General features: G+C 43.0%; 4 protein-coding genes and 1 pseudogene across 5 annotated transcripts in view; 3 read left to right on the forward strand and 2 right to left on the reverse strand.

Annotated features, from left to right (window-relative positions):
- The window catches only part of Nexmif (neurite extension and migration factor), a 135631-nt gene extending 99860 nt beyond the window's left edge, over positions 1-35771 (forward strand). Inside the window, 4 exon segments of the mRNA XM_090326384.1 lie at positions 28408-28533; positions 29161-33520; positions 34146-34182; positions 34184-35771. Coding sequence (XP_090182510.1) covers positions 28455-28533; positions 29161-33520; positions 34146-34182; positions 34184-34240 — 4533 coding nt within the window. The 5' untranslated portion in view covers positions 28408-28454 and the 3' untranslated portion in view covers positions 34241-35771.
- A 37320-nt stretch (positions 35772-73091) lies between these two features.
- On the forward strand, positions 73092-99333 carry Rlim (ring finger protein, LIM domain interacting). 2 transcript variants are annotated; one of them, XM_090326848.1, is made up of 5 exons: positions 73092-73272; positions 75101-75158; positions 87235-87427; positions 89758-89841; positions 91849-99333. In XM_090326848.1, the coding sequence occupies exons 3-5, from the start codon at positions 87259-87261 to the stop codon at positions 93426-93428; spliced, it is 1833 nt and encodes a 610-aa protein (XP_090182974.1). In that variant the 5' UTR covers positions 73092-73272; positions 75101-75158; positions 87235-87258; the 3' UTR covers positions 93429-99333. The 2 variants fall into 2 exon arrangements, with proteins under 2 accessions (XP_090182974.1, XP_090182975.1); XM_090326849.1 differs by having other exon boundaries at positions 75106-75158.
- Positions 99334-117499: 18166 nt separating this feature from the next.
- Slc16a2 (solute carrier family 16 member 2) lies at positions 117500-225068 on the reverse strand. Its single transcript, XM_090327063.1, has 6 exons — positions 224469-225068; positions 133288-133432; positions 128352-128802; positions 126517-126660; positions 121817-122045; positions 117500-120136 (listed from the first exon to the last, which is right to left on the reverse strand). The coding sequence occupies exons 1-6, from the start codon at positions 224902-224904 to the stop codon at positions 119916-119918; spliced, it is 1626 nt and encodes a 541-aa protein (XP_090183189.1). The 5' UTR covers positions 224905-225068; the 3' UTR covers positions 117500-119915.
- A 38659-nt stretch (positions 225069-263727) lies between these two features.
- LOC150041027 (uncharacterized) lies at positions 263728-271080 on the reverse strand. Its single transcript, XM_090327114.1, has 16 exons — positions 270808-271080; positions 270454-270651; positions 269823-270323; positions 269514-269714; positions 269175-269405; positions 268908-269066; positions 268251-268799; positions 267942-268142; positions 267603-267773; positions 267264-267461; positions 266955-267155; positions 266647-266847; positions 266296-266538; positions 265987-266187; positions 265399-265887; positions 263728-265257 (listed from the first exon to the last, which is right to left on the reverse strand). Exons 1-16 carry the CDS (start codon positions 271078-271080, stop codon positions 263956-263958), a joined length of 5319 nt encoding a protein of 1772 aa, XP_090183240.1. The 3' UTR covers positions 263728-263955.
- Positions 271081-275565: 4485 nt separating this feature from the next.
- Positions 275566-276159, forward strand: LOC150041028 (small ribosomal subunit protein uS2 pseudogene; annotated as a pseudogene).
- Positions 276160-288358: the final 12199 nt, after the last annotated feature.

Raw genomic sequence — 288358 nt, forward strand, 5'->3', positions numbered from 1 at the left:
CTCAAGTGGTAGAATTCTAACCTTGAGAAAGCCCAAGGGCAGTGCTCAAACACTTATTTCAAGCCCCTGGACTGGCAAAGTAGAAGAAAAAAATAGGGCCAGGAGTGTGGCCTAGTGGTAGAGTGCTTGCCTAGCATCCACAAAGCCCTGGGTCCATTCCTTTGTATCACATACACAGAAAAGGCGGGAAGTGGTGCTATGGCTCAAGTGGTAGAGCTCTAGCTTTGAGCACACACACTCAGGTGCAGTGCCCAGGCCCTGAGTTCAAGCCCCAAGATGGGCAAAAAAAAGCATCAGTACATAAAGTACATAAGCCTTTAATCTGAATTTATTCTGAGAGCATTTATTCAGTCACCATTTGGGTTAGCGTGTTCAGTTTTTTGCTTGCTGTCCAAGTCTTCACCTATCTATGTCATGTGATTTGTTCCCTATATTACAAAGATCTAGGAAATTTTCAGTTTTTGCCTAGCCTCAAGAGAAATAAGTTTGGAAAATAAAAACACTGGCTTCTATGAACATACCTGATCAGAGGGAAAATCAATAAAAATGTCACATCCCCAAATCTTGAGACCTCCTTCATGTTCTCTCTTCTTTTCCCTCACCACTCTGTTCCTCCTCTCTCCTCTGATCCCCTTTCTCAGACATAATTCTGGTTTGTTGTGGATAGCAACTTCATGTTGTCAATGGACAGCAAAGTACAAAATCCATTTTGATTCAGTTCCCCTAAGTAAGAGATTCTGGCAAACTCTCCTAATGTTCATTTCCAGCTGATAATCCCACATTCTTTCTCAGAAAGACAGTATAACTTTGCTAAAGTCTACTTTAGACCTATTCCAAAATCCTGTCTCTGAAAGCTAAAGGGAGAAGGTGGCAAGCTAGAACCTGTGTAGATCCTTGCAATAGAATTGAGGACATTGTATGGAATCATGGAAGGAGCATAAGTCTAAAAATGGCATTTTGGATTTAATTTTCCTTCTTTTTTTGCCAGTCCTGGGCTTGAGCTCAGGGCCTGAACCCTGTCCTTGGACTTTCTCAAGGCTAGAGCTCTACCACTTGAGCCTCAGCACCACTTCTGGCTTTTTTCTATGTATGTGGTACCGAGGAATTGAACCCGGATCTTCGTGCATGCTAGGCAAGCACTCTACCACTAGGCCAAACTCCCAGCCCTAACTTTTTTTTTCTTATGTCGGTCATGGGGCTTGAACTCTGGGCCTGGATGCTGTCCCTGAGTTCTTCAGCTCAAGGCTACTGCCCTACCCCTTGAACCAGTACCTCACTTCTGGTTTTCTAGTGGTTAATTTCATATATGAGTCTCAAGAACTTTAGTGCCCAGGCTGGCTTTGAACTGAGATCCTAAGATCTCAACCTCCTGAGTAGCTTGGATTACAAGCGTGAGCCACCACACCCAGCTCAGGATTTCATTTTCTTTACATTCATTTCTCATGCAGTTGTCATATCGTCTGTTAGTACCTAACACATAGTTGTTGTTCACTTGAGTCGCTGCTGTCTGACGCTTACCCTCCCTTCTCTGCCCAACTTATCCACAGTGGGGATCAACTCTTGTTTCTATTCATTCTAAGCTTTAAGGCTTTAAGAAGTTTCTGAACTTTTTTGCCAGTCATGGGACTGATCTCAGGGTGTGGGCACTGTCCTTGAGCTTTCTCAAGGCTAGAGCTCTACCACTTGAGCCACAGCCCCAATACCAGTTTTTTTCTGTGTATGTGGTACCGAGGAATCAAACCTAGGGCTTCGTGCATGCTAGGCAAGCACTCTACCACTAGGCCACATTTCTGCCCCAAAGTAATTTCTTTATGTTTCTGTGATACCAAGGAATTGAACCTAGGGCCTCATGCATGCTAAGGAAGCACTCTACCACTAAGCCACATTACTTGCCCTCCTAACTACTGTTTTCCCATAAGTCCTGAGGCTTAAACTCAGGGCCTGGGCACTGTCCTTGGGCTTTCTCAAGGCTAGAGCTCTACCACTTGAGCCACAGCACCATTTCTGGCTTTTTCCTATGTGTGTGGTACCGAAGAATCAAACCCGGGGTCTTCACGCATGGTAGGCAAGCACTCTACCATAAGCTGAAATCCTAGGCTCCCCCTCTTAGTTTCTTTTACTATGAGTTATTGTCACTTTCCATGAAGAAAAGAATGCCCAATTTATACTTTTTTGTGCCAATCAAATAAAATAACAGATATGAAGTGCTTTATAACCTATAAAGGGCTGTGAAAATGTAAGGTGATGTTAACAGATTTATTTTTTAAAGCACTAAATTTTATCATAGCAATAAATGATACTTCCAAGACAACCATATGGTATATTCTCTGGGCCTATTTATAGATCCAGGATTGTTTAGGTTCCATTTCTTTGGACAGTTGTTAGAATTAACATTAGTAAAGAAAAATATCAAGTCTTTTTCTGTGGCTGATATCAAGACCAATATCAATCATTTGAATGTAGTTAGATTTCATTTTCCTTTGTTATATTGATTAAACTCTCAAAAAATTTCAAAATGTCATTAAAGCAGACCATCTCTGATGGAGGAAGTATATTAAAGGCAATTTGTAAGAAATGTGAGTTTGATCTAGTGGTAGAGTGCTTGCCTAGCATGCACAAAGACCCGGGTTCAATTCCTTGATACCACATACACAGAAAAAACCAAAAGTGGTGCCGTGGCTTCAGTGGTAGAGTGCTAGCCTTGAAAAAGCCCAAGGACAATGCTCAGGCCCTGAGTTCAAGCCCCAGGACTGGCAAAAGACAAAGAAATATTAACGAAAACCGAATGTGTTTCCCTCCCAGTTATTTCCAAGTATAAACTATATAAATGTTGCTGGGTATTAGTGGCTCACGCTTGCAACCCTAGCTACTCAGGAAAGTGAGAACCAAGGATGATTGTTTGAAGCCAGCCCATGCATGAAAGTCTATGAGATTCATCTCCAATTAACTAACCAAAATTCAAAAGTGGAGCTGTGGCTCAAACGGTAGCTCACCAGCCTTGAGCAAACATGCTAAGGAACAGCACCCAGGCCCTGAGTTCAAGCCCCAGTTACCAGCACATTCCCTTCAAAACACACTATATAAATTTATGTTCAGTTTCTCCATAAGAAATATCTTTAGAGAGAATGTAGCAGAAAGGATGTAATGACCCCATCTTGCATGCCCAGCTCTGCACTTAGAGGAATGTTATGAAGATAGATGCAAAACCTTCAAAACCTGCATTCTAATAACTTATTATGAGCCACGGAACATAGGAAAAATAGTTTTTGTCTGAGAAATGAGCATCTCAAGATAACATAGCATGCGGTATTAAATGGCAGGGAGCAGAAGGCTGGCAGAATAGGTGGTGATCAGTGTAGGCGGGGCTAAATTTGCAGAGGCCAAAGGGAAAAAGGAAGATTTTGCCCATGTTTGGACAGTAAGAACAGAAGTCTCTCTTAAATGAAAGGAATGTGCCTTCCATTATGCTGTGCAAAGTACAAGGTAAGGCTTTTGAAGCATAATGCGGGCAGATTATGGAAATGCTAACGAATGAGACTAGATTCAATAGGGTAGGGAATAGTGACCAATCTTGAATTCTTTTTTGCCATTCCTGAGGCTTGAACTCAGAGCCTAGGCACTATTCTTGAGCTTTCTCAAGGCTAGTGCTCTATTACTTGAGCCACAGCACCACTTACGGTTTTTTTCTGTGTATGTGGTAATGAGGAATCAAACCTAGGGCTTCGTGCATGCTAGGCAAGCACTCTATAACTAGGCCACACCCTTGGCCCTTTATTTATTTATCTATTTATTTATTTATTTGTACCAGAGCTGTGGCTTGAACTCAGAGCCTAGGCGCTGGTCCTTGAGCTTTCCCAGGCTCTACCAATTAAGCCATAGCACCGTCTTTTCTGTGTCTATGGTACCGATGAATTGAACCCAGGGCTTCATGCATGCTAGGCAAGCACTCCACCACTGGGCCACACTCCTGGCTCCCTATTTTTTTTTTATTTTTCTGGAGTTTGAACTCAGGGCCTAGGCACTGTCCTTGAGCTTCTCTGTACTCAAAGCTAGCACTCTACCACTTGGGCCACAGCACCACTTCCAGTTTTTTCTGTTTATGTGGTACTGAGGAATCAAACCCAGGGCTGCATAAATGTTCAGCAAGCACTCTACCATGAAGGCACATACCCAGCCCAATTATGAATTCTTGAACTAGAACACCGAGGTGAAAAGATTATGTTGAAGCAACGTGCAGGTTGAAGTAAGCATAGAGACAATCACTAAAATAAACCCATGTGCTAGCTCTCAGTGCAGATTGTAGTAGAAAGCATGGAGAATGACTATAGTAAGCAAGATGTGACCAAAAAAGAGACAATACAATCATAAGCAATTTCAGTGGAAAAATATGGCTTTGTTGGGAACAAAGTTTAACATTGAACAAATTAGTTTATAAGCTGAAAATGTCATAGAGTCTCATAGTTAAATCAGTGAATGGCTTCTGCCCCTGACCTGTTTTCAACAACAAAGATGTGCAAGACTCTTTTTCTTTTCTGGTTCTGAGGCTTAAACTCAGGGCCTGAGGGCTGTCCCTGGTCCTCTTTGTGCTTGGGCTACAGTTCTACCACTTGAGCCACACCATCAGGTCTGACTTTTTTATGTAGTTTATTGGAGAAGAGAGTCTCACAGGAACTCTTCTCTTTTATTTTATTTTTATTGATTTTATTCATGTGGTACCAAGGAATCAAACCCAGAGCCTCATGCTCTCATGCTAGAAAAGCACTCTATCATTAAGCCACATCCCCAGACTCTTATGGTTACTTTGATACCCAGGTTGGCTTCAAACTAGGATCCTCAGATCTGAGTCTCCTGGGTAGCTAGAATTACAGGCATGAGCCATGGGCACCCAGCTGTCAAGACTCTAATGCAGGCTTTCCCTGAGCTGAAGGACTCTATATTTATCTTAATGCTGTGCTGTGTTCATGGGTTAAAATGAAGGCCTATGTTGTCTGAAGAAAAATTAAAGAAATACTAAAGACACAGTGAAGAAAAGACCGTCACAAAAAGACTGTAAGCAAAGGAGATATTTCATGGCAAATAAGAGAAATATTTTGATGCAGCAAATGGTTTCTAGTTGCACAGGAAAGTGCTATTTTCTCTTTCCCATTATCTCACTCTAACACACACACACACACACACACACACACACACACACACACACACACACACACACATCTCTTCCCTTCCTTAAAATATCTATATATGGCAGGACACTGGTGGCTCATGTCTGTAATCCTTGCAACTCAATAGGCTGAGATCTAAGGATTGTGATTCAAAGCCAGCTTGGGAAGGAAAGTCCATGAGATTCTTATCTCCAAGTGACCACAAGAAAACCAGATGTGGGCCTTGAGCAAAAAAAGGTCAGGGACAGAGCTCTGACTTCAAGCCCCATACTGACGAAAAAAATCTTTACAGAAACACATTGTCCTAGAATGATGACTTTGAAGCTCTCTTAGAAGCTTTAGTTTATTTTGTAAAACAGTAATGATAATGTCTACCTACATAAAATTGTGAGGGTTAAATGCAAATCAATGTAAAATGTCTGGAACACAATAGATATCTGGTAAATGTCAATATCCTTTCCACTAGACATCATGGGAGAGTGTACTGGTCAGGTTGGTGTTGGAACTGAATTAGATTTCATCAAGAGAGAGAACATATCTCCCTACCTTGCTGTTTAAGTAACCGTTGATATGTAGAATCAAACCTAGTTCATTCAGCACATGTTCAACAGCAAGCTGGGTTTCAGTTTAACAACCTACATTGGGCTTGAGATTATGTTGGAAAAACAGACGGTGGCAATAACTCCAAAGGCCTTGGTAAAGTATTTACATATATTTTATATTACTGTAGTTTGAATTCAGGGCCTTACATTTATAGGTGGGAAGTTATATAAGTTTATTAGTTGTAAAATAACTAATCATTTTAGTGATCTTTTGCCATTCGTTATTTTTTTCAGGCAGTGTCTTGTGGTTTTGTCCAAGCTTGTGTGAACCACAATCCCCCTACTTTCACTCACACTTGTGCCTCACAGACAGCTGGGATGGATGTCATTGTGCTCAGCTTATTTTGTTGTTGATATGTCTTGCTAACTTTTTGCCTGGACTGGCCTTGGACTGCAATTCTCTCTACCTCTGACTCCCAAATACCAGAGATTGCAGACATGAGCCACCATACTCAGCTGAAATCCTGTGTTTATTAGTTTAATATAAACTTATACCATTCTAGAGGACTAAGGCCACAATCTATGGGTGGTATAACTCCAATTTAACTGGCTCAGAATGTACACTTTCTCATAGTCCTTCAGTGTGACAGCAAGAGTTGTTTATTGCCACTCACCTGCAAATGCTCTGTGCAGCCTGTTCATGCATGCTCTCCACTTACTTGCAGTGGATAGAGGAATGATGACATACTCATATCTTTGGATGTGCTCAGACAGGTTTCCTTCTTTGTTCAAAAGGGAAGGATTTGATCTCCTTAAGGAAGTGCAAAGGCTACTCTTCTTCCAGTAAACTTCTGTGGACATATTGCCCCTTTTCCCTTGATCACTATTACGGTTACAGAAATAGGTAAATAAATTGCACTTACATTATGAATGAATGGTACAAAAGATACTGAATAAATCACTAGCTACAAATATGAAGATTTTCAAATATGAAGGTCCCTGACTCCAACATGTCATGATATTCTTCCCAATAATTTAGAAGATAATCAAAGGTTGAGTCTATCTTGGCCACTCCACTGAAATGGAATCAAATCATTCTATTGCCTTGCATTTCATAGCTTCTTGGTGACAAGTACCTGAGTGACTACAAAGATGTTAGTGTCAGCAGCTAAAGCTGTACCCTTAAGATAACAAGACTGAACCCTTATACACAGGCTTGGGGCACAAACAAGAAGCAGCAGCAAACTTTGTCATGTTAGCCTGCTTAAAAATGGTTTTAGTTCTCTATTGGGTGGAAAAACCCCAGTTCCTTAGTCTCTGTTTTTCCTAATCCTAAGCACTTAAAATGTCTTTCTGACAGAGCAAGCTCAATTGTGAGCAAGGCATTAACAAAATGACCAATTGATTCTGTGATGTGTTTGCAAATAATGAAGTGCCCTTTATTAGGTATTCTCAGTAGGTGTTCTGGATCTCTAATTACTGCATCATACTTAGGGTGTTGTCTTGATAATGCTAGCTTTCACCATTTGAAAATCAAGCATTCTGGTATATACACACACACACACACACACACACACACACACAGGGCAGAATGGAAATGGGAATGCTTGGTCTGAATGCGAAATTATTTCAGAACAGTTATACATATGTTAGAACATTTTGTGAACAGAAGAGGTAAATGATCTCACAGAACTAACTGTTTGAGACCAGAAAATTAGAAAATGGTTGGAGCAAAAAAGGAAAGGGACTGGTAAAAGATTGGGCAGGAGGAGAATAATAAAAATACTTGGGTTAAAATAAGAGTCTTGCTTCCCACACACACACACCCCTCCCCCTTACACACATCCGAAAACAGTCCTTTAACCAAGCTCTAGTTACTCAGGAGGCTGAGATCTAAGGAACCTAAGCTCCATACATACTAGACAAGCACACTACTACTACGCCACATTCCCAGTCCTGATTTTTTTTGCCAGACTTTCATGCCCAGGCTGTCTTTGAATTGCGATCCTCAGATCTCAGCCTCCTGAGAAGCTAGGATGGCAGGTGTGAGCCAATGGTGCCCTGGCTTCCTGTCAGACTCTTAGCCCCAATTAACAATTCAAATTCAGAAGTGGAACAGTGCCCAGGCTCTGAGTTCAAGCCCTACAACTGATTAAAAAAGAAACTTTTAGGAAAAAAAAACTTTCAATGAATGTCAAAATGATGACTTGTCTAGCATTCCTAGACTAGCTCTTATATAGTAGCGTCATTTTGATCTCAGTGTATGATAAGATTTTGAAGCTATGTTAGCTATGTTAGGCTACCTCTTGTACTGGGAAAAAGAATGTGTGTACACTCTTTTCATTCCTCATCTCATAAGAGAAAATGTTATGAGGCATTTTACTGCAGGTCTTACTCTCTCCTATAAGTCATAACCCCATATCCCTGCCGTCTTACTAATATTTTGGCGTTTAAATGACACAGCTTCCTATAGGCCCTAGTTATCCCTGGAGAGAAGAGAAAAGTGGTTTGAGGAATCAAGTCAGTGATCATATTCATATTCATCTAATTCTCAACTACAAAAATGCTGTGCTGTAGCAAAGCAGTTGTCTTATGCATTGAGAATGTGTCAGGTCGGTATAACAATATACTTAAGTATCCTAAGTGGCATTAGAATAGATAACCCACCAAATACCTATTTAAAAAGCACTTTAATAGTCAACAAAATTGTGTCTTTTTTCAAGGCAGCTGATGACTAATTTATGTGTCTCTTACATTCATTATATCTCTCATATGCTTTCCCCAATAGCCTTCATATTTTTCTGATTTGTGGGTGGTGGTACCTGTGGGCGATTGTGTGCTGGATTGACCTCAGGACCACACTCTCTTACTCAACTTTTTTACTCAAGGCTGGTGTCCTACCACTTGAGCAATACCTCCAGTTCAACTTTTACTGGTTAATTGGAGATAAGAGGGAGTGGAGAGATAAGACAGGCCAAGAGTTTGTCTTAGTGGTAGAGTGTTTGCCTATCATCTATGAAGACCTGGATTCAATTCCTTGGTACCACATACACGGAAAAGGCCAGAACTGGTTCTGTAGCTCAAGGGGTAGAGTGTTAGCCTTGGGAAAACCCAATGACAGTGCCCAGGTGCAGAGTTCAAGCTTAATACTGGCAAAAAAAAAAAAGAGCCGGGAGTTTAGCCTAGTGGTAGAGTGCTTACCTAGCATGCATGAAGACCGGGGTTCAATTCCTCAGTACCACATATATGGAAAAAACGGGAAATGGTGCTGTTGCTCAAGTGGTAGGGCTCTAGCCTTGAGAAAGGCCAAGGACAGTGCTCAGGACCTGAGATCAAGCCCCAGGACTGGCAAAATAAAAATAGAATCTATAGGATTTGTCTTCCCAGGCTGACTCTGAACTGAGATCCTCAGATTTCAGCTTCCTGAGTAGCTAGGGTTATAGGCGTGAGCTACGTCACTTGGCTATCTCCCACAGCTTCCGTAAGTAGAGAAGCAAGAATCTTCATCTTCATTTTACAAAATAACATACCAAGAAAATAATAATGCCCTGACTTTAACCCAGAATCCAAGCTCCTAATCAAGCATTTTTCCTGTTTACTATCATGCCCCTTGTAATTCATTGTAAGGTGACTAATCTTTCTAAAGTGCCACTTTGATCACTTTACTCCCCTACTATAAGAATATAATGAAGTGAATTACGCAGCCCCATCTCAACTTTTTATTCCTTTTCTGGTCCTTACTCTTTGCATTTGATGAATGAAGACGATAATCATCTGACTGGTTCATCGTGGTGAGTTTCAAGGGACAAGATGGCTGTGATTGTTTTCTTGAGTAATCCTGCTATCTTATTCACTTATTCATTCCCTAACTTTAGAAGGAGCATGGGAAAAATAATAGCTATCATTTTCTTGGCATAAAAAAGTGTGTTATTGGGTAAGGCATGATTGTGTTTCTTTTGGTAAATAAGACCTGGCAAAAAATATCTTAAGCCAAGAGCCTAGCCTAGTGGTAGAGTGCTTGCCTAGCATGCACAAAGCCCTGGGTTTGATTCCTTGGTACCATATACACAGTAAAAGACAAGTGGCGCTGTGGCTCAAGGGGTAGAGCGCTGGCCCTGAGAAAGCCAAAGGACAGTGCTCAGGCCCTGGACTGGCAAAAAATAAAAATATCTCTGAATATAATGCTAATTCTTTAGACGTTCTAGTTCAACTTCTTTTGTTATTACTTTCCTTTCAGTGACTGTTTATCTATAAAGAGTTCAGCCAGGCACTGGTGACTGACTCTGCTTTTAATCCTAGCTACTCAGGAGGCTGAGATCCAGAAGGATATGGTTTGAGGCCAGCCTAGACCGAACAGTCCACTAGACTCCATCTCCAAAATGACCAAGAAAAAGCAAAACTAGAGGCATGGCTCAAATGGTTGAGTGCCAGCCATGAGCACACAATACAAATAAGCATAAAGGACCCGAGTCCATATCCAGTACTACAAAAAGAAAATAATTCACCTGAATTAATTAGGGTAGTATGTTAATAAATTAACAATTGCCCTTTCAGTTTTAGGATTAGTCTACTTTTCTAGCCTCACCAATGGATGAGCCCAGACTCTTAGTCTAGGTACTTCAGAGGTCTATGGGGTGTGGAAGGACGATGAGCTTTCAAGCCACTTAGTGCTATATTGGATTCCCAGGTCACCTCATGCTAGCCAGGTGGACCTTGATGAGCTGCTAAACTTGCGAGATTTTCCCCTCCTATTACAGGAGAGAATAGTAACAATGTCATGGATTTACTGTTTGTTTGAATTGAAGTGATGATATATTTAAAGTGCTTATTAGAACACCACTCAATACCTCCTAATCCCCATCCCTTGCCATCCTAGGAATACAAAGTGTAACCAGGTGAGTTTGTGCAGGGATCAGTATAGACTCCCCCACCCCGTAGGTATGTTAGGCATGAGGAGGGGGGTAATCATCCTGTCTGAATACGAATGGCAACATGCAAGCAAATGCTTCATCTTTAACAGCTGTGTTTAGTTGCGTAACAGATTTAGAAAGTGCAGACTTTAATCTATGTTTTCTCCTGAGATTTCATCACCATCTGATTTATTTTTTTTTTCTGCCTAAAAAGAGTAATTGTGGCTTGATTTCCTCTCCTCCCACACACACTTCCAGCTATTCTCCCAAGAAAGAGCTACCTTTTAAAAAAAAATCTCTGGGCCGGGAGTTTGGCCTAGTGGTAGAGTGCTTGCCTAGCATGCACGAAGATCCAGGTTTGATTCCTTGGTACCACATACATAGAAAAAAAAGCCAAAGTGGTGCTGAGGCTCAAGTGGTAGAGCTCTAACCTTGAGAAAGTCCAAGGACAGTGCTCAGGCCCTGAGCTCAAGCCCAGGACAGGCAAAACAAAAAAAAAATCTCTGGGCCAGGCATTTGGCCTAGTGGTAGAGTGCTTGCCTAGCATGCAAGAAGTCACAGTTCGATTCCTTGGTACCACATACATAGAAAAGGCTGGAAGTGGTACTGAGGTTCAAGTGGTAGAGCTCTAGCCTTGAGAAAGTCCAAGGACAGTGCTCAAGCCCTGAGTTCAAGCCCCACAACTGGCAAAAAATATCTCAATAAAAAGTTGTATGAATTTTTGAAAGACATCAGGACAGAGTGGATACATGCCTGGGTAAAAAGATATGGGCTTCAGATTGAAAACTTTAATGACTAATGTCCCTATTCCAGGAAATCCTGTTTCCCTCATGTCAAGAAAAAGGTGACTCTAGAGATATTCTGCCAAGATATGATTTCTCCTTGTGATGTAGCTGAGTGAGATAATACCAAGTTGGAAAACTTCACAGGGATAAAAGAAGTTGGGGACCAAGACATGTGAAAGGGTATGAATGTATGTGAATTAATGCACCTTCTATCTGGCAAATATCATGTAACCCTTTTATTAATTACAATAAAAATATTTAAAAAAAAAACAATATGTACCTGCACACATACCCAAATTAACTCATAAGGAAAAATTAAAAAAAAAAAAAAAAAAAAACAGTTTAGAAATGCAGGACTCTTCCTTTCCTCAAGAGGGTGCTAGAGAGCAAGGCAGCAGCGGTTTGTCACCAGCTTTGGGAACTGCCAGAAACTACTGGTTCCTCTCCTTGCTCTTTCTTGTTTCACCTAAAGTCCAAATGGATTCAGGATTTTCCCTTGGACTTTGTAATTACAATGGGATAAAGATATCAAAGTATGAAAAAAATCAGATCTTGACTCCATGGTAGCCCTAGTGGGGCATATCTAAAGGATGGGGTAGAGAATACAAATAGGGTCATGCTAGGGCTGTGTAAAACCATCCAGGCTGTGGACATGGGGATCTCCTCTGCATGAAAGAGGGCAAGGTTTTTTTCAGTTTATCCTAGATTCTACTCCTCCGTGTTCCACAGCCCCAGCCACTGAGCAAATACTTTGCAGGTACCTACCAGGCTGCAGGAACTTTAACATTCTCCTTGCTTTGGGCACCACAAAAATGTATTCAAGCCTGGTGTGATGGCTCACACCTGTAATCCTAGCTACTTATGAGGCTGAGAACTGAGGATCAAGGTTCAAAGCCAGACCAGACACTAAAGACGGTGAGACTAAAAAAACAGAAGTAGGGCTGTGGCTCAAAGGTAAGGCTGTAGTCTTGAGCTGAAGGGTTCAGGGACAGTGCCCAGGCCCAGAGTCCAAGTTCCACGAAAGCCAACAAAAAATGTTTTCAACAGGAGGGCCGGGAGTGTGGCCCAGCAATAAGTGCTTGCCTAGCACGCATGGAGCCCTGGGTTTGATTCCTCCGTACCACACATATAGAAAAAGCTGCAAGTGGTGCTGTGGCTCAAGTAGTAGAATGCTAGCCTTGAGCAGAAAGTGTCCAAGGATGGTCTGCAGGCCCTGAGTTCAAGCCCCAGGACTGGCAAAAAAAAAAAAGAACTATATATTCAACAGGAAAGGTGAAGGAAGGACCTCTACCTTTAATTCTTCTCCACCATGCTTAGGGCTCTGAACCACTGTTTGCTGTGTACCACCCTCAGTGGGTTACCATTATCGTAGAGATTCTGTCTCCAAATTTCACTATCCTGTCAGGGATTTATTTTTGTTGGTCATGGGGCTTGAACTCTGGGCCTGTACACTGTCCCTGAGCTCTTCAGCTCAAGGCTAGTGCTCTACCACTTGAGCCACAGCGCCACTGTTGGGAATTTTTAAGTTATATTCTGGGAATGAGAAGGGAGAAAATAAGAGCTCCCTCTTTTGAGGGCCCATGATGGGCCAGATGCTGTACTGTGTATATATCAATCATTTGACCCTCATAAAAACCCCAGGAGATACTTTTTTACTTGACAAATGAAGGAATTGGAACTTAACAATTTTAAACTATTTCCCCAGCATCGCATATCTACTCAGTGACAACCCCCCACTCCCATCCTGACTTTATTCCACTAATGTTTTCTCCACTCCCACTTTTATGTATCTACAGAAGGAAACACTACTTTAGCATCTATCACTGTCATGATTGCTATTGTTATTATTGTACCAGCCTTTGGAACTGAAATCTTGAAGAGAAAGCAAGGACGTATTTACTGCGCTCTGTACTCCGCACTAAAGGAGATACATAATAGTAACCTGTGCTTACTGTTTGCAGTGCTGGAGATAGAACCCAGGGCCTTGTGCATACTAGATAAGTGTTCTGCAGCTGAGCCACACCCTGAACCCTAATAAAATGTAGTTACTCTTGGACTGTAACGGCACTTATATTGATTTGGGATCTTTAGGGCTAGGAAATCAAACCAGCTAATTCTAATAATATGTAGCACTACCACCTCCATGTTGAAGCTATCCCTTAGGCGAAAAAGTCCCTCTGCTCCTGTCAATGCAAGTTCAAGATCTGGAGATTCTGAAGGGTCAAGATTTCCTCCTTGGGGCCGGGACTTTGGCTTAGTGGTAAAGTGCTTGCCTAGCATGCACGAAGACCGGGGTTCGATTCCATGGTACCACAAACATAAAAAGCCGGAAGTGGTTTTGAGGTTCAAGTGGTAGAGCTCTAGCCTTGAGAAAGTCCAAGGACAGTGCTCAGGCCCTGAGCTCAAGCCCAGGACTGGGGAAAAAAAAGATTTCCTCCTTGGCTGAGTGTGTTTGTTATCTTGGAAACCTAAAGCAGCCATGTGCTACCAAATAAAATTTATGAAATCAGTGCTAAGGCAGCCTGATTATACATGTGCTAAAATAGCATAAACAATTTCATAAAGGTAAAGATGAAAAGTATGCAGATGTGGAGGTGATAAAATGTTATATTACAAGATTAGACTTGCATTGCTAAGGCTATAAGTAAGTTCTGTCTGTCTGTCTGCCTGTCTCTCTCTCTCTCTCTCTCTCTCTCTCTCTCTCTCTCTCTCTCTCTCTCTCTCTCTCACACACACACACACACACACACACACACACACACACACACACACTTTATTTCTTCAGATTCCTGAGGAAGCTTTGAGTTTCTTTTCATAGTATTGGCATTTCATTTTCATTTTCAGGTATGTTTGCATTTAATTGCCAGGTTCACTGCATGTTGTTTGCCTTCTGCAAACCTGGATTTTAATGGAGTCTGGGCTAGAAGGGAAATTAAAGAGTATAATAGGCAATAAAAATCCAGCCAAATGGAGTGTCATTTATCTAGATTTCAAACTCTACACAGCCCTGGAGAAATATGGCAGGCTATTCCTGGAGACAATACATTTTTAAGATGGAGAGAAGGTGGGGCAAAGTTGCCAAAGACAAGAATCTCCACATGCCTGTGCCAACTCAATTTTTTCTTACTGGCTTTGGGGGAAAAAAAAGCTGTCATGACTTTAGCTGAAGAAAACCTGTGGATAGGTTCTTTGGGATTTTTTTAACTCACAGAATTCCTCTAGTTCCCCCAAACTCCTTGTTTTTGTCAGTCTTTCTGCCTTTTATAAAAACATGCCCCAAATATGGCTGGAGCCCATGGGAAAGTCACGTTCCTTGTTGCCATGAGCCCATATCCAAGGTAGTATCCAGTGTCAGAGTGGGAAAGTTTTGTTATTCCCTTTCTCATACATGTGACTGAGTATTTAAATAGAACTCAATTTTATTTGCTTTGTTATATTTTCCTATGTGTGTTTTTAGAAACCATCAAATTTGTTTTCTTAAATTTTTTGCCAGTTGTGGGTCTTGAGCTCAGGGACCTGGGCACTGTCCCTGGAGCTTCTTTTACTCAAGGCTAGCACTCTACCACTTGAGCCACAGCACCACTTTCAGCTTTTTCTGTTTATGTGGTACTGAGGAATGGAACCTAGGCTCCATGCATACTAGACAAGCACTCTACCACCACACCACATTCCCAGCCCTGATTTTTTATTTTTTGCCAGTCTCCTGCAACTTGAATGTGGGGCCTGAGTACTGTCCCTGTGCTCAAGGTTAGCGCTATACCACTTCTGACCTGTTTTTTGTTTGTTTTGTATTTTAATAGAGATAAGAGTCTCATAGACTGTATCTTCCAGGCTGGCTGCCAATAGAAATCCTCAGATCTCAGCCTCCTCAATAGCTAGGAATAAGGTGTGAGCCATCACCACCCAGCTCCATCAAATTGGTTTTAGATTTCTACAATTGCTTCTCTTCCTGTCATACAAAGCCATCCAGCCCGGCTTCTCCATCCAATAAAGTCTGTCCCTTACTGGTACCCCCTTCTTCTTGGATACTCCCAGCAACAAAGGGTTTACTTTTTCCCACTGTATCTCCTTTTTTATCCATTTCATCTTAGACTATTTCTTTTTTTTTTTTAGAATTTTTATTTATTTATTTATTTTTGCCAGTCCTGGGCTTGAGCTCAGGGCCTGAGCACTGTCCTTGGACTTTCTCAAGGCTAGCACTCTACCACTTGAGCCTCAGCACCATTTCCAGCTTTTGTCTATGTATGTGGTACCAAGGAATCGAACCCGGGTCTTCGTGCATGCTAGGCAAGCACTTTAACCACTAGGCCAAACTCCCGGCCCGTCATCTTAGACTATCTCTGTTGTTCCATGCATTGAGCTGCAATCTTCCACCCTCAAGTTTCTTCCCATTGCCGTCTAAACCATGTTCTCTTTCAATCTTTCGTGAAAGATATCTTTGAAGACCAAAAACACATGTCTTGGAATTTTCTCCACCAAGATAAGCATCAATTTTCAGTCCTCTAGTTTGGCTACCCTGCATATCAAAATTCATTGAGACATGCATTTATTCCCTTTCTGCTACCTTAATGATATCATGTATCTCCTGCTCAGTTCCTTCTTTGTATCACTGTAGCTATTAATTTTTAATGTTAGATCATTAGCACTGACAGATGATTTTAATTAAAACACATACCCTCAGCCCCTCCTTCCCACCAACCCTTCTCTCCCCCAGGAGATGAACATTCTAATTTGCCATGACATTATCTGGCCTAACAGTGCCTGGCATATGAAGTGCCTAAAAGGTCATCTTCCGTTGTTTTAGCCTTCTGGAGTAGTTGAATTAAGTTCAAACTCAGAATGGTTTTGAAATCTTAAATCTCTCTAGGGATATTTTTCATAACATCTTCTAACTGGATAATGCTACAATAAATGAAATATGCTGCACAGGATTAAAAGGTTATTTCCCTGGTGTGTCAAACTAACAGAGAACATGAAACCTTCCATTGGGCCCCTGGACATCTCTGGCTGTCAGTGTAGCAACCCTGTCTCCATTAGGTTCCTAAACCCCCGCACCCCGCCCACTGCTCAGTAAAAATGTAGCCAGAAAACTACCTGCCATAATGAATCTTGACTGGCAGCAAGGCAAAGGAAAGCATGGCAGAAGAGTCCAAAGTAAGCAAAAGAGATAAATGACTTGGTGAGCTACTAACCTGATTCTTAGAAATCACAGCCAAAGAACAGTGGAAAATCATTGCTTGTTAAGAACAAGGAAGTTTACATTTCCACCAACCCAGTAGTAGCCATCAGTTCAGGCCACATCCCCTCCAGTTGTTATTATTAGATTTCTGGTGTTATTAGAGTTCTTGATTATGGCCAATCTAACTGGGGTGAAGTGAAATCTCAAAGTTGTTTTCATTTGCATTTCTTTTATGGCCAGAGATGTCGAGCATTTCTTCATGTGTTCATAGGCCATTCTTATTTCTTCTTTAGAGAAGACTCTCTTTAAGTCTTTAGCCTTTTAATGAGATGATAGTTTCTTTGTGGATTCGTTTTAGAGGGATTTAATTTCTTGAGCTGTAGGTATATTTTAGATATAAGACTCTTGTCTGTTGTATAGCCTGTAATCCTAGCTATTCAGGAGGCTGAGATCTGAGGCTCACAGTTCAAAGCCAGCCTGGGCATGAAAGTCTGTGAGACTATCTCCAGTTAACTACCAGAAAACCAGAAGTGACACTATGGTAGAGCACTAGCTTTGGAGCTGAGAAACAGAGCCCAAGCCCTGAGTTCAAGCCCCACAACTGACAAAAAAAGATCACATTACTCAAATATGATATACTTTGAAGACTTGTTATGAAGATATGAACTTCTTGGAAGAACTCTGCTAAGTGCTAGGCACTAGCATAATGAAAGTAAACAGGGATGTGGTAGGTGCAGAGCATATATGTACTGGATAAGAAAAACAAAGTACGGCCCAGAGCGTGGCCTAGTGGTAGATGCTCGCCTAGCATGCACAAAGCCCTGGATTTGATTCTTTAGTACCACAAACACAGAAAAAGCCAGAAGTAGTGCTGCAGCTCAAGTGGTGGAGCACTAGCCTTGAGAAAGCTCAAGGACAGTGCCCAGGCCCTGAGTTCAAACCCCAGGACTGGAAAAAAAAAGAGCAGAAAGTAGATACATGCATAGAAGCCTCAGTAAGTCTCAAATGCTTGGTAATAAAAAATATATATAATGATGAAATCTATGACATATCACTTGTGATTTATTAACTTCAATTATACCCAGTTATAAGAATGCATTTTAAATGAACATTATAGGAAGCTACACATTAACACATTAAAATGGTTACCTATGAGAGAGTGTGGGAATGAGCAACAAGAAATAAGAGAGAGAAGCTTTTCATAGGTCATTGATAAATGGAGGAATATGATTACATCTACCCCTTCATTAACATCAATAAAATTAATAACTAAACACTAGATAAACCTATATACATTGAATAGGTGACTACATGATTAGGGAGTAAAAACAGCATCGAGTAGAACTTTCTGTAATAATGAAAATGCTCTGTGTCTGCTACACTAGCCACGTGGAATTATGGAGTACTGAAAAGCTGACAAGTATGAATGAGAGAATGAAGTTTTAATTTAATAATCTGTATTTAAATTTAAATAGCTTCTACATGACTAGTAGCTACTTTCTTGGGAAATGCAATTTAGATGTTGCATGTGATCCTTAATACTGGCAGAGAAAAGATAGAGCTGGGCACCTGTTATCTTAGCTACTCAGGAGGCTGAGATCTGAGGATCACAATTCAAAGACAACCCAGGCAGAAAAATCCATGAGACTCATCACCAATAAACCACTCCGGAAAGGCTGGAAGTAGTGCTGTTGCTCAAGTGGTAGAGCACTAGCCGTGGGCACAAAAAGGCTCAGGGATAGCACCCAGGCCATGAGTTCAAGCCCCAAGACAGGACAAAAAAAGATACTGCAGTCATAAAACAGTCATTCTAATCCCTAGCCCTAATGATAGATGGAAAGACAGATTTCTCCACGACATACTCTGCTCATTAGTAAAAGAACTTCCAGAATTACAGTCCCTAGAATTTAGTTACTTCTGCAGAGTTGGCTGCTAAAATTGGGAAGAGTCCTGCTGAACTAGCTGTTGCTAGTCAACACATGTGAGCTTTGGAAATGTGTATGCAATGGATTTTTTCTGTACAGACATTAATGAGAATAGGGTCTCATAATGCCATCTGTGTGGCATCAGAGAGCTATTTCAGACTATGACATGCTGAGGACTTTTTTTTTTCAGAAGATCAGGATACGCAGATAATTGCCACACTATCATAGAGTTCTAACTGGAATGACAACTACTTATTCTTGGCCTCAACCTCTCTTCTGATGTCCTCTCTTTCTGATGCCCTTCATCTTATACTACTATCTTTCCCTTATTTCTGACCATTTCATCCCTAGTCCCATGTTTAAAAAAAAAATTTAACGCAAGCCAGGGGTTGGTGGCTCACACCTGTAATCCTAGCTAATTAGGAGGCTGAGATATGAGAATCAAGGTTCAAAGCCAGCTCAGGCACCAAAGTCCATGAGATTCTTATCTCCAATTAACCACCAAAAAACCAGAAGTGCTGCTGTGGCTCAAAGGGTAGGGTGGTAGCCTTGAGCTGAAGAGCTCAGGGACAACACCCAGGCCCAGAGTTCAAGTCCCACAACCACCAAAATAAAAAGCATATGGAAAACTTTCAATGGAAATGAGAAGAACATAACCTCATGAATACATAGAATTATTGTTCCTAAGTGTTTTTGAAATTGTTCCTTCATGTGTTGAGAAAAAGTCTATAGCTAGCTCAGAGCCCATGGCTCACACCTATAACCTCAGAAGGTTGAGATCTAAGGATCATGGTCAAAGCAAGCATGGGCAGGAAAGTCCATGAGATTCTTATTTCCAATTAACCACCAAAAAGCCACAAGTGGATCTGTGGTTTAAGTGACAGAGCACTACCCTTGAGTACAAAATGTGAGGGACAGTGCCCAGGCCCTAAGTTCAGCCCAGAAACTGGCACAAAAAAAAGTTTAGAAAGCCAGGTGTGGTGGCTGAGGACCGAGGTTCAAAGCCAGCCCAGGCACTGAAGTCCATGAGACTCTTATCTCCAATTAACCACTAGAAAACCAGAAGTGGCACTGTGGCTCAAGGAGCAGGGCGGTAGCCGTGAGCTGAAGAGCTCAGGGACAGCACACAAGCCCAGAGTTTAAACCTCACAGCTGACAAAAAAATATGTTTACAGCAATTGTAAGACAAAAAAATGTTTATAGCAGGGGCCGGGAGTTTGGCCTAGTGGTTAAAGTGCTTGCCTAGCATGCATGAAGACCCGGGTTCGATTCCTCGGTACCACATACATAGAAAAAAGCTGGAAGTGGTGCTGAGGCTCAAGTGGTAGAGCTCTAGCCTTGAGAAAGTCCAAGGACAGTGCTCAGGCCCTGAGCTCAAGCCCAGGACTGGCAAAAAAAAATGTATTGTGATTTTTGACAAACATGTGGGGTGTGTGTGTGTGTGTGTGTGTGTGTGTGTTGTGTGTGCAGTTGAGAAAGAACAGTCTGCTTTAAAGTGACAACACCAAGCACTAGAATCCAGGGGCTAGAAGAGCAGTGTGCCTCTTTCTCAGATGGATCTGAAATTTTCCATATATTGGGATAAGCAAGAACATCTTTCTTTTTTTTTTTTTTGCCAGTCCTGGGCTTGAGCTCAGGGCCTGAGCACTGTCCTTGGACTTTCTCAAGGCTAGAGCTCTACCACTTGAGCCTCAGCACCACTTCTGGCTTTTATCTATGTATGTGGTACCGAGGAATCGAACCCGGGTCTTCATGCATGCTAGGCAAGCACTTTAACCACTAGGCCAAACTCCCGGCCCCAAGAACATCTTTCTTATATGTAACAATATTCCTTCAATAACATCAAACTGTCAGTACTTCTGATTAGGAATTTTTTGTGTGCCTGTTGTGGATCTTGAACTCAGGGCCTAGTCACAGTTCCTGAGCTCTTTTGCTGACCTAGTCTTTATTTTTATTTCTAATTTCTATTCTATCTAGTAAGTTGGTGCCATTTGGGGATATTTCTAGACTAAAAGGTAACAGTTATACAAGGATGTATAAATGTCATCAATGTGCTTTGTGATAATGTTTCCTCTTTCTGAAACTTGGTTTCCATTCCAAACCTCCTGAGAGAGATTTTTTTTGTCAGTCATGGGGCTTGAACTCAGGGCCCTTAGGCTGTCCCTGAGCTCTTTTGCTCAGGGCTAGCACTCTATCACATTCAACCACATTACCATTTCCAGGAAGGTGGAAATGGAAATGAGTCTCACAGAGTTACGTTCCCTGGCTGACTTTGAACCATAATCCTCAGTTCTCAGCCTCCTGTGTAGCTAGGATTACAGGCATGAACCACCAGTGTGCAGCAAGAGATCATCTTTTAAGGTCCATCTCAAAACACTGCTGCCTCCACTGAAGCTCTTACTCTGCTCCTTCCTTTCTACAAATGAAACAATTTATTCCCTAAGGAGCCACAGAGACACTTTCTTCCTCTCATTCAATATGCAATGCCTATATCTGGCTGTGGTTTATTTTCCCGACTGGACTCTGAGTGCCTTAAGAACAGGTATCCAGTCTCATTCATCTGGTTTTTTTTTTTCCACTGATGATACTGTAACCACAGGAAGCACTTAGTAAATGTGTTTAATTGATTGACACTGGGATCCCAATGCATTCACTAGTGCATTGGCACTACTGAAACTCCAAATGTATGTTGCTTTTACATCCACCATTTCTGCTTTGCTTTCTTTTCCTGTTGGGAACAGCAATGAGCAGCCCCCCAACACAAAGGTTGATGTGAATCATCTAGACCTTGAGACCAAAACCTTCTTCTCAATGAGCCGTCCTCATATCCAGCTGAGGGGAAGGGCAGACAGGAAGGCTTGTTTTTCCAGTTTAATTGAGCATTTCCTTGTTTCAAAATGCCTGTCTCCATGCTAATGCTATTTTAATGACATTATGCTGAGTGATTTACTATGATGAGCAAAGTAATTTGTTGTACATTCTTCCAAAAATGTTAATCAATTTTACCTCAAAATAGATTTTTTAAAGCCCATTAGTGTTACTGTCCTAAATGTCTATTAGTAGAAAAAAATCTAAATCAAGTCCAGACCTGTTCGTATTGTACCTGTAAGAAAGTATAATCTTCATCCCAAAAAATCGTTTTTAAGAAACCAAGCAAAGTATAGGAAAATAGGCACCTTCAGTTGTTTCTTTTAGAACTGATTTGAGAAAGTCCTAAAGAAAATTAAAAGATGGTCTGATCATAGTTTAGTTTAGTTTTGTTCAGAGAAAAAAGTCCCAAATTATTGATAATCAATAAAGGAATGCTTATAGTAATCAGTTGGCCCTTTTAAAAACAAAATTAGGGCTGGAAACATGACTTAATGGTAGAGTGCTACCGTAGCATGCATGAAGCCCTGGGTTCAATTCCTCAGTACCACATAAACAAAAAAGGCCAGAAGTGGCGCTGTGGCTCGAGTGGAGTGCTAGCCTTGAGCAAAAAGAAGCTGGGACAGTGCCCAGGCCCTGCGTTCAAGCCCCCAGAATAGAAAAAAAGAAGAAGATAAAATTAGAAGACTAGTAAAATTAACTTTACGAGATGATTATATAGACCAAATGAGGTAATTTCTGTAATCACACCCAGCCTAGCACGTGCAACATTTATTGTCATCCATTCCCCTTCTCAACTCATCAAGCTTATATCTCTTTATCTCTTGACCCTATAAAGTTCCCATTATTTCCAAAGCATAATCCTGGATGCTACATCAGGCTTTTTCATGACAGGAAATTTAGCTTCAGCTGGTTCGTAGGGAAATAACATTTCAGAGTAAAGTTATGGTTACAATTAATACCATCAGCTCTGAATATAATGTTCTTGTCCTATCTAAAAAATGGATAGTAATTGATTCTTAAGTGTATTGTTCCCTTGCATAGTTCAGAGAATGCTAACTTTTACTAATATTTGTCTGAGGCAACTGAATATTTTATTACCTAAAAGGAGAGAGAGTACAAATCAGTAACAGAAAATATGTATTTCTAGAGCCCTGTTTGGGGAAGAGAGTGTAAGTGATAAAAAAAAATACAGAAAAAGAACTGGAAATATGGCTTAATGGTAGAGTGTTCGCCTAGCATGCATTAAGTCCTGGGTTCGATTCCTTAGTACCACATAAACAGAAAAAGTTGAAAGTGGCGCAGTGGCTCAAGTGGTAGAGTGCTAGCCTTCAGCAAAAGAAGCTCAGGGATAGTGCCCAGGCTCTGAGTTCAACCCCGAGAACTGGTCAAAAAATTACAGAGAAAGTATTTTGTGTTTTAAGACAAAAACTCCTGGTGGTTTAGTTAAGAGACTTGAGTTACTTTTATGAATCTGGCATTATACTGTTTTTACAACCATAGTACCTCTTTCTGTGCTTTGATCTCTCCAATGATTAAAAAAAAAGGACTTCTTTGTGATTAATCATAGACTAAAGGACAAGATGACACTTAAGTATTGAAATATACAAATGATTTGCCCAGGCTGAGAATGTGACCTAACGGTAGAGTGCTTGCCTAGCATGCATGAAGCTCTGGGTTTCATTCCTCAGTATCACATATACAGAAAAAGCCAGAAGTGGCACTGTGGCTCAAGTGGTAGAGGGCTAGCCTTGAGCAAAATAAGCTCCGGGACAGTGCCCCTGAGTTCAAGCCCCAGGACTGGCAAATAATAATGATAATAGTAATAATGTGCCTTTTATCAAGTCTCTACTGAAATAGAACTGGTAAAAAGGCTAAAGGCAGACCAAAATAGAATTAGTGAAAAGACTAATGATAGATAAATTATACCAATATGATGATAGTATGGTTCTTTCTGATCTTCTGAATCAGAGGCACCCATACAAACTGCTCCTTTGATTCAATTACAAGTGATTTCCTCTTTGCTGAAGATTTGGAAATTCAACATTGTTTTCCACTCCCATCCACATTTTAAAACTCTCCAAAAAGTGTAAGGCTCTGAGTTTAAACCAAAATATTAGCCGCTGTTCCTCTCTCGCACTGAAAAATGACTATCTCTGGCCCTTCTTTCTGTGTAAATATAACAAGTCTCTTTTTCTCTTATCCCTGGTATCTCTGGTTTATTGGCTCCTTATCAAGTCAGAACTCATGAAATAAGAAAGTTTGACAATTCTAATATATAAATGTTAGGGGAAATATAGAATCATCTAAAATTAAAAAAAAAAAAAACAGAGGGCCAGGAGTTTGGCCTAGTGATAGAGTGCTTGCCAAGCATGCACAAAGACCCGGATTTGATTCCACATACATAGAAAAAAATGCCAGAATTGGTGCTGTGGCTCAAGTGGTGGAGCTCTAGCCTTGAGAAAACCCAAGGACAAAGCCCTGAGCCCAAGCCCAGGGCTGGCAAAAAAAATTAAAAAAATAAAAACAGGCATATTGCCTAATACAGCCAGTATTATACTAAATGATGAAAGACTGGAACCATTTACCTTAAAATCAGGAACTAGACAGGGATGCCCACTCTCTCCACTTCTCTTCAATATAGTGCTGGAAGCCTTAGCCAGAGCAATAAGGCAAGAGAAAGACATCAAAGGGATCCACATAGGGAAAGAAGAAATTAAACTATCCTTATTCGCAGATGACATGATCATCTACTTGAGTGACCCAACAAACTCCACTCCCAAACTACTAGAATTAATAAACCACTTTAGCAAAGTGGCAGGATACAAAATTAACCTTCAAAAGTCAATAGCCTTCTTGTATACGAACAATACACAAACAGAAGGCCAAATCAAGAAAATGTTCCCATTTGCAATAGCCCCCAAAAGAATAAAATACTTAAGAATTAACTTAACCAAAGATGTAAAGGAATTATTTAATGAAAACTATAAAAGCCTAACAAAAGAAATTAAAGAGGGGCCGGGACTTTGGCCTAGTGGTTAAAGTGCTTGCCTAGCATGCATGAAGACCCGGGTTCGATTCCTCGGTACCACATATATGGAAAAAAGCCGGAAGTGGTGCTGAGGCTCAAGTGGTAGAGCTCTAGCCTTGAGAAAGTCCAAGGACAGTGCTCAGGCCCTGAGCTCAAGCCCAGGACTGGCAAGAAAAAATAATAATAAAAAAAAAAGAAAAAAGAAAAAAAAGAAATTAATGAGGACACCAGGAAATGGAAAGACATCCCATGCTCATGGGTAGGGAGAACCAATATAGTGAAAATGGCCATACTGCCAAAATTGATATACAAATTCAATGCAATCCCCATCAAAATCCTAAAGACATTCTTTATTGAAATAGAAGATACAATCCAAAGGTTCATATGGAACAATAAAATAACCAAAATAATTCTAGGCAAAAAGAGCAATGCAGGTGGTATTATAATACCAGACTTCAAACTCTACTATAGAGCCATAATAACAAAAACAGCATGGTATTGGCACAAAAATAGACGAGAAGATCAATGGAACAGAATAGAAGATCCCCATTAATCACTAGAAAACTGGAAGTGGGGCTGTGGCTCAGGAGTACAGCAGTAGCCTTGAGCTGAAGAGTTCAGGGACAGCACCCAGGCCCAGAGTTCAAACCCCATGACCCTCCCACACACAAAAAAAAAAACCAGATAGGTAAAGTAGATAGAATTATGTGAAACTGCAACTGCTTCTAATTTCCTGGGCAGGTGTATGTTTATGTATACATTTATAAGTATCTATACAAGCACAATGTATATATTCAAGTGTATGCATATGTATACAAGCACATGTATATTCTATTATGTGCTTATTCAGATGCTTCTCAAGTCAGGATAAGGTTAGGTCCTGATAAACCTTTACATCACAAGTTAAAAATATTAAATTAGAAGGGCACAGTGGCTTACGCCTGTAATTCTAGCTACTCAGAAGGCTGAGATCTGAAGATCAAGGTTCAAAGCCAGCCTGGGCACAAAAGGACCTGAGACTCTTATCTTCAAGTAACCTCTAGAAAACGGGAAGTGGGGCTTGTCTCAAGGGTAGGGTGGTGGACTTGAGCTTAAGAGCTCAGGGACAGTGCCCAGGCTGAGTTGAAGCCCCAAGACCACAAAAAAGAGAAAATATTAAATTGACAATACATTTAATATATCTACTCTACCAAACATCAGAGCTAAGCCTAGTCTACTTCAAATGTGTTTAGAATACAAATATTAATCTACCATTGAACAAAATCACCAAACATAATCTACTTTATAATACTGGGCAAAACCATGTAATACCATGTACTTTGAAATAAGGTGTTGAATGTTTATTGTAATTTATGAAACAAGTTTCACAAAACACTAGCAATATTCTTTCATTGTGTAAGTGTGGCATGATTTATCTGAACAATCCTTTATTAATGGAAATATGAAATACTTCTAGTCTTTTGGGGGATCCTTTTATTTTTAATGTTACTGTTATTATACAGGTAATATACAGAGAGAATAGAGTTACCTAAGTCATGTAATGAATACATTTCTTTTTTTTTTTGGTCAGTCACAGAACTTGAACTCTGGGCCTTGGAGCTGTCCCTGAGCTCTTCAGCTCAAGGCTAATACCCTACCCCTTAAGCCACAGCACGACTTCTGGTTTTCTGGTGGTTAATTGGAGATAAGAATCTCACAGACTTTTTTGTGCCCCGGCTGGCTTTGAACCTCAGTCCTCAGATCTCAGCCTCCTGAGTAGCTAGGACTACAGGTGTGAGTCACCAGCACCTGGCTATGAGTACATTTCTTTTAGACAATGCCACCCCTTCCCTTGGTCTCTCCAAGTTTTTCCTTCCCATCACCATCCAAAATCTAGTCTTTATTTTTAAAAATATAATGAAAATTTGAAGTAAACATCAACAGTACAAAATCACGCTGGCAACATAATACCAATTGTTTACCTTCATGATCGCATGGCTGACCGGGAGCTGCAACTTGTTGCCTCAGCCAAGCCATTGTGCCACCCAGGAAATGATCAGAATTCAACTTCCAGTTTCAACTGAGTGTGTAACATTTTCATCCCATCATAAAATCAAAAAAATCTTAAATTTAGGGGCTGGGATTTTGGGTAGAGTGCTTGCCTAGGATGCCCGAAGACCCGAGTTTGATTCCTCGGTACCACATACATAGGGAAAAAAGCTGTAAATGGTGCTGAGGCTCAAGTGGTAGAGCTCTAGCCTTGAGAAAGTCCAAGCACAGTGCTCAGGCCCTGACTTCAAGCCCAGGACTGGCAAAAAAAATCTTAAATTGAATCATCATAAGTCAGAGGTGGTATAAAATTATGCAAGTAGGAACTGGGAATGAGGCTTAATGATTGAGTGCTTGTCTAACATGCATGAAGCCCTGGGTTCGATTCCTCAGTACCAAATAAACAGAAAAAGATAAAAGTTGTGCTTTGTCTCCAGTGGTAGCGTCCTAGCATTGAGAAAAAGAAGCTCAGAGATAGTGCCCAGGGCTCTGAGTTCAAGCCCCAGAACTGGCAAAAAAAAAAAAAACATGCTATATAAGTATACAGTTGTAATTCATGTACTAACCACTTGGCTATCAGAAGTGTGTGTGTGTGTGTGTGTGTGTGTGTGTGTGTGTGTGTGTGTTCACATGTATCCATGTTTGGTGGTTTGAGATAAGGTCTCACTGTAGAACTGAGACTGATGGACTGTCCTCAAATTTAAGTTCTTCCTCTCTCAGCCTCCCAACTGCTGTGATTTCAAGTATGTACCACAATTGGCTGATATATGTGCTTTAAAACAATGTGTTATTGTTACAAAAGTGATGTACAGGAAGGTTACAGTTACATAAGTCAGGTAAGCAAGTACATTCTTTTGTAGGCAATGTCATCCCTTCCCTCAGCTCCTCTCAGTTTTTCCCTCTCTGTGTGTGTTTTTTAATCAAGGGAAGGATACTTGCCTGGAGAAAATATCTGGGGATTGGGTTTCACTAGAATGAATAGGGATCTATAGACGTTATAGTGGCATGTGCTAGTTACCTCTGCCTTATTTCCATTTGAACACACCTACCACTCAGGTAGGTAGGCAGGAGATGAATTGCTATCTACATGTGTACCAGGCCTGAGATATCTTTTCCAAATTCTAGACTCACATTTTAAAATCTTGCTACGGGCTTGGGGAAATACTAAACACTTTCAGTTAAGAATCAAAAACTCAAGAAACCAAATAATTATCTATCTCTGTCTATCTTAACTGTCAAATTTTAGGGCAAAGAAAAAAATCTGGAGATGAAGGTAGATTGTGATGTTATGATATGAATTAGCTTGTTTGCAAAGAAATTCTTATGGTCTGAAGTAGAAATGAAGCAAACAGAAATAAAACAAATCAATCTGGGAGTGTGGCCTACCAGTAGAGTGCTTTCCTAGCATGCATGAAGCCTTGGGTTCAATTCCTTGATACCATATACACAGAAAAGGCCAGGAGTGGTGCTGTGGCTCAGGTGGTAAAGTACTAGTCTAGAGAAAACTCACGGACAGAGCCCATGCCCTAAGTTCAAGTCCCAGGATTGGCAAAAAAATAAAATAAAATAAAATAAATCTCCACACCTGTGTCCCTAATTTCATGTTAGCTTGGACTCTTTGTTTTGGGTCCTTCCTAACTGAACGTCTATGATTACATTAAATGCATAACTGTGTGGAGTAAGGACTAAATTTGCGTACATTGCTGCATTTTGATTTTGAAAAGTATGATGACCTAGAGGGAACACAAGTACACTTGTATGAAATACATTAAAATGTGAGTTGAATTAATTGTGAGTTTCCTCGTTGGCTACTATGGTAAGTATAAACTATGAACCAAAAATAAGAGCTAGTAGCAAAGCTAGGCCAGAAGCAGACAAGTTCTAATGATTCTCTTATGAACTTTACAGCTGAAATAACGTGCAAAATTCAAAATCAAATGAATGAAATAACTATTATTATGTATTTGAAATGTGCAGGTTGGACGGCATTTGGACTTGGAATGAAACAATAAGAGGTTACATTCATGGATAACCAACAAGATAAAGCTATTGCTGCCTCAGCCAATGGAGAAAACACTCTGGTTAATGGGGTCAAGGAAAATGGTAAGGGAATTTAATTATGGCATGTAATATCTCTCTCGGTCTCTTATCATTAATATAGGTTTTCAGTTGGTACAGGTGCAGTCTGGGAGTCTCTAAGATTAATGTTAATCCTAAACTTTGTTTTTCTATATCTTTCACTAGCCTAGAATGGTCTTTGAGTGTGATCAAATGATCACTCCAATCTCTTTGATGAAATACAATCCCTTTGTCCTCCAAAATTGTTTCTATCAGATAAAGTTCCTCAAAATTCCTAGTGAATCCAAAATCTTCTACGATGTGACTCGTAAAATTTCTAGATTCACTACAAGTTTCTAGAACATAAGGCCAAAGGAGGGGCCTCTGCCCCATAGCTCAAAACCGTGAATGTTCCATCTGATCATTTTCTACCTGAAAGCCTTGACTTTCCAAATGATCAATCAGTCTCTGTCTTTCCTTGGTTTCTGAGGCATAAGCTAGGGCTGAAAATGATGGATTTTCACTCACGTGAATGTGATTTTTAAATCCAGGGAAATAGAAGTTCAGTTTATGTTATTTGATCAAGGGCAAGAGATTTAAAAAGTGTGGTTTAAGACCCTTAACTTTATTCTTTTTGTTTCTCTCCCCCCCCCCCTGCATACCTCTGTCTAGACTCAGAGGACCAGGATGTGGCAATGAAGTCATTTGCAGCTCTAGAAGCTGCCGCACCAATACAGCCAATACCAGCGGTACAAAAAGAGACTTTGATGTTTCCTAGGGGTCTCCTGCCTCTTTCCTCTAAGAAGCCCTGTATGCAGAACCCTCCCTCCCCTTTGGATCTGATTGAAGCACCTGAGCATGCCGCTAATAGTGCTTCTGTGAATGCCATCTCCCTCACATCTGGAGTTGCAAAAGGCCTGAATACCTGGTCACTGCCCAATGAATGTGAGAAAGCTCCATTTGCTATAATGGAGCCTGCAGGCATATCAGCTCTGAATGGTGATTGCCTCATGCAGCCAAGCCGGACTTGCTTGGGCTGCTTCATGGAATCTAAGGAGGCAGTAGATCCTGAGCCAGGGATCAGTCTGAAAGTCAGCGATCTGAATAGGGATTATGAAACGTGTGCAGTGTCTGATATAGGGATTCAGTGCATTAATGCTGGAGAAAACATGAAATATGGAGAGCAGCTTCTTTCAGATCAGCTCCTGGGCTTCCCCCTGCATAAATCAAGGGCAGGAGATAGACGAGAAGCTGAAAAACCTGACATTGACTTGGAAGATCCAACTCAGAAAAGTTATTACGAGGCACTGCTATTAGATAAGTGCAATACAGAAGAAGCTTTGCTAGCAAATTCCAATCAGGATTGGGGTTACTTTGAGACTTTCATTAGTGAGAGTAAGATTGAACTGCTCGACCTCTGTTCCAAGAATGAGCTATCTGTCAACCTATTCTCTGAAGAAGATGTGGATAACTACATGTTTGATGATGATGAGTCGACACTGGGCAGTGATGTCTGCTCTCTGAAAATTCGATATGAATCCTTTCAGGACAATGTTCGCGACAAGACCACGCTTCTGATGCAGGAAGATGCTCAATTCAACTTTTTCCCCAGTGTCTTCACTACCTGCCCCAAGCGGGAAACTAAGAGTGGGGTTCTGAAACAGAGTGGTGATCTTTCCCAATTCAAGGTCCCGGATGTGAGCATCATCTGGGGAGAGGAAGATAAAATCTTGGACAAGAAGAAAGACAAAGAAGAAGGACATGAAGACAAAGGAGTGGAGAAAAATGATGGAAAAGACAATGGAGAAAAACCTGCCTTAAATAAACCCTGCAGTGGGACTGAGGTAGAGCAATTCAAGAATCCAAAGGTGGACCATCTTACGAATTCCTTGGAGACCTCGGGGAATTTCAGCGATGACAGTTCCTTCCTTGAAGTCTCCTATGATGCCATGGGGGAGATCAAAGACTGTAGCCGCTATATGGCACGAGACACAAATTCTGGCAGCTCCTCTTCCCAGCAGAACTATGGCCTACGAGCCAAGAGAAAAGTCCGATACAGTGAAGATTATCTATATGATGTGGACTCACTAGAGGGTGAGAAAGTAAATGAGAGGAAGGAATGGCTGCCAGGTAGTTCCAAAGAGGAAGATGATGATGAATGGTGTCCCAAAAAGAGAAGAAAAGTAACTCGTAAGGAGCCCCCTGTTATTATCAAATACATCATTATCAATCGCTTTAAAGGTGAGAAGAATATGCTAGTGAAGTTAAGTAAGGTGGATGCCAGTGAGACAACAGTAAATCTGAGTGAGAATCAGCTCAACAAATATTCCAAGTTGGCACCTTTGAAGGGATTCTGGCAGAAGAAGAAAAAGCAGAGAAACAGCAACACCGACTCCATCAAGACACCCTTATGCCAAAAGCAAAGCTTCGAACCAGGTAGCTTTGAGGTGTCGTTCCTGCCACCTGCTCGTAAACGAAAATCAAAACTTGGCAACAGGCACAGGATTCAAAGGATCCAATCCATGGAAACTTCAACAAGTAGTAAGCAAGTTGCTTTCTGCAATGATCAAAGGCAAGCTAGTAGTCGCAAAGAGGAAGGGGGGCCAAAAGGTACAGCAAAGTCAGGTGCTGCGGCCTCTCCCGGCTGTGCAAATGGCATCTCAAGTCCTGACTTGGTGAAAGTCAAAGGCCAGGACACAGAGTTTAAGGGAGCCGAAAGGAAAGTCCTCAATAAGATCAAGTTTAAAAGTGAAGCTAGATTAAAATCCAAGAAAATCAAGGTTGCCCAAGAAAGCAAGCCAGTTGCTCAAATGAGCCCTCCATTGGAAGAGCACTCCTCCAAGGTTAACTTAAAAAATGAAGTCATCCCTGGAACCTCAAACACATCCCACCTGTCTGAATTTCACGAGGCAAAGGTTTCGAAGAATTCTGCTTTCCTACCAACCACCTGCTCTTCCGAAATGCCTCTATCATCTGCTAATGTTGCTACTAACATACCTGTTATCCCTGGTGGATATCTGCAGACGTTGTTAGATGCTTCTGACTTGTCAAATAATACCGGCATCTCCTACTTCGCTCACCATTCTCCAGAGCAAAATGAAGGCAGCAGCCTCACTCAAACAGAAAAAGCATTTGTACCTCTCCAGCCAACCCAGGACTGTGTGCTTGCCTCATCTTCTGACTCGGAGCTGCAGCCATCAGCTCCTAGCTTCAAAATGGAATCAAGCAACTACGGCAACGTGTGGCCCGCTAAGGTTACATCTGATTCCCAGGAATTCATGGCTGAAGTCTCCAGGGAGCTAGCGGCCAGCCAATCCAGTGAATTTGAAACCTCCCAAGTCGTCTCCATGGAAAATAACCTCACCGTTACGACATACAGTCCTATTTGCCTCACTAGTGAGGGCAGTAGTTGCAACAAGGTCTTCTATGCCTCTGTTCAGGACCCCCAACTCCCCTCGGATGACTCGTACCAATTGTGTCACTTTACTAATGGGGAGATCGGCTTTCCTTTCCAGCACAGTCCCGTCAGTGTGGATGATGCTCGGCTCTTCAGCTTTGACTCAATGGCCCCACTCACTGTCAGCTCTAGCAATTTTTGCTCCTTAAGCTTGAAGTCCTGTGAGAAGGACGGTGATGATGAGATCACTGATGACTTTCTGGCCCACTGCAGTCCCAAACTGGTGATCCAGCAGAGCATTGATGAGATCACTCCACTAAAGGAATCCACGGATCTCCTGGATATCTCCAACTTCACCCCGGACAAATTCCGCCACTCTTCTCTCTCCGAGATATCTCCACCTGACACGCCCAGTCTTTCCCCTCAGATCACCAGATGCGAGAGTATCAAGACACTGGGAACAATGAAAGGGTTCCAAGAGGGTGTCTCGGGACCGTTGGGCAGCATGGAGAAAGTCAAGTGGGACTGTGGTACCCTTTCACAACAAGTCGAAGCAGATGATGGATTTACTTTAAATAATCATCAGTTCCAGTTCCATATGTTCAATGACGAGGATTCTGTCAGTTTGCTCCCCAAAGCCCCTTGCTTGTCAACGTTTAATGATCCAGATGGCCAAACAAGTACCAACAACAAAGTGTCCAAGTCAAGAAAGAAAACGACACCCAGCAAGAGTGGGGCTGTGAACCAAAGCTCTTCTCAGAAAAACACCAGGAAAAAATCCCCCAAGGCCAGCAACAAAGCCACTGAAAAGTCACCTGGCAAAAGCTCCCGCCAGGTTCCCAAGTCAACAAAGAAAGGGAAATATGGTGCAGCCATCAATGGGGAGAAAATGCAAATTGGCATTGGCCGTTTGGGAAACCAGACCAACAGTATATCCTCCGTTGGAAAGACACTGAGTGATAGCTTCCAACATGGTGGCCCTGTTGTTCCTATGAAGATGCCAGGTCAGAAGGGACTTTGTGGAGATTGGGCTTTGAGGAAGGAGAGCAACTCTGGCTGGAACGACGTGAGCATGGGCACTCACACCAACAATCTCCTGGATGACGACCAACGGGAATTCCAGGAGCCTTCCTATATCTTGTCTAACATTGCCTCTGGTATGGCAGATGTGCAAAGATTCATGATGGCTTCCATAGAACCCCTGTGGGAACCCATGGAGAACCATGGAGATTCCAACACATTCTATTCCTCTGAGTCCAACAGTCTGAAATTAAAAACCCTCAAAATATTGGCTGGGACACCACAGGAGTCTAAGAAAAAAGTCAACAGTGGATCCGCAGGAGCCAGCAAGAACCATCGGTCAATCAAAAATGTGAGCAAAAGCAATGGGAAAGCAGTGATGGGTGATTCCACTCGTGCAGACCTGCCTGGTTATAGTGAGGACTCTCACTCTGCCTTCTTTGATAAAAAATATAACATGAGCACTTTAGGTAATAACGGACCGACACACAAAAAGTTATATCGTCACAAATCCAGCACCAAGGCCCTGAGAGATGAGAAATGTAAGGGAAAACGCACGGATCGAGAACAGGCCCATAAGGATGAGGCTGGAACCACTTCTTTGGAGAAACTGAGGTAATACTGTACCGAAATGGCTGACATGATGCAGTCCTGGCTTTCCTACTACCTGCTCAGCGGGCAGTCCCTCATACTTTTTCCCTCTTGAAAACAAAAATTTGCATGAGAGAAACTGTTCCACTCCCTTCGCTCCCCCTCCCTCTTTTTTCAAATTAAAAAGAAAAGAAAAGAAAAAAATGCATGAAAATCCCTATACCTTTAAGCCACCCAAAAGATTGGGGCAATTTTGTTCTGGCTTGGCTAGGGATAAGTTGTAACAAGACAACATTTTCTTCTGCTATCCAGCATCGATTTTTACTTCTAAAAGAAAGAACAACTAAAATATGCTCTTGAATGATTTGGGGAATGGAAGGGCTTTACAGTAAGACAAATTTTGAACAACAGAATTTGAAAGTCATGTAAACAAAAAAGCCAAGATCATGGAAATGAAAAGAGCATTAGCTGGAAAACAAAATCTCAACACATGGCAATTGGGAGTGCTTTCTGGTACCCCTTGCTCTCTCTCTCTTTCTGCATCATACAGCATTTGGTATGATGCTAACAGATTTACACTGTATGATCCCTTCATGGGACATACACTAAAACTAAGATGGCATAAATTCTTTGATTTTTTTTTCTGCAGGGATTCTGACTACAATCTCCTAAAAGCAGAAACAGCATTTTTGGGTTTTACCTGTGTTTGAAGAAGAGACTCGCATTTTCCAGAAAGACATTTGATGTTTGTGTTTTATTTCTTTCAAAATATGCCTTGTGGTATGTATGTTGACATGTAAGTGCTTAAAGAAACAAATTTTAAAATGTGGGACTAAGTCTTTGAAAGAAAACTTTAATCTAACATTCTATGTAAAAGATTTTAAAAGTCATACAGTTGCACTCGTAGTTTATGCACTATTTACCCACAAGGAAAATGGAATATGTTGTGCCAAACTACAAAGAAGTGACTGTACTGTATATATTTTTACTTCTGTATCAACATTTGGTTGTGAGTATCTGGGGGAGCTTGTCCCTGTTAATTTACTAGAAACATTCCAGTGATTCTTGCTATTAAGCACCCCCACTTTTGTGGATAGCACCTTTAGATCACAGTGGAAAAATAAGTTGTGTTACACAATTTACCAAAACTTAAAGGATACTGTTTGAATTGTGCCAAATTTCCTTACCTCATCCCATAGATTCACCCCACAGTTAAAAGTTCATTAATGAATTTTAAGTGTGTGTGTGTATATATATATACACGCACATTCAAAAAGATGTGTATATATGTATATAACATACATACAAACATGCATACATACATATGCATACATTCTTTTAATTTTTTAAACTCTATTATCCTATGTGGAAACACAAACAAGGCACAATATAGATTTGTTAGTTCCATCAACCTGAAGACTAAAATGTTGGAAAAGTTTGAAAGTCGCAACAGCTGAGTCCATCAGGGACCCAAGTATATGCATTTACAGAACCTTTTACAAAGAAACAAAACAGCTGCTTTGAAAGTTTTCTAAAAAAGCAAACTCTGTAGCTGAAAATTATTTAAAGTGCAAAGTTATATTGCTGATACTTTATATCTCAGTTTTATATATTTTATAATAGTCTGGGATAAATTATAAAAAATAGCTATAAAATTGACACTAATGATAAAGGAAGTACATAGATTCCTTTTATTTAAGTAGTTTCCTAAATGTTTATTCCAGTTTTGTCAAAAGTGCACTCATCTCATGGCTTTAGTGTTCTTTCAGTGTTAATCTTGCAATGCCAATGTCATTTTTTCAAATGTTAAGGCATTTCAGTTTGACCAGTTTTTCTTCCCATGAATTAATTAACTTACCTTATGATAGAAGCTGAACAATTTGGTGCTAGTTGATTTGGACAACTAGTATTGGATGCCACAGAATACACTTAAATCTCAGTTTCCTAGAAAATTCAAAGTCACCTTTTTAATTCAGTCCACCCCTCCACCACCTTTCTGTTAAAGTTTCACAACTCCAGCATCTCTCACTACTAGCCTTTTCTCCCCTTTTATTCACCACTTGACTTCGAACATTTGATCTCTTTTCCTTGCACAGTTGAAGGCCTTTGTGTCTGATGACTGATGCTTTGTGGCACAAATGAGATAATGGATGTGAAAGCGCTTTGTAGATCGTAAAGTGCTATACAGATATAGGGGATTAATATTATTATTATGTTGTTGGTTGTTGTTGTTGTTACTATTCTAATATTGTTACTAACCTATTAACTTGTGAATATATAGGCTGGGGTGGGAGGGTGGAGAATAAGTGGGTGGGGAACAATGGGGGGCTTCACAAAAAATGGAAGATGTTTCAATAAGAAAATTCTAAACAAAATAGGAACCTACCTAGTCATTGCCACCTAAATATATTCACAAACAGAGAAACAACATTTGAAAGTAGTCTGAAAGAAATGGAAGGAAGCCTATCACATATATAAATGTTAATATTTCCCAGTCTGTGATTCCTTTCACCAGCCTGCTCTATTACTTACAGCTAGATAGTGAACAAGCCTGTGTTCTTGATTGTGTGTGTTCTCAGCATCAGCCCTCGCCCCCCTCCTCCTTTTTTTGTCTGTGGGGATGAGTGGATGAGAAGCAGTATGTGAGGCTACTTTGGTCCCATTCCTAGGCTTTGATGCGCTGCATGCAGTGAGCCCTGGAAAATTACTTAGTGGAAAGGCACCAGATGAGACACGTTTCCTGCCCTATAGCTGCCATCCAAAAGGGAAAATAATCGAACTGGAACACTTTCTTCTATTTCTCTACTCTGATAGCTAGCTGTTTGTACTAAAGGCTATCTGGCTGTTTCCTAGGAACTGGCCTTGGTTTTGTTTGGGGTTTTGTTTTTTGTTTTTGTTAGTTCTCTTTTGCAGCTGAATTCTGGCTAGGAATCACCAGCTTAGCCTACATTAGGATGTCCAAGACTCCAGAACTCAAAGTCATCAACTGGCTTACAGGAATGGAGTGCTTTCTATATAATAAAACATGGCAATTAAAGAAAAAAATCAAGAAAATGTTCCACGGATACAATGTGTTGGTATCAAAAGACACATAAATATGATAGCAGTTGTCCCAGATTTTTTTTGAAGTATCAGTTCAGCTTTGGAGAATGGGGTAAGAATAGAAACACTTTCCTTTTCAGAACTTGCTGTCCTGTGTCCTTTGGAATGGATACTGTTACAGTTGGAGCCCATTAGGGCTAATTCTAGGAAGTGGTTCATACCTTTCTCCAAAGAGGATTGCCATTTTAAAATGCCTTTTAAAAAATTGGCCTGCAGTGCATTATGTTGTCAGCATATAGATTAGTGACTTAAAACCCTTTTCTACTGAAAGGTAACAAGAAGGGAGCAATAGGTGGAGGAAGAGAAGCTTGTTCTCTTGCATTTAGTATTTCTCTCCATTGTTCAGCATTTAGCATTCTCCTGGTCTGTCTCTACTCTCACTATTCTTATTTCTTCCTGTCACAACACTGTAGGCCAGACTTATTGGCGATCTCTTTTCAACCAGCTGCCTTAGTGGAATGAGGACTGATATATAAAATTATCTGTTTACTTTTTTACTGCTATCTCATGTCATAAATAATGCATTTTCCTTGCTATGAACTTTCTGCTTACTGATCTCTCCTAACTTCTCTCTAAGAAGACACTTCCTCTTAATGTCTCACCCATGAAGTCTTGTTGATTCCATTTCTTTTTTTTTTCTTTCATGGTCTTATATTCCACCTCTCCAAATTGTCAGATTCTACGGGAAAAAAAATTAACCGGAAGTTTTTCTTCTGGAAATGTAAAGGGAACACTTCTCATTCTCAATTGCCCTTCATTACCTTGGCCGTTTTCAAATTGAATTTGAAACCCTCTACACCCAAACCTCCATAATGCAATCGCATCCCTGAGGAAAATTGGAAACTCCTTTCCCTTGAAGATCTGTTCAGAATAGGTCTGATCTTCTGTCCTGGTTAGGTGCTGTATTATGTGAAACAGGGAGCTGTTACAGTGGCCCTGACCAAGGGGTCTTTGAGACGTTGGGGATTGTGTTTGGGCTATAAGAACTGGTTTGACCCAGTGGCTGTCCTCTCTGCCTCTCCAGTGTCTCAAATAAACCAGCTGCCTCACGTATGCTGCTTCTTCCTAGCTTGCCCTCTGACTTCTTGCTACTCTGTATAATTATGTGTTAAGGCCTTACCTTTTCCTACATGTTTTCAAACCTCCTGCACTACCTTGACCATCACTTCTTCAGCCATCTCCCTGAAGTCCTTGGTGCTAGGTGGGCTTTGTGACAACTTCACCTTCTCTGACCTTTTTCTTTTTCCTTGCTGGAAAGCATCTGTGTATGTGCGGGGAGGGGAGGGAGGGAGGGAAGGAGGGAGGGCGGGAGGGAGGGGGCATTGGAGAGATGTGTGTGCGTGTGTGCGCGTGTAAGAGAGAAGCATAAAGGATGCTTCAACAAAAACTGTAAACAACTCTAGCTAGCATCCTATGTTCTTTCACGTGAGGTCCTGCAGTTTTAGTGAATTTCTGTCTTATTTGGTTTGAATTAGCATTTACTGCCTAAAGGAGAAAAACCATATTGAGGGACCTCTTAGACAAGCTTCTTCTTACCAAACTGAACCAATGTGACACAGATCTACCACATCTTTAATTTACAGATGCTCTCAGAGCAGTTCCAAGAAATGAAGAGAGCTCAGTTTCTGCACTGAAGAGGCAAGTAGAATATGAGCTAGTCTTAGCTATTGCTCGAACTAGACATGTTGGTTTTTCTCCTGTATTTTTGAGAAATCATCCAATTTTAAGAAGTTTTCGTGTTCATTTAAGAATTTCATGATGGCCCATAACAACAGAAATCTGTCCTTTTTCTAAAAGAAAAACCTAATGTGAAGTTGATTTTTCTATTCATAAAATTCACTGAGCCAATAGTTATGTTTAGAAGGTTTAGGACCAAAAATGAACCATTTTAGCAACAAGTAGGGATCTTGTCCAATGCAATGTAGGCCAGAGATTTTTGTAAAAGTTCCTCAAAGGCCCAAGTTAAGAGAGGGAAAGAAAATTTTTTTTAGTTGGGATGTTTAACTTAGGAAACACTGTCATCAGCTTAAGGGCCCTTGCTCCCTCATGGCATTATTTTGATGACAGTTCTCAGGCTACCTTTTAAGGCACATTTTTCACTCAAAATTAAAACAGTAGCTACGGTTATGAAGCAAAGCTCCCATTGCAGCTACATGATACTTGAGATGTCCTCTTGGTTGGAGAATTGTAAACGAACAGGTAAACTATTGGAGAAGGATGCTATAAGAGAGGCTTAGTGTAAGTTGAAGGAATGAATGAGGCTTTGAAAAAAAAACAGTATCTGGGTAAAGAAATACTAAAGACACGCAAGAAACACTCATCTACATGAGATAGAAAGGATGTCTTGTCCATCCCACAGACTCGAGGGTTTTATTGAGTCTTAGAAGGACATCTGATTCCAAAAGAAGAAAGGAGATATTTCTATCCCTCTGCCTCTTGGAGAGATGCTCGGTTTTACAGCACAAAAGAAAAGGCTTGAATGAAAACTAGAAGAGGCCTTTGTTTTGTTTTGTTTTGTTTACTCCCAGCATAGGGGGGGTAGAAATCGTAAGATGGTACTGGGATACCTGTAGCACTGACTGGAGTTTGCTGCCTACAGTTTTGAATGTACTAGTCCTTATCCATAGAGCTGAATGCACCTCTTCAACAAGTTTAATGATTTATGGTGCTAAAGAAAAATGATCATCCCCATTTGTTTTTCTTCTTCCCCAAATCCCTTAAAGCATTTAAGGAAAAATAAAGTGAAAAGTATTCCAAGGCCCTTTTTATGAATGTAACCTAAGTTTCGGTTTGACATATGACACTGCATCTTTAAAAAACGTTAAGAAATTAGTTGCCTTTTTTTCTTTTAGAAATTAAGCTTTATAAATAATCTGTAGAGTCAATTGAAGTATAAAGCTTAAGGATCACTCTTAAGACGCCTACGAAATCTTGTATATTTTTAAGTGTGCCAATTTGTAACATATTTTGTAAGTGTATATTTTTCTTAGAAAAAGTGCTGTGAAGTGTCTGTATGTGAGAGTTTTCCTTTTTCTGCACCACTAGGTGCTAAGAAAAGGATATTTACTTCAAAGTTTCTGGTTTTAGAAACCACAATACAAAGAAAAATACACTTTTGTTGGGAATTTTGTAACACAAAACACGTTGTGAACGAGTGTAGTGATCTTGTGCAAAAGAAAATGAACATTTGTGAGCTTCTTGCTGTTTTATAGATTTTTCTTGTAAATTATTCTTGTAACACTTCTGGTTTCGTTGTTCTTGTTGCAAAAGTTTTAAATATTTGTGACTGAATGTATGGTGAAACTGTCATACTGTTACCTAGCTGAGTTTTGTTATTGTTTATGGAAGAAATAAAAAGAAAAGTTTAAAATACTGCTTAAGAATCATATGTAACTGGGGGCTGGGAGTTTGGCCTAGTGGTAGAGTGCTTGCCCAGCATGCACCACCAGGGTTCAATTCGTTGGTACCATATACATAGAAAATGCCAGAAGTCGTGCTGTGACTCAAGTGGTAGAGCTCTAGCCTTGAGAAAGCCCAAGGACAGTGTTCAGGCCCTGAGTTAAAGCCAGGACTGACAAAAACAAACAGAATCATATGTAACTGAAATCTAACCATTTCAAATTAAATTCATAACCCAAATAAATAGTTCATTGTCTAAGAGCACTGTTTCTCAAACTGTCTCTGGTTAGGGACCAATTTTTATTGTAATGAATCTCATACTAATACTATTGTAAAACACAATTTAAAAAATAAGGGGCTGAAAATGTGGCTCAGAGTGTTTGCCTAACATGCACCAAGCCCTGGGTTCAATTACTCAGCATCACATAAAGAGAAAAAGCCTGATGTGGGGCTGTGGCTGAAGTGGTAGAGTGTTAGCCATGAGCAAAAATAAGCTGAGGGACAGTCGTCAGGCCCTGAGTTCAAGCCCCAAGGCTGGCATCAAAAAAAATTTCCTAAAAAGTGAAATGGAACAAAGACATGCAAAATTAAAACACAACTGCATTTAGATTTGACATGTAAAATTGAATTTTGAAACAAACATAATATAGGGGAAAAAATAAAAGAATTTCCACATATTGGCACCCTGTTTAACCAAGTCCACTGATTAATGTCAATTTCAAGTTGCTTTAGAAAGTTTTAGCCACATTCTAAATAACACTTTGAATAGGCCAGCAGCATTACCATCATCAGGAAACTTGGTAGAAATGCCAACTTGATACCACTTCTGCTGAAGCAGAATATGAATTTTAACAAGATCCTTCAGTGAATGATAGGCATGTTAAAGTTTGAGAAGTACTGAGCTAGCAATTTGTGTAAGAAATCCTTTGGCCCCTCCAATTGGAGAACTAGTTTTGAGAATGTCCCATCTTCAGCAGGGTGTGGTGGCTCACACATGTAATCCTAGCTACTCAGGAGGCTGAGATCTAAGGATCAAGGTTCAAAGCCAGCCTGGGCACTAAAGAACGTGAGACTTATCTCCAATTAACCTCTAGAAAATGGAAAGTGGAGCTGAGGCTCAAGGGGTAAGGTGGTAGCCTTGAGCTGAAGAGCTCAGGGACAACACCCAGGCCCAGATTTCAAGTCCCACGAGCCACAAAAAAAAAAAATATATATATATATATATATATATATATATATATATATTCTGCTGAGATACAGCTCTCTCAAAATGTCCAGGCTGGCTTTGAACCGCGTTCCTCAGATCTCAGCCTCCTGACTAGCTAGGCTTACAGGCATGAGCCACTATGCTGCTGCATGCGCACTATTTTAACATTTGCTAAATGTTAATTTAAAAAAAATGAGGCTGGGAGTTTGGCCTAGTGGTAGAGTGCTTGCCTAGCATGCATGAAGACCCAGATTCCATTCCTGGATAGCACATGCATAGAAAAGCCAGAAGTAGTGTTATGGCTCTAGCCTTGAGGACAAAGCCCAAAGACAGTGATCAGGCCCTGAACAAGTCTTGCTCAAGCCCCAGGGCTGGCAAAAAAAAATTACTTTCAAGTACATAGGACATTTGAGCTGTCCATCAGAAGCTGGAACTCTGGTTAACTACAGCATGATAATGGTAGCACACACAAACCAAAAGCCATTTCCTCCACATAAGAACACCTCAACCCCTTCACCATTTCAACTGGCATGCCTCACACTTTCCACAAATGTCTCCGAAGTTCCTGGTCCATATTTGTAGTCAGGCTGGCTATCTTTAGTAAGACATTCTGCACCCTCCTCAGGTATATTTATTCAAGACATTATAATCCCTTTGCCTTCTGAAGATGCACAAAATCTTTGCCTTCCATCCTCACATCCAACCACTCAACACCCCTGCCTTTTTATCCCCATTGCCACTGCTTCAATTCAAGCTTTCATGGTATTTTTCCTGGGTTATTGCAAAAATATCTTAGTTTTGTGCTTCAAGACTTGGATCTCACACCCGAAAAGTTGTGTGTGTGTGTGTGTGTGTGTGTGTGTGTGTGTGTGTGTGTGTATGCGCAAATGTGTGTGAATGCCCGTGGGAAACTTGAACTCATGGCCTCACAATCTTTTCTCTTGCTCAAAGCTGGCATTCTATCATTAGAGTCACATCTCCACTTCTGGCCTTTTGGTGGTTTGTTGTAGATAAGATTCACACAAAGACTGGGAGTGTGGCCTAGTGGTAGAGTACTTACCTAGCATGCACTAACCCTTGGGTTTGATTCCTGTTTACCACATATACAGAAAAAGCCAGAAGTGGTGCTGTGGCCCAAGAAGTAGAGCACTAGACTTGAGAAAGCCCAAGGACAGTGCCCAGGCCCTGAGCTCAAACCCCAGCATAGGCAAAAAAAAAAAAGTCACACAAACTTTACTGCCCCTTCTACCTTTGAATTATGATCCTTAGAATTCAGCTTCCTGTGCAGCTAGTACAGGAATAAGCCACTGGCACCCACCAACACAGAGAAATTTTTAATTAAAAAAGACAAATGGAGGGGCCGGGAGTTTGGCCTAGTGGTTAAAGTGCTTGCGTAGCATGCATGAAGACCCGGGTTCAATTCCTCGGTACCACATACATAGAAAAAAAGCCAGAAGTGGTGCTGAGGCTCAAGTGGTAGAGCTCTAGCCTTGAGAAAGTCCAAGGACAGTGCTCAGGCGCTGAGCTCAAGCCCAGGACTGGAAAAAAAAAGACAAATGGAACCAGATGTGGTGGCTCGTGCTTGTAATCCTAGCTACTCAGGAGGCTGAGATCTGTGGATCAAGGTTCAAAGCCAGCCCTGGCACAAAAGGACCTGAGACTCTTATCTCCAATTAACCTCCAGAAAATGGGAAATGGGGCTTGGCTCAAGGGTAGACCTCAGGGACAACACCCAGGCCCAGGGGTAGGGAGGTAACCTTGAGCTGAAGAGCTCTGGGACAGTGCCCAGGCCAAGCTCAAGCCCCATGACCCACAAAAAAAAGAAAGAAAAGAAAGACAAATGTATAGGAAAGACTCTGTAAAGTCCCTAACATTTTATTCTACTAAGATTGTGCCCACAGCCAGATGCTGTGGCTCACGCCTGTAATCCTAGCTACTCAGGAGGCTGAGATCTGAGGGTCAAGGTTCAAAGTCAGCCCAGACTGAGAGACTCTTATCTCCAATTAATCACTAGAAAAGGGGAAGTGTGGCTGTGGCTCAAGGGGTAGAGTGGTAGCCTTGAGCTGAAGAGCTCCATTTTGGGGAGTGCTGCCATTGTTAGCGGAAGCCTGGTCTCTGCGTGGCCGGATGCATGAAGGGTGAATGACTGTGAAGCCGTGATTGGAGGGCCTGGGTGAGCTGGCATGAGTTGATTGGCACACTGCCTGTATATAGTGGCCTGGAGAGAGGAAGGGGGAGGAGAGGCCTCAGAGAGGGGAGGAGAAGAAGAATAAAGGATCCTGCTTAAGCTAGCATTGTGTCGCGTGTCTTCCTTGCGGGACAGGGATAGCGCGTGATAGTTTGTGAGACTTTATCTCCACTAAACTGCTCAGGAAAAGCTGGAAGCGTCACTGTGGTGCAAGCTGTAGAGTGGTATCCTTGAGCACAAAGGGCTCAGGGACAGTGCCCAGGCCCTGAGTTTAAGCTCCAGGACTGACAAAAAAGAGACATATTTTCCTTACATATGAAAAACTGGAGGAACAAACTCACAATGTTAGTAATGAGTGCTAGGCAAGCACTCTATCACTAAGCCACATTCCAAGCCCCTCTCCAAGTAATAGTTCTTATTTGAATTCTTAGCTATTGCTCCAGCTGTGACTGGCATAGTGGCACATGCCTGTAATCCCAACACTCTTGGAAGTGAGGCTGGAAGACTGAAAGTTTGACCTGGGCTATATAGCAACACTCTGTCTGGAAAAGGAGATGGAGAGAAGCATGGAGGAGAGGGAAGATGGACAAGAAAAAAAGGAAAAGAGAAGGAAAGAGGGACTGGAGGGGAAAGAGGAAGGAGAGGGGAGGAGGAGATAGGGAAGAGAGAAGGGAAAGGAGAGGAAAGGAAAGGAAAAGGAAAAGGAAAGGAAGGAAGAGGAAGGGAAAGGGAGAGAAGAAGGGAGAGGAGGGGAAGGGAAGGTGGAAAGATCACTCCTGTTGGTTATCCCAAATATTACTCTTTACTATTATTAATTTTTTGGTTGGTCATAAGGCTTGAACTCTGGGCTTGGGCGCTGTCCCTGGGGTCTTCAGCTCAAGGCTAGTGCTCTGCCACTTCAGCCACACTGCCACTTCTGCTTTTATGGTATTTATTTGCAGATAAGAGTCTCACAGACTTTCCTGCCCTGGATGGCTTTGAACTGTGATTCTCAGATCTCCGCCTGCTGAGTAGCTAAAAGTATAGACACAAGCCCAAATATTTCTCCTTTTCTTAGGTTTTCAACTATGAATTTGTTAACTCCTGGCTCAAAGAGCCTTTGATCTTCACTTGGAAAAAAATGCCATTTTAAACATTGAATGAGAAGTCATTCCATTTAGCATATAGTATTAGAGTTAATTTCATGTCGGTAACAGAGTGAGATAATCTTGCAAATTATTAATCAGAAATCAGGCAAAGTATCTGGATTTTACTTTGGATGTTGTCACTAAATTGGCTTAAAAATTACAACAAAGCCAGGCTCAGTGGCTCACGCCTGTAATCCTAGCTATGTAAGAGGCTAAAATCTGGGGATCAGGGTTCAAAGCCAGACCAGGCACTAAAGACCATGAGACATTTATCTCCAATTAACCGATAAAAACCAGCAAGTGGCGCTGTGGCTCCAGGGATATGGCCGTAGCCTTGAGCTGAAGAGCCCTGGGACAACGCCCAGGCCCAGAGTACAAGCCCCACGACCGAGAAATAAATAAATAAATAAAACGTCAACAAAGCCGGCGCTGGTGGCTCATGCCTGCAACCCTAGATACTCTAGAGGCTGAGATCTGAGGATTGTGGTTCAAAGCCAGCCCCGGCACTAAAAAGCTTATTAGACTTTTATCACCAATTAACCACCAGAAAACCAGAAGTGGCCCTGTGGCTCAAAGTGGTAGAGCTCTACCCTTGAGCTGAAGAGCTCAGGGACAGCACCCAGACCCAGAGTTCAAGCCACAAGACCAACAAAAACAACAAAAAAAAGCTTCAACAAATCATTTCCCTTGCATGTCTGTTTCTTTATCTGGAAGGTGAAGAAGTTGGGATAGATGACTTAGCACTACCAATGGAGAGTAGGGCCGGGAGTTTGGCCTAGTGGTAGAGTACCTGCCTAGCATGCATGAAGACCCGGGTTCAATTCCTCGGTACCACATACATAGAAAAAAGCCGGAAATGGTGCTAAGGCTCAAATGGTAGAGCTCTAGCCTTGTGAAAGTCCAAGGACAGTGCTCAGGCCCGGAGCTCAAGCCCAGGACTGGCAAAAAAAAAGATGTATGAAATTTCCGTGTTTAAAAGACAAAAAAGGTAACCAAATATTTAGCATGAAGGAGTATTAGAAATAACTTTGGACCAAGGTTCAAAAGAACACCTGGCTTTTTATACAATAAATTAAATTGTGAAAAGTTAGAGTCTAAAGCAAACATGGTATCAAAAACATTTGCAATAAAACTTTATGAACAATTCTAAATTTAAACAGCCAAGACCAAAAGGGTAGGTATCCCCAATGTGGCTTTGATTTTAGGATTTGCGGGGAGAGGGGGGGAGAGAGAGAGACAGAGACAGAGAGACAGAGAGAGGGGGAGGGTGGGAGAGGAGAGGAGAGGAGAGGAAGGGTAATATTTCTATAAGAATCACTAAGAATCTTGACCTTACAGTGACCTGGCACCCTATGGATGAGCAGGATTTCTTGAAGTAAAGAAGAAGGGCTAGGTGTGTGGCCTGGTTGTAAAGTGCTTGTCTAGCACACCCAAAGACCTAGATTTGATTCCTTGGTACCATATACAGAGAAAAGGCTGGAAGTGGTGCTATTCAGGAGGCTGAGATCTAAGGACCAAAGTTCAAAGCCAGTCTGGACAGGAAAGTCCCTATGAGACTTTTATCTCCAATTAACCATTCAAAAATGGGAAGCTAGCTGGGAATGTAGCTTAGTGGTAGAGTGCTTGCTTAGCAAGCATGAACCCTGGGTTTCATTGCCTAGTGCCACAAAAAGAATAAACTCCAGAAGTAGCACTGTGGCTCAAGTGGTAGAGTGCTATCCTTGAGAAAGCTCAAGGACAGTGCCCAGGCCCTGAATTCAAGCCCCAGTACTGGCAGAAAAAAAAAGGTGTAAAGCCAGTCGTGGTGGCTCAAGCCTGTAACCCTAGCTACTCAGGAGGCTGAGATCTGAGGATCAACGTTCAAAGCCAGCCCTGGCACTAAAGGACCTGAGACTCTTATCTCCAATTAACCTCTAGAAAACAGGAAGTTGGGCTTGGCTCAAGGGTAGGGTTGTAGCCTTGAGATGAAGAGCTCAGGGACAGCGCCCATGCCGAGTTCAAGCCCCATGACCCACAAAAAAGGTGTTAAAAAAGAAGAAATTGAGGGCCACGAGTTTGGCCTAGTGGTAGAGTGCTTGCCTAGCATGCACAAAAACCCGGGTTCAACTCCTTGATACCACATATATAGAAAAAGCCAGAACTGGTTCTATGGCTCAAGAGGCAGAGCGCTAGTCTAGCCTTGAGAAAGCCAGGACTGGCAAAAAAAAAAAATAAGAAGAAATTGAGGAAAATGAGTGAAGCACATCCCAGAGAGAATATATGCAAAGGCCCTGTGGCAGAAAAAAAGCATGTGATTCTCAAGGAATTGGAAGACAGATGGTGTGGTTAAGAAGTGCTAGAAAAGCAGAGATTTGCAATAGAGCAAAACCTAGATACGTAAGGCCATATAGTATGATGCTAAATGAAAGGACCTCTAGGATATAGAAACAAAAGCCATATAATGAGTGATTGTTTGTCTTAATGTGCTATGTTATCTCTCATCTCTTTTGCTGTCCCTTGGCTATCTCGTATTTTTACAGTATTTCTTTTTGTTATCTGATATATTGGATATATGCGTATTTGAAATTGGATAGGAAAGGGGGGAAATGGGGACCAAGACATGAGAAAGGGTATCAATGTATGTGAAGTAATACACCTTCTATCTGGCGAATGTAATGTAACCCTTCTATTAATTACAATAAAAACATATGAAACAAAAGTGCTAGAAAGATGAGATTAAAAAACACTTTACTCATTTCAACCTAGTCCCAGTTTATGAAAATTTTTCTATTATTCAATATGACATGGTATAATATTAAATATTGCAAATTTTCTATAGCTTTTGAAATATTTCAAGAAGATCATAATGAGCTTAAAAATAAGTAGACACAGAAAAGATATACTAGTATACAGTTGTCATATTTCATCTCATGATTACCTAGAAATGGTTAAAAATAAAATTCATGGGAATTGTCAGCACAAGCCAGTTTCAAGGACAACAATTATTAAAACTTATCAAACTTATCAGAGAATCCCCAGGCAAACAAAACCCAAGACTTTAGGGTGAGATGACCTGGGACCCCAGAACTAAACAATGGCCAAAGGCTAATGCTTAACTTTGCTTCTGAATCTTGCTTGCTTGCTTGTGCTGGTCAATTTTGAGTTAAAAGGATAAGTTCATTTGTATGGTCACAATGAACCCATTGGCTATCTAAAACTAGGAGGACAATGTGTTTGTTGCAAAATTATTGGCCAGCTGCATGTGGCCATATGTGACTTTGTGAATCTGCCTTTAAAAACCCCTAGCTTTTTAATTTGGGGGCTGCTCACTCCCAAGTTGAGTTAGCCCCCGCCAGTCACTGCAATAAACTCCAGACTTTAACCATCAGTTATTAACTGTAACTTTATTTGGTACGGTTATTCTATTTCACTCAAAATTGTACTAATTTTGAAATCTGCAAGCCATTCATGAATATCAGACAGATTCCACATGTCTTTGGTTTTAAATTAATCTCAGTGGACCATATTTTGAGTCTACCATCTCAAGAATTGTTTCTAACCATAAAATACATATACATTACTATACAATGCCTGATAGGAATTTAACTTACCATATCAAGAGAACAGATCTGTTATTTCCATGCACAATCCATCTTTCCTATTTTATTGCATATCTCAGAGTTTATTTTGAAAATTGTGTATATCTTATATAAAATCTGACAGTAGGACCGGGAGTGTGGCCTAGTGGTAGAGTGCTTGCCTAGCATACACAAAGACTCAGGTTCAATAACTTGGTACCACATACATAGAAAAAAGCTGGAAACGTTGCTGTGGCTCAAGTGGTAGAGTGCTATCCTTGAGAAAGCCCAAGGACAGTGTTCAGGCCCTGAGTTCAAGCCCCAAAACTGGCAAATAAATAAATAACAAAAAAAAAATCTGGGGACCAGGAGTCTGGCCTAATGGTAGAATGCTTGCCTAGCGTGCAGGAATACCCGGGTTCTATTCCTCAGTACCACACACATAGAAAAAAAAGAGCCAGAAATGGTGCTGTGGCTAGAGCTCTAGCCTTGAGAAAGTCCAAGGACAGTGCTCAGGCCCTGAACTCAAGCCCAGGACTGGCAAAAAAAAAAAAAAAAAAAAAAAAAATCTGATAGCAATAATCACTTGTGCACTTCTTTCCACTGCCACTAGGAGTCGCTGTTGTCTCTGAGTTTTTGTCCTTGCTGATGTTGGTTATGTATTTCATGACTTTCCTGGACTAATTCTATAGTGTCTGTCTCCCTCTAATGTACAACCACTGAAGTGTATAATCAGTTGTTTTTTTTAACTCTTTTTTAAAAAATTAAGCTCTCTTTTCCTCTTTTTCTCTTTCTCCTTCCCCTCTGTTTCCACGCATCTCCATCTTAGGTGGGCCTGCAGTTTGCTTTCCCCAAAATAACCTCTTTCCTGCTTGGAAAAAAAATTAAGTTTAGTTTCTGCTCTAATCTGAATGGTTGTAATTTGCACAATAACTTCCATGGTGATGGTTTCAAGAAATGGGGCTTTCATAGGCTGGGAATGTGGCTTAATGGTGAATGCTTGCCTAACATGCAGAAAGTCCTGGATTCGGTTGTTCAGTACCACCTACAGAGAAAAAGCCAGAAGTGGTGCTGTGGCTCAAGTGGTAGAGTGCTAGCCTTGAGCAGAAGAAGCTTAGGGACAGTGCTCAGGCCCTGAAGTCACACCCCAGGACAGGCAAAAAAAAAAATTGAAAGGCAAAATTATTGGTATTTACTTGGGAGTGGTGGTGCAAATGTGTATTTCCAGCACTCAGGGGACTGAGATAAGACAATGAAGAGTTTGTTCCCAAATTGGGGTCTGTGGCTCACACTAATAATCATAGCTACTAAGAAGGAACATGGTCTGAGGCCAACACAGACAAAAAGTTTATGAGACTCCCATGTCAGTCAACAGCTAGCTGAATGCCGTAGTGTGCTCTTGTCATCTCAGCTAGAGTGAGAGGTGTCAACAGAAGCATTGTGGTCAGGAATGGCTCCCCCAAAAAGTGAGAGCCTATCTAAAAATTTCAGAATCCAGCACTCATGCCACATGTCTATAATCCTGGCTACGTAGGAGGCTGAGATCAGAAAGGTTGTAGATTCAGTCTAGCCCCACAGAAACTCAATTACACTCCCATCTCAAACAGAAGACGCTGGGTGGAGTGGTACACACTTATCTTCCCAGCTAAGGTAAGAAGCAAAACAGGAAGATTGCAGTGCAGGTGCACACTCAGACAGGAAATGAGACCTTAACTAAAAAGTAATCAGTTCAAGCTGGGCACCAGAGACTCACTCCTGTAATCTTAGCTACTCTAGAAACTCAGATTTGAGTCTCAGATTTTTTCATTTAAAGCCAGGCCCTGAGTTCAAGCCTCATGACTGACCGCCCCTCCAAAAAAAAAAAAAGCAAAGAAAGTAACCAGTTCACAAAAAGGGCTGTGCCCTGAATTTAAACCTAGCATTGTAATAATTGGAACAGTAATATTGTTGGCATTATTAGCAGAGCAAAAAAAGAACTGGAGACATGACTCAAGCAGTAGAGTACTTTACTAGCATAAAATCCCAAGTCCAGTCTGACCTACTTAACAAGTTCCCTCTCCCAAAACCAAATCTATATATTTCACCTTAGTTTAATTCTGTGCTTCAGTGTAGATATGGTATACAACCAGGTTTCAGACCAATATTTATGTAACTGGCTATTCTTTCATATCAGTGTAGGATTTCAGACTAAATGTTCCAACAGTGTGGACTGTCTGTGGAACTTAAAAAATTAATCGTATTTTCAGACATAGAAGAAATGAATGTAAGGATTACATTTTTTATAAATTAATTGTGAATAGGTAATTAAAAGTTGATTTTCTAGTATAAACCTGCAGGCTGGGGGCCGGGAGTTTGGCCTAGTGGTAGAGTGCTTGCCTAGCATGCACGAAGACCCCGGGTTCAATTCCTCGGTACCATATACATAGAAAAAACAAGCTGGAAGCGGCGCTGCTGCTCAAGTGGTAGAGCTCTAGCCTTGAGAAAGTCCAAGGACAGCGCTCAGGCCCTGAGTTCAAGCCCAGGACTGGCAAAAAAAACTGCAGGCTAGGAAGGTGGCTTGGCAGCAGAGTTCTTGCCTAGCATCCATGAGGCCCTGGGTTCAATTCCTTGCTACCATATAAACAATAAATAAATAAAAACATAAACCGCAAAACTAAAAATCATTTCTCCCAAAAATATATCCATGTGTTGACTGCATACAGCTTTAGGTTTTGAAGAATCAGCACACAGTGAATTGACAACCTACTTAACATATACGTTACCTCATTTTGTGATGAGAACATATAATACATACTCAGCCTTTCTCAAATATAAAATATTCATATCTCTCTCCCGGTCCTGACAAGCAAAATCAGAATAAAATATTACTGTCTCCAGCCATGCCTTGAATTTTCCTAGTATTTCTCAAATGGACTGGTGCTGTACTGAAACAACCCTAAAAGGCTTTTTAATCTCTTGAAAACCACTATAGATTATTTTCTCCAGTGAGGAATGAATACATCTCACTGCATAAAGAATCACTAGAGGATTAGGAGGGGATGGGGAGAGGGAAATGGGGACAAAAACATGAGAAGGGGTATCAATGTGTGAGAAGTAATGCACCTACTACCTGGTGAATATAACTGAAACCTCTCTATACATTACCCCAACAATAAAAAAAAGAATCACACAGGTGTGAATGATGCTTCATCTTCATATTCCTCCAATGCCATACATCATACCTTTTTTGCCATTCGGGCTTGAACGCAGGGCCTGAGTACAGTCTCTTAGTCTCTCTGTGCTCAAGGCTAGTGTTCTACCACTTGAACCATACTACCACTTCCAGCTTTTTCTGTTTATGTGGTACTGAGGAATCGAAATCAGGAATTTACGCATGCTAGGCAAACACTCTACAACTAAGCCACATTCCCAGCCCTACACCATACCTTTGAAAGCAAGCACTTAGATCATTGTGATGCGCAGCCTGGACTATGACCCCGAGGCTCACAATGTTTATGTTTGGGTTCTGCTTTAGAGTGGTCATGTGACTGACTTTCCCTGCGCTCTCTAATCCTTAAGATGATTCAATGAGATAGGTAAGGAAGGAGCAGATCTTTATTTTGTATTCAAGGAAAACTTAGAAGACACAGATATACAAAGCTAGTGTTGGGGCTGGGAGTTTGGCCTAGTGGTAGAGTGCTTGCCTAGAATGCACAAGGACCCAGTTTCAATTCCTGGGTACCACATACATAGAAAAAAGCCGGAAGTGGTGCTGAGGCTCAAGTGGTAGAGCTCTAGCCTTGAGAAAGTCCAAGGACAGTGCTCAGGCCCTCAGCTCAAATCCAGGACTGGCAAAAAAAAAAAGGAAGCTAGTGTTGGAACCAAATCTTGAAATCAGGTTTTCTGCCTCTTTGACTCTCTGATTTACCCTCTCGTTCACGTATGATACAAATTCCATTATAAGAACAAGCTATCATAATTATAATAATAATTTTTTGTGGGTCATTGGGCTTGAACTCTGGGGCCTGGGTGTCATCCCTAAGCTCTTCAGCTCAAGGATACCACCCTATCCCTTGACCACAGCCCCACTTCCCCTTTTCTAGTGATTAATTGGAGATAAGAGTCTCACAGTTTTTAGTGTCCAGGCTGGCTTTGAACCACGATGCTTAGACCTCAACCTCCTGTGCAGGATTACAGGTGTGAGCCACCATGCCCAGCAATAATTTTATAAAATGTAAAAATGTTAGTCTTTCAGTTTTCTTGACTTTCACAAAGAAAACGTTCAAGCCCCAGAAAAAATAAATGTAAAATATATTCTTGTTGCTGGGTGCTAGTGGCTCACACCTGTAATCCTAGCTACTCAGGAGGCTGAGATCTGAGGATCGAGGTTCAAACCTAGCCTGGACACTAAAGAACCTGAGACACTTATCTCCAAAGAAACACCAGAAAACCGGAAGTGGCGCTGTGTCTCAAGTGGTAGAGCGCTACCCTTGAGCTGAAGAGCTCAGGGACAATACCCAGGCCTAGAGTTCAAGCCCCACAACCACTACCACCCTGCAAAAAAAGAGTATATATGAATATATATATACATATATATATATATATATATTCCTGTCCATGTGAAGTCTAGGTTCTGAGTGAAAATAAACTCCAAAATATAAGTCATGCAGCAAAACATAAGGGGTTTTTTGGCCAGTCCTGAGGCTTGAACTTAGGCCTAGACGCTGTCCCTGAGCTTCTTTTACTCAAAACTAGCACACTACCACTTGAACCACAGCACCACTTCTAGCTTTTTCTGTTTATGTAGGACTCGAACCCAGGGCTTCATGCATGCTAGGTCAAGCACTCTACCACTAAGCCACATTCCCAGCCCAAACATAAGCATTTTTAGTTCACATATTATCAAAGAACATTAGCAAGAGGACTCTGCTCATTGTGAGCATCAAAAGTTCTAGGCTTATGGACGATTTGTCTTAATCCTCTCTTTCCAAGGTCAATGTTGAACTCAGGGTCTTGCACTTGCTGGGCATAAGCGTCCCACCCAGAGGCACACTTGAGCCATGCTCTGCCTACTTTTAGGCTTTACATCCTTGCTGGAATCATAGACATGGCAGCTAGGCAGAAAAGTTCCTGTGAGACTCTTATCTCCAATTCACCAGTCAACAACTGGAAGTGACACTGTGGCTCAAGTAGGAGAGCACTACCCTTTAGCACAAAGAGGCTCAATGACAGCACCTGGCCCCTGAGTTCAAGCCCCACGACTGACAAATAACAAAATAAAATGGAAGTGGCCCCATTCTTGCAAAAGGAAAAAGGAAAGAATTTGCAAAGGCAAACCTCAGAATACACTTTAAAAAAAAAAACAACAAAAAGATTGTAGCAGTAATGCCTTGGCCTTGAGAATCTGGTTGGCAGAGCAACAGCTTAAAGACCTTGGCAGTAGGCAGGCAACCACACTGTGTTTTAAATGAACAGAGAACCACAGCGCAGGAGACCGTTTTAGCTTTAGAAATGTCAGAAGGCACACCAAAGGATTACCGGGAAATAAACACAGAGAACTTAAAACCTTAGAGGTCAACCTTAGAGTGAGTACATGAAAGGAAAAAGAAGGTTGTACCTCCAAAGGTATTTCTAAGCCTAAAATTAATACATGTAAAAAACATAGATTATTATGTCATATTATAACCACATTTTCTGCTTATTTATTCAAATATATTTAATATATTTAAGGCATACACATGACATTTTATAATATGCAACTAGGAAAGAGAACATATTTTCAGTTACGAGGTCCACAGAGGTAGCTCACACTCTGATTTTAATGGAAAAGATTTTACAGGGAGAATATGAGAAAAACTAGGATGACATCACACCCTTGTACGGAAACTTAAATCAAAAAAAAAAGAGTACTCTGAAAACTGCACAAAAGATGTCACTAATGTGAATAAATTCCAATCCTTCTCTTGTAACAAGACATTCAGAAAGAAAGAGGGCCGAAGAGGATGGTGACATAGCATAGGATACATCAGAGAATTTAGTGGGTTTCTAGTGACACAGCGATGGTCATTTGAAATGGAGGATTGCTTGGGCCAAAGGGGAAGATACACACAACATAAAGAGACTTGGAACTCTAAAGGAAGGGGAGAGATGAAGCTCACTAAAGCAGGCTGTTAGCATATGTGAGTCTGGTCTGGGTTTCATAATGGAATGATGCAGATTCCTCCCAGAAGAAATTCCCGTAGGAAGGAATGTGAAAGAAGTTTCTGTTGTAATATTTTTATTGTAGTTCTAGTACCAGGGTACAGACTCCATTTTCACTTGGCTTTCTTGCTCAGGGGTGGTGCTCTACCACTTGAACTATGGCCTCAGTATAGCATTTTGCAGACAATTGGAGGTGGAGTCTCAAGGATTTTTCTGCTCCGGTTGGCTTTGAATCTCCATATCTCTGATTTCAGCCTCCTGAATAGCTGAGTACAGACATTAGCCACCTATGAACAGCTAGTATAAAGATGTTTGGGGGGCTGGGAGTTTGGCCTAGTGGTAGAGTGCTTGCCTAGCATGCACAAAGACTCAGGTTTGATTCTTCAGTACCACATACATAGAAAAAAGCCAGAAGTGGTGCTGAGGCTCAAGTGGTAGAGCTCTAGCCTTGAGAAAGTCCAAGGACAGTGCTCAGGCCCTGAGCTCAAGCCCAGGACTGGCCAAAAAAATTATTATTAGTAGTAATAATAATAAAAGATGTTTTGCTAGGATAGCAGGCAATTTTTGCAGTCTTCAACCTGTTTTGTAACTATTACTATGAGGCCAAACCCAAAAGCTAAGAAAACAAACATAAAGGCCACAAAACAAAGAGAAAAGAACAAAGCACACCATGAGCTTGTAAATAATGATAATCCTACCCAGAAGAAGACAAAGGACCTTAACAAATAAATAATTGTAATAGGAAGTAAATAATAAAAATAATAGCAAATGAATAACAAAAAGTACATGAATAATGAATAGTAAATAATAGAAGATAAATAGGAAATAATTGTAAATTAATAAGTAGTAAATAAATAATAATCAACAGCAAATAATATGTAAATAATAACTAGGAGGAAAGCAGGAATGGAATATCTAGAAGTACATGCCACCACTGATTTGGTGAGGGAAAAATCGGTTTAAAAAAATATATGTGGGGGGGGCTGGGAGTTTGGCCTAGTGGTTAAAGTGCTTGCCTAGCATGCATAAAGACCCAGGTTCAATTCCTCGGTACCACATACATAGAAAAAAGCCAGAAGTGGTGCTGAGGCTCAAGTGGAAGAGCTCTAGCCTTGAGAAAGTCCAAGGACAGTGCTCAGGCCCTGAGCTCAAGCCCAGGACTGGCAAAAAAAAAATATATGTGTGGGGCCGGGAGTTTGGTCTAGAGGTTAAAGTGCTTGCCTAGCATACATCAAGACCCGGGTTCGATTCCTTGGTACCACATATATACAAAAAGCCGGAAGTGGTGCTGAGGCTCAAGTGGTAGAGCTCTAGCCTTGAGAAAGTCCAAGGACAGTGCTCAGGCCCTGAGCTCAAGCCCAGGACTGGCAAAAAAATAATAATAATAAATAGAAAAATAAAAAATTAATATATATATGTGTGTGTATACACATACACACACACACACACACACACACACGTTACATAGAACTAGAGAATTAGAAACTCCAGGGAATAAATGGTTCGGAAAGGAGGACATGAATGAGGATATATTGGGATTTACTATGTAACACAGCTGTTGCAAGCATCAACAATAGCTTCAGTTAAGGGATTTGTTGAGGGTACTTTATGTCCCCTAAGGAAGCTCCTGCAGGCAGAACCAACAGCTGTCTGTTACTGTGGCACAGAAGAAATCTGCTGGGGTGCTCCTTAGGCTATGAATTTCCCTTGGAGAGACACAAGTACCTCCCCACAAGAGGAAGTAGATCCAATGTGAGGCATGTAGGAGCTGAAAAAATGAAATGATGGGCTTAGGAATGTGGCTTAGTAGTACATCTTGCCTTTAAGAGTCTCAGGAACTTTCCTGCTCCAATTGGTTTTAAACCTTGATCCTCAGATTTCAGCCACCTGAGTGGCTAAGATTACAGGTGTCAGCTATCATGCCCAGTTCTCAAAGTCTTTTGAACTGTTCCAGCATTGCCAGAAAAAGTCCAAAGTTTTCTCTGAAACTCAAGGGAAATTTTACCATAAAGGCTGTAAAAATTAAGAAGGGATAGATAGATAGATAGATAGATAGATAGATAGATAGATAGATAGATCTAAGATACAATGGTGAGATAGGCTAGGTACAGGGTAAACAGCTCCACTCTGAAAAGGAGGAATAGGGGAATAGAAAGGAGAGCTTCAACAATACAAAACGAAAACTCAGAATATATATACGGAGTCATTACATACTGACTCTCTGCGTCTGAACTCTGAGGCACAAAGGAATGGGAGTGATGCAGGAAATTTGGTTCAGAGAACTCAGTGCCAACTCACAAATAAGAACAGGGGTCAGGCCTCAGTGACTCATGCCTATAATCCTAGCTACTCAAGAATCTAAGATCTGGATTAAGGTCAAAGTCAGAACCAGCAAGGAAGTCTACAAGTCACTTATCTCTAATTAATCACCAGAAAACTGGAAGTAGTGCTGTGACTCAAGTGACAGAGCATTAGCCTTGAGCACAGCTTTGGGACAGGGCCCTGAGTTCAAGCCTCAGACCCAGCACGCGCGCGTGCATGCAAGCACGCACACATACACACACACACACACACACACACACACACACACACACACACACACGAGAGCAGGGTTTTGATGAAAAAGAAGTAAAAGTTTATTCATTTTACTAGGCAAAACACTCTGGTTCCAGGGAGACAGAAGGCTTTTAATCAAAAGACCAGTACCCTGGGCTTCTGGCTATGCATGCTGAGCCATGACTGCAGGGTAGAAGGCAACCTTGGGTTCACTTATTTCCTGGTGTGAAATAGTACAGTCTCTGGAATTATATTTCTTGTTTTCCTGAACGTTCCTTCACTCTAGTGGTCAACAAGATAAGGAGAAGTATGAGGTAACCTTGCCTGGGGTGCTAAAAACATTCTTGAATTCCTCCATCTTAGGAAATGGGAGAAAAGATATATAATTTTTTTTAAAAAAAAAAAAAGGTCTTCTTGAAAACTTAACTTACAGCTGGGCTCTGGTGGCTCACACCTGTAATCCTAGCTATACAGGAGGCTGAGATCTAAAGACCAAAGTTCAAAGCCAGTCTGGACAGGAAAGTCCCTGTGAGACTTTTATCTCCAATTAACCATTCAAAAACTGGAAGCTAGCTGGGAATGTAGCTTAGTGGCAGAGTGCTTCCTAGCATGCATGAAGCCCTGGCTTTGATTCCCTAGTGCCACAAAAAGCACAAACTCCAGAAGTAGCACTGTGTCTCAAGTGTTGGCCTTAAGCAAAAGAAGCTCAGGGATAGTGTCTAGGTCCTGAGATCAAGCCCCAGGACTGGCAAAAAAAAAAGAAAGTGGAGATGTAATTTAACTAGTAGAGCACTAGCTTTAAACAAAAAAAATCTAAGCAAAGCCAGGTGCGGTGGCTCACACCTGTAATCCTAGCTACTTAGGAGGCTGAGATGTACGGATCAAGGTTCAAAGCCAGCCTGGGCACAAAAGAACCTGAGACTCTTATCTCCAAATAACCTAGAAAACAGGAAATGGGGCTTGGCTCGAGGGTAGGGCAGTAGACTTGAGCTGAAGAGCTCAGGGACAATGCCCAGGCCAAGTTCAAGCCCCATGACCCACAGAAAAATAAATCTAAGCAAGAGTGTGAGGCCTAGAGAGCAAGCCCCAGTAGGGGCATGTGTGTGTGAGTACTGCGGTTCAAAGCCAGCCTGGGCACTAAAAAACATGAGACTCTTATCTCCAATTAACCTCGAGAAAATTAGAAGTGGTGTTGTGGCTCAAGGGGTAGAGTGGTAGAGCTGAAGAGCTCAGGGACAGAGCTCAGGCCCAGAGTTCAAGCCCCATGACCGACAAAAATAAATAAAATAAAAAAATATGGCCAGGAGTTTGGCCTACTAGTAGAGTGCTTGCCCCAGGACTGGCAAACTTTTGTTTGACATCTACTTTGAATGAATATAAACATATTAATCTAGAGAGAGACAGAGAGAGACACTGTTTTCAAAGTCCATTTGCTTAGAACATCTTTTTCTTTTCTTTTCTTTTCTTCTTTTCTAGCCCTGGGGCTTGAACTCAGGGCCTGGGCACTATCCCTGGGCTTCTATTGCTCAAGGCTAGCACTCTACCACTTGAGCCACAGCACCACTTCCCACTTTTTCTATGTATGTGGTACTAAGAAATTGAACCCAGGGTTTCATGCATGCTAGGAAAGCACTCTACCACTAAGCCACATTCCCAGCCCTAAAACATCTTTTTCTAATCTTTCATATTAAGCCAAAATTGGGGGGGGTACTTTTTGTTGTTGTTGCTTGAATTTTCTTGTGTACAACACATGGTTGGGTTTTTTTTTCCAGTCCTGGGGCTTGCACTCAGGGCATGGGTGCTCAAGGCTAACGTTCTACCACTGTAGCCACAGCACTACTTCCAGCTTTTTCTGAATATATTGGAGATAAAGAGTCTCATGAACTTTTCTGCTGAGGCTGACTTCAAACTGCAATCAGCAGATCTCAGCCTCCTGAGTAGATAGGACTCCAGGCAGGAGTCACAGGCACCTGGTGGGTTTTGCTTTTGTGTGTGGGGGGGGGGGTCATGGGGCTTGAACTCTGGGCCTGGGTGCTGTCCCTGAGCTCTTCAGCTCAAGGCTACTGCCTTACCCCAGGGACTGAGCACTGTCCTTGGGCTTTTCTCAAGGCTAGAGCTCTACCATTTAAGCCACAGTACAACTTCCAGCTTTTTCTGTGTATGTGGTACCAGGAATCAAACCCAGGGTTTCACGCATGCTAGGCAAGCACTCTCCCGCTAGGCCAAACTCCCGGCCCTGACTTTGCATTTTTAATTGGTGTCCATTGGCTGACAGTTTGTCAGTCTCTCACTGTAGCCACATACCTGAAATATTATTTCTTAGAGACATGAGGAAGTTATCCTGTCCAACACCTTGCTGTGCTTTTTGTTTTCGATGTTTTTGTGCTGGTCTTGAGGCTTGAACTTAGGGCCTGCATTTCTTTTATGCTCAAGGCTAGTGATCTACCGCGTGAGCCATAGTATCACTTCCAGCCTTTTCTGAGTAATTTATGAGAAATGGGAGTCTCACAGACCTTCCTGCTCAGGCTGGCTTTAAACTGTGATCCTCAGCCTCCTCATTAGCCAGGATTACAGGTATGAGCCACCAGCACGTGGCTGTTACGTTTAAAACCAGTGAGTCTCACTGTATATCCCAGGCTAGATTTGAACTTTCTGTGAGTCCAAGACATTGTCAATCCCCCTGCCCCTCCCATTCAGGCACTCAAATTATAGGTATATACTACTACCACGCTTGGCTAATGAAAAGTTCTATTTCAGTCAATGTCTTGCTTAGAAATCTTAGAATTCCGTCTCTACCAGCCACCTTTCTTCCTCACAAGGGGAGCTCTGCAAACCTCACGCTTATGGTACAATCTGATGTGGTTGAGAGGCCTCACTGTGACTTTTGATTATTTACAAACACCACTTTTGGATAATTTGAAAATGGAGCAGAGGTCTTCAGGTGGTTCCTTGATGCCACATGAGTACTCTCTTCCCTTTAATCTTTACTGAGTATTGGGATCCTGTGGCTCAGTCTTTGGTGTGGGAGACTTACAAGGCTTCCTGACGGGCACAGGCCATGTTAAACCAAGGTCTGCTGGGTGGTGTTTTTGATTTTCATAGTGACATTTTATACCTTCAAAGGCTGATAAATATGTAAAAAGACAAGAGCATTAGTATGTCCCCAGACACGGCCTCCAATGGATTACCATAATGAGGCAGTATAAATTCACAGTTGGTTGTTCCATCTACTGAGATCTCTATACCCTCCGCTTTGAGGCTTTGCAGAAGTGAAAGAAGCTCTACCAGTTACCTACTGTGTGTCTCTGAGGGAAGGCCAAACTTGTGATTAGGCCCCAACCCATCTCTTCATCCCAGCAGCAGCAGCCATCATTAAGGATAAGCCAGAATCTGCCTTTAAAATGTCCTCCACTTTTTCCATGCTCTTCTCACACAACCATCACTATTTTAAAAAATCAAATCATCAAGGGCTCAAATTGGGTCTTTAGCTCGCTCTCCTATTTCTAATATCAAATGTAGAAATCCTTCAGCTCTGCTGTCTGATTTTGAAGAGCCTGTTAGAGGGCCTTTTAATAATTTAGTGGTTTGAGGAATTTGTGTTCATTCCCCTGAGGTACCTGCTGCTATCCTGAAGCACAAACTTTGTACTCTTATCTCCATTTTGATGCAGAACGTGGAATTCTGGAGACAGCAAATGAGACGTGACTAAAGACCTGCAAACCTGTCTTTCTTGCCAGTCTCTAAGAGGACAGAGTCCTTGTTACTTCAGCTGATTAAACACTAACTGCAACAAGAGCCCAGAGTAAGAGCATACAGCCCATTTGCCAGTTGCAGTGGTATGTAGCTTTTTATATAAACATGTTTCAGTAAAGTGTCCAAACAGGCTAATCAGAAGAACAGAAGAATTGGTCCCATTCTCACCCGAAGGTGTAACAAGAAAATAATTGTTTGGGTTGAAATGGACAAACTTGACTGATGTGACCTCAAATCTTTAATGGTCACTCTGTACCCTTAGTCCTGGCAAGCTAGCACAGAGCACTCTTCATTTCTCAACATTTGGCAAAAGGCCCAGAGCATTTTTCAAAAACCTGCCTTTTACTTTTTCCTCTTTACTGATGAGGAAAACATTGGCACATTTAAATATGCATGCCCACATAGGTACATAGGCTTATATGTATGCATCTGCACGAATGGAGTTAGACAACATCTATTGAATGCAGAACACTATGTAGCAGGAAATAGCAGAGGAAATTTTTTAAAAAAACACCTAATTTCTACCCACATGATCATTCTAGTCTAATGGACAACCTGTGATGCATACGGTGATGACTAAAACTGTTTACGGCAGAGATAGCAGCTTCTCCCTCTCTTTTGTAACAACTTTTTCTTCCTGAGTACAAAAGTAATGTGTGTTTCTTGCACAGAGAGAGAGAGAGAGAGAGAGAGAGAGAGAGAGAGAGAGAGAGAGAGAGAGAGAGAGAGAGAAAGTCAAAACATAATCACCTATAATGACAGTACTCAGTAACATATATTAACCTTTAAATATATATCCTTCAGGCTACTTTGTTCTATGTTCACAAAACATCTTTAAAGCAAAATTGACAGGCTAGAGTAGAGTAATAGCTCAAGTTGCTCAGCAAACCGATGAGTGCTCAAGGACTTGAATTCAAGCCAGAAAAAAAAAATTGAAACACAGAATGTGTTGGCACATGTCTGTAACCCCAGCAACTAGTGAGGCTGAGACAGGATGATCATGTGTTTGAGACTAGCCTAAGTTGCATAAAAGGTCAAAGCCAGCTTGATCTGACATAGTGAGATGGGTTCCAAGTAAACAAAATTGCAACCATACTATGCTTAGCAGCTCCTGAAAGGATTTTCCTTACGTAATAATATATTACAAACATTTTCCATATCATAATATAATTCACAGTGATGCAAATATACTAATGCTACTGAATTATACACTTAAGCTTGTGGCTGGTAGTTCACATCTATAATCCTAGCTACTCATTAAGCTGAAATCTGAGGATCTAGGCTAGAAGTCAGTTTAGGCAGGAAAGTCTGTAAACCTCTTATCTCCATTTAACCACCAAAGAGCTGGAAGTGGTGAGGGCTTTTGTTGTTGCTGTTGTTTGTCAGTCATGGGGACTGAACTCAGGTCCTGGACACTGTCCCAAAGCTCTTTTGCTGAAGGCAAGTGATCTACCTCTTTGAGTCACAGTTCCACTTCCTGGCCTTGGGCTGGGAGTGTGGCGTAGTGGTAAAGTGCTTGCCTAACATGCACAAAGACCTGGATTCGATTCCTTAGTACCATATACACAGAAAAAAAACCGGAAATGTGCTGTGGCTCAAGTAGTAGAATGCTAGCCTTGAGAATGCCCAAGGAGCGTGCTCAGGCCCTGAGTTCAAGCCCCTAGACTAGAAAAAAAAAGAAAAGTTTCTTGGCCTTTCCTGCCTGAGCTGGCTTTGAAGCATGAGCCTCAGGTCTTAGGCTTCTGAGTAGCGAGGATTACAGGCACAAGCTGCCAGTGTGCAGCTTGGATGTGTTTTGTGGCTGAAATGATAAAGTGACTTCCTTGAGCAAAAATTCTAGGAGATAGAACCTAGGTCCTGAGTTCAAGATCGTAGTACCTACACTAAAAAGAAAAGGAAAGTAAAAAAAAAACGAACTTCGGGGAAAAAAAAGGGCAAATGTATCCCAATTATTGGAAATTGTGTGTGTGTGTGTGTGTGTGTGTGTGTGTGTGTGTGTATTACTGGGAACTGACCCCAAGATCTTGTGCATATGAGGGCAGCATTCTACCATGAAGCTATGTCCTAAGTCTTAACATTTTGCTACTAAGTAGTCCTACAATGAACAGTCCTGGAGTGTTACTGCTTGCTTCTTTTGTTCTTTCCTGGAGATTAGACTCAGGGCTCACTCTGCCACTCTGCCACTTGGACCATTCCCACAAATTTCCTAAACAAGCCAGTTTCAAGCAGCATAACTAATTTCCCCCACTTTTAATGCCTACCAAAAAAGCCCTCTTGCATTGGTGGCTCACACGTATAATCCTAATTAATCAGGATACCGAGGTCTGAGGATCACAGTTCGAAGCCAGTGCAGGCAGGAAAGTCTGTAAGAATCTTATCTCCAATTAACCATCAAAAAGCCAGAAGTGGAAGTAATGATGTGGTTCATGTGGCAGAGTGCTAGCCTTGAGCAAAAAGAAGCTCAGGGAAGAGCCCAGGACCACCCCCTTCCCCTCCCCCGAAAAAGCCAGAAGTGAAGCAGGTGCCAGTGGCTCACATCTGTAATCCTAGCTACTCAGGAGGCTGAGGTCTGAGGATTGTGGTTTGAAGCCAGCCTGGGCAGGAAAGTCCGTGAGACTCTTTATTTCTAACCACCAGAAAACTGGAAGTGGAGCTGTGGCTGAAGTGGTATACAGAGTTCAAGCCTTGAGTAAAAAAGCTCAGAGACAGCACCCAGGCCCTCAGTTCAAGCCCTGTGGCTGACAAAAAATAAAAGTGAGAAGTGATAGTGTGGCTCAAATGGTAGAGTGATAAGCATTGAGCTAAGGGACAAAACCCAGGCCCCGAGTTCAAGCCACAGTACACACACACACACACACACACACACACACACACACACATCCTACCCTTTAATACAAAAAAAACATGATCAGTTCATTGGAACACTTATTGTATTTTATGGAATGAAATTACTACAGTCTTTAAACTAGATTTGCTGTAGTTTTGTCTTCTGACAACACTAATGGAAAATGCCCAGGCATTTTTGCTGCTGCCTAACTGATATCTTGTTTATAACTGAAGGCTACTGTATCAAGTTCTGAGCCAAAGGGGAGGTAAGAAATCTAGTTTCATTTCTTTGTACCAAGATATCTGTGTTACTGTATATAATTTTGTGGATGATTTTCTCCCAAAGAAATATCAGTAACCCACAATCAGAGAACTCCTTATTCATTTGAAGAAGGAGGCTCTATATTAATCAGTCCCTGGTACTGAGGAACAAAAAAGGGCAAGGACAGAAGGAAGGGAGGAGGGGAAGAAAGGGAGAAGAAAAAGGAAAAAGAAAAAAAGAATGAAATGCATTTCTATCAAGGAGGATTTGTAGGCCCTCAAAAAAAACGAGACCAGGGCAGGAGTTTTGCCTACTGGTAGAGCGCTTGTTTAGCATGCACGAAGACCAGGGTTCAATTCCTCGGTACCACATCCACAGAAAAAGCCAGAAGGGGTGCTGTGGCTCAAGTGCTAAAGCTCTATCCTTGAGAGAGCCAACGACAGTGCTCAGGCCCTGAGTTCAAGCCCCAGAACTGGCAAAAAAAAAAGAAAAGAAAAGAAAAAGAAAAAGACAAAAAAGAGACTAATTCAAGCAATAATAAGTGTGTGTCCACTGTACTTGATGGGAACAAAATAACAACTTCTGCCACTAGGCCTCACAGCCTTAGGCCTAAAAGTAAACACTTTCCTTTCATTTTATGGTGCTTAAACCCAGGAGGCCCTAACCTTAAACACTTTCTTTGCAGCAGTGGCGTGTGCTTGTAATCTTTGGACTCCAGTGGCCAGTAGCTGAAGTGGGAGGACCTAGAGTTTTAAGGTCATTCTGGGCAAGGACCAGACACTCAAGAAAACACACAGACAAGTGCTAAAGTACATTTTCAGCACACTAGCTTCTCAGTTCCTCCCAATACTGAGAGGAGAGAATAGTTTAAGACAGGGTCTGGCCTATAACCTAGGCTGTCCTTAATCTGAGATTCTCCTGCCTCAATCTGCCCAGTTCTAGGAACAATGTTTGTTTATTAATTAAATGACTATTTCATTTTTCAGTGCTGGTGTCAGAACCCAGGGACTACCAAATGCTAAGCAAGTGCTGAACTACTGAGTTACACTTTTTTTTGTCTGTCATGGGGCTTGAACTCTGGGCCTGGGCATTGTCCCTGAGCTCATCAGGTCAAGGCTATTGTCCTACCACTTGAGCCACAGCACCACTTCTAGTTTTCTAGTGCTTAATTGGACATAAGTGTCTCACCGATTTTAGTGACTTTAGTGTTGGGGCTGGCTTTGAACTACCATCCTCAGATCTCAGTCTCCTGAGTAGCTAGGATTACCACACTTGGCTCTGAGCTACATTTTTTTACAGTTCTGGGGCTTGAGCTCAGGGCAAAGGAACTGCCTCTGAGCTTCTTTTACTCAAGACTAGTACTCTACCATAGTGCCACTTCTGGCCTTTTCTGTTTATGTGGTACTTAGCAATCAAACCCAGAGCTTCATGCATGCTAGGCAAGCACTGTACTACTAAGCCACGTTTCCAGCCATAAGCTACATTTTTAAGATAAATATTTTTTAGCTGGAGGTATAGCTCAGTGACAGAACATATATTTAACATGTACAAGGCAATGTGTACAATCAGTAGACCAAAACTATTTTATGGAAATGTTTCTTGGACCTGGAGGTATGGCTCAAGAGAAAGAATATAAGCTATGAGTGGAAACGTTAAGCAAAATGTGAGGTCCTGAGTTCAAGTTTCAGTATCCCCACACATACACATACACATACACATACACATATACATACACATACTTTTCTTTGTCAGTCGTGGGGCTTGACCTCTGGGCCTGGGTATTGTCTCTGAGCTCTTTAGCTCAAGGCTAGCTAGCACTCTACCACTTGAGCCACAGTACTACTTCTTGTTTTCTGGTGGTTAACTGGAGATAAGAGTCTCAGGGACTTTAGTGCCCAGGGTGGCTTTGAACCGTGATTCTCAAATCTTAGCCTCCTGAGTAGCTAGGATTACAGGTGTGAGCCACCAGTGCCCAACTACACACACATTTCTTTTTTTAAAAAATTGTAATGTATAGAGGGTTTACAGTTATAGTCACCAAATAGTAGGTACATTACTTCTCACACAATGATACCCCCTCTCATGTTTTTATACATTTCTTTTTTATTTTAATTTTTATTTTGCCAGTCCTGGGGCTTGAACTCAGGGCCCGAGTACTGTCCTCGGGCTTTCTCTAGGCTTAAGCTCTAACACTTGAGCCACAGCACCACTCTCTGGCTTTTTCTATGTATGTGGTAAGCACTCTACCACTAGGGCAAACCCCCCATCTCTACATTTCTTTACTGTGCTTTTGTGGCTCATTAGTGTGATTGTGTGATCACAATATTGTGTGAGAAGCACCTCCTTCACACATTACCTGCCTCCTGAGAAAAAGGGAATGAAAATTATTTTAGTGTGTGATTCACTTGACACCTGGCTTTGGAGCTAAGAAACCTCGTTTGATAGATGCCACCTGCACTGGACTGGATCTTGACCTCCATTATTTGTCGTGTGGTCACAGGTAAACACAGGTTTTGATGGTGTTTATCACCGATTTAGTCGTAATTTTCCTCACTTTAAAATGTTCCTAACATCTTTCAAGGTTTTTGTTGCTTTTGTGTTATGTGTACAAGTACTAGGGCCTAAACTCTGGCTTGGCTTTTTTGTTTTTGCTTGAACTTAGCATCTGAGCACTGTCCTTGGACTTTCTCAAGGTTAGAGCTCTACCACTTGAGCCTTACTACCACTTCTGGCTTTTTTCTATGTATGTAGGACATACATACATAGAGTACATGTACTCTACCACTAGGCCAAACTCCTGGCCCCATTGGCTTGGCTTTTTTTTTAGCTCCACCCTTGAGCCCACAGCTCTACTTTAGGCTTCCTGCTGGTTAATTAGAGATTAACACTAAACTGGGCTAGCAGATCTCAGCCTCTAGTATAGCTAGGATTACAGGTGCGAGCTACCCAAGACTGGCTCCTTTCAAGGTTTTAGCATGCAAACTAAAAGAGACAAGTACCTATTTCCGGAGAGAGCTCGGTTGAGTAAGAGACTCAACAAGTAAGAGCTGTAAACTACAGGCTGAATTTTCTGGCTTAATTTGAAATGGAAATTCCTGCTATTCTCTACCACATCAGAATCAGAATCCTAGGGTAGAGTTGAAATTTGTGTTTAAGTTAGAGCTCTACCTACGTCTCCCTGGGGGGTTGCAATACAATGCCTGCTGAAACTGGGGCCTTGGGGTTTTTTTCCCTCTGGATGTATTTGGGGGAGGGGTTGTCTCTGGGAACCTAGTGATTTCCAAAGTCCTTAAGGGAGACTAACCTATAAAGAGGCTTGGACTGTGGGAATATATTAGTATTAAATGACTTGATGGAAAGACTGTGAGGGATAAGAGAACAGTTGGGGGAGGGGCAGAGTTGGATTTAAAGCTAACCTTCACATAAATTAGGGTCCTGGTGAGTGTGCATGAGATGGGTTTGAAGTTTTGGGATAACTGAGGAAATGTGAGATAAGCAGAGCCCAGGCAACGAGTCACTAAAGAAACTTAGTTATGTTGTTTGATGTCCAAAATAGTCTGTAATTAACCTAGTTCACCTTTCAAGATTTTCTTTTTGACAGGTTAAATAACTAAATGGCCCAGGGTCCATTTGCTAAACTGGATTAGTAATTGGAGATAACAGCACCATATCTTCTGTAAATCCACGCCTCTGACCAACCTCTATTACACTGCTCTTAATGTGTTACAGGAAGCTTACTTCCTAGTATCTTTGGCATGACTCGAAAAACTGCTCTGCACTTTCTAAGCCACAGCATCAGAGCCTTTCTGTTTCCATACATAAAAGTGCACCATTGCTGCTTCACTAAGGAACTTGCTTTGAAATTCCCAGATAGCACAAAAAGTAGAGAAAATCCTTCATTGTTGCTGTAGTAACCGGGGGATGGGGAAGGCATGGCAATAAATCTACTCTACATTCTTTAGATTAATGCAATGAGCCAGGCATATTGGTTTCCTAGTGTTTGGGACTATTTGCAATAGTATTTTCTATCTCTAGAGTGTGATTTACTAGGGGTTAACATCACAATTAATTAAGTTCCAGACATTTGTGAGAGGAACAATATGCACTACAATAAACTTTTCAGAGGTACTCTCCTCTACATCTAAAGGTTTTCTCCAACAATAACAATGCCCATGTAAATAGGACATTTACCTAGCACGTGTCTTAACTGGGCTTTACTCAAGCGTTGTGTTGTTAGAAAAGAAAGCCACAGGGACAGTTTGGCCTAGTGGTAGAGTGCTTGCCTAGCATGCATGAAGAACCTGGGTTCGATTCCTTGGTACCACATACATACAAAGACCAGGACTGGCAAAAAAAAAGAAAGCCAGCCAGGCATGGGTGGTTCACACCAGTAATCCTAACTACTCAGGAAGCTGAGAGCTGAGGCCATTGGTTCAAAGCCAGCTGGGGCAGGAAACTTTGTGAGACTGATCTCTAATTAAGTCTTCCCCCCGACCAAAAGCCAGAACTGGAACTCTGGCTCAAGAAGTAGAGAGATGGTCTGGGAATGTGGCTTAGTGATAAAGTGCTTGCCTAGCATGCATGAAGCCCCAGGTTTTCTCAGTACCACATACACAGAAAAAGCCAGAAGTAGTCCTATGGCTCAAGTGGTAGAGTGCTAGCCTTGGGCAAAAGAAGTTAAGGAACAGTTCCAAGTTCAAGTCCCTGGATAGGCAAAAGACAGGAAGAAAAAAGGAAAGAACAAAGGAAAGAGAGTTGGGGGGGGAGAAGAAAGCAACTGTAATCAGTACTATAAGCCTAAGGCAAATGCAGAAAATGAGGTTTTAGGCTAGAAATACCTTCTACAGATGGTAAGGAATAAAAATGTTTTACCCTTGCTTTCTATACTTCACTATGCAATCTTTCTCACTTTTTCCCCCTTCTATCTTATTTGTTTTGTAATTGTGGGGCTTGAACTCAGGGCCTAGATGCTATCTCACTTGACCCACAGTTCCACTTTCAGTTTTTGAGTGGTTAATTGGAGATAAGAGTCTCACAGGGACTTTTGTGTCTGGGCTAGCTTCACATTTGATCCTTAGATCTCGGACTTCTGAGAAGCTAGGATTACTGGCATGAGCCATTGACACCTGGCTTTTTTCCATTTTTTTGCCAGTGCTGGGGCTTGAACTCAGGGCCTGGACACTATCTTGAGCTTTCTCAAGGCTACCGCTCTACCACTAGAGCCACAGCACCATTTCCAGCTTTTTCTATGTATGTGGTACTAAGGAATCAAACTCACAGGTTTGTGCTTGGCTTGCTAGGCAAGCACTTTACCACTAGGCCACATTCTTTAAAAAAAAAAAAATATATATATATATAGTATATCAATTGTACACAATAATTGGTTCCCTTATGACACCCATGAATTTAACTTGCTTGTACAGAACTTAGCTTGTATAGAACTTATCATATTAATTCCCTCAGTATGCCCACTCCCTAAGCTTTATTGAAAGGGCCTCAGATAAATCCAGACTTGTGAGCCACCCCTAAGAGCATTTCCTGGACTTCTGAAATGGACTGACTAAACCAGTCAGTTTTGTCGTGTACATATTGCAAAATGACTGTAGATGAAAAGATATGCTCCCAGGATGCCCCTGTTCTGGTTTGTGAGTGTGCTCAGAACAGAGACAGTATTTGTAGCCCCAGGGCCCAGCACAGAGCTAAGTTAAGCTAATAAGGTTTTTATTAAATGAATAACTTGAGTGAATAAATTAATCAGTAAAGGGGACAGGAATGTAGTTAAGTGGTAGAGATCTTGTCTGGAATTCATAAGGTCCTGGTGAGGCCTTGAGTTTAATCTCCAGGATTGATAGAAATAAAAAACTAAATATTAATTTTCACCAATAATCAGTTGTCCCTTGTGTTTTTCCATCTATTCCTTAGGGCAAACTAAAGAGCAAGAATTTATTTGTCACAGAAATTGAGGGACAAAGGGTGAACAAATGCAGCAGTGGTACACAGTAGACAATGTTAAAAATGAACTATACAACTTGTGGGCAGGGCTAGGAAGGAAAAATGGAGAAAAAAGGGGTGACATGGTCCAAAAAGAATGCACTCATTACTAGACTTAAGAAATGGTAACCCCTCTGTACATCACCATTTCAATAATAATAATATTTAATTTAAAAAAGAATTCACTAATATCTTATTTTTTTTGCCAGTCCTGGGCATGAGCTCAGGGTCTGAGCACTGTCCCTGGATTTTCTTTTTTTTTTCTTTTTTTTTTTTTTGCCAGTCCTGGGCTTGAGCTTAGGGCCTGAGCACTGTCCTTGGATTTTCTTAAGGCTAGAGGTCTACCACTTGAGCCTCAGCACCACTTCTGGCTTTTTTCTATGTATGTGGTACCGAGGAATCGAACCAGGGTCTTCATGCATGCTAGGCAAGCACTTTACCACTAGGCCAAACTCCTGGCCCTATATACTCTTTTCATTTTTTATTTATTTTTTTTGCCAGTCCTGGACTTGAGCTCAGGGCCTGAGCACTGTCCTTGGACTTTCTCAAAGCTAGAGCTCTACCACTTGAGCCTCAGCACCACTTCTGGCTTTTTTCTATGTATGTGGTACCGAGGAATTGAACCAGGGTCTTCATGCATGCTAGGCAAGCACTTTAACCACTAGGCCAAACTCCCGGCCAGTCCCTGGATTTTCTTAAGGATAGGGCTCTAGCACTTGAGCCACACCACCACTTCTGGCTTTTTGCTACATATGTGGTACTGAGGAATCCAACCAGGGTCTTCGTGCATGCTAGGCAAGCACTCTACCACTAGGCCAAACTCCCAGCCCCTTAAATTTTATTGTGAACTGCTAAAGAGCAAACTGGTCAAATGGAAACACCAAAAGGAACTATTGCTTTTCTGGTTAAAAGGATTTTAGGCCATGATTTTTATCCAAAAATTAAAAGAAAAAGTTCCCTTGAACTTAGAAGCAATACCTAAATTAAATAAACACGTATCTTCTGTCTTTTACTCACTTCATCAGTTGGTATCTTAAAAGATAGCAGAATACTGGTTTCTTCAAACACTGAGCCTATCTCTACAGAGAAAAAAATGTAGTTCAAAGCAACCATGAATAAAATTCCTTTATTTGAATATTAATAAAGTTAAAACAATGTCAAAAAGTATCCTTAAAAAGCTTTTTTATGCCACACATAGGGCTTGAATTCAGGGCCTGGGTGCTGTCTGAGCTTATATGTGCAAGGCTAGCAGTCTACCACTTGAACCACAGCTCCACATTTCTTTTTGCCAGTCATAGGGCTTGAATTCAGGGCCTGGGTGCTGTCTGAGCTTATATGTGCAAGGCTAGCAGTCTACCACTTGAACCACAGCTCCACATTTCTTTTTGCCAGTCATAGGGCTTGAACTCAGGGCCTGAGCACTGTCCTCGGGCTTTTTTCTTTCCCAGTAGGTCATGGGCTTGGGCGCTGTCTCTCAGCTCTTCAGCTCAAGGCTACCGCCCTCCCCTTTGAGCCACAGCACCACTCCTGTTTTCTAGTAGTTAATTGGAGATAAAAGTCTCACGGACTTCAGTGCCCAGCCTGGATTTGAACCGTGATCCTCAGATCTCAGCTTCCTCAGTAGCTAGGATTATAGGCGTGAGCCAGCTCATCTGGCTGTCCTTGGGCTTTCATAAGGCTAGAGCTGTACCACTTGAGCTACAGCAGCACTTTCAGTTTTTCCTATGTATGTGGTATAGAGGAATGGAACCCAGGTCTTGGTTCATTCTAGGCAAGCATTGTAACATTAGGCCAAACTCCCCGCCCACAGCTCCACTTTTTGGTGATTAAGTCTTACTAAGTCCCCTGCCAATGCTGGCTTTGAATCATGATCCTCAGATCTCAGGTTCCAGAATGGCTAGGATTTACAGGCTTGAGTCCTCAGTGTATAGATTAAAGTTATTTTTATGTTATGTATTTGTTTTTTTTTCCAATCCTGGGCTTGAGCTCAGGGCCTAAGTACTGTCCTTGGGCTTTCTCAAGGCCAGAGCTCTACCAGTTGAGCCACAGCACTACTTCCAGCTTTTTTGTATGTATGTGATACCAAGGAATGGTATTCGGGTCTTTGTGCATGTAAGGCAAAAAGTCTCCTACTAGGCCAAACTCCCGGCCCCAAAGTTGTTTTTTTTTTTTTTAAACTTTACTCGGAGCCAGTCTGGCCAAAAAAAAAAAAGGAAAAGAAAAGAAAGCGTTTAAGAGTGGCTTAAACTAAGATCTTGTCAAAAAGATGTATTAGCTGGTATAGGTCTACACTGATTTTTGTGTGTGTGTGTGGCGCTAGGGATTGAACTCAAGCGTTGTAAGTAGAGAATAGTGAACACAGGAGAAGTTTTCTGCTTTTTTCTCACTTAAGAGGTGGGTTAAACCAATATTTTTATTGAAGAAGTTATTAACATTGATTTTTACATCATATTTAACAAAAAGTATTCAAGAAGGGAATCTCTACAAATGATATTTTTTGATAAATGACTTACAGAAAATTAAGAAGGAAAAACTGTGGGAGAGGTTGACTAGTCAGGGAAAGTTTCTCTGGGAAGGTGATAATGACTTGTGAAAAGAAACCTTTTGGAGCCTCCAACGCAGCAGCTTAGGGAGAAAGAAGTTAGATCTGCTGGGAAAAAAAAATAGTAAGAAAGCGAGCCTTACATGCCATTTCATCAGAAAATCAGAAAAAAATATGGGAGTAAACCAAAGTACCATAAAAATCTGGTTTCAGTTTCTTGTCCTGGAAACTGGGATAACTGCTGTTGTTGCAGGGGTAGAAAATTCTCTACATTCCTTCCGGTGGGCATTACGTGCCGACTCTCAGCCAGGTTTTCTCCACTTTCAGAATTCCACAGCTATCAGATTTTCCCATCCAGTTCTAGTCCCCGCCCCTTCCCAAGCGCCTCTGAGTTACCACTTCCTAGAGACTTTTATCTCCGCATTTGAAGTACTGCAATTCCCACCTTAGCTCCCCATTCTACAAAAATCACTCGTGTCTAAGTAAATTAGATGATTAAAACACTTGTTAAGTGTTGATTCCATGTCCTCACCATCACCTTCTCAGCCCTGCACTGGGCGGCTTACGTTACATACTGAAGAAAATGTATGAGACGCACTGGGCCGCACAGAGTGCAAAATGGAGGAGGAGGGTGGGGCCAGTCACATGGTGGGCGTCAGAGCAGCTTTCCTTTTCCACACGGCCGCTCGCGCCCGCCGGCGTGAGGCGTCTGCGGCTCCCCTCCCCCTCCGGGGAAAACACACACACACACACACACACACACACACACACACAAGTCATCCCCGAGCCCTGTGGAGAAAGCAGCTCTGATTGGTTGGCGGGTTGTGAGGAGTGCTGAGGGGGCCGAGCCGAGCGCCGCATCATCACTTCCTGTTGTGAGCAGTCGTTTCCTGTCATTGCTTGGTAACAATGGGGAAGATAATGGCTGCTTAAGCTACGCCTCAGAGCTAGCGCTGGGCTAGAGGCGGGTCTCCAAGCAAGCACTCTGTCAGAGGCGGGCTTGAGAGCCACTGCCGTGGAGGCGTCCGGGAACCTCAGTGGGGTTGGTCGAGCCGAGAGTGTCCGTGCTCCTGAGCCTAAAAGCGGGTAAGTGACGATCCCAGAGTCCCAAGAAATGGGTGAGGAAAGACGGGCCGCCGCCGCCGCCGCCGCCGTGTTCTCTCAAAATGGCCCGAATGAAGCTCCCCGTAGCTGAGGCTTAATGCCACCTCCGGACCCCTGGCTCGTTCCTGTGGGGGGGCTCGGTAGCATCGCTGCCATTTTAGTTAGCTTTTTAATCTCTCTTATGGATGTGTTTCTCGTTCCCTGCCTCTCTGTGCCACGGGACTTACTGAAGAAGGGCACTGAGCTGGGTAGCACTTCCTCTCGGCGACTCCATGGAGCCCGAGCCCAGAGTATTTCGGGGTGGCGCTTTTCCAGTTTGGGCCTCAGGCGTGAGAATCGGAAGAGTATCACACCTTTTTCTCTCTTGCCTGCCTGGGTGTTTTCCTTCCTCGCTTGGCATTTTATAGGTCGGGATTGGATTTGAGACAAGGGAGGAAGTAGGGTCCAAGCTCTTCTTCTTTAAGTCAGCTTGGGAACTCTTGGGCCTTTAGGTTTCTTTTCCCTCAAAATTGGCTGTACCCCATTTTGAACCTTTCTGTAGAGCACTACCAATTAGGCCTCCCCCACCCCACCCCCGGGGCCACGATGACATCTTCCCTGAAGATTTCAGGCAAATGGGGTTTTATTCCCTTGCTCCTATAACCCTGGGGAAGTCCTTCGCCCAGACATCACTGGAAGGATCCCCTGGCAAACAGATGAAAAAGCCGTTGCGTGTTGTTTTTCCCTGGTAAGGGTGGGTGGGACTTGGGCCAGATTATTTTCAAGTTAATTTCCATGCAATCGGCCAGCAACCCAACCCCTCCTCCCCTTAAAGAAAAAAAAAAGCCTAAGGGTCTTGTGCGGGCGGTACCTGCCACGTACGCCATAGCTTAGTAACTAGTATTAACCGGTTGGGCTTCTGCTTCCTGAATACTCAGTCCCTTTTTGCCTTATGCTGATTATTTCAAAATGGAGGAGACAGCCACGTTCCTTCTCTGGACAGTTTCACCATACTTATTCCACAGGTTAGTCTAGGAATCCAAGGCCTAGCTGACTGATTATTTAGCTCATCTTTTTTTTTTGCCCCCCTTGTTTTTGTGGCAAGAGGATTTTATGTCAGATTGCCATTCAACATTGGCAAGGCCTCAGTTTATCTTTTTTTTTTCTGTAAATGACGATCCCTCAATTCCTGAATCAGAGTTAACCAAAATGCCTTTGGATATTTCAACAGTGGGAGAAACATAGTATCATTTATTTGACTTTCGGCTGCTATGGGGTAGAAGCAGTCTCTTTGGACTTAGTAATGACAAAGTAACTCTTCATATGCTAATTCAGTCCTGAGTGATTTTCGGAGAGCAGAGGCAATTATATACTTCACCTCTGTGGTCAAATAACTATTCTAAGCTGAAAATACATGTTAAGTATCTAGGAAGACCAGTGCAATCCCATTTTATGATAGGATTTTTCAGCTCCTCTTACTGAAAAATGGCACATTCTTTAGCCTAAGATGCTCGAATGATACTTCAGTCCCTTTCTTAGCTAAGATAGTGTGCCAAATAAGTCCTGAAAGTCCACTATTAGAATCTGCAAATAGTTACTGGTCTGATAAGAGAAGGCCAATTTTAAGCAAACTTATAATAAACTGTAATTACTTCTAAACTTTGAAAGGAAATTTATATCCAAATCCTGATTTTGTCTGACTTTGTACCAACTTTGAATTAGTTTCAAGTTAAATTGTATGACTTTTAGAATAAGTAGGATATATATTTTAAAGGTACCTTCAAAGAAAATATAAAAAGAGAAAGATTAATGGATTCTTTTTCTTTTCTAGAACAGAGTGAAGAAACTAAAACCCAGTTTGTGTCTCAATACTATGTCATAACAGTCAGGTAATTAAATTTTGTTGCATATCCTGATTTATATAGAATGTGTGCTTACAAATGTTTATTCTATTTTGCAGGCCCTGTGGTTGGATAGGCTCATAAAAAATACGTTAGCTGGTGTTGGGCATCCTTCATAATAATGGGAGCTTTTCAAAGTACCTATTCAAAGGATAATACTTGTAGGTACATGGAACTCATCAGTGTATTATCTGTGAATTTTACACTTTATTTTTGGTCAGTTGTGGGACTTGTACTCTGGGCCTGGGCACGATCCCTGAGTTCTTGAGCTCAAGGCTACCACCCTATCCCTTGAGCCACAGCATCACTTCCTGTTTTCTGCTGGTCAATTGGAGACAAGAGTCTCATGAACTTTAGTGACTGGGCTGGCTTTGAACCATGATCCTCAGATCTCAGCCTCCTGAGTAGCTAAGATTACAGGTGTGAGCCACAGGCACCTGCCTTAATATATCTCTCTCTCTCTTTCTCTCTCTCTCTTTCTCTCTCTCTCTCTCTCTCTCTCTCTCTCTCTCTCTCTCTCTCTCTCTCTCTTTTTCTTTTTCTCTCTTTCTTTCTGTTGTTGGTCATGGAGCTTGAACCCCAGGCTCACGGGCACTGTCCCTGAACTTTTTGCTCAAGGCTTGCACTCCATCACTTTGAGCTACAGCGCCACTTCTGGCTTTCTGGTGGTAATTGTAGATAAGAGTCTCAGGACTTTACTGTCTAGGCTGGCTTTGAACCATAATCCTCAGATCTCAGCCTCCTTAGCTAGGATTACAGGCATGTATCACCAGTCCCCCACTGTGAATTTTACCCTTAAATTATTACGGGCCTGGATTGTGGCCTAGTGGTATGGTGCTTGCCTAGCAGGCATGAAGCCCTGGGTTCAATTCCTCAGTACCACATAGAAAAAAACCAGAAGGGGTGTTGTGGCTTAAATGGTAGAGCACTAGCCTTCAACAAGCTAAGTACCTGTCTAGGCTCTGAGTTCAAGTCCCCCAACTGGCAAAATAAATTATTCCCTAAAGTTTGTCAGACTTGTGACACATAAAAAGAACTTTTTTGTTGCTTTCAATCATTGCAATGACATAGGTATAAATAAGTAAAATGCCTTTTAATAGTTAAGTGAAAAACTAATTGAACTATATCTTACAGGAACATCTTATATTTTATGTGGTGATTTTTTTCAAAAAGTAATAATTGATAAGTAATATAGTAATTAGTATTAATTCCTTTATTATCATCATTATAAAGGTAACCATGTAATCTGATTCCACTAACCAGGACACCTTTTTTTTGCCAGTCTTGGGCTTGGGCTCATGGCCTGAGCACTGTCCTTGGACTTTCTCAAGGATAGAGCTCTACCACTCGAGCCTCAGCACCACTTCCAGCTTTTTTCTATGTATGTGGTGCCGAGGAATCGAACCCGGGTATTCGTGCATGCTAGGCAAGCACTCTACCACTAGGCCAAACTCCCGGCCCCCCAGGACACTTTTCAAAACAAGAGGAACTTTATTGATTCCTGCACAGCAAAGACAAACCTAGAGTATTCAAGGCAAACACAGAATAAATAGCCAACCTCAATTCATAGTTAACTTTTATTATGGAACCCAGGCCTTCATGTATGCTAGACAAGCACTCTACCACTAGGCCATGCTTCTGGGCTCTGTGGTGCCTAGTTTTATCCCAGGACTGTCCAAAAGTGAGGGAACCAAACTTTGATGCCTCTACACCTATTTGCTGTCTAGTAATGTGGGGACTGCATTGCAAATGAAAAGTGGTAATAGTGTCTAGGTAGGTTATGGTTGCATTGATAACTTGCATTAACTCTTCAAAGTATGCTGCTTTCATGAAGCAAATGAAACTACCAAGTTTTCGTATATTGAATGCTTAATTGAAGTTATTTGAAATTGGAAGTTGACAAGTAAATGATAATATTTTTAGTTTGTCAGTTTATGTTTTAAAGTACTAATATAGTACTCTTGTTATAATTTGATAAAAACTCAAGTCAGAAGTTTAAAAAAAGCTTGTAATGAGTTGGGAGCTGGTAGTTTACATTTGTAACCCTAAGGAGGCTTAGATCTGAGGATTGAGGTTCAAAGTCAGCCCAGGGAGAAAGTCTATGATATTCTAGTCTCCAGTTAACAAAAAGCAGAGTGTGGAGCTGTGGTTCAAGTGGTAGAGCCTCAGCTTTGATGAAAAAAAGCCAAGCAAGAGCAAGAGCCTCTGAGTTCAAGCTCCAGTACCAGCACACAAATGCATATACATAGACACCAAGATGCACAGAAATAGTTTAATAAAATGTTAGACTTGTGGCTATTTTTCAGGTGAGTGAACATGTAATAAGGCCTTCATTGGACATCTGCATTTTGTGGATAATAAAGTTCACCTTATTTTTTCTTTAGCCTTGTGAATTCACAAGTAGAACACATCACTGTTTGCTTTGTTTTTGTTGTGGTGCTGGATATTAAACTTGGAGTTTTGAGCATGATTAGTAAATGGCTGTTCCCATGATTTGTAGAGCTGATAGCAAATTAGAAAACAAAGTCTTAAACTGAACCTTAGACCCATAAGCCTGTTAAGGTTTTCTTTTCTATTTCTAATTCAACATTTTTGTGTTACACTGAGATTCCCCAAACCTCTTCTAACCCATAGATTTTAGAGAGTATCCAATTTGCATAATACTGTTTTTCTTGTTGTTTTTTTTTGCCAGTTCTAGCCTTGAGCTCAGGGACTGAGCACTTTCATTGGGCTTTCTCAAGGCCAGGGTTCTACCACTTGAGCCGCAGCACCACTTCTAGTTTTTTCTATATGTGTGGTACCAAGGAATTGAACCCAGATCTTAGTGTATGCTAGGCAAGCACTCTACTGCTAGGCCAAGCTCCTGGCCCTACATAATACTTTTTGGCCAGTCCTAGGCTTGAGCTCAGGGCCTGAGCACTGTCCTTGAACTTTCTCAAGGCTAGAGCTCTCCACTTGAGCCTCAGCACCACTTCTGGCTTGTTTCTGTGTATGTGGTACTGAGGAATCGAACTCTGGTCTTAGTGCATGCTAGGCAAGCACTCTACCACTAGGCTAAACTCCCAGCCTTGCATAAGACTTTTAAGGGTTTTTTTTCCAAGTTATGGGGCTTGATCTCTGCCCTTGAGCCTCTCTGTGCTCAAGGCTAGTACTCTACCACTCGAGCCACTGTGCATGAGCCACTAGCACATGACTTGTTTTTTATTGGCTAATGCTTCCTTTAAAAATCACTGAGACCAGGACAGAAGCATGGCCTAGGGGTAGAGTATTTGTCTAGCATGCATGAAGCCCTGGGTTCAATTCCCTGAACCATGCAGAAAAGGCCTGAAGTGTGCTGTGGCTCAAGTGGTAGAGCACTAGCCTTGAGAAAGCCCCAAAGACAGTGCTCAGGCCCTGAGTTCAAAGCCCAGAACTGGCAAAACAATTACTGGCACTAAACTTACTGTAAATGAATTAAAATGAAACTTCGTACAACCAGTATAAACTATTACTCCTCTGTGTAGGTCAGGGGAATACGGCATCTGATTATTATGATTTTTGTGTAGGAATGCTGGTTCTGAAAGTTCAGCATGTGGGGTTTTTAAATATAAGAAATACAAAATGGATGACAAAAGCAGAGCTTCTAAACTTACATTCTAAATATTCATATTATTTCTTAAGCTTGATTTCTGTGACTTGATGCTATGTGACCTAGATTTTATCTTACAATCACTGATTCATAGGACTAGAAGGTATGTAGCAGATGAGTCAATGTAATGTTATAATGGAAATCCCGAGGCACAGGAGACTGAAGGATTGGCTAAAAGCACATAGCCAGATTACAGTCATCGTAATAATTCATTCTCTTTCCTTTCCACAGCTGATTTCTCCTGTTTAAGTTTAGCTGGTTGTTATCAACCATTTATTTGGCTATTGTACATTTCATAGTTTTAATTAAGTATATATAAAGAGTTGGCAGCACTTTCGGTATCTACGATCGCCATTTTATACTCTGATTTCAAATTAATACTTTTTTGTGGTTTAACTTTTTAAAAGCAGTAATTTTTCAGTTTGGTGCTAGTAGAAATTTTATGGCAAAGAGAACTACAGCCATCAACCCCGAAACCAGACGAGCTACCCATGAACAGCATAATAATGATGAACAAGATATTCGTAAAATAGGCCAACATTTTGTTGGTCTAAATCATATGTAACTTTGCGAGTTTCTTTTGTTTTTGTTTGTTTTTAGTGTTCCTGGGATTTGAACTTGGGGCCTCACACTTTGCTAGGCAAAGTGAGCCTTGCCTCTGACCTATGTGAGGTTTCTTTTTGGGGGATATAGGAGTTTAGAGGCTGAGACTTGTATTTGCTGTGACGATGCTTCAGTTGTTTTGAGGGAAGGGTCTTAGATTTTTGTTTTAGTTTGGCCTCAGAATATCATCCTCCTACCTGTACCCACCATGCTCAGTTTATTGATTAAGATGGGAGTCTTGGTAACTTCTGTGGCATCTTGACTTTTTTTTTGCCTGTGCTGATTTGAACCACAGTCCTGATCTCTGTTTCCCAAGTAGCTGTGATTGTATGTGTCAGCCACTGCCCTTGGATATTGAACATTATTTTGCCAGTCCTGGGGCTTGAACTCAGAGCCTGGGCACTCTCTTTGGGTTTTCTCAAGGCTACAGCTCCACCACTTGAGCCACAGCACCACTTCCAGCTTTTTCCTGTGTATGTGGTACCGAGGACTGAAACCTAGGGCTTCGTGCATGCTAGGCAAGCACTCTACCACTAGGCCTCACTTTCAGCAGGAATGGGGTGTTTTTTTTGTGCCAGTCCTGAGGCTTGAACTTGGGGCCTGGACGCTGTCCCTGAGTTTCTTTTGCTCAAGATTAATGCTCATAACCACATTAGTCACCGCTGCACTTCTGGCTTTTTTGGTATTTTAATAGAGATAAGAATCTCACAGACTTTCCTGCCTGAGCTGGCTTCAAATCAAGATTCTCAGATCTTAGCCTCCTGAGTAGCTAGGATTACAAGTGTAAGCCACCAGGGCCCAGCTTGAAAGAATATAGTTTAAAATATGGAGTTGTTAGATATACTGAAAACTTGTTTTTTACTGTAAACGTTACATAAATTTGGAATTAGGAGACCTGGGTTTTAATTATTGGCCTTTCACTATTCTTTTTTAATCAGAATAACTTTCTCTACTGCTTTCTTTCTCTGCCTCCTAATCCCCTCTTGATCAGTACTTTCATTGAGGTTACTTGTGCCATCTTCATACATAGTCACAATGTATTTCGAAATTATTCACCCACCATTCCTCATCCCCCTAAACTGCCCCATACTTAGAATCATGTTGTATCTATGTATCAACTCATACATATGTGTGTGTACATGAATACATATGCCCTAGGTCCCTTTGATCTAGCTTTCAAAAAATACAAAACCAGGAGATATTTGGCTCTTTTTTGTGCCAATCCTGGGACTTGAACTCAGGTCAGGCCTAGGTGTTGTCCCTGTGCAACTTTATGTTCAAGGCTAGTACTCTACCACTTGAGCCATAGTACCACTTCCAGTGTTTTGGGTAGTTTAGTGGAGATAAGAGTCTTATGAATTTTTTCCTGCCCAGGGTAGCTTCTAACTGTGATCCTCAGATCTCTGCTTCCCGAGTAGCTAGGATTACATAATAGGTGTGAGCCACTGGTACCCAGCTGATATCTGGCTTTTTGAGTTTGGCTTATCTTTGTTGTTCAGTATGATGATCTTCCATCCCATTCATTTTCCTGCCCATATCATGATTTCGTTTTTCTGAGTAATATTCCATGGTATACATTCAACATTTTATCCATACATCTTTTGTTGGGCACCCAGGTGATTTGATAGTTTAGCTCTTCTGAACTTTGATAAATAACCTCTTTCCTTGTTATTACTCACTTGAAAATAGAGGTGGTGACTTCTTATTCATGAGATTGCTGTAATGATCAAATGACGTCTAGGAAAAAGGGCTGTGTAAATATAGGATGATGAGTATTGCTTATAACCAGAGAGAGAACTAAGTGATTTAAGAGGAGTTATTCCAGGTGCTGGTAGCTCATGCATGTAATTCTAGCTTCTCAGGAGGCTGAGACCTCAGGATCTCAGTTCAAAGGCAGCCTGGGCAGGAAAGTCCTTGAGAGCTTATGTCCAATTATGACCACCAGAAAACTGGAAATGCTATGACTCAAAGTGGTAGAGTGCTAGCCTTGAAAAAAAAAGAGCTCAGAGAGGAGCCAGGAGTTTGGCAGAGTGGCAGAGTGTTTGCCTAGCATGCACGAAGACCCGGGTTCAATTCCTTGGTACTACATACGTAGAAAAAGCCAGAAGAGGTGCTATGGCCCAAGGACAGTGCTCAGGCCTTGAGTTCAAGCCCTAAGACTGGCAAAAACAAAAGAAAAAAGAACCCAGAGACAGTGCCCAGGCTCCAAGTTCAAGCCCCCAGACTGAAAAAGAAGGAATTTCCTAAATTAATGTATAGTGATAATCTGTTCATAGAAATTTCTTTTAAAAATGTCTAAAGCAAATCATATGTGCAACCACATGACTTAGGCACATAATTGTTATAATGTGTAAGTGATAAATGAATAGATTAAGGTCTTCCCTCATGGTACAATGGTTTTGAAGGAGTCCAGGGATATATGTACATCTTCTCATCCCTCCCCCCAGCCTCTGGGCTAGGGATGAAACCCAGGGCATCATTCATGCTCTAGCTAAGTGCTCTGCCACTAAGCTACACTCCCAGTCCTTTTATTTCTCCTTCCAGTTAAACTGCAAATGTATCATAGTGTTGTTCACAATGAAATAGAATCTGGAGACCCACTTTGTTAACATAATTCTTTACTAATCTTACACCAAGTGGAGATGGTTCTGTGTTTGATTATTTGGATTAGAGTTCCCTAACATCTTTGGCACACTTGAACTTTTAAAATGTTCCTTTTAGGGGCCAGGAGTTTGGCCTAATGGTAGAGTGGATTTTCCTCTCAGTTATCTAACCTACTAAGAGACACAAATTGCTTTGAAGGGAGCTAGTCATTACCTTAGCAAAACAAAACTATGATCTGAGAAAATATGTTACAGTTCCTTTATGGACAAATGACTTTTCCCAATTTTTCTCTATCCATAAGAGAGTAGGGGGAAAGTAGAACAGTGTTTTATTATGAAAGTAACAGTACTTTAAGAGCCCTGGTGTACTAAGGAGGCTGAGGCAGGAGGATTGCAAGTATGGAACCAACCTGGGTTACATAGACCCTGTACAACTCAAAGAAAGGACAATTTGGATGTGTTCACATGTTGCCTGTTAGTATGCCTCATTAAAATTTAGATTTAAAGGTACCAAAATAACTGGATACAGCGATGTACAATCTATAATTTTGAGAGGATGAATTAGAATAACCAAGAGTTTGTGGCTAGTAAGACTGTTGAATAAACAAAAAGAATAAATAAGCCGGGCACCAATGGCTTATATCTATAATCCTAGCTATTCAGGAGACTGAGGATCATGATTTGAAGTGAGCCAGGGCAGGAGTTTTTTTTTTTATACCAGTCTTGGACTTGAACTCAGGGCCTAAGCACTGTCCTTGGGCTTTCTCAAGGCTTACCACTTCCGGCTTCTTTCTTCTATGTATGTGGTACAGAGGAATTGAACCTGGGTCTTCATGCATGCTAGGCAAGCATTCTACTACTAGGCCCAACTCTGGCCCCTTCTTTTTGCTTTTTGCCAGTCGGGCTTGAACTCATGCTGGGCACTGTCTCTAAGGTGCGTCTTTGCCCAAGGCCACATTCCCAGTCCCCATAAGACTCTTATCTAGGCCAGGAGTTTGGCCTAGGGGTAGAGTGCTTGCCTAGCATACACAAAAACCCAGGTTCAATTCCTCAGTACCACATACATTACATAGAAAAAGCTGAAAGTGATGCTGTGGCTCAAGTGGCAGAATGCTAGCCTTGATTGAGAAAGCCCAAGGACAGGCTGGGCACCTTGGCTCACGCCTGTAATCCTAGCTACTCAGGAGGCTGAGATCTAAGGATCAAGGTTCAGAGCCAGCCCAGGCACAAAAGAACTTGAGACTCTTACCTTCTCCAGGTAACCTCAAGAAAACGGGAAGTGCAGCTTGACTCAAGGGTAGGACAGTAGCTTTGAGCTGAAGAGCTCAGGGACAGTACCTAGGCCCAGGGGTAGGGTGATAGCCTTGAGCTGAAGAGCTCAGAGACAAGCTCCCAGGCCGAGTTCAAGCCCCATGACCCACAAAAAAAGAAAGAAAGAAAAGAAAGCCCAAGGACAGTGCTCAGGCCCTGAGTTCAAGCCCCAGGACTGGCAAAAAAGACTCTTATCTACAATTAACTGGCAGAAAAGCCAGTGGCAGCATCCAGGTAGGAGCCATTTAGAATCACTAGAATGACAGGTTCAGGTGAGCATGAGAAGAGTGTATGAGTGTATATGTTTCACAGTATTGGGGTTAGAACTCAAGGCCTTACTGGGCAGATGCTCTACTATTTGAGTCACACTTCTAGTCCTACAGGAGAGTTTTGAATACTGGTATAATGTTTTGTCTCTAGTTTCCATGTAGGAAATGATAAAAATTATAAATGGTCAGGAGTAAATCTTAGCCAGGCCCCATTGGCTTATGTCTCTAAGACTAGCTACTCAGGAGGCTGAGAGCTGAAGGTCTTGGGGGAGAAAAGTCCATGGAATACTTATTTCCACTTAAGCAGCAAAAGGCTGGATATGAGCTATAACTAAAGTGGTAGAGATCTAGCCTTGAGCAAAAAAAGCTGTGACAGTGTCAAGGCCTTGAATTTGAACCCCAGGGCCAGATCTGTTTGAATTCCTGTCTAACTTGGAATCTCTTTAATACCCAGTCTTTGCTTAAAATTTTCCAAAGAGAGTCGGGCCCTATTGTTCATGCTGTAATCCTAGCCGCTCAGAAGGCTGAGATCTGAGGATTGCGGTTCAAAGCCAGCCCAGGCACTGAAAATCCATGAGACTCTTATCTCCAATTAATCACCAGAAAACTGGAAGTGGTGCTGTGGCTCAAGGAGTAGGGTGGTAGCCTTGAGCTGAAGAGCTCAGGGACAACACCCAGGCCCAGAGTTCAAATCTCACAACCGACTAAAAAAAATTCCAAAGTCAGGTAGTTTACTTGCTTTAAGGAGTTGACTGCATTTCTATTTTCAAACAGTTTCATTGTATTAAAAGAAGGTTTTTTGTTTTCACCTCTTGGCTCTTGTTTGACCCTGTGGTTGTGTTGCTCTTTTTTATATTGTACCTCTCTGTACAATATAAAATGGTAATGTGTTCCGTTTTTAGTCCTTAGTTCAGGCTTGCCAACTTCAGATAACTGAGCCATTTCTTTCATCATCTTGGTCAGTCTAGAAAGTTCTCGTTTGTTAGCATACTTTGGGGTGGTAGTGGTATTTTTTTAATGTTTCAAATATATTAGGGAGTCTGAGCAACAGGTTTCAGTAGGGCTATTGCTTAACTTTTTTGAACTCTGGCCTGTAACTTTTTTTTGTTAAAGTTGTATAGTAGCCATGACAAACAGACCTTTTTTTGCCAGTCCTGGGGCTTGAACTTGGACTGAGCTTGGGCTTTTTAAAGGCTAGAGCTCTACTACTTAAGCCACAGCGCCACTTGAGGCTTTTTTCTATGTATGTGGCACCTGGTACCAAGGAATCAAACCTGGGTCTTCGTGCATGCTAGGCAAGTACTCTACCAACTAGGCCAACCCCCTGGCCCCCAAATAGGCTTTTTATTTATGTTGTGGTAGCTACTTGATCTTTTTCTTGGAAATTACAAGATAGCTTCCTTATTCTATACTTTTGCTAAGGGTTACTTTACCCTGCTCACCCTAACAAGAGTGTACAAAGTCCATTGTCACAGTCTACTGAGAATTCAGAATGTGTGTGTGTGTATGTATGTATGTATACCTGTTCTGCATATATACCTGTTCTATTTATAGTTTACTGTGTGTTTGGATTAGAATGCTTTTGGCCTATTCATGGTTAATCTTTTTTGAGGCAGGGACCTGAAACTCATGATATCTGACTTCAGCTTTCTGAGTTTAAGAAGCACTGATGCTGGGTGCCAGTGGCTCATGCCTGTAATCCTAACTACACAGGAGAGACTGAGATCGGAAGATTGAGGTTCAAAGCCAGTTCAGGCACTAAGGACTATGTTAATTACTAGAAAATGGGAAGTGGGGCTATGGCTCAGGAGTAGGGCAGTAACCTTGAGCTGAAGAACTCAGGGACAACACCCAAGTCCAGAGTTCAAGCCTCATGACCCACACACACAAAAAAGTCATAGACAATATGTAAATGGATGTGTATGTCTATGTTCCGATAAAACTTGATGAAGACTGAGATGTGAATATCATATGACTGTTTTACATTTTGAATTAGAGAAATGTCATTTATTAGAGTTGAAGGGGCAAGTAAAAATTGAAAATACTCTTCAGAAGTTAATTTAGAAGTCTTTAAAAATAAATATTCAAATGTACTCACTACTTGACAAATGTATCTGTAACCCCTTTATATATCATCCTTATAATAAAATACAATAAAAATAAATATCCAGTGTCACAGGATATGGGCCTAAGAACCCTTTTTAAAACATAATCTTATTGTTATTAAGATGTCATACAGAGGGGTACCATTTCATAGATTAAGTAATGAGTACATTTCATGCCTTCCTTTACTTTTCCCCAGTTTTACTGCCCCCCATCCCTACTCACAAGTTACATAGGTCATTTTATAATGAATAGCACGATTGTATTTGTTCACCCTTCCCTCCTTTTCTGTGCTCGCTCTTTGCTCCCATCCCCAAAGGAAAAAAAATCCTCAGAGCAAAAAACAAATGTTGGCAACCACTAACAACAATAATAACAAAAACCCATGTTGTGCTCTTTTGCTCAAAGCTAGAGCTCTACCACTTTGAGCCATAGCTCCATTTTCAGTTTTTGAGTCGTAATTGGAGATGAGTCTTATGGACTTTTCTGCTCAGGCTAAGTCCTCAGATCTCAGACCCCTGAGTAGTTAGGATTATAGATATGAGCCACCAGCTCTTGGTGCTTAATTTTTTTGTGGATCATGGGACTTGAACTCTGGACCTGGTCGCTCTACATGAGCTCTTCAGCTCAAGGCTACCTCCCTACCCCTGGGCCTGAGCATTGTCCCTGAGTTCTTCAGTTCAAGGTTACCCCCCTACCCTTGAGCCACAGCCCCTCTTCCCATTTTCTAGTGGTTAAGTGGAGATGAGATTCTCTCGGTCCTTAGTTCCTGGGCTGACTTTGAACCAGGATCCTCCAATCTCAGCCACCTGAGTAGCTAGGATTACAGATGTGAGCCACCGCAGCCAGCTATATAATTTTTTTTGACTCCTCACAAAATACTCTTTTTTTCACACTTTACAAGGTCAAATCTCGGCCGGGAGTGTGGCCTAGTGGTGGAGTGCTTGCCTAGCATGCACAAAGACCAGGGTTCAATTCCTCAGTACCACATACATAGAACAAAAAAGCTGGAAGTGGTGCTGAGGCTCAAGTGGTAGAGCTCTAGCCTTGAGAAAGTCCAAGGACAGTGCTCAGGCCCTGGGCTCAAGGCTCAGGACTGACAAAAAGAAGTCAAACCAGTGCCAGGCACCCGTGACTCAATCCCTGTAGTCCCAGCTACTCAGGAGGCTGAGATGTGAGGATTGTGTTTGGAGGCCAGCACACAAACCTGGAGTTCAGGCCTCTAAGGAAGATTGTGAGTTTGAGGTATTCCTCCTGGACTACCTGAGACCCTAGGTTCAGAACTTAGCAATTTCCCCCCAAATATAAAAGCTATTCTAAGATTAAAAAAGAGAATAAAAATAAAGAGCATTGCTGGATTTGGCCTGATGGCTATAGTTTGCCAACCTTGTTTTCTAACATAGCCATGCTCTTTGGAGTATTTCTTTTTATTTCCAGTATTAAAATTTGTATCTCCATCAGTTTTCTGGATTTTCACATACTTGAAATAATTACATAAAATATCTAGTGATCTCTGTTTTCAAGATAGGTCTCCTTTCTTCTTTTAGGTCATTTTCCACTTGTTCATCAAGATGGAAAACTCAGATTCTAACGATAAAGGAAGTGGTGACCAGTCTGCAGCACAGCGCAGAAGTCAAATGGACCGCTTGGATCGGGAAGAAGCTTTCTATCAATTTGTAAATAATCTTAGTGAAGAAGATTATAGGCTTATGAGAGATAACAATTTACTAGGCACTCCAGGTATGTTGTATGTAATTTGAGGATTTGTAAATTGATGGGTTCTTTAAAACTCCTTTAATTGGTTTTAAAAATCTGTCTCTTGGGCTGGGAGTTTGGCCTAGTGGTTAAAGTGCTTGCCTAGCATGCATGAAGACCTGGGTTCGATTCCTTGGTACCACATACATAGAAAAAAGCTGGAAGTGGTGCGGAGGCTCAAGTGGTAGAGCTCTAGCCTTGAGAAAGTCCAAGGACAGTGCTCAGGCCCTGAGCTCAAGCCCTAGACTGGCAAAAAAAAAATCTGTCTCTTTAGTTATTATAAAATATCACAAATACAAGAAATGTAGAACAGCATTTACTACTGTATTTTTACTTGAGTTTAATCATACATGAAATTGTTCTGTATCCAAGATTTTAAAGTTAATTCTGTTTTGAATTTTGAGTGACATATGCAAGTAGAATGGAGCTGAATAGCCACTTGGTTTTTAATTAACTTTAACTTAACTGTACATGAATCGAAGTATGGAATAACTAGTTAGAATTTTAGTTCAAGGACATACTTTACCCTGTTTTGTCATCTCTGATTCTGTCCCAATTATAATCCACCAGAGCTAGTCGGGGTAAAATGAGAATCAGTACTGGATCTTAGTTAAAACCGCATATGCTGTCTACCATCTCATTTCAACTGAATTCCTGTAACTTTTTCAGATGATTATGTACATTTTGAAAGGTAAAATTTTAGCATAACTTTTAAAGGAAGTAGGTTTTAAGCCAACAGACCTGATTTCAGTCAAAATTCTTTAGTTGGAGTTCTGACCTAGTTGTTACTCAGTGTAGCTTTTGGCTAGTCAGTCACTGAATTTCCTTATTTAGAAATGAAAATAACAAGCCAGGAGCCTGTGGCTCACATCTGTAATCCTAGCTACTCAGGAGGCTGAAATTTGAGGATGGAGTTTCAAAGTCCAAATTCATGAAGTACCAAATTCATGAAGCTCCTTTTAACCACTGGAAAAACCAGAAGTGGCACTGTGGCCCAAGAGGTAGAGTGCTAACCTTGAGCTGAAAAGCTCATGGACAGCACCCAGGCCTGGAGTTCAAGCCCCACGACCGACGAAAAAAGAATGAAAATAACAAAACCAGGCATAGCAATGAATGATGGTAATCCAGCTACTTGAGAAACCAAGGCAGGAGGACTTACGTTTTAAAAGAAGTTAAGAGTTTGAAAAAATAGATACTGTATGCAGAAGTACTTTGTAAACAGGACACATTTATTTTTAGTGCTGGAGATTGAACCTAGGATCTGTGTGTGTGTGTGTGTCACCACTCATGGAGCTTGAACTTAGGGCCGTGTGTGTGTGTGTGTGTGTGTGTGTGTGTGTGTGTGTGTGTGTGTGTGTGTGTGTGTGTGTGTGTGTGTGTGTGTCACTCATGGAGCTTGAACTTAGGGCCTGGAGCTATCCATGAGCTTTTCTGCTCAATACTAGCAGTGTGCTACTTTGAGCTACAGCTTCACTACTGGTTTTCTAGTGGTTAATTGGAGATAAGAATCTCCAGGGCTTTCCAGCCTGGGCTGGCTTTTAACCTCCATCCTCAGATCTCACCCTCCTGAGTAGCTAGGATTATGGACATGAACTACCAGATTCAGCTTGACCCAGGATCTTACACATGCTAACTTACCAGTGAGCGACACTTTGATCCCTTGGAAAAATGTTTAGATAAATGCAAGTTTTAATAATTCTGCTCCCAAAGAAATGAATATTGTATAAGTTTCTATTAACTCCTCCTCGGTTCTTAACATCAGAGAGTTAAGAATCACTCGTTTTCTTTGTACAATTTTTAGAATTTTTGCCATTACCTATTTTTGTGGGTTATGGGGGCTTGAACTGAGCCTGGGTGCTGTCCCTGAGCTCTTTAGCTCCAGGCTACCACCCTTCCCTTGAGCCAAGCCTCACTTTCTGTTTTCTAGAGGTTAATTAAAGAGTCTCAGGTCCTTTTGTGCCTTGGCTGGCTTTGAATCACTATCCTCAGATCTCAGCCTCCTGAGTAGCTAGGATTACAGGTGTGAGCCACTGTGCCCGGCTCCATTAGCTATTTTTTAAACATAACATTTTGTAAGGTGTGAGACCACTGTAGGTCACCAAGGAAGTATTTGTCACTCGCCTAATCTCATCTATATAGTGTATTTGTTGTAAATCATTGCAGTGTACACCTATAATCCCAGTACTCCTGAGGCTGAGGCGGGAGGATCTTGAATTATAGGCCAGCTTAGACTTCCTAGTTTAATATATGAAGAAAAAGCCCTAAAGAATCACTAGTTTTCCTTTTTAATTTGTCAAACATTTTTAAACTTCCAGGTGAAAGTACTGAAGAAGAGTTGCTGAGAAGACTACAACAAATTAAAGAGGGTCCACCTCCTCAAAACTCAGATGAAAATAGAGGTATACCTTGCTTTGGGTGGTGGGTATAAGATGTAATGATAGGAACTTTGTAGTAGTGTCAGCCAAACATTATCCAGAAATGCCACAAATTAATTTGATGCCAGGTAAACGTCATTAAATAAATAAATAAAAGTGATTTTCTTGATATTTGGTGAGAATGTCAGCATGCTTTTTCTGCCTTACAGTAGTTGTTTGTGCTTATTGGGAAAAAGAGAATGGCCTATTTAAATGTGGATTTTTAGTTCTTGGCCATGGGGCTTGAACTTTGAGCCTAGGTGCTGTCCTCTGGCTTTTTTTTTTTGTCAGTCCTGGGCTTGAGCTCAGGGCCTGAACTCTGTCATTGGACTTTCTCAAGGCTAGAGCTCTACCACTAGAGCCTCAGCACCACTTCTGGCTTTTTTCTATGTATGTGGTACCAAGGAATCAAACTCTGGTCTTCGTGCATGCTAGGCAAGGACTCTACCACTAGGCCAAACTCCTGGCTCCACTCTGGCTTTTTTTTCCAGTTGTGGGGCTTGAACTCAGGGCCTGAGCACTGTCCTTGGACCTTTTCTCAAGGACAGTGTTCTACCACTTGAGCCTTCGCACCACTTCCAGCTTTTTTCTATGTATGTGGTACCCAGGAATTGAACTCAAGTCTTCGTGCATGCTAGGCAAGCATTCTACCACTAGGCTACGCTCCTGGTCCCTCCTCTGCCTCTTTTTACTCAAGGCTAGTGCTCTACCTCTTTGAGCCACAGTACCACTTCCAGTTTTCTAGTGATTAATTGGGAGATAAGAGCCTCATGGCCTTGTCTGCCTGGGCTGGCTTTGAACTGTGATCCTCAGATCTCAGGCCCCTGGAGTAGCTAGGATTACAGGCGTGAACCACTGGCACCTAGCTTTAATGTGATTCCCCCTGCTTGGTTTTCCACATTCATTAAAACTTCCTTCTACTTAGTTCCTTATTTACAAACATAGGATTTTTCTCACCAGCAAAGAGAAATGCTGCCTTTGTCCCAGTGATTCTCAATTGGGTGTAATTTTGTTCCTCTTGGGAGCATTGGCAGTATCTGGAGACATATTTGGTTGATACAACTAAGGGTTTGCTACTGGTGTGCAGAAGGTATATACCACCAAACATCCTACAATGCACAGCATACTCCAGAATTAATTAGCTCAAAATGTCAGTCGTACGTATTGCAGCTGAGAAATCCTGCTGTAGAAACTGAAAGCTATAGCAATAGTTTGGTCCTTGAATATGTCATTATGTATGCTATGCTATGTTGAGGGTGTTTGATCTAAAGGTTTATGTCAGTTTAAAATGTTGATGGTTGGCTTTATGTTTTTGTTATGGCTATAGTATTCTTTCATTTTAAAATATATTTCAGGTGATTTTTAAAGGCAGAAGTAGTGTTGTTGGAGTAAAAAGTTTATTGGAACCGAAGTACTATCACTGCCTTAACTAGTATAGTTGGATTTAGTATTTTGACAGTGGTTTGAAAAAAGTTGTTTCAGTCTGTCAGTCCCACAGACATGGTATATATATATCATGAAGTACTCAAAATAGACTTCTCTCAAGAATGCTTCAAAAACAAATTAATTTCTTAAATTTCTCTAGGATTAGCTTGTTGTTTTCCACAAAGATTTGTAAGTGTGAGCCAGGAGCTGAAGGCTCATGCCTTATAATCTTAGCTACTCAGGAGGCTAAGATGTGAGGATCATTGTTTGAAGCCACCCCAGGCAGAAAAAAATCATGAAATTCTTAATTCCAGTTAACCAGCAAGAAGCTAGAAGTGGAGCTGTGGTTCGAGTGGCAGTGTACTAGCCTTGAGCAAAGAAGCTCAAGGATAGTACCCAGGCCCTCAGTCCCACCCCACCCCCCAAAAAATAACTCAAAAGATTTATAAATGTGAAAAATTATTCAGAGATTTTAAGTTCTTTAGTTTGTTTTCTGAGCACTGTAATATGATATCCTAATTTTAGTAGTTGCTTTTTCTCCCCCTGCTCCTTTGTTGTTTTAAATAGGTGGAGAAGCTTCAGATGACGTCTCTAATGGTGACTCTATAATAGACTGGCTTAACTCTGTTAGACAAACTGGAAATACTACAAGAAGTGGGCAGAGAGGAAACCAGTCCTGGAGAGCAGTGAGCCGGACTAATCCAAACAGTGGTGATTTCAGATTCAGTTTAGAGATAAATGTTAACCGTAATAATGGGAGCCAAAACTCTGAGAATGAAAATGAGCCATCCACAAGACGTTCTATTGGAGAAAATACGGAAAGCAACAGCCAAAGGCAAATGGAAAATGCACAATCGGAATCAACATCTGGAAGACCATCTAGGTCAGAACGCAATTCAAGTGAAACATTAACTGAAGTTCCACCTAGTAGAGGTCAAAGGAGGGCAAGAAGCAGGAGCCCAGACCACCGGAGAACCAGAGCAAGAGCCGAAAGAAGCAGGTCACCTCTGCATCCAGTAAGTGAAATTTCACGAAGATCTCATCATAGTATCTCATCTCAGACTTTTGAGCACCCTTTGGTGAATGAGACTGAGGGAAGTTCTAGAACCCGGCACCATGTGACATTGAGACAGCATATAACTGGACCTGAATTCCTAAGTAGAGGTCTTTTTGCAACTTCTGGAACAAGAAATGCGTCTCAAGGGGCAGGTTCTTCAGATATAGCCACCAGTGGTGAATCTACAGGATCAGGACAGAGGCCTCCAACCATAGTTCTTGATCTTCAAGTAAGAAGAGTTCGTCCTGGAGAATATCGTCAGAGAGATAGTATAGCCAGCAGAACTCGGTCAAGATCTCAGACACCAAATAATACGGTCACTTATGAAAGTGAACGAGGAGGCTTTAGGCGCACATTTTCACGGTCTGAGCGGGCAGGCGTGAGAACCTATGTTAGCACCATCAGGATTCCGATTCGTAGAATCTTAAATACTGGCTTGAGTGAGACTACATCTGTTGCAATTCAGACCATGTTAAGGCAGATAATGACAGGTTTTGGTGAGCTAAGCTACTTTATGTACAGTGATAGTGATTCAGAGCCTAGTGCCTCAGTCTCGAGTCGAAATATGGAAAGGGTAGAGTCACGGAATGGAAGAGGGAGCTCTGGTGGTGGTAGCAGTTCTGGTTCCAGTTCGGGTTCAAGCTCCAATTCCAGTCCTAGTTCCAGTTCCAATGGAGAAAGTTCAGAAACTAGCTCAGAGGTGTTTGAAGGCAGTGTTGAAGGAAGCTCATCAGGTGCCAGGCGAGAGGGTCGACACAGGGCTCCAGTTACATTTGACGAAAGTGGCTCTCTTCCCTTCCTTAGCCTGGCTCAGTTTTTCCTCTTAAATGAGGATGATGATGACCAACCTAGAGGACTCACCAAAGAACAAATTGACAACTTGGCAATGAGAAGTTTTGGTGAAAACGATGCATTAAAAACATGTAGTGTTTGCATTACAGAATATACAGAAGGCAACAAACTTCGCAAACTACCCTGTTCCCATGAGTATCATGTCCACTGCATCGATCGCTGGTTATCTGAGAATTCTACCTGTCCTATTTGTCGCAGAGCAGTCTTAGCTTCTGGCAACAGAGAAAGTGTTGTATAATTGCGATCTGAACTCTTAAGCTGTATAGCTGGAATAGTGATGGGCAAACCGGACTCCCTTGCTTTTTGTCCACTTTTTGAGTGGTGCTTCAATGTAAAGTAACAAACCGAGTTCAGTCATTGCTTTCTAAAGAAACTTTGTCCGTTCTCAAATGTTTCTTATAGAATAAAAGAAAATATTTAAAAGGCAATGTTTTAGGGCCTAAAAAATTGATTTCAATATCAGATGGTTTGATAGTTTCTGTTACTGATAATTTAGTTATGTACACTTATACGTTTTTCTTTGTTATCTTTAAAGATCTACTTTAGCAGTGGTTCCCATCTGTTTCACATTGGTATTTTACAGATTGCCACATCATAGAGAAGCAAAGAAAATTCCTGGTGAAGGCTAAGTTACAGTATGTGTTTCATAATTGGTTACTTAAAGCTATGCCATTCCCAGCTATTAGTTGACACTTAAGTAAAATTGCATTCTGAATATTGTTTATTCACCTTTCAGACTAGGTGATGCTGGACACGTCAGTGTAAATAACACTAAAGTTAGGATCTTGTAAGTGTATAACTGTCCTAAGCCCATCACTGTGGCACACTGTAGAATGAACTTATAGTTTAATTGAGATATTTATCTTGTGGAAATATTAAAAAGCTTATGCTTGTGTAAGTGAAAAAAATCACATTCATTTGTTTAAAAATATGTAAAGCTATTTTGTAGAGGCTCAGTACTTTTCCAATGCACTGTTATATTAATGCATTAAAAATTGTAAAGTACCATGCTTAGAAATGAGAAAACTGCTTTTTGTGAGCCAACATAGTAAAAACACACCAAACAAAGTACAAGGCTGCTTTTGTAAGTGTGTAGATGTCAAGAGCAGAACATATCTATATTTAATATATGTGAACAGCTACTGTGACATGGAAAAGAAAGGGTCTTGCAGAATCAAACTGCATTAAAGACCAATAGAAAGCATATAATTTAACTTGGATTTAGGCAGGAAGTGAAAGATGGGCCTGAAGAATTTTCCATGAAGACCTTAATACATATATGAACAGTGAGAGCAGTAGCAGCTTGAACCTAGTTTTCTTCTTGAATAGGTGAGGCAGACGGTCTGCAAATTTAGCAGCACTTTTCTTGGTTTAAGAAAAGCAAACCACTACCACCTAGCACAAGTTGATTTTTTTTACAAGGTTGCTCCTCAAAAACAAAACAACAACAAAAAAAGTGCAGTAAAGAGACAAGAACTCAGTCAATTTTAACCTAAGAATTGCAATTGGTACAGATAGATTTGTGTACTATTAGTTTAGCCTCAGATTTGCTTTTCAGGATTTATAGTGAAAGGTACTAGTGCACACTTGTTAATATTTCATTACTATCTCTCTAGCACGGATCTAACATGTCACATTTAAAGACCTGTTGAGGAGGGATCTTTAACGATAACTTGGTAAGGATATTTTTTATGGACAAAACTTTGTTGAAAATGAACCGTGTTAGGTTATTTGAAATTCCAAGTTTAATTGTGCTGCCTATATATGAAGATAAAACTACTAATAACACCATCTATGGAATGCACTTTCTTGTTTTCTTAGTAAGAATGCATTCATGATAACCCCAGTTCTCTTGCCTAATTTCTCTGTTGAGGCTAGTTGGGGTTAGGATTAGTCTGGATGTGGAGTAGATACTTGTTTTTCTGGGAAAAGCTAACAACAGGTCAGAAGAGGGATTGCACACATCCTAGACCTTTAACCAAAAGAGCTAACTACCCAGAAGTAGTCAAAATATTCTATACACTGAAACAAGTCTGCTCTAGCTACTGTCACTCTTATCACTGTCGCTGTAAAGATAATTTCAAAGCTCATTCATGTTTTCTAGCTTTCAGTCCTACCTAAGTATCAAGGAGATATGACTTGTAAATATCGTAGTTGTTTACTAAGGATATGTACTGCTCTTGGAAGGAAATAATGTCCAAACAAAGCTTCACTTATTTTTTTTAATATAAGCAGATTTCACTGTTTTATGGCGCTTATGTAATACATTTATCTTTTTAAAAGAATTGTTTGTGTAAAAGTCAGGATTCCTTTATATTTGTGAGCCTCCTTGTCCCCTTTCGTAAGGTGTAATGGTTTCCAGATTTACGGGGTAGTCCCGATTGACTAAAAACAAATCAATTTGGACATGTTTCATTATTCTAGGGTTATTCATTTTTAAAACAGTTTTAAAGCAGCTGTAGCACATTGTAAGTATAAAAGAAAGTTATTGACAACAGGTACCTCCCTAACCTCCCAAAATGTATTACTCATTAATGAAGTATTCAAGTAAGAGGTAACTCAAGCAGAATGCTGGTTTTGAATGTAGATAATGAAGCTATTAATAAACACTGGAAATAGAACCTTTAAGTTTTTAGTCTTTCAATAAAATGCACATATTTGACATGTGCACATGGACACCTGTTTGAATAGCACTCATGTCTATTGGGTTGTGTAGATTGCTACTTTTTTGTTTTTCCAAGTCCATGACTGATATATACTCACTAGTGTTGTGGACATTAAAAGACAAGGTCATTTGTACATGTCACATACACAATGGAGAACAAACTTTTCCCCCACCAGTGTCCAAGCACCTATTCTTGAGGGAACATTTTTTTTTGCAAAAGACTTGATGCTTCATTTTTTTTAATCTTTGCACTTTTTATTACAGAAAGGTTCTGTCTTTAAGACCTAGTTTGAACTTCATGCAGTTACAGTAGGAGATTACATGTTCAAAGCATTGTTTAGAACATAGAAAATTACTAAAATCTGAATTTCATTGAATATTTCTTATGGTTTTGAAAATTGCATACTAGTGTGAAACATTTGCAGTGTTTTTTTTTTTGTTTGTTTTTTTGGTTGTCTTGCTCTAAGCTGACAAGATTGAACTTATTAATACCAGAGATCAAAATTGAACAAGTTAGATTAAGTTTGCAGACTGGAAACACTTAAAAGACATGTTGCTAATTTGGCATATTTGTTCTTAAAACAACATAATAGTTATACCTCAGTGGTGTTAATGGAGATAGAAATTGAGACGACTGTTCATATTAGTGTTGGATGTAGGCTACTGTACAGTTCCATTCAAAAACCCTTTAGGTCCAAGAATTACTACATACAATCTTTTAAGAACATGATCATATTAATTATATTGAGACATTAGGATTAGGAAACTGGTTAGCTGTGTTATCACAAGTAATGTGTTCCCTATCCCTTTGGGAAAAACATCCTTTTTTGTGCCAACTATCTCTTGTTGTCTGTGTCTCATTGATAAAGGGTTATCATTTACTATGCTTTGTGTGTAACCACCTGCTTCCCAGGTATCCACTGTAGAAAATGGGTTGACCATCAGTGATTTTCAGACCATTCCCCAAACACCCATGTGATAGGAGATGGATGTTGCAAAATGCCTCTTATCGGGGCTGTTTTTAACAGCTTGTTAGAATACAGTGGCACCTTGTGGTTGTTGATATCTTTAACTTACAGATGGATAGTATTTTTTGTGGGACATTGGGCTTGAACTCAGCTCTTCAGCTCAAGGCTATCGCCTTACCCCTGGGCCTGGGCCATGTCCCTGACCTCTTCAGATCAAGGATATCACCCTACCCTTAAGCCAAGCCCCACTTCCCATTTTTTATAGGTTAATTGGAGATAAGAGACTCAGGTCCTTTTGTGCCCAGGCTGGCTTTGAACCTCGATCCTCAGATCTCAACCTCCTGAGTAGCTAGGATTACAGGCACGAGCCACTGTGCCCGGCAGATGGAGAGTATTTTTGTCCACTCTGCTTTATACTTTTTTTGTGAACCAAAATAATTTGCAATTTGCCTTATTTGTTTTTTGTTGTTTGGGGTTTTTTTGTTTGATTATGGGGCTTGAACTCTGGGCCTGGGCACTGTCCCTGACCTCTTCAGCTCAAAGCTACTGCTACCACTTGGGCCACAGCACCATTTCCTTCTGGCAGTTAATTGGAGGTAAGAGTCTCATAGACTTTAGCGCCCAGGCTGGCTTTGAACCGTGATCCTCAGATCTCAGCCTCCTGAGTAGCTAGGATTACAGGCGTGAGCCACCGGCACCCAGCCCTTATTTGATTTTTAAGTTTTAGCTTATTGAGTTCCTGTCAAATGTTTTACCATATAAAATAGAAGCTACACTTCTAGGGCACTTTTATTTGCTAGTCTTATGAGATGATACAGATCACTATTTTCTGAAGTATTCTGTACCTTAGAAGTACAAGAGGTTAATAAGGCATGTGTTAAAATGTTGCTACGTTCCTTTACCTTTGGTATAATTCTTCAGTCTGTTTAACACTCAATAACAGTGTTATGGTTCATTGAGTTAACTAGGAAATTGTTCTTCCCAAAAATATTTGGAAATGTAAACTGATGTAACATGCTTCAGTTGGAAAGTTTAAGTACGAGGTCTAAGAACCCAGTGTTAATTTCTTTTGAAAAGCAACTATAAACTGCTGTGAGTTCAATACCTGTCCATGTTTTTAGCATTCTGAAGTTAAGAATTCCCAGGTAGGGACATTTCTAAAATACTATCTGCTTGTTTAGCCCTAGTTTGTATCTAAACATCTATAGCCATAGATTAGAGCTATTACCAGGGTGGTTGAATTCTTAAGGGACTAAAAGAACTGGCATGTCATTGACTTGGTTTTGATTAGGACTTGTTTTCTAGTGTTCTAAAAGCTGCTGTGTAGGCATTTGGTTGACTAGTAGCTATCTTAAAGACGTGCAGTGAAAATGAACCCCCTTCATGCCACTGTGCCTTGTTATTTCAAGGTTCCTCTCAGTTCCTGATCTTGCATATCAATTCTACTAGCAAGTTATGGATGAACCAGCTGCCCAGCCTTATGTATTTAGTGCCCTGTTACTAACATTTCTTTGAATTGATTAGATTTGCATATGTGTTAACTGTCTAATGTTTGGATTTTACTTCTTGATAGCTCCATTTGTCCCTGGTGCTGCTTTTAAAGTTGTTAGGGCCATGGGATCAGGTATCAAGTTGAGTAAGGTACGCAATTGGCCTGGGTATGTATCTGTGCCTGTTTTATCTTCTCCCAGGAAGAGAGCTGCTTTGGTAGATGTTTACGTGGATTCATATAAAGAAGTGGGCAGCAGTCTTGGAAAGCTTTGTGATGCCTGTAAGAACCTAAAGGGATTTGAAAGGGGGACAGTAACAAAGGCTGCCTTTATGTCCTTAAACATGAAGCACAGAAATGTATGCTCTGTAAAGACAAAAGTGATTGTTATACCAGGGCTTCCTGACCTCTGGGAGAGAAACTTCTCAAAAAAAAATCAGAGGAGCACAAAATGAGTCTACTTTATCTGGTTTCTCATTTTCTTTTGATTTAAACCTCAACACAACACCCTTTTCCAAAATATATTCAACAGAACTCCTGGTTAGGAAGCCCTGTAATTAAATTTTGAGAATGTATCAATTTTTCTCTTTTTGTACAGTGCTTTACACCTGCTAAAAATAACTTGTTTAATGCAAAACAAAACCTCGAAAAGGTCAGTCATTTAAAAAAGTCAGTTTGATAATTATTAGTTCTTTTAGGAAGAAGCTTTTTCCCTATGTAAGATGTCATACTGCAGATTTAAAATATAGACTATCAATAAAATGCATGAAGTGATTATTTGTGCTTTTTCATCTCTCGTTGGGTTTTTCTTTTATTGAAGGGGGACTTTTAATAAAGATTTTATAAAATTTTATTGCTTCAAGTGAATGTCACATAGACTTGATTTTTTAGAATCAAGCGGAATTCCTGTGCAACCTTGATTTTAATCCCCTCCCTCTGCCATGATTGTGGACAGGAACTATTTTATGGTACTTGTTAAATTTTAATGTGTGCTGTGTAGTTAGATGGCTTACTCTCTAGTAAAATAAAGGTTATATTCCAAGAACCATGGGAATATTTGTATAAATGGCATTTAAGTAGGTGAATCTTTGAGGTTGTCCTAACAGCTCTTACATCATCTGTGCTCACAAAGCTCTTCTCTGTGCATGCATGAGACTTCCATCCCAGTATCCAGCCTCTTAAAACATGTTGCTCAAACCATTAAGGTACCTAAGTCGGATGACCACATTTTGATAAGACTTTCCCCATGTTAGGCATTTAGCTGGTAGTGAAAAAAATTTTTTGCCAGTCCTGGAGATGATGCTGTGGCTCAAGTGGCAGAGCACTAGCCTTGAACAGAAAGTGTCCAAGGACGGTGCCCAGGCCCTGAGTCAAACTCCAGAACTGGCAAGAAAAGAGTTTCACAGCCTTCCTTGCCCCATCTGGCTTTGAACCACAATCCTCAGATCTCAGCTTCCAGAGGAGCTAAGGTTACTCGAATCTGACTAATAGGATGCCCAGCTAAACTTTTTTTTTGGGGGGGGGGGCATTCCTAGGACTTGATCTCAAGGCCTGAGCAGTGTTCTTGGGCATTCTCAATGATAGCACTGTACCAATTGAGCCACACCACCACTCTCAGCTTTTTCTATGTATGTGGTACTGAGGAATCAAACCTGGGTCTTCATGCATGCTAGGCAAGCTAGGCCAAACTCCCGGTCCCAAAAGTGTATTTTTAAAATATTTTTAAATTTTATTTTCTTGTCAGGGTGGTGTACAGAGGGGTTACAGTTATATAACAAAAGTTTATTTTTTAATCAGCCCAAGAGCAGAAAGTATCAAGGTGTTTTGTTTTTGGTCTGCAAGTAGGCTAGAATAAAATTTGCGTAATATGAAGGTCACCTCAACTCATCAGATGTGCTCTTGACCCCCAATTATGATTCAATTTGAGATAAAAATGACTAGAATTGATTGGCACTACCTTTTTTGCCTTAGTATGATAGCCAGCTTACTGGCATAGAACTCAATACCCTTTAAAATTGGGTGCCTTGGGGAAGTTGTAGCCATTCCAGAAACATTGTCATTGCTCAGAATATACTTGGAATTTGTTTAAATTGCTTTTGTAACAAGATTATGAGCCATTAAGAGATGCAACCCTATTCAGTGTGTTCACTTTATCTGCTCCCATTAAGATTAATTTTGGCTATTTCCAAGAATTTTTTTTCTCCAAATGAATGGAGATTTGCCACATGAGCATATTCAGAAATGTTCTGCAGGTTCTAAAGTCAATTGCAAACAACAAGTGAGTGACATTTAGTGCTGAGGTAAGTATTGAAAAGATTAGGTCCCACTCAACATTAGGAGCACAGAATAGACATAGCACTTACAAGGAGATATGCTAGTGAGAAGATATGTATGTAATAAAATAATAATGCATTATAAGAGGTATACACACTAAGCCTGATGCTGGTGGTTCATGCCTGTAATCCTAGCTACTCAGCAGGCTGACGTCTGAGGACTTTGGTTCAAAGTCAGCTTGGACAGAAAAGTCTGTGGGACTTATCTCTAACCACTAAAAGCTGGAGTGGAGGTGTGATTCAAGTGGTAGAGTACCAGCCTTGGTCAAAAAAGCCAATTGAGGGCCGGGAGTTTGGCCTAGTGGTAAAGTGCTTCCTAGCATACACGAAAACCCGGGTTCGATTCCTCGGTACACCACATACATAGCAAAAAGCCGGACGTGGTGCTGAGGCTCAAGTGGTAGAGTGCTAGCCTTGAGAAAGCCCAAGGACAGTGCTCAAGCCCTGAGCTCAAGCCCAGGACTGGCAAAAAAAAGCCAATTGAGAGCATGATGCCCTGAGCTAAAACTCCAGTACTGGCATACACACACACACACACACACACAAATATGTTACGAGGCTGGGAGCGTGGCCTAGTGATAAAGTGCTTGCCTAGCAGGCACAAAGCCCTGGGTTTGATTCTTCAGTACCATATACACAGAAAAAGCCAGACGTGGCACTGGGGCTCAAGAGATAGGGCAGTAGCCTTGAGCTGAAGAGCTCAGGGACAGCACCCAGGCTCTTAAGACTGTGCTGTTCTGAGATTTTTCTTTTTGGCAGAAGGTACTTGAAGCCTCTGAAATATTACTAATTTTATTACTATGTGGTCTTAGTGACTGTGGCATATCTTCTTTCATAAAAGATTCATGATTGGCCTTGTATATGCACCAAATGTTCTAGAATAGTGCTATCCAGTAGAGATACAAGTCATGTAGTTTTTGGGTTTTTTTGTCAGTCCTGGGCTTGAGCTCAGGGCCTGAGCACTGTCCTTGGACTTTCTCAAGGCTAGAGCTCTACCACTTGAGCCTCAGCACCACTTCTTTTTTCTATGTATGTGGTACCAAGGAACCGAACCCGGGTCTTCATGCATGCTAGGCAAGCACTTTAACCACTAGGCCAAACTCCCAGCCCCAAGTCATGTAGTTTTATTATCCATATTGTCTTCATGTTTTTTATTTTATTTATTTTTTGGGGGGGTTGTGGGGCTTGAACAGTGAGCCTGGGTGCTGTCCCGGTTTTCTGGTGGTTAATTACAGATAAGAGTCTCACAGACTTGTGTCAGGCTGGCTTTGAACCACGATCCTCAGATCTCAGCTTCCTGAGTAGCTGGTATTGCAGGCGTGAGTCACCAGCACCCTGCTAAGGGTTTTTTTGTGTTTTTTTTTACTAGTCCTGGGCCTTGAACTCAGAGCCTGGGCACTGTTCCTAAGCTTTTTTTTTTTTTTTTTTTTTTGCTCAAGGTTAGTGTTTTTACCACTTGAGCCACAGCACCACTTCTGGCTTTTTCTGTGGGTATGGTATCCAGGAATCAAACCCAGGGTTTTTTGTACATGCTAAGCAAGCACCTTTCCACTAGGCCACACTCCCAGTCCTTTAATTTTTTTTTAAATTTAATTCAACAAAGTAAATATTTCAACATGTCTAAAAATTGTCAATGAGATATATTTTTCCCTAAACTTCAAAATCTGGTATGTATTTTATTTTTTATTTATTTTATTTTTTTTTGCCAGTCCTGGGCTTGAGCTCAGGGCCTGAGCACTGTCCTTGGACTTTCTCAAGGCTAGAGCTCTACCACTTGAGCCTCAGCACCACTTCCAGCTTTTTTCTATGTATGTGGTACCGAGGAATCGAACCCGGGTCTTCATGCATGCTAGGCAAGCACTTTAACCACTAGGCCAAACTCCCGGTCCCTGTATTTTATTTTTATTTTTCATTTTTTGTGGGTCATGGGGCTTGAACTGGCTTGGGCACTGTCCCTGAGCTCTTCTGCTTAAGGCTACCACCTTATCCTTGAGTCAGGCCCCACTTCCCGTTTTCTAGAGGTTAATTGGAGATAAGAGTCTCAGGTCCTTTTGTGCTGGGCTGGCTTTGAACTTGATCCTCAGATCTCAGCCTCCTGAGTAGCTAGGATTACAGGCATGAGCCACTGCACCCAGCTTGGTATGTATTTTATACTTTGAAAGTACATCTCAGATCCAGGTGCCAGTAGCTCACACCTGTAATCCTAGTACTCAGGAGGCTGACTTCTAAGGATCACAGTTCAAAGCCAGTCAAGGCAGGAAAGTTCATGAGACTGGCCTCCCATTAACCACCCTAGAACCAGAAGTGGAGCTAGTAGAGCACTAATCTTGGACAAAAGAGCTCAGGGACAGCAATCAGGCCTGAATTCAATTTCCAGGACTGGCACACACACACACACACACACACACACACACACACACACACACACACTACATTTGTTTTAGCTATACAGATTCCAAATAGTAACCACTAGTGGCACAATATACCTTTAATAATATGAGGAAAGAGATTAAAATACGGAGTAGCATGTACAAGATGAGACTTAAAAGTTCACATATCCACAGTAGCCTGTACCCTCTCCTCTTTTGAGCTTCAAACCCTTTCCACCAAAGACTGACATTTATTAGCAAAAGATCATAACTGTTAGAGAAGTCCATTCCAACTGCTGCCTTATGTGGCATTTGATTTAAAAAAAACAAGCACCTAAAGTTTATACAGAGTCTTTCTAAATTCACCTTTCTAATAGATGTTAAATCATTTTCAGAAAGTTTGTGTGAGATGCCTACATTTGGGTATTCTTGACATGTGTTAGAAACAGCTACCCTGGACTTATGTTTCTAATTCTATATGTATAGATACATGTATCTCTATGTTAAGTGATACAAGTTAAGTGAGTTTTCTAGACTGCAACAGGAAAGGTAGACACAAGAGAGTAGTGACCACCACATCAGACTTCAATCCCCAAGAGAGCAAATGTTTCTCAGCACCCAATCTGATATCACTGCTGCAAGTTTGAAAGAACCTTTGGAGTTAAAGTTCTGGAAGAATTTCGATTTACTTGACTTGGCTTTATTCGGACTTTCTGTGTGAATATAATGTAACATTTTCTGGCTTTTTACATTTAAATTAGTACTGGAGGATAAATGATGCTTTCTGGCATGTGACAGTCTCTGTCCATGTGAATCTGTTCAGTTGTGAGAAGCCAGAGGAACTCACTACCCAGCCTTTAAAAGAATGGAGACAGAGAAAAGGTTAATTTTATCTCACCCAGCTTTTTTTTTTAATCAAAATCTTGAATGTAAGGGGCCAGGAGTTTGGCCTAGTGGCAGAACGCTTGCTTAGCATGTATGAAGACCCAGGTTCGATTCCTCGGTACTACGTACATAGAAAAGCCAGAAGTGGTGCTGTGGCTCAAGTGGTAGAGCTCTAGTCTTAAGGAAAGCTCAAGGATAGTGCTCTGGCCCTGAGTTCAGTCCCCAGGACGGGCAAAAAAACCCTTCAATGTAGCCCCTGTAAATTAAATGGGGGGGGGAATATATCTCAAGAAAATGCAATCACTGTGTTTTGCCTAAAGCCTTCTCTGTCATTTCTTGAGTGAAGGAAATTTGAAATGATGTTGGGTCCTATTAGCAGGGAGGTATAGAATTATTTAACAACTGAGCCCAAGTTCTGCCTTACCTCCCTGATGAAAATTCTTCCCCTAGTAATTAAATTCTTTTTCAGCATATGAATGAATTCATCTCTTTTCTCCACATTTGGGGCCCAGTAACATCCACATTATTTTGTGCTAGTACTAAGGCTTGAACATGGGGCTTAGAAGCCGTTTCTGACCTTTTGTGCTCAGGGCTTGTGCTCTACCACTTGAGCCACACATCCACTTTTTATTTTTTTGTTGGCTAATTGGAGATTAAGGGTCTCATGAACTTTTTTTTTTGGTCAGGCCTGGCTTCAAACCACAATCTTCATATCTCAGTCTTCTGACTGCTGTAGGCCAATCCCAGCTAGCATGTCCATATTTCAAAGGAAAAATCAGTCTAATCTGTTACAAATACCTCTCAAACTTCATTTTAGTATATACTACCCAACAGTCCTTGTACATGTAAGGATTATAGTAAAAGACATTTGGAGAAAAAGCCAGAGAAACGTTTGTTCTTTCCCTCCAACCAACACCAAGGTGTTCCTTTCACTTTATACTTTTGGCGAGTTTGATTTTGAATACAAGTTAACTCTCCAGCATGTATTAACTAAACATAGCTTAGATCTTTTTACCTGCTCAAAACTGCCGATTTAGAAACCAGAGCCTAGAAATTTGAGTAAGATAGGACCCTAACTGACATCTTCAGCAGGCTCAAATATCTACCCACAACTGTTCCAAAGAATTACGATGGGAGGCCGGGAGTTTGGCCTAGTGGTAGAGCGCTTGCCTAGCATGCACGAAGACCTGGGTTCGATTCCTCGGTACCACATACATAGAAAAAAGCCAGAAATGGTGCTGAGGCTCAAGTGGTAGAGCTCTAACCTTGAGAAAGTCCAAGGACAGTGCTCAGTCCTTGAGCTCAAGCCCAGGACTGGCAAAAAAAAAAAAAAAGAATTACGATGGACCTATGTGAAAACGTACTCCAGTCACCAACACTGAACACATACTGACCTACTGGGAGGTAAAGGAGTAGCCAAAATGGCCTTGAATGGGAAAGGAAGAGATGCCTATAGACTAGGCCATATCCCAGAATATGTTGCATGCTTGTTTACTAGCCACCAGGTCTTTTCATCTTTGCTCTTTTCATTGACACAGATAACCCTTGGGACTGGTTACTAGCATTTTCTAAGTGAAATAGAGTTTAAGTGACATGGTCCAGGTCCTGCTGTCAAGGTCGATCACTCAAAACAAGTATTTCTTATCTGGGCACCAGTAGCTCACACCTATCATCCCAGCTAGTTAGGAAACTGAGATTCAGAGGAGAAGTTCAAAGTCAGCCCAAGCAGAAAAAAAATCTGTGAGACTTTATTTTGTTGGTCGTGGGTCTTGAACTCTGGGTCTGGGTACCGTCCCTGAGCTCTTCATCTCAAGGCTGCCGCCCTACCCCTTGAGCCACAGTGCCACTTAGGGTTTTTTAGTAGTTAATTGGAGATAAGAGTCTCATATACTTTCACGCCCAAGCTGGCTTTGAACTGTGATCCTCAGATCTTAGACTGCTGAGTAGCTAGGATTACAGGTGTGAGACTCTTATCCTCAAAACAACCAGCAAGAAGCTAGGCTGGAGGCAAAACTCAAGTAGTAGAATGGCAGTCAAATAAGCAAGTTGAGCAATCATAACGCCCAGATTTTAAACACTGGTACTGGCCCCCCAAAATGTGTGTGTGTGTGTGTGTGTGTGTGATTGTGTTTGAAATCTATATATCCGCAGCACTATTCTAAATGCAGACCATACTGTGGTCTGCAGTACAAAGACCCCCCCCCACAACCTTTATGAAGATCACTTTTTATCAGGAGAGGTACATTCTGAATTTGTAAAAACCAATTTAGATAGTAAGGAAATGCTGGGAAGAAAATTTAAAAAATTTTCTGACTGAGATAGTGCTTTCTGGGGAGGTGACCCAAAACGAGGCAGAACATGGCAGTCTTAGAATAAGCTTGGCTCATCATCCGCATGGAGGAAAGGAATAGTGCTGAAGAAGAAAAAGCAGTTAAGAGATTAAAAAAAGAGGATATTTCAATGGGATTTATCATCCACAGAAAGGAGGCAGGATTTTATCCTGAAACGCGAAGCTATTGGAAAGTGTTTATTATGAGATGGAAATGCTTTTACTTAAGGAACTATTGGATGGCAAGATCAGAAGAAGGGTGAAAGAGTCCTCTGACTCTTACCACTACCTGATGCCTTATCTATCCTTTTCCTTCTCCAAATCATGGGACTGAAGCTGGGCATCAGCACCCACCTGATGGCACTGAGGTACTCTAGAGCCTTGACTTCTCTTTCCAAGGTTCTTCACTTGCCTAATAAACTTGGTTTGTAGAATGCATATACATAGTAATGCAGTTCTTTGAGTTCTTTTCGTTCCTTTTTCTTTTTCTTTTTGCCACTCCTGGGGTTTGAACTCAGGGCCTGAGTATTGTCCTTGGAGCACTCTACCACTTGAGCCACAGCACCACTTCCGGCATTTTCTGTGTATGTGATACCAAGGAATCGAACCTGGGTCTTCATCATGCCAGGCAAGCACTTTAGCACTAGGCCAAACTCCCAGTACCAGTTATTTTATTTTCTGTGCTGGTATTGGGACTTGAACTCAGGGCCTCTTGCTCTTACTTGACGTTTTTGCTCAAGGCTGGCACTCTACTCCTTGAGCCTTAGCTGCACTTCTGGCTTTTTTTTTTTCTGGTTAACTGGAAATAAGCGTCTCAGACATTTCTGCCCTGGTTGGCTTTGAATCTCAATATTCAGATCTCAGTTTCCTGAGTAGCTAGGATTACAAGTGTGAATGACCACCACCAGTCTTTGAGTTATTTTAAATGTGATTTGAATGATCTTTTCCTGTCATTCTCAAATAACAGGAGTCATTACAACAAACAAAATTAAGCAAACTTCTCACTGATGACTGGTGCCATCCTTACTGGCTTTTCATTACTATTACCCACAGGGGGCAGCATTGCCCAGATAATGAACCAAAAGGACAAGCATTTTTTTTTTTTTTATTTGAAGGAACTAGTTGATTTTGCAAGTCCTTTTAATTCGATGCTTACTGGTGATTGCTTTTTAGTGACATGAATGATTTAAATTTGACAATCTGAGTTGAATCCAGTAATATTAATACATTCTTTTTAGATTAAAGTCTATTATAGACTGGCAATCACCCAAAACAGCTGCTTGCGTCGTTAGCCTAGGTAAGCAGATCCATCTTGCAGATCTGTTTTATTTCTCTATCATACCACCAGTTACTATTAGCATAGGTCTGCTGATAGCTTCATATTTCATTTCCTCTGGCTTCAGCAAAGCCCAGGGATTTCAGTACTGCTGATGAGTATACGAGGCACCTGACTCATGTGTAGGATTGCATTTTGAGGTAAGTGATAAGTTTGGGGAAGAAGCCATAGTTTAATGGTTACTTGCCTTTGACTCAGTGTGACCAAGGACTCACTTGTCCTGTATAAACACTGAGGAAAGTTAATCCTTAGTAGCTCTTCTAGCCCTCACATTTCCTTCTGTCCTTGCTGATTGCAATAAACCCAATTCACCTAGAGATCAACTGCATTTTACAATTATGTCCATATAAGGACAAATATAGTTCTATGAATTTTTTTGCCAGTCCTGGGCTTGAGCTCAGGGCCTGAGCACTGTCCTTGGACTTTCTCAAGGCTAGAGCTCTACCACTTGAGCCTCAATACCACTTCTGGCTTTTTTCCTATATATGTGGTACCGAGGAATTGAACCCGGGTCTTCGTGCATGCTAGGCAAGCACTCTATCACTAGGCCAAACTCCCGGCCAGTTCTATGAATTTTAAGAGACACTGTAGGGTTAGATCTTTATGTAGCTCAGTGGGATAGCACGTGCTTACCATACCTGGGAACCTAGATTTGATCCCTAGCACCCCCACCCCACAAAGAAAGCAATATAAGGATACAGGGTCTTAAAAGTAATAAACAATAATTATTCTATTGAGCAAATAATCCATAAGGAAGTGATATGGGACCTAAAAAATGTAGGGAAAGGAAAAATGTTCACTAGCCAGTCAGACTTCGGGTAATACGTCTCTTAAAGGTGGCATGGCATTTATGTATTATGTATGTATATATTTAGTTTTACTTATTTAAAGTACTGGTAATTGATCAGACTAAGCATACACTGTACCACTGAGCTATCTCTGCAACCCATATAGTTTTATTTTATGTTGTGCTGATCCTAGGGCTTGAACTCAGGGCCTGAGTGCTACCCATTAGCTGTTTTTTTTCCCCCTTCGACGATAGTACTCTATGACCTAAGCCACAGCTCCATTTTGAAGATGATTTCATGGAGTTTCTTGCCCAGGTTGACATCCAATCTTGACCCTCAGATCTCAGCCTCCTGGAGTGCATAGGATTATAGGTATAAGCTACCAGTGGCTGGCTACTCACATGATTTCAGAGAAGAAACATTATCCTCTCTGGATCTCAATTTTCCTTTTTGCAAAGCAAGGATGATTCCTATTGTAAGAGCTTACAAAACATATATATCCTCTAGCTTTATAGCGGTAGAGACTTTGTAATTGAGCTTTTATTAATAATGTAGGAAATCAATACTGCCCAACTAGGGAGCAGGAAGCTAGGCCATCTTTCAATGATTTTGAAACTAAAAAAAAAGCCTGAGTAAGTACTCTGGTTTATTTGTTGCAATAAAAGCGAGTACATCTGGCCAATAGTCTCTGGATACTCAAGGAAGTCTACTAAATTTGTGTGGTGGTACAGGCAGAGACGGGATAGTTGCTCTGGAATAATGCCTTTTCATTGTAACATAATAAGGAAAAAAACTCCGAAGCTCATTATACCAGGCCCCTTCTTTTTTAGGTATATATTACTAGGATTAAACCCAATTGCCTGTGAAGCAGCAGATCAATGACTGAGCATTTATTTCTATGGAAACCTTCGTCCACCATTCAGGCACTATTTAGAGGCTACAACAATAGCTGGACACAGTTAATTCAATGCACTAGGTACAAAACAATTCCCAAAATCTGTTGATGAAATAACAGTTGACAGAAGTGCCTTATGACAGTTCTTTATTGTTTACTTATTTTTTGGAACTCAAGACTGAACTCAGGGCCTAACTGTCATCTGCCACGTGAGCTACTTCCTCAGTCCTTAAACAGTTCTTTAAGAAAAAAGAACTTGCAGATGTCTCAATAAAGATTGCATTCTGAGTGAGGATAAACACTATCATTCATATGTCTGGAAAAGATTGAAAAATGAAAAGAAAGGTGAAAAGTGAAGGAAAGCGCTTGTCAGAAGCTAGGAGCTTGCAGAATCTTATCTAGAACTTCTCTTATTTCCTCTACTCTGTTTGGGTGTCATCTACTGTTAACAGCAGCTCCTCAATACCCTTTCTTTTTGTAACATTATTAGCAGATACTAATTTTTTTCATATAATTTTATTGTAATTAATAGAAGGGTTACATTATATTCGTCAAAAAGAAGGTGCATTAATTCACATACATTGATACCCTTTCTCATGTCTTGGTCCCCATTTCCCTCCCCCCAACCCCACCCCTCATCTTGTTTTCCTCCCTTCCCTATCCTATTTCAAATAGACAAATACACACACACACACACACACACACACACACACACACACACACACACACATAATACATCAGATAACCAGGTGAAATACTGTAACAATATGAGATAACCAAAGGACAGCAAAAGAGATGAGAGATAACATAGTACATTAAGGACAACAATCACTCATTATATGGCTTTTGTTTCTATATCCTGGAGATCCTTTCATTTAGTGTCATACTATATGGCCCTATTTGTGTCTAGGTTTTGTTCTATTGTAAATCTCTGCTAGGAGAGCCCAAGGTTTCTACTGATTATGACAATTGAAGGAAACCATTGAGCCTATGTTCCTTTGAGTCTGGCTTACTTCACTTAATATGATTTTTTCTAAGTCTTTCCATTTCCTTACAAATGGGGCAATGTCATTCTTTCTGACAGCAGCATAGAATTCCATTGTGTATAAATACCATATCTTGGTGATCCACTCAAATGAGGGGCATCTGGGTTGGTTCCATATCTTTGCTATGGTAAATAGTGTTGCAATGAACATAGTTGTGCTAGTGGATTTAGTATGTCCTTGTTTCTGGATGATTGGGTAAATGCCAAGTAGTGGAATTGCTGGGTCATAGGGGAGTTCTATGTTTAGCCTTTTGAGGCACTGCCACACTGCTTTCCATAGTGGTTGAACGAGTTTGCACTCCCACCAACAGTGTAGTAGTGATCCCTCCTGGCCACATCCCCTCCAGCACCTGTTGTTATTAGATTTCTTGATCCTGGCCATTCTAACTGGAGTGAGATGGAATCTTAGAGTTGTTTTGATTTGTATTTCTTTTATGACCAGAGATGTCAAGCATTTCTTCATGTGTTCATAGGCCATTCTTATTTCTTCTTCAGAGAAGACTCTCTTTAAGTCTTTGGCCCATCTTTTAATGGATGATTGTTTCTTTGGAGATTAGTTTTGGAGAGATTCAATTTTTTGAACTGTTGATATATTTCTAGATATGAGGTCTTTGTTGTATGGTTAGTGAAGATCTTCTCCCACTCTGTAGGCTTTATAGTTAATTTGCTAGCTATGTCCTTTGCCATATAGAAGCTCTGCAATTTAATGCAGTCCCACTTATCCAGATTTTCTCTGATTTGTTGTATTTCTGGGTCCTTATTAAGAAAGTTTCGACCTGTGCCAAGGAGACCTAGTGTATCTCCTATTCCTTCTGGTAAACTTTTCCGTGTATCTGCTTTTACCTCGAGGTCTTTGATCCATTTGGAGTTAATGCTGGTGCAGGGTGACAAAGAAGGATCCAACTTTAATTGTCTGCAGGTGCTTTGCCAGTTCTGCCAGCACCACTTATTGAAGAGGCTGTCTTTCTTCCATTCTATTTTTTGGCTCCCTTATAGAATATTAGGTGGCCATAGGTCTGTGGGTTAATATCTGGGTCCTCAGTTCTATTCCATTGGTCTTCAGGCCTGTTCTTGTGCCAGTACCAAGCAGTTTTGGTCACTATAGCTCTGTAATAGAGTCTAAAGTTTGGTATTGAAATTCCTCCTGTGCTGATCTTTCTGCTAAGAATTGTTTTTGCTATATGGGTTTTTTTATTATTCCATATGATATTTTGGATTTCCTCTTCTATTTCTTTAAAGAATGACATTGGGATATTGATGGGTATTGCATTGAATTTGTAGATAGCCCTTGGCAAGATTGCCATTTTCACGATGTTAATTCTTCCAATCCAGGAGCATGGGAGGTTTTTCCATTTCCTCAGTTCTGCTTTAATTTCCTTTTTCAGGGTTTTAAAGTTTTCATCAAAAAGGTCCTTTACATTCTTAGTTAAGTTAATTCCTAGGTATTTTATTTCTTTTGAGGCTATTGCAAAAGGAGTTGCTTTCCTGATTCCTCTCATTGTTGGCATATAGGAAGGCAGTGATTTTTTTAATTAATTAATTAATTTATTGCCAGTCCTGGGCTTGAGCTCAGGGCCTGAGCACTGTCCTTGGACTTTCTCAAGGCTAGAGCTCTACCACTTGAGCCTCAGCACCACTTCTGGCTTTTTTGTATGTATGTGGTACCAAGGAATCGAACCTGGGCCTTTGTGCATGCTAGGCAAGCACTTTAACCACTAGGCCAAACTCCCGGCCCCAAGGCAGTGATTTTTGAGGATTAATTTTATGTCCTGCTACCTTACCAAAGTGTTTAATCAGCTCAAGTAGCTTGGGCGTGGAGTCTATAGGTTTCTTTAAATACAGAATCATGTCATCTGCTAAGAGGGAAAGTTTTACTTCCTCTTTCCCTATTTGGACCCGGTTTATGCTTACTTCTTGCCTTATTTCATTATCTTCTTTTATTCAGCTTTTTGTTTGAATTTTCTTTGAGCTCAGTGAATTGTATCCTCTCTGAATTCATTCAGCTGCTTGTACACCACCTCCTCAATTTCATAAATCATTTTTCAATTGTTTTGTTGGAATTCATAGTTTGAAACTTCATCTCTAGTAGCAGTTAAATCTATTATTGTGATTTTGTTGGCTTTTGAGGGAAACATGGTGCCTTGTTTATTTACCAATTCATTTTTTCCCGGGGGTTATTTCCATATCTGGGTGCAGTTTAGGTAGGAAATAGTATGTCCCATCGCTAGATTGCTATAATATTTGTTAGAAAGGTGATGCTGAAGACGGACTTAATTGAGAACTACCTAATTGCAGTTTCAGATCTACAGTCCTATAGTGAATCAGCCTATCTTCTTTGTTTGGTGGTTGTTTTTCTTGCACCTCATTTGCATATGAGTCATGAATCCAATACCATAGGCTGAGGTATTAAAAATCCCTAGTCTTAGAGCCATAGATAAAGGACTGGGAGAACATATATAGGTGAGATAAGAGTTCTTCTGTCAAACTGCCTCTGAATAAAGGTCTTTACATTTATTCCCCCATTGTGTTGCATGCACTTCGTTCATTGAAGTTCTAAGACAAGAATCCACAGAGGCCGGCAGTGGAGGCATTGCCTAGCAGTGAGCTCCACGGGTGTAGGAGCTCTAATCGCTATGAAATGGGGTGCTAATCACCATTAAAAGGGCATCCAAGTCCAGGTACCATGCATAGACTGCGTTCTCCTTATAGAGAGATGGAAGTAGCACCTGTCCCAGCGCATCGGGGTGTGTGTGTGTTGGATGGGGGGGTGGGGAGTTAAAAGTAAAGGAGTAGGCGACAATGATTACCAGAACCAGCAGGAAGAAACTCTGCCACCTGCCTTGGAGAAGAGCAGTGTCTGTATCGGGGGTGGGGGGTGGGGTGGAGATGCCGCTTAGGTTGGTGGTGGGAGGCAGGGAGAAGAGTAAAACGAGGCGGGCTAATTTTTGAGTGTGGGCCTGCCCACTACGGCCAGGGCTTTGAGTGGGTTTAGATGAAGCTTCAGTGTTCTGGGGCAGCCCCCTCCCCCAACTCCACCGCTTTTCAGTGCTGCATTTTGAACACAGGGCAATGGCTTGCTCTGTCCTTGTTCTAGGAATGAGTCTCAGCTCTGAGACAGCGAGGGAGGTTGGGTTGGGTGGGGGAGGGATGTCCAAGTCCTTGATCGAGGCAGCAGCCCTACTGAGCTGACTTAGGGGGAGGCCAGAGTTGGCGGTTGGGGCCTAGGGTGAAAGAGGATGGCTGATTTAGTTCAAAAAGTCTAGTAAGTTAGTTAGGGCTTGAGACATCTATAGAATATCTTGCCGTGGCTTGGCGAGGTGAGAATAGATAGTGGCAAACGCAAGATTGTTTCAAAAGTCTCTATTGTAGAAGATAGAATGTCTGCCTCCATGCTTCCTAGTCTTTCATACTTTAGTTGGGGTGTGTGTATCCGGAGGATAAACTGACTAGAGAATTAGTTTCAGTTCTACGGGGCCCATAACGACTCAGCAGATCATCTCTGGTCTACAAGCCCACAATGACTCAGTAGATCTTTTCAGGTGTACACACAATGATTCAGCAGGTCTTCTCTGATTAGTCAGCCATCCTACACCTAATTTGCATACGATCTACCAATCAGAGCACCTCGTAGGGTATAAAAAACCGTACCCCATACAGAAGCAGCCACCGGGTGCAGCCCAGAGGAAGAAGCCATCTGTCCGGCTACTAGTTCAGGTGCAGAAGCAGAGGAAGCCACGGGCTAAGCACAGAAGTCATCGCCCGGGCTAACATGGAAGAAGCCAGAGCCAGTGCCGAACAATAAGCTGCTGAAGCCGGCACTTGCAGGCTTCATTTCTTTCTTTTTTCCTTTTCTTATTTTTTCAGTTAAATGAGCTGCAACACTTGGCAGGCAGTGCCGTCTGCCTTTGATCTCCAACACTATGGCGGTACAGTTGCCTACTAGGTAGCAATATTGGTACAAAATTCGAGATGGTGCATAACACGCTGAAGCTGAGGTGAATACTTGGGACTTATATGAGCGGCAACACTGGCAGGCAAAATCACTTGCTGCTGAGCTGCAACACTTAGCTGGTGCCACCTGTGAAAATGGCAAGGTTTCAACCCATCCTTCCCAGTCGTTCATAATTGTAGTTGGGATCTGGTTTTGTGTGTGTGTGTGTGTGTGTGTGTGTGTGTGTGTGTGTGTGTGTGTGTGTGTGTGTGTGTGTATACACATGTGGTTCTTAGAATGAAGGTTGGATATGGAGATCATTCCTGTTCCAAGCTCCTTGTTCCTGTGGGCCTCTAGTGGGCACTGGGGAATGCTGCTTGAGAACTCAAGGCTGAATGAGTGCATAGGGCAGGGCAGTTGAGCTGTGTTAAGGACAGACCTGCAGCTGCTGCTTTTTCCATCTGACAGGCCCAGCCAGGGGGAGGTCGGGTCCTACTGTCTTTTTCTGCTCTTTCTGAGTGACTTGAATAGCAGAGACAGGTGTTTTATACAGCATGACCTACCTTTGTTATATGACCTGTCAAATGGAGACCTGCAAAGGGGTTAGGATTCCTGACATATCAAGACCATCCCACCAACATATGTGTGCACATGCATAGCTTGTGTGACTAGAGACAGACAGGTAGGATCCTAGCACCATCACCACTCTCACTTGCTGTTGCCTGTTCCCAGTTGGTCCTAAATTGGGGCTCAGGACCCCAGAGGCTTGAGTCAGCAGGGTATCCTTGCTCATGTAGCAGAAACCTGGCTTTTGGGAATCTCTGGACCAGGATGCACAACAGATGTCAGCTCATGGGTTCTACTGGCTTGGGTAGGCAGGAAAGCAGTCTGGTTTGGCTGGGCCATGTCTCCTCTTCCCTCCCCCCCCCCAATCTGTACTCAGCTGTGACACTTGTTAGATGTGAGCCATCAGCTAATTTTATCCTGCTTGGGCTCAGCAGGAAACCGACACCGAGGCGCGTAGTTCTTCCGGGCGACTCTGGCCTGCGGGAGGCCAAGCTTGGGGAGAATGGGAGGGGTCGAGCTGCTGGCATCTCAGTAGGGGCCCCTCTCCTGCTCTTGTCCAGCACCATAAACAACTGAGTTTGGTTACCGAAGTCAGTACATTCCAGGCCACAGGGGCCCAGAGAAGGAAAATGTAACGGGAAAAGTTAGTATACATTCCTTCTTGTGTTCTTCACTTTGTTGCTAATTTTGTTTCTTTTATTTCTGAAGTTTCTGTTCCTGGGTTTTAGCAAAGTACTTGAGACACAGCAGGTCAATAAAAGAAAAGAAATATTACTGATGTGACATGAAAACCAGGCATGAGGCTCTCTGGTGACCACTTAAGAGAGCTGAAAGGCAGGAATTCAAGGGCCTTTACCACACAGCCTCCTTAATGATTGGTGAAGCTACATGCCCAATTCTTTTCCTTGTTCCTTAAGGGTCTCTGCTGCATTAAAATTTATTCAAATTTCAAAACTTGCATCAAGCATTTTTTTTGCCTGTCCTGGGGCTTGAACTCAAGGCCTGGGCACTTTCCTTGGACACTTTTTGCGCAAGGCTATCACTCTGCCACTTGAGCCACAGTGCCACTTTTGGCTTTTTCTGTGTATGTGGTTCCAGGGAGTCGAACTCAGGGCTTTGTGTATGCTAGGTGAGCACTCTACCACTAGGCCATGCTCCCGGCCCCAGCTTCAAGCATTTTTGCTCTAACTGGCACCCACCCTTTCCAACTCCAGCTGTCAGACACTAGGGGAGTGGTGGGGGAGTAATTCTTGTCAGAGGGCCTGCTCTACTACTGTGAAGTGGCAGGGAACTGATGGTTCCCTTTGTAGACATGAAAAGGCCCTAGAGGAAAGCATATGCTCGTAAAAATTATGGGAGTCCATAGCTTTGAAATCTAATGATCCTGAGTGATCAAACACAGACTGAGCCCTGGGGGGTACTGGAGAAGGGACTGAGGGGGCAGCAGATCTTGGGTGGGAGAGCCTGGGGCCTGGCAGCGGGACAGAGTAATTAGCTTCAGTGGGAGGAGGAGGCCTATAGCCGGAGGGTGTTTGCACTCAACTGGAAGAAACAACAATAGCCAAGAGCTGGGTGGCAAGCTATATTCTCCAAAGGAAACCAGCCCCTCTTTGTCCCTGGGCACCCCATTGAGTGGCCAGAAGTTGCTGGGAGTAGAAAGGCACTTGGTGAAACCAGAGTGCCCAGGTCTTGAGTTCAAGCCCCACAACTAACAACAACAACAACAACAACAACAATTTACATAACAGTGTAGAGTGCTTGGGAGAGAGAATAAAATAGGTGTGTGGGTTGAGAGTGAGTATAGCTGTAAAGTTTTTTCTCAGCTTTTATTTTTTGCCCAGAGCTGGTTCTGCTGATACTTTTTGAAAATAGACGTTTCTGTGCAATTGATAAATGTTCTTTCTCCATCCTAGGGGACAAGTTTCCTCATCTATAAAACAAGGGGTTTGGGCTGAATCACCAGTCCATTACTCGAGTTCACATCTTGTCTTTTTCGGTGTAAACTTGTAGCAATCAATTCCTATTTCCAAGCCTCAGTTTTTCTAGTTAAATTCAATGCAGAGTATGGATACAGAGGACTCTTAAGGTTACCCATAGCTTTGTCATTTATTTTTGCCAGTCCTAGGGCTTGAAGTCAGGGCCTGAGCACTGTCGTTGGGCTTGAGTCACAGTATGGCTTTCAGCTTTTTCTATGTATGTAGTACTGAGGGATCAAACGTGGGTCTTCATGCATGCTAGGCAAGCACTCTACCACTAGGCCAAACTCCTAGCCCCCACAGCTTTGTGATTCTTATAGGATTGTGTAACCCAGCTACATCAATCCCTTCAAGTGCCCCAGCAATAGCATAAAAGTGGAGAGAGAAGGGGTTGAACTGAGTTATTGCTAAAGTCTTTGCCCATTTTCAGTGTAGCACATGTCTAGTAAGGTGGTAGCCTGGCCTTCCAGAGGCCTCCCCTCCAACTCAGCCAGTAACCATGTTTTCATTGTGTCAAGTAACCATGTTTCTACTTCAGAGCTCCCGAAGTAGTCAATCTCAAACAGTCCGCTCAACCCCAAATCTCCTTATAGCTTGTCTCTGTTCTCACAGAGAGCACAAACCCTGGCAGAAATCTGATTTGGAATGAGAATTCTGTTCTGACGCCAAACTTCCTGCTGTTATCCAGATTAAGATTATTTCACCCTCATAAGCAAGATACATACCAAAACCAAACATTTAGGTCTGTTTATTTTTGTTCCAAACCCCTTGAGGATTTAAATATCCCAGGTCTTAAGCTCCGAAATTTTGTTCGTTCTCCTAGATTTAACTGTGGTGCACAAGTCTGCATCCTACTCTAAATATAATACTGTGCTGCTTAGACCAACCAGCATTCTCTCCAAAAGCACACAAGCCCACACATGCACACACACACACACACACACACACACACATGTAGAAGTAAATTGACACCTTGCCAATGGTACATGACACCTGAATGGGCATATTTGGGACCTGTAAATGTCTTTCCTTTATCTGGAGAGAAGTAGGTGACAGCCTGATCCTTAAGAGCTATCTAGCCATGAGCAACAAGAGACCCTGCAGCACCACCCTCCAGTGACTTGGTGGGGGTAAGTCAGGGAAGAATGGAAACAGGGGCATTGTTGCTTCAGTATTTTCAGTGGCCTCTCCTGGGAGTTACTGGGAGCCTGGGGCCCAGCTTCTCCTGTTCTACTGCTGTTAGAGCTGACAGGCTAGTAACTCGGCCCCTTCCTGCCCACTGAGCCAAGAACCAGTGGGTTTTCCTTTGAGTAGCTGATAAGAGCTGGACTAGGACCAGTGGAAGGGGGCTCAGGCCTTTTGCCTTGAATGAAACCATCAGAGGCCAACCATACCCCCAGCTGCCTGTTTGTAACGGAAAAACTCATGTGTGGGGACCATTGTCTTCTTCGGTGCCCCTCAGGTCAACCTCATCCTTCCAGCCCTGGGATGACCCTGGCTTGGGGTGGCAAGCTACTGTTGGCTCCAAATAACAGCCAAAGATGCCTGGCAAAAAGATAATGGAAGGTTGGGTGACAGGAACAAAATAGACAAAGGCCCAGAGAGGGGGAGAAAAAGACACAAAGACAGAGTGAGGAGAGAGGCTGAGCTCCTAATGAGGTGAGCTGTGCTAGCTGGACACAGCCTGGTAGTGCCCTGTGCCTCCAGCCAGGGGCACTTGGAATGCTCTTCAGTAAGACTGTTGCCCAGAGCCTGGGTATAGGGAAGCATCTGGCACCAACTTCACAAGGATTAAAATGGGCCGGAGTCTGCCTCTCCTGGCACCTTTAATGCCCACTAAGAGTGTCCCAGAATGTCCATCATGGGGGACACACTGGGTGGTAAAGGCTAGGGTGACTTCTCCTTCCTAAAAGAAGCTGTCCAACCCTGTGTGTATGTGTGTGTGTGTGTGTGCGTGTGTGCGTGTGTGTGTGTGTGTAGCTGCTGTCTATACCAGTTGGGGATCCAGGCGCAGAATGAGTTTTTTTGCCCCCTAAAACAGTTCATTTCCTTGGCCTGGACCAGGTGGGAAAATTGAGCTGTCATGGAAATTGAGAGATGGTCCTTACCCATGTCAATAACCATTGCCCCTCCCCTACCATGTCAGCACACTGTCATCAGTCCTCCTCTGCCTGCTGAGATGAAAGGAAGTTTCTTCACATTTTGACATAATGGATACAAAGATGGGGAGCTGGGAAGGTCTCCTGATTTATGTATTGGCTTAGGAAATCCATAAAGATCTGTGAATGAAATATGGAACTCTGTGAGGGTTGAGGTCTCTTCCCTGTGTGATATTCTATTTTTCCAGTCTATGATTGTATCAGTTTGAGCCAAAAAGTGAGATGTGACTCAGCCTGAGATAAGTGGAATTAATGCTAGTGTTAGGGGTGGACTGGGCCAAGATGAGGTTGATTGGCCCATGCTCTGGGTCCTTCCTTTCTCCAAGCACCTATGGATCTATGACGGTCATAAAAAGAAATAGAGGGGGAAGAGGATGAAGAGAAGGCAGTAGAGGAAAAATAAAAGGCAGGGAAGAGAGAAGCAGATTGTCAACCAATCAGATCATGGGGACGCTGCCTGTACACAGCTCTCGGGAAGTCACTGGCCTCAAGAATGTGAGGCTAAACAAGACTTCTTGTTTCTTTCATCCTTTCCTATCCCCAGGTGGCTCCCAATGGCAAAAAAATTCCTCAGCATACAGAGGCATGGGTCTCCCCAATAGGCTCCTGGGGACACAGTAGCACCTTTTGGCAGTTGATTTTAGTGGGTGATTAACAAGCTGGAGCCAGAGGTCCAATCCTCCTCCCCCTGGGGATTAAAAAGTATATGGAGAGAATCCCAAAGCCAGAGGGTGATCCCAATCTTTCCCAGGAGGTTGGAGTGGGGATAGGGAAGAAGGGCCCTGGCAAGTTTAAAGGCATTCACAGGGAAAATTTGGTTAATGAGTTTGAAACACCTAGACCTTTGGCTCCAAGGGGATGGTCATGTGGCTGAAATGCTGTGTGCACAGGTTTGGGAACAAGTGTGCTGGTGGCAAAGATGTAAATGCTGAGCAGGGTGGGATGAAGGGAAAGGGCTGGAGGGGAGCACACAATGGCAAGGAAGAGGCATTAAATTGGTTCCTCAGGGGTAGGAGAGCCGGGTAGCAGCTCTCCATTGGGATCTGGATCGTGGGCCAACATCTTATCCTTGCTGGAATCCCTCTGCTCCTTCTTGAACATCCTTTGATGCATCAGAGGGACGAAAAAGAGGATGACAGCTCCAATGATAGGGGGCACACCAGCAAAGTAGAAGGCCACATGGTAGTCACCAAAGCAGTTGTGAAGGAGGCCTGAAACAGTTAAGAGACACACGTCAAGTTCAGCTCTGCCCTGCCATTCGAAGGGTCTCTTCTAGAAGCCATCCTAGTGCCTATCTAGAGAGCCTAGGCCTGTGTTGCGTTGACTCAGATGCCCACTCAGTGTCAATGCAGGTGGCTTCCCTCTACAATTAATGAGGCTACCAGCCCTTAGGGTGAATGAATACTTATTAGGAGAGAAGCTTTCATCAAGCTACAGGTATCTTCTTGTCACTTCTAGGGATGGAATTGGGAAGGAACTAGTTTAAAAGACCTCCACATAAGATGACTAAACCTTTGAGTGCTTGTCTAGCATGCACGAAGACCTGGGTTCAATTCCTCGGTACCACATAATACAAAAAGCCAGAAGTGGTGCTGTGGCTCAAGTGGTAGAGCTATAGCCTTGAGAAATCCCAAGGACAGTGCTCAGGCCCTGAGTTCAAGGCCCAGGACTGGCAAAAAAAGATGACTAAATCTTGTGTTGGTTCACAGTGATTTTCTTCACTCTCACTCCCTCCCTTCATACTGTACTGATGGAAAAATTCAGTGGAGTTCCTGATTGCTTTTTCTCTGAAGTTCTGAATGCCCTAAGAAGTTGTATGTGCATACCTTTCTTCCAGTTACAGATAGTCTTCCCCTGAGTTTTCCAGACTGCTCTTAGCATGTATATGGATGGCATAGGATGCCAGGCCTCTCATGCTCGCCTCCAGAAGCTAGTGTGAGATATGTCATATGGCAGGCTCTTGGAATGTTGTTTACTCAGGACGTGAGAAAGATAGAAAGAGTTGTAGGTTCTGGGGCTCGAGATAGAGGCTTCCTTTATACCACAGACATTGTGGTTGTTACACAAGAGCCTTCAGTGAAAGGTTTGCCAATGTTGCATGGTGCCCTTACAAAATCTTGTGCACAAATGGCATTAAAGGAGTTTTTGTTGAATTAGCTCATTTGTTAAACCAACGGAATCGAATACACGAGTCAGTGCTTACAGTGGATCCATTTTAAAGGAAATAAAGTTCTTTTTTAATTGTTTTTTCTTTCTTATATTCTCTGAGGTACCAACAATGCCATTTTGGGTGAGTGAAGAGAGACATTGGGAATGTTGAGAGATGGGAAGTCAGCATCCTGGCACTGCCTGCTACCTGCTGGAAGTAAGCATCAACAGTTCAGTCCTGCGATGTTTCCCTAATGAAGTCTCTTCTACAGCTCAGTTCGAAAGCCAGTGGAGATGGGAGTGGGAAAGATATTGCTCAGCATTTTGGGTTTTTTTCCCCTTTTTTCTTTTTGCCAGTCCTGGAGATGGAACTCTGAGCCTGAGCTTGATCTCTGAGCTTTTGTGCTTGAGGTTAGTAATCTACTACTTGAGCCACAGCTCCACTTCTGTCTTTTTCTGTGATGAACTGGAGATAAGAGTCTTATGGACTTTCCTGCCAGGGCTGGCCAGCTTCAAACTGTGGGCGTTAGATTTCAGCCTCCTGAGTAGCTAGGATTAACAGGTGTGAGCCACCAGTGCCCAGCTATCATTCAGGTTTTTTTTTTAAAAAACCAGGGTTTATTCTTACTATTATTTACCCAACTACCTTAAAATGATCATTTGCCTTTGAACAATGTAAGAGAACATTGGATCAAAGCTGGCCATGGCGAAGTACACTTGTAATCCCTGGCAATCGGACTCACCTGCAATGGGAGGCCCAGCAATCATTGGCAGAGCCATCATGCCCAGGAGGTAGCCAATGGCCTGTGAGGCCTGCATCGGACCCACCAGCTCAAAAGCAATGGGAGCCATGATGGTGATAAAGAAACCATCACACAGGCCCAGGAAGAGACAGACAACGATGAGGCCTCCAAAGTCCCGGCATAGGGGAATCATCATAGACATCAGGCCCAAGAGCAGGAATGAGAGAACCTGGAAGAGTAAACACCTTAAGTCATGTTATTGTGGCCAGCCCAAACCACATAGCAAATGACATCTTCATTGCTACCATCAATAAAATAAGGCACTGGGAAGGATGTCAACAGGGAGAGAAGTTGAAGTCCTGCACTAAAGGGTTCAGTTTTTAAGAGATCCCCTACTTAACTGAATCAAGCAGGCTTTTTTAAGGCAGAAATGATCCTCAGGCCCCTTGTACTGCATCCTGAACTCAAGAGAGAAATTGCTGTTTCCAATGCAGTATCTGGCTGTCCCAGGAATGGGAGTCTGGGACTGGGCCTTGTTGGTGTGCTTTGATGCAAGTAAGCTATGGGGGAAAGACAGGGGAGTTGGTGAGGAAAGATTGCCTGATGATTCCAAGGGGGCTGCAATGGAAGGTGCTGATACCTAAATTGGGGGGAGGAGCCAGTGCTCATTTTTGTTGGTTAGAGAAAACATTTTGGCATGAGAGGGACCTTTGGGAGATTTACCCAGGTTCCTTGTGTTTTAAAGTATAGAGACATATCACCCATTGCAGGCATCAGGCTCTGAGAGCCCATGGATTAAACTAACCATGCTGGGAATGCAATGAAGTGGCCTTTCAGGGGGATCAAACCACTAGCAGGGTGTCTAGAGTCTAAAAACCAGCACAGGAACACTGACTAGCTCCTGAGCTTGATTTAGCCTGAGCAAAATGACTTTAAAACAAAAGAATCAAAAGAATATGCCTTTCCAGAGGCATCCCTGCGGACTCGCCCCGTCACAACACGGAGAACGACCACAGCTGTTTTTTTTTAAATTATTAAGGTCATATGCAACCCATGTGTATGAGCAGAGAAAGATGCCTTGACCTCCAGCTCTCTTCAGCCTACATAGCCAGGTTATCCCAGGACCAGGGCTACAACTTGATCTGTTTACTAAGAGATTCATGAATTTGTCCAATAAGCAATCCAACATACCCAGGAAGGAACATATCAAATTTGTTTCATCTAAAAAATTTCTGCATTGTTGCTCACAGTGATTTTATTAGGATGACCAGCTGTTTTTTTAATGATAATGCCACCTGAGGCCATCTCTTGGTTAGCAGACCTTTGAACTTTACCCAGGCTGCTTTGAAGTAGTGAAACAGAAGGTAGCCAGCTTTTCCTCTATGAGATTCACATACAACTATGAGATAAAACCAGACCTACCTATCAACCTAGCTCATTATGGTAATTAGGAGTTAACACCATTACATAACACAAAGGATCCATTAACTGATTTTAATCAGCTATAATTGCTACTTATTGTATCTAGTTATCTCTTAGCATCCTCCAAGAGGCCTTGCTAAGGTTTGGAACTTTTAAATGTCTCCTGGAAAGGGAAAACAGGCTCTATTAGGGAGTAGGTACCAGTAGGAGGGGGAAGGTAAATGGAAAGAGAGAATGGGGAAGAATATAGGTGAACTATTTTATGTACAATGAAACCTGTTGAAATTGTTTTAAGGGAAGAGGTGAGGTGAGGGAGAAGGATGAAAGTGGTGAGGTTGATGAGGTACATTGTTTGCATGCATGGAAATGTCTAACTAAAACCCTCTGTTGTACAACTAATACATGATAATTTTTTTTGCCAGTCCTGAAGCTTGAGCTCAGGGCCTGGGCACTGTCCCCGAGCTTCTTTAGCTCAAGGTTAGCACTCTACCACTTGAGTCACAGCACCACTTCCAGCTTTTTCTGTTTATGTGATACTGAAGAACCAAACCCAGGGTTTCATGCATGCTAGGAAAGCACTCCATCACTAAGCCACATTCCCAGCCCATGGTAATACTATTTTTAAAGTCTCTCTTGGAACTGAGAATCTGGTCTCAAAAACTGCCTCAAAGTGAGGCTATGCTACAGGTTGGTCACCTTTTTCCTTTCCAGCAGTTTGTACAGGGGTGAGATGCCAGCCACCTGTGCTTGTCTTTACTCCTAGTAGGAACTGAGGGGCTAGTGAATGGCTCTTCAGAACCTGAGGCTATGTACTCATCTTTGTTCCCCTTGGCTTGTGCATCTGACCTAGAGAGGAAAGGAGGGAAATTCCTGTGACCAAGGATTTCAAGAAACCAAAAAGAAAGGAGAAGTTCACCCTTTGTCTTGTTCTCTTGGCATAAGACACAGGATTTGTAAAAATAAGGGAGTTGGACTACACCAGTGAAAAGGTTTCAGGTACAATAGTTTAAGATTATTTTTATACTATTCTGAATGGTAAAATTGGGTCAAATGAGAGTAAGGAAAAGGTGGCAGGAAGATCAGGTGGGTGGGGAAAGTGAGCAGAAGCCCTGAGTCCTAGCCTGGTGCATTGTCTAAATAGCTATATGCCGCCCTGACCCTTTTTTTTTAAAAAAAGAATTTATTAACATTGATTTTTACATCATATTTTCAAATGACATGTTTAACAAATGAGTGTTCAAGAAGTGAATCTCTATATACAATCACTGGCACTTAGTTTTTAGAACATAATCAAAATTAGGCTAAGGGTTTGTATATCACAGATACATATTAATTTATGAAATAAAACATTATGTCTATAGAGTCATAGGTTTTTACGTCTATCTAGCTATGTTTATATTTCCAATACCATGTCCATAGCATTGGGTATGCAGATATTGAGTCCTCGCTCTTGTACTGTTTGGATCTAATAGCCACATATTATCGATACCACGCACCTTTTGTTCCTTTGGTCTTGACTTGTCTCACTCAACATGATTCGCTCTAGATTCATCCACTTCCTTGTGAATGCCATTATTTTATCTTGTCTGTTGGCTATATATATATATATATATATCATATTTTCTGTATCCATTTATCTACAGTAGGTCATCTGGATTGTTTCCATCGCCTCACCCTGACCCTTTTAACTCCCACTGTACAGGCTGGGCAGGGGCTGCTGCCTCTCCTTAAGATAAAGTTCTGGCCCAGTGCCAGATCCCCAGTGCAGAACCCTTTAGCATCTTGGAGCAGCTAATACTGGCAGGAAAGATCTATGGGGTGGGGATGGAAGTGGGGGTGGCTATGAAAGAGCCTGAGAGAGCACATATACTCCTATGGAAAGTCATCCAGATAAAAGCACTTACTGGTATTTGCACAGGAATTCAAACTTTCACAATTAGGTTCTCTCAATCATAAGCTTCTTAATTGGACCTTCATTAAAGTCTGTGTTGGCTCTGTCATGCATCACTTAGACAAAGGTGGACTATGAAAAGAGCATTACACAGGAGTTCAGCTGGGTCTTCACTGCTCTGCTACACCTCCAGGTAAGCCCAGCCACAAGAGGAACAAGCACGAGCCAGGAGGTCAGTGTGCTGATCTTGCTGTCAGATAGAGGAAGACTGACAACTCAGACAGAACCCAGTCACAGAGAAGGTGGCCACTGGATCCACCATGTGTCTAATGGTACACAACATGAGAAAACCTGTAGCTGCTTCCAAAGGACCTTGCCACACCTGAGACAGAAAAGTATTTTCATTACACAATGAAGACTAGAGAAGGGAAGTCAAGTTGAGTCTTTGCTGGGATCTTGTTGGTGTGTACTGATAGTGGATAGTATATGAGAACCAGTATTTGATGTCAAATAGCTCTAAAAATATGAGAAGTAATGGATGGACCTGTACCTACAGGAGAGAAACACTGACCTACAGAATGCTAGAAGTGCCTAAGACCCCCTGAGACGATGTAATGTAGTAGTGAAAATCAGTCCATACTGAGGCAGCATTGACTTTCTGGCCCCAGAGTCCTATTTGCAGAAAGGAACTTCCAGTCAAATCTAGGTACCACTGACTCACACCTGTAACCCTAGTGACTCAGCAAGCTGAGATCTGATGATCCTGGTTCAATTGGCCTATGCAGAAAAGCATGTGATACTCTTTTATCCAATTAGACACCAAAAAGCTTGTAGTGGAGTTGGGGGCTCAAGTGGTAGAGTGCTAGCCTTGAGTTAAAAAACAAAAAAAGCGGGGCCGGGAGTTTGGCCTAGTGGTAGAGTGCTTGCCTAGCATGCACGAAGACCCAGGTTCAATTCCTCAGTATCATATATGTAGCAAAAAGCCAGAAGTGGTGCTGTGGCTCAAGTGGTAGAGCTCTAGCCTTGAGAAAATCCAGGGACAGTGCTCAGGCCCTGAGCCCAAGCCCAGGACTGGCAAAAAAAAAAAAGCTTAAAGACACCCAGGTCCTGAGTTCAAGCTCAAGGTCCAGGGGTAAGGGAGGGGGACTTCCTGTCTAAGAGGTTCCAAAACACTGCTGTCACTGGATATGCACTCCATGTTGGTGAAGGAGGCAGAACAAAGATAGTTGCCTTTGTTGGAAAGCTAAGAGAATTCGATTTTTCTATTTTGCCCACAGGTAAGGTCAGAGGTAGGGTCCAGGTAGTGGCAATGACACATCCTACAGCCATATCCCAAAGCCTGGGGACAACCTAATCTTCCAGATGGTACACAATTAGTCTTACTCACCTGCAAGTAGATCTTCTTTAGTCCAGGAATGGAGTCGCTGACATGGCCAGACACAAGACGCCCAAGGCCCGAGGTAGCCCCGATACACACCAACAGCACCCAGGTATCCTTGATGTCTGAGAACTCCTCTTCTACATACTTCATCTGAAAGGCATAACACCGGGACCCCCAAAACAGAAGGGGGAAGAGGAGCTGAAAGATGAACTGACAGCATATCCAGAGCCCTCTTATTTTTCATTTCCCTGGCCCAGGACAAGAATACATTCCTTGTAACCCCAACTCAAGATTAAACTCTTTGGCCATTTCTAACATCCCCTAAAGACTGCTTACGCTTTGGAATTTAGGCTTCAAGGAAGAGCTGAAGGGAGATTGGTATCTCTGAACCCTCTTTAATCCCTGATAGGACAGAACACAATCTTAACAGCCAAGAAAACTCCAGACATTTCGCTACCATCTCTCCTTTTCCTCATTCCACACTGACAGGCAGGGGCAACATCAGGCTGCCAGGGGAGAAGTTTCGCCAGTTGCTATGTAATTTTACCATGTGTGTTTCAAGAAACACAAAGTTTAAAGGCTGAGGGGATAGCTCAGTGGGTAGAGCATGTGCTTAGTGTGCACAAGGCCCTGGGTTTAATCCCACAAATACACACACACACACATGCATGGATGCATATGTGCACACGCATACTTGTACGCACACAGTTTTGAACTCCGTGGAGAATGCCAGCTGGTATGAATAATGTTGTGGCCAGCCAAATTCTTTTTGTAGGGGGTTGGGGTTTGAACTCAGGCTTCACATTTGCTAGGCAGATGTTCTACCATTTGAGCCACTATTCTCAGCCATTTCTGCTCAAATTATTTTTCCGATAGAGTCTCATGATTTTGTTCGGGGCCAGCCTTGGACTGTGCTTTTCAGTAGCAGGAGTTATAGGCAGGCACTACCTATAACGGGCCCCTGATTTCTGTACTAGGGCTTGAACTCAAGGGCTTGGGTACTGTCCCTTAGCTCTTCCCCCCCCCCCAAGGCTGGCACTGTACCACTTGAGCCACGGCTCCATTTCCAGCTCTTTTTCTGGTTAATTGGACATAAGTCTCATACAATTTTCTGCTGGTTTTGAAGTCTGATGCTCAGATCTCATCCTTTTGGGTAGCTACAATTATGGGCATGAGCCACTGGCACCTGGCTCCTAAATGAATGTCTCTACTGTAAACATCATTACTGCCTTAAAGAGACAACTATACATTATGAAGGAGAGATCTCATTCCTAAACAAAATCATTTGCACAGAAAGATCATCCTTCACCAATCATAGTCTTAACAAAGGCAATTTTCAGTTAGCTAAGCCAGTTCCTTGCATCCAATTATCTTCATCTCTTTTTTTTTTCAAATCTACCTGGCTGGGATTGTGACTTAGTGGTAGAGTGCTTGCCTAGCATGCATGAAGCTCTAGGTTTGATTCCTCAGTGCCACATACACAGAAAACGCTGGAAGTGGCACTGTAGCTCAAGTGGTAGAGTTGCTAGCCTTGAGCAAAAGAAGCTCAGGGACAGTGTCCAGGTCCTGAGTTCAAGGCCCAAGACTGGCAACAAAAAAATCTCTCTACTTTTTTTTTAAATCATGAGACAGGCTGTGGTTCCTAGCTCTTTCCCTTAGAAACTCCTTTAGTTTTCCATTGAGATTTTTCCTCAACCAGTGCTCTTTCCCTCTCCAAATTTCCAACCACTGTTTTGGTTTTTCTAAAGATCTCAGCTCTTTCAATGTCTTCACCCCCTCCCTCTGGGCTCCACACAGGTTGAGGACAGCTTCTTGGGGGAGGCCACCCTGGTCTTCCTCACCAGGTGTACATAGGGGACGAAGTAACCCAGGGCGGCAGCAGCAATGCCGAAGGCCCAGATGCGGTAGGTGCGTTGGCGGAACACTCGCATGTTGAAATACTTCCTGAGCTGAGCCAGAAAGCGTTGTTGCAGAGTATGGACACCTCTCTTGCTTGGGGTGTCTTGAGAGCCGGGCAGGAGGGGCCGGTAGGTGAGTGAAAGCAGCATAAGAACAAACATGAAGGTACTCAGCACCTGGAAGGTTTGGGCCAGCTTGATCTTATCCCCCAGCATTTTGATGAGGAAGGGGAAGGACATGGAGAAGATGCTACTGCCAGCAGACACCACACCATTGGCCAGACCCAGGCGGCGTTGGAAGTAGTGTCCCAGGATGACGAGGGATGGTTGAAAGGCGAAGGAACAGCCACAACCAAAGAGAATCCCATAGGTGAAGTAGCGCAGGCTTAGGGAGCTGTGGGAGAGACACCAAGAGCTATCCTCAGCAGCCTGACCAAAAATCTGTCTCCAACCTCTCTCTAGCCTCCTAACTCCACCCTTAACCCCGCAGCCCCAATTACCACTCCCCTTGTGAGCAGTTAAGGAGTGGGGCCTTTTGAACTCTATTTGCATATGGGGAAGCAAAGACTCTAAGAGCTAATTATTCTTCAAATAGAATTGGGGATTAAAACTAAAAGGCTTGGGGGCCGGGAGTTTGGCCTAGTGGTAGAGTGCTTGCCTACCATGCATGAAGACTCAGATTGGATTCCTCAGTATCACATATGTAGAAAAAGCCAGAAATGGTGCTGGGGTTCCAGTGGTAGAGCTCTAGACTTGAGAAAGCCCAAGGACAGTGCTCAGGCCCTGAGCTCAAGCCCAGGAATGGCAAAAAAAAAAGGTTGGACTTGAATCCAGATCTGTGTTGTGATTGGAATATACATAGTAAGTGGACAGTGGAAAGAAAGCCAGAGTCAGCCTTTGCAGTGGCTAGATGAGAGAGCAGAAGGAGTAGGCCTGTGCATTAGAATAGTTTCACCAGAAAGCTGTGCATATTTGAAATCCTAGCTACTCTGGAGGCTGTCATGCATGGATCATGGTTTGAAACCAAAAAGAGCAGGAAAGTCCATGAGACTCTTATCAACAAAAAGCCCAAAGTGGAATTGTGTCTCAAGTGGTAGAGTGCTAGTCTTGAGAAAAAAAAAGAAAAAGAAAACACACACGCACGCACGCGCGCGCACACACACACACACACACACACACACACACACACACACACACACACACAGTTTGACCTGATTGCTCACCTAGACAGGATAGGCTAGAAGTCAAAGCTTTATCTCAGGTAATGACAAAAGTCAAGAAAAAGAAGTCAAAACAGTGGAAGCTTGGGTCCCTTCACTATCTTTCTCCATGTTCAGGACTTTTAATATATCAGAAAATGATTAATGATCTCTTTTTTTTTGCCAGTCCTGGGGCTTGAACTCAGGGCCTGGGCACTTTCCTTGGACTTTCTCAAGGCTAGCCCTCTGCCACTTGAGCCACAGTGCCACTTTCGGCTTCATCTGTGTATGTAGTACCAAGGAATCAAACCCTGGGCTTCATGCATGTTAGGTGAGCATTCTACCACTAGGCTATGCTCCCGGCCCTGACTGACAATCTCTTAAGAGTCACCCATCCCCAACTTTGCCCAAGGTTAAGATATCCCAAGGCCTTTAAGCCATTGCCCTCGGTGATCTCCATGGAGCCCCTAGTGTAAAGAGTGCCTTTCATTTCCCAAATTCTGCTATTATTGCTGGACAAGGCGGATTCATTTTCTCTGTCACCTGGAGACTTGAGAGGAGGAGGAGCCTTAAAAAAGTTGTAGCTTGGCTAAATAAAACACGTTCTGGCATCCAACTCTGAGGCCCTACTATGGCACAAACCTCTGTAACAGTCAGCAAAATGTCAGAAGGGGAAAGGCCATGAAAGGTCAGCTTGGCTACCCATTTATACCCCCTAGGCAATATTGACACAATCTAATGAGTTTTCTTTTGCATCTTGATGCCTCCATGTGTTTTGCAAGAGTTCTAATCTGACTATGAAATTACCCAATATTCTTTTCGGTCAGGCAGTTCTTCACCAGATATAAACTCAGGGTGCACCTTAAAAGACTAAGCCCATGCGATAGAGACAAGGTGCTACTCACCCACATGAGTCCAAGATAAATTATTATCACTGGTGCTTTCCCATCTGCTTCTAGTCACTAGCCCTGAGCAGGGCTTTTCATTTCAAATTTCTTTTTTTGCCAGTCCTGGGCTTGAGCTCAGGGTCTGAGCACTGTCCTTGGACTTTCTCAAGGCTAGAGTTCTACCACTTGAGCCTCAGCACCACTTCCGGCTTTTTGCTATGTATGTGGGGTACCGAGGAATCGAACCCGGGTCTTCGTGCATGCTAGGCAAGCACTCAACCACTAGGCCAAACTCCTGGCCCTCATTTCAAATTTCTAAAGGAGCTACGCTAGCTCCTCCTCCTCTATCCTGTCTTCTGGGGGTCTTCTCCCATTTGATTCTGGGTACTGTATGGGATTGGCATGGGCTGGGGCTTTTATCTAAGGAAAAAGAGCTAGACTTCAAGAAGGGCAGAGACAAAATTTGGGGTTCAATTCAGGGCGCTTTGTAGTGAATCTCTTTCTAGCTGGGTCCTAGGAAGGAGGGTCCCGAATTGGGCTTGCCAATGTCTCATCAAGCCTGCCTGTCCTCCTCTCCACTCCACATCATCCAAAAGAACTCACAGCTTTCAAGACAACAGGAAGGATGACTATAACCACAGGCAAAACCTCTTTTTTCCTCCTCCTCCTCCCTCCCCACCACTGGACATGAAATCATCCAGAAAGTTTCTTGGCTCTGAAAATGTTCTTACAGAAAGAGCAAATGGGATAGGGGGTCAGGGGCTGGAAATCAGAACTCTGACTCCAATGTGCGTAAAGAAAAGTGCCAGAAGAAATCACATCTGAGCTCCCTTCCCTCCTGTGACTGAATCCATGTAGAGGGGAAGGGAAATGAGATCCGTATGTTGGTAATTTGTTTACACTTCGCTCTGCTCCTCCTCAAGAAACAGTCCTGGGCTAAGAAGCCCTGAGAGACTGTAGCTGCTTCTGCCGCCTAGCTCCCCCCCACATGAGGAGCCAAGCACTAGCCTAATTGAGAAGGGGTGGGAAGGGAGCAAATGAGGCTGACCCTCAGTGGAGTCCTGAGAAGGTTTGGAGTGGCTGTCTTGGGGAAGGGGATATTAAACAGGTTCCAGGCAGGACATGGTTTTTCCTCCTCCTCCTCTGTCCCAGTTGGCTGGGATGAATCCAAGGAACGATTGCATGCCAAATCTAAGTTCTGCTGGAGGGCAGATGAAGCAGCCAGAACTGTTCAAATCATAGAGAAAGCTGGCTCACCCCCATAGGGCCCAGTCAAGGCAGAACACAGTTACTCTCCACTGTGAGTGGGAACTTAGTCCTAGACAGTCATGGCTCTTTTCTGGAGGAGTCAAACTCAGAAAGCAAGTTTCTGACAAGTGAGTTCTGCCTCTCCTCCTCACATGTCACTGTGGCCACTTCTGTGTCTCCAGGCCAGCGTACTCCCTTATCAGCCCAGGCCGGTTGCAAGTAGCAGGTACCATAGCTTGCCAAGGGTCTAGCTGAAAGTCTACAATGTCTTTTAGGATTTCTTCATTACTAAAGGAGCCTATGGTGGAGGCTCTTTACTAGCTTCTCCCTTATAATAGGCTTTGGCTTGGCTGGAAGAAAAGAAAGCATAATAGGTAGCGCCTTTCACATAACACTACCAAGTTCTGCCAAGGGAACTAGGCTTTGACTTTAGCCTAATAAGGCTGCTGGGTTCTGGGTCTGTACCTTGATGAGGGATGCTGCTTAGCATCCTTTCTCTGCTATGTATTTTTTCCTAACTCACCCACAGTTAGAGATCCCCCAGAAAGGGGTGGGGCAGCTGACCTTTTTGTCAGTAAAAGTTCCTTTTTGGGGGGAGGGAGGGGGATGCCAGTGTTGGAACTTGAACTCAGAGCCTGGGCATTATTTCTGAGCTTTTGTGCTCAAGGCTAGTGATCTACCACTTGAACCATAACTCCATTTCTGGCTCATTTTTGAGTAATTGGAGATGAGTCACATGGACTTGACTGACTGGGATGGCTTTGAAGTGTGATCTTCAGAGCTCAGCCTCCTGAGTAGCTAGGCTTGTAGATGTAAGCCACTGGCACCTGACAGTATGTTACTTCCGGAATCCTGAAATGCTAGGTGTTCACATGGGTTCACTCAAGTAGCCAGCTTCTAGGAGGGAAAACAAGATCATGAGATATAGGCTACATTAACAGGGAAGAGAAGGGCTTACCTAGAGAGACAAAACCTTCTATTGGTGGGCCGGGAGTGTGGCCTACTAGTAGAGTGCTTGCCTTACATACACAAAGCCCTGGGTTCAAATCCTTGGTACTACATACACAGACAAAGCTGGAAATGATGTTGTGGCTCAAGTGGTAGAGCACTAGCCTTGAGAAAGCTCAAGAGCAGTGCCCAGGCCCTGAGTTCAAGCCCCAGGACTGGCAAAAAAATAATCCTTCTGATTTAATTCTCTCATTTTATTGATTAAAAAAAACTGTGGCACAGAAAGAGGAAGGATACTCATTCATTGTTCACTAGCCATCATCCATTGGCCAAAACTTGGCTTGGACTCAGCTCCAAGAACTAGGCTTAGGCTCCTCCCATCATTTTGGAGCTGTTAGGACTATTCCCTACAAATGTGTCCTGAAGACCCGACTTACATGAGTCCCACTGCAGGAGGAATTCTGGGAACAGGATCTTTGAGGGCCCTACATAGCCATGGCCACAGGGGATTCTGCAATGAGAATAGTGTTCCTAGCTGATCTCAGAAAGAAGCCAGTCCTCAGCCTTGGGGAAATTGCCAGTAACTCCTAGCCTTACCTTGTGAAGGAGCTGGTATGGAGGCCGATGAAAGCAACAGCAGCCCCAGCAGTTGCTGTGATGCGACAGCCCAGACGGTCAGTGAATATACTCACAATAGGAGAACAGAAGAAGATCATGCCCATTGCCAGGGCTCCTACCCAGGCTGCAGAGAAGAGAAGCACAAAGATATTGTCATTTAACATGATGCTTAGGGCCAGGAGTGTGGCCTAGGGGTAGAGTGCTTGCCTAGCATGCACGAAGCCCTGGGTTCAATTCCTCAGTACCACATACACAGAAAAAGCCAGAAGTGGCACTGTTCTTCAAGTGGTAGAGTGCAGGCCTTGAGAAAGCCCAAAAACAATGCCCAGGCCCTGAGTTCATGCCCCATTACTAGCAAAAAAAAAAAAACCAAACAACCCATGATGCTTAGCAAAGCTGCCAGGACCTCAGTTTTCTGTGACTTTTCAGCAGAGACATTGGCTGCATTGTCGGCTTGCTGGCCTCTGATTCTTGGAGAGGGGTGTAAATTTCTATTCCAGGATGGCACACTACCATTTGAGTTACAGCTCCACTTGCAGCTTTTTGGTGGTTAATTCATTTCTTGGATTTGCCTGCCTGAGCTGACACAAATAACCTTAATCCTCAGATCTCAGTCTCCTGAGAAATTAAAATTACAGGTGTGAGCCACCAGCTCTATAATGGTTTTTTCTGTTTTTGAAGGCTGAATATTGGTAACTAGCCTTATCAAAAAGAAGAAAATTTCCCCTTTATTCAGATTTTTTCCAACCTGTTTCACCTCCTCAGCCCCCAGAAAGAAAACCCATTTTTAAAACAAATTGTTGTTGTTGTTTTTGTGTGTATGTTGTTTTCTCATACTGAGTTTCATCTTGAACCTCTTTTCCAGGCTAAATAAACTTAATATCTTTAAACTTTTTTCTTAGCTCTAATTTATAACTCCAATTATTTTCCAAAGTTTTCCTCTGAACATGTGCCAAGTCTTCATCATAGCCATCAAGAAAACATTCATTGTCATCTGAGCAGGGCACTGAGCCAGCTTGAATGCCTTCAATGGTAGAGCCCCAAGTAGGCCGGAGGACTGCAAACTGAGTGCCCTAAGAACTTAGTCTACCACCAGTGTCTGATATTTTACTGCCAAATAGCATGCTCAGATTCCCACTGCAAATCTCCACTTTGCTGAGCCCTAACTACCTGTCTCTTGCACTATTGTCCCTGGACAAACAGATACCTGGGTTCTAACTTCACCTCTTATCTGCTGTGGGACTTTGAGGAATCATAACACTTTTCCCAATGGTTTTCTCATCCATGTAATTGGTGCCTTCCTCAAAGTCTGTTCCTTTTTTCTGCCTGGTTGGGAATTGAACATAAGGGAAGCACTCTACCAATGGGCTACATTCCTTGCCCAGCCTTCACAGTTTTTAAAAAAATGATAATCAGATGTAATCATATAAGTAGGAGTGCTTTGGAAACACTAGTAGGTACATTACATATAAAAATCAAAGCAAGGGACCGGGAGTTTGACCTAGTGGTAGAGTGCTTACATAGCATGCATGATGACCCAGGTTCGATTCCTCAGTACCACATACATAGAAAAAGCTGGAAATGGTGCTATAGTTCAAGTGGTAGAGTGCTAGCTTTGAGAAAGCCCAAGGACAGTGCTCAGGCACTAGTTCAGTCCCCAGAACTGGCAAAAAAAAATCAAAGCAAGGTCAGGAGTTTGGCCTAGTGGTAGAGTGTATGCTTACCATGCTCGAAGCCCTGTGTTCAATTCCTTGGTAACACATATACAGAAAAAGCCAGGAGTGGCACTGTGGCTCAAGTGGTAGAGCAATAGCTTTGAAAAAGTACAGTGCCAAGGCCCTGAGTTCAAGTCCCGGGACTGGCAAAAAATCAATGTAACGACAAAGAATGAACCAGTGTAACAGCAATACTCATATGACCATATGTTGGAAAAGAACTTTACAACTTCGGAGGGGGGGGAGGGAAAGTGGGAGAAAAACATGGGAGGGGTAACAATGTTCAAGAAGTAATGTACTCACTACCTTATGAATGTAACTGTAACTCCTCTATACATCACCCTGACAATAAAATAAAATTAAATACAAGCCAGGTACTGATGTCACACTTGTTATTCTGGCTAAGGAGGTAGGAACCTAGAGGACTGCAGTTCAAAGCCAGCCTAGGCAGAAAAATCCAGGAGGTGAATCTGCAATTAACCCACAAAATGCTAGACTGGAAGTGTGGCTTAAGTGGTAGAATGCCAGCTTAGAAAGAGCAAAAAGCCCTTGAGTTCAAGCCCTAGTACCAGCATGTGTGCAGGCATGTGGCACACACACACAAACACAAAATGGATGACAGACTCAAATGTGTAAAGCTTAAAGCTGTAAAATTCATAGAAGCCAGAGGAGAAAAATCTCACTGACTTTAGGCAAGATCGTATTGATAATCATATAAAGTATGACCTATACAGAAAATTTTGATGCATTAAACTTAGCCAAATTTAAATTTTCTGGTCTTTAAAAAAAATATTGAATCAGCCAGGTGCTGATGGCTCATGCCTATAGACCTAGCTACTTAGGAGGCTGAGATCTGAGGATTGAGGTTCAAAGCCAGCCCAGGCATTAAAGTCTGTGAGATTCTTATCATCATATAACCACCAGAAAACGGGAAGTGGAGCTGAAATGGTAGAGCACTATTCTTGATAAGAAGAATTCAAGCCCCATGACTGATATATATATATATATATATATATATATATATATATATATATCCTCTATGTTGAAAATGAAGCCTAGAGCCAATGGTCTACACCTATAATCCTAGCTGCTCAAGAGACTGAGGTTTGAGGATCATGGCTTGAAGCCTACCTACGCAGGAAAGTCTATGAGACTCATCTCTAATTAACCACCAAAATGAGTCAGAAGTAGAGCTGTGGCTTAAGCCTTGAGCACAAAAAGCTCAGGGACAGTACCCAGGCCCTGAAGTCAAGCTGTAGGACAGGAACACACACGCAAATATATTAAAAATGAAAAGCTAGGCCATAGAGTATGAAAATTAATTGAAATGTAGATATCTGACAGAAGACTGGTATCCAGCATATGAGTATAAATTGATTCTCACAACTCAATAAGAAGAGTACAAACAATCTAGCTTAAAATTTAAAAAAAATCTTGAACATACATCACATGTGCATAGAAACACTTGCTGTGAATATTAATTTAGCACTTGAAACAATGTTCTACATCATTGATCAATTGGAAAACGCAGATTAAAACCACCATAAAAGCTGGTCATGGTGGTACACATCTCTAATCCCAACCCTTGGGGAGGCTTGAGACAGGAGGACCATGAGTTCAAGGCCAGCCAGGGCCTCATAAGACCCTGTCTCAAAAAAACAAAACCAACCTGTGCACTAAAAAGGTTTTTTTTAAAATAATAGCCAGGAGTTTGGCCTAGTGGTAGAGATCATGCACAAAGACCTGGTTTTGATTCCTCAATACCACATACATAGAAAAGGCAGAAGTTGTGTTGTGGGTCAAATGGTAGAGCACTGGCCTTGAGGAAAGACCAAGGACAGTGCTCAGGCCCTGAGTTCAATAGAGGGAGGATGTAGAAGAACTAGAAGTCTAATATACTGCTGACAGGAAAGAAAAATGGTATACTTACTTGAAAAAATGTTTGGCAAATTCTTGAAAATCCACCTTGTCCCACTGAAATCCCACCCCTAGGTATTTACTCAAGATAAACAAAACCTATATTCAAACAAAAACCTGTACCTAGCAGCTTTTTTCATAATGGCTCCAAACTGGCAGTAACCCAAATATACAGTGAAACTCACTCAGCAACACAGAGGAATGAACTATTGATACAAGCAGTCACTTGCACAATTCTCAAAAGAAAGGCAAATAATTCCATTTATAGGAAAATCTGGACAAGACAAAACTATGGGGACAGAAAAAACATCAGTGGATACCAGGGACAGAGAGGGGGTGAAAAGATTGAATACTGAGTGTGCAAAAGGTCATCTTTCCTGGTGATGGAAATGTTATTTATGTTAACTACAATGGTAGTAATCCGTTTGGATATGTGCTTTAGTGGTAGAGTGTGAGTTTAGCATATGTGAAGATGTGGGTGTGATTCCAAGTTCCAAAAAATTCATAGAAGTGTGCAGATAAAAGTGGAAATATTAGGGGCCGGGAGTTTGGCCTAGTGGTAGAATGCTTGCCTCGCATGCATGAAGACCCCGGTTCGATTCCTTGGTACCACATACAAAGAAAAAAAGCTGGAACTGGTGCTGAGATTCAAGTGGTAGAGCTCTAGCCTTGAGAAAGTCCAAGGACAGTGCTCAGGCCCTGAGCTCAAGCCCAGGACTGGTAAAAAAAAAATAGTTAAAAAGTGGAAATATTAGGGCTGGAAGTTTGGCCTAGTGGTAGAGTGCTTGCCTAGCATGCACAAAGACCTAGGTTCAATTCCTCCAACCCACATGCATAGAAAAAAGCCGGAAGTGGTGCTGTGGCTCAAGTGGTAGAGCACTAGCCAAGGACAGTGCCCAGGTCCTGAGTTCAAGGCCCAGGACTGGCAAAAAAGTGGAAGTATTGCCATATGCAAGTTGTATCTATAAAACTGATAATAGTTTGAAAAGGGGCAGGGACTAGCAAAATAGTTTAGTGGCAAGATATGTGTTAGGCATGTGTGAGGCCCTGGCTTCAATTTGCAGGGGAGGAGTCAGGAAAACAGGAAGTTGTACTATTTTTTGGTGCCAGTATCAGGACTTGAACTCAGATCCTCACTCTCTTGCTTGGCTTGATTGCTCACAGCTGACACTGTACCACTTGAGCCATACCCCCAAACCAAGTAATTTGATGATTAAAGGGAGAGGTAATCTTTCAGACTTTTCATGCTGGCTTCACACCTCAATCTTCCAGATTTCAGCCCCCTAAATAACTAGGATGCCTTGAATAGAAAAGTTATGGGTGAGTGCTCAGGCCCTGAGTACTGGCACATAACAAAATCCTTCTTAAATAATTCTAAGTTCTGTGTTATCTTAATGTTAGTGTCAGTTGCCTTTCTTTTCTTTCTTTCTTTCTTTCTTTCTTTCTTTCTTTCTTTCTTTCTTTCTTTCTTTTTCTTTCTTTCTTATCTGGTCAATCATGGGGCTTGAACTCAGAGCCTGGGCACTGCCCCTAAAGGTTGTTTTGTTTTTTTAAAAAAAAAAAGACTAGCACTCTACCATATGAGCAACAGTTCCACTTCCCAAAATTTTAATGGTTAATTAGATATGAGTCTCATGGACTTTCCTGCCCAGGCTGATTTTGAGCCATAATCCTCAGATCTCAGCCTCTTGAGTGGCTAGCATTATAGGCATGAACCACCAGTGCCCTGCTAGCTGCTTATCTTCTTTTAAAAAATTAATTTAAGTCAATTTTTCCTGCTTCTTGGCATGACAAATTATTTTCTATTGTACCCTGAACATTTGGGGACATTATAAGACTCTGTATCTTATTAGCTGACTTCCTCTGACAACTTGGCAACAAGGCCCCATCTCATTACTGCCAAATGGGAGTGAAAGTCCATATTCCCTGCTCATCTCCATCAGCACCTGGGGAAGGAAGGGTTCCTTGTTATTGCTGGGGAAAGGCATGTTTTAAGAGCTCTATTATGTTTCTTCAGATACTTTGTAGGTTGGGAAACCTAGTAGAGTTCTTAACCATTTCCAGAGAGGAAGCGGATCTGTGGCTTAAGTGGTAGAGTGCAAACCTTGAGCAAAAGAACCTAAGGAACAGTGTCTAGAACCTGAGGTTAAGCCCCAGGACTGGGGAAAACATTTTACAGAGAAATCAGACATTTGGAGTGGAAGAAAATATTAAAAGAAAGAAATGTAGCCTGATACATGAACAAGTAAAGCATGGTATAAGATGAAGTACTGAAAGGATTGCTAATGGGTTAGGTTATTAGAAGAAATGTAGTAAGAGGAGAACGATCTGGGAAAAAGAAGAAGCAGTAGCCCTAATGACAATGTTCATGATAGTTATAACCATATTGATGATAAAATGAACAATATTGGTCTCCCTCTACTGCACTTAGTTTCTTTTCTTTGAAAAATACAAGGAGGAGGGGCTGGGAGTTTGGCCTAGTGGTAGAGTGCTTGCCTAGCATGCACAAAGGCCCAGGTTCGATACCTTTCCTCGGTACCATATACATAGAAAAGCCGGAATTGGTGCTGTGGCTCCAGTGGCAGAGTGCTAGCCTTGAGAAAGTTCAAGGACAGTGCTTAGGCCCTGAGCTCAAGCCCAGGACTGGCAAAAGAAAAGAAAGAAAAGAAAAATGCAAGGAGCGGCAATAATTTTCTAGAACTATTTTAGTCAAAGCTAGGGAGTTTTTTTTTATTGTTCTCCATAATTACCCTTGACAAAGAGATTTTGATGAAGCAGCTCAGATTGTGAGATTGTGGGCGAGTTAAGGTGGGGTAAAGATTTGCATAGAACACATATCTTTCTAAACAGAATTGGAAAAATCAGAGGCAGAGTTCCACAAACTTCCTACCAGGCAGAAATACTATTTTCAATCCACTCCTATATTGCTAAGTCAGTGCCTATTTCCTGAAAGAAGCAAATGTGCTGTTCAACAGAGTTCTGGACTTGAAGGATGAACTGTCTACAAACTTACCATTGACTCTGTTCATCCAGTTGTTCCCAGAGTTCTTTAACCCTCAATCACTCCCTCCAGGTGAGTGAGAATTAGCCCCCAACATTCATACTTGAAGTGAGCATAATATCGGTATTCAACAAGCATCCCCTTTCTTTCCTCTTCTCAGGGCCATTACCAACAGGGCTTCTGTTGGGCCTGGGCAGCCTGAGGTCATAACCCTAGCCTTTTCAGCTCCATATTAGACCCACTAGCCTTCAACTTTCCTCATCCTCAAAGTGATTTTTTTCACTCAAGTATCCAATTAATGTCCTGGATCCTCATCCAGGCACTCAGGCAAATATCTTTGAAGTACAGGGAGACCACTCAGAAAAGACCTCAAATGTGAGACCAAACTCCTTTGTTGCCAAAAAATCAAGCACTCCAAGCTCTCCCTCTGAGTTAAAAGGCGAGAGGAGGGAACTCCAAGAGTCAAACTCTTCAAATCAATCACAGGCTTTCACAAATTCCTTCTATTGTGGAAAACTAACAAGAGCTTAAATGAAAGAGGAATGGAGCAAAGCCAAAGAAGGGCCAACGCTGAGTAAGAAGCAGATAGAAAGCAGGAAAGGGGTGCCATGGCGTGAGATGGCTCTCTTCAAGGGCATCAGGTGCTTCTTGACAAAGGGCATCACAGAATAACAGCACAGCAAATAAAATCAAAGGACCTCATTCAAAGGCTGAGCTAGCCAACCACTCTACCCAATGGTGAGTGGAAAGAATGCACAACGAATCCAAGTCTAGGTTGCTGGAAAATACTGTGTTCTACCTATTCCTCTCCAGTGTCCCTAGAACCTGGTGAAGATTCTAGATCTAGCTGGGGTGAGGGAAGTTGTAACGGTACAAGCAAGGCAGAGGAAAGTGGGGTAGGTGGCAGTCAGCTTAGCACTGTGATGACTGAATATTGGCATGGGTAGTTAAGTGGCTAGCACTCATTAATGGTGAAAGGAGTGGTGGAACACATTTAAAAGGAGACAGGTGGGGGTGGGGAGGAGGGAAATGGGGACCAAGACATGTGAAAGGGTATCAATGTATGTGAATTAATGTACCTTCTATCTGGCAAATATCATGTAACCCTTCTATTAATTACAATAAAAATATATGAAAAAAAGGAGACAGGGAGGGCATTTCTGGGTCAGCTGGAAAGCTCAGAGGAGAGAAAGGCAACTTTGTGAATTTTCTTGGGGGATGAGCTGCAGAGCACTGACTTGGAATCTATGGTTGATCAGGAAAGTGACCTCCCAGTGAACTTCCTTTCTTATTTCCCTACCCCTGTGCAGGTCCAGATTTAAGTGCCAGGTAGCTGTCTATCCAGCGAATGCATAAAACACAGGGAATGTACAAATATATGAAATGGGGGAAATAGATGAAAAACTTAGGGAAGGTTATTCCAAATTGTCCTACCTTCTCCCACTTCCCTCCATCCCTCCCTCCCTCCCTTCCTTTCTTCTTTTGGCCTAGTACATGGTAGACAAGTACTATACTATTGAACCAGCCTTTTTTTCTCCTTCCTTCCTTCCTTCCTTCCTTCCTTCCTTCCTTCCTTCCTTCTTTCCTTCCTTTCTTTCTTTCTTTCCTTCTTCCTCTATTTTTCTCTTTCTTTCTTACTTTCCTTCTTGCTTGCTTGCTTGCTTGCTTTCTCCAGTCCTGGGGCTTGAACTCAGGGCCTAGGCACTGTCCCTGAGCTCCTTTTGCTTAAGGCTAGCATTCTACCACATGAGCCACTGCTCCACTTCTGATAATTTTTTGGAATTGGAGATAAGAGTCTCATAGACTTTCCTGCCCAGGCTGGCTTTGATCTGTGATTCTCAGATCTCAGCCTCCTGAGTAGTTAGCTAAGATTACAAATATAAGCCATCAGCACCTGGCCTTTTCTTTTTTCTTTCCCCATTTTCTAACAAACATATTGAAAAGTTCGTTCTTTCCATTCTCAGTTTCTTCTAAACAATTTACTCACCATCCATCCACTATGTCTACAGATTTATAATCTGCCTTTATTTTAAAATACTTTCATATGTGTCCTGGCATTTAATCCTCCCAGTGGGTTTATTTTCCCCTTTCTTTCTTAGAACGTATTGTTTATTTTTGTCTGATGTGGTACAATAATACTGGAAATCATTCTTTTCCAAGCAGTCAGAATCTGAACAAATTATTTTTTCTGCATTTTGTTTCAATGTATAATAATTTGGAAGGGCTGCCTACATTTGAGTTTCAGAAATTCTTATGCCAATAGCCACAGCAAATACAAGTTAACTTGTTACTTCCTTTATTTGGTCACTTGGTCACCTTCTCGTTGCTATCATTGCTTAATTTCAAATTAGAATTAAAGAAAATCTAGGTATTCTGTGCCTACTCATTTTTTTGCCAGTCCTGGACTTCAGGGCCTGCGCACTGTCCTTGGACTTTCTCAAGGCTAGCACTCTGCCACTTAAGCCACAGCACCACTTCCAGCTTTTCTATGTATGTGGTACCGAGGAATCGAACTTGGGCATTTGTGCACGCTAGGCAAGCACTCTATCACTAGGCTAAACCCCCGGTCCTGGATTTCTGCATTTAAAGATAAACATACCGAGCCCCAGAGAGATTCTCATTTAGTCATTCTTTGTCTTGGTCCTGCAGGGTTCTAATTAATGGCCTGTGGCTCACCGATTGACAACCACTGATTTCCTAGTGTCAGTTATCTACTCTAGTAGCATAGATTACAAATAATTATTTAATCATAGCCCACCTATGATTAGTTCCTGCAGTTTTCCTTTGAGGAGGCTGCCCTAGCATACACGGACTTGAAATTGTCAGACTTTCATTCAGTAGAGACTATGGGAAAGGAGGCAGAAACAGACAGAAAGTAAGGAAACAGCTGAGCACCTGTGGCTCATGCTTGTAATCCTAGCTACTCAGCAGGCTAAGACCTGAGGATCACAGTTCAAAGCCAGCCCGGGCACAAAGTCTGTAAGCCTCTTATCTCTAATTTATCACCGGAAAACCAGAAGTGGCACTGTGGCTCAAAGTGGTAGAGCACTAGCCTTGAGCTGAAGAGGTGAGAGATAGTGCCCAGGTTCAGAGTTTAAGCCCAATGATAATTTCACTGTAAAATACATTATAATGTCTTCTATATGGTTTATCACAATTGATTTAACTGTTATTAGCAAGGGAAAAAAAGAAAAATAGTTTTGGAAATAAAGTTTGAAGACTTACACCTGATTTCTAGATATAATGTTTCAGTAATCAAGGCAACATTATTTATGGGTGTAAATATAGACATTTAGATCAATGAAACAGAATAGAATGTCCAGAAATGGGCCCATAAAATTTTCACTCAGCTTTCTTGATCACTGTGGGTTCTCTGTATCACTTAAGTCATACTTCAAATCTGGGTTTTTGCTAGTTAACTGAGACTTTAAGTTTGCTAGTTAATAGTGAACTTTTGTTTGCCTATGCCAGCCTTAAACCATGACCCTCTGGGTCTTGAGTGGCTAGCAGCCATCAGAGCATACACTAGTTATTTTTGACAAAAATACCAAGACAATTCAATAGGAAAACAATTATCATTTTCAGTAATATATGCAAAGGTCAACTTGATAGTCCACACTGAAAAAAATAAAGTTGAATTTCTACCTTGTATAATATTCTAAAATGTAACAGTTAAAATGATAAAACACAGGAAAAGAATCATGACGATCATGTGTTAAGCATATTACTTAAAGTACATACAAGCAGCATAAAGAAACTTGAAATTGACTTCATAAAATCTTAAATGTCTTGAAAGACTTTTTTGTGACAGTCTTGGGGTTTGAACTCAGAGCCTAGGTGCTGTCCTTGAGCTTTTTTGCTATGGGCAGTGGTCTACCATTTGAGTTACAAATCCACTTTGTGGCTTTTTGGTGGTTAATAAGAAATGGGCTTTCCTGGGAGAGCTGGCTTCAAACTGTGATCTTCAGAACTCAGCCTCCTGAATAGCTAGGATTACCGTCGAGCCACCAGTGCCCAGCTATGAAAAATCATACTTAAGAGACTTAAAACAGAAGCCATAGACTAGAAGAAAATGCTTGTCGGTCATTTATCTAGTAAAGGACTGATTTCCACTGCGTGTGTGTGTGGGGGGGGTAGTTCATGGTAAAGTAGAGAAAAGGCCCATGTCCTCATGTCCTCTTCATTCTCCTGTCTGATCTGTGACATTTTAGCATCTGCCTTGCAGCTTCTATGTGCTGACTTGAAACAAAGTCCCTTGAGGTTGGGAAAAGGAAACCTGAGCCCAAGAGACCAAGAGTGAGCATGCAGTTAGGCCTGTGCTGGCCAATGGAGCCCAGAGCTCACAAGCTGCTTCCTAGGAGGTCAGCAAATCTCCACATCATCTATGGAAACATGTGCTGTTCCAATGATCTGTGCAACCACCAGGAAAAGAGCATCTGAGTCAAAGGGCCAATTTTCCAAGCTCCATTTTTGGGAACCATCAGTGCCTTTATAGGGCTAAAATGACACATAACAAATGTCAAAATAATGAGCCCCTTCCTGCCCTTAGAATGTGACTAGACTGAGCCCTGCTTTGGCCTTCGAGAACACTTTTTCGTCAGTCCCAGGGCTTGGGCTCAGGGCTTGGGCACTGTCCCTGAGCTTTTTTTTTTCACTTAAGGCTAACACTTAAGGCTAACTTTTTGGTGATTCATTGGGAATAAGAGTCTCATAGACTTTTGTATCTGAGCTACCTTCAAATTACAATTCTCAGATCTCAGCCTCTGAGTAGCTAGGATTACAAACATGAGCCACCAGTGCCCAGTTGAGGACACTTTTGAGCTAAGGAGGTAGCCAGTTTGCATAACTTCTTTTTTTATTTTTTTTTATTTTTTTATTTTTTTGCCAGTCCTGGGCTTGAGCTCAGGGCCTGAGCACTGTCCTTGGACTTTCTCAAGGCTAGAGCTCTACCACTTGAGCCTCAGCACCACTTCTGGCTTTTTTCTATGTATGTGGTACCGAGGAATCGAACCCGGGTCTTCATGCATGCTAGGCAAGCACTTTAACCACTAGGCCAAACTCCCAGCCGCATAACTTCTTCTAAGAGTTACCCTAAAAGGACAAGTGATCACTCTTCGTATAGTTCAGAATTAGAAAAGAAGCCTGGGATAGTCTGCCTGAAGCAGATGAAAGGGTAATCAATCTAAGGAAGATTAGCTTCCAGGATCAATATGACATTGATGCTCAGAATTGAGCCAAGCACTAATGTTGACTCCCCAGTTGAGGCCTGCTGCTTCATGAAGCATCAAAACTCAAAGGCAAGCCAGGCACAGTGGCTCATGCCTGTAATCCTAGCTACTCAGGAGGCTGAGATCTGAGGATTGCTGTTCAAAGCCAACCAAGGCACTAAAGACTGTGAGATTCCAATTAACCACTAGAAAACCGGAAGTGGTACTTTAACTCAGGAGTGGGGTGGTAGCCTTCAACTAAAGAGCTCAGGGACAGCGTCCAGGTCCAGAGTTCAAGCCCCATGACCAATTAAAAAAAAACAACTCAAAGGCCTCTGAGAAGGGATCTGCTGTCAATGCTGTGCACCTTTGGCTTCCTTACAGCAAAAGAGCAGAGGTAGGGGGAAGAAGGCACATTTTTAATCCAAAATGTCTTTCCCAAGGCTACCTTTTCTGTTTCATGTTTTCTGAGGGAGCTAGGAAAAATGGGAAAGAAAGAGGCAGAAAATCAAAAGTCCTTTCAAGCCAGAGGACATGAAAGTAGTTGGTCACTTATTGCCTAGTTGGAAAATGACCTTAAGTATCAGCTTGGTTTTCCTGGAATCAAGCTAAAAACATGAAGGTTCTCTGCTAAGTTCAACTTTCTATGATGTTTCCATAATGTACAGGCATATACTCTAAGCATATACTCTACCAGAACCCACACATGGATTTCAGAACAAGATTTACTTACTAGTTGACCTTGAACAATGGACTTCACATTTCTAAGCATCTGTTTTCTCTACCTTGTAGAAGTAACTGCTGTATGTTTGTTTTATGGCAATTAAAGTGATAGAAGAAATCTGGCATGTAGCGTTTACATACTATACTGGGGTAAGCAGATGAGGTCAATCAATGTTCTGATGCTGCTACCGAAGAGGAATCTATCTGCCCAACACCAACAACCTTCCGTTAGTTAGCCCAGGTTTATTGAACAGCTGTTATGCAACAGGTTATGTTTGTATGCCAAAGTTAATGATTGCTTAGAGCAGTGGATCCTCACAGCTTTTCACAGGCTCCAATACACTCTCAAAAATGAAACGTGGAAGCAAGAATCTTGACATGGGGCCCTGGAGTTTGGCCTATTGATAGAATGCTTGCCTAGAAACTATGAAGATCTGGGTTGGATTGCTTGGTACCACATACAGAGAAAAAGGCAGAAGTGGTGCTGTAGAGCTGTAGCCTGGAGAAAGCCCAAGGACAGTGCTCAGGCCCTGAGCTCAAGCCAGAACTTCTCCCCCTACCCCAAAAAAGAATCTGGTAACAAAAAGCTAGGCATTTAGTAGGTCAAATGCACAAGGAAGCTTGGTTATAGACTGAGTATGGGCATATAGGCCCCTTGTCTGAGAACAGCATTGGCAGGCAGTAGGGGTATAGGTGTTAGACCCAACAGAAGGATGAGTTTAAAGTTCCAATCCCATTCTCTAATTCAGTCTAGCTAGAAGTTGGAAATCATCACCATGGATGGAGCAGTGCAGAGGAGAAGGGGAAAGCAATAGCCACTGGACTCAGTAAGGAGAAAGCAGAGTCCATAGACTCAAGACAAATTTCTCCAGGGGGGAGAGGGCGGCATACACCTATAATCCCACAACTTGACAAGCTGAGGTAGGATGATTGTGAGTTCCAGACTAGCCTGGGCTACATAGTGAGACCTTATCCACACAGGGGGTGGGGAGGGAGGGAGGAGGGAGAGAAAAAGAGGAGAGAGAGAGAGAGAGAGAGAGAGAGAGAGAGAGGGAGATTGTTCTTGGCAGTGAGGAAGGTCCCAGCACATTTGCACCTTTGTCATTTAATGTCAATCTCGCCTCACCTAGGAACAGTTCTTTTACATTCTTAAACCTTTTTCTAACACTTATGTCACCATATTCTCATAGCAAACATATTGAAATGATTAGCCAGCAAATGTCCTCCTACACATCTTTCTTTTCTTCATAGAACTAGTATATATACATGTACACACCCACACATACACACACACACACACACACACACACACACACACACACACACAATGGCAGCACCATGTCACATTCTTCACATATACTAGTTATGTTGTACCATTGAATTCTCATAACAATGTTATAAGGTAATATTAGAATGATTTGATATGTGGAAGTCATATTTGTATCTTCTTTTGTTGGTATTGTTGTTGCAGGAATGAAGATTGAACCCAAGGCCTTGCATATGATAGTCAAGAAATCTACCACTGAGCTACCTCAACAACCTTTGATCTTTTGTTATTTTGTGCTGGTGTTTTGTTGATGTTGGTGGTAGTGGTGGTCATGGGGCTTGAACTCTGGGTCTGGGTGCTGTCCCTGAGCTCTTCAGCTGAAGACTATCTCTCTGCTCCTTGAGCCACAGAACCACTTCTGGTTTTCTGGTGGTTAATTAGAGATAAGAGTTTCATGGACTTTCTTGTCCAGACTAGCTTTGAACTGTGATCCTCATATCTCAGCCTCCTGAGTAGCTAGGATTACGGGCCTGAGCCTGGCTTGTGTTGGTGTTTCTGAGGCAGGGTTTTGTTATGTGTAGCTCAGGCTGGCCTTGAAACAATGATTCTCCTGCCTTAACTTCCTGAGTGTAGGGATTACAGGTGGAAACTCCACCACACCTGGCTGGAGTTAAGATCTTAAATACCCCCCAATATCACAAAGGTGCAATTGAGATATGGACACTGGGCACATGGCCTTGAAGGGGCCCTTTTTTGCTTTCTGGCCATGAAGTGAGTGGTTTTGCTCTGCCATGTAGTCTCCACCATATATATCCACAATGGCATGCCTTTCCACCCGTGGGTACTTTGGGGTGGCTGTGACCTTGGAAAGCCAGGACATGGAAATATGCCACCTTCCAGCATTTCAGAGTTTAATCTTTTTATTATTTGTGATAGTTTTTCTGTAGATGTGGTAAGGTGCAAAGAAAGCAAACAGCTTACTCTAGGCTCCCTGCTGTACCAGGATCAGAGAAATTCCTCGAAGTTCTTAACTCTCAAGTCTGGGCTTGTTTCACTTGAATATGCATGTGCTTACAGGAAAGCAAAGAAAGCTCTGTGGGTCTAAAGAAAATCAGACAAAAGAAACTCAGTCCATTCCCAGTCTTGTTTTAATTGGGTCTGTGGAGGCCTCTTGGCAGGGCCAAAAGGAGCTGACACACAAGTGCAGTGGCTAAAGAGAAGGTCAGGGGCCTGTAGGGACAGGACAAGAAAGTCTTGAAAGATCATATAATTTGGATGGAAGTATTAGGAAGGTAATGTTGGCCTTGAAGGCTAAGAAGTCCATTTCTGTAGAGGCTCTGTGGGATTGCAGAGTGGGTGGGATGAGGGAAAAAGTACAGGCAGAGTTGGAAACATGTTTCCACCCTGGTCCTCAGCCATGAAAGCAATTTTGAATAAGGACAAGCCAGGATATGAGCTGCGTGCTCAGGGCTGCAGTGACTATGGAGCAACACAAGCCACCAAGTAGGTGGCTAATGCATATGGAAACAGACCTCATTCAGTAATCCCAAATCCAGCCTGTGGGCCACACTTGGTTCCCAGCATCTACACCAATTGCATAATTCAAGAGTACGACCAGGTTTGGGAAACACTGAATTGGACTAACTAAAGTTGTCTTTGCCAGGATACTTAGTGAAGACGAAGAAGACCAGGAGAGGACTGGGAGTTTGGCCTAGTGGTAGAGTGCTTGCCTAGCATGCACTCAATTCCTTGGTATCACATACATAGAAAAAGCCAGAATTGGTGCTGAGGCTCAAGTGGTAGGGGTCTAGCCTTGAGAAAACCCAAGAGCAGTGCTCAAGCTCTGAGCTCAAGCCCCAGGAATGGCAAAAAAAGAAAAAAGGAAGAAAACCAGGAGAAGGAGATGAAAAAGACCATATGACTGAAGCTGTCTTCCAGAAAAAGACTCCAGCTGAACATCGGTGGCTCATGTCTGGAATCTTAGCTCTTCAAGCAGCTGAGAACAAAGGATCACAATTTGAAGCCAGCCCAGACAGGAAAGTCCTCAAGACCCTATCTCCAAATAACCAGCAAAATGCCTGACTGGAAACATGCTTCAAGTGGTAGAGCAAGGAGAGCAAGAGCAAGAGGCCCTGAGTTCAAGCTCTGGTAACGATAAGAAACACAAAGGGCTCTAATGTAAACGTCATTAATCCTGAAATTATTTGTGAATGGCATATATCTCATTGAGTTTGCTTGATGTGTATTAGAACCATTTGTTAAGGTACATATTTTAAAAATATCAACTTCTGATGCTGTTTGGGGGGCATTTCTTTATTTAAAAAATCCAGAAATTTGGGCCAGGAGTTTGGCATAGTGGAGCGTGTGCCTAGCATACACGAGGATCCACATTCAATTCCCCGGTACCACATACATAGAAAAAAACAGAAGTGGTGCTGTGGCTCAAGTGATAGAGCTCTATCCTTGAGAAAAGTCCAAAGACAGTGCTCAGGCCCTGAATTCAAGTCCCAGAACTGGCACAAAATAATCCAGAAATTCTCTTCCTGAAGATAGGACAGAGATGCCTTCCTTATCTCTTCCTCCTTCTTTCCCTCCATGCCTCCCTCTTTCTCTCTCCCTTACCCTCTCTTCTCTTCTTTTTCTCATGTTGAGCAATGAATTCAATGTTTCATATGCTGTACCCTAAGCTACAGCCCCAACCCACTACAATCTAGGAAACGGTCTCTAACTTGCTTTAGTAGTAGTCTTGCTGAAATTGGACTACTCAGACCTGGCAAAGACAGGGACCCAGTTACAGTCTCAGTCAAGAAAAGGACTCTGAAGCTAGGCACCCAGGGCTCATGTCTGTAATCCTAGCTGCTCAGGAGGCTGAGATCTGAGGATCGGGGTTCAAAGCCAGCCCAGGCACTAAAGTCTATGAGACACTTCTTTCCAATTAACCACCAGAAAACCAGAAGTTGCGCTGTGACTCAAGGGGTAGAGTGATAGCCTTGAGGTGAAGAGCTCAGGGACAGTTCTCTAGCCCAGAGCTCAAGCCCCACAACAAATGAAGAACAGGGAGGAGGAGGAGGAGGAGGAGGAGGAGGAGGAGGAGGAGGAGGAGGAGGAGGAGGAGGAGGAGGAGGAGGAAAAAGAAAAGGACTGTGAAGAGTCTGATATTTCCAGGAAGGCGATTCTTTGTCAGTGCCACCACACTGATGCTATTTCCCTCATATAGAGTGTTAAGGTTTATGACCTGACCTGGAGAAGAGTGAAGGGATGTAACACCGAGCATCAGAAATCTAGAGACCCACTGGACTTGTTTTCCATGGCCATGGGAATACACTGGACTTGTTGTTTTCCATGGCCAGGGAATACACCTGAGTGGAGGGGGAGTGGGCAGAGGTCATGTTGGAAGCCTTCTTTTCTGAGAAAACACAAAGCACCTCAAATGCTCCATATGCACTAACAGCCTGAAAAGCAAGACTGAGAAATCACATGATGGCAGTTAAAAGAAGGCCTTGCCTTAATTTTCCCTTGAATTTTTACTTGTACATTTCTGCATGTCTCTGTGCTCAGTAAATCCAGAACCCATAGGCCATATCCCTTGTCTCCACCCTCCTACGGTGACATACATAGAAGAAAGCAGGGATGGACAAAGTGGGCACATTGTTCAGGAATGTTTATGTTCATTGTCACTGTTACTAGAAGCCAACCCATAGACTGGTCTGAGGAAGAAAATATTCCAGTCTGCATTAGCAGGTGAAGAACAGAACTGTTTTCAGGACCATTGGACTTGCACTGTTTGTTGAGCCCACAGTTCATATCAGCCAGCTAGGAAAATGGAGGAGATGAATGAGTTCTGGGGCTAGGACACACCTCAGTGGTGGACTGCTGGAATAGCAGGTGAGAGGAAATACATTGATCTCCAACGGGGTAGAAAAGAAAAGGAAAGCTGGGCACTGGTGGTTCATGCCTGTTATCCTAGCTACTCAGAGGTAAAGATCTGAGAATCATGGTTCAAAGACAGCCTAGGCAGGAAAGTCTATGAGATTTTTATTTCTAATTAAACTCCAAAAAATAAGAAGTAAAGCTGTAGCTCAAAGTGGTAGATCACTAGCCTTGAGGAAAAGAGCTCAGGGACAGTACCCAGGCCCTGAGTTCAAAATTCATGCCACTAAAAAAACAAGAGAGAAGAAAAGAAAGAAAGAAGAAAAACACAGAATTTCTTTTTGCAAAAATAGAAATTGAGATCCAGGCTACTACCTGGAGGACTCCTGGCCTAAATAAGATGAGTGGGGCCAGGAGTTTGGCCTAGTGGTAGAGTGCATGAAGACCTGGGTTCAATTCCATGGTACCACATACATAGAAAAAGCCAGAAGTGGTGCTAGGGCTCAAGTGGTAGAGCGCTAGCCTTGAAGAAAGCCCAAGGACAATGCTTAGATCCTAAGTTCAAGCCTCCGGACAGGCAAAAAAAAGAGTAACCTCACCACTTCCCCAAAGTCCTAGAACCTTCCCAACTTACACCGACATGATAAACATACTTGCAAGTTCCCCATATCCTTAGCCTGCCTTGGCTAACCTGAAGCTGAAAAACCACCTTTACTGCCTCACCCCAAATGACAGTAGGGCCCTGATAGCTGTTGGGGGTTCCCGCTGCTTTCTAGCTTCCTTCAGCCTGGCAGCAGCTTGGGTCACAATGGCTGCAAGCTTGAGAGAGTAGAGCAGGTACCTCTTGTTCACTGTTTAATTCTCAGTCAGCCAGTCATTATGTGTTGAATAAATGTAGCTGTAAGAGACACAGCGGCTCCTAGGGTAAAGCTAGAATTCCAGCTCAGCACCTGGTATCAGATAACAACTAGTTATGACCTCGGGGTGTGTGTGTGTGTATGTGTGTGTTCTCATGCATGTGAATGCCTTCTGCCCACATCTTTCTGAGGATGGGTCTCACAAACTGAGTTTAGTTCACTCCCAACACTGCTTGTTAGCTACCAGGAAAGAGTCTCCTAAAGGATTCCCCGGCTCTTCTCTGTCCCAGCCCCTCCCCCCAAATAATGTGTGTAAACGAGTTTTGCTGGTCCAAAAGATGGAGAGTCAGGCTTGCTGAGGTCCAGTAGAGGCCTATTGTATTTCTCCATCTTCCATCTCCTAGTGGTTTGGATACGGCTGCCTCCTGACCAATAGAGACCTCAGGCAGGAACTTGCTAGACATGCTTGGACCCCACTCTCCCAATACTGTCACAGGGTGTGGGGATGAATGCCTGCCATTCACAGAGATGTTTCTGGAACAATCAGTGGAGACTTGGCTCCGAGAATCAAAGCTTGAGGAAATGGGCAGGAAGACACTCCTGACAGGAAAGGTAATGGGACCAGACACCACTTAGGAAGGGAGGTTTGTGTCTCTTCAGCTGAGCTAATAGAAAATTGGAAGCTAATAAGTGACTGGACAACTTCTGGTGTAGCCTCTACTTGGCTATAAGAAACTGACACCCAGGAAAGCGGCTCAAATAGTAGAGCACTAGCCTTGAGCTGAAGAGCTCAGGGACAGCATCAAGGCCCAGAGTTCAAGCCCCAGGACTGAAAAAAAAAGAAAAGAAATGGAGACCCAGGACAGGAAGTACCCTGTGCAGATCACAGAGCTGCCTAAGCTTAGGGCAGAGACCAAGTCCTGGGCCAGGACTGTTCAGTCAGAGGCTTCCTCAAAGGCAGGACAAAATATCCAGTATGGCCAATGTGTAGTAGGGGAGGGCCTCCTGTGGTCCTCAGAGAGTAAATGGTGCATGGGAAAAGAGGTAAGGCCAAGACTGTTGGGCTAGACTGTTGCTGCTGCTACCATCATCACCTCCTCCTCCTCCTCCTCCTCCTCCTATTCCTTCTCCTCCTCCTTCTTTGCTTGTCTTGGGACTTGAACTCAGGGCCTGGGCACTGTGCCTGAGCCTCTTTGTGCCCAAGGGTAGCACTCTACCACTTGGCTTTTTCTGTGTATGTGGTACTGAGGAATTGAACCCAGGGCTTCATGCATGCTAGGCAAGCACTCTACCACTAAGCCACATTCCCAGCCCTTTATTTAATCTTGATTGAAGTAAACTGGAAAAGGCATGAAAACAAAAGTCTTTCATGACATCGGTGAGACATTTGATACTGGACACAGACTGGGTATTTCAGGTTTTCTGTTGATGGGATGGCTCAGTTTTTTTTTAAATTCTTGTCTGTTGGAGCTATAGTCTAAAGTTCTCAGGGATACAAGGGTAAGATAAGAGGTCAGTAGCCGATAATTGTAAAGCTGGGTGAGACAGGAGAGCTCCGGAAGGTATTCCACTGATGCCTAGCTAGACTTTTTCCATGACAAGTCCTTTTGCATATGAAATGGAGAAAGTATTTATTCAGATGTGGCTGATATGGCCCTCTCTAGAAGGTGAGTCACACAAGGAGACCAACACCCACCTATATGAGATGAGCCTCATCTGTGGTCAAGAGAACAGCCCCATGAGTGTGGCCTGCAGACAGCCACAGCACCCCTCATTTCAGCCCCCCTCATTCTGGCAGAATCTGTGCTCCTCTCAGCCTATGAAGGCAGGTTTGCTTGCTAGACAATGGAAGGCAGAAGCCAGAGGCTTTTTCTTGGGAGGAAGAAAGGGTAGAATAGGTGACCAAGACAGTTACTCAGAAGCTTCCCCTGTTCCAGAGCCTGGCCTGGGGCAGAGATGGGGTGGGGTGCCTTAATGCCAATTTCCTATTTCCCTCACTTTCTGAGACTTACTCCTGGTGGAGCAGAGCCATTGTCAGAGTTGAAGCCCCAGAGACAGAGGAGAAGGGGTGCTCTACCTGCAACCTCCCGTGTAGGCCAGGGAGCTCTGAGATTAGCAACATGCCCATTAGCACACAGCAGAGCCAGAATTCTGAAAAGGCCTCTCCTGGGCACTTCAGAACTCTTCATTGTTTTCAAAAGTTCTAAGAAAATCTGCACCAGTGATCACCTGGAGCCGGGGCCACCCCAGAGCAGGGAGCAGGGGCTCCTCACTGTTCTTTGGTGGGAAGAGAAGGCATAAGCCTGTAAAGCTGCACAATGTGGCTTGGCTGTGTCAGTGAGGCCTGCCACATGTGCTGGAGCCCTGTCTTGTGATGGTGCTTCAGATTCAGCTGTCACTGGAAGGCTGTGTGGGGCTGAGCCAGGTTCTGCCTGTTTCCTGAGTGCTAGGAAAAGGCTGTCTTGTATGGTCCCTGGCCCCCTTCAAGATCACATTGATTAGATCACAAGGCACTGCCACCCTTATCCATGAAGGAATTGCTCTCAGAGTGACAGGAGCCTGGCCTACCCCATTCCCATCCTCTAGGCCAGCCTGGAGCAACCAAAACAGCCAATGGCCTCACTTCTTCAAGGAGCATGCTTCCTACTAAAGCCTCTCACTGCTTCCTGCTGTCTTAGCAGGTGGCATTTAGAGCGGCCCAGGCTAGCAGGATATTGGGGGTAAGGGTGAGATCATTCAACTACCCCAGAAATAAGCCTTTCAACACCCAGTGTGTGAGAGGGGAAGGTTGATCCTGCTTGAAGACAAAAACATCGAGGAGGCAGCAATCAGCAGCTGAGCAAGAGCAGGCCCCAGACAGCCCTGTCTTTCTGTAGCATCTTTGTGGCTTCTGGTTGCTAGGAGCAGGCGACTATGTTGCTAAGCAACTGGAGCCTGGTGGATTAAAATCAATTTCCTGAGCTCACTGGAAGGAGGGGGGAGGGAGAGAAAGTGGAATGCAGATGCCTTGGGAAAGCTCCTCCCTGCCCCCACTATGTGCTAGATGATGCTGGAGGGCACAATGCACTAATGACTGGTAATGCCTAGGATTTGTGAATCTGCAGAAAATGCAGGCAGTTCTGGGAGTCTTTTTGAGTTACCTAACTAGGTCAGGTAGGACTGCAAAGAGTCTGTATATATCCACAAGTTCTGAGGTCTAGCTCCTAGATGAAACACAAAGGCTCCTATGTCATTTGCCTGGATTATAATACCAATGAAGTCAGTAAACTCACTTCTTCCTGAGCCAGCCTTTGGAAAACCCTTGGTTATATGAAACCCAGGTCAGGTTCTCTGAGTCCCAGGGGCTCCTTCTGATGTTCAAAGGAGCCAATCCAATCTGCCTGTATATGACTTTAGCTTCTCTCTTCTGTGAGTTCTACCTCCATCATCCCCTAGGCAGCAGGCAATGGTGCACACTGTTGAGGAGGTAGCCTCCCCTTGTTTTCCTTTAATCCTCCACCTCCCACTTTGTGTTTAAAGTTCTTTTTTTATTTTTGGCGTGGGGCGTGAACTCTGGGCCTAGGCACTGTCCCTGAGCTCTTCAGCTCAAAGCTAACTGCTCTACTGCTCTGAATCACAGTGTCACTTCCAGTTTTCTGGTGATTAATTGGAGATAAAGAGTCTCACAGACTTTGTGCCCTGGCTGGATTTGATCTACTGTTATCAGATCTTAGCCTCCTGAGTAGCTAGGATTGCAGGTGTGAGCCATGAGCGCCTGATGGTTTAACTTTCTTAAATGGCAATCCACTAGCACAGCCACATTTTTAGTGTGCAGGACCCAATTCCTGACATGGATTCTAGACTTCTCATCTTCCTTGCTTAGGCGTGAACCTCCTAGCCCAGAATAGAGTCTGTGGGTCAGGGGAAAGAAGATGATGAGGTAAAGGGAATCTACACACTTAACAGAGGTTTAGTTCTAGAATGGGGATATGAGAAGTCTTGTAGATCCTAGAGATACAATTGTTAACTGGTGAGGTCTGGTTTCAAAAATCAACACTTAAAATCTCTGAAAATTGCCTACAGTAAATGGAGCAACCATTTTTCAAGAAACTAGTAAATCTTGGTAAGAATAGCATTTTTTGGTTGATTATGGGGCTTGAACTCAGGGCTTGGGCTCTGTCCCTGAGCTCTGTAGCTCAAGGCTAACCCTCTACCACTTGAACCGCAGTGCCACTACCAGTTTTCTGGTAGTCAGTTGGAGTTAAGAGTCTCACTTTTGCCTGGGATGGCTTTGAACAATGATCCTCTGACCTCGGCCTCCTGAGTAGCTAGGATTACAGGTGTGAGCCACTGGCAACCGGCAGAATAGCAATATTTTATGGCCTTTGTACCCTGACCTGCTCCCATCCCTACATTGCAGCTCAGAATGATGAAAATTCTGGTTTGGCTGGGAGTAGTCAACATGAAGCTTTGTCTCCCTCCAACTCCTACTACACATAACCCAGAAGCCTTAAGCTTTTGGATCTCTTATCCCCACTAGTTCTGTGTTGTGGAAGTGGGGGCAAGAAGACTAAAGAACTCTGCACCAATTCAGCTCCCTTTTGTAGGGTAGAATCTTTACTTTCAGTAAATCATGCCTATAAGATTGTGTGCCTGGCTGGAGCAGTGGCTCATGCCTGTAACCCTAGCTACTCAGGAGGCTGAGATAAGAGGATCAAGGGTCAAAGTCAGCCTGGGCACAAAAGGATCTGAAACTCTTATCTGCAATTAACTCCTAGAAAAACGGGAAGTGAGGCTTGGCTCAAGAGTAGGGTGGTAGCTTTGAGCTGAAGAACTCAGGGACAGCGCCCAGGCCAAGTTCAAGCCCTATGACCCACAAAAAAGAAAAAGAAAAACTCAGATTGTGTGTCTGATAACCTCTGCTCCAGCTCACTCATGGGGTGAAGTCTTTATGCTAGGTACTAGGAAAGATAAATTGAAGTAAGTGATGCCTGTCATTCCTGCCCAGTACCTTGTTCATAGAGTGAAATGTCTTGTTGAGAAAAGTAGCGAGGGTTATCTTCCCAGCCTCTAGCTTCAGTGCAATAAAGTAGAGGTTCTGCTCACAAAGAGAGGCATACATTAAGTATGGAGAACTCGGGGCCGGGAGTTTGGCCTAGTGGTTAAAGTGCTTGCCTAGCATGCACGAAGACCCGGGTTCAATTCCTTGGTACCACATACATAGAAAAAAGCCAGAAGTGGTGCTGAGGCTCAAGTGGTAGAGCTCTAAACTTGAGAAAGTCCAAGGACAGGGCTCAGACCCTGAGCTCAAAACCAGGACTGGTAAAAATAAATGGAGAACTCCTAAGGTGACTGTCTATTTGTGGGAGGGGAAAGAGTGAAGTTTTTGCCAAAGGGAACTGTGGGGAGACCGGGGGCTTTTAGAAAGCAATTAGAAAGGGACAAAGATCCTAGCAGCAACTACTGAATGGTAGAAGAGCTATACATTTCGCAGGAAGAACTGGAGAAAACACTGAGGAAAAAAATGCCCTGAAGGGTCTGAAAATGGGTCCAAGACTGATAACACCAACTCCCAGCAATGGGCACACTGTTCATTGGATCAGATTGTGAAATAATTTATACCCCAAGGCATTGTTTTTTTTTAAAAAGCAATTGTAGAATTAAGAAGCAATTAGTGGAGGTTAATAGCTGGGTGTGATATCATTAGAGATAGATTATCCAGAAGCTAAACAGGGAATTCTGAGAAGGAGACAACATAAATCAGTGGTGGCAGATACTGCATCCATATCCCAGATTGTAACCTCTAAGGGATTGCATGAAGCCTGGAAGAAGAAAAAGGAAAGAGGATATTATTAACTCCTCTGGCAAACTCAGTAACAGTATCTAGAATTGTCACACTATATTATTTTGTTGACTGCTTGTCAACAAAACAATTATAAAATATGCAAACAAAATATATTGAGGCAGCCAGATGTTAGACTTGGGAAACAAAGTAGCTATTACGCATATGTTCAAAGAACTAAGAGAAACTCTGCTTAAAGAACTAATGGAGGCCGGGAGTTTGGCCTAGTGGTTAAAGTGCTTGCCTAGCATGCATGAAGGCCCGGGTTCGATTCCTTGGTACCACATACATAGAAAAAAAGCCGGAAGTGGTGCTGAGGCTCAAGTGGTAGAGCTCTAACCTTGAGAAAGTCCAAGGACAGTGCTCAGGCTCTGAGCTCAAGCCCAGGACTGGCAAAAAAAAACAAAACAAAACAAAAAACCAAACAAACAAACAAAAAAGAACTAATGGAATTTGTGGTAATGATATATTGCCAAATACAGAATATCAATAGACAGAACGGCTGGGAGGAAGTGGTAAAGTGATAGAGGACCTGTCTAATAAGCACAAGGTCCTGAGTTCAAACCCCAGTACAATAAATAAATAAGATTTTACAAGAAGCAAATTGAAAGTCTATATTGAAAACTGCAGTAACAATTAAAATTTTGATAGAGATATTCAATAGTAGAGGAAGAAGAAAAATTAAGCAAATGCAAACATAGATCAATGCATAATAGGAAAAACTTAAAGACTGGGAATATATCATGAAGACAAACAGGCAGAGGCTGGGAAATATTGGACACTGTTAGGCACATTAAGATGCATGCAATAGAATTTGAGGAAAAGAGAAAAAGGAACAGAAAACTATGCAAGAACAATAAAATTTCCTCAGTTCAAGAAAATATCGATCTACTATTTCAGAAAATCTACAAATGACAAGTAAAACATAGGCAGAGGGACCAGGAGTTTGGCCTAGTGGTAGAGTGCTTGCACAAAGACCTGGGTTCAATTCCTTGGTCCCACATACATAAAAAAAAGCTGGAAGAGGTGTTTTGGTTCAAGTGGAAGAACACTAGCCTTAAGTAAAAAGCCCAAGGACAGTGCTCAGGTCCTGAGTTCAAGCCCAGGACTGGCAAAAAACAAACAAGCAAACAAACAAACAAAAAACCACAGGCAGAGGCACTCAGATATACCACAGTCCAAATGATAAAAACCAAAACCAAAGGAAAATTTTGAAAGAAGCAAGGAAAATGACTCATCATGTACAAGAGAAATTCCAGTAGGATTAATTGCTGACTTCTACCAGAACAATTAAAGGTCATAAGACAGTGGGATAACATGTTAAAAGAACACAACTGTTAACAAAGCTCTTATGTATGAACTATCCAGGTCAGGCAAATTCATAGAGAAAGAAAGTAGATTACTAGGCACTATGGCATGAAGAATGAGTGCTGGGAAACAGGAACTAGGGGAATCCAGAGTATTTCAGGAGTTATGAAAACTTTCTGGCATTAGTGGTAATGGTTACGTAACATTAGAAATAAATTTTGAAACATTAAGTGGGTAAATTTTTTAGACTATGAACCTTTTTTTTCTCCCATGGATTGTGGGGCTTGAAATCAGGGACTGGGCTTCAGTTCAAGGCTAGTGCTCTACCACTTGAGCAGGGCCACTTCCGGTTTTCTGGTGGTTGGTTGGAGACAAGAATCTCACAGACTTTCCTACATGGGCTGGCTTTGAACTGTGATTCTCAGATCTCAGCCTCCTGACTAGCTAGGATTACAGGCATGAGCCACTGGCGCCTGGCTTAGGCTGCTTCTTAGCCATTCCCTTGCCTCCTCTGAGAAGATTCTGAGAACCACTGTCATTCTACAGTGTCTGATGGCTAGCTCCTCCCTGGGACAAGAGCAGTAAATAAGAATTCCTATTATCGGGGCCGGGAGTTTGGCCTAGTGGTTAAAGTGCTTGCCTAGCATGCACGAAGACCCGGGTTCGATTCCTCGGTACCACATACATAGAAAAAAGCCGGAAGTGGTGCTGAGGCTCAAGTGGTAGAGCTCTAGCCTTCAGAAAGTCCGAGGACAGTGCTCAGGCCCTGAGCTCAAGCCCAGGACTGGCAAAAAAAAAAAAAAAAAAGAATTCCTATTATCTTCACTATAAAAAAAATGTAAAGATCTTACATCAGCTTTCTACCTAAGGAGACTAGGAAAATAGCAGACTAAACCCAAATCAAGCAGAAGGAAAGTGATAATAAAATCTAGAACTGAAATAAATATGGAGCTGGGTGCTGATGGCCTATGCCTCTCATCCTAACTATTCAGTAGGCTAAGATCTGAGAACTGAGATTTGAAGACAGCTCGGGCACTAAAGACTGTGAGACTCTTATCTCCAATAAATTACTCAAAAAAAAAAAGAGCCAGTAGTAGTGCTGCAGCTCAAGTGCTACAATGCTAGCCTTGAACACAAAGAGGCTCAGAGAAAGCACTCATGCCCTGAGTTCAAGCTTCCATGCCCTGAGTTCAAGCTTCAAGACCAGGAAAAAATACAATAAAAATAACTAAGTAAGTAAGTAAATAAATAACTAAATAAATACAAATACTGGAGGAAAATCAGTGAAGGTCCACATTCATTCTTTGAAAAGTTCTACAAAATTGACCGAACTTTAACCAGATTTAACAAGGAGGAAGGAGAGAAAACTCCACTTAACAAAATTAATACTAATGAAGGCATATTTGTCTTGACATTACATGAATAAAAGAAACATGAAGAGCTTCCACTTTTGTTTGTCATCACGGTTACTGTGCTCATCTGATATTCTCATCATGGCTTCTCACAAGGCTTTCAGAATCAAGCAGTTCCTGGTCCATAAACAAAAGCAACATCATCCCATTCCCCCTGCCAGGAGTTTGGCCTAATAGTAGAGTGCTTGCCTAGCATGAGAGAAGACCCGGGTTCAATTCCTAGGTACCAAATACATTTTTTAAGCCAGAAGTGGTGCTATGGCTTAAGTGGTAGAGCACTAGCCTTGAGAAGGCCCAAGGACAGTGTCCAGGCCCTGAGTTCTAGCCCCAGGACTGGCAAAAAAAAATCAGGTACAACCCCAAGGGATGACACTGGAGAAGAACCTGGCAGGGTCTGTAAGGAATTGCACCAGATGCCCACATGTTTATGTTCTACCATGAACCAGTCAAACTGAAATATCAACACTGTGTGGTCTGACAGCTGGGCATTTTACACTGATTATTTTTCTTTGATTACCTTCTTAAGAATGGGCAAAGTAACAACTGTGTATCACCTTAAGTTTGGAGAGAAAAAAAGCATAAAGGAATTCTATTAATAATTGCATGTCACTAAATTAGATTATATGAAATGGAAATATTCTAGAAAACTACTGACTACAAAAATATATGCAAGTGACAAAACCTAACTGTAATTATAACAAGTATGGGGCTGTAATTATTCATTAAAACGCTACCTTCTGTTTTCCCCCAAAGCCCTATTCAAAGCCTTTGCTGGTGAACTGGTAGCTCATGCCTGTAATCCTAACTATTTAGGAAGCTGAGATTTGTGGATCAAGGTTCAAAGCATGCCTGGGCAGACAAATCTCAAAGACTCATCTTCAAATAACTAGCCAAAAATCAGAAATGAAGATGTGGATCAAGTAGTAGAGCACCAGCTTTGAGTAGAAAAACCTAAGCAAGAGCGGGAAGCCTTGAATTCAATCCCAGTACTGCCAAATAAAAATGCTAATGAATTTTATCAAACATTTAATAAAGACTTAATACAGCAGGGTGTCTGTGGCTTATGCCTATAATCCTACCTATTCAGGAGGCTAAGATCTGAGGACTGAGATTCAAAGCCAGCCCAGGCATAAAAGTCCAGAAAGAGCCAGAAGTGGCACTGTGGCTCAAATGGTAGCCAGCCTTGAACATAAAGAAGCTCAGGGATAGTGCCTAGGCTCTGAGTTCAAGTTCCAGAACTGGAATAACCACAACAATAAAAAAAGAATAAAAATAAGTCCGTAAATAGCATCATAGACCAAGGTCAAAATAGCTCAAAATAACACATAGACCTAAGTGTAAAAAACTGAAAGTATAGAATTCTTATAGAAAGCATAGAAAAAACTTTTATGACATCAGATTAGGCAATGGCTTCTTAAAAATGATTGCTGAAGTAGAAGCAACAAAAAAAGATAACTAGGACTTAATAAATATTAGAAGTTTTTTTTTTCCTTAGAAGATATACTGAAAAAAAAGGAAACCAGGCACTTGAACTGAAATATGTACACCAGTGTTCAGAGCAACATTATACATAATAGCCAAAAGTAGGAAAAATACTCATTTACAGATGAATGGATAAACAAAATGTGGCATACATACAATGGAATATTGTTCAGCGTTAAAAAAAGAAGGAAATCCTAGTAAATGCTACAAAATGGATGCACTTTGAAGGCATTATACTGAGTTTTACACAAATGGAACAAAGGAACAATATTTGATGACCTCACTTATATGAGGTACTTAGAATAGGCGAATTAATACAAATGGAAAGTAGAATGGTTGCCATGAGCTGAGAGGCAAAATGGAGAAGTATTTCTTAATGGGTAAGAGTTTCAGTATGAGAAGAAAAATGTTCTGGAGATGGATGGTGGTGATGGTTGAACAACACTGTAAATGTATTTAGTGATACTAGAATATACACTTTAAATGCTTAAAATTATAAACTTTATATTACACATATACCACAATCTAGCAGTTTTAAACTTTTGTGCTTCAAAGGGCACCAGGCAGAAAGTGAAAAGACAACCCACAGAATGTGTTGGCATGATTGATTTGGAAATCATTTACTTGGTAGGAGTTAAATGCCTAGGGTAGGCAAAGCCTTCTTAGCTCAAAGTGGTGGTGCATGTCTCTGATTCCAGAACTTGGAAGGAGGAGGAAAGAAGATTGTGAGTTCAAACAGCCTGATCTACATATCAAGACCCTATGAAAGGGAAAAAAGAAAGGAAAAGAAAGAGAGAAAGAGAGAGAGAGAGAGAGAGAGAGAGAGAGAGAGAGAGAGAGAGAGAGAGAGAGAGAGAGAGAGAGAGAGAAAGAAAGAAAGAAAGAAAGAAAGAAAGAAAGAAAGAAAGAAAGAGAGAGAGAAAGAAAGAAAGAGAGAAAGAAAGAAAGGCAGAGAGGGGAGAGGGAGAGAAACGAAGGAGGAAAGCAGAGAGAGACATTGAGAGAGGGAGGGAGGAAGTAGAAGGGAACAGAAGGAGAGGAAAACAATTGGATAACAATGGTTCAAGCCTGTAATCCTGGTTACTCAGGAGGCTGAGATTTGATGGTCATAATTCAAAGCCAGCACAGGCAGGAAAGTTTATGAGACTCTGGTCTCCAATTAACCAGTAAAAAGCCTGAAGTGGAAGAGTAGCTCAAGTAATATAGTGCCCGTCCTGAGTGCAAAAACTAAAGGACAGCACGGAGATCCTGAGTTAGAACCCCAGACCAACAAAGAAGAGCTCTTACAATTCCATAATAACATTTTCAAGTGGACAAAGGGCCGAGTGCTGGTGGGGCACATCTGCAATCCTAGCTACTTAGAAGATCTGAGGATCACATTTCAAAGTCGGCCCTGGCAGGTAAGTCTATGAAACTCTTACCACCAATTAAGCATGAAAAAAATCAGACATGAAGCTGTGGTTCAAGTGGTAGAGCACTTGCCTTAAGCAGAAAAGCTCAGGGATAGTGCTGAGGCTCTGAGTTCAAGCTCCAGGACTCTCTCCCACCACACACACACACACACACACACACACACACACACACACACACACACACACACACACACACACAACCAAAAGGAGACAGAGTTTTTCCAAGTCCAGCATGTAAGGAAGTTAGAAATCCTAGTTTTGTCCTAACAGATTACAAAATAAAAATAAAAACTAAAAGTGGAAAATCTCTTTTTAGAACCATGGCAGAAATTAGCTCACTACAGTAAACTAATGTACCAAAGAATTATAGAAACAAACAAGCAAATACAGATCACAAAACCAGTGCAGAAAGCTTTATGGAAACCATCATTGGAGCAGGAAAGTCTCAAGTGTAACTGGTGGTTTGTTGGGGGTTTATTGTACACATCAGAAGATTAAAACCTCCGTGCGGTTAGTGGGGCAGGAAGTCATAGACAGACTCCATATTTTTCCTTTTAATTTAATTTTATTGTCAGGTTGATGTACAGAGGGGTTACAGTTACATATTTAAGGTAGTGAGTGCATTATTTCTTGAACATTGTCACCCCTTCCCATGTTTTTCTCCCACTTTCTCTCACCACCACCCCCACCCCGCCACATACACCCAGACTCCGTATTATTTTGTGAATTTCACTTTCAGGAGTTTTGTAAATACCAAATTCTCAAGAATGAAGATCTGAGAAAAATCCTCTCACATTTCCAGAAGCAGGAAAATAATCGCTTCAAAATAGAGCATTATGTTCTAACAAGGCCTGCCTATACTCAAGAGGAATTGTAACAGAGCTCAAACTATTGGAGGTTTTATCAGAGCATAACTGTTCAGTGGAAAGAGAATACCGAACTCCAGCCTACGTTAGCCAACCTATCTCAAAGGGATGGAAAAAAAATGAGAAGCACTTGTGAACTTCACAGACCAGGACTGCAGGCTCACTAAAGTCATAGGACTGTAGAATGTTTTTCATCCCCCTCCAAACCTTATTACCACATCTCTAAGGACTTGTTTAGTTTATTTCTTTCTACCCAGCACATCATGTTCAAACCTTCTGTTTGAAGAAACAGAGTGAGCATCAGACCCAGATTCAGAAATAGTGTGGGCATTGGAATGATCAGATTAAGAATTCAAAACAATTATGATAAGTATGCCAAGAGCTCTAATGGATATGCAAGCACAGATGGGCAAAGGAAGTGGAAAGACAAATGTTAAGAATCAAAAAGAAATACTAAGCCAGGCACTGGAGGTTTATGCATGTGATCCTAGGGATCAAGATTCATAGCCAATCTGGGCAAAATTGTCCATGAGACTCTTATCTCCAAAAAGACAAAAGTTGAGCTTTGGTTCAAGTGGTAGAGCACCAGTCTTGAGCAAAAAAAAAAAAGTCAAATAATATCATGAAGCCAGAGTTCACATTCCAGTACCTTCACAAAAGAAAAGAAATGCTAGCAATCAAAAATAACATCACAGGGGCCCGGGAGTTTGGCCTAGTGGTAGAGTGCTTGCCTAGCATGCACGAAGACCTGGGTTCGATTCCTCGATACCACATACATAGAAAAAAGCTGGAAGTGGTGCTGAGGCTCAAGTGGTAGAGTGCTAGCCTTGAGAAAGTTCAGTGCTCAAGCCCTGAGCCAAAGCCCAAGACTGGCAAAAAAAAATAATAATAACATCACAGGTCGGGCGCAGAGACTCACGCCTGTAATCCTAGCCACTCAGGAGGCTGAGATCTGAGGATCAAGGTTCAAAGCCAGCCCCAACACAAAAAGACCTGAGACTCTTATCTCCAATTAACTTGTAGAAAAAATGGGAAGTGGAGCTTGGCTCAAGGGTAGGGTGGTAGCTTTGACCTGAAGAGCTCAGGAACAGCACCCAGGCTGAGTTCAAGCCCCTTGACCTACAAAAAAAGGAATAATAACATCACAGGGCTGGGAATGCAGCTCAGTAGGAGAATACCTGCCTAGCATATGCAAGGACCTGGGTTTACTTATTAACACTGCATAAACAAAACAAAGTACTACAACAGAAATGAAGAAGTAGTCTAGACACCACTGGGAGTTTAACCTAGTGGTAGAATGCTTGCCTAGCATACATGGAGACCCGGGTTCGATCTCTTGATACCACATACATAGAAAAAAGCCAGAAGTGGTGCTGAGGCCCAGGTGGTAGAGCTCTAGCCTTGAGAAAGTCCAAGGACAGTGCTCAGGCCCTGAGCTCAAGCCCAGGACTGACCAAAAGACAAAAAAAGTAATCTAGATGCAGAATGTCTCATCTTGAGGATAATTTAATATGAACTTCTAAACTAGAACCACAAAGAGAAAAAAGAATAAAAAACTGAATCAGAATTGCCAAGAACTTTGGGACAACTAAGTGAATAATAAGCAATGAAATTAAAAGAAGGAAAAAAAGACAAACAAATAATATTTAAAAGGAATAATAACCGAAAGCTTTCCCAAACCGTAGAACTAATAAACTTAGAGAACATCAAGAAGGATAAATGAAAACAATTACATTTAAGCATATGTCAAACTGCAGGAAATCAAAGATGAGGAGACGATGTTGAAATTAACAATGTATAAAAAGAATTCACTACGACAGAGTAAGTTATCTAAGGCTGGCTCAATATTTAAACATTGCTTAGTATGATCCATCACATCAACAGAATAAAGAATAGTACATAATCCTATCAATAAATGAAGGAAAAGCATTTGACAAAATTCAATGCCCACTTGTGATAAAAAAAAAAAAAAACAACAACAACAACAGGCTGGGAGCTTGGCCTAGTGGTAGAGTGCTTGCCCAGCATGAATGAAGATTTGGGTTCAATTCCTCTGTTCCACATACATAGAAAAAAAAGCCAGAAGTGGTGCTGTAGCTAAAGTGGTAGAGCTCTTAGCCTTGAGAAAGTCCAAGGAGAGTGCTCAGGCTCTGAGTTTAAGCCCCAGGACTGGCAAAAACAAAAACAAAGTTTTCAGTGTATCTGCTTCTACCTCGAGGTCTTTGATCCATTTGGAGTTAATCCTGGTGCAGGGTGACAAAGAAGGATCCATTTAGTTGTCTGAAGGTGCTTAACCAGTTCTGCCAGCACCACTTGTTGAAGAAGCTGTCTTTCTTCCATTCTATTTTTTTGGCTCCCTTATAGAATATTAGGTGGCCATAGGTCTGTGGGTTAATATCTGGGTCCTCAGTTCTATTTCATTGGTCTTCAGGCCTGTTCTTGTGCCAGTACCATGCAGTTTTGATCACTATAACTCTGTAATAGAGTCTAAAGTTTGGTATTGAAATTCTTCTGGCGCTGTTCTTTCTGCTAAGAATTGTTTTTGCTATATGAGGTCTTTTATTATTCCATATGAAATTTTGGATTGCCTCTTCTGTTTCGTTAAAGAATGCCATTGGAATATTGATGGGTATTACATTGAATTTGTAGATAGCCCTTGGCAAGACTGACATTTTCACAATGCTAATTCTTCCAGTCCAGGAGCATGGTAGATTTTTCCATTTCCTCAGTTTTGCTTTAATTTCCTTTTTCAGGGTTTTAAAGTTTTCATCAAAAACTTTATAAGAAGGAATAGGAGATACACTAAGTCTCCTTGGCACAGGTTGAAACTTTCTTAATAAGGACCCAGAAACACAACAAATCAGAGAAAGTCTAAATAAGTGGGACTGCATTAAACTCCAGAGCTTCTGTATGGCAAAGGACATAGCTAGCAAATTAACTAGAAAGCCTACAGAGTGAGAGAAGGTCTTCACTAACCATACAACAGACAAAGGCCTCATATCTAAAATATATCAACAGCTTAAAAAATTGAATCACTCCAAAACGAATCTCCAACCAAACAACCATCCCATTAAAAGATGGGCCAAAGACTTAAAGAGAGTCTTCTCTGAAGAAGAAATAAGAATGGCCTATAGACACATGAAGAAATGCTCAACAGCTCTGGTCATAAAAGAAATGCAAATCAAAACAACTCTAAGATTCCACCTCACTCCAGTTAGAATGGCCAGGATCAAGAAATCTAATAACAACAGATGCTGGAGGGGATGTGGCCAGGAGGGATCACTACTACACTGTTGGTGGGAGTGCAAACTCATTCAACCACTATGGAAAGCAGTATGGCAGTTCCTCAAAAGGCTAAACATAGAAATCCCCTATGACCCAGCAATTCCACTACTTGGCATTTACCCAACCATCCAGAAACAAGGACATACTACATCCACTAGCACAATGATGTTCATTGCAGCACTATTTACCAACCCAGATGCCCCTCACTTGAGTGGATCAACAAGATGTGGCATTTATACACAATGGAATTCTATGCTACCATCAGAAAGAACGACATTGCCCCATTTGTAAGGAAATGGAAAGACTTAGAAAAAATCATATTAAGTGAAGTAAGCCAGACTCAAAGGAACATAGGCTCAATGGTTTCCCTCATTTGTCATAATCAGTAGTAACTTTGGGCTCTCCTAGTAGAGATTTATAATAGAGCAAAACCTAGATACATAAGGCCATACAGTATGACGCTAAATGAAAGGACCTCCAGGATATAGGAACAAAAGCCATATAATGAGTGAGTGTTGTCCTTAATGCACTATGTTATCTCTCATCTCTTTTGCTGTCCCTTGGTTATCTCATATTGTTACAGTAGTTCACCTTGTTATCTAATATATTGTATATATGTTTATTTGGTTATTTGAAATCGGATAGGGAAGGGGGGAAAACAAGATGAGGGGTGGGAGTGGGGGGGGGGAAATGAGGACCAAGACATGAGAAAGGGTATCAATGTATGTGAAGTAATCCATCTTCTATCTGGTGAATATAATGTAACCCTTCTATTAATTACAATAAAAATATATGGAAAAAAACAAAAATAAAATAAAAATAGAAAAAACAGTAATAAAGGGAACTTCTTAAAATCAATAAAGAACATCCGTAACAACCTAACATCATACCTCATGATGAGGAACTTAAGCTTTCCCAATACAATCAAGAACAAAGGACATTTTCTCTTAGTATTTCTGTTCAATATTATGCTGGGAATCCTAGTTAATGCTATGGGGTTGGGAATGGGGCTTAGTTGTAGAGTAATTGCCTAGAATGCAGGAAGCCCTGGGTTCCATTCCTCAGGACCACATACACAGAAAAAGCTGGAAGTGATGCCGTGGCTCAAGTGGTAGAGCACTAAGAGCCCAGGCCCCGTGTTTAAGCCCTAGAACTGGCAAATATATATATATATATATATATATACATATATATTATGGAAAATAAATAAAACTGTATTTTGGTTCTTTATAATGCTAGGCATTGAACCCAGGGCCTTGTGTATGCCAGGTAAACACCCTACCAATAAGCTACATCCCCAACACAACTGTGCTGTTTTTGTAGATGGAAGCATTGCATACGTAGAAAATGTGAAAAAAATAAAACAACAAAATCTAGAGGTTGGGGATTTAGCCCAGTGGAAGAGCATTTGCCTGGCAAGTGCAAGGCCCTGAGTTCAGTCAGTCCTCAGCTCTGGAAAAACAATCTTTTGAAGTAAGTGATTGGAATCAATACGGTTGAAGGAATCAAGGTTAATGCGTAATGTATAAGTATGGAATTTAATGCAGGAGTGGAATTTAAAATAAAAACGAATCTCATTTTCATTTGTCCCTCCTCTCAAAATGAAATACTTATCAAAGAAATGTATGGATTACAAATAAGCATATGAAAAGGTTCTCCATAGCTTGTGTCATTAGGGAATGCAAATGAAAACAATGGCATACTACAACATCTAAGTGTGTTGACAATACCAAATGCTGGAGAAGACAAAAACTTTCATTTCATTGCTGGTGGGAAATGTGAAAGCTATAGCCATTTTGAAATAAAGTTTAATTGTTTGTTTAGTACTGGTCTGGGGCTTGGTCTCAGGGCCAGGGCCTACTTGAGATTTTTGGTTCATGAGCCACCAACACCTGGGAAAGTTGCCACTTTGGAACCTAAAATGCACTTCATAGTTCTTCTGTTTTCTGTGTCTGTAAATCTCAGGAGAACATTTTGCCCCTAAGAGTCTACTATTTGGGCCAGAAGAGGAAGTGCATCCTTCATTAACAACCTGGGAAAATCTATCGAACACAATGGTGGAAAGACCAAAAGAGCATTGGAGCTTGAGCTCCACTGAACTACAGAAGCTCCTTGTCTATCTCTGCTAGTCTTTAAGGGGATTTTGAATTTCTGCTCATGCAGAAACCAGAGAGAAAAGATTCAGAGAAGAAGGCATGTCGCTTCCACATAGGAGCTATGGCTTGGAAGGCTACTCCGGCCATGCCACCAAAACCAAGGATCCAAGTTTGGAAGTAGTAAATGAGACAAAACAGGTAAAGGGAGCAAGGAATTGCCAAGACTCTCACAATGTTGAATGGAACTTAAGGACTACATCTCCTTAAGGAGGTACATACAATAGGAATAAAAGGAAGAATTTAAAAAAATCTTTGGGTGAAACCCTCAACAAAATTCTAGGTTGACCAGAGTTTAGGTGATGGATGATACAAACTTACTAAAACTTACTAAGTTACTAAGTTGTAGGATTTTTTCCTAACAGCCAGAAGTTCTTTTTTTTTAACAGCCAGAAGTTCTAATTGGCAGTTATGCCTTCAGTTAGTAAGGTCAGGAAATGAATTTCTACTTATTCAGTGTATTTATTGACACACTATTGAGCAACACATGGTGCAAGAGGGGAATACTTTAAAGAGTTAAAAAAAAAAGTCTAAGAACTGCTGGGTGCTGGTGGCTCACACCTGTAATCCTAGCTACTCAGGAGGCTACGATCTAAGGATCACGGTTCAAAGCCAGCATGGGCAGAAAAGTCCATAAGACTCTTATCTCCAATTAACCACCAGCAAACCAGAAGTGGTGCTGTGGCTCAAAGTGGTAGAGCCCTAGCCTTGAGCTGAAAGAGCTCAGGGACAGCGCCCAGGACCAGAGTTCAAGTCCCATGATTGACAGAAAGAGAAGTGACAAAAAGAACTGTTATCATTTTGCTCATGAAGAAATAGAGAGCCAAGGAAGAGAAATAACTTGTGTAAAGTCATGTCCTGAGTGGTATCATGAGACCTGAAGCCCAGATCACTCAACCACTAGCCAGGACCCTTTTTCCCCCTACTCCAGAACTGCTTGCTTTCATAATAAAGTAGATGCTCAGGAAAGGTTTGTTGAACTGTATGAAACCTATCAGTTTGGCCAGGAAAACGTCTGACTCAATTGGTTCCATGGCCATAAATTGATCTTAGTTAATGGAATGGTAAGCAAGCAGAAGCTGGATGTCTTTGTTTTCTGTTAATGTAACAGGATACCTGAGATTGGGTCATTTTGGGGCTTTAGAGGTTAGGACATTCATGAACATAGAAGTGGTATTTAGTAGGCCAGGAGTTTGGCCTAGTGGTAGAGTGCTTGCCTAGCATGCACGAAGACCCGGGTTCGATTCCTCAGTACCCCACATACATAGCAGAAAGCCGGAAGTGGTGCTGAGGCTCAAGTGGTAGAGCTCTAGCCTTGAGAAAGTCCAAGGACAGTGCTCAGGCCCTGAGTTCAAGCCCAGGACTGGCAAAAAAAGTGGTATTTAGTGATGAGCTTATGAGTTTCATCCCATGGCAGAAAAATAGAAGAGCTGGTGAATGGGTGTTGAACAATCTACTCTCAGGGTTGTAAGAGTAGATGAAAAGTTGCTTAATATTTTCTCTCTCTGAGGGATATTCTTAGGAGAGGAACACAAAGCTGCAATGCCTATGTATATTTGATCATATAAACTAATATTTATCAAAATGAATTCTGGAAAATGGAAACAAGAGGTATAGACTACCCACCCTGGCCGTGTGAACTTATTTATCCTGACCTATAATGACAGCAACAACTTCTCCAGAACGTTTCCCAAAATAAAGCCTACAAAAATGATCAACCAGATTATACTTTGGCCGGGACTGTTTAATAATTCTCTCTCTCTCTCTCTCTCTCTCCTCTCTCTCTCTCTCTCTCTCTCTCTCTCTCTCTCTCTCTCTCTCTCTCTCTCTCTCTCTCTCTCTCTCTCTCTCTCTCTCAGCTACCCTAGCACTGTCTTCCTGTGGCTATCATGTAATAAAGTTTTCTCTGCCTTGCAGCATGGCTCTTTATTTGGCATTCACCAGGCAAGTGGCTGGGCATGACATGTGGAACTCCTGGAGTGTGTGCCTAGAGTCTAAACTTCTGCTTGTGGCTCAGCTGTTTGGCAGTGTCACCAACTGGTTTTACCATCAGAGCAAGAACTTACTTCCATGAGAACCCAGTCCACCCCTTCTCAATACGATTGCATGAGGAATACAATTACAACATAATCAGACAGCTGCAGGTGGCTTATGCCTGTCATCTTCACTACTTGAGAAGCTGAAAGCTGAGTACAGAGGTTCAAAGCCAGCTGAGCAGACAAACCCACAATACTCCTATCTTCAATTAACCAGCAAGAAGATACTGGAAATGGAGATATGGGTCTCAGGCTGACTTTGATGGCAGAGGTAGAGCTTGGTCAAAGAATACAGGAAAGAAACTTTCACCAGATACAAATAGGCAATCAATCTGTAGTGGTATGGGAAGATTCACATAGTATAAGCCCTGGAATAAACCCGGGCTACAGACTCAAAGTACATTCAATTCAATTAAAGTAATGGTAAGGAGAGAATAGAGGAGAAAGAACAGAAAATACTATAACTGGAGCAGCTGGTTGGCTTTTGTCGCTTTTTTGAAGCTAGGTCTAGAAAAATCTTATAAAAACAATGAAAGCAAAAAAAAAATCACATTAGCCACAAGCACCAGGGCTTTGAAGCATTGATGGGAGGGTAGGGAGTCTGAATCCACCGCCCATCCGGGCTCCTGAAAGCCTGGGGTCCTTGGATGGAGTCTGTCGTCTTCTTCCTAGGCTTTCCCCAAGAATGGTGTTGCCTGCTGGGTTTATGGTTCTCTCCGCTCCCTAGGCTCCCTTCTCCTCTCTCCTTGCAGGTGGTATGGACCAACCCTCTCCCACCAGATAAGGAAGTCTTGTTCTTCCTGATCTAGGAGAGCAAAACAGTTCTCATTCCCTGGGGGCTGGGAGGGCCAGAAAGGGGAAGTTCTGATGATTGTAAGCAGATCAGTCCGTGGCTCGGGCAGCTCTAAGGGTTCCTGATCCTCATAACCTCCACCACCTCCCTTTTCAGTCCCCTTGCCATCTTTATCCAGCTCCGCCAATAGATATTTGACTACTTTGGTCATTGCCCAGAGACTGCAAGGAAAGAACAAATGCAACAAACGTTTTGGAAATTGTCACCCCTAATACAAGGATTTGGCTGGGTAAGAATATTGCAGTATGCTTCTTACTAGGCCTCTCTCCAACTCTGTCCAGCCCTTTCCTGCCTTCCAGGGGGTTTGCCCTAGTACAGAAATTCTGTCTCCAAACTACCAAACAGGCTAAGCATCACTTCCAGCCTGCCTAAAAGCTAAGCATAATGGAAGCCAAGCTTCCCCGAGCCCAGGTGAACAGAGTCCAAAGATTAGACAAGGACCCCTAGTAACCATGGAGTTGTAGCAGCTACTGGCAAAGTGCTTTCCATAGGGATCTGCTCTTGCCTTTCTCTACAGTAATCCTTTCTTAAGGATTGTGCAGGAGCCCAACACCGGTGGCTTGTGCCTGTAATCCAAGCTCTTCAGGAGACTGAGATTTGAGTATCTCAGTTCAAAGAAAATCTGGGCAGAAAAGCCCCCAAGACTCATCTCCAATTAACCATCAAAAAAATCCAGAACTGGAGCTGTACCTCTAAATGGTAGAGCTCTAACCTTAAGCAAAAAAGCTCAGGGATAGCACTCAGATCATTAATTAGTTCAATCCCCAGGACCAACACACAAAAAAGAAAAGGACATGTTCAGGGATTCCAAAGTCAAGGACATCTTTTGTTGTTATTTAGATTCCTTATTCCAGGTTACCTCTATCTACACTGTGGCAAAATTTCCTCGTCACACAGTCCTCACAGCCTGAAGTGTGACTATTGATTTCCAAATAGCCCCACAGGGCCATTTTAAATTTCATTAAGGAAATAAACCATGACAGAAATGTAAGTATGGTCATTTCCTTGGAGGAACCCTACAAGAAACACATGAGATGGATCACAGATCTATGAAAACTTTTTTTAAAGCTACCCAGTCTTTCTGACATTTTCCTAAAACAAAAGCCTTGGCTGGCCAGAGGCCAGAGATTTCGGTGCCAATTCAATGGAAGAGCAATAGGTCTGAAACTAAGATTTTCACTTGTCCAGTTATGGTTTTCTAGTCCCTCATACTTGTATAAAGACTCTAGCCTTTACCTACATTAATGGGATTAAAAAGAAATTAAAATCCTAGCCACTCAGGAGGCTGAGATCTGAGGATCAAGATTCAAAGCCAGCCCAGGCACTAAAGTATGTGAGACTCTTATTTTCAATTAACCACTAGAAAATGGAAGTGACACTGTGGCTCCAGGGGTAGGGCAGTAGCCTTGAGAGCTCAGTGATAATGTCCAGGCCCAGAGGTAGGGAGGTACCTTTGAGCCCAGACCCAGAGTTCAAGCCCCACAACCCACAAAAAAAATTATACCCTCTAAATTTGGTATTATATTTATTACCTCTAGTAAATATAAAATGTTTATAAGGGCTTTTGCCTCCCATTCATCCCTACAGCCTCCCCTAGACAACTCTTTAGACATAGATTTTCAGCTGAAATTCTTCCTACATGTGTTTTCACAAGCCCATTCATGATGTTCAGGGAGGTACTACCGTGAGATCAACAATCTGTAACAACATCAAAGGATATCAAGCATCAACAACAACAAAAACCTCCAAAAATAACCTTGAGGACAAAAGAGAAACCATAATTCAGCATTTGCCAAGTCCATTTCTTCAGAGAAAAAAAATCAAAAATGGAAGTCATCCATGAAGTAAAAAAGTTTTAATGGATGATTTGTTCATAAGTGTTCAAAATAACATTATTTTTATATCTCAAACTGGAAACAGCACAAATGTATATGTACAGATAAATAGATAAAACAAAATGAGCCCGGTGCCCGTGGCTCACACTTGTAAATCCTAACTACTCAGGAGGTTGAGATCTGAGGATCGAGGTTCAAAACTAGCCTGGGCACCAAAGTCTATGAAACTCTTATCTCCAATTAAGCACCAGAAAACCGTGGCACTGTGGCTCCAGGGGTAAGGTGGCAGCCTTGAGCTGAAGAGCTCAGGGACAAAGCCCAGGCCCAGAGTTCAACTCCCATGACTTACAAAAAAAAAATGAGAGAAGAGGTGACACTGTTCAAAAACAAATGTATTCAATACCTGACTTATATAACTGTAACTCTTTTATAATCACCTTTACAACAAAAAATTTTTTAAACAAATAAACTATAGGGCCAGGAGTTTGGCCTAGTGGTAGAGTGCTTGCCTAGCATGCACGAAGACCCAGGTTCGATTCCTCGGTACCACATACATAGAAAAAAGCTGAAAGTGGTGCTGAGGCTCAAGTGGTAGAGCTCTAGCCTTGAGAAAGCCCAAGGACAGTACCCAGGCCCTGAGTTCAAAGCCCAAGACTGGCAAAAAAAAAACAAACCTGTAGTATAACCATAGAATGGAATACTACTCGGTAATCCTAGCACTTGGGAGTCAGAGGCAGAAGAATCACAAGTATGAGAACAGCCTGGGCTTCATAGTAAGATTGTCTCAAAACAAAAATAGCATGAAGAAAATTTACAGCAAAAATATTCATTATCGTACATAATGTTGAAATAACTTTCCATTTCTTCTTCTTTTTTTTTTTGGTTGTAGGACATGAACTCTGGGCCTGGAGTCTCATGGACTTTTCATGCCCGGACTGGCTTCGAACTGTAATCCTCAGCTCTCAGCCTCCTGAGTAGCTAGGATTACAGGCATGAGCCTGGGCACCTCCATTTCTAATTCTCTATTTCTGATATCATTTCAGAAGCTACAAAAGAAAAGTGCTTACTTTTCTAGACTCACTTGCAGCTACAAGCTATAAGTTAAATCCTTTTTAAATCCATATAACCACTTTTCCTTTGCAACTGCATAGAAAAAGAGAAATGTTGGTTGGTGTGCAAGGTACACTTCTACTGAAACCTCCACTGATTTTTTTTTCCTCATTTGCTTTCTCTCCACCCAGCTTTTCCCCTGCAGGAGTCCCCAGGTGAATTCTGAATAATCTACAGGGTAAGGCAGATCTCTTTTTTCCCAGACTGGCTACCATCTTATGGTTATCCTAAAAGATGATGGAGCCCAACATTCTCACTTTACAGATGGAGAAATTAAACTACAAATAGGTAAAGTGATCTGTGTATAGTCTCAGAAGTTAGTGGCCCAAATGTTTTGGCTGTCCCACACTAGATCCCTTTGCTGAGCCTGTAAGTGGTGATTGTGAGTGGCTTTTATTTTGATAGGATTTTTGCATTGGTTTCTTCATAGGTGTCTTGAGGCCCTAAGGAATTCCTGGTACACTAGTTATAAGCACAACTATTACTCTGTACCTTGCGCAACCCTGTTTGTCTTTGGTCACAGTCACGGTCTTTGAGGCCTGTGAACCTTCTTCCTCCATTCTTGGAGGAGCACAGATCTGCAGAAAACTGTGGGTAAAACATTAGCAGTTGGAAGGTTGTCCAGGAAACAAACACTTGAGATGCATCTTAGAAAGAGAGCTTAACTGCCTTAAGGAACATAGGTACCCAAACATCTCAAAAATGCATAACTACTAGTCACTGTCTGAATTTTTGCAAAGGCCCTACTCAAACTGCAGGGGGGGGCACATCTGAACTTCCTTAAAGACACTGGATCGACAGAGAGAAGTTGTTCTGCTACTAGAGAGAAGAGGATGCAGGACCACTATTAAAGGCCTGAGCCAAGGCCAGAAGTGTGACCTAGTGGTAGAGTGCTTGCCTAGAATGAACAAAGTGCTGGGTTCAATTCCTTGACACCACACACACAGAAAAAGCCAGAAATGGTTCTGTGGCTCAAGTGGTAGAGCTCTAGCCTTGAGAAAGCCCAAGGACAGTGGTCAGGCCCTGAGTTCAAGCCCTAGGACTGGCAAAAAAAAAACCTGGGCTGGCAGGCTCTGGAGGAGACTCATGAATGAGGAGATGGAAAGAGAGTGGAGACTACTGCAGGAGGCATAGTTGAATGAAAGGAATCAGGGTCTTGGAACAAACTACTGGGACTCTCCAGATGGAACTAGAGATAGGATTAAACCTGAATCTCCACCTAGAAGTTGCAAGTGATTAAATTTCAAAGCTCTGCGATGATTTGTGGAAACATGAAACAAAGAGCTGCAGTATCTTTCAACCTTCCGATTTCTTTAGTCTGCTAGTTAGACCAGAGTCACAGAACTTGGTTCTTTATATCTGAATGTACTATTTAGTGACAGACCCATCTTGGGTAAAGGGGCAAGGTAAAGAAGACTAACTCCAAACAGAGCCTTCTTGCAAAAGTAGGTCACCATGTGTATTGTGTTGCCTAGCACTGCATGAGGGAACCACAAAGCAAAGCTGAGAATAAGCTGCGCAGAGAGGCTTCACTTTCCATTTCCTTTTCCTTCTCTCCCTCCCTTCTTCCTTGCCCCCTCTCGCTTCTCTCTCTCTGTATGTTGGCCCCACCCCTCTCCCTTTCTCTTGTATGTCTCTCTATCATCTTTTTTTCCTTTTCTGTCTCTGTCTCCCCCCTTCCTCCCTCCCCACATTCATTCACACACACACACACACACACACACACACACACACACACACACTCACACACACTTTCTTTCTAACACATCACTGTCCTTTACAAGAACTTGGATGTCACAAATTCTGAGGGAAGAGAAAAATGTTGTACTTGGAAAATACAAGCGCCGAAATTCAGAAAGTAAAGATCCTAGAGAATGCAAGGATTTATCCAAAGTGACATAGTTTATTAGTGGCAAAATGAACCTACATTTCCTGAATCCCAGTCCAAAATGGAAAGCAGGAGAAAAGGTACACTTTGTAGGCAATACTATAGGAAAACTAAAGAAAGAAAGCACATAAACAGAGTGCCAGTAACTCATGCCTGTAAGACTAGCTAAATTGGACACTAAGATTAAGCAAATAACAGTTCCAGGACACTCTGAGGAGAAAAGTCCATGAGACTCCATCTCAACAGAAGAAGCTGGGTGTAGTAGGGTACACTTATTTTCCCCAGTTATGGTAGGAAGTGAGAAACAGCAGGGTCACAGTCCAAGGGCATACATAGGTAAGAAATGAGATCATATTTGAAAATAATCCATGCTGCCTGGCATGGTGGCTCATGCCTAGCTACTTAGGAAGCTGAGATCTGATGATCATGGTTCAAAGCCAGACCAGGCACTAAAGAACAGTGAGACTCTTATCTCCAATTAACCTCTAGAAAACGAGAAGTGGCTCTGTGGCTCCAGGGGTAGGGCAGTAGCCTAGAGCTGAAGAGCTCAGAGATAACGCCCAGGCCCAGACTTCTAGCCCCACACTAAAATGGCTCAACTGTAGGTGCCTACCTCGCAAGTGTAAGGCTCTGGGTTCACATTCTAGTATCACAAAAAAGGCACACAATATAAGTTAGAACATTAAAAATAAGAAGCTATGGCCAGGAATAAAACCACATAGCTCTAATCCCAGGTACTACAGATTCAGAGATTGGGAGGACTGAGGTTCCAAGACAGGCCTAGGAAAAAGTTAGTGAGATCCCCCTCTCATCTCAATAATAAGCTTGGTGTATTGTGCATGCCTATAATCCAGTTATATGGGAGACTGTCCCTGAAGCTTAGGCATGAGACCCTACCTGAAAAATAACGGAATCAAAGAAGGGCTTGAGGTATAGTTCAAAATGTATAGCACCTGCCTAGCAAGCATAGAACCCTGGATTTAAATCCCGTCAAGGAACAAAGGAAAGGAAGGAAAGAAGGAAGGAAGGAAGGAAGGAAGGAAGGAAGGAAGGAAGGAAGGAAGGAAGGAAGGAAGGAAATTTGGATCACTTAAAGATTCTATCTAAACTTTAGGGCTACTTCTCTGGTGTTTGGGAAATTATTGCTTTATATAGGTAACCCAAGGCTTTCCATTACACAAAACTCTTAATTTCAAGTCCAAAATTCAGTCCAATATATTTAATTTCAGCTTAATCAGAATCTGTGTTAGTGTAGGACCTCAGAAAAGTAGGAACTAAAAAGAGACTCAACAAACACTAGGTTAGAGAAATGAGAGCAGATAAGAGGTGCAAGCCTGATCTATAGGAAAAGCAGGACGCAAACAAGAATAAATTTAGACATTCTACTAAGTGAAACAAGCCAAACACTGGAAGACAAACACTATATGATCCTATTTGCCAATAAAACCTAAAAATAGTTGAAGTGGATAGTAGAAGAAAGGTAGTTACTAGGGATCAGAGGTAGAGGAAATGGGAGATGTTGATTAATGAGTAAAAAAATTACCTTTTTATTAGCATCAGTTAGTTAAACATGGGATTTTCTTTTACTTGTCTTTGTATTATCTTTAAGTAGTTATACAAAGGAGTTACCATTCAACAAATCAGTTGATTAATACAATGGATATTAATCAGCATCACTCCTTTCATCATTCTCCTGCATCCCTCCCAGCCCCTCCCCTTAATTTTCTTAATTTCATAGACTATGCATTGAATATTATGACTGCATTCTCCCCCCAGCCTCACTTCCTCTGGGGATTTAATTTTGACAGGGCCATATGCTCATACAAGTACCTTGATCAGACCCACTATCTCTTATTACTTTTAGTTATAAGATGAGCAAGTTCTAGAGGCCTAATAGACAACATGGTGACAATAGTTAATGCTGTATTATACACTTGAAATCACGGAGACTATAGATATTCAGTGTTCTGGGCACTGAGAAACTGTATGAGCTAATGGATGTGTTAAGTTGATTGTGATGATCATATATATGTATATTCATATATATTTGATTAATGTAAACACTGTTAAACTTATACATATGCAATTTTATTATCAACCCTCAATAAAACTGGGGAAGATAAAAGACCATTTTTATATTATTATTATATTTTTTATTGTCGGGATAATGTATAGAGGGGTTGCAGTTACTTTTGTCAGGTAGTAGGTACATTACTTCTCACACATTTGATATCCCTTCTCATGGTTTTGTCCCCATTTCTCTCCCCCACCCCCTCCCAATAAGAAGAAAAGACCACTTATAATATCAAAGTAACTATATGTTCTGAACTTTATTGGCAACCTCTTCTACCTTCCTTATTTGAGGATATGTTTATGTAGTATGTGAAAAAAAAGATATTTTGCTTATTTACTATCTTGTAGTTGTAGTGGAATATTTAGATAAATCTTGAAAGAAGAAAGAATACTAGTACTGTGGTAAAAGTCACATATCTGTATTTTCTTATCCCCAGGCAAGTCAAGCTTGCACATTATTTTGGGCCCCAAACCAGCAAGACAATAAGGTAAAACACTAAATGGACACTGGAGACTCCCAAGGCTTCAAATTCCAATGTCTCCCTTTTCTGTACTGGTTTTCCCTAAAAGTCTGGCACATAGGAAAGAAGACACTTGAAAAAAAATTGAAATTCAATATACTGAAAGCATTCGTGTTTAAGAAAACTAAAAGGCTGGGCCGGGAGTTTGGCCTAGTGGTTAAAGTGCTTGCCTAGCATGCATGAAGACCCAGGTTCGATTCCTCGGTACCACATACATAGAAAAAAAGCCGGAAGTGGTGCTGAGGCTCAAGTGGTAGAGCTCTAGCCTTGAGAAAGTCCAAGGACAGTGCTCAGGCCCTGAGCTCAAGCCCAGGACTGGCAAAAAAAGAAAACTAAAAGGCGGCCTAGTGGTAGAGTGCATGCTAAAGCACGAAGACCCAGGTTTTATTTCTCAGTACCACATACATAGAAAAAAGCCAGAAGTGGTGCCATGGTTCAAGTGGTAGAGCTCTAGTCTTGAGAAAACCCAAAGACAGTGCCTAGGCCCTGGACTCAAGCCCAGGACTGGCAAAAATAAAAGGAAAAGAAAACTAAAAGACATTATCATAGGCAATGTGTGTTTGACTTACTCAGACTGATCTCCTACTAGTGGCTGTGCTCATGTGAGAGGGAAGTTGGCAATGAGTCATGCTACTCAGCCATGGAATCACATTCTTTTTTTTTTCCAGTTCTGGGGCTTGAACTCAGAGCATGGGCACTGTCCCTAAGCTTCTTTTTTTTCATATATTTTTTATTGTAATTAATAGAAGGGTTACATGATATTTGCCAGATAGATGGTGCATTAATTCCCATACATTGATACCCTTTCACATGTCTTGGTCCCCATTTCCCTCCCCCCCCCACCCCTCATTTTGTTTTCCCCCTATCCAATTTCAAATAACCAAATACAAATATATCCCATATATTAGGTAACAAAGTGAGATACTGTAACAATATGAGATAACCAAGGGACAGCAAAAGAGATGAGAGATAACATAGTACATTAAGGACAACAATCATTCATTATATGGCTTATGTTTACATCATATCTTAAATGACAAGTTTAACAAACAAGTGTTCAAGGAGGGAATCTCTATTTACAACCACTGGGACTTAGTATTTAGAACTTAGTCAAAATTAGGTTAAGGGTTTGTATGTCATAGAAACATTAATTTATGAAATAAAACATTATGTCTATAGAGTCATAGGTTTTTATGTCTATATACTTATGTTTATATTTCCATTACCATGTCCATAGCATTGGGTATGCAGTTATTGAGTCCTCGCTCTTGTACTCTTTGAATTTAATAGCCGCATATTAAGGATACCATGCGCCTTTTGTTCCTTATGTCTTGACTTGTCTCACTCAACATGATTTGCTCTAGATTCATCCACTTCCCTGCGAATGCCATTATTTTATCTTGTCTGTTGGCTATGTAGAATTCCATTGTGTATATGTACCACATTTTCTGTATCCATTCATCTGCAGCCTAAGCTTCTTTTGCTCAAGGCTAGCACTCTACCACTTTGAGTCACAATACCACTTCCAGCTTTGTCTGTGTATGTGGTACTGAGGAATCAAACCCAGAGCTTCACACATGCTAGGCAAGCACTCTACCGCTAAGCCACATTCCCAACCCATCACATTCTTTTTATAACTCATTTTGTATCGCAAAGTTTCAATCATTCTCATTTTAAAGTGTAAAATGAAAATGTGGCTGGCTTGATAAATTATGTGTTGGCCTTGGTCTCTTTGTGAAATCGTAGGAAACATGGGCAATTTTGACATTTTAAAATTATTTTTGCAATAAAGTACATTTTGACTTCGTTGGCATAATGTCAGTAACATTTTCCAAGAGTTTTAAAGACTGATAATTCAGTTATCATGATAAGAGGGAGAAAAGCGTTTTAAGATGCAAGATCATTAATGTACTTTTTTCTTTATCCAGCATATATTTCTGTGTCCTTTCCTCATTCTGTAGCCCCCATATTCTCTAGTTTTAGAAACTTCATTTTGACATGTCACAAAGTTTGCTTTTCAAAGCTACTTAAGCTTGTTAAATCTGACATTTTTTTGAGAAGATACTTCTAATTTTTTTGGGGTGCTTGTACTAGGGCCCTCAGCTTTTTTGCTCAAGGCTGCTGCTTTACCACTTGAGACACACCTCTACTTACAGCTCTTCAGAGGGTCACTGGAAATAAGAGTCTCACAGACTTTCCTGCCCAGGCTGGCTTCTCATATTTCAGAGTCTTAGGCCCTCCACAGACCAACTTTGAGGAAGTGCTGAAGTACAGGGCAAGGTGGATTCAACAGAGCCATGGATGGAAACCCTGTTTCACTGTGAGTCTGTTCTTCAGGTCTCCTCTCAAATATGAGACCTGCTTTCTCTAAAGCAATGACTCTTGGTCTTGACTATGCATTAGGATCACCTAGGGAGCTTTTAAAAACATCACCCCATTCCTCAGGGATGATGATTCCATTGGTCTGGGATACAGCCAGGATGCCAGTAGTTTTTAATGTTTCTTGGGGGATTTCGATGGGCTGCTGAGGTTGAGAACTATTGTTCTAGACAAATGCCCATTGGCTTGCTTGTATGCCAGCTTGGGTGATATATCAAGTGAATGGAAGAAGATGAAAGAGAGAGTGGAAAATGGAGGATGCAGTGGGAATTGTGCATGGGCCTATAAGCTAGGAAAATGGGTTAGGGCCATTTCTGGCAGTACTCCATGTGTGTCTCTGAGCTTCCATGCTTCTACAGGTATAAGGATGTAGTCAGACTTGGTGATCTATAAAGAGATTTCTGAATTCTCCAACATTCTAGAAATGTGCCAGGCAGACGAAGGACCCAAGGACTGTGTGTCTGCTCTAAGTGTTGGCCTGCAGAGATACAAAAGAGCACCACAAACCCAGCCCCCTGGAAAGGGCTGGGCCCAGGAAATAGCCTGCGCAGAGCCCAGATTGTAAGCCATGGAAATAGTCTTCAGAGTCTCAATTATAAGCCCAGTAGGCAGGACCAGTGCCCAAGTATAGGCTCTTTAGAACACTGGTGGCATTGTGGCACCCAATAATTTTTAAATAATTATTATCGTTACTAGTGGTAGTAGCTATGATGATGATCTTAATTTGACATTCCACTTTCCCATCCTATATACTAACAATTCCAATGCATTGTACACTGCATCCTAAGGCTCTGTCTTTGGGGGTGGGAGGGACAGGGAAGTGTGAACTCAAGGCCTTGCACTTTTCATTTGACTCTTTCACTTAAGTCTGGCTATCTAGCACTTGAATCCTACCTCCACTAACAGCTTTTTGGTGGTTGATTGGAGTTGAGTCTCATGGACTTTCTTATATAGTCTGGCTTCAAACCATGATCCTCAGATCTCTCCCTTCTGAGAAGCTAGGATCACAGGCGTGTGCCCTCAATACCTGGCCTGCTCTCTTTTATTCCTATTCTCTCCCTGAGCAGCAAAGTAGAGATGTACATGGGAACTCACATTTCAATCCACTGTTTCCCAAGCTTGGCCTGGCCAGGATCTTGGCCCACACGTTGGTCTCTACAGTTGGCTGTTGGTCCAGTTGAGAAGAAAACAAAATGCTTTCTTCCACCTCCAAGCCAACTCCTGACCTCCATTCTCTGTATTGCTTCTGCAGCTCATGGCTTGGTGCTACCTGGAAGATTTATCATCCACTTCTTTCCTCTTCCTCCCTCCAGATCCTAATTCACCAAAAAATAATTCTAACACCAACAACTCACTCATAATAAACTAGAGGTAACTGTCCAGATAGAATCCTAACACAGAGCTGAATGGGCTGGATAGCTTTCAAAGATGTCAGTGGGCTCACACAATAAAATAGCCAGGGCAGATCAACTGAGAACTCTAAGAACTCAGTGTCAAAGCCAAACAGCCAGGGATTTTTGTGAGCGGGTATTTCAGATCACAGGTCCTGAGCCTTGACTTGCTGCTGACTACAGGCTCTCTTCATTCCTCTATGACTCCTGACTGTTCTTTGCATGGTTCTCATACTCTTGTATTTTCTATTCAGGGTGCTTCTCCTCTTGGGCCTGTCCCTACATTTTACTAGGAGAAGCCTTATCCACCATGTCCTTTGGACCCCTTCTGCTTGGAATGGGTGAACAGATAGAAGAAGGCCAGATGGCTCCTCCCCTTTCCTCATGACTTCTTCATTACCATCGGTCATCCTTCCCTACTCTTGCCAGACAGAAGAGTTTTAAAATTCCAAATGACATTTGTAAGGAAATGGAAAGACTTAGAAAAAATCCTATTAAGTGAAGTAAGCCAGACTCAAAGGAACTTAGGCTCAATGGTTTCCCTCATTTGTCATAATCAGTAGAAACCTTGGGCTCTACTAGCAGAGATCTGCAATAGAGCAAAATCTAGAGACATAAGGCCATATAGGATGACACTAAATGAAAGGACCTCCAGGATATAGAAACAAAAGCCATATAATGAATGATTGTTGGCCTTAATGTACTATGTTACCTCTCATCTCTTTTGCTGTCCCTTGGTTATCTCATATTGTTACAGTAGTTCACCTTGTTATCTAATATATTGTATATATGCTTATTTGGTCATTGGAAATAGGATAGGGAAGGGGGAAAACAAGATGAGGGGCGGGAGTGGGGGAGGGAAATGGGGACTAAGACATGAGAAAGGGTATCAATGTTTGTGAAGTAATGCACCATCTATCTGGTGAATATAATGTTACCCTTCTATTAATTATAATAAAAAATATATGGAAAAAAATCCCAGCGATAATTTCTTCCTTCTCTCTTGGCCCATAGCCTTTTCTATCCTACAGTTAATCTTCCCATAACAAAAATAGCTCACTCATTGTGAGCTTAACCCTTCAAGCCTTAATTACTCATCTCTAAAACACAGATAAAAAATTCATCATTGACCTCCTCCCAGATTGAATGAGATAAAGCATGTGAAATCACATATTTTAATCATAGAATTAGTTAGTGGTGAATAAATGCTTATAGGTGCCTGGTATTGTTGGATGTATTTTATATATACTGAAACCAAACACTCCTGTGCAATATATAGTACCTTTTTTGTTGGTCATGGGGCTTGAACTTGGGGCATGAGCATTATCCCTGAGCAATTTTGCTCAAGGCTGTTACTCCACCACTTTGAGCCATTGTGCCACTTCCTGTTTTCTGGTGGTTAATCGGAGATAAGAGTCTTTTGAACTTTCCTGCCTGGGCTGGCTTTGAACCGTGATCCTCAGATCTAAGCCTCCTGAGTAGGTAGGATTATGAGCATGAGCCATCAGCACCCAGCCAATAATACTATCTTTATCCTGATTTTCTTTTGAGGAAACTGAGACACACAGATTTTTTTTAAAATTACAGAGAATACACAATTTAGAAAATGAGACAGTTGTAGAATTTGCTTTGAAGCCAGGCAGTGTGGCTTGCAAGTACTCACTTCTACAGCACAGCCACGCGGCTCCCCATGCATCTCCAGCTGGGTGCTGGTGACTCATGCCTGTAATCCTAGCTATTTACAATGCTGAGACCTGAGGATCATGATTTGAAGCCAGCTCAGGCAGAAAAGTCTGTGAAAATCTTATCTCTAATTAAGCACCAGAAGGCCAGAAGTGGATGTGTGGGAGTATTAGCCTTCAGTGAAAAAGTTAAGGGACACTGTATATATATAAATACATAGTACATACAAGTATATATGTTACATGTTTCATGACATATAATTCATACATAGATATATCATTTCATTATATAATGTATGTGTACATTATATGTACATACATGGTAACCTAATCAATAAGTACAAGAATAGAAAAACCAACTAACATTCTTTTTTTATTTTGAGACAAGAGTTTCACTATGAAGCCCAAGCTGGTCTCAAATTCACCATCTTTCTGCCACAGCCTCCTGAGTACTACTGCAGACATGCGCCATCACCACTCCTGCTTCTACTTGTTTCATACATACAACATATAAATGTTATATAGCACACATGATACAATGCAAACATTTCTTCAGTCTACATTATATATCACATATATACGACAAATATATACCATCTATATCCTATGTCAAATACATTTCACAATACAAAAATTATCCTCACTGCTTTGCAAATATGACCTGATGAATTAATTTCATGATCCACTAGCAGGTTGAAAAATATCAGCTAAATCCTGGGGCTCCCAACATGCATTAGGCCTTCACTCTCCTACGTTGTTTATTGTTCACTCTCTCATTCAAGATAGCGCCTTAGCTCTGTGAGCCAGCCCTTTCTTGCTTTCCTAGAAAGGGAACGAAGAAAACTGCTTCCCGTAGAAGAAGAAGGAAGGCCTGCTCCTTTTCAGCCCAGTTCCCAAATCTACTGTGCTGAGAGAAGTGCTGGTGATGCTCCAGGAGAGAGCAGCTGGAAGGGTGGTGGGCAATGACTGGCCCAGTCTTAATGCATGTCCAGTCTGAAGGGTACCTGGAGGGCTTGCCAACTCTATTCTGCTCATTTCACTATGATCTAAGGGCGTCAAAGACTAACCTGCTTCTAGTCATTTAACTCAAATTATGCTCTGACAATGAACAGGGACACTGAACTCTTCCCTTCTGGGAACACAAGGCCTTTTTTGGCCTTTTTCCCAACTATGGAATCTTCCAAGTCCCTTACTAATGGGAATGCATCCCTTCTCTTTCTGAACGCATGACACATTTGAATCCAGACTCATTCCTTCCTATTTATAACACCAGGGAGGCTCTAGTATGCCAAAGGCATTTGATCAGTGTAACACATTTACTATCATGTTCTCCTATGAGACATTTGTCCCATGACAGGTGGACAGACCCCAAGGGATGACATTTCAATACAAATAGATACATCCCTATAAGCAATGGCACAGACTTGCACATATTTCCTTTATGATCTATTTTATGATCTACTGAGCTACTGGACCCTGAAAATCCAAAGATTCTCCCTGACTGACCCCATTTATGAACCATCAACCTGCCATGTTATTTTTTCATATATTTTTATTGTAATTAATAGAAGGGTTACATTATATTCACCAGATGGAAGGTGCATTACTTCACAAACATTGATACCCTTTCTCATGTTTTTGTCCCCATTTCCCTCCATCCACCCCCGCCCCTCATCTTGTTTTCCCCCTTCCCTATCCTATTTCAAATAACCAAATAAACATATATACAATATATTAGATAACAAGGTGAACTACTGTAACAATATGAGATGACCAAGGGACAGCAAAAGAGATGAGAGATAACATAGTACATTAAGGCCAACACTCACTCATTATACAGCTTTTGTTTCTATATCCTGGAGGTCCTTTCATTTAGTGTCATCCTATATGGCCTTATGTCTCTAGGTTTTGCTCTATTGTAAATCTCTGCTAGTAGAGCCCAAGGTTTCTACTGATTATGACAAATGAGGGAAACCATTGAGCCTATGTTCCTTTGAGTCTGGCTTACTTCACTTAATGTGATTTTTTTCTAAGTCTTTCCATTTCCTTACAAATGGGGCTATGTTGTTCTTTCTGACAGCAGTATTGAATTCCATTGTGTACAAATACCACATCTTGTTGATCCACTCATCAAGTGAGGGGCATCTGGGTTGGCTCCATATCTTCGCTATGGTAAATAGTGCTGCAAAGAACATTGTTGTGTTAGTCTGCCATGGTATTTTATGACCAAATATACCAAGGTCTACCCAGTTCGCAGTCCCTTGTTCCTTGCCTGAAACCAAACATTAAAATTAACCACAGAGGAACCACTGTAAAACCACGTTGCATGTTTGAATAATCTCATCGGTTTACAGAAAGATCATCAGAACAGGAGTGAAACTCTGATTACTTAGCCTAAATCAAATGCTTAATCATGGAGCCTAACAGTGGGAGGGAGAGAAGGAGGTATGGATGATCAGCTTCTCAAATTAATCGCACACTTTAGACACATTCTTTGACAAATAAACATGGTTTGTCTTTCCCTGAACAGCAGTCTCTATCTACCCTCTGAAACTCAGCACATCCACACATGTCATTGCCCAATCGCAACTCCTGCCTGATTCACCACACTGAAAGAAAATACACAAAACAAACCATTTTTCTACTCATTACACATTTAGAAAGAGAATCATAAATTTCCAGGACTGGAAGTTCTTTTAAAGGTCATCTTTAATTAAAAAAAAATCTTTAAAATCATGTGCTTTACCCACAGAGCTCCATGGAAACTCAATCAATAGGGATAAGAATAAAAAGGCCAAATAAGAAAGATTCTACCTTCTCTTGTTTTCTATCTGGGTTTTCCTTTCTCCCAGGCAGACTGATTTTTTTATATTCTTTTTCCAGTCCTAGGGCTTGAACTCAGGGCCTGAGCACTATCCTTGGGCTTCCTCAAGGCTAGCACCCTACCATGTTGAGCCACAACACCACTTCCAGTTTTCTTTTCTTTCTTTTCTTTTCTTTCTTTCTTTTTTGGGGGGGAGTGGGGTTGGTTGTGGGACTTGAACTCTGGGCCTGGATGTTGTCCCTGAGCTCTTCAGCTCAAGGCTACCACCCTACCCCTTGAGCCATAGCGCCATTTCCAGTTTTCTGGTGGTTAATTGGAGATAAGAGTCTCAATGACTTTAGTGCCCGGGCTAACTTTGAACCATGATCCTCAGATCTCAGCCTCCTGAGTAGCTAGGATTACAAGCATGAGCCAACACACCCGGCCCCAGCGTTTTTTTCTATGTATGTGGTACCGAGGAGTCCAACCCAGGTCTTTTTGCATGCTAGGCAAGCACTTTACCACTAGGCCAAGCTCCTGGCCCATTTATTTATATTTTCATGGATGAGACATTTGATATAAGGCTCTATGTGCTTGCAACACAGGACAAGGATTTTGATCTACCATTTCCAGAACACCAAGGAGCTTTTACACTCCAACCATTACCAGAGCCTAGTAAGCACTTAATATACTTCTTGTGCGTTTCTTTTTTCATCAGTCATGGGATTTGAACTCAGGACCTCCTGGGCATTCTCCCTGAGCTCTTTTGCTCAAGGCTGACACTATACCACTTGAGCTACAGTTCCACTTCCAGCTATCTAGTGATTAATTTTAGATAAGAATCTCACAGACTTTCCTGCCCAGGCTAGTTTCAAACTATGATCCTCAGATCTAAGCCTCCTGAGTAGCTAGGATTACAGGTATGAGCCACCAGCTTCTGGCTGTGGGCTTTTCTTTTTTTTTGGTTGGTCATGGGGCTTGAACTCTGGGCCTGGGCACTGTCCCTGAGCTCTTCCGCTCAAGGCTACTGCCCTACTCCTTGGGTTTTTTTTTTTTAAGACAAGGTCTCACTATGTGCACCTTGAATTCACTATACATCTCACACTGGCTTCTAATCTTACAATCCTCCTACTTAAACCTTCAGAGTGCTCGGATTATAGGTATATACTCCTAGGAGTAGCTCAAAATACTTTCCACAGGACATCAAATGAAGAGAAGGTAGAGGAAGCAAATGGGCATTGATGTTTTGCCTTTAAATCATGAAAGTGAGACCTAGTCAGCAACCCCATTAACACAGTGGAAAGCATTGGGTTTTTTTTTTTTTTTTCAGAAACTAGCTTAGCCCCATATCCAAAGTTTTGTTCATTTTCCTTACCAGCATAAGTCCAATGCTACTTTTGTTTAGTTTGTCAGTACTGGGACTTGAACTCTTGCTTCGCTTTTTTGCTCAAGATTGGTGCTCTTCCACTTGAGCCGCACCTATACTTCTGGCATTTTGGCTGGTTAAATGAATGTAAGAATCTTTCAGATTTGTCTGTCTGAGCTGGCTTAGAACCTCAATACTCTAATTTCAGCCTCCTAAGTCCCTAAGATTACAGGCATGAGTCACTAATGCCTGATTTCCAATACTATCTGATGGAGGTAAAGGTTTCCTTTACTTCTTGCACAGGAGAAAAATGGAGTGGTATTTACCAGTATTTATCAAACTCACAAACTACCAGAGATGAAAGATGAAATTCTACAAATGCACACAAACCCAGAGAGAGGATGGGATATAGCTCAAAGTTACAAGATGTGTTAAATGGCTGACCCCACCCTTCTAACTCAGCTAGTGTTAGAACCTTTTGGGTCTGTTGAGTATTCATGTGTTCAGTCATTATTCACTCAACAAATATGTATTGAGTAAGTATCATGTGCAAGCCAGGATTTGTGGTGGATCCTTGGGCATATAAAGTTTGGGAAGTGGTAGTGAGAGAGTATGTAGTTTCTCAATAGAAACTGTTTAGGAAGGGGTTGGAGGCATAGTTTAAGTGGTAGAGCACCAGCCAGTGAGCGAAAGGATCAGGTACCAAGTTCAAGCCCAGTCTTGAATAAAAAGAAAGAAAAAGAAGGAAAGAAGGGAGGGAGGGAAGAAAGGAAGGAACTGCTGAGGAAAAGCTGAGGAAGAAGGTGACTAGAGGACTTCCTCTAATATTTACTGGCATAGCATGTGCATAAGTTTTGGCTTAGATTATCTATTAGTCACAGCTTTAGGAAATCTAAAGTTCCCCCAAGTTAGCCTTTGATCCTATCCTTAATGGTGGAGGAAAAGTAGACCTTCCTGGAAGTCTATAGTGTCCTCAATTAAAACAAAGACCACCCCCCTTTATCCCTGGCGTTGGGGAGTAGGTAAAGGGGAGTGGATTGTTGAGAGGAGAAGGATTAGACAGAAGAGAAATCCCCAAGGCCAAACAGCTGCCAAACCGAAAAGCTCCCCACACCAGAATGAATCAAGGTCTTTCCAGTCAGAAGAAACCACAGACTACTGGCACTGATCCGGTGACAGCAGGTGACCTAGTCAGAGGAGAGTCAATGTGCCAAAAGTCCCAGAGATGTTACAGAGCACAACAAAGGAAAGCCATAGAGGGGATCATCAAAAGTAAGGTTAACTACATTCTTGGGAACATACATCCAATGGGAAAAGCAAGCTTTCAGTGCATCTGGTTGCCTTGGAGAAGATGAGCTACCTAGAGCACAATGGATCCAGACTGCAGAGACTTTGTCACTAAAATGAGCACCATGGGATACAAATATATGCAAATAGATTTCTGATTATGGGACAGGCTTGAAGTCTTCTCTTGAGGCCTTGAGGGCAACAGCACATCTTCTCCAAGAGTGAACACAGGATATGAGATAGATAGGGCATCATCAGGGCAGGAACCAGGCTACATCCCACACTTTGGAATAACCAAATTATCACTACTCACAACTGAAAGGCTTCAAGTCCAATCTACTCATTGGGCCAGCGAGGGAACCAAAACTTAGAGAAGAATGGACAAGTTCATAGGCACATGGCAAGTGAGCCCTGCTAGAGTGCTCTGACTAGAACTCAGATCTAATGAGAGTCATGCTTCTGCTACATGTTCCTCTTCAGCATGGCACTAAGCTCATAGTTTTTTTTCTTTTTTGATTGATTGTGGGGCTTGAACTCTGGACCTGGCTGCTGTCCCTGAGCTCTTCAGCTCAAGGCTAGTGCTCCACCACTTTGAGCCACAGTGCCACTTCCTGTTTTCTGATGGCTCATTGGAAAGTCTCCCGGACTTTTGGGCCCAGGCTGGCTTTGACCTATGATCCTTAGATCTCAGCCTCTTGAGTGACTAGTATTAGAGATGGGAGCCACCAGTGCCTGGCTCACTAAGCTCATCTTGATGCACAAAAATGTAAACTATGAAGGCAGTGGGCCCAGCCTTGCTTCCTAATCAGACATCTTTGTATTCTGTTTTCTAGCTTGGCTTTGGAACACAGTGGGCCACAGTGCTGGGAAGGTCTACACACTTATGCAGCAGACAGGGGGAAACACAGTGGTGTGAGAACGATAAGCACAGCTAAAGATGTGGACGTGAAGAAACAACTCCCTGGGGTTGTCTCAATGTGTGGTAATTGACATTTGAGGCATTTTTTTCAAACATATCATTATCCTTGCACTTAAGACTGCTGCCGGCAATAGTAGAATGGGAATGAGGCCAAAATTCCCTGAGATAAACAAACACACACTTAGCTCCATCCTGAGCATCAGGTAGCCTGCTTGCCACTAGACATTCCAGCTCTCTTGGCATTAGAGCTGGGCTCCCAGCTCGCACACAGATCTGGACAGATCTCCAGCTACACACCCTCGACACTCTGCAGCCTGTCCTGTTTTGTGAAAGAACAAGGACACCATGGCTCCTGCTTCAACTCTTTGTCTCTTGGAAAACCTGAAGTCAGAGTCTACGAATGTGCACTTGTCCAACTAAGTTAAGAGCCTGGCTCCAAAGATCAAGTTCAAGGAGAATTTGGAGTCCTCAGATACAGATCTGACATGGTCCCCATCATCAAGATATGCAACTGTTCTGAAGACATGGAAAGACAATTTATTGAGGAAATGTAAAATGAGTGTTCTATGCAAAGAAGGGATAGTGAGAATTAAGGACAGATGTTCTGCCTTTATTTTCCTGGCTGATCACATTGCTTCAAGCCATTGCCCCTCTGAGCCTGATTCCTCATCTAAAAAGCAATAAGATGGACTGGGAGTTTGCCTAGTGATAAGAGTGTTTGCCTAGCATACACAAAGACTCAGGTTCTATTCCTCGGTACTACATACAAACAAAAAGCCAGAAGTAGGGCCGGGAGTTTGGCCTAGTGGTTAAAGTGCTTGCCTAGCATGCATGAAGACCTGGGTTCGATTCCTTGGTACCACATACATAGAAAAAAGTCGGAAGTGGTGCTGAGGCTCAAGTGGTAGAGCTCTAGCCTTGAGAAAGTCCAAGGACAGTGCTCAGGCCCTGAGCTCAAGCCCAGGACTGGCAAAAAAAAATCTTATTGGGGCTGGGAGTTTGGCCTAGTGGTTAAAGTGCTTGCCTAGCATGCATGAAGACCTGGGTTCGATTCCGCGGTACCACATACACAGAAAAAAGCCGGAAGTGGTGCTAAGGCTCAAGTGGTAAAGCTCTAGCCTTGAGAAAGTCCAAGGACAGTGCTCAGGCCCTGAGCTCAAGCCCAGGACTGGCAAAAAAAAAAAGCCAGAAGTGGTTCTGTGGCTCAAGTGGTAGAGCTCTAGCCTTGAGAAAATCCAAGGACAGTGCTCAGGCCCTGAGTTCAAACCCTGGGACTGGCAAAAAAAAGCAATAAGAGGCCAGACGCTGGTGGTTTACACCTATAATCTAGCTACTCAGGAGATTGAGATCTGATGATCACGGTTCAAAGCCAACCTGGGCACAAAAGTCCATGAGACTCTTATCTCCAATGAACCACCAGAAAACCAGAAGTGGTAGTGTGGCTCAAAGTGGTAGAATGCTAGCCTTGAGCTGAAGAGCTCAAGGACAGTGCCCAGTACCAGTTCAAGCCTTTGGACTGACAAAAAAAATCAACAAAAGGATTAGAGGCATGGGTCAAGTAGTAGAGCTTCTAACTAGCAAGTATTAGGCCCTGATTTCAATCGCCATTATTGACAGAGAGACACAGAGAAACAGAAACAGAGATACAAGACACTTTAGCAAGATCAATGGCTTCAAATCTGTTCCATTATCAGAATTACCTGATGAAAAATTATTGAAAATGATAGTTTAAGGCCCCATTTTAGCAATTTCATTTCAAAAGGCTTATCCCTAGAGAAATTGTATTTTTACTTTTTTGCCAGTCCTGGGGCCTGAGCACTGTCCTTGGGCTTTCTCAAGACTAGCATATGAGCCTCAGCATCACTTCTGGCTTTTTTTAAGTGGTACCAAGTAATCGAACCCGGGTCTTTATGCATGCTAGACAAGCACTCTATGACTAGGCCAATCTCCCAGCCCAAGAGAAATTGCACTTTTGACACAGCCCCTAGACAATTTTGATGGTCAGCAGAACTTAGGAACTTTTTTAAAATCTTATTGTCAGGGTAGTGTATAGAGGGGTTACAGTAACATTCATCAGGTAGTGGATGCATTAATTCTCGAACATTGATACCCCTTCTCATGTTTTTGTCCCCTTTTCCTTCTACCCACCTCTAAAGTTGGGAACTCTTGAATTACTGAGGACTTTCTGGCCTCAACCTTATAATAAGTTTAAGGCAAGTGTGGATGAAGAATTTTTTGTCATGGTTATCAATGTACTATTCAAAAAGTTGGTTTTGTGTGTGTGTGTGTGTGTGTGTGTGTGTGTGTGTGTGTGTGTTTCATGCAACTACCTCCACATGACTCAAGCTGAGCATTTCACACAGGGAATTACTGGGCCCTCTAGAAAACCCACAAAGATTAAAATTGACCACATGTTCAGGCTAAAAGCACATGCCTAAGGTTTCTTGAATGTGGAGCAGTCTTTCATTTGAGTAAGAAAGTCAATAAGTTAATAGCCTCATTTAGGAAGAAAAGGGCAAAGGCTTACTGAGGGGTGGCAAAGAAAGAGGTATTTGGTTACATGTTGGGGCAAGAACGGGTAGGGAGGAACACATTATCTGTTACCAACAGTTAGGTAACTCTTGTCATTCTGTCATCCTCATCTTCACCCTGGGCCTTAGGCCAAAATCTGCACTTCCGACAGCAGAAAATAGACAGAGAGCTTCATCTCTCAGGCATGCTGGGGAGGCAATAGGCTGAATCCTTAAAATTCAAAGTTGAGTTCAACTTCACTTTCCTCTGTCACTTTCTACATTTCACCAAAAAGACCTTTGTGAAAGAGGGAAGCAAGCTTAAGTAACCATTCCCTGGCTAATTGTGAGATAGAATTCAATAGAACTCTGGATGCTATCTATGTACCTGTCCCATTCAAAGTGTCACTGTACTGACAAGACTAAACCCTGTTACCTCGGCCAGCTTTTCTCCTAAAAGGAAATAATGGACAAAACTGACTGAGGTTGGATCTGGAAACTGGAGGTGGGAAGGCCAGGCTGCCAACCGGAAGGCCAGGACAGATGTGTGGAAAATCTATCCTGTCCAGTTGTGCCTCAAGTACAAATAAGGTAGACAGTGCTTTGGAAATTCCAGACTGGCTGAGTGGATGGGCGACAGTGTAGCTCTACTCTGCAATTCAGAAACCTGATTGGCCCCAGTGGAAAGAGAAGACCAAAAAAAAAAATCATGGTCCCTCACATTTTAAATCAGAGTCCAGAGACAGGGCAAGGAAATGGGACAGGTCATTTGCCAGGTGTCCAGAAGCAAAGTGAAGCTTAGGAGTTTCCTGTGGGATTTTATGCAAAGAGGTATGGTCAGCAGTCAAAGGAAAGGCCAAAAACTCTGACCTTGGTTGCTAAGAACAATGATTTGAAAAACAAACCATAGCATTTTTTAAGTACCCTTGCAAATAAGCATTGGGAAATCAGCAACAGGGCCTAGCTTTGGCTAGCATGTCTGGAGTGAGAGGCATGAATATTTGAATCACCTTGCCCACAGTGTGTTAATGTTTCCCCATACATGCCATGTTCTCTATCTCTGGTCTTCATTTCACTTCAAGGCTTTTGCAATGGGGAGTACATTGTTTTAGATGCTCAAATCATACTTCTCCTTAATACAGCATTACTTCCTGTTCATACATGTATCTTCTCTTGACCCTCTCCCATCTTACCACCTAGCAAAATGTGCTGTATGTATTCAGTAAAATGAAATGAATCTTCCTGATGAAATTCAAGCCAAATAAGAGGAGGCAAAAAGATAGTGCATAGTCAGTATCTTTTTTTTTAATTGTCTACTATTGTTGGCTTATTTTCTGTAGTGCTAGGGATGGGATTCAGGGCATTAGGTATGTTATACGAATGCTCTACCATTAAACTATATCCTTATTTCCTAATTTTTATTTTTTTTGCCCGTCCTGGGGCTTGAACTCAGGACCTGGGCACTGTCCCTGCGCTTCTTTGGCTCAAAGCTAGCACTCTACGCTCTACTTGAGCCACAGTGCCCCTTCTGGCCTTTTCTGTTTATATGATATTGAAAAATCGAACTCAGGGTTTCGTGCATACTAGGCAAGCACTCTACCACTAAGCCACTTTCCCAGCCCCCATTACCTAATTTTTATTAGGCTTGTTGCCTACTTTTATATGATTCCTGGACAGTGATGGTTATCTTAATAGCAAACCTAGATTCCTCACCTCTCATGTGCTTTCAGATAAACTTCCCACCCACCTCAATGTGCACGCATAAACACACAACATAGAGCTTGCTGTTTATCATATCTGTGTGCTTTGGGGGGGGGTTGTTTTGTTTTATTTTGTTTTTTGGTCCAGAACTATTTGTTTAATGAACTTGAGTGTGGCAACATTTGGTACATATGTTAACAACTGGTAGTTCCTCTTTCTTCCCCAGAAGGCCAATACTAGGGCTTGAACTCAGGAATTTAAGCTCCAGCTTGGCTTTCTTACTTTTAGCTGGCACTCTACCACTTGTACCACTTGTCCAGTCTAGCATTTTGCTGGTTAATTGCAAATGGCGACTCTTGGATTTTTCTGCTCCAGGTGGTTTTCTGTCTCAGTACTCCAGGTCTCAGCCTTCTCAGTAGCTAGGATTGCTGACATAAGCCATAAGCACCTGGTTTAATCTCTATTTTTTAGCTCCTGGTCTCAGTTTCCTCATCTGCAATAAAGGATGACTAACATCCTGAGACAAACCACATCATTCCAAATAAATCTGTCTTGTTGGTTTGCATTACCCTGGGATTGTCACTGCGCATGAGTGAGATACGAAGGCCTTTTAGTGCAGAAAAATCTAGCTACGTTTGTCCATAGGAAAAGAAAGAGGACCCATTACAAAGCCTGTGATTCTCCACTATTGATACAGAGATTGCAGAAGCAGGTGGCCACCTTTTGTCAAAGCAAAAGGATAGTAGAATAGAACATTTCCCAGGCTGGGCCAAATTGAATACTTATGCATACAGAAAGTATCCATGGAGCAGAGAACATTGACAATAGCAATTCCTCTGGTCTGAATGGGACTTCAGGAACCATCAAATGTTTCCATGTCACTCTTCCATTTGTCCCCAAGCACCAGAAATTTAATTGTTGTTGTTGTTTTCAACTCAGGCAAACTTTGAAAAACAGGTTAGTTGTATTTTGCTTTGTTCTGTTCTGTTTTACAAATTAAGACATGAGGTGAAAGGCAATAAGTACCCAAGGCACAGTGGTGACATTTGCAAATAGTGCCAGAATTCATGTTTTCGTGTGTGTGTGTGTGTGTGTGTGTGTGTGTGTGTGTGTGTGTTCGTGTGCATACTTGCTAGTACTAGGGCTTGAACTTGGGGTCTCATGCTCTCCCTTAGCTTTTTCACTCAAATCTGGCTATCTACCACTAGAATCACATCTCCACTTCTAGTTTTTTGCTTGTTAATTGGTGATAAGAGCCTCAAAGACTTTTCTACTTGAACTGGCTTCGAACTACAATTCTCAGATCTCAGCTTCCTGAGTAGCTACAATTATAGGCATAACACCTAGCTAGAACTCATTTTCTGATTCATTGTGGTGGACTCCTTCCCCTGTACCAAATTTTTTTAAAAAAAAGGAAAGCTGGGGGGCAAGATAAAGTGCCAGGAAAGCAAAGATTTGAAGAGGGGGTGATATGGAGGAGGAAGACAGAGAGCATGAAGATGAGGGATGGTAAAAAGGAAGTGAGTTTGAGGGCGAGCTAGGTATGTGGGTCAAGTGGTAGAGCACTTGCCTAGCAAGTGTAAGGTCCTGGATTCAATCTTTAAAACGACAAAGAAAGAAAGAAAGACAGGAAGAAAGAAAGAAAGAAAGAAAGAAAGAAAGAAAGAAAGAAAGAAAGAAAGAAAGAAAGAAAGAAAGAAAGAAATAAGGAAAGAAAGAAAGAAAGAAAGAAAGGGAAGAAAAAGAAGGGAGGAAGGGAGGGAAGGAAGGAGATGGGCTAGACCACAGAGTTTTCCCCTAGTGATACTCAGAGCTACTTCCCCACAGAGGCCTGTTCCCCAGATGTTGCCTCCATAAATAGCCTGATGTATTCTAGCCCCTGGCTCCTGGGCACATCTAGATAATACTCTTTTGAGGCCTGAAAAATAAAACCCATCACCCCTCTCTGGCTTTGTGCCCCAAAACATGCATCCACGCACATATATGCACACATCAGGAACCTGGTCCTAATCCATATTACTGTGTGAGCCAAACTGCCTTCCTCTTCTAGTTGAGGTCCAGAAGGGGTTGGAAAATCCATCAGCAACTCCCAAAAGGAAAAGATCTGATGAAATGGTCAGGGAAGGAGATATGCATTTCAGCCCACCAAGAAGGCTGTGGACAATGCAAAATCAAGGTTGACCTCTGTAATTCTTCATACTGACTGCCACGCAGCTAGCAAAGCACACACACACACACACACACACACACACACACACACACACACACACACACACACCTGGGCTCAGACACAGGCTCCATTGCAGGATTTTCTCAACTGCCAATTCAAGGAGTTGCTTCCTGTTTTTCACAGAGGGAATGAGTTACAGGCATCAGGTCCGAGACCACAACAGCTTCTGGATGTTGTTATGAAAGCACCTCACCTAGGTCCTTGCACCAGGATTCAGGAGACTGATTCACAAGCCCATGTCAACTTAAACTGAGCTGACTGTTGGCATTCACCATCTAACCTCTGTACTACCAATGAGGACATCCTAGCAGGAAGGGGAGAATAAGAGGACACATAGAGAAAGATGACCATAGAATTGTGACCTCTAGCCCATCTAAGCTAAGAGAGGCTTTAACAATCAGCTAGAAGTAGAATTTGGTATCTACAGAGGAACAAGAAAGAGATGAACCCTAGGCTTGAAAATTAATAGGTCTTTATCTGAATTCAGCCTTATGGAAAACACTTGTACTTGCCCTTGGAAAAATTACCTAATATTTCTGTTCCTCCACACAAAAAAAAACTGGGAGGACCAAGTATCCCTCCCATAGAGCTAGTGTGAGAATTAAGTGAGATAATCCATGGAAACATTCTAGAATAACTCCTGGCATGCTGTTGGCTCTCACGAATTTTCTCTTAGTCAAGCAGAGTCATTGAATTCGCACTCGATTACTAGCTATTTTATTTTGAGCAAGCTGCTTTTTCTTTTGGAGTCTCTTAATGGGATTAATCCTACTTCATAGGGCTGTTGTGAAGATTCAATGGAAAAAAATACGTATGAAAGTCTAGCATTAGCCAGGTACCAGTGGCTCATACCTGTAATCCTAGCTACTCAGGAGGCTAAGATCTGAGGATTGCAGTTCAAAGCCAGCCTAAGCAGGAAAAGTCCCTAAGACACTTTTCTCTAATTAACCATCAAAGAGCAAGAAGTGGTAGAGCTCAAGTGCCAGCCTTGAGCAAAAAAAGCTAAGGGACAGCACTTAGGCCCTGAGTTCAAGTGGCACACATCTGTAATCCTAGCTACTGTAATCCTAGCTGTGATCTGAGGATCACAGTTCAAAGCAGCCCAGGCAGAAAAGTCTCCATGAGACTCATTTCCCATTAACCACTCAAAAGCAGGAAGTGGTGCTGTAGCTCAAGTGATAGAGCACTAGCCTTGAGCACAAAGAGGCTCGTGGACACCAGCCAGGCCTGAAATCAAGCTCCATGGGTGACAAAAAAAATTGGCTGGATCTCATGTCACTGAGATGTGAGACCTGGATAGTTTTCCCAGACATGAGCTGCAGCACCACAGAGTCTTGCCTCATCCTATGCATGTCTAATCTGGCAAATGAATTGTCACTTACACTCTTCTTGGGGGCACACATTCCCATTCCAACAGCCAACCCTAACCCACTTTGGTCGTGTCTAGCCATTCCTCTTGTCTCTGAGCCTCAAGGTAAAAGGTCAGGTTCTGGAGTGGGAAGGCCTTCTTGTTTATTATTGCTCAGTTAGGGAGCACTTTCACCTTGTCTGGCTTGCCTCTGGTGGATCACTAATAGACATCAAAGTTTGTCTCAAAGACAAACCATGTCTGTTGGTTGTAGGGCAGGAAGGAGGGAATTAAATAATAGTCAAAGCACTGGAATGATCCCACTACTCAACAGGGTCCTTCAGACAGGCAGAGCCAGCCATCAGTCAACTCTTCCTCTTGCATTCAAGTCTAGGCCTTGCAGACACCTCCAACTGACTCTGAAGCAATTTTTTCTTGCCCTTGCCAAGCACCTGTTGTTTGTAAAAAAAAAAAAACCCTTAAAGAAACAGCTAGACTTTGACTCCAACGCATGGATTGACAGCTGGCTCTCAATCAGACTATTACTAGTCTCCCTTACCACTGCCAAAAAAACATCCGAAGGTATGTAGGCCTCATTACACATGGCTCAGTGAACCTCATGGGAAACATGAGGCAGGGGGCTATGGAATTGCTCTCTCTGGAAGTTAAATCTACACATCAATGAATCAGGGCTCAGGTTGGTTCTATTGTGCATGTCTACACGTATACATACAGGTTCACACACATAACCCCATACACACACATGCCCACATGCACACAAAGTTGGATATACTCAAGTTCCTACTCACACTCACACCTAGTTCTACAACATATATGCAGAGTGCACAAAACGACATGCCACACCACACACACACACACACAAAATCTCTTCTAAAGCTGATCAGGAAATAAACATACTTAGGAAGGAGCTCTATTATCTATTTATGGACAGTGAGAAGGAAAAGAATTTGTACTTAGAGTAAACGATTGTCAGTTCCAAGGTTGAAAAGGCTAAATCTTTCTGCCTTACTTTCCACTACACACACACACACACACACACACACACACACACACACACACACACACACACACACCTTTAAGGCATTTTGTGAGGAATTCTTGAAATTTTACCCTTTCACAGAAAAGTGAAGCAAATATATCCTAAATGTAGGAGGAATATTCATTTTGGTCTGCCTGAAACAATCACATTTTCTGCCTCTAGTCTCATCATTACTCCTCAAAAGTATCACCTTTTGGATGACAAGTGATAATGCTCACCCTACCGAAGGCCTCCTGACCCTGCGACATGGCTGAGCTTTCTCACAAGGGATGAGGGCCACCACCTAAGGCCCAGGCCTGCTTTCTCCCCAGGATACCATATCATTGTGTGTAAGTGTGTGTGTGTGTGTGTGTGTGTGTGTGTGTGTGTGTGTGTGTGTGTGATGGGACTTGAACTCGGCCTGGGCGCTGTCCCTGAGCTCTTCAGCTCAAGGCTACCACCCTACCCTTGAGCCAAGCCCCACTTCCCATGTTCTAGAGGTTAATTGGAGATAAGAGCCTCAGGTCCTTTTGTGCCTGGGCTGGCTTTGAACCTTGATCCTCAGATCTCAGCCTCCTGAGTAGCTAAGATTACAGGCGTGAGCCACCGTGCCTGGCTGATACCATCTCATTCTTAATCATGCTTCCCTCTTAAGTTTCATCACTAGAGATTCTTTCTAGTGTTTCAACCTTGCAAATAAGCAAAACTATTTAATCACCCACATCCCACAGACTGAAGGGAAGCTGGGAAATTCTACCATTTGATTGAAGAACTTATCCAGCCACCACAATTCCAGTTAGCCTCAAAGTGGGCATTTCCCTCCTCCTCTGGGCCTCACTCACAATTCCCCAGTTATACCTCTCCTTATCCTTTTCCTTCCCCTCGTTACATCCAAAATATGGGCTCTGATGACCCCAGGCTCTCTCTAAAGTAAATACATTCCATGGTATCACATCCCCACATTCGAAATTCAGCACTCCTTGGAACGAAAAGAAGTGGCAAAGAAAGGAGAAGGTTGGGGGTGGTAAGAAAGACAGAGGGAGTTCTAGCTTCATTTAGGCTCTGTGACTAATTTGTTTGTTTATTGTCAGTCACGGGGCTTGAGCTTTTTCTACTCAAAGCTAGTGCTCTACCACTTTGAGCCACAGAGCACCACTTCCTGTTTTCAAGTGGTTAATTGTAGATAAAAGCCTCACAGACTTTCTTGCCTAGGCTGCCTTTGAACCATGATCCTCAGATCTCAGTCTCCTGAATACCCAGGATTACAGGTGTGAGTCACTAGAGCCCAGCTAATTTTTTTTGCCAGTCCTGGGGCTTGAACTCAGGGCCTGAGTACTGTCCTTGGACTTTCCTCAAGGCTAGTGCTCTACCATGTGAGCCACAACACCACTCCCAGCTTTTTCTGTGTATGTGGTATGGAGGAATCAAATCAAATCCAGGGCTTCATACATGCTAGGCAAGCACTCTACCACTAGGCCAAACTCCCAGCCCATGTTTTTAGGCATTGTCTTGCTATATAATTCAGGCTGGCTTTGAACTTGAGATCTTCCTGCCTCAGTCTCCCACGTTCTGGGATTACAAACATGTGTCACCATGCCCAGAGTTCTGTTACTAATTTTCATTAGGCCTGTTGCCTAATTTCTTCAGCTTCAGGGCATGTGTGTCAGTGACTATTTTGGGGAGCTGGATTAACTGTGTTTCGAAAAAAGGCTGAAAATGCTGTCAGCTCTTTTTGCAAATATGGCTATAAATATATTGTGCAGGATAGAGCGGTAATGCTATTCACAGAGCAGCTGGACAGGGACCCAGGTTCTCCAGATCTGAAGATACCACCATGCAGTTTAAATTTTAGCAGCAGCTGTGCTAATGTGCAAACAAGAGACTCCAGCAAGGGCAAAAGAGACATTATCAGTAAGAAGAGGGGGGCATGAAAACAATGGCTTTCTCCTAGGCTTTCAAAAGTAAAGTTTGCAAAGAAGCTGATAGTATAGGATACTCATAACTATGAGGCTGTAAGTATATGCAATATGCCCGCACATACATACATATACAAACACATGCATTTGCCTGTGGGTGGGCTCGCTGGTGAAAGGAAAAGATATCTGTGTGTATGTATAAATGTGTGTGTGTGTCTAAAGTCTTGTCTATATCAGAAAGTTCAAACTTAAAGTAAAATATATATGTAAGCCAGGCACCAGTGGCTCACACCTATAATCTTAGCTTCTCAGGAGGCTGAGATTTGAGGATAATGGTTTAAAGACAGCCTGAGCAGAAAATTCCCTGTGAGACTCTTATCTCCAATAAAATCACTCAAAGTGGCACTGTGACTCAAGGAGTACAGCACCATCCTTGAGCACAAAGAGGCTCAGAGATAGTGCTCAGACCCTTAGTTCAAGCCCCACAACCAACAAAAAAACAAGTGTGTGTATAGTTTTGTTGTTGTTGTTGTTGTCATTATCCCTGAGCTATTTTGGCTCAAGGATAGCACTCTACCACTTTGAGCCACAACACCACTTCCAGGTTTTGGGTTGGTAATTAGAGATAAGAGTCTCTCATGGACTTTTCTATCAGGGCTGCCTTTGAACCATGATCCTCAGATCTCAGCCTCCTGTGTAGCTAGGATGACAGTCATGAGACACCAACTCCCAGCAATATATGCATAGTTTTGTACATGGGTGGAGTTGCTTATATATGTGTGACTGTGGATGATGTCTCAATCCACCTGTACATGCACAAGCACGTGCGTGAGCCTACCGTTGAACTGATTAATGTGGTAACTATGATGAGAACACATACAGAAGGTTCAAAGCAGTTTTCTAAGGGTTATCCCATCCATTTTGTCCCTTGAGCTTTATCATAAGGCTGTGAGGCAGGGATTATGAGCCTATGACTCATCTTTTTTTGTAGGTAAGAAAGATCAAGTCAGTCTTGGCAGAGATGGTGAATCAGATAAACAGTAAAACCAGCACACTAACACTGGCCCTATGATGTCAGCTCTTGTGCCTTACCTGATATGCTAGAAGTTGCAAAGGGACCGGACATCTAAATATGCTAAGTGTAGCTCTAAAACACCTGCTCTTAATTACACAAATTTTTTGAACTTTTAAGACTTTGTATTTCTTTTTTTTAAATGGTCTTATTGTTATTATAAAGGTGATGTACAGAGGCGTTACGGTTACATAAGTCAGATAACTGGTACAATTCTTTTTGGACAATGTCACTCCTTCCCTCACACTCTCTCTTGTTTCTCACTCCCATCCCCCCACACAGCTTTTTTTTGGCCAGTCCTGGGCTTGAGCTCAGGGCCTGAGCACTGTCCTTGGACTTTCTTAAGGCTAGAAGCTCTACCACTTGAGCCTCAGCACCACTTCCAGCTTTTTTTCTATGCATGTGGTACCGAGGAATTGAACCCAGGTCTTCATGCATGCTAGGCAAGCACTCTACCACTAGGACAAACTCCCGGCCCCCCACACACAGCTTTTTATTTCTTTTCTTTGTCTTCTCCACCACTCTGGCCTCCATGTGAAGAAACTTAAGAACATCTTTCAGTTCCAGGCAAAGTCATCATGCTCCTCTCCTTATCTTGTTGAACATGGGAGTGAAGCTCTGGAGTCTAACACCAGTACTTCAAGAAATAAGCAGACCCAAGGTCTCCATCTGGCCCAAAGTTATGGCTTTCAGTGTGGACATATGAAGCTCGAACTCCTGGACTTGCCCTTGAAAACCCATTCTACCCACTCCTGACTGAAAGGAGGATGACAGCTTTTGAGAGAGGTATTCATCCTCCTCATTGTGCCTGACACATTTCATAAACCTTCATTTCCTTTTCTTCAAAAATCCTGGTCTTGTGATTTGGGAATAAGCACCAAGTCCAGGGGACCAGATTTTCAGTAACAAAGTGAGATTAGCTGGGTGCCAATAGCTCACATTCGTAATCCTAGCTACTTAGGAGGCTGAGACCTGAAGACTGTGATTAGAAGCCAGCCCTGGCAAGGAAGTCTGAGACTCTTCTTTCCATTTAATCACCAAAAATCCTAAAGGAGAGCTGTGGCTAAGTTGTAGAATACTAGCCTTGAGCAAACAAACATGTAAACTCAAGGACAGTGCCTATGCCCTGAATTCAAGACCCATGATGGGACACACACACACACACACACACACACACACACACACACACACACACACACACACACACACGGTGAGGCAAATACCAGTTGAACTTTTTTTTGTCCATCATGGAGCTTGAACTCTGGGCCTGGGCACTGTCCCTGAGCTCTTCAGCTCAAGGCCATTGCTCTACCCCTTGAGCCACAGTGCCACTTCTGGTTTTCTAGTGGTTAATTGGAGATAAGAGTCTCAGGTCCTTTTGTGCCTGGGCTGACTTTGAACCTTCATTCTCAGATCTCAGCCTCCTTAGTAGCTAGGATTACAGGTGTGAGCCACCACACCCAGCTGCAGCTGAATTTTGACCAGTCATTCCAAGGCCATCTTTTCTATCAGTGCAACTAATGAATTCCATTAAAAGGGAGAAGGCCCCAGTCAGATTTCCTGCCCGGAAATACTGGCCAGGTCCACTAGTAGAATGTTGATGAACCAATAGTTTCCTTGAACAGGGTTCATTGATGGTACCCTAGAACCTGAGGTACTCATTGATGGTACTCTAGAACCTGAGGGTTTTTTTTTTCTGGAGTTAGGAGCCAGAACAATAAATGTATTTCTTCCATGTTTACTCCTCTGACTGTCTATAGATCTATCTTTCTCTTCCTAAAAGCTGTGGGCTCTCAATATCTGATCTGACTGGTTCCACCTCAGCCCTCCATGTTAAAGACATTATATGAAGAGGCTGTGTAGGAGACCTGACTGGTCCTGAACATGAGAGCTGCCATCCTCAGGCAAGATAGCAAATGAATCCACCAGAGGGCCTCCTGACCTTTAACTGGGCCCCCAGATCCTTCCATCTGTTTGGCCGAGTGCTATGAACTAGTTTTTTCATTGGCAAAATCAAGGTCAAGGCCATAAAAAGAGAAAAAAAAACCACTTTTGTTCTTAGGACAATACAACTATCCTGTCATTCACCATTTGAATGGTTAGAACATGATAAAACCTGATAGAATAACTGAGATATTGATAGTGATTTCCATGGTATCCAGGATCACTAATCTGACATCCTTGGAGCGGTTAGGGTTCAGGAAAAGACTTCATTTTCTAGTCATCTTCAGACAAAAGAACCATACCACTCCTCTTCTCTATTGTGATCATGCTCAGTCATCTCAACTTGTCACCAGAACCTTAACTTGCTAATGCTTCCAGCTTCCTGCCAGAAACCCTCTAGGGACTTCCGGGTATTTGTTCTCCCTGTCCCCAGAAGATAAATCTTCCTTCCTAGTAACAGATGGGAGGTCTAACTGTCAAAGAGTTCATGGCACTTGGCAGAATAAGCTCTTAGGAGCTGGAATAGAATGCACTTTGTTGTGGGTAGAGCCACTTGGTAAGTTTAAAACTGTTGCTTGTAGATTATATAGACTACTCACAGACTTTATAAAGCTGGTATAACCAGGGAAGAATTACCCAACATGCACTGAGCATAAGTTTAGGGGACAAGTGAAGCAAAATGAAAAAAGTATGAATTGAATTGCTTCCCTCCAAATTTAGTAATCTGAAAAATAATGCTTAGAGGTTATAAAGGTCTTAATCTGGTCCTAGGCATAAATAACATCAGAGTCGCCCATCTAGTGCCTTTATAAGACACCATTACCCCCACCCCCAGGGTTTCTGAATGGATAGTGCTTGGGCACATCTGGGTCACACTTGCTCTCCAATGTTCCGTTATACAGATTCATGGACTGCAGACTATTACGTATATAGCAGCCAGCCACTGGTGATCCTTTCTACTCTGGAGGCTGAGACCTAAGGACTGCAGGCTGAAACAAGCTCAGTCAAGAAAGTCTATAAGACTCATGTCTCTAATAAAGTACCCCCCCCAAGCCAGAAGTGGAGCTGTGGCTCAAGTGGTAGAGCCCAAAAGCTCAGGGAGAACACCTAAGACCTGAGTTCAAGCCCTAGGACCAGTACCAAAAAAAAAAAGAATAGGAAACACATGCATAGTACCTACCAGGTGCCAGTTATAGATACTGGATATAGATATTGTTTGGAGATAGCTAACTAGCTGAGGACAGATGCAGAGATAAGGTAGAAACTCATTTCAGAACTCTGTGTGGTAAATATTTTTGTTGCTTTCCTTTTACAAGTGAAGAAATAGAGGCACAGAAAGGTTAAGAGTCTTGTTCAAAGACACACAACTAGTAAATGGTGTGAAGCCAGGAATTACCCAGTTTGGATCCAGCTCACTCAAGCTAGCTCCAGGAGAAGACTCCAGTAGTATCTCATCCATAAGGCACAAACCCTCTTAAAAATAGAACCAGCCAGGCACTGGTGACTCACGCCTGCAATCCTAGCTACTCAGGAGGCTGATATCTGTGGGTCACTGTTTGAAGCCAGTCCAGGCAGAAAATTTTCTGTGAGACTCTTATCTCCAATAAAGCATTCAAAAACAGGAAGTGGTGCTGTGGCTCAATATGGTAGAGGGATAGCTTTGCGCAAACCGGCTCAGGAACAGTGCCCAGGACTCGACTTCAAGCCTCATGACAGACAAAAAAAAATACAAAAATTTAAAAACAAAATAAGTTAAGGTAGAAAGTGATTTAAAGATTATTTCGGAGAGATTTCCTAAAATAGTGACTCAAATATCATAATCTGTTTAACCAAATCTCATCTTTGCACTGAAGAATTTGCTCACTTGCACACACACCAGTTTCTCTGCCTTTTTTTAATTACTTTTTTATTGTGATTAATGGAAGGATTACATTATAGTCACCAGATAGAAGGTGCATAACTTCACATCTCTGCCTTTTTTCAGTAAAATTCCCAAGCAGTTTGATGAAGACTACCTGATAGTTAACATTTCGAAAAGCCATCCTTTTTTAGTTTTTATTAGTGTATATTAAGCATACAGATTAAAGGGTTCTATTGTGATGGTTCCATACATGCATGTAATGAATGCACTTTGATCATATTCACAACCTCTACTATTCTTCCTTATTCCCTTACACCCACCCACCTCCATTTTGTAAATTTTAATTTGTTTCACCATGCCATTTTCATACATGCTTATTTCGACCATATTCACCTTGCCTTCCCTATCACAAAAAAGTCATCTCAGGCATGTTTTCCCTTATATGTGGAAGCTAGATTTAGCTTATTAGTTTGACAGTAATACATTTGGTAGTATGCAAGTGTATGTAAATGCATTAAGTGAAATACAACTGATTCAAGGGTGAACTCTAAGAGTGTAATTCCTTAGAAAGGCAAAATCAAAGTACAGGAAAATAAAACACTGGAAAGAAGGTACTTGAAGGGATTGGGTAGTGTCAAGCAAAAAGGGGTAGACAAACAAAAGGGACAAGAGGTAGAGAATGCAATCAAGAATCCAATGTATATCCTACAAAATTAAGGAGACGGAGGGAAGGGGTGGATGAGAGGATGGGTGAGAATGCTGGAAGGGATGATGACATTGATCAAGATATAGTGCATTCATAAATTGCTTTGTTAAGTAGCAACTCCTTTGCACAGCTACTTAAAGATAATAATTCAAATAATAAGGGGCCAGGAGTGTGGCCTAGTGCTAGAGTGCTTGCCTGGCATGCAAGCAGCCCTGGGTTCAATTCCACAGTACCACATACACAGAAAAGGCTGGAAGTGGTATTCTGGCTCAAGTGGTAGAGAGCTAGCCTTGAGAAAGCTTAAAGATAGCACCTACACCCTGAGTTCAAGCCCCAGGACTAGCAAAAACAAAACAAAACAAAAGAACAAGAATAAAAGAAATGCACTTCTTCTTCCCCATATATTACAACTTCAGATTGCTGCCAAGTTTAGAAAAAATTCTATTTTGTCTTTCTCTTGCCATGGAATTAGAAGACCTGACTTTTAGTCTCAGCCCTGTCAAATACTAGATATATGACCTTAGACCACTCATTCGCTTTCAGTCTATAACTTATATCCTATCCTTGTTGAATGGAAAGAAAAATCTCTACATGGCCCTTCCCTACAGGGAGTATTTCCATTCTCAGATGCAAACTATACTGACTTCTCATTTTCCAGATGCCTTCAGCATAGTACTTGGTGGAACCAAAGGCCAAAGATACTGGCACATATGATCTCACATTTATTTCCTGTCTCTAATACAGGGTTCCACAAAAACTAAGGTGTAAACTACAATATGCCGCGTTCACAGGCGATTTGTCATGTGCCTCAGACTTTCCTCTCCTAGAGTTCACAGGATCCACAGGCACACTGGGGACCCAGGGAGATAGACTGAGAGCTGCTGCTACTTATATTCTTCCCATGGGGCCTCTTAGGGGAAAAATGCCTGAGCTTCTGACAAGAAAAAGCAGGTGGTGTGGGCTGGGCAGGCTGGGAGGACTGTGCCATGAGCCATTTCTAGGTACCTCATTCTGTGGCCTGATGCCCAGACATCCCCCCGCCAGTGCCCTTCTCTCCAAATATCCTCCGTATTTTTCTTTTCTCCCACCCCTCCACCACACCACACCTGCTGGGTAGGGCCTCTTGGGGAACAGTGACTCATTGAGCTGCCAAAGAGGAGGGATCCAACCAAACTGTCCATTTCTCAGTTCTTATCCCGCCCAGTTCACCATTAGGTAATGCCTATTTCAACCTCCAACTCTGCCAGGAAGTCGTCTCGGAATCCTCTGATCTTCACATTCTTCCCACCTTCACCACATCACCACATGTAATTTCCTACAACTCGAGTTACTCAGGAGGCTGTGATCTGAGGATTGCAGTTTGAAGCCAGCCCAACCAGGAAAGTCTGTGAAACTCTTATTTCTAATAATCTATTAAAGAGGCCAGTAGGTGAGCTGTGGCTCAAGTGGTAGAGTGCTAGTAGCCTTGAGGAAAAGAAGCCCAGGGACAGTTCCCAGCATTGTGTTCAGGCCCCAGGACTGGTAAAATAAATTACAACACTCAATTTTTTTGGGGTCGGTCATGGGGCTTGAACACTGGGATCGGGTGCTGTCCCTGAGCTCTTCAGCTCAAACCTAGTACTCTACCACTTGAGCCACGGCACCATGTCCAGTTTCCTGGTGGTTAATTGGAGATAAGACTCACTGACTTTTGTGCCTGGGCTGGCTTTGATCCTCGATCCTCAGATCTCAGCCTCCTAAATAGCTAGAATTACAGGCATGAGCCACCGGCACCTGGCTCAATTTATTACTGTCTCATTTAGCAATGATCCCTAGTTGTGTGCAATGTTAGGTCTTCCTGTGGAATTCTTCATCTCAGTCTTGAAAAAAACTTTGCTAGGCATAAAGACCCACAACTTAAATCAATATTAATCAAGTTGGTATTACAGGTGTGGCTTAATTGGAAGAGCAAATGAGCAAAAATGTTAGGTATGGGGCTGGAAATGTAGCTTAGTGGTAGAATGCTTGCCTGGCATCTGGGTTCGATTCCTCAGTATTAGATAAACAGAAAAAGCCAGACATGGAGCTGTGGCTCAACTGGTAGAGTGCTAGCCTTGAGCAAAAGAAGCTCAGGATAGTGCCCAAGCCTGAAGTTCAAGCCCCAAGGCTGACAAAAAAACCATTAGGGCTGGAGTAATATTATGCCAGGTTAACAAGCATGAAGCCCTGATTTGAAACCGCAGTACTACAGATTTTTAAAAAGCACACACACCCACAACCTTGTCAAGAATAGCTTTGTAGTACAGTACAGCATCTTCATCTACTAATGTTTCATTCTAAGACCCAAAGGCAAAGCTGGATAACAGTATGAATGTCCATTAGTAAAAAAGGCATTAAGTGAGTTATTATGCACAAATAGAATAGAATACGATAGTGTTGTTGAAAAAGACAAAGAAGGGGGGTTTATATGGACTTAGTATGTAACAATATCCAAGGTATGTTTTGAAGTATACAAGGTAAAGTAGAAGATAATGTAAAGCCAGGCACCGGTGGATCATACCTATAATCCCAGCTGTTCAAAAGGCTGAGATCCGAGAACTACTATTCCAAGCCAATCTAAGGAAGAAAAGCGTTTTAAGACTCCATCTCCATTTAACCATCAAAATGCTGGACTGGAGGCACGGCTCAAGTGGTAGAGCATCAGCAGTGAGCAAGACGGCGGAGTTCTTGGAGGGAAAGATGAATTTAAACCCCAGTTTCAGAAAAGAGGAAGAGGGGAAAGAAGAGGAGGAGGAAGAGGAGGAGGAGGAAGAAGAGAAGGAGAAAATGTGCATTCTAGTCCATTATTTGCTGACTGTTAAGTGTTCATACATTATTGCTTGTATAGACAGAGTCTAGCTGTGGAAGGACACACTACATAATACTGGTAGATTCTGGAGTAGGAAACATTAGTTAAGAGAGAGTTGTAAGAGAGAGACTGTTCGCCATTGTACCTTTTCAATTCGTTGCCATGTCCTTCCACAAAGTAATGCCTGAGGATCAAGCACATTGGGACAAGAGGAAAGGGGGTATTAATGTCAATGGCTAAATTAGGGGATCCCATACCTTACAAACCAACCTCCACTACAAACAGCTCACCACAACGCTTATTAAGGTTGCAACCTTTCCACATGTCAGTTTTATACCGCTAAGAAGAAAACCAGATAGAGCAGGATTTGGTGGTCTCTGACAAGAGATCAGATAAGCACTTAAATGCTGAGCTACATCTCCAGTCCTGGTTCACAGACTTTAAAAAAAAAAAAAGTTATCTTGGGGCCGGGAGTTTAACCTAGTGGTAGAGTACTTGCCTAGCATGCACCAAGACCGGGGTTCGATTCCTCGGTACCACATATATAGAAAATAGCCAGAAGTGGTGCTGAGGCTCAAGTGGTAGAGCTCTAGCCTTGAAAAAGTCAAAGGACAGTGCTCAGGCCCTGAGCTCAAGGCCCAGGACTGGGCAAAAAAAAGTTACCTTTAAACTAGTTGTACAAAGGGGTTTCAATTCAACGAATCAGTTTATAAGTACTATGCACTGTTTTTGCTGGTCCTGGGACTTGAACTCGGGGGACTGAGCGCTGTCCCTGAGCTTCTCGTTGCTCAAGGCTCCACTTCTGGTTTTTTCTGAGTAGTTTCTTGGAGATAAGAGTCTCACAGACTCTCTTCCTGGACTGGCTTCACACCATGATCCTTAGATTTCAGCCTCCTGAGTAGCTAGCATTACATTTATGAGCCACCAGCACCTGGCACATATCTCTCTCTTTTTTCCATGCCAGTATTGGGGCTTGAACTCAGGAGCACTGAGTTCACCGAGCTTTTTCACTCAAGGCTGGTACTGTACCACTTGAGCCACAGCCCCACTTCCAGCTTTTTGCTGGTTAATTGGTGATACGAGTCTCATGGACTTTTTTTTCCTGACCAGGCTAGCTTTGAACTGAAATCCTCAGATCTCAGAAAAGTAACTAGTACAATACATCTTGATCAGTGTCACCCTTTCTATCTTTCTCCCCCAGCTCAAACACTTAAATAGCTAAAAATAAAGATGGCAAATCTCAGCAGATACAAAATATGTCTCTAAAAAGATTAAGAGAATTTGTTTTGTTGTTTGTTTGTAGCAAAAAGAAAAAGAAAACTATTTCCATTATGATTTCCCAACTAGTAATGTTAACAGAGACTCAAACTGTTATTGCAATCCTTCTTTGTGAAAGCACCAATCCTGTGGCTTCTGTTCTTTGGGGCTATCCTATTTAAAACACAAGGAAACTGGGCTACTCCAAAGCTGAACACAAAAGAACAGGTCTCCTTCTATGCTTAATGTCCTCTGGCCCAGACCTTCTGACCCTAAATATCCCTTTCCTTCTCATTACCTTCAGGAGAACAGAGAGACCCTAGGGAGGAAGTGACACCCTAACTCCACCCCACCACTTGCTGCCGCCCCCCCTTTAGCAATTTCTACTAAAAAAATCTCAGTCCTTGACTCAACTAGAGAGATTTGTGAGCTGTCAAGTGCTGTGAATATTTCAACATGCCTTGTTTCCTTGAAGGTATATGACCTGGGATCTTCCATACACACACCCCAGCCCATCCCTCTCTCTGGGCTCTTACAGAGCTGAGGAACAAAGAAAACACAAGAGTCCTTAGCTATAGGATACCTCAGGTCAAATTGTAGAATAATACAGAGGAGAGATGGGGAAAGAGAGAAACATTTAGAAAAAAGGCATCATGATTCCATTTAGAGGAGTTAGAAAAGGAACTTAATAATAGCAACCACAAGCCAGATGCTGGTAGCTCATGCCTGTAATCCTAGCTAGTACCGAGGCTGAGTGCTGCAGATCATGGTTCAAAGCCAACCCTGGGCAGAAAAGTCCATGAGACTCTTATGTCCCATAAACTAGCTCAAGTGGTAGTGCACCAGCCTTGAGTGAAAGACTAAGGGATAGTGCCTAGGCCCACCAGTACCAGCAGATAGATAGATCGATAGATAGATAGATAGATAGATAGATAGATAGATGGATGGAGGCAACAACCACTTCATTATTTACATACGGACATACACAGGATTTCATCTGATCTTTCAGCCTTATCAAGGTAGATACTATTTGTAACATTCTCTAGGTTAAAATACTGAAACCCGGATGGTGACTATTTTCTCTGGCACATTTTGGACTCAAGGATTGATTATAAGCCTTCTTCTACATACTGGGTAGAGTGCATTAAGCAATTAGAGCCCTACAACCTATAACAAACCAAACCACTTCTTGTCATCACCTTTCATTCCTTAGTCATAAAGGTACCCAGAGGCCATGGGAATGAAAAACCTCTGCAGCAGGTTCACATGGCAGCTGCCCCCATATCTGTGTGACATGTTGGATGATGTCTAAAAGAAGGAATTTCACACTCCAAGCATCTCAGACTAGATTCTGCCTCTGCACTGTGTGTTAGATGAACTTGAACAAGACAGTTTAACTCTGTGCTTCTCGGAAACAATGATACATACCCACATCACAGGCTTGTTGAGAAGTAAGATAGCCAAGTAAAAGTGCTTAGTATAGTACATCATTAATTGTTAGGTGTGAAGCAATGTTGATGATTATTACTATTGCTATTATTAAATTATGTGGCAGAAGTAAGGAGCTGAAAAGGGAATCTCACTGTGGTAGAGAACAGAGGTAGCTGTATGCTTCCCATTTTTTTTCCAATAGCAGAGAGGGTTTGAAGGACTCTTTGGCTTGTTTTCTTTTGTTTTTTTTTGAGATGGAGTCTCTCACTATGCAACCCACATTGATCTGGAACTTTTTATGAAGCCCAGGGTACCCTTGAACTTGCAGTTATATTGCCTCAGCCTCTGGAGTGTTGGGATGGAAGGTATGAACCACCATTTCTGACTTGTGTCATCTCTATTTTTCTACCCCATTCCTTAAAGATGACCTGTATAAGGTAATAGACTATGAGAAATCCAATGCCCTTAACCAGTAGCTGATCCCGTGACTTCAATCCCATAAGCACCATGTTTTAAGCAACTGTGCTAACTGGCCCAGACAGCTATCATACACCCAGCTCAACACAAATACACACAGGTCTGGACCCAGGAGTGCATGTACATGCCCCGTCAACTTGGGTAAGATGGTGGGTGGGCACAGAATCTGGGAAGTCTGCAGGGGAGAAACTAGCCTAGTAACTCAACACTCTCCTCTCCAATGTCCTTAAGTTAGCAAAAACCCAATCTGAAATCTCAGTAGGTTCAAGATTTAAAGAGAAAGGAGTCCAGAACAGGAATTTGGCCTAGTGCTAAGAGTGAGTGCCTAGCATGCACTAAGATCCAGGTTCAATTCCTTGATACCACATACATACAAAAAGCTGGAAGTGGTGCTGTGGCTCAAGTGGTAGAGATCTTGCTTTGAGAAAGCACAAGGACAGTGCTCAGGCCCTGAGCTCAAGCCCCAGGACTGGCAAGGGGGGAGAGGGAGGGAGGCAGGAGGAAGGGAGGAGAGAGAGAGAAAGAGAGAGAGAGAGAGAGAGAGAGAGAGAGAGAGAGAGAGAGAGAGAGAGAGAGAGAGAGAGAGAGAGAGAGAGAATAAGGAGTCCAAGTGACAAGGACATTTATTGAGCTTTTTCTTGACAGCTGTGGGGCTTGAACCCAGGGCCTGGGTGTTGTCCCTGAGCAATTTGTACTCAAGGCTAGTGCTCTGTCTCTTTGAGCCACAGCACCACTTTTAGTTTTCTGTTGGTTAATTGAACACCTTCTTGCCAAGGCTGGCTTTGAGCCATGATCCTCAGATACCAGGTCTTGAGTAGCTAGGATTATAGGTGTGAACCACCAGTGTCTGGCTATTTGTTGAATCTTACTATGCCCCTGTTATAATAATGTCCTGCACTGGAATCCTAGGGCTATAAAAAGAAGAGATAAAAAAAAGATTTTAAAAAAATGCTTTCATAGAAGCGCTTTTTTTTTTGGTCAGCCCTGGGACTTGAATTCAGGGCTTGGGCACTGTCCATGAACACTTTTTGCTCAAGGGTAATGCTCTACCATTTGAGCCACCGTGCCACTTCCAACTTGTTTAAAGTATCTGGTGCTGAGGAATCGAACCCAGGGCTTCATGCATGCTAGGCGAGCACTCTACCACTACGCCACACCCGCAGCCCTTCATTGAAGAAAAAACAGGTGATGGCTTTGATACTCCTGAGGGTTTCATAGCACGTTACCCTTTAAAGAGAACCAAATGACCAGTTATAGACCTGACTCCATACACAGATGGAACAAGGGGAAAGGAGATCTCTGTAGGATATACAGACATGAGCTGAGACCCCAGATGGAGTTGCATTTGTGTCCTATTCTAAACCCCATGTGTTCTTCTAACTGAGCAATTGGAAGAAAGAAAATGGAGAGAAAAAAAAACACAATTACTGGGAGGAATAGAGATAGCACATCTATCAAATGTGTTAAAAATATATCATGAAAATTGGGAGGAACTGAGAAAATATGCAGTTGGAACAGCTAGTTTTATGCATTCTTCTCCCACCAAATCCAGAAACAGGCAAATTAGAAGATAAAGTTAGAGAACAAGATTGGCATCATGACAATGATAGCCCTGCAAGGCCTCCAAACAGATCACACTTTCCATCCGCAAGTGGATACGAAGTGAATTCTCATTAGTGGCCATAGAACCCACCCTATAGCATGTGGTTACATGTCCCTTAATCTTCTCTCACCCCTGAAACCATAGAGGTCTGGAGAGGCCTACAGTCTATTCCTAGCCTTGTTTGAACACTAGGGGGGATACAGGATAAAAGAAGGAACATAAACAAAATTGCAGCCAGGTGCAGTGGCTCACACTTGTAATTGTAGCTACTCAGGAGGCTGAGACCTGAGAAACAAGGTTCAAAGCCAGAGTGGGCACTAAAGTCCTTGAGACTCTTATCTGCAATTAATCACCAGAAAAATCGGAAGTGGCGCTGTGGCTCAAGGGGTAGGGCAGTAGCCTGAAGCTGAAGAGCTCAGGGACAATGCCCAGGCCCAAAGTTCAAGTCCTGTGACTGGCAAAAAAAAATTGCAGCCAGGTACTGGTGGCTTACACCTATAAGCCTAGCTACTCAGTGGCTGAGATCTGAGGATCAAACTGGTTCAAAGCCAGCCTGGGCAGACAAGTCTGAAAGACTCTTATCTCCAATAAACTACTCAGAAAAAGGGAGCCGGAAGTTTGGCCTAGTGGTAGCGTGCTTGCCTAGCATGCATGAAGACCCAGGTTCGATTCCTTGGTACCACATACATAGAAAAAAAGCCGGAAATGGTGCTGAGGCTCAAGTGGTAGAGCTCTAGCCTTGAGAAAGTCCAAGGACAGTGCTCAGGCCCTGAGCTCAAGCCCAGGACTGGCAAAAAAAGAAAAAGAAAAAAAGAAAAAGCTGGAAGGGGTGCTGTGGCTCAAGTGATAGAACAGTAGCCTGGAGCACAAAGAGACTCCAGGATAGTGCCTAGGCACTGAGTTCAAGCCCCAGGACTGGCCCAGAAAATTGCTATAAATGGTTCTTGGCTCTATGGTTAGAAGTAACAAATGAACCTAGGCCAAGAAGTACAACTTAGACTGCCCATATGGTCTGCATCATCTTCATCCAGCAAGTTTCCCAGGCTGAGTACTTGGCACACTCTCTCCATGATCCCCTCCAGAAGTCTCTGTCCATCAAACCTCACTACGTACACAGCTGGGGAAAGATTTCTTTACAATAGAATATTCATTAACCATGGCTTTGAGCCTGGGTGTGATTTAGGAACAAAGCCTTTTCTCTCATTCACTCGTTCAATTCCAAAGACAGGAAATTCCACTCCATCATTTATAGCATCTGAAAAAGAGTGAATGCTTCTTTCTTTTCAAAAGGTTACAACAATAACAACAACAACAACAAAAAGACAGTGCATCCTTGCAGGGAAACTGCTCTGCTCAAGAGGTTAAAATGGAGCTGGGCTTAGTGCTGTGCACACTGGAATCATGTCACTTGAGAGGCTGGGGCAGGACAATCACCGGGAGTGGTGGGCCAGCCTGGGTTCATGAAACCCTGTCTCAAACAACAATAACAAAAATTTGAGATGGCATCCTTTAAACGTTTGTGAAAATATTACCAGTCTGGCTGCTCGTTTATTCTTCATGGGAGAAATACTAGCCATGTCAAGAGAGCTTTAAAAAAAAAGTCCAAGGAAAAGGAGAACATTCTATGCCTGCTACTTCATTAGGCACACTCTTCACTAAGCCCAGAGTGAAGCTAAAGTTAACTAAGGACCAGGAACATCCAAAAGTAGTTTCTCTAGGACCACAAGCAACACCTTTCTCAACTGCCCCCCCACAGAGGAATCCCTGAGCCAGCTATAAAGATGCTGAGTGTGTATACTATGAGAGCAAAGGAGACCTTAGGAGAGGAACAGAAACACTCCATGCCTATGTGTAGCTGCTCATCTTACATGATACTCACCTAAATGAACTCCAGGAAATAGAAACAAGACTTTTTTTTTCTTTGTTGCTATTATTGTTTTGTTTTTGCCTTGTTGGTTCCTTTAGCTGTCTTTAGGAGGGCAAGGAGGACACAGAAATGGTGAGACCAAGGGCGAACAAATGAAGCAGTGATACTCACTAGACACTATGTTGAAAATGAACTATACAACTTGTGTGGGGGAGGATGGGAGGGCAAAACTGGGAGAGAGCAAGGGTAGGGCTGACACTGTCCAAAAAGAAATATACTCTTTACCTGACTTATGCAACTATAACCCCTCTGTACATCACCTTTATAATAGCAATTAAATTTCTTTAAAGATGCTACGTCTGGGGCTTCCCATCCCCACCTTGCCACACACACACACACACACACACACACACACACACACACACACACACACTCACAAAGGGAACCTCAGTGTCACATTTGGGAATCTTGGTCTGTTCTTGTAGCCTGAAGTTACAGCAAACCAAGGTCACACTGGCCATGTATTTCTGAGAAATGAGAGCAAGCTGTGGGAAATTAAATTTCAGGAGAGGGGTCCAAGCTGAGGCCTAAGGAAATGCTTTCAGTTTAATGCTTTTGAAGAGCAGATTCTAATGCTGGGAAACAGCAGCATACAGACCCACCCACCCTGCTAGCCTGCAGCAGGGCCAAGTTGAGAGAGTTTTCTGGGAGGTCCAACTCTCTTCTGAGCAAGGCATTGTGGGAGAAGTGGCTGTATACTCAGAGTTGTCCTTCCATACTAAACAGAATGAGCCTTTTAAACTGCACTCTATGCCTGAGTTGCCCCATAGTCTTTAAATATGAAAGAAATCAGGAAGTAATGTCTGTGTGCTTTCCCTTGCTTTTCCAATATCCTTCTTCACCCCAGTTCAGGCAACGTAACCAAATTTTCCTTGTCTAAATGAGTCCAAATTTATGCTAGGTAAATAGTAAAGACTAAGGGATCACTCAATTGCAAAAGGAAAGGACAGGGTTATACAGTTCATAGAGACAAACTTTCGTATTCTCTGGGTGCTGGTGGCTCACAACTGTAATCCTAACTGTTCAAGAGGCTAAGATCTAGAGGCCTGCGATTTGAGGCCAGCCTTGATAGAAAAGTCTGAGAAATTCCAGCTCCCAGATTACCAGAATAAACCGGAACTGAAAAGCATTGGCTCAAGGCACAGAGTGCCAGTCAAGCAAGCAAATTGAGCAAGGGTGAAGCCGTGAGTTTAAGACCAGGTACTGAGGGGAAAAAATACATTTCAGGGGCCGGGAGTTTGGCCTAGTGGTAGAGTGCTTGCCTAGCATGCATGAAGACCCGGGTTCAATTCCTCAGTACCACATGCATAGAAAAAAAGCTGGAAGTGGTGCTGAGGCTCAAGTGGTAGAGCTCTAGCCTTGAGAAAGTCCAAGGACAGGGCTCAGGCCCTGAGCTCAAGCCCAGGACTGGCAAAAAAATACATTTCATAGTTATGTGAGGGAGAGATAGGTGAAATGCATGTGAAGTCACTGAAGAAGTTAGGCACAAATGTTATCTAACTCTTAGTCTCTGTTTAGTTGCTGTCACTGAAACCATCAGCTTTTAGTAATCCAGATTTGGCCTAAGGTCTTTCCTCCCCTCCCCCCACCTCCCTGCATTAGAATGAGCACTTTAGGCCACTGGACAGTGAGCCAGAGATCCAAATTCAACCAGCTGTCCCTGCTCAAACAGGCAGCCTCTTATTAGGCTTCCAAATGTCCCAACCTCTCATCATCCTTTCCAGTATGAATCAAGGGCACAATCTGGGCCCCAGTTTGGCTGGAGAAAAGGCAAGATGCCTGGCCAGTGGCCCTGAGGCCTGCAGCCACATCTGAGCCAACATGACCTAGCTCTCTCTTCTGGACAATAGGAAAGGTCTTCAGCCAAAGCCAAGAGACTGGCAGGTTTTCTCCAAAGATACCTTAAGCTCAAAATCAACCATTTTTTGTGCCAGTACTGGGGTTTAAATTTAGGGTTTTGTGCTCTCATCTTTTTTTCTTTTTTTTTTCTCAAGGCCAATGCTCTACCACTTCAATTATCCCTCCAATCCAGCTATTTTGCTGGTTAATTGCAAATTAGAGTCATGGGCTTTTCTTCCAGGGCTGGCTTTAAATCATGATCCTCAGATCTCAGGCTCCAGTGTAGCTCAAATTACAAGCATGAGCCAGCTCAATCTCAAGAATTTGGTAGTAAAGTGAACCAAGTAATAAAACTGAGAGGACAAAGACAGCTTATTGACCATCCTTGAAACTTTTGATTCACCCAAAGGCATAATAAACCTTTCTTTCCCATATCCAGAAAATTCTCCTTCAGTAGTCCATCAGCAAGAACTATCTTGTACCAGTAATAAACCTCTCTAGACATTGTTGCTTTCCCTGGTAGAAAGAGGCCCAACCCTGCCTCCACTTCAAAAACTTCGAAGGGTTAAACTTACAAACAGTCCAATAAAAACCGACTCCATAGGTCTGGAGGAATACAAGTCAGGATACAATAGAGACACTTTCACACCTATGTTCATTGCAGCACTATTCACAATAGCCAAGCTATGGAATCAGCTTAGGTGCCCTACAAGTGATAAATGGTTAAAGAAAATGTGATATATATATATACATACACACACACAATGGAATATTATCCAGCCATAAAGAGGAATTAACTAGGTGCTAATGGCTGTCAACTGTAAAGCTAGCTACTCAGGAGGCTGAGATCTGAGGATCACTGAAGATAGCCCCAGCAGAAAAGTCCAACAGACTTATTTCCCATTTAATCAACAAAAAAAGATGGAAATAGGGATGTAGCTCAAGTGGTAGAGCACTAGCCTTGAGAGAAAAGCCAAATGAGAGCTTGAGACCCTGAGTTCAAGCCCTAGTATTGGCACAAAAGAAAAAAAGATAAGAAATCATGTCATTTTTCAGGCATAAAATGGGCTAAACTGGAGTCTATCATGTTAAGCAAAGTAACCAGGTTCAGAGAGATAAAGGCCACATGCTTTTCTCATATGCAGACTTGAAACTATATATATATATATATGCATACATACATACATATGCCTATAGAGATATACAAACATGACTTTGATCATGGGACTGGTTTTTTGGGGGGGTGAGGGGGCACGGGAAGAAGAATGGTGGGGTGAATACAAAAAAAGTGTATCTTTGTATAAAGATAATACAAAGAAGCACAATGCAGTCTGTCAAAAAAAAGGAGGGGTTGGAAAAAATAGGAGAGAGGGCAGAGGAAGAAAGAGAATGATAGAGGGGATTAATCTGATCAAAGGATAATATATGCATGTGTGAACTACCACAGTAAAATCTCCTTGGAACAATTAATATACACTAATAAAAAAGATAACCTGGCAAAAATGCTTCTCATCATATTTTATGGCTTGGTGCTAGACTGGCAATCAATGTGGAATGTGTGGGGTAACAGGTTTACTCTGAAGTACTTTCAAAAAAGACTTCAATTTAGATCCAATGGCAGAAGCTCCAGCTTGCTTTGCTTTTATTTTCTGAACCCCCAGACCTAACCATACCCCTCATTTAGGATTTCAGAACTGAGATGGGGACTGTAAGCAATACCACCTTGCTCCTCTTTCCCACAAAACTTCCCCTGTCGTCCCAGAAAACCATCCTTTGCCTAAATTTCCCACAAAATTGCCTGGTTGACTCTTGTTTTTGGTCTAGGTTGGAGGATTCCCAAAATTGCCACAATTTCTGCAAAAGTATAAACATATTCCTCTCCCCCCACCCAATCTGTCTCTGGTATCTCAGGGCCTAGTAGCTCTGTGCCTGAGCTTTTTTGCTCAAGGTACTCTATCACTTGAGCCACAGGGCGACTTCCAGCTTTTTTGGTGCTTAATTGAAGATAAATGTTTCACAGACTCTCCTGCCTGGGCTGGCTTTGAACCTCTATCCTCAGATCTCAGCCGCCTGAGTAGATAGATTTACAAGCAAGAGCCATCAGTGCCTGGCTTCATCTTCATCTCTCTCTCTCTCTCTCTCTCTCTCTCTCTCTCTCTCTCTCTCTCTCTCTCTCTCTCTCTCTCTCTCTCTCTCTCTCTTTCTGTCTTTTTCTCTGTCTCCCTCTCTTTTTCCTTTTTTCTTCCAAAATCAGTTCTTATTTGCTTTCTCCCTAGGAATCTTTGGTTTGTCAGTCCTCCCATGGTATGGAAGCCAGGGAAAATTGCCTTCCCTCAGACAGGTAAAGAGGACACAAAATACATCACTAATAATACCCCCAAAACCTCCAACAAACACCATATATTGCATGTTTTACCATGGTCCAGTTTCCACTTGTTTTTTCTCCTGTGGGGTTTGCCCATAGTCAGAGGATGCCTCGGGTGTGGTTATCCTTGAAACATCAAAACCACCTTTCTCTGGGATCCAGAAACACCCAGAATGCCTGCTGAGCTACCAGCTAAGAAAGATAACCATGAACTTTTTTGTAGTTTTTTCCATCCTTTCAAGATACCAGGGCTGTGGCACAGGTGGTCAGGACATTTTGAGACAACTGAAGAAAATATGTGCTCATGGAGGCATTTAGAATCACAGACTTGAAAGCTGTGGGCTCAAAAAAGGTAGTGCTGAGGATGAGAAGTTTCTGGAAGTTCCAGAATGTAGTAGGATGTTCCTGACTTTTCCAAAATAAAAAGTGACGTGCTCCTGAGAAGCTCCAGTATCAAAAATAGCTTTAGTGAATTCAAGATACACCACAGCAAGGACCCAAGCCAAAGTATTCTGAGACCCTGGGGACATACAAAATTCCATTCTGTCCCTTCCTGACCTATACTCCTCATAATTGAAGCCAAGAACCTCAGCTCCTCAATGGACCTGGTCTGTCAGAGCACACACTGGCCACACCCCTGCATAGACCACTGCACCACCGCCCCCCTGCAGCTGCACTGTGAGGTCTTGACCGGAAAGTCCCAGCCAGCCCTCCCCCTGAGTCCCCTATGATCACCTACTTTGAAGTCTGTTCCCCAGCAGCGAACCTCTTCCTGGTAAAATAGTGGTTTTTCCAAGTTTTATTACATACTCTTAAGGTTCCAGCTCTCAGCCTGCTCATACCACATCAAAGTTAGGCCCTAGTTTGAGCCTATCCGCCACTTTGACCATTGCACTTTCACCCAAACTTGTCACTGACCCCCAAAGGTCACCAGCAAGGCTCAGCAGGTGCCTTGACCCCTTCCACCATGTAACCTAGTCAATAGTGTGAGTCCCGTAGCCCCTCCCAAGAATTCTAGAATTGCATCAACGCAGGACAAAGGTGGTCCTGAACATGAGTGGAGAAGCAACCTTCTCCAAAGTTGTTCCACATAGTCCAGGGAGTGTGGTGGCCTGAGCATTTCTAAAACTCCCTTGACAGCTACTGGTGCACAGTTGAGCTTTCTTTAAGTGGGGCCTGTGTAGTGTTGCTGTGCTAGTGGGGTCACAAGGTCTGAGGCCTCAAGATCCCCAAGCCCTTCTTGCCAGAGCTGTTCAGTGAAGTGGCAAACTTGTAAGAAAATTCTTTGTTTGAGGACTATGAGAGAGGCCAGGCTGAGAGAATCTAGGGGGTGACACTCCAGAATTCAAGGTTTGTATATTCATGTAATAATTCCCAGGACCCTTAGATGGTGGAGAGGTACACATTGGGGGGGGGAGTAGGGCTTGACAAAAGAAAAGACCTTCTGTCTGCTCCAGAAAAATACAACATAGTGAAAAAGTCATCGTTTTCCAAACTGTGAACTTGGGATGGTTGGCCTGGCTACAGCTGTACTGAGGAGTCAAGAGAGAGCGCCAAACTTTAGAAAGAGGGCATCCCAATTTTTGGTCGTAAGATTTCCCAGACAGAAAAATGAAAAGGCTTCTTCCACAAAGAAACAAGGCTCCCCCCCCCCGAGTCTTCTGAGTTCACAGGGTGGGGGGGCTCAATACCATCCGGCCTTGTGCATGCAGCATTAAGACCTGAAAGGCGAGGGGCTATGTCCGTACCCCTCCCCATACACACCCCAGTCTTAGGGAGGACTGAGCGAAGAAGGGAGAGGCACGGTTGTCATTCCAAAGAACGTAAGCCAAAAAGAAAGAGGCGCCCCGCGGCTAGCGGACAGACGCGGGGTGCCCGGGAGAGCATGGCTGAGATTGTGGGAGGGCGGCGTGGAGTGAGCCCTGAGCTGGATGGCCCAGCATGCCAGCTGCCTCACGCTTCAGTGGCAAGAGATCCAGAAGATCGACTCTGCCGGCTGTGTGGTTTGGTTCAGAGGGCACGGAGATCTGCTGCCTCCCCTAAGGCCACAGTGGACCCTGAGGGGCCTGGCTGGGTCACAACCACAGCGGGCGAAGACACGCGCACACACCCCCGTTCGCACTGTCTTCCTTTCACTCTTGCACACACAGGCACACACGCACTCCTGCCATGTATCTGACTCCGATCGAAGAGTCACCAGCATTTCCAAAGTGTTTCTTGTTGGAAAACAACTCCCGTTCCCCCAAAAGATTGGGGAGACTACTGACGAGATCGCCTTAGCATGCTTTTCTCTGAAACCGCCCCGCCTCCCAACTCTCTCTTCTCTTTCATAAGTTTGCCTCCTCCCCACGTCCCCCCCAAAAATTGAAGCATAGAAGTATTTCCCCCCACCACGCTCGAGTAAAGGACTTTAAACAAATTCAAAAGGTTTGTCCCAGGACGGGGGGGGGGGGAAAGTTCATGGTTTCCCTGAGATCAATGGAAGTCTCCGCTTCCAGGACAGCTTGAGTTCCAATCTCCACAGCCCAAGCTGCGTGGAACCTCACACCCCGTGTCGTAGCAGAGCCACGGGCAAGGGGAGGTAAAGGCTGACCCAGGAGGTATAGGTGGCCATGGCAAAGGACAGCTCTTACTCAGAATGTCCGGTGGGGTGCGTGGGTCTACTCACCTGCTTGAAACTCCACTTGGCGATTTTTTTCTTTTTCCTCTTCTAGCAGCATGGAGTAGAGGATCCCAACTGAGTTATGGATGCCGAAGATGGAGCCGTTGCACCAGGTAGCAGCGAACACCACCACCCAACCAAAGCCACCTTCGGGAGGTTGGAAGCCACGCGCGGTGCCGCGAGTCTCCACAGTGGGCGTGGGCTCGGGTTCGTGCGCCGGATCAGGCTCAAACCCTAGCTCCGGCAGAGGTGCAGGGTCCGGTAGGGGTTGAGGCTGGGGCTGGGGCTCAGGCTGGGGCATTGGCATGGGTTCTGGCTCCGGCTCCGGCTCTGGTTCAGGCTCCGGTTCAGGCTCCGGATTCCCCACTGGTTCCTGGTGTTCCTGATCTGCCTCGTTCCACGGCCCCTTCGTTTCCTCGCTAGCCGGGCTTTGCAGCGCCATCGCGGCTAGGAGAGTGTGGCTGCTCGGGCCACAGGAGCCGCTGGGTGGCTGGTACTTGTTTCGGTTGCTGCTGCTGCTGCTGCTGCTCCGAACACAGCTGCCACCGCCGCTACCACTGACTGCCTCCTCCTCCTAGCTCCGCGCCTGAGCTGGCCAGCCCGTCCCGCGACAGACGGTCCCCGAGCCCCCACCTCCTCCTCCTCCTCCTCCTCCTCGTCCTCCTCCTCCTCCTCCCCCTCCTCCTCCTTCCCCTCCTCCCCCCTCCCCCTGCCCCGTCCAACCCCCCTCCTTCTCTACCCACGTCATCTGTCTCTCCTCCCCCTCCTCCCTCCCACCTCTTCCTCCCTGAACAGGCAGCGGCTAGAGCCTCTCTTCTCTTCAGCCCTTCCTTCCCCCCCCACCCTCTTACTTGCCTATCGACAGCAGCCACCGTGGCGTGCCGCCAACTCCCCTTGTAACGACTGAACCCTCTTTTCCTTGCTCACGTTCCCAGAAGAGGGAGAATGGAAGTGGCAACAACAACAAAAGCACCAACTATCCTGTCCCCCTGCCCTGTCCCTCCTGTAAGGCTCTAAAGCCCGTACTGCTCAGTCCCAAGACTGCAAGAAAAGATCCTGCCACTTCGTTACTCCTTTCTTCCCCACTTGCAGTCTGTAGGCAAAATGGCTCTAAAGCTCCCACCCCCCAAATAAACACAGACCCACTCCGCGAAGAACCCCACCCTGCCCTCGGAGTCTTTATAACCAACCCTACTTGGGCTTGATCGGGGACGATCTGAAGGGGACAGCCAGGGCTTCGGACAAAGGGTGGACACAATCTTCTCAAGTCCAGTATTCAGCCCTCCATTGACCAGGGCACCCCCCCCGACACACACACACACACACACACACACACACACACACACACACACACCACAGTCTCCCGCTAACCCCCGCCCTTCCAGGCAAATCTCTGGCCGGGCGGGGCGGGGAAGGGAGAGGAGGAGGCGGTCCCGCCGAGAATCCCGCCCCTCCGGGCAGTCAATCAAGGCTTTGTTTGCACCAACCTGGAGGCCCAAGAAGCAGAAGGCCGAGTCTGGGCTGGGCTAGAGCAGAGACTGGACAGGGGGCCGGCCAGAAAGGGAGGGAGGCACTGTTGCACCAGAGGGGGCCGGGCCCAGGCTGTGGCAGGCTCGGGAGCTCAGTTCAGGTTCCTCCTGGTTCTCTGTCCCAAACTAGGGAACAAGAAATCTGGGCCGAGCCCATCCGCCAGTATCAGCTAGAATTGTCCCTCCTATCCCCAGCTGTTGCCTTTCAGGTACTTGCGACTTTGTGAGATCTCAAGGGGAAAGAAGTCTTCCGTTCAGTTAACACCTTGGATACAGACCTGTACATACCACTAAAAGTCCCAGACTCTGATCACAATCAACCCTATATAAGGGTCAAGGACACTTTAACCCCCAAGGAATACGGGAGTCCCGAAAGGAAGACTGCGGTGGGGACGAGTCTGTCGTGCAGGCAGCAGGATTCCAGCCCTGGGGCACAGTGGAGCCACCCATACCCCTTACTGGCACTGCAAAGTTTTACTTCCCCTCAGGGTCTATGCCTTTATTGCACTCAACATGACGCCTCAAGAGCATGACGTAGAGTGTGAAGTTCATTTTACCCCACGTTCCATTAACCCTTCTGCTAGGTCAGAAACTGCTTAACCTGTGCTTATGCAGGCAAGGCGCCTGATGGATCTGTTGTCAATGAACACACAGTCATTAAGCACCAGGACTCAGGTAGAGCTGGATGGAGAGGATACATGCAACCTAAAGGTGCAGCTCTTGATGTCATGCACAAGAGCAATCAGGAGAATTCACCAACCATAGACAGACCTAGAAGGAGAGTAGGCCTTGTATGAACAAAGAAGCACAACCCTTATTGCCCTGAGGTATGTCTTATTTATTATCTTCTTTTTGCAGGCACAAAAATGAAAGTTTGCTGAGCGCTGGAAGCTTACAATCACTGTTTGAAACCAATGCTGGCAAAGAAAATGCATGACAGTCATCTTTAATTAACTACCAACAATGTAGAAGTGAAGATAAGCCTCAATTGGTACAGCCCATCCTTAAGCCAAAAGGCTAAGGGAGAGCACTCAAGCCATGAATTCAAGTCCTAGTAAAAGCACGCGCACACTCACACGCGCACACACACACATGCACACACATACGTGATACCAGGTGCCTGTGGCTCATGCCTGTAACCCTACCTACTCAAGAGGCTCAGATCTGAGAATCCCAGTTCAAAGCCAGCCTGTGCAAGAAAGTTCATAACCCTCTTACCTCCAATAAACGACTCAGAAAAAGCTGGAAGCGCTTCTGTGGCTCCAGTACTAGAATGCTAGACTTGAGCACAAAGAGGTTGAGGGACAGAGCCCAGGTCCTGAGTTCAAGCCCCAGGACTGGCAGGAAAAGAAAATGTGAGGCTCCACAGACATCGGGGCATTTATTAAGTCATTGGTAGATTCAACCTAAAATTCAAGACAACTCTTCACACAGCAAATCCTTCAACTCGCAGTAGAGTCTAAACTTGCTACCCCAAGGGAGGAAGACCAAAGGGGAGGACGCAAGACCTGACTGAGATGGGGCAGCAGGCTTCTGGAAAAGGTGGCGCCCAAGAGGAGCCATGAATATTACACAGCACTTTAACAGACTGGATGGGGTGGCCCCTTGCATGACGTGACCTCAAAGCATAGGGACATAGAAGGGCTCCACTCATAAGAAGAGGGAAGTGAAAGCAAATGAGGCCAAAAAGTTAATATGGATGTTGCCTCTCCCAGGAAACACTTGCATTTTAATAAAAATCCACTATGCTTCAACCATTAGGAATGACAAATTACAGCTACTGTGTAACTGGGGCTTAAGGCTTGCTTTTCAGTTACGGGGTTACCTGAGAAAGCCCTAGCTTTCATAGCCATTTGCAGGGAAGCAGAATTTAGACACAGAAAATGGTTGTTTCTGGAACCCTACTATCTGAATTCTATTTCTTTCATCATTTTCCTGGGCTTTCAGATCACTGATTTGGGGTTAGGGATGTTGGTAAGGAGACACATTGTGTATCTCCTATGACCCTATTACCATGCTAGGCACTTTACATACAGGCTCTCATATAGTTTTCATAATGATACCATCAGGTTGAGATGATTTGTTCCCATTTTATAAATGAAGAAACAGACTCCAAGAGGTTAAGTCAGTTGTTTAAGTTTACAAAGCCAGTAAGAAGTAGAACAGGTATCTTTGCTCATTTGTGTGAGTTTCAAAGTATGTGCCCCACCCAGGAGACAGGATTATGTAATCACTATTCCATCACTGGAGCAATACCCACAGTACATACCATTTCTCCCCTCCTTAGAAGATACAGGTACTTTCTAATAACTATAGCACTGGCATCAGGACACCTGAGTTCTAATCATGGCACTATTGTTGCATGCCTGTATGGTCTTAAGCAATTTGTGCTCTATTCCTGAATCTGTTTGTTTTCTTTTCTGTATCAGTACTGGGCTTTAAACTCAGGTCCTCATAATCGCTCAGCTTGCTTGGCTGGCACTCTATCACTTGAACCACTCCTCTAGTCCTGCTTCTTGCTGATTATTTTGGAGATGAAGTCTAGTGGACTTGTGTACCAGGACGAGCCTTGAATCATGATCCTCCAGATCTCAGCCACTTGAGTAGTCTAGCATTCAAGGATAAAGTGCAGCCTAGCTGTGAGTCTTGGTTTCTTTATTTACAAAATACAGGTAATACTTCCTACACAGAATTGTTAAGTACCATACTTAGAAGTCTAGGCTTTATTTTAGATATATGAATCTTATTTGAATACATATTTCTGAAAGACCCAGCTGTCAAAGGCTTGGTTGCCATCTTGTAGCACTTTGGGAAAGTAGTAGAAACTTTAGGAGATGACGCCTAGTGGGAAGAAGCTAGGTCTTTTGGCACATAATGGAATTTTGACCCTCTCCAGTCTGTTTCTTTACTTCCTGGCTACCATGAAGCATCTCCTCTATCATGTGCTCATGCTATGATATCCTTTGCTACCACAGGTCCAAAAGCAATGTGGGTCTAGTGACTGTGGACTCAACTCTCTGTAACTATAAACCAAACCAAAACTTAAAACTTTATTCATTTCAGGTATTATGTCACAGAAGCAGAAAATTGACTAATACAATGAAGCTACCACTGATGATGTTGTAGATGTGTTTGTTTATTTATTTATTGCCAGTCCTGGGTCTTGAACTCAGGGCCTGGGCACTTTCCTTTGACACTCTTTGCTCAAGGGTAGCACTCTGCCATTTGAGCCACAGCGACTGTTCTGACTTTTCTGTGTTTGTGGTACCAAGGAATTGAACCCAGGGCTTCGTGCATGCTAGACAAGCACTCTACCACTAGGCCAAACTCACAGCCAAATTTACTTATTTATTTTTATCTTTAAATGGTTGTACAAAGGTGTTCCAACTCAACGTGTCAGTTTATGAGTAAAACACATCTTGATCAATGTCACCCCACTTAAGATTTCTGAGTGGGGAGTAACATCAGAGCTGTATCTTGCAGAGCAAAGAGTGAAGAGACTGCAGAGGCTTGGAAATTTTAGAAGTAAGCAAAACAGGCATCAGGTACATAAACTTCTCCCCAAAAGTTTCTAAATCACCAGACGCAGTGGCTCACACCTGTAATCCTAGCAACTCAGGAGGCTGAGATGTGAGGATTGCAATTCAAAACCAGCCCAGGCACTAAAGTCCATGAGACTCGTATCTTTAAGTAACCACTAGAAAACTGGAAGTGGTGGCTGTGGCTCAAAGGGTAGGGCAGTAGCCTTGAGCTGAAGAGCTCAGAGAGAGTGCCCAGACCTAGAATTCAAGCCCCACGACTGAAAAAAAAAGTCTCTAAATCAGCATTGGTCAATGAATATCATCAACAGCAGCAGATGTTTAGACTGGATAGACTCATTAGCTCTGCTTATGCTCACAATAGCTAAGGGAGTATTGGTCCCTGTCTAAATTTGCACCAGTTTATACTGCAAGCGAGAAAACATACTTGCTCTTGCCTATTCTTAATAGAAATGAATTCACAATGGAATAATTCCAATGACTTGTATCATCTATTATTCATATGAGGGGATAAAATAGAACAGTGGGTCCCTATCCTCATTGCTGAGTACAGATTCCTAGCTCTCCCCTCCCTACTAGCTAAATCAGAATATCTAGAAGGGGGGTCCATGGTTTTAACAAGGCCCCTAATAATGTAAATGCACTGCAAGGTATGGAAATCACTAGACCAAATCAGTGTTTTGCATCACACAGACTAATAAAATTTCTCCCCAAACTTTGGGAACCCGAGATGATTATTCCAATTTTAATGTGGCCATGTGAGGACCTGTGTTATCTGTATCACGTCATTAATGAAATGATCACTTAACATCAAAATGAAAAACATGAGCCAGGGGGCCAGGAGTTTGGCCTAGTGGTAGAGTGCTTGCCTCGCATGCACGAAGACCCGGGTTCGATTCCTCAGTACCACATGCATAGAAAAAAGCTGGAAGTGGTGCTGAGGCTCAAGTGGTAGAGCTCTAGCCTTGAGAAAGTCCAAGGACAGTGCTCAGGCCCTGAGCTCAAGCCCAGGACTGGCAAAAAAAAAACAAACAAACAAACCCATGAGCCAGGTGTAGACAGCTTATGCCTGTCATCCTAGCTATTCAGGAGGCTGAGATCTGAGGATCACAGTTCAAAGCCAGCCCAGCCAGGAAAATCTATGAGATTCTTCTTTTCAATTAACCACCAAACACAAAACAAAACAAAAGTGAAGCTGTGACTCATGTAGAAGTAAAGCTCAGGAACAGTGCCAAGGCTCTGAATTCAAGCTCCAAGAAAACACACAGAGAGTAGGGGGAGGGGAAGGGGAGAGGGAGAGGGAGAGAGAAATCAGTTGGCAAAGGTCTTTTCTCATGAGCCAGCAGGATGATGAAAATGTCACAGGGTGTCATGGGTATGCAGATTAGTATGAGATTCTCCTTTCTCTTATCTAATTCATCTAAATACTTTAGAATGGAAGCTATATTGAGATTATTGTCAGAAAAGTGAGCACACAAGCCTTCTCCATTCTTCTTGGTTCGTCTTTATAAGGGTAACATCAGAGTTCTGATGATACATCACCTTGGGCCCAGGGACCAATGGAATTGATTATGCAAACATCTAGGGTACTATAGTAGTAACAAAAAAAGCAGAGTAAAACTTTTTCCATAATCAAGAAGACTACAGATGGGATGCCACATTATTAGAAAATAGATTTGAATGTTGACACCTTCTCATGGCCAAAGTACAAACACAGAAGTGAAATGATAATGGACATAGGGTGATTTCAGCTTGAGCCAGAAAGCTATTCATAATAATAGATATATTAAAAACAAATCAATTGGCCATATGCATGGAACCTGCTTCCTGAATGCCAAGGAAGCAGGCTGCTCAATAGTTAGTCTATTATTAGAGCCCCCAACAGAGGGAGAAAGAGGACAGAAACAGCAGGAGCATTATGAAAAAGAGTGAGATAGAAAAATCTTAACCCTATGAGGGTAGTCTAGAATGACAAAGGCTAAAATGAGAAAAAAAAAAGCAGAACTCAGTGGTCTTCTCGATCATATGCAAGGAAGAAATGGAATAAGGTTTGGGAGGAGAACAGTAATGAGGTTTGAACTCAAGTCTTTTTGCTTTCTAGGTAGGCATTCTGCCACTTGGGACAGGTCCTCAACCTTTTTCCTTTCATTTTTTTAAATGAAGTTTTACATTTGTGCCCAGGACAGCTTTTAACTGCAGTCCTCTTTTTTCTTTCTTTTCATTTTCTTCTTTTTGTTTTGCCAGTCCTGGGGCTTGAGATCAAGGCCTGAGCACTGTCCTTGGACTTTCTCAAGGCTAGACCTCTACCACTAGAGCCACAGCACCATTTCCAGCTTTTTCTATGTATGTGGTACCAGGGAATCGAACCCAGATCTTCATGCATACTATGCAAGCACTATACCACTAGGCCAAACTCCTGCCCCTCCTCCTCCTCTTCTTCCTCCTTCTTTTTTGTGGGTCATGCGACTTGAACACTGGGCCTGGGCACTGTCCCTGAGCTCTTCAGCTCAAGGATACTGCCCTACTCCTTGAGCCACAGCACCACTTCCCAATTTTTTTTGTCTGTTGGTCGTGGGACTTGAACTCTAGGCCTGGGTATTGTCCCTGAGCTCTTCAGTTCAAGGCTAGCACTCTACCACTTGAGCCACAGCACCACTTCTGGTTTTCTGGTGGTTCACTGGAGATAAGTATCTCATGGACTTTGGTGCCTGGGCCTTAAGTCCACAGTTACAATGAAGATGTTATAAGAATGAACCTTGTTGCAGGGCGCCGTGGCTCACGCCTGTACTCCTAGCAACTCAGGAGGCTGAGATCTGAGGATCATGGTTCAAAGCTAGCTTAAGCAGAAAAGTCTTCGTGACACTTTCATCTCCTATCACCCACTCAAAAAAGCCAGTAGTGGTTCTGTGGCTCAAGTGGTAGAGCGCTAGACTTGAGCTAGAGGCTCAGGGACAGTATCCAGTCCCTGACTTCAAGCCCCAAGACCAGTGAAGAAGGAAGAAGAGGAGGAGGAGAAGGAGAAGGAGGGAAGGAAGGAATCTTGCTTTTATTATATGACTGTCTCCTCTGGTACACTGACCTTGAACACAGACTTGGTATTCTTTTTTATTGTAATTAATAAAAGGGTTACATTATATTCGCCAGACAGAAGGTACATTTCTTCATAAACGTTGATACCCCTTTTCATGTTTTTGTCCCCATTTCCCTCCCCCACCCTATTCTTTGTTTTTTTAATCCTTAACATTTCACTCAATGCCTTGTACAAAGAAGGTGCTCAGTAAATCAATTAATAATTATAGCTACTTGCTTCAACTTCTTTATGCATAAATGACAAAGTGAGGCTCATCTTCCAGGCTTGTGATTATTTAGAACTATAATACAGAAAGTATCTAGCTTCACACTTGCCATACAGTAGGTACTGCATAAATATTAGCATGTTGTAGATGCTCAATAACTGTTGCACTTAGCTGTGGATATAGCTCAGTGGTAGAGTACTTGCCTTGTATGTGTAAGGCCCCAAATTTGATCCTCTGCACCCTCTCAAAATTAAAAATAAAATAAATCTTAACACTGAGATGGCCAGGAGTTTGGCCTAGTGGTTAAAGTGCTTGCCTAGCATGCACGAAGACCCGGGTTCGATTCCTTGGTACCACATACATAGAAAAAAGCCAGAAGTGGTGCTGAGGCTCAAGTGGTAGAGCTCTAGCCTTGAGAAAGTCCAAGCACAGTGCTCAGGCCCTGAGCTCAAGCCCAGGACTGGCAAAAAAAAAACAAAAAACACTGAGATGACGTGAAGATTGTTTTCATTAGGTAAAAGGGGTGCAGGACCCCTTCATATATTCTTTTTGTTGTTATTGTTGGTCAAGGAGCTTGAACTCAGGCCCTGGGCGCTATCCTTGAGCCTCAAGGCTAGTGCTCTACCACTTTGAGTCTCAGCACCACTTCCAGTTTCCTGGTGTTAATTGGAGATGAGTCTCACAGAGTTTCCTGCCTGGCTTTGAACTGCAATGCTCAGATCTCAGCCTCCTGAGTACCTAGGATTGCAGGTGTGAGCCACCTGTGCCTGGCAATTTCATCTATTCTTTAGTTTTGTTTGGCTAGGTTCTTTCTACATTTATTCCCAAATGTGGAGCGTAGTGTCAGAGCTGGAAGGAACTTTATGTGAAGTCCATTATTTTATTTTACAAAATGATAAAACTGAAACCTAAAGAAGGAAAAGGACCTACTTTGAGTGACAGCAAAATGGTTTTCCTATCATTCTTGGGAGATAATATATGATATGACCTGACATACACATGAGGTAGGGCCATTTGTGTACAGAGGAGGAAATGGATCCAAGAGAAAGACAAAATGATGTGCTCAAGGACATAGGATTCACACCATGATGATCTTGCTCAAGAACCTGCATTTGGGGGACTGGGAGTTTGGCCTAGTGGTACAGTGCTTGCCTAGCATGCACGAAGACCCGGGTTCGATTCCTCGGTACCACATACATAGCAAAACGCCAGAAGTGGTGCTGAGGCTCAAGTGGTAGAGTGCTAGCCTTGAGAAAGTCCAAGGACAGTGCTCAGGCCCTGAGCCCAAGCCCAGGACTGGCAAAAAAAAAAAAAAGAACCTGCATTTTAACTATGACACATCTCTATCACGTCATTCATAAAAATATATGAAAATGATTTAATTAACATGTTTGCTCATTAGAACTAGTTTATCTCTCCTTCTCTCCCTCTCCTTCTATATCTCCCCAAACCACTCACTCACCCCTGTGCATATACATGCCAATACTGGGGCTTGAACTCTGGGTCCGGGCACTGTTCTTTAGCTTTTTCCTCTCAAAGCTGGCATTCACTTGAGCTACAGCTCCACTTCCAGATTTTTGCTACTTAATTGGAAATGAAGAGTCTCATGGACTTTCCTATCTGGGCTGGCTTTGAATTGGGATCCTCAAATCTCAGCCTCCTGAGTAACTAGGAGTATAGGTATAAGCTACCTGTGCTCAGTGAACTAAAGCTTCTTGAAGGCAATGTCTTACCTCAATTATTGATAGATTTCATTCACTTAGTAAACATATGTTCATTGATCCATCCCTTTATTTATTTGTCTTTTTTTGTCAGTCCTGGGCTTGAGCTCAGGGCCTGAGCACTGTCCTTGGACTTTCTCAAGGCTAGAGCTCTACCACTTGAGCCTCAGCACCACTTCCAGCTTTTTTCTATGCATGTGATACCGAGGATTCAAACCCATGTCTTCGTGCATGCTAGGCAAGCACTCTACCACTAGGCCAAACTCCTGGCCTCTATTTGTCTTTTTTTAAGATAGCTCTGGCAGCTGTGAAGCCCAGACTGATCTTGAACTTTTGATCCTCTTCCTTCCACTTTTAGAATTATCAACGTGCCCCATCAAGCCTGACTCACAAACATTTACTAAACAATGATTATACACCAGAGCAGGCCATAACTTTGAAGTCAGATTCGCAGGCTGTATGGTGCTATTTCTGTTCATTTTCTTTCTGTTGCCTCCTTTCCTTTGCTAATGTCTTATTGAATCTATAGAAGCTCAGTCTCATCTTCTCTTTGGGACATAAATCCCTGTGCCCATGAGTGAACCAGTCTAAAAAAGAATAGCAGCTGGGCACTAGGGGCCACACCTGTAATCCTAGCCACTCAGGAGGCTGAGATCTGAGGATCCTGGTTCAAAACCAGCCTGGGCAATGAGACTATTATTTCCAATTAACCACTCAAAAACCAGAAGTAGTGCTATGGCTCAAAGTGGTAGAGTAGTAGCCTTGAACAAAGAGCTCAGGAACAGTGTCCAGGCCCAGATTTCAGGCCCCACATCCAAATAAAATAAAATAGCAGGCAAGTGGTCAGAAACACAGTAAGATCTGAGAGTTCTGCAACATTTGGAGAAGATTCAGTAAAGACTTTGGGAACATTGTATCTGGTTTTATTCAATTTAGGAAATGCTCTGCTATTGCAATATAATGTTGCCTGTACTTTCTCCTATTGGGTCTTCTGTCCAGGCACCAGTGGCTCATGCCTATAATCCAAGCTACTCAGGAGGCTGAGATGTAAGGATCATTATTTGAAGGCATCCCTGTCAGAAAAGTCTGTGAAACTCTTATCTACAATAAACTAGAAAAAATAAGCCAGAAGTGGAGCTTTGCCTCAAGTAGTAGAACACTAGTCTTGAGCACAAAAGCTCAGGGACAGACACAGGACCTAAGTTCAACTTAGGATCTAAGTTCAAGCCCCAGGACCATCAAAAAAAAAAAAAGAAAGAAAGAGGGGCCGGGAGTTTGGCCTAGTGGTTAAAGTGCTTGCCTAGCATGCATGAAGACCCGGGTTCGATTCCTCGGTACCACATACATAGAAAAAAAGCCGGAAGTGGTGCTGAGGCTCAAGTGGTAGAGCTCTAGCCTTGAGAAAGTCCAAGGACAGTGCTCAGACCCTGAGCTCAAGCCCAGGACTGGCAAAAAAAAAGAAAGAAAAGTCAGTCTTCCACATCCAGAAATATTAACTCCTTGTGTGCCAGCTAGGAAAGACAGTAAGTACTGAAGAGACCATAGGACTGCAAGATGAGGGAAATCTGAGGGTTGAGCTACCCCGGTGGCAGAGAAAAGGCTAGGGGTGAGTTTTGTGTGCCTGAATTCTCCAGACTCTGGCTCAGTGTTTTGAATCTGACTTGTCAGGTTGTAAGGTACTCACAGACATAGAGCCTTAGAGCCCCCAATATCCCCCAACATACACACACACGTACACACACACACACACACACAGTGCACCAAGTACAAGATAGAAAACTGAAACAGTCAGATACTGGTGACTCACGCCTGTAATCCTAGCTACTCAGGAGGCTGAGCTATGAGGATCACAGTTGGAAGCCAGCCACAGCAGGAAAATCTGTGAGATGTTTATCTCCAAAAGTGGCAGAGCACTAGCTTTGAGCAGATAAAGCTCAGGGACAGTGCCCAGCTTCACAGTCAAGAGTGAGGAAAGAGAGGGAGAAGGGAGAGAGGAAGGAAAGGAGGGAGGGAGAAAGGGAAGATGGAGAAAGAGAGAAGGAAAGAGAAAGAAAAGGGAGGGAAAGAAAAGAAGATAAGAGGAGAGGACTGGACAGGAGAGAAAAGAAAAGAGAAGAAAAGAAAAAGCTGAAACTGAGGGCCAGTGATTAGTATATGCTCTTGCCCAAGAGCCAAGTTTCAAATCTAACTTGCTGACCCTGCAGATAAGAAACGGCAGTTAATAGACAGTAGGGGGAGAAATCATTCAAATGGAGCAGGGCTGAGGGTACAAGGGGCAGGGGAAAGGGAGCTAGGTGGAGGGGAACAACAAAGAAGAGGCAGTTTATTTTTCTCCTTCAGTACATATTTACAGAGTTCCCTCTGTGCCTGATTAAACTCAGTTTTCCCTGGGACTCTTTTCAGATGGAGGATGGGAAAGGAGTGTATTTTGTTGCAACTGTCTGGCACTTAGAGATGTCGATCTCCTCATCCAAGGTCATACTATTAGTGGGTTCTGGTTTAGCTCTTTGTCTCCTTCCTACTACTCTAGGGCATGCCTCTGTTTCAGACTGCCTCCTATTAAGTCCTTCAAAAGCTTAACGATTTGAACTGATTCCTTACAGCCTAACTCCTGAATGTAGCACCTTAGAACTTTTTTGTGATATAGGCCTTATTAAATTCCCTGATTTGGGTGGCTGGGAATGTGGCCTAGTGGTAGACTGCTTGCCCAGCATGCAGGAAGTCCTGGGTTCAATTCCTCAGTACCACATAAACAGTGAAAGCCAGAAGTAATGCTGTGGTTTCAGTGACAGAGTGCTAGCCTTGAACAAACAAAGCTCAGAGTCAGTGCCCAGGCACTGAGTTCAAGCCCCAGGACTTGCAACAACAACAAAAATTAAATTCTCTGACTGATGCTAAGCCACTTCCCACAATCACAATAGAACTTCAAACCTCAGGATTTTCTACCACATCACTGCGCCCAAGTGCCTTTGACTCCTTTTTTTTTGCCAGTCCTGGAGCTTGAACTCAGAACCTGAGCACTTTTGCTCAAGGCTAGCACTCTGCCACTTGAGCCTCAGCGCCACTTCTGGCTTTTTTTCTATGTATGTGGTACTGAGGAATAGAACCCAGGTCTTCCTGCATGCTAGGCAAGCACTCTACCACTAGGCCTAACTCCCAGCCAACTTGATGAATTTTTATAAAGTGAATAGTACTTTCTCAATGTGATAGAAAAAAATATCATGTTTCAACATCTCTTCTTTTATAATTTTTTTCTACTCCTGGGGCTTGAACTCAGGGCCTGAGCACTGTCCTTGGGCTTTCTCAAGGCTAGAGCTTTACCACTTGAGCCTCAGCACCACTTCTGGCTTTTTCTTTTTTTCTCATATATTTTTATTGTAATTAATAGAAGGGTTACATTATATTCATCAGATTGAGGGTACATTACTTCACATATATTGATACCCTTTCTCATGTCTTGGTCCCCATTTCCCTCCCCCACCGCCACCCCTCATCTTGTTTTCCTCCCTTCCCTATCTGACTTCAAATAAACCAAATACGCATATATACAATATTTTCTATATATGTGGTACCGAGGATCAAACCTCGGTCTAAGTGGATGCTAGGCAAGCACTCTACCATTAGGCCAAGCTCCAGGCCCCTCCTCTTTTATAATTTTATTATTAAGTTCTGTACAATTACAATTCCTCAAGTCATATTGTGTCTTATTGAATATTTCCATCATTCTCCCCTGTTTTCCCATCTCTACCCTCCAGTTACATGGTTTAATTTTAAAATATGCGCATTGAATGCAATGGCCGCACTTGCTCATGCTTCTCCTCTCCACTCATGTGTCTACCCCTTTACTTCCCCCCCTCACCAAAAAAAAAAAAACATGATCCCACTTACTGGTATTTTTTTTCTGGTCCTGGGGATTGAACTCAGGGCTTGGGCACTGTTCCTGAGCCTATTTGTGCCACTGGAGTCACAGTGCCAATTCTGAGTTTTTCTGCAAACAATTAAAGATAAGAGTCTTGTAGACTTTCCTGCCTGAGCTGGCTTCAACCTGCAAGCCTCAGCTCTCAGCCTCCTGAGTAGCTAGGATTACAGACATGAGCCACCAGCCCTTGGTTAGTCTTTCTCTCTTATTTTATAGTATGTTAATTGTAGTTGTTCAAGAAGTTATAACTTTGGACTCCTCCCTTAAATACCATTTAGTCATTTTGTGCATATATGCATCGAGTCCTATATATGTTACCATACATGTTTGTATTTTAGATCCAGTTTCCATTGACAGAAAACTAAGCCTTTGTCTCTCTGAGCCTAGCTTACTCCACTTAATATGATTTTTAAGTATATCTATTCCCATGCAATTGGTACATTATTCTTCTTTCTAATTGATGAGTAAAATTCCATTGTACATATGGAATATGTACATATTTTCTTGATCCACTGATCTATTATAGAGCATCTCGGCTGTTTCCATGACTTGGCTATTGTGCAGCAATGCACATGGATGTGCAAGTCTTTTTTTAACCATATCCTGGCTTGTAATCATATGGGTAGATCCCCAAGAGTGGTATGGCTAGATCGTAGAGGAGTTCCATGTTTAGTTTTTTGAGATATCAACAAACTACCCTCCAGAGTAGATAGACTAGTTTACATTCTCATCAACAGTGTAATAGGATTCATTTCCCCCCAACGCCCTGACAGCATTTGTTCTTGTTCTTATTTTTGATGCTGGCCAACCTTACTGGAGTGAAATAAGAGTCCCAGTGTTATTTTGATTTGCATTTCCTTCATGGCCAGGGATGTTGAGCATTTCCTCATGTGTTTATTGGCCATTCTGACTTCTTCTGAGAAGTGTTTATTTCATTCTTTTGCCCACTTAGTAATTGGCTTATTGATTTTGTGGAGATGAAATTTACTATCTTGCATATTCTGGTCATTAGGTCTTTCTCAGATACATAGTTGATAAAGTTTGTCTCCCAGTCTGTACACTATTTAGCCTAGTAACTATGCCCTTTGCGGTAAAGAAACTTTATTTTGATTCAATTCTGTTTGTCAAGTATCTCTCCTATTTGCTGAGCCCTTGGAACTCTCTTCACAAAGTTCCTGCCTATGCCAGTAAGTTCTAATGTTTCTCTTACTTCTTGTACTAGTTTCAAGATCTGACATTAATGTCTTTGATTCATTTTGAGTTTCTCTTAGTGCAAAATGACAGAAAGGGATCCAATTTTAGTCTTCTACATATGGATGTCCAGTTTTACAAAAGCCAATTATTTGGGTTTTTTTTTCATTTTTTGGGGGGGTCAGGGTGATGTATAGAGGGATTACAGTTAAATTCATCAGGTAGTGGGTACACTACTTCTTTGAATATTGATACCCTTCCCATTGATACCCCCTTTCCCTCCCCCACCCCTCCCAATCATCTAGTTATTCCCCTGCCCTTCCCTATTTCAAATAAACAAACATATATATGTATATATATACATACCAGGTAACAAAGTCAGATACAGTAACAACATAAGATAAACCATAAGGGGGAAAAAAAGAAAAGAAATAACTTCACATAGTACATTAAGAACAGCAATCACAAAGATAACCCTCTTGTTTCCATATCCTGGAGTTCATTTCACTTAGCCTCACCCTCTTGTTTCCATATCCTGGAGTTCATTTCACTTAGCCTCATCCTATATGACCATACGTACATAGGTTCTGAACTATTGTGATTCTCTGCTAGGAGAATCCTAGATGTGTACTAATTACTACAAATGAGAGAAACCACAGACCCTATGTTTCTTTGGGTCTGGCTTACTTCACTTAATATGATTTTTTCCAAGTCTTTCCATTCCCTTACAAATGGGGATATGTCATTCTTTCTGATGGCATTCCATTGTGTATAAATACCACATCTTCTGGATCCACCAAAGCCAATTTTTGAAGGGCTGGCTTTTGCCAGTATGTTTGTGGCTCTCTTATCAAATATCAGTTGACTGTAGGTATATAAGTTTATTTCTAGGTCTTCCAGTCTGTTTCATTGATCTTCAGGGCTTTTCATGCCAGTAGCAAACTGTTTTTGTGGTTCTGGCTCTGTAGTAAAGTTTGAGGTTTGGAATTGTAATATCTCTAGCGTTTCTTACTTTTGTGCAGTTTTGCTTTAGCTATTCCATGTGAATTTTTATGTGATTTTCTATATCTCAATGAAGAATGACATTGGGATTTTCAGGGGTATGGCCACTTTAACGATATTAGTTCTGCCCTTCTATGAACATTTGGGAAGTCTTTCTGCTCTCTGGTATCTTCTTCAATTTCTTTTTTCAGACTTTCTGTAGTTTTTGCTATGAAGGTCTTCCATTTCCTTTGATAGGTTTATTTCTAGATAAACCTTTCTTTTTAGGCTATTGTAAATGGAACTATTTTCCTGATTTCCCACCATGTTCCCACATTGTTGGTATAGAAAAAAGATATTGACCTCATTAATTGATTTTTGTATCCTCCTACTTTGCCAAAGTTACTGCTCAGCTCTAGAAGCTTAGAGATGGAGTCTCCACGGTCCTTTAGATATAGGATCATGACATCTGCAAATATAGTTTGACTTCTTTCTCTAGTGGATCCCTTTTATATCTTTCTCTTGCCTTAGTGCTCTGGCTAGGAATTGAAGTATTATATTGAAGAGGAGTGGAAAAAGTGGACATCGTGTTCTTGTTCTTGATTTTAGAGGAAATAGTTTTAGTTTTTCAGCATTTAGTTTATTGACTCCATGGTTCTCATGTATAGCCTGTATTATGTTGAGGTATATTACTTCTATTCATAGATTTTTCCGGAGCTTTTATGATAAATGGATGTTGGATTTTGTTGAAGCATTTTTTGTGTCTATTGAGGTGATCGTGTGATTTTTGTCATTGGCTCTGTTAATGTGATATATAATGTCTCTTGGTTTATGTATATTAAACCAGCCTTGCATCTCTGAGATAATCTGACTTGATCATAGTAAATGATTTCTTATTAGTTATTAAATTCTTTAACAAATATTCTATTAAGAAGTTTTGTGTTTACGTTCATCAAAGAGATTGGTCTATACATCTCTTTTTCGGTTGGGTCCCTACCTGGGGGGAGTAATGCTGGCTTAATAGAATGACTTTGGCAGTGATTCTTCCCTTTCTATTTCATGGATAAGTTTGATGCTTACTGGTGTTAGTTCTTATTTAAAGCTCTTCTACAATTCAGTTGTGACTCCATCAGGACATGGACTTTTCCTTGTTGCGAGATTCTCATTGCTTGTAATGGATCTGCTTGAGATGATTGATACATCCTAGATACAGCTTTGGCAACTTGTACGTCCCTAGAAACATCCATTTCGCCCATATTTTTTTTTCAGTTTATTTCACTATAGGTTTTGTTTTGTTTTGTTTTGTATTTTGCAAGTCCCGGACTGGAGCTTAGGGCCTGAGCACTGTTCTTGAGCTTTCTCAAGATTAGTCCCTTACCATTTGAGCCACAACACCACTTCAGGCTTTTTCTGTGTATGTGGTACCAAGGACTTGAACCTAGGGTTTTGTGCATGCACTCTATACTAGGCCAAACTCCCCAGCCTCACTAGAGGTTTTGGAAATAGTCTCTCATAATCTATTGGACGTCATAGATGTTTGTTTTTGATATTTTCTTTTTCATGTCTAATTTTGTTGGGTTGGATCTCTTCTCTCCTTTTTTGTTCAAATTAGCTTGGTGGTTAATTTTTTTTCCAAAAGATCAGCCTTTCAATTTCTATCAAGAGGCCAGCCATTGTTAGGTTCCATCCCCAGTAAATAAAAGATAGTGAAAGCTTTGAAAATCCAGAAAGATCTATCTGGCAAATATCATGTAACCCTTTTATTAATTACAATAAAAAATTACAAATAAAAAAAGTAAAAAGAAAAAAAAGAAAATCCAGAAAGAGAAAAAAAACAGCTTTTTTTTGCCAGGTGGGGGGGAGGGGGCAGGGATTGAACTCAAGGCCAGAACACTGTCTTTGGGCTTTTCTCAAGGCTAGATCTCTATCATGTGAGCCACAGCACCACTTCTGCTTTTTTTGCCAGTCGTGGGGCTTGAACTCAGGGCCTGAGCACTGTCCTTGGGCTTTATTCAAGGCTCGTGCTCTACCACTTGAGCCACAGCACCACTTCCAGCTTTTTTTCTATGTATGTGGTACCAAGGAATTGAACCCGGGTCTTTGTGCATGCAAGGCAAGCACTCTACCACTAGGCCAAACTCCTGGCCCACACTTCTGGCTTTTTGTATGTATGTGGTATGGAGGAACTGAACCCCGGTCTTTGTGCATGCACTATACCACTAAGCAAAACTCCCAGCCCCTCAGCTTTTTCTTTTTCTTTTTTTTTTTTGGCCCCCTTCTCTCTTTCTGGCCCCGCTCGCTCCGGCCCCGCTCGCTCCGGCCCCGCTTGCTTGCTTTCGCTCTCTGTCGCTTGTTGCAGTCTCGTCTCTGGCACTTCCGGCTTGGTTGTGTCTCGTCTCTGCCACTTCCGGCTTGGTTGTGTATGTGGGATACCGAGGAATCGAACCCGGGTCCTTGTGCATGCTAGGCAAGCACTTTAACCGCTAGGCCAAACTCCCGGGCCCCTCAGCTTTTTCTTTAATTGATTCTATATGTACTTTTTTCCATCTCTGGTTCCTGCACTTATTTCTATCATATCTTCCTTTTTCGGGGGGGGGGGTTGTTCCTGTTTTACTAGAAGCTTTAGTTGAAATCTAAAATTATTTATTTGAGCAAGTTCTGTGATCTTTCTGAAGGCACTTAGAGCTATAAGCTTTCCTCTCAGCACTGCTTTAGTTATATCCCAGAGATTATGGTAGGATGTACATTCAGCATTGGCTTGCCAGAACTCTCTATTCCCCTTTATTTCTTCAATAATCAAGTGGCTATTCAACACTGTGTTGTTGTTGTTCAATCTCCATGTGTTTGAGTGTTTTCTGCAGTATCATTTGCTGTTGAATGTTACTTTCATTTTATTGTGATCAGAGATATTACAGGGAGTTATAACTTTTTGTTTTTTGTTTTTTGTGAGTTTTTGGCCAGTCCTGGGCTTGAGCTCAGGGCCTGAGCACTGTCCTTGGACTTTCTCAAGGCTAGAGCTCTACTACTTGAGCCTCAGCACCACTTCTGGATTTTTTTTCTATGTATGTGGTACCGAGGAATCGAACCTGGGTCTTCATGCATGCTACGCAAGCACTCTACCACCAGGCCAAACTCCCAGCCCATATCTGTTTTTTTAACGCTTATTATATGCCTATGATATGACCTATATTAGAAAGGATTCCAATGGCTGCTGAGAAGAATGTGCATCGTGTACTTACTGGGTGAAATGCTCTGTAGATGACTGTTAAGTACATTTGGGTTATGGTGTCATTTAATTCAGAGACTTCTTATTGGTCTTTTGTTTGCTTGATCTATCGTTGGTGAGAGTCAGGTGTTAAAGTCTCCCACTAATATTGTATTGGAATCTATTTGTTCTTATAAGTCTAACAATGTTTGTTTACATCCCTGGCCATAAAGGAAATGCAAATCAAAACAATTTTGAGATCTCATCTGACCCCAGTTAGATCAGCCAACATCAAGTACTCAAACAGCAAAAAAAAAAAATGCTTGTAGGAATGTGGGGATCTGGCACTGCCAGTGGGAATGCCAATCAGTACACCACTTTGGAACAGTTTGGAGGTTCCTCCAAGTCTAAACGTAGAACTTCCCAATAACCTGGCCATACCATTCTTGGGCATCTACCCAGATCTTTACAAGTCAGGATACAGTCAAGACACTTGGGCTGGGATGTAGCTCAGTGGCAAAGCGCTTGCCTAGCAAGTGCAATGTCCTGGGTTCAATCCCCAGTACCAAAAAAGAAAAGACAAAATAGTAAAAAGACACTTGTACATCCATGTTCACTGCTGCACTATTCACAAGAGCAAAGTTACAGAAACAGCCCAGATACCCTACAACAAATGAGTGGATAAATAAAATGTGCTATACATATGTAATGGCATTTTCTTCATCCATTAGAAAGAATAAAATTATGCTACTTGCAGGGAAATGGATGGACCTAGAACAAATCATTTTTAAGTGTGGTAAGCCAAGCTCAGAGAGACAAAGAGTGCATTTTTTTTCCTCTCATATATGGATGTAGCATCTAAAATAGAACTGGACCATGATAACCTATACAGGGCTCTAGACAGACACACACAAATAGACTACCCTTAGGCAAGGAACCCAAATATATAACCTCTCTGAACATTTAAAACATTATTTATCTAGAAGAGGCAATCCAAAATTTCATATGGGATAATAAAAGAGCAAAAACAATTCTTAGCAGAAAGAACAGCACAGGAGGAATTTCAATACCAAACTTTAGACTCTATTACAGAGCTATAGTAACCAAAACAGCTTGGTACTGGCACAAGAACAGGCCTGAATACCAATGGAATAGAACTGAGGACACAGATATTAACCCACAGACCTATGGCCACCCAATCTTCGATAAGGGAGCCAAAAAAATAGAATGGAAGAAAGACAGCCTCTTCAACAAGTTGTGCTGGCAGAACTGGTTAAGCACCTACAGAAAACTAAAGCTGGATCCTTCTTTGTCACCCTGCACCAGGATTAACTCCAAATGGATCAAAGACCTGGAGGTAAAAGCAGATACACTGAAAACTTTACCAGAAGGAATAGGAGATACACTAGGTCTCCTTGGCACAGGTCTAAACTTTCTTAATAAGGACCCAGAAACAGAACAAATCAGTGAAAGTCTGGATAAGTGGGACTGCATTAAACTGCAGAGCTTCTGTATGGCAAAGGACATAGGTAGCAAATTAACTATAAAGCCTACAGAGAAGGAGAAGATCTTCACCAACCATACAACAGACAAAGGCCTCATATCTAAAATATATCAACAGCTCAAAAAATTGAATCTCTCCAAAACTAATCTCCAAAGAAACAACCATCCCATTAAAAGATGGCCAAAGACTTAAAGAGAGTCTTCTCTGAAGAAGAAATAAGAATGGCCTAGACACATGAAGAAATGCTGGACATCCCTGGCCATAAAAGAAATGCAAATCAAAACAACTCTAAGATTCCACCTCACTCCAGTTAGAATGGCCAGGATCAAGAAATCTAATAACAACAGATGCTGGAGGGGATGTGGCCAGGAGGGATCACTACTGCACTGTTGGTGGGAGTGTAAACTCTTTCAACCACTATGGAAAACAGTATGGCAGTTCCTCAAAAGACTAAAAATAGAGCTCCCCTATGACCCAGCAATTCCACTACTTGGCATTTACCCAATCGTCCAGAAACAGGAACATACTAAGTCCACCAGCACAACAATGTTCATTGCAGCACTATTTACCATAGCAAAGACATGGAACCGATCCATATGCTCCTCAGTTGATGAGTGGATCAACAAGATGTGGTATTTATACACAATGGAATTCTATGCTGCTGTCAGAAAGAACGACATTGCCCCATTTGTAAGGAAATGGAAAGACTTAGAAAAAAATCATATTAGGGCCAGGAGTTTGGCCTAGTGGTTAAAGTGCTTGCCTAGCATGCACGAAAACCCTGGTTCGATTCCTTGGTACCACATACATAGAAAAAAGCCAGAAGTAGTGCTGAGGCTCAAGTGGTAGAGCTCTAGCCTTGAGAAAGTCCAAGGACAGTGCTCAGGCCCTGAGCTCAAGCCCAGGACTGGCAAAAAGAAATCATATTAAATAAAATAATCCAGACTCAAAGGAACATAGGCTCAATGGTTTCCTTCATTTGTCATAATCAGTAGAAACCTTGGGCTTTCCTAGCAGAGATTTACAATAGAACAAAACCTAGACACAAATAGGGCCATATAGTATGACACTAAATGAAAGGACCTCCAGGATATAGAAACAAAAGCCATATAATGAGTGATTGCTGTCCTTAATGTACTATGTTATCTCTCATCTCTTTTGCTGTCCCTTGGTTATCTCATATTGTTACAGTATTTCACCTTGTTATCTGATATATTGTATATAGGCATATTTGGTTATTTGAAATTGGATAGGGAAGGGAGGAAAACAAGATGGGGGGAGGGTAATGGGGACCAAGATATGAGAAAGGGTATCAGTGTATGTGAAGTAATGCACCTTCTATCTGGTGAATATAATGTAACTCTTCTATTAATTACAATAAAAATATATGGAAAAAATAAAAATAAAAAATTATTTATCAAAACAAATTTCAGGAAATGGAAATGTGTTTTTTGTCATAGTTGGTGGTGGTGGTATCGATAGCAGTGGTGTTTGCTTTCACTTTGGGGGTCTTTAGGAGAGAGCAAAAGGGGAGCACAGAAAGGGAGGGAGAAAGTGTGAACAAATGCACTTATGCTATTCAAGATGCAGTATGTGGAAAATGAAGTATGTAACTTCTGATCAGGGATAGGAGGGGGGAAAATAGGGAAAGTGAAGGGAGGAGTGACATTGTTCAAAAAAAGAAAGGTACTAATGGGGCTGGGAGTTTGGCCCAGTGGTAGAGTGCTTGCCTAGCATGCACGAAGACCCAGGTTCGATTCCTTGGTACCACATACTTAGAAAAAGCCAGAAGTGGTGCTGAGGCTCAAGTGGTAGAGCTCTAGCCTTGAGAAAGATCCAAGGACAGTGCTCAGGCCCTGAGCTTAAGCCCAAGACTGGCAAAAAAAAAGAAAGGTACTAATTACCTGACTTATGAAATGATAACCCCTTACAAATACCTTAATGAAAACTGTGTGTGAGTGTGTGTATGTATATATGTGTAGCAAAAATGTTTAATGTGTTTGTGCACAGCACTATATTTGTTTTGTATATAGTGATGACTATAACTTCTTCACGGATCATTTCTTTTTTTGCCAGTCCTGCAGCTTGAACTCAGGGCCCGAGCACTGTCCTTAGCACTCTACCACTTGAGCCACAGCACCACTTTTTCTGTGTATGTGGTACCGAGGAATCAAACCTGGGTCTTCATGCATGCTAGGCAAGCACTTTAACCACGAGGCCAAACTTCACTAGGCCAGATCATTCCTTTTATTAACATGATCTTTGTCTCTTTCTACTGATTTTAACTTGAAGTCTATCTGATCAGATATCAGTATGAATACTATAGCCTTCTTGCAGAAGCATTAAAGATCTTTTTTTCCATCCCTTCACTGAGAATTTGCCTTTATCTTTGATAGTGATGTATATTTCTTGGAGACAGCAACTTATTAGATCCTTTAAAAAAGAAAAAATCCAGACTACTGGGGCCAGGAGTTTGGCCTAGTGGTAGAGTGCTTACCTAGCATGCACGAAGGCCTGGGTTCGATTCCTCAGGACCACATACATAGAAAAAAGCTGGAAATGGTGCTGAGGCTCAAGTGGTAGAGCTCTAACCTTGAGAAAATCCAAGGACAGTGATCAGACCCTGAGCTCAAGCCCGGGACTGGCAAAAAAAAATCCAGATTAGGGGCCGAGAGTTTAGTCTAGTGGTAGAGTCTTTGCCTAGCATGCACGAAGACCGGGGTTCAATTCCTCGGTACCACATACATAGGAAAAAAGCCGGAAATGGTGCTGAGGCTCAGGTGATACAGCTTCTAGCCTTGAGAAAGTCCAAGGACAGTGCTCAGGGCCTGAGCTCAAGGCCCAGGACTGGCATAAAAAAAATCCAGATTATTATTCTATGTCTTTTGATTAGAGGTTGAGCCCATTGACATTTAATGTTACTATCAAGAAATATGCTGTTTTCCCTGAAAGTTTTCCCTGAAATTTTGTTATTTTTGTGTTTGTTTCATGATTTTTTCCTCATCCTGTTTTACTAATCTAATTGTCTATTCCTGTTTATTCAGAGCTCTATGTCTTCGTCTTCTGGTCATCTGCTTTCCTTTCATATCCTTTTTAGTGCTGGTTTAATGTTCATGAATTCTTTTAGTTTTTGTTTATCATGGAAGGTTTTGATCTCTCCATCTATTGTAAATTATACTTTTGCTGGGAACGCTAGTTTAGGTTGTCTTTCAGAGCTTGAAAAGTCTGCAGTTTTTCTAGTCTTCTTACCATCTCAATAAAGTTCCCTCATTGATTTTGCTACCTTTAAAACTAATTCGTTATTTTGTAAGTCCAGAGTTTTCACAACAATGTGTATAGGAGTATTTCTCCTCTAGTCTCCTCTTTGAATTTCTAAATAACTCCATAGGTATTTAGGTGGGTTCTCTTTGCTGAGATTAGGGAGCTTCTCTGCTGTTTTTGTTGAATAGGTCCTCAATGCCTTTTTTTTCTCCCTGGCCCATTCCCCAGTATACATAGCTTTGACCTTTTTGCAGAGTCCACAAGTTCTTATACTTCCCTGTGGGATTTTTGGTGTCTTTTCAAAGCCTTTGACTATTCTAATTATTCTGTTATATCTCCAACCACTTCTACTGTTTTCAACTCCTTTTGTTCTGTTGCCTAGGCATTCAATTGTGCCTTGTATTAGTGTGATAGAGCTCTCTATATTTTCCATTTCTCATCTCCATTGCCTTCTTTATTTCATTTTGCTGTTTGTCTGACTTCTCTTGGTTTCCTCCTAGTGTTTTGAAGATCTGTTCCTTTATTTCATTAGCCATTTCTCTCAACATTGCTTTATTGAGTCTGTGGATTAACCTTTTCTTCTTTTTCACTCTCACTTAAGTCTTTTACTGTATCTTTGTTGTTTTTTTAGGGTGACATCTTATCTTGTTTATTCATGAATTTTTTAATCTTTTGTTGTGATTTTCCTGTTAGTGTTTAGGGTTTGTGGGGGGTTTGGCCTCCTGAGTATTTTCAGTTAGCGATTTCATATACCTTCATTAGGATGAGGTGATGCTTAGGTGGTGTTATGTATATTGAGAGGGTAGATCTCGGTCGAAAGCTAGTCTATCTCCATGCTCTAGACACTGTACTGAATGTTTTTTCTTCTCTAGGTGAGGAAAGCTTGGATTTAAAGTTTTTTGTAGATGGTTAACCACCATTTTGCCTTTCTGTTAGGTTCAAATCATGAAAGGTCACTGGTTCCAGTTGTTGTTTTTTAGTTTAATTTAGAGACCAAGGTGTGTCTCTATTTTCCTTTTTCTTTTCTTTCTTTTTTTTTGTAGGTCATGGGGATTGAACTCTGTGCCTGGGTGCTGTCCCTGAGCTCTTCAGATCAGGGCTACCACCCTACCACTGGGGCCACAGCGCCACTTCCCGTTTTCTAGAGGTTAATTGGAGATAAGAGTTTCGGGTCCTTTTGTGCCTGGGCTGCCTTTGAACCTCCATCCTCAAATCTCAGCCTCCTGAGTAGCCAGGATTACAGGTGTGAGCCACCGCGCCCAGCCTTGTATCTTTGTTTTCTAGGATGACTTCTTTTACTAGGGTAGGAGTAGTTTGAAAATTGAAGGTATAGTCCTGTTGGTGTATTTCTAGGTATTTTGCTATATGGAGAAAAAGGGTGGCAGTTAGGCTTCGTAGAAGAGGTTAATGTGAAAATACAATGAGGGGTTCAGGAGAAAGGAAAAGGTAAAAAGGGTATTGTGTGGTGAGGACAATGATTCAAATAAGATGGTTTCAGTTTAGTAAAGAAAGAAAAAGAGAGGGGGGAGGAGAAAAAAGGGGAACAGTGATACTTGATAATCAAAGGGAGAATTTTGATTGATGAGACTGAACATATGCCTGTTTTCCCTGCTGCTGGATTTACCAGTGTTTTTGGTCCCTGCCCAAGATGGTAGAGCTGCCTGCATGGAGCATGGGGCTTTTCCTCTCCTTACTTAGATTCCTTCTTCCTTGATGACTTCTGTGTTTCTCCTCAGATCTCTGAGTTTTTTCACATGAGACTCATACATGTTGTAGGAAACAATAATTCATATATTTTCATTGTTGCATATTAATTCACTGAATGAATACTACATGGCTGTTAACACTTAGATTGTTATTAGCATTTGACTATAATGAACAGTACTGCTATGAACATGTGTGGCTGTGCATGTGTACTCGGTTGGATGAATATCTAAGAGTAGACCTAATAAGCCCTAGGGCATGCATATCTTTGCATTTTAGTAGATGCTGCCAGTTTTCTAAAGCAATTATTTCAATATGTACTCACACTAGTAATTGCTCCACATCAGCATTTGGCATTGTTTGTCTGTTTTCATTTTAGCTGTTCTGGTGGCAAATGATATGACAATTTTCATTTCATTTCCCTGATGAAGAAGTTAACATGATAAATTATATAGAACTCTAGGTGCTCGTGCACAGTGAGACCAAAGAAGGATACTCTTAGTGGAGAAACATAAAGGTGAAATGCCTACGTACCTCTGGTCGTATAAAATAATATTTATCATAATGAACTCCAAGAAATGGAAACAAGAGGGTTTTTTTTTCTTTGTTGTTGATTTTGTCTTCTTTTCTTTTTGTCTTTGTTCATTTATCTGATTTTGGAAGAGCAAAGGGGGGTGCACAGATAGAAGGGCAAAGGCTGAGCAAATTCAACAGGTACTAACTGGACACTATGTTGAAAATGAACTATACAACTTGTAAATGGGGATGGGATGGAAAAAGTGGGAGAGACTGGGGGAAAGGGGTGAAATTGTCCAAAAAGAAATGTACTCTTGCCAGGAGTGGTGGCTCACACCTGTAATCCTAGCTAGGCAAGAAGCTGAGATCTGAGGATCGTGGTTCAAAGCCAGCACAGACACTAATCTCCAATTAATCACCAGAAAATCAGAAGTGGCACTGTGGCTCAAGGGACAATGCCCAAGGCCAGAGTTCAAGTCCCACACCTGAAAAAAGAAAGAAAGAAAGAAATGTACTCTTTATCTGACTTATGAAACAGTAATCCCTCTGTATATCACCTTGATAATAACAAAAATTTTAAAAGAAACTGATTATGTTTTCGTATGTTTATTAAGCATTTAGTTACCATAACCGAATTGTCATCTTTCAATTTATGACCATTCTAGTGAAGGATTCACCTCCCTTTTTACATCCTAAAAACTGTTTTTACCTTGAAGGTTCAGCTCAAATGTCACATCATTAATGAAATTGTCTCCATATCCTAGTCCATGTAGGAATATCATCAGAACTCTCAGTACTTTGTATTCTATTATAATACTTTACTTACTGGACATCTCCCTTTATTTGTTATTGGGTTAAACAGTTTGCTAGAGCAACTATAGCTTTGCATTATGACACCTATCTCTGTAATTGTCTTCCTTTCTAGGTTAGGAGTACTTCAAGAGCTAAAACTTTACCTTGTTTCATTGTGTACACTTCTTTCGTATTTTATCTTCACATTCACAAAATAGGCACTCCAAAAACATTTGGTGAATGAAATCCTTGTTGTTTAATGCACCCCATGTATTAGTTTGAGTTTGCACAAGACCTCCAGGAATGGCTGATAATATCTAATTATTGTTAGAACAGATTTTATGATCTGTTTTAACAAAACAGCTCATGAACTTTTCTGCCTGGGTTGCCTTTCAATGGAGATTCTCAGATCTCAAGCTCCTGAGTAGCTAGGATTACAGGTCTGAGCCACCAGTAGTATCCAGCTGCCCAACACTTCCTTTTTGAAGTGACTGAAGGATGTCTGGAAAGAAAATTTGGAGAGGATGCAGTCCTGAGTCTATTCCTGTTAGGATTAAGTTCCTCCAGATAATTTTCAAATTCTCAGTTCCTCTTTTGATGCTTTATTCTATGCATATGAAATGAGGGATCAGGAAAGGAAGAAGTATTAATGATTTAAATGAAAGTAATTTAAATTAAAGGACAAACTAACAATAAAAAAAATGTTGGTATGGATGTGGCCAAAAGGGAAATCTATTACAGTGTTGGTGGAAATGTACGCTTGTTCAGCCACTCCAGAAAGCAGTATGGAAGTTCCTCAAAAAACTAAATATAGAACCCAGCAATTGACCCAGCAATTTCACTCCTGGGCAGTTATCCAATAGAGCACAAAGAAGGATACAATAAAGCTACTACTACAACCATGTTTATTGTAGCATTATTTACCATAGCCAAAATATGAAATCAGCCCAGATGCCCCTCAATAGACAAATGGATCAAGAAAATGTGGTATGTACACACAATGGAATTCTACTTAGCCAGAAAGAATGATATTGTACTACACATAAGGAAATGGAAATTCTTGAGGAAAAAATTGTATTAAATGAATAAAACCAGACCTACATAGGTTGCATGGTTTTCCTTATTTGTGGGAGCTAGAATGTGCCAATAAATCTACAAGTAAGCACACTAGGTGATAGCCAGGCAGTTATAAATGAATTAACTGAAGTACAATAAACTATATGGAGAACACAGTAGTACAATTATTTGAAAGACTAAAGTCAAAGCCTTGTAAAATACATATCAGGAAATGGGTACTTGCAAGGTGGGGAGGGGTAGAAGAATGAACAAGGGAAATGAGTAGAATGCAGGCAGAAATGCATTTGTATATGCCACAGAACTGAGAAAAACAAAGGAAGGGGAGGTGAAGGTGTGAAAAGGGATGACACAGAGAAAGATGCATCATATACATAAATTGCTTTGCTAAATGGCAAAAAATCAATATATAACCTATAAATCAAGAAAAGGGAAATGTATAAATGAGGAAAAGGATGAGGTGGGAGGGAGCGGGGAGAATGATAAAAGGAGTGACATTGATCAAAAAGCACGGTATTCATAGACTGCTCTGTTGAATGGCAATTCCTTTGTACAACTACTTAAAGAAATTTAAAATGCATTTTTTAAATTAAAGGACTCTATGGTTATGGCCTCTAGCTGGCAGTAAGGGTAGTTAGCATCTCTCAGTCCCCATGGTTGGGAGAACAGAACACTGAGCCTTCAGATTAAGGTTGATCACTCTCCACCCCCTCATCATTCCCAATAAGCCTTCCTCTGTACTCTTGGAACAGACTAATCAGCTGTGTACTGACCTGTTTCATTCACTCAATTGTGAAATCCTTTTCATGTCCCCAGGCACATAATAGGTGCTCTGTAAGTTAATGACCAATATATGAGCAAATGAGACCAGGTTTTGAAAGGTAGGCCCAAAGAAACATGGGAAATCATTTCACCCCATTGGCTTAGCCCTGCTAAGCTATATCTCCTGAATCAATCCTAGTTCCAGACACAAATAGTTCTTGCTTCTTATCCTCTTCCTCCTTCATTCCTTACTTTTAGTGTGTGTGTGTGTGTGTGTGTGTGTGTGTGTGTGTGTGTGTGTGTGTGTGTGGCTTGAACTCAGGGCCCAGGCACTGTCTCTGATCCTCTTTGTGCTCAAGGCTAGTACTCTACCACTTGAGTCATAGTGCTACTTCTGGTTTTTGAGTGGTTAATTGGGGATAAGAGTCTCATGAACTGGTTTCTGCCCAGGCTAGCTTCGAACTGTAATCATCAGATTTTAGTCTTTTTGAGTAGCTAGAATTACAGGCATGAGCCACCAGCAACCAGCTCATTTCTTCTTTTCAATAGGATAGGACAATCTAGAAAAGAACAAACAATCCATTGACGTGGGTTTAAGTGCCAGCATAGCCATGGTTACTGAGTAACCCTGGATCAGTTCCTTACCCTTCCAGTCTTCATCTAATAGTAGAATGAATCAGAATAAGCACTTGCCCAGCTGTGCTCTTTGATTCCATTGGGTATCATTTCTCAAAGTCTAATACAAGGACCATGAGGTCATTTTAGATTTTACCACAAACCAATTATAAATTTCAGTAGCTGTGGATATATTTTAATATGAGTTAGAAAAAAATCCGGGAGCTGAGAATGTGGCTTCATGGTAGAATGCTTGCCTAGCATGCATGAAGCCCTGGGTTTGATTTCTCAGTACCACATAAACAGAAAAGGCTGGAAGTGGTGCTGTGGCTCAAGTGGTAGAGTGCTAGACTTGAGCACAGAGAGGCTCAGAGACTGTCCAAGCCCTGAGTTCAAGCCCTAGGACTGGCAAAGAAAGAAAGAAAGGAAGGAAGGAAGAAAGAAAGAAAGAAAGAGAGAGAGAGAGAGAGAGAGAGAGAAAGGAAAAGAAAGAGTGAGGGGGGTAGGAAGAGAGGGAGGGAGGGAAGGAGGGAGGGAGGGAGGGAAGGAGAGAAAAATCCACCTAGGACACTAAATCTGTGATATTATATAGGATAGATTTACTTAAGGAAAAATATAAGTCAATTTAAAGACATGCATTAAACAAATATTAGCACACTGGTCAGAAAATATGATTAAACCATATAGCAGCCTGGCACTGGTGGCTCACACAATTCAGGAGGTTGAAATCTGAGGATCATAGTTCAAAACAACTCTAGGCAGGAATGTTGTAACACACTTAACTCCAATTAATCACAAACAAACAAAAAACCAGAAGCAGAGCTGTGGCTCAAGTAGTAGAGCACTAGCTTTGAGCATAAAAGATCAGGGACAGTACCTGGGTCCTGAGTTCAAGCCCCAAAACCAGCATTTAAAAGGGCGGGGGGAGAGCCGGGAGTTTGGCCTCGTGGTGGAGTGCTTTGCGTAGCATGCACGAAGACCCGGGTTCGATTCCTCAGTACCACATACATACAAAAAAGCCAGAAGTGGTGTTGAGGCTCAAGTGGTAGAGCTCTAGCCTTGTGAAAGTCCAAGGACAGTGCTCAGGCCCTGAGCTCAAGCCCAGGACTGGCAAAAAAAAAAGGGGGGGCAGGGGAAATACATAGACTCCCTGGATAGAGCAACACTGTCCTTTAATTCTGAGAAATTTCTTCAGGACAAAGTTGATTCCAGAGCCTTTCACTACTCCTACCACCTCTACCCTTTAGTCAAAAGGGCTGCACTTTTCATTTGAAGGAGAAAATAAACTATGGAAACCAGGTGCTAGTGGCTCATTCCTATAATCTCAGCTACTCAGGAGACAGCGATCAGCGAATCATGGGTCAAAGACAGCCTAAGCAAGAAAGTTCATGGGACTCTTACCGACAATTAACCACCAGAAAACTGGAAGTAGAGCTGTAGGTCAAAGTGGAAGAGTGCTAGCCTTGAGCAAAAAAAGCTCAGGGAGAGCACTAAGACCCTGAGTTCAAACCCCACAACCAACCAAAAAGCAAGAAAACAAAATGGTGGCTTAAATGTTCCTCAAAACAGCACAGAAAGTCAAGTTCCAGTGGCTCACACCTATAACCCAAGCTATTCAGAAGGCTGAGATCTGAGGATCAAGATTTGCTGCCAGGGGCCGGGAGTTTGGCCTAGTAGTTAAAGTGCTTGCCTAGCATGCATGAAGACCCGGGTTCGATTCCTCGGTACCACATACATAGAAAAAAGCCAGAAGTGGTGCTGAGGCTCAAGTGGCAGAGCTCTAGCCTTGAGAAAGTCCAAGGACAGTGCTCAGGCCCTGAGCTCAAGCCCAGGACTGGCAAAAAAAAAAAAAAAAAAGATTTGCTGCCAATGTAGGCAGACAAATCTGAGAGACTCTTAGATCCAATTAACCAGCAAAAAGTTGGAAGTAGAGCTGTGGCTCAAGTGGTACAGTGCCAGCCTTGAGCAGAAAAAGCCAAGCAAGAGTCAGTGCCAATGAGTTCAAGTCCCAGTATGAACGCAAAAATAACAATTGAACCAAAGCTCCTCCAATTGCCGACATTCTATGATTCTCTATCAAAACACCAGATCTTTACAGGCATGGTGGAATACACCTATAATCCATCCTACAACTTGGGAAGTAACAACAAAAGGATCAACAGGATACATGGGATGCTGATCTAAAAAAAAAAAATGATAATTATAGCAATGCTTGGCTGTTCTCTTTGTGGCATAATTTAAAGACATAAAGTTGGATGATTTGAGAAGCTGCTTAGTTTTTTTCATCTAGGGCAAAGTTATATAAAGAGAATTAGGAAATTCTCATTTGAAGTTAGTCTAATGGATGTGAGTGGGGGAAATGGTCTTTAAAGTCCAGCTGCCACCTAGCGGTGATAGTTGTATTCCTACACATTGAGGCCCATCTTTTTTTTGTTTTTTTAACCTAACCTGGCACCCATTCAGGAAGACAATTACACTCTATAGAGTGTCGTGTTTCTCAGCAAGTCTAACAGACTGTGGATTGGGGAAGAAGGGAGAGGTAGCTGAACTTCAGTCATTTATAGTTTGATCTTACATTAACCCAGGTATATCCTTTCTTTAGCCCAAGATCAAAAGGATAGAATAAGGCTCCATAATCTTGAGCTTAACCCTAAATTTAGACCAGTTGGCTTGACTCTCACGAGTTCTCAAGAAGGGAATATTAGAGAGAGGTGGGACAAGATGGCAAATGGAAAACTACTGAAGGACCTTTTCCTGTGGGGGTGGGGGATAAAAAACAAATTACCATCGCAAAACCCAGTACCAGACCCATGAGGAAAAGAGACTTAGAACGTACAAGGTACCATCGCAGACCTGAGGAGACGTACAGAAGCGATCAAGAAGGAAGGACTCACACTGAAGAGGAGAAAAACCCTGCGCCATAGCTCCACACAAGCAGCTCTCCCAGCTGGATCAGGAACTAGGAACACAGGTAAAACTCAGCCCTCTGAAGTTAACTGCCCTACCCAGTGTTGTAAGAAGCTGTGAGAGCCAGGACTGAGACTGCGGTGCCTCATGTCCCCTTACCCTGTCCCCACTCTGGGAAGAGACACAAATTCGCCATTTGGGGAGCACGCCTCTATGGAAGTCCAGAGAACAAAAGGTTACTGTAGCCACCAGCAAACACAAGTTCAACAAACCCCAATTCTTTCAGCCTGAGAGAAGAGGGCTCGAGAACCTAGCTGCGGGCCCCATTGAAGAAAGTTCTGGGGAATCCCAGAAACCTGGAGAGGGGGAGGCATAGCCACCCCACAGCAGCCTAAATAGGACTACAAACCAAGAACTAGAGAAATGCAGCTCGCTTCATAGATTGCAGCTTAGAACTGCTACAGCCATAACAGAAAATACGGGCCAAAATAACTCCAAGCCTACAGCCTTGGGAATACCCACTGAGACAGCAAAGACCTGAGGTAAGTGAAGGCTGGCAAACAAGAGCTGGTAAGGGTCACAGGCTGGTGGAGACTGAGACTAGAGTTTAGCTACCAGGAAACCTTGGGACTCTGCAGAGCAAGACAAAAGCCCCAGTTTAGTAGTAGCCTGCAGCTTAATTTCTAAGTCCTTCTCTCCAACTAAGAGACCTTAAGTGAAGACAATTCTCACATTTCATCACATTTACTATTCAAAAATAGCCTGGGACTTGATATTGCTTCAACTCTATTGAATGTTGTACTTGTTTAATTCTAGCTTTTCCCAGCTGTGAGTTAGAAAAAGGCAATTTACCTCTCCAGCTCATCAATCAACCCTCTCCATTTGATTCTCTAGTTTCTTACCAGGCCCCTTTCTTTTTTTAACCTGCTCTCTTTCTCTTTTTTTCCTCCTTAAAATGAAACCATCTTTTCTGAACATGATCCCTAACACTTAATATTATTTTTTTGCCAGTTCTGGGGTTGAGTTCAGGGCTTGAGCACTGTTCTTGGACTTTCTCAAGGCTAGCACTCTACCACTTGAGCCTCAGCACCACTTCCGGCTTTTTGCTATATGTGTGGGGTACCGAGGAATCAAACCCAGGTCTTCGTGCATGCTAGGCAAGCACTCTACCACTAGGCCAAACTCCCGGCCCCTCACTTAATATTCTTATACAGAGCCGAACTCCCACCCTTCCTCTATTATATAACAAAATATCTAGAACTATCCCAACAGAAATGCATCCTCAATGTCCACACTGCACCTACTCTAATAAAGTAAGGCAATTCAGAAAGCAGGAATACACCTTACTCACTAAATTCAACTAAAAACTAGAACCAGTGACCCCTCATGTTTTGAAATAACAGTGATGTGAGACGGTATTTAATCATCAACAAAACTCTTTAAAACAAAGCTTTCCTCCACCCAGAAAGGAAAAAAAAGTTCTAAATAGAATCTAGACCACAGAATGGCTAGCTGTCAACTGAGATCTACCCATTTAATACACATAACACCACCCAAATATTACCTCATCTTAATAAAGCTGCAAGAAATCACTTGCTGAAAATACTCAGGAGGCTTAAACTCCATAGACCATGAACGCAGATGTGTAAGCCACAGGAAAATATCACAAAATTCATGAGTAAACAAGACAATATAGCACTGCCAAAAACATCAATGACACAAAAAGATTTAGCAAGAGTGAAGAAGAAAGGTCAAGCAAAGACTTCAATGTTGAGGGAAATGTCTGATAAAATGAAGGATCAGCTCTTCAAAAAAAAAAAAAAAAACTAGAAGAGGGGCCGGGAGTTTGGCCTAGTGGTTAAAGTGCTTGCCTAGCATGCATGAAGACCCGGGTTCGATTCCTCGGTACCACATACATAAAAAAGCCAGAAGTGGTGCTGAGGCTCAAGTGGTAGAGCTCTAGCCTTGAGAAAGTCCAAGGACAGTGCTCAGGCCCTGAGCTCAAGCCCAGGACTGGCAAAAAAAAAAACTAGAAGAAAAATGAAAGAAGTAAGACAACTGATAAAATGAAATAAAAAAAGACAATGTAGGAGATGACAGAAAATGTCAATAAAGAGATGAAAAGAATAAATAACTCCAGCACCATTATACAAAACATAGTTGAAAAACTACGCAATGAAATAAAAGTTGAAAACTTCACATTTAGAATTTGACCTTATCAAAGCTACATTACAGTCATCAGCTATCTGATTGCATTCAATCAGCAGTTGGTGTAGCCCTAGTCTGGATAGAATGGGTGACTGTAAATCATTCCTTACTGATGACTCAATGACATTCATCAAAGTGGATGGATTAAAACTCTCATTTGTAGCAAAGCAGATGAACCTGCAGTGCTGCATGCTAAGTAAGTTAAGACAGACAGCAGAAGGAAAAACACTACATGATGCTATTTACATGAAGAATATAAAGAAGTAACACTGAAGAGTAAAAGTAATGCCAGATATTAGTGACTCATACCTATGATCCTCCCTATTCAGGAGACTGAGATGTGAAGATCAAGGTTTGAAGCCAGCTTGGGCAGGTAAGTCCATAAGACTCTTCAATGAATCACAAAAAAACGCCAGTGGTACACATGTAGCTCAAGTGACAGAGCACCAGCCTTGAGCAGAAAAGGTAAGGAAGAATACCCATGGCCTGAGTTTGCCCTACTACTGACAAGATCACACACATACACGAGAGAGAACAAAAGAGTTATCAGACTGGAGAGAGCTAGATATATGTTGCTTAATTTTTCATATTCCTATCTGCTAGTCTCATTGTCATACACTTGGGTCAGGTTTGCTTGTATAGAGGACCTGAGAGGTCCCTTTAGGAATTTGAGTTTGTCAGTCCTGGTTGAAGTCTTTCCTGTCCTTCATTCTATGCCCTTAAATTCCACCTCTTCTGTATTTTCTGTGACCACTCTGAGAGCATTCTCTTATTGATTCTAAGTCACTTAGTGCTTTCCATTATCTGAAGCTCCTATTACAGTGGTTTTAGGATGTTTCATATACAACTTGACATTTTAGGAAGAGAGACTAAAGCCCTCTTGGAACTTGACAGGAAGCTATTGAGCCAGTGGTGTTTGGTCTAATAGATTATGTGGATAAGTATGTATATTGTGTGTGACAGTAACCTCCTTGGGGAAGGGATTTTAGTCATACAGAAAGACATCTCTCAGCTGGTGCTGATGGCTTACACTTAAAATTCTTAGGATTCATGAGGCTGAGATATAAGGATTGTGGTTCAAAACCAGCCCAGACAGGAGAGGCTGTGAGACTCTTATTTCCAATTAGCCAACAGAAAACTGAGCTGTGGCTCATAGTGATAAACTGCTACCCTTAAGCAAAAATGCTCAGGGATAGAGCCCAGGAACAGAGCCTGTGCTCTGAGTTCAAGCCCTATGGTGGACTCAAAAACATTTTTCTCCTTTCTTGTAGCTTAATAAAGATTTGGACCTACAATAGACAATAAATGACTTAGCCTAATCGTTGAGTTTTATCTCAATACACTTAGGAGTTTTCTTCTCCTACCTCAATTATCAGAACAATATTTTCCTAATGCAAAGGAATTGGGTGGCTGTGGAGGACAAACTTATCTATCAGATTTGGAAGTTGTAAGGTACTTAGACAAGCAAAGATACTTTTTTGCCAGTCCTGGGGCTTGAACTCAGGGCCTGGGCACTGTCCTTGAGTTTTCTCAAGGTTAGACTCTAACACTTGGGTCACAACACCACTTCTGGCTTTCTGCTGTGTATGTGATACCGAGGAATCGAACCCAGGGCTTCCTGCTTGCTAGGCAAGCACTCTACCACTAGGCTATGCTCCCAGACCTGCAAAGACACTTTATTTCAAGAATTACCAAGATATTAAGTATCTTGTCCTCCCTTAAAAATATTTTTGGCTTATCCTGGTTTGATCTCAGGGCCTGAGCACAGTCCTTGGGCTTTCCTCAAGGCTAAAACTCTACCACTTGAGCCACAGCACCATTTCCGGCTTTTCTATGTATGTGATACTGAGGAATCAAACCCGGGTCTTTGAGCATGCTAGGCAAGTACATTACCACTAAGCCAAACTCCAAGCCCCCTTAAAAACATTTTAGCAAGCCAGGAATGGTGGCTCACACCTGTAATCCTAGCTACTCAGGAGGCTGGGATCTGAGGATCAAGGTTCAAAACCAGCCCGGGCACAAAAAGACCCAAGACTCTTATCTCCAATTAATGACTAGAAAATGGGAAGTGGGGCTTGGCACAAGGGTAGGGCGGTAGCCTTGAGCCGAAGAGCTCAGAGACAGCACCCAGGCTGAGTTCAAGCCCCATGACCCCCCCCCCACACACACACATTTTAGCAAGCCTGGTGCCAGTGACTCAATGCCTGTAATCCTAGATAACCAGGAGGCTAAGATCTGAGGATCAAGATTCAAAGCCAGGCTGTGAGTTTGGCCTAGTGGTAGAGTGCTTGCCTGGCATGCACGAAGACCCGGGTTCGATTCCTTGGTACCACATACATAGAAAAAAAGCCAGAAGTAGTGTTACTGTGGCTCAAGTGGTAGGGTGCTAACCTTGAGAAAGCCCAAAACAGTGCTGCTCAGGCCCTGAGTTCAAGCTCAGGACTGGCCAAAAAAAAAAAAAAAGATTCAAAGCCAGCCCAGGCAGGAATGTCTGTGAGACACTTACCTGCAATTAAACAGCAAAAACCAGCTGTGGAGATATGGGTCAAGTGGCAGAGCAGCAGCCTTGAGCAGAAAAGGAATAGCACCCAGGCTCTGTGTTCAAGCCCCAGTATCAGCACCCTCCACAAAAGACATGGATCCAGGGTGAGACTGGGGCTTAAAGCTTTGGTGTTGCCCTGACCTTGGAGGATGGGGATCACCCCAACAATGCTATCTCAAGCCTCTAACCAGTGTTTCAAGGTTTCCCTAGATACCTAGACACCTAGACACCCTAGATACCTGCAATGTGCATTTTGAGCCACAGCCACTAGCCTCCACTGGTAACTTGTGTTAGCACCACACCCAAGCTTATGCTGCACATCTCCACAGGGAATCCCAAGCCAGTGATACATCTCCTGCAGGTGTATCAATCAGCTGCAGGCATTTATGCTTCAGGAACCCAGGCTGCCCCTGCTGGTGTCATATTGACACTGTCCAAGCTGTCCGTGCGGTTCCCTGCAGCTTACACATCTCTGGAGGAGAGGGGGAGGCCTACTGACAGTCTTCCCTCTCCTTACCCACCACTATGACCATCTCACACTCAAATTCTATGTCAAGGCACCTCAAGGGTCCTTGAACCATCATTGTTTCTTGTTCTTAAGTCTCCCAGAAACTGAACATGGAATGGTTAACTTGCATAAAATCACACAGTGCAGAGCCAGTATTCATACCAGCTAGTACAACTCCATAGCCAAAATTCGTAATGACTTATGCAAAATAAAATCCAATCTGGTTTCAACAGCTGACTGTTTCTACTCGTACCACCTGTTCACAGCTTGGAAAGAAAAACACTAAGAATTCTGACCTATAAGAGATCCAAATGATCATTTAGTCTGATTGCCAGAACACCATGGTTACTACATTGCCATGATGAAATGTTCCTCATTTCTCTTGGTCGTGGGGCACTGTCTCTCAGTTCTTGAGCTCAAGGCTACTGCCCTACCTCTTGAGCCACAGCTCTACTTCCAGTTTTCTGGTGGTTAATTGGAGATAAGAGTTTCACAGTCTTTAGTGCCTGGGTTGACTTTGAACCTCCATCCTCCGATCTCTTATCTGTGGAATTTGTTTTAGTATGTATATTGTTTTATTTGCATATGTGCTTGGGTAGTTCAACTTAGTGTTTTTCTCCTAAGACTATCTTGTTTTGGTCTCACTGTATATGGGTGTCTAGAGTTGTGTATAATTAGTCCTATCCTGTTGTGTTTTAAATCTAACTTCCACAAAACAGGGAGAACATGTGTTGTTTGTCTCTCTGATCTTGGCTTACTTCACTCAACATGATTTCTTAGAGCGCCATCCATTTCCCTGCAAATGACATTATTTTATCCTTTGTATATAGGTACCACATTTTTTCCTTTCATCTATTGTGGGGCATCTGGGTTGTTTACATATTTGCTATTATGAAAAGTGCAGCAATGAACATGGATGCTCAGGATAGATGCCCAGGAATGGTATGCCATGGTATGGTATGGGTCAAAGGGAAGGTGTATGTTTAATTTTTTGAGGCATTTCTACACTGCTTTCCAGAGTGGAAGTAGTATTTTACATTCCCACCAGCAGTGCATCAGGGTTCCTTTCTCTCCACATCCCTGCCAGCATTTTTGTCTGAATTCAGAATACTTGCCAGTCTGGGAATAAGATGATATCTCAGAGTTGTTTTTGATTTGCATTTCATTTATGGCCAGAGATGATGAAGATTTCCTCGTATGTTTCTTTACCATTCTTACCTCTTCTGAGAAGTTTTTCCTGATCTCTTTTGCCTATTTAGTGAGTTTTACTGGGTGTGAGAGGGGTTCGTTTCTTGAGTTCCCTATATATACTGGATATTACAGAACAGGTTTCCCCTTTAAACCCTAGCCAATCCTAGGGCTTAAACTCCAGGCCTGGGTGTTGTCCCTGAGCATCTTGATGCTCAAGACTAGCGTTTCACCACTTGAGCCACAGAACCACTTCGAGTTTTTTCTGAGTAAGTTTATTGGAGATCAGAGTCTCATGGATTTTTCTACCCAGACTGGTTTGAATCACAATCTTCAGATCTCAGCTTCCTAAGAAGCTAGGATTACAGATGTGAGTAGTACCTGGCCAGTGTAGCTCCTTTTTAACACCAACAGTGCAGGTTCTTTTTACTACAAACAGTATATACAGCCCCTGTATTACAAACTATGCAGCCCCTTTTTAACAACGAAAGTGTAACTTTTAACACAAACTCTTGGTAACACGAAAGTGCTTTAGTTTGGTGGTTGTGCCCTCTCCACCTGCCCAGTTGTATGCTCACGTGCCTTACTGTCTGCTGCACTGTCAGCACGCACGCCCCGCTTTCCACCCCACCGTCTGCGCTGCTGTTGTGTTATCTTCGTGCTGTCTCCATTACCCATCTCTGCTGCTTTCACACCATCTCCACCACCTGTCTCTGCCGCCTTCGCCCCATCTCCATCACCTGTCTCTGCCATCTTTGTGATATCTCCACCTCCCATCTCCATTGCCTGCATCCCTGCTTCACTGCCTGTCTCCTCCAACTGTGCCATATGTTCACCTGATTCTCTGCCTGAGTCTGGTGCCTGCACTCTTGTTTCACTACCCATCTTCTCTGCTTGTGCCACCTGTGCACTTACTTTGCCACCCATCTCCATCACCTTTGCCTTCTGTATACCCACTTCACTTCCCATCTCTGCCTTCTGCATGACAGTCTGGCCACCTGCTTCTGCTGCCTGCACTGTCTGTTTGCCCACTTTACCAACCAACTTTAATGCACGCATTCCTCTTTCTCCACCTTTCTCTGCTGCCTGTGCCATCTGCATGCCTGCTTCACCACCCATCTCTGCCACCTGTGTCACTTGTGATCCTGCTTCATTGCCCATCTCCACTGCCTGTGCTATCTGCACATTTGCTTCACCACTTATCTCTGCCACCTGCACCATTTGTGCTACTTCACCAGCTATCTCCTCTGCTAGTGCCTTCTGAGTACCCAGTGCTTGTCCCATCTTCACGCCTGCTTCACCAACCATCTCTGCTACTTGTGCCTTCTGTGTGCCCACTATACCACCTGTCTCTGCCACCTGCACTGTCTGTGCTTCACCACTCATCTCCACCATCTGCATGCCTGCTTCACTGCTTGACTGGGCCTGACCTCCCATTTTGCTGCCCATCTCCATTGACTGTGCCGTCTGTGTGCCTGCTTCACCACCCAACTCTGCTGCTGCCAGCTTGCCTGCTTTGCTACCAGCCTGTGCCACCAGTGCACCTGCTTTTGACACCTGTGCACCCTCTTTGCAGCTAGCTTTTAAGCTCTCCACCATCTCTGTGCCCACTTTGCCAACTATCTTTGGGGCCTGTGCACCAGCTCCGCCAATCTTCTTTGCCCTCTTCACCCTCTTTGCAGTCTCCACCATCTCCAGGCCTGCTCCGCCGTCTGTCTTCCCCATCTTAGAAGTCTCCATGTCCGCTTCGCTGCCCAACTCTGCTGCCTGTGTTGTCTGTGTGCCTGTTTTGCCGCCCGATTCCATCATCTCCTTGTCTGGTTCACTGAGGACCTGTGCCATGAAAGCATCTGTTTTCACTGCCTGCATACCCTCTTTTCTGCCCATCACCACCATCTCCATGCCCTCTCTGTTGCCCATTTCTGAGGACTCTGCACCCACTCCACCACCCATCTTCAGGACATGTACACTTACTTCACCGGCTGTCTTTGTCCTCTTGGCCTTCTTCGGAGTTTCCACACCTGCTACACCGCCCAAATCTGCTGCTGTCACCATCTGTGCACCTGCTTCACTGCCTGACTCCACCAACTGCTTGCTTGCTTCACTGCCAGTCTGTGCACGCTCTCCACTGCCCATCACCACCATCTCCGTGCCTGCTCCGCTGCCCATTTTTGAGGTCTTCGCTGTCTCCGTACCCTCTTCTCCACCCATCTTCAGGGCCTGCCCACTTAGTACATAGGCTGTCTTTGCCCTCTTCACCCTCTTTGCAGTCACCACCGTCTCCGCGCCTGCTCCACCAACCGTCTTCACCTTCTTCGAAGTCTCCACGCCTGTTTTGCTGCCCAATTCTGCCGCCATCACCTGTATCCCTGCTTCGCCACTTAACTCCGCTGCCTGTGCCACCTGTGTGCCTTTCTGACCGCCAGATTCTGCCACTGCCTCCTTGCTTGGTTCACCGACAGCCTGTGCCACCAGAGCGCCAGTTTTCACTGCCTGCGCACTGCTAGTTTTTGAGGTCTCCCCACCCACTCCATCACCCATTTCCAGGGCCTGTGTACTTACTCCACCAACTGTCTTTGCCCGTTTCACCTTTTTTGCAGTCTCTGGCGTCGCCACCAGCTCCATAGCCACTCCACCAGCAGTCGTCGCCTTCTTCAAAGTCTCCACACCTGTTTCACTGCCCGAATCTGCTGCCGATGACATCTGTGCACCTGCCTCACCGCCTGACTCTGCCATTGCCTGCTTGCCTGGCTCACCGTCAGCCTGTGCCACCAGAGTGCCCATTTTCACCGCCTGCCCACCCTCTTTGCTGCCTGTTCTTGAGGTTTTTGTGCCCACTCCCCCCTCCATCTTTAGGGCCAGCGCACTTACTCCACCAACTGTCTTTGCCCTCTTCGACTTCTTTGAACTCTCTGGCACCTGCACCAGCTCCACACCGGCTCCACTGCCAGTCTTCACTTTCTTCAGAGTTTCCACACCTGTTTCGCTGCCCAACTCTGCTTCCATCACCATTTGTGTGCCTGCTTTGCCACTTGATTCTGCTGCCTGTGCCATCTGGGCACCTGCTTCACCACTCAACTCTGCCGCCGCCTGCTTGTCTGGTTCACTGCCACTCTATGCCACCAGAGTGCCCATTTTCACTGCCTGTGCACCCTCTTTGCTGACTGTTTTAGAGGTTTCCACACCCACTCCACCACCCATCTTCTGGGCCTGTGTACTTACTTCACCAACTGTCTTTGCCCTCTTTGCCTTCTTTGCAGTCTCCACCTTCTCCACCAGCTCCACATCCACTCCACTGCCAGTCTTTGCCTTCTTTGAAGTTTCCACACCTGTTTTGCTGCCCGAATCTGCTGCTGTTGCCATCTGTGCACCTGCCTTACTGCCGGATTCTGTCACCACCTGCTTGCCTGGGTCACTGCCAGCCTGTGCCATCAGAGTGCTCATTTCACCTCCTGTGCACCCTTTTTGCTCCCCATGTATGAGGTCTCCCCATCCACTCTGTCACCCATCTTCTGGGCCTGCACACTTACTCCACCAACTGTCTTTGCCCTCTTCGCCTTCTTTGCAGTCTTCACCTTCTCCACCAGCTCTATGTCCACTCCACTGCCGATCTTCCCCTTCTTCAAAATCTCCATGCCAGTTTTACTGCCCGAATCTGCTGCTGATGCCATCTGTGCACCTGCCTCACCACCTGACTCTGTCACCGCCTGCTTGCCTGGTTCACTGTCAGCCTGTACCACCAGTATGCTTGTTTTCACTGGCTGTGCACCCTCTTGGCTGCCAGTATTTGAGGTCTCCATGCCCACTCCCCCACCCATCTTCTGGGCCTGCATACTTACCCCACCAACTGTCTTTGTCTTCTTCACCTTTGTAATCTCCACCTTCTCCACCAGCTCCACGCCCACGCCACTGCCGATCTTCGCCGCCTTTGAAGTCTCCACACCTGTTTCGCTGCCTGAATCTGCTGCTGATGCCATCTGTGCACCTGCTTCACCACCTGACTCCGCCACCATCTGCTTGCCTTGTTCACCACCCGCCTGCACCACCAGAGTGCCTGTTTTCACCGCCTGCACACCCTCTTTGCTACCTGTCACCCCCACCACCACACCCACTATCCTGGCCATTCTTGAGGTTTCTGCACCAACTCCCACACCCATCTCCAGGGCCTGTATACTTACTCCACCAACTGTCTTTGCCCTCTTCACCTTCTTTGCAGTCTCTGCTGTCTCCACCAGCTCCATGCCTGCTCCACTGCTGGTCTTTGCCTTTTTCAAAGTCTCCAGTCCCAACTCTGCCACCATTGCCGTCAGTGTGCCTGCTTCGCTGCATACCTCAGCTGCCTGTGCCACCTGTAAGTCAATCTGACTGCCCAAATCTGCCACCACCTGCTTGCCTGGTTCACTGCCAACCTGTGCCACCAGAACTCCAGTTTTTACCACTTGCTCACCCTTTTCACTCCCCATTTTTAAGGTCTCCCCATCCCTTCTGTCACCCATCTTCTGGGCCTGCACACTTACTCCACCAACTGTCTTTGCCCTCTTCGCCTTCTTTGCAGTCTCCACCTTCTCCACCAGCTCCGTGTCTGTTCCACTGCCGATCTTTCCCTTCTTCAAAGTCTCCATGCCTGTTTCACTGCCCGAATCTGCTGCCGATGCCATCTGTGCACCTGCCTCACCTCCTGACTCTGTCACCGCCTGCTTGTCTGGTTCACCACCTGCCTGTGCCACCAGCGTGTCTGTTTTCACCACCTGTACCCACTCTTCACTGCCCCTTTTTCAAGGCTCCATGCCCACTCCCCCACCCATCTTCAGGGCCTGTGCACTTACTCCACCGACTGCCTTTGGCCTCTTCGCCTTCTTCATAGTCTCCACCTTCTCCACCAGCTCCACGCCCACGCCACTGCCGATCTTCGCCGCCTTTGAAGTCTCCACACCTGTTTCGCTGCCTGAATCTGCTGCTGATGCTATCTGTGCACCTGCTTCACCACCTGACTCCGCCACCTGCTTGCTTGGTTCACCACCCGCGTCCGCCACCAGAATGCCTGTTTTCACCGCCTCTGCACCCGCTTCACTGCCCATTTTTGAGGTCTCTGCTCCCACTCTGCCACCCATCTTCAGGGCCTGCGCACTTACTCCAACTGTCTTTGCCCTCCTCGCCTTCTTTGGAGTCTCCACCTTTTTTTCTACCAGCTCCGTGCCAGGTCCACTGCTGCTCTTTGCCTTCTTCGAAGTCTCCACACCGGTTTCACCGCCCAACTCTGCCGCCACCGCAATCTGTGTGCCTGCTTCGCCACTTAACTCCACTGCCTGCACCACCTGTGCACCTGCCTCATGGCCCGAATCTGCCACTGCCTGCTTCCCTGGTTCACCACCAGCCTGTGCAACCAACACGCCAGTTTTTACCACCTGCGCACCCTCTCCGCTCCCCACTTTTGAGGTCTCTACACCTGCTCTGTTACCCATCTTCAAGGTTTGTGCACTTACTCCAGCAACTGTCTTTGCCCTCTTTGTCTTCTTTGCAGTCTCCACTGTGTCCAGCAGCTCCATGCCAGCTCCACTATTAGTCTCTGCTGCCAATGACATCTGTTTGCTTGCCTCACCGCCTGACTCTGCAGCCACCTGTTTGCCTGGTTCACCACCAGCCTGCGCCACCAGAGCACCCATTTTCACTGCCTGTGCATCCTCTTCATTACCCATTTTTGAGGTCTCCTCACCCACTCCACCACCCATTATTAGGGCCTGTGCACTTACTCCACCAACTGTCTTTGTCCTCTTCACCTTCTTTGCAGTCTCCACCTTCTCTGTACCTGCTCCACTGTCAGTCTTTACCTTCTTCACAGTCTCGCCTGTTTCACTCTCCAACTCCGCTGCCATCTCCATCTGAGCACCTGCTTCGCTGCTCGACTCTGAGGCCTGTGCCATCTGTGCGCCTGCCTCTCTGCCTGACTCTGACGCCACTTGCTTGCCTGGTTCACCGTCCACCTGTACCACAAGAGTGCCCATTTTCACTGCCCAAGCACCGTCTTTGCTGCCTGTTTTTGAGGTCTCTGCGCCCACTGTGTCATCCATTTTCTTGGCCTGCACACTTACTCCACTGACTGTCTTTGCCCTCTTCGCCTTCTTTGCAGTTTCCACTGTCTCCACCAGCTCCACACCCACTGCACTGCCTGTCTTCGCTTTCTTCGAAGTCTCCATGCCTGTATCACTGCCCGAATCTGCTGCTGTTGTCATCTGTGCACCTGCCTTACTGTCTGACTGTACCTCCACCTGCTTGCCTGGTTCACCGCCAGCCTGTAGCACCAGAGCATCAGTTTTCACCACCTGTGCACTCTCTTCACTGCCCATAATTGCGATCTCCATGCCCACTCCACCACCCACCTTCTGGATCTGTGCACTTACCCCAAGGAACATCTTTGCCCTCTTCGCCTTCTTTGTAGTCTCCACCTTCTCCACCAGTTCCACACCTACTCCATTGTCAGTCTTTGCCTTCTTTGAAGTCTCCGTACCTGTTTCACTGCCCGATTCTGCTGCCATTGCCATCTGTGTGCCTGCCTCACCACGTGACTCTGCCGGCACCTGCATTTCTAGTTCACTGCCCACCTGAGCTGCCAGAGCATCTGTTTTTGCCGCCTGCACACCCACTTCACTGCCAGTTTTTGAGGTCTCTGCCGTCTCTGTGCCTACTCTGCCAACCATCTTCAGGGCCTGAACTCCACCAACTCTCTTTGCCCTCTTTGTCCTCTTCACAGTCTCCACCAACTCCACACCTGCTCCGCTGCCAGTATTTGTCTTCTTTGATGTCTCCATGCCTGTTTCGCTGCCTGACTCTATTGCCATTGCTGTTGGTGCACCTGCTTCACTGCCCGACTCCATCACCTGCTCGCTTGTTTCGCCGCTGACCTGTGCCCCCAGAGTGCATGTTTTCACTGCTTGTGCACTTTCTTTGCTGCCTGTCACTGCACCCACTCTGCTGCCCACTCTGAGGTCTCCGCACCCACTCCCCCACCCTTCCATGGGCGAGCGCACTTACTACAACCTCCTTTGTCTTCTTCGCCTTCTTTGCAGTGTCTACCGTCTCCACTAGCTCTGTGCCTGGTCCGCCACTTGTCTTTGCCTTCTTCAAAATCTCCACGCCTATTTTGTCGCCGGACTCTTCCAATGTCGCCGTCAGTGCGCCTGCCTCACCGCCTGACTCTGCCGTCGCCTGCTTGCCTGGTTCACCACCTGCCTGTGCCGCCAGAGCGCCCATTTTCAACACCTCCGCACCCTCTTCATTGCCTGTCACCACCACCTCCGCATCCACTCTGACCTCCAATTCTTTAGGTCACCCGGTCCACTTCCCGCCCATTCCCACCGCCACGTATCTCAGGGTCTGAGCACTTACTCCACCAACTGTCTTTGCCCTCTTTGCCTTCTTCACAGTCTCTACCTTCTCCACCAGCTCCATGCGTGCTCCACGGCCGGTCTTCACCTTCTTTGAAGTCTCCACGCCCGTTTCGCTGCCGCACTCTGCCACTGTCTGGACACCTGCTTCACTGTCCGAATCTGCCGCCGCCTGCTTACCTGGTTTAGCTCCCACCTGCGTCACCAGAGAACCCAACTTTATGGCCTGCGCATCGTCTTCACTACCCCACCACCCGGCCCCCCTGCACCCCATTTTCTGAGGTCTCCGCGCCCACTCCGCCACCCATGTTCTAGACCTGCACACTTACTCCACCAACTGCCTTTGCTCCCTTAGTCCTCTTTCTGGTCGTCACCATCTCCATGCGCGGTCCACCACCGGTCTTGGCCTTCTTTGAAGTCACCACGCTCGTATCGCTGCCGGAATCTACCACCATTGCCGTCTGTGGTCTCGCTTCACTGCCCTTGTCTACGGCCTGCTTGCCTGCTTTAATGCCAGTCTGCGTACCCTCGTCGCCGCTGCCCATTACCACAGTCTCCACACCCACTTTGCTGCCCGGTTTCGAGGTCTTCACAGTCTCCGAGTCCACTCTGCCAACTGTCTCTGGGGCCTGCACACCCACTCCGCCAACTGTCTTTGCCCTCTTTGCCCTCTTCGCGGTCTCCACAATCTCCGTGGCAGCACCGCCGCCCGTCTTTGCTTTCTTCACAGTCGCTATGTCTGTTTTGCCGCCCAACTCGGCCACCTGTCCTGATTCGCCACCCGCCTGTGCCGCCATTGGGCCTGTCTTTGCCCCCTGCGCACTCTCTTCACTGCCACTCACCACAGTCTCCATGCTTGTTTCACTGGCCATTTTCGCGGTCTCCGCTCCCACTCTGCCACGCAACTTTAGGGCCTGCGCACCCACTCTGCCAGCTGTCTTTGCCTTCTTAGCCCTCTTGGCTGTCTCAACTGTCTCCACCATCTCTACGGCTGCGCCGCCGCCCGGCTTGGCCTTCTTCGCAGTCTCCACAGCGGCTCCGCCGGCGCCGGCCTTCGCGGTCTGTGTGAGCGCTCTGCCGCCCACGCACGCCGTCTTGGCCCGCTTCGCGGTCTCCGGGGCCTGCACGCTCGCTCCGCCGCCCGTCTTTGCGGCCTGTGTGCCCGCTCCACCAGCGGCCTTGGCCGCCTCCAAAGTCTGTGAGGCTGCACCAACGGCCGTTTTTGCCCTCTTCATCTGCGTCTGTGCCGGTGTGGCCGCTCTAACGGTCATCTTTGCCCTCTCAGGGCCCACTCCACTGGACGTTTTCGCGCTCTCAGTTGTCTGTGAGCGGGCCCCGCTGGCTGTCTTCGACCGCTTTGGGCCCTCCGCCGCCTGCGCGCCCACTCCGCCAGTCGTTTTGTCGGTCTTGGCCACTCTGCTGGCCGTCTTCATTCTCCTCGCCCTCTTTGAAGTCTCCGCTGTTGGCGCGCTCGCTCCACTAACTGTCGTTGCCACCTCAGCTCCACTAACGGTCGTCGTTACTTCAGATGCTGGGGTCGCGGCCGCACTTGCGGCCGCGGCCTCAATTGCGGCCGTTGCCGCGGGTGCGGCCGCGGCCGCGGTTTTTCCCACTGCCGTGGCGGCCGCGGCCGCGGCTTCACCCACTGCCGTCGTGGCAGTGGCAGCTCCGACACCGGCCTTCTTTGGTTTCTTCACGGTTTGCGGCACTTGAGCGGCCGCACCACCGCCTGTCTTCCTCGCCCTCTTCTTCCTCGCCATCCTCCCCTCCCGGCTCTTCTCGGCCGTTTGGACACCCACGCAATCTTGGGCGTTTTTATACCATCTCCTGTGCTCTGATTGGTTGGCCGTATGCAAATTAGGTATAGCAAAATTGACCAGTCAGAAAAGACCTTCTGAGGAATTGTGCATCTGCCGATGTGAAATTGTTATTCTTTAATAATTTGGGGGCCAGGAGTTTGGCCTAGTGGTAGAGTGCTTGACTAGCATGCACGAAGACCCGGGTTCGATTCCTAGCTACCACATATAGAGAAAAGCTGGAAGTAGTGCTGAGGTTCAAATGGTAGGGCTCTTGCCTTGAGAAAGAGTAAGGACAGTGCTCAGGCCCTGAGTTCAAGGCCCAGGACTGGCCAAAAAAATAGATTTGTCTCCTGTATCACCAACTGAAATTATGAAGAACTCTATTCTCACCTCGCCAAGCCACGGCAAGATATTCTATAGACGTCTCAAGCCCTAACTTACTAGACTTTTTTTTGCCAGTCCTGTGGCTTGAGCTCAGGGCCTGAGCGTTGTCTTTGGGCTTTCTCAAGGTTAGCACTCTACCACTTGAGCCACAGCACCACTTCTGGCTTTTTCTATGTATGTGGAGTGCTGAGGAATTGAACCCTGGTCTTTGTGCATGCTAGGCAAGCATTCTTACCACTAAGCCAAACTCCCAGCCCCACTTACTAGACTTTTTAAGTAAATCTGCTCCTTCAGCCATCCTCTTTCACCCTAGGCCCCAACCGCCAACTCTGGCCTCCCCCTAAGTCAGCTCAGTAGGGCTGCTGCCTCGATCAAGGACTTGGACATCCCTCCCCCACCCAACCCAACCTCCCTCGCTGTCTCAGAGCTGAGACTCATTCCTAGAACAAGGACAGAGCAAGCCATTGCCCTGTGTTCAAAATGCAGCACTGAAAAGCGGTGGAGTTGGGGGAGGGGGCTGCCCCAGAACACTGAAGGTTCAACTTTGCTGGTGGCAGCCCCTAGCTCAGGCTGGGAGGTTTACAATGACAACCCAAAGCCATCTGGGGAGCTGATAAACCTCCCTCCACCCCAAGCAACCAGCATGAGATGGCCTGGATGAGTAAGAGGGGTGGGCTGCCCAGACTGAGGAAACTTCATCTAAACCTGTACAGAGCCCAAAAATTGGCCTGCCTCATTTTGTTCTTCTCCCCTCCACTAAGCCGTGTGGCATCTTCACCCCTTACCACCCCGCCTCCCCAATATAGACACGGCTCTTCTCTGAGGTAGATGCTTCTGGGTAAGCAGAGGGAAGCCTTGCAGAGACGCTTGCATTAATATTTTGCGATGGCCAGAGTTTCCTCCTGCCAGTTCTGAGTCTTCCCACTGCTTCCCTCCTTTGCCTCCTTTCCTCCCATGCACAGGCACAGATGCCCACTCCATCTCTACAAGAAGAATGCAGCCTACATACGGTATCTGAACTTAGATGCCCCTTCCATGGTGATTAGCTGTTGTCACTCATGGGTTGGCAATGTACAATGCACAGTGCTCCTATGCCGCTCATCACACTTGACCCTTCCCTTTACTCTGGAAAAAAGCTACTTTATGCCCATTTTAGAGATGGAGAAGTTGAAGGGCCAGGTTTGAGATCCCTTTCTCCAAAGCCTTCCATCCCACTTCACAGAAGGTGAACAAACATCTCTCTTTTTCTGATGGCTCAATAATTCTACCTCTGCTCCTTGAGTCAGTACCTGCTTTCTCCAGGCTTGCTATTCCCTAAAGAAGGCTCTGAGCCCGGAGGTACACCACAGCATCACTGTGGAGGCCTGGACAGCTGGAGAAACTGAGCTAGAGTCCTTGTATACTCCATGCCCGTCCCCCTGCACTTCTTTCTCTTTCTTTCTTTCTTTTTTTCTTTCTTTCTTTCTTCTTTCTTTCTTTTTTTGGTGTCAGTACTGAGGCTTGAACTAAGGGCCTGAGCACCTAAGTACTGTCCCTTAGCATTTTTTACCTAAGGCAGGTGCTTTATCATTTGAGCCGTAGCTCCATTTCCAGTTTGTTCCTTGCTGGATAATTAGAGATGTGTCTCATAGAATTATGTACTGGAATAGCTTCGAACCACAACCCTCAGATCTCAGCCTTTTGAGTAGCTAGGATTACAGGTGTGAGCTACGGGCACCTGGAACTCTGCTCTTTTTTTTTTCTGCCAGTCCTGGGGCTTGAACTCAGAGCCTGAGCACTGTCCTTGGGCTTTCTCAAGGGTAGAGTTCTACCACTTGAGTCACAGAACCACTTCCAGGTTTTTTTCTGTGTATGTGGTGCTGAGGAATCAAATCCATGGTTTTGTGCATGCTAAGCAAGCACTCTATCACTAGGCCACACTCTCAAATACACACACATAAATTATTTACTGCCACCCATTACTTTGCTAGCACTAACTGGCTTAGGTGTGATTCATACCATTTAGTGCCGGCAAGACTAATTGCCAGTGAGAAAAGAAGGGCCTTGAGAATAAACTGAAGCAAATTAGAGGGCTTTACTGGGCATGGTTCTGCACAGAATGAAGAAAGACAGCTGAATGGAAATTGGTCCTAAGTCAGGCATAATGATCATCCTGATTAAGGTGCTTGCATTTTCATTCTTCAGCCACAAGCAGCAGAAAGAAAAAATAACCTCAGGCAATATGTAGAAAGGTATGAGAGAATGGTATCACAGAACTGAAGATGGAGCATTTTACTGGATCTCAAGAATGGATCTAAAGGGGTTGGAATGTGGCTTAGTGATCGAGTGCTTGCCTAGCATGCATGAAGCCCTGGGTTTGATTCCTCAGGTTCTACATCAACAGAAAAAGCTGGAAGTAAGGCTGTGGCTCAAGTGGTAGAGCCCGATGATTGGCAAAAAAAAAAAAAAAAATAGACTTAGAACCGGCAACTGCGAAGTATTCAAAAACTCAGATAATACTTTGCGTACTGCCCCAGCAGGGCTTCGTATGGCGTCATTCTTGATTCCCATCGTAACTTCAGAGAGAAATTAACACGATGTTCGGAGCTCATGATGTCCTGCAAATGAAGGAGGAGGATGTCCTCAGGTTCCTCACTGGGAAGAGGGGGTGGGGCGGAACATCTGGGTGCCTCCAACCTGGCCTTCCAGTCTATCTGCAAGAGGAAGACCGATGGCATCTGTTCTCATCAACCTGAAGAGGATGTGGGAGAAACTTCTGCTGGTTTCCCAGTGCATCATAACCAATGAGCGCCTTGCTTATGTCATTGTCATCTCCTCCCGGAACCGGTCCCCGCCCCCCCCCCCCCCCCCCCCGCCCCGTGATGTACTGCAATTTGCTCCTCCGCCAGCCACTTTACCCGCCCCCCACCGGAACCTGCACAAACTGGATCCTGGAGGCCTTTCCAGGAGCTCCGCCTTCTGGTGGTGACCTATCCCGGGGCTGATCACCAGCCCCTCACGGAGTACTACACCAGCCTGCCCACCATCGCACTGTGCAACACCGACTCCCCTCTGCACTATGTGGACATCGCCATCCCACGCAACAACAAGGATACGCGCTCTTGGGTGTGATGGGAGTGCTGGCCCGGGAAGTCGTGCGCATGCGTGGCACCATTCTGTGGCGACCCTGAGGAGATTGAAAAGGAAAAGCGGGCCACAGCGGAAAAGGCAGTGACTTAGAGTAAGTAGACTGCCTTGGCTCCTGAGTTCACGACCACTCAGTACCTCGGTACCACATACATAGAAAAAAGCCAGAAGTGGTGCTGAGGCTCAAGTGGTAGAGCTCTAGCCTTGAGAAAGTCCAAGGACAGTGCTCAGGCCCTGAGCGCAAGCCCGGGACTGGCAAAAAAAAAAAAAAAAAAGAAAGAAAGAAAGAAAAGCCGTGTTTAATCCCTAGTGCCCCCCAAAAATACTTTCTCTACCACTATGTTCTGATTACTATAAGCCCAGAAATTATAGAGCCAAAGGCATCATAAACTGAAAACTTTGAAACTAAGCCTACATAAACTTTTCCTCACCGGGTAATGGTGGCTGAGATCTGAGAGCCACAGTTCAAAGCCAACCCAAGCAGGAAAGTTTATGAGACCCCATCTCCAGTTAACCACCAGAAAATCAGAAGTGGTGCTGTGGCTCAAAGTAGTAGGCTCAAAGACTTGAGCAAAAGTGCTCAGGGACAGCACCCAGGCCTCAAGTTTACATCTTATGCTGTGGCTCAAGTGGTAGAGCTCTAGCCTTGAGAAAGCCCAAGAAAAGTGCTCAGGCCCTTAGTTGAAGGCCCAGGACTGGCAAGAAAAAAAAGATTCAGATAAGAATCCAATGTAGGGCCGGGAGTTTGGCCTAGTGGTTAAAGTGCTTGCCTAGCATGCATGAAGACCCGGGTTCGATTCCTCAGTACCACATACATAGAAAAAAGCCAGAAGTGGTGCTGAGGCTCAAGTGGTAGAGCTCTAGCCTTGAGAAAGTCCAAAGACAGTGCTCAGGCCCTGAGCTCAAGCCCAGGACTGGCAAAAAAAAAAAAGAATCCAATGTATATCCTACAAAACTAAGAAGAATGGGGGAGCCGGGCACAGGTGGCTTATTCCTGTAATCCTAACTACTCAGGAGGCTGAGATCTGAGTATCAAGGTCTGAAGCCACACTGGGCAGGAAAGTCCATGAGACTCTTGCTGCCAATAAACTACTCAGAAAAAGCTGGAAGTGGAGCTCTGGCTCAAGTGGAACAGCTCTAGTCTTGAACAATAGAAGCTTAGGTCCTGAGTTCAAGCCCCAGGAAAGGCCAAAAAAAAAAAAAAAGAGGGAAGGGATAGATAGGGAACGAATGGGAAAAGGGGTGACATTGATCAATATATAAATTGCTGTGGGGAGGAAAGGTACTTAGATTCCTCCCTAGCAAAAAATAAATAAATAAATATAAACTAGTTTGTTTTGGTCTAGGTATATTTTGGGTTTTTTGCTTGCTATATTCTTTTTATTTGTGTGTGTGTGTGCATGCGTGCGTGTGTCTGTGTGTGTGTGTGTATGTGTGTATGTGTTGGTCGTGGGGCTTGAACGCTGGGCCTAAGCGCTGTCCCTGAGTTTTTCAGCTCAAGGCTAGCACTCTACTACTTTGATCTACAGAACCACTTCCAGTTTTCTAGTGGTTATTTCATGATGAGTTTAATGGACTTTTTAGTGCCCAGGCTGGCTTTGAACCACGATTCTCAGATCTCAGCCTGGCAGTCTGGTTTTGTTACAGTTTTTTCAGGGAATCTAAGCAGGCCATTAGACTGTTTTTTGAACCTATGGTCATTGCCACTGTGCCACTGTTTGCTCACTCACTAGATGGCTCCCTAGTCCCAGATTTTCTGTGAGTTACCAGCCAGGATAGACCAGGCTTGGTCAGAGCTAGACTTCATTGTACTGGACCATAACTCACTTCCAAAGCAATATCTCACATGGTTTGGGTGGTAGTATGTGTGTGTGTGTGTGTGTGTGTGTGTGTGTGTGTGTGTGTGTGTGTGTGTGTGTGTAGATACTAGAGCTTGGAATCAGAGCCTGGGCATTGTCCCTTCCATTTTTTTCACTCAAGTCCAAGACTCTACCATTTAAGCACAGATCTACTTTGTGGCTTTTTGCTGATTAATTAGGAGTCTCACGGACTTTTCTGCTTAGGCTAGCTTCAAACTGAAATCCTCAATCTCAGCCTCCTAAGAATCTAGGAAAGCCAGAACCTGACTCTTCCCATATTCTGCTGTCTTGTGTTGAGGAAAGGATAAGACAGTGTCCTAGCAACTGTGGTGGCCATAACACTGACTTCCCTAAAAATAAACCAACAGAACATAAAGGCTGCTACTGCTTGTGCATTGCCAAGATTTATTTGAGGCCTAAGACTGCTGATGTTAGCCAGTGGTGATGGGGAGCACAAGACAAATCCATCCCATCAGTGCTATGAATCATTTGCTAGCACCAGGGAGGGTGACTACAGAGTTCCATTCATAGGCATTCACTTAGGATCCCCAGCCATTGATTTTTGCCTGCTATTGGGTTTCACTGTAACTGACTTGACTCTCCTTCCAACCAGCAGAGGGATTCTTTCTCCATGCAATGTTACCTAGAGTTGGGGGAGGGATCACAAAGGCAGTCCAGTCACAAGGCTGTCAGGCTGACACTGATAAAGATCTAACCTGAAACCTACTTCCACCAAAACAATGCAGGCTCAGCCTGCACCCTCAAGACCACCCTCCAGTCAGCAGTGTTAAGGGCCAGGAAACAGTCCTCTCTGGTGCTTTTTTGCCTAATTGAATTGGGGGGCAGCCATGGAGGTTTTCCCCAGTACTACGTACGGTTCAATACACACACACACACACACACACACACACACACACACACACACACACACATTTTATTTGTGTGGATATATATTAATAACAGATATTTCAAAACTTAGTAGAAATCTGTCAGTGCACTTGCTGTTAATGAAAAATCTAATAATCATGTTGTCAGTCTTAATCCCAGATATTATGTTAAAATGTCACACAAGGGGGCCAGGAGTTTGGCCTAGTGGTAGAGGGCTTGCCTAGCATGCATGAATACCCAGGTTTGATTCCTCGGTACCACATACATAGCAAAAACCCAGAAATGGTGCTGTGGCTCAAGTGGTAGAGCTCTAGCCTTGAGAAAGCCCAAGGACTGTGCCCAGGCCCTGAGTTCAAGGCCCAGGATTGGCAAAAAAAAAAAAAAAAAAAAAAAGGTCACACAAGTGTATTTCCTTATCAAATGAACTCTGATCAGATTTATTTTCTCTGTTTTGGTAATTGCTGACCTTTGAACTTGGGGCCTGTAGGCAAACATACTCCCTCTTGCTCCATACCCAGTCCTCTCATCAGATCTTTAGTCACCAACTGTTCTTTTTTCTTTCTTTTCATCTTTGTTGGTCAGTCCTGGGACTTGAACTCTGGGCCTGGGTGCTGTCTCTGAGCTCTAGCTCAAAGCTAGCACTCTACCACTTTGTGCCACAGTACCACTTCCGGTTTTCTGCTGGTTATTTGAAGAATCTCACAGACTTTCATGTCCGGACTGGCTTTGAAACATGAGCTTCAGGTCTCAGCCTCCTGAGTAGCTAGGATTATAGACATGATCCACCAGTGCTGGGCTTTTTCATCTTTAAAAAAAGAATAATTCAGGGCCGAGAGTTTGACCTAGTGGTAGAGTGCTTGCCTAGCATGCACAAAGACTCAGATTTGATTTCTCGGTACCACATACATAGAAGAAAAAAAAGCCAGAAGTAGTGATGAGGCTCAAGTGTTAGAGCTCTAGTCTTGAGAAAGTCCAAGGACAGTGCTCAGGCCCTGAGCTCAAGCCCAGGATTGGCCAAAAATAAAAATAAAAACAATAATTCTTTGTAATAACATTGTCCCATTCATAAGGAAAGAAATTCATATTAAGTGAAGTAAGCCAGACCCAAAGGAATATAGGCTCCATGGTTTCCCTCATTTGTAATCATTAGTACACATCTAGGACTCTCCTAGCAGAGGATCACAATAGCTCAAAAGCTATGTACATATGGTCATATAGGATGAGACTAAGCGAATCAACTCTAGGGTATGGAAACAAGAGGTTTATCTTTGTGATTGTTGTTATTAATGTACTATGTAAAGTTATTTCTTTTCTCTTTTTCCCCCCTTATGGTTAATCTCATGCTGTTACGATATCTGACTTTGTTACCTGGTATATTGTATTACATTTATTTCTTTATTTGAAATAGGGAATGGGGAAAAACAAGATGATAGGGAGAGGGTGGGAGGAGGGAAAAGGGGACAGAAACATGAGAGGGGTATCAGTGTTCAATAAGTAATGTACCCCTACCTGACAAATGTAACTATAACCCCCTCTATATATTACCCCAACAATAAAATACTATATATATATATATATATATATTCAAAATGGGGGAGATGTTCTATAGTCTAATAAAGTAACAAGTTTGATTCACTAAAAAAAAACTTGGGGCCTGGTTGCTGTTCCTAAGCCTCTTTGTACTCAAGGCTAGTGCTCTACCTGTTGAGCCACAGCACCACTTCTGAGTGTTTCTGGCCCCCTTTAAATTTCTTTTAATCTTTCCTTTACCCAAGCCCAAAGTGTAAGTTCCAGGAGCAACAGAATTTTTTTTTTAATTCTTAGAGAGTATTTTAATTTTTTTTTTTTTTTTGCCAGTCCTGGGCTTGAGCTCAGGGTCTGAGCACTGTCCTTGGGCTTTCTCAAGGCTAGAGCTCTACCACTTGAGCCTCAGCACCACTTCTTGCTTTTTTTCTGTGTATGTGGTACTAAGGAATTGAACCCAGGTCTTCGTGCATGCTAGGCAAGCACTCTACCACTAGGCCAAACTCCCGGCCCTGAGTATTTTAATTTTTATGGCAATAGAATTGTTTATATAAGCTGAATAAAGGACTCATCCTCTAGTAACAGGATATAATTGGATACATTGGTTCCATAACCAAGACTGACTAGAATGTCCCACTTAAGTATGGTACACAGAATAAGATATATCTTGTATATCTTGTGCGTTTGTTTGTGTGCCAGTCCTAGGCGGGTCTGGGCATTGACCCTAAGCTCTTCTTGCTCAAAGCTAGTACTTTACCACTTGAGCCATAGCTCCAATTTCAGCTTTGGGGTAATTTATTGAAGATAAGAGTTGCACAGAGAACTGGGCACCAGTGGCTCACTCCTATAATCCTAGCTACTCAGGAGACTGAGATCTAAGGATCATGGTTCAAAACCAGCCTAGGCAGGAAAGTCCATGAAACTCATTTCCAGTTAACCTCCAAAAAACTGTAAGTGGAATTGTGGCTCAAAGTGGTAGAGCACTAGCCTTGACCAAAGAACTCAGGGACATCTCCCAGGCCCTGAGTTCAAGCCCCATGACAGGAAAAAAAAAAAAAAGTTGCATGATTTCCTGCCCAGGCTGGCTTCAAACCTCAATCCTTAGATCTCAGCCTCATAAGGAGCTAGGATTCTAGGCATAAATCACCAGCACCTGGCAATATATCCAGTTTTAAAGAACTAAGGTTGAGGTGGGATGTAGCTCAGTGATAGAGTGCTGACCTAGTATGTGTAAAGGCCCTGGATCTAATCCTCAACAACGCAGAAAAATAAAAAGGGGTGGGGGAGGATAAGGGCCGGGAGTTTGGCCTAGTGTTAGAGTGCCCGCCTAGCATGCACGAAGACCCAGGTTCGATTCCTCGGCACCACATATATAGAAAAAAGCCGGAAGTGGTACTGAGGCTCAAGTGGTAGAGCTCTAGCCTTGAGAAAAATCCAAGGACAGTGCTCAGGCCCTGAGCTCAAGCCCAGGACTGGCAAAAAAAAAAAGAAAAAAAAAAAAAAAAGGAGGCTGGATATAAAAGTAGGAAGTTCATATCCTAACAACCTTTAGTTATTTTTTGGAGATGTTGAAGAAGAAAGGAATCTATGCAAACCTATAGGTGTTGGGCTGAAGAGCATGGCCCAAGTAATGGAATGCCACAATCTACAGATGCTTTGATACTAACACCTATACATATTCTAAAGTGGCTAGCCTCCAGACTCAGAAGCTTGGATTAAATCTGCTCCATTTTTAATCTTAGTTTTTCTCACTTGAATGCCTAATGATCCACATAAACCACTAAGTAGCCTTTACTACAAAGTCTCAACAGAAAATGTTCTTGAGGGGCCGGGAGTTTGGCCTAGTGGTTAAAGTGCTTGCCTAGCATGCATGAAGACCGGGGTTCGATTCCTCGGTACCACATACATAGAAAAAAGCCAGAAGTGGTGCTGAGGCTCAGGTGGTAGAGCTCTAGCCTTGAGAAAGTCCAAGGACAGTGCTCAGGCCCTGAGCTCAAGCCCAGGACTGGCAAAAAAAAAAGAAAAGAAAAGAAAAGAAAATGAACTTGACTCTTAGAGGAAGAGTGACTGAGTGCTAGAGGTATAGGTCAAATGATTAAACGAGAATTGAATTCAGTGACTCCCAAAGATACTTCCTCTTTTTGCCAGTCCTGGGGCTCAAACTCAGGACCTGCAGACTGTCTTTGGACAGTTTTTGCTCAAGGCTAGTACTCCGCCACTTGAGCCACAGCACCACTTCCAGCTTTTTCTTTGTATATGGTACTGACAAATTGAACCCAGGACTTCTTACATGCTAGGTGAACACTCTACCACTAGGCTATGTTCCCAGCCCTTATAAAGATACTGCGTGTGTGTGTGTGTGTGTGTGTGTGTGTGTGTGTGTGTGTGTGTGTGTCTGGCTAAAATACTCTTCTTGAACAAAATTAATCAGACTCCTGTAAGACATTTTCCCAGTTAGGTCTTGACGTTGAGCTTTAGGGTCTGCCATTGGTAGGCTTGAATTGCCCAAGTTTAGCATGAATTCTAATTCAGTTTAGTTCCTGCCCCCTTGGTATCTGATCACCCTGGCTTAGATGACATTGTGTTGATGCTAACTAAGCAGAGATAGAAGAAACACTGTCTGTAAACAAGATATTAGACTCCAGGGATACTTGGAGTTCGTTGACTCTAAAATGTTCTGAGCCTCTCTTCAGAACACAAACCCTGTCCATACTGGTATTTAGAGGACAAGTAGTCCAAACAGATCCCAGGGACTTCCTGCCTTTCTTGGGGCTTCACAGACCGCCAGCATTACCATTTCTTACTGTTCAAATCAGCATATTAGGGCTATCCACCGAGTCACTGGTGCATAACCCCCTCCTGCATCCTCCAGCAAGTACTGGAGACAGGGATGAATTTTCCCAAGATATCTATATTTGATCATCTCTCCCTCCTACTTCCAGTGAGCCCAGGAAGCTGATTGTAAACCACCAGGCTGCTGTTGCTTAGGAACAGAAGCCTTCTCCTAGCAACCAGGAGCCACAAAAATGCTACAGAAAGAGGGGACTGTCTAGGATCGGCATTTGCTCAACTACTGATTACTGCCTCCTCAATGTTTTGTTCTTCAAGGCGGATCAACCTTCTTCTATTGCACCCTGGGTGTTGCAAGGCTAATTTGTGGGGCAATTAAATGATCTCACCCTCACCCCCAACATCCTGCCAGGCTGCTTCCTGATGGAAGCAATTTCTGACAGCAAAGGTGGCTTTAGTAGAAAGCATGCTCACTGAAATTGGGGTCAAACACTGGCTGTGTTGGCTGCTCCAGGGTGGCCTGGAGGGTAGGATTGGGGTAGGCCAGGCTTGAAGGGGTCCAGGGACTATACAAGACAGTCTTTTCCTAGAGCTCAGGAAATAAAAAGGCAGAACCTGGCTCAGGCCCACACAGGCTTCCAGTGACAGCTGGATCTGAAGCACCATCACAACGCAGGGCTCTCCAGCACATGTGGCAGGCCTCACTGACACAGCCAAGCCACATTGTGCAGCCTTACAGGCTTCTGCCTTTTTTTCCCACCAAAGAACTGTGAAGAACAGTTTCTGGTCCTCATGAAGCACCTCCCTCCTGCCTTCTAGGGAGGCTCCAGCTCCAAGTGATGAGGGGTACAGACTTTCCCAGAACTTTTGAAAATAATGAAGAGTTGCAATGGAGAGGCCTTTCCAGAATTCTAGCTTTGGGTTGGCAATGTGGCTTACTGGTTGCCTAACATGCATGACATAGCCCCGTGTTCGATTCCTCAGTACCATCTAAACAGAAAAAGCTGGAAGTGGTGCTGTGGCTCAAGTGGTAGAGTGCTAGCCTTGAGTACAAAGAGACTCAGAGACAGTGCCTAGGCCCTGCATGCAAGCCCCAGGAGTGGCTTAATTAATTAATTCTGGCTCTGCTGTGTGCTAATGAGCACGTGCTAATCTCAGAGCTCCCTGGCCTACACGGGAGGTTGCAGGTAGAGCACCCCTTCTCCTTCTGTCTCTGGGACTTCAACTCTGACAATGGCTCTGCCTCACCAGAAGCAAGTTTTAGAAAGTGAGGGCCATTGGAAAAGTGGCAGCAAGGCATCCCACCCATCTCTGCTCCAGGCCAGATTCTAGGACAGGGGGATACCTTCCTCTGAGCAACTGCCGTGCTCACCTCCCTATCCTACCCCTTCTTTCTCCTAAGATTAGGCCTCTGATTTCTGCCTTCCATTGCCTGGCAACCAAACCTACAGCCTTCCACTGAGAGGAGCACAGATGCTGCCAGAATGAGGGGGGCTGAAATGAGGGGGTGCGGTGGCTGTTTGCAGGCACATCCAGTACCCACAGGGCTTCTGGTCCTTAGAACAATAGTTGATGGCTCACCTCACTTAAGTGGATGTTGGTCTCCATGTGTGTAAATCACAAAGGGGGACAGATCAGTCACATTTGCATAAACATTGTCTACTTCATATGCAAAATACCTTGTTGTGGAAAATGTGTAAGGAGATATCAATGTAATAGTTTAGAGAGCTCTCCTGCAAGGCTCAAGTGAGCCTGTGGCTCACACTTGTAATCCTAGCTACTCAAGAGGCTGAGATCTGAAGATTCAGGTTTGAAGCCAACTCCAAGAGGAAAATCTGTGAGATCTTTATCTGCAATTAACCACCGAAAAGTTTGAAATGGAGCTGTGGCTCAAGTGATAGAGTGCTAAGCCTTGAGCACAAAGAGGTTCAGGGACAGCGCCCAGGCCCTGAGTTTAAGCCCCACAGCTGATAAACCAAAGGAAGGAAAGAAAGAAGGAAGGAAGGAAGGAAGGAAGGAAGGAAGGAAGGAAGGAAGGAAGGAAGGAATAAGAGAGATGGGGGGGAGAGGGCGGGAAAACCTGTGATAGCAGAGCATTGGTGGCTCATGCATATAATTCTAGTTACTCAGAAGGCTGAGATCCGAGGATCACAGTTTGAAAACAGGCCACGCAGAAAAGTCTGTGAGACTCTTATCTCCAATAAACTACTCATAAAAAGCCAGAAATGGCACTGTGGCTCAAATAGTAGAGTACTAGTGTTGAGGACAAAGAAGCTCGGAGATGGTGCCCAGGCCCTGAGTTCAAGCCCCAGGACCAGCAAAAAGAAAAAGGAAGTCTCATGAGTCAGGTATTGGTTGCTCACAACTGTAATCCTCAGGAAACAGATCTTAGATTCATGGTTCAAAGCCAGGCTGGCAGGAAAATCTGTGAGATTTATTTCCAATTAAGAACTAAAAAAGGGCAGAAGTGGAGCTGCAGCTCAGGTGGTAGAATGCTAACCTTGGGCAAAAAACTAAGACCAGTACCATAACAAGAAGATGGAGGGGGCCGTGAGTTTGGGCTAGTGGTAAAGTGCTTGCCTAGCATGCACGAAGACTCGGGTTCAATTCCTAGGTACCACATATATAGAAAAAAAGCCAGAAGTGGTGCTAAGGCTCAAGTGGTAGAGCTCTAGCCTTGAGAAAGTCCAAGGACAGTGCTCACGCTCTGAGCTCAAGCCCAGGACTGGCCAAAAAAAAAAAAAAAAAAAAAAGAAGATGGAGGAGGAGGAGGAGGCAAAGGAGGAGGAAGAGGACAAGGAGGAGAAATCATCTCATGGACTTTCCTGCTTGGGCTGGTTTCAAACTACAACCCTCAAAACTCATCTCCTGGGCCGGGAGTTTGGCCTAGTGGTTAAAGTGCTTGCCTAGCATGCATGAAGACCCAGGTTCGATTCCTTGGTACCACATATATAGAAAAAAGCTGGAAGTGGTGCTGAGGCTCAAGTGGTAGAGCTCTAGCCTTGAGAAAGTCCAAGGACAGTGCTCAGGCCCTGAGCTTGAGCCCAGGACTGGCAAAAAAAACAACAACAACAACAAAAAAAAACTCATCTCCTAAATGGCTAGGAATAACGGCGTGAGCCACTGATGCCTGGCTTTCAATAAGTGTGTATGGGTATGGTGTGTGACTCAAACTCAAGAGCCTGGACACTGTCCCTGAGCTTCTTTTGCTCAGGGCTAGCAGTTTGACTACTTGAGCCACAGCTCCACTACAGGCTTTTTTTTTTTTAGTTGAGAGTCTCAGAGTTTCTTGCCTAGGCTGACTTCAGACCACTCAGCCTCTTGGGTAGCTAGGATTACAGATGTGAGCCATTGGTGCCCAGCCCCTTCAGTGACTTTTACAAGCAGGATTGGGGTATGTTTCTTTCCTTTTCTTTTCTGCCATGCTGAGGATTGACCCATTGCTTCTTGCCTGCTAGGCAAGCACTCCACCACTGAGCAATATGCTACCCCCAGAAGTTGCTGGGAGCTAATCCGTGTCCTGTGTCTTCCTGGTTGTGATGATCTGAACAAATGGTACAATGGTCCTGAAAAAGTCAGTTTCCTGCTGAAACAGCGCCCACATTGTTTCTTTCAAGTTGGGTGCGGGTGACTCTCACACCTACCTATAATCTAGCTACTTTGAAAGCTTGATTGAGGGATCAAGATTCAAAGCCAGCTCAGGCAAAAAAAAAAAAAAAAAGTCACAAAAATTTTTTTTTAAAAAGCCAAAAGCAGAACTGTGGCTCAAGTGGTAGACCACCAACTCTGAGGGATAAAGCTAAGGGACAGTGCCCAGGCCCTGAGTTCAAGCCCTAAGTTACTGGCGCACACACACACACACACACACAGACACACACACACAGAATGTTTCCATCCTCATTAGTGTGTAGCTTGGCTTCCATTAACTTAGACAATTAACATAAAGGTGCCTGAGCAAGCTTCTCACTTTATCCATCCCTGCTACTTATCTTTTATGTTTGTCACCATGGACAGGGGATATGGCCTATGGATTTTTTTCCCCCAGTCCTGGGGCTTGAACTCTGGATCTGGACACTGTCCCGGAGCTCTTCAGTTCAAGGCTAGTGCTGTACCACTATGAGCTACAGCACCACTTCCAGTTTTCTGATGCTTAATTGGAAATAGAAATCTCACAGACTTTTGTGAGGCTCAAGTGGTAAAGCTCTAGCCTTGAAAAAGTTCAAGGACAGTGGTCAAGCCCTGAGATCAAGCCCAGGACTGGCAAAAAAAAATCTTTTCCCAGGTATCAGATGGCTTTGGGAGACAGCTGAATTCTTCACTTTTGTACATGGTGCAGAGATCTTTAAGAAAATCAGTGTTCAGGGGAGGAGATGTGATTCAATGGTAGTGAGCACAGGCTCTCATTTTGGTTCTCAGCAGCACAATAAGAACAATAACAAAAACCAAACCCAGGGGCCGGAAGTGTGGCCTAGAGGTAGGGTGCTCACCTACCATGAACAAAGACCTGGGTTCAATTCCTTGGTACCACATACACAGAAAAAGCCGGAAATGGTGCTGTGGCTCAAGTGATAAAGCTCTAGCCTTGAGAAAGTCCAAGGACAGTGGTAAGGCCCTGAGTTCAAGCACCAGGACTGAAAAAAAAAAAAACAACTAAAGCAAGTTGGGCAAGGTGGCTCACACCTATCATCCTAGCTGCTCATGAAGCTTAGATCTGAGGATCAAGGTTCAAAGCCAGCCCAGGCAAAAAAGGACCTAAGATTCTTATCTCTAACCCCTAGACAATGGGAAGTGGGGTTTGGGTCAAGGTCAGGGCAGTAGCCTTGGGACTACGCCCAGGCCCAGAATTCAAACCCCATGACACCCCCCCCCAAAAAAAAAAAAAAACTAAAGCAAAAACCTCAGAAAGAAAGATAGGAAGCATTTTAAGTATATGATTGACCCCTTTTTTTGCCAAGCAGTTTAGAAACAAGATATATGCTTTCTTATGACAAATGCCAAGGGAGAATGGGCACAAAGGGTTGACTATGGCCAGGTGCCAATGGCTTACATCTGTAAACCTAACTACTCAAGAGACTGAGTTCTGAGGATTGTGGTTCAAAACCAGTCTGGGCAAGAAAGTCTGTGAGACTCTGATCTCCAATAAACAACCAAAGAACCAGAAGTGCCCAGGCCCTGAGTTCAA

Source organism: Megascapheus bottae, chromosome X (assembly GCF_031878675.1).
Source record: "Megascapheus bottae isolate mThoBot1 chromosome X, mThoBot2.hap1, whole genome shotgun sequence".
NCBI classification, from domain to species: domain Eukaryota; kingdom Metazoa; phylum Chordata; class Mammalia; order Rodentia; family Geomyidae; genus Megascapheus; species Megascapheus bottae.

Excerpts from the sequence above, each read along its gene's own strand:
- Slc16a2 (XM_090327063.1), bottom strand. The coding sequence starts at position 224,904 with ATGGCGCTGCAAAGCCCGGCTAGCGAGGAAACGAAGGGGCCGTGGAAC. Across the intron at positions 133,433-224,468 it reads CCAAGTGGAGTTTCAAGCAG|CCTGGGTAGGAGCCCTGGCA; the intron begins GTGAGTAGACCC and ends TCTTCTCTGCAG. Across the intron at positions 128,803-133,287 it reads CATACCAGCTCCTTCACAAG|CTCCCTAAGCCTGCGCTACT; the intron begins GTAAGGCTAGGA and ends TCTCTCCCACAG.
- Rlim (XM_090326848.1), top strand. The coding sequence starts at position 87,259 with ATGGAAAACTCAGATTCTAACGATAAAGGAAGTGGTGACCAGTCTGCA. Across the intron at positions 87,428-89,757 it reads CAATTTACTAGGCACTCCAG|GTGAAAGTACTGAAGAAGAG; the intron begins GTATGTTGTATG and ends TTAAACTTCCAG. Across the intron at positions 89,842-91,848 it reads AAACTCAGATGAAAATAGAG|GTGGAGAAGCTTCAGATGAC; the intron begins GTATACCTTGCT and ends TGTTTTAAATAG.
- LOC150041027 (XM_090327114.1), bottom strand. The coding sequence starts at position 271,080 with ATGGGGTGCAGGGGGGCCGGGTGGTGGGGTAGTGAAGACGATGCGCAG. Across the intron at positions 268,143-268,250 it reads GGCCAAAGGCAGTCGGTGGA|GCAGGTGGTGAACCAGACAA; the intron begins GTAAGTGCACAG and ends CTGGTGGCACAG. Across the intron at positions 266,848-266,954 it reads GGGCAAAGACAGTTGGTGGA|GCTGGCAGTGACCCAGGCAA; the intron begins GTAAGTGTGCAG and ends CTGATGGCACAG.